The 288,358-nt window shown below is 47.6% G+C and overlaps 1 protein-coding gene across 1 annotated transcript; it reads left to right on the plus strand.

Annotated features, from left to right (window-relative positions):
- Positions 1–1,879: 1,879 nt before the first annotated feature.
- On the plus strand, positions 1,880–226,143 carry GALNT14 (polypeptide N-acetylgalactosaminyltransferase 14). Its single transcript, XM_065890762.1, has 15 exons — positions 1,880–2,008; positions 134,349–134,518; positions 165,542–165,640; positions 171,997–172,064; positions 174,171–174,236; positions 174,364–174,485; positions 181,822–181,909; positions 182,680–182,764; positions 185,449–185,552; positions 199,032–199,158; positions 201,326–201,418; positions 205,795–205,878; positions 206,361–206,505; positions 224,212–224,331; positions 225,554–226,143. Exons 1-15 carry the CDS (start codon positions 1,880–1,882, stop codon positions 225,710–225,712), a joined length of 1,659 nt encoding a protein of 552 aa, XP_065746834.1. The 3' UTR covers positions 225,713–226,143.
- Positions 226,144–288,358: the final 62,215 nt, after the last annotated feature.

Consider the following 288,358-nt stretch of genomic DNA (forward strand, 5'->3'; position numbering starts at 1 on the left):
GAGCTGGGCCGGCAAGAGTGCTCAGCTTTTCTGGGCTGTTTGATTTCCACCTTTGTTCCCAAGCCAAAACTTCTCATCTATAGCCTGGCCGAGAACACTCTGGGGCTATGAGAAAGGACTGCCCTGTGACTGAAAGACAAGGTACCAAACACAGGGGTTTTCAGCAGATTCCTCCATTTCTGACTCCACTTTTTGCTGACTCCATCTTATTGGAGAGTGAATTCTGGAGCCGTGCTTCACACCTGCGCTACCTCCCCATGCTGAGCTCTGTAGGGGGAGGCAGGGAGGATGATGGCGACAGTATAGATGCATCTTTCACCTCCCCAGGCAACTTGATGAGATAAGCATCCCTCCAACTCAGGCGCGACAGACGTAATAGGGCACTGTTCCCCAGGGAGAGCAAGGTTTCTTTCTTTCCCTCTTTGAGGGATGAGATGATCAGGTAACACCAGCACCTTGCATTTAGCTTTCACAACTATTCATTCACTTGTCAGAGGAGGTAGTATCATCCCCATATTACAGATGAGGAATCTAAGGCTCCGGGAAGGTAAAGGACTTCCCCAAGATTCACACAGCTAGTGTGGCTGACCTGGGCCAGGAACCCCTAGTCCAGTGATATCACCATCATTCCAGCCTAGCTGAGACCCACACGGGAATCCAATTCACACTTTGCTCTGCCTCTGGACTCAAGTAGTTTTAATCTTCAGGAGGAAGGAGGATGCACTTCCAGAAGGCATTTGGGGAAAGGGGTTTTTGAACGATAACCCTCTGTGCTCAGTACCCCCCTGCCCCCAAACCACTTTCCAAGAACCCCATGTGGTTGACCCAGCTTTGGACGCCACCCCCCACCCCCTTTCTGCAAGCACAGAGCCCTGGTCCTTATAGGGAGAGAAAACCCTTACGGGAGATAATTACACCTTAATTTTTAAAAGGATTTCTTTAAAGTTAAATTTAGACCAACTCAGCGTTCCATTAAGCAGAAAAAGTTGTCAGGCAGCTGCAGGCAGGCAGAGAAGCACCCTGGGGAACTGGCTGAACTCTGCCTGGGCCCTGAGCGGCCAGGAGCGTGGCTTGCGGGTGGGGCAGTAGCCCCGCCAGCGGCCCAAGGTCTCAGCGTCAGCTCCCATAGGGCGGGAGCCCAAAGGGCGGGACCGGGCTGTGAGCGCCACGTGCAGACCCTGGCGGCGAGCCGGAAAGTCCTCCCAAGCACAGCCCCTCCTGGCGCCGGCTGGCTCTTGGATCCCAGCTCGCAGCTGGGGGTGGCGGGTCTCGGGGACGCACCTTTCCCGCCCCGCCCCATCCCAGTATGGCCCGGGAGCTGCGCCCAGGGCTCGCCGTGGGCGACCCCAGAACAGCACCCGGCGCCTCGGTGGGCGGGCGGCGGTAGCGCCCCCTCTCAGAGCCCCGTTTGCTCCTGCCCGGGTTCCCTCGGAGTCGGTCTGTCTGTCGGCCCTCCCTCCCCCTTCGCTGTTCCTCCCCCGTCGTGTTCCTCCCGGGGTGCCGGGCACAGCCTCGGATTCCTCCCTCCCCACAGCTCGAGTCAGTTTCCCTCGCGGCGGCTGCCGAGGCGGCGGCAACGGCGGCGGCGCGGGAAGCATCTCTGCGGCCACCGCGCTTCTCCGGCTGGAGCGGGCGTCCAGCTTGGCTGCCCCTCGGCCCTTCCCTGTCGCGCCTCGGGGCACCGTGTGGCCACCACCCCTGCTCTCTTCTCTCCCAAGCGGGCGGGGCGCCTGGTAGGATCCCACCGGCCCTCCACCCGGATCCCGGGGCTAGCGCTCCCGGGAGCAGGGCGCTCTGAGGACTCCTGCCCCGCCGACCCTGACCGCCAGGGGGTGCCCCACGGGCGCAGCGCCGCCGAGAGGAGAAGGCAAGAGGGACCATGCGGCGTCTGACTCGCCGCCTGGTGCTGCCGATCTTCGGGGTTCTCTGGATCACCGTGCTGCTGTTCTTCTGGGTAACCAAGAAGAAGTTGGAGGTGCCGGCGGGACCTGAAGTGCAGACCCCCAAGGTACCGGTTTGGCGGCGCGCCGGGCGCGGGGCAGTGGTTGGCAGGAGGGCGCGCAGGTCGCGCGCCGGGTTTGCGGGCTCCCGGAAAGCCAGGGCTGGGGTCTGGGTGCTGCGAGCAGGTAACCGGGCGCCAGATGCGGCTACAGTGTGATGTTTCTGGATTTCAAAAAGCTCAGGGGCATCCCCGGCCCCGCGCCGTGTGTAAGTGGGAGTGGGAGTGGGTGTGGATGGTGGGCGCGCTGGCGGGCAGAGGGGGGCTCTCAACTTGGGCAGCGCGCCGGGGTCCCTGGGCGGTGGGGGCACTACGGTCGAGCAGCCCAGGGAGGGGGTGGCCGTCCGTGGACGCCGCGAGAGAGTCGCCGGTGGTGGGGTCGGGTGGCAGGGCCGGCAGGTGCTGGCGCCCGCGAGAAATCGGGCGGTCGCGCTGATCTCCTTCCTTGCCTCAGCTGCCAGGCCCGACCGGGGGAGGCCGGAGACCGAGGGTGCGCCGCGCGCGCTTGTGCGGCGCGGGAGAGCGCCCTGCAGCCTCCCGGGCGGTTGCTTCCTTTCGCCACCCCTGCTTTGTAATTTTCCTCGATCCCTCCAGCTGCATTGGAAGTTGAATTGAATGTGCCCTGAACATCACTAAAGAGCCTGTAAAAACAGACGCCTTGGTATTGGTGGGGAGTTGGGGAAATGAGAATCCAAGTGGCTTTTCCAACTCCTGCCCAGTCGGTTCATATGAGCGGAGCCGCAAGGCTCCGTCTTACCTTTATTCAGAGCCCCTATTCCTCGGTCTCCTCTTCCACAGACCTGGCTGTGGGACACAGAAAAAGGAGGCCTCAGGGGGTTTCCTGACCAGCCAGGAAACGTTTATGAACTGGGTCCAGAGAGGTCCTCCAGCGACCGCGAAAAAGCCCTTGGAGATTTACGGTCCCAAGCTGGAGACAGAAAATAATGGGGGAAGGGGGAGAGAGGGGAGGCTCCCAGTAAGTACAGTGCAGAACACCTACTAGGTGCAGGGTACATAGTGGGTGCTTCTTTATAAGTAGTTGTATGAGTTGGGTAGGATTCTCCTTATTCCGTAGATTAGGAAACCGGTTCAGTCTTTAAGTACCTTGCCTTAGGACACTACTGGTTTGAACTCAGACCTCCGATATTCAGGATCTTTCCACTATATCAAGTTGCCTTTGAGACTGCCTTTTAACTAAGTCTCTGGTCACTTATGTTTTGGAATCTTGCCAATGCTCTATTGAATTCCACAATCATTTATTGGTGATCTGCCATGTGCCAGGCAGTGTGCTAGGTACTGTGGGTACAGAGATGCAGAACTTGTTCTCTGCAGTAGGGGGATCTGCTCAGGAATAGACCAGGACCACACAGTGTGCTGAGGGCTACAATGGCTCAGTGCACCGGGCGTCATGGGAGCCTGGGGACTTCCTGGAGGAGGAAGAGGACATAAGGGAACTGAGTTGAGAAGGATGAACAGTAGGTTTGCCAGTAGGTAGGGAGGGCATTCCAGGTAGAGGTTAATTGCACCAAACAGGCTGAGAGGAATTACACAGCACACTGGGTGAGTTTGGTGTCAAAGCATGTGGCCAATGGCAGGGATGAGGTTGGGAAGATGTGTAACGGTCCTGTTGGGCAGGACCTTGTGGGTACCAGGGAACCTTGGAGGTGTACAAAGCAGGGGAGTGATGAGGTCAGACTGATGATTTCGAACAGCCTTCGTCCCACTGGATCAATTTTCTCACTCACCTCAGACCTAAAGAGGTCTGAGGTGGGTGAGATCTGGAGAGCTCATAGATCTGGAGAGCTTTTTGTCTTTTTCCCTGGGTGATTCTTCTCCTTGTGAGGTTAATGATGCCTGTGGGGGCATGAACTCTCTCTGTTTTGCGTTGAACCTCATTACCTTAAGCTTGCTTATTCTAGTCTACACCAGGGAGCTGGGACAAGAGATCTGTTTCCTTCTTTGTGCACTTTCTCCGTCTTCTTTTCCAGCCTCTTCTCATCCTGGCGAGCGCTGAGCACACATTGATCGAATGCGGCCACAGGCCAGGCTCTGTGCTAGGTTTGGGGGCGGCTGTGATGAGTACACTGTGCCCCTGCCGTTTGGCGGGGGCGGCTCTCACAAGTTCCTGGTTGAGGCAGAATTGCAAACAAATGAGTAGCGGCATGGTACGGGGGCAGTGGTCTAATGTCAGAAGTCCAGACATAGTGCTGTGCAGTCACTTGCTCTTTGTCTTAGTATCTTCCTTTTCCCTCATTTTCTGTATCCTTTATAACCATGAATTCTCTAGACTTTAAAAATCTTGATAATTCTTATTATTGGTCACCCTTTTTTGTTGGTAGATTTCTTCTTCCTGTTTTTCACCTGTATTATGCCTTTTTGTGTCTACATATATGTGTTGTGTGTATTCATGTATGTGTGGGTGTATTTTGTGTCTGGTGGATGAGCAGCCCTCTGTATCTTAGTGTATATGTACCTGAGGGGCGGGATGGAGAGACAAAGAGAGGTCCTTCTTAGCACTAGAACAGTTGTATTCCCATGACTGATCTACTCAGGAAATTTGCATGTCAGGTCCCAAGGAGTGCGGTGGGTTTCCAAACCTGATTCCATGTCAGCACCACCTGGAGAGCTCGTTTAATTTACATGTTTTTGTGTTTATTGCAGAGATTATTCTTCTGTGGATTTGGTAGAAGGTCATAGAATCAATATTTTTACAAGGGCTCCATGAGAGTCTGAGGCAGCCTATTGATGGGTGGTATCTGGGAGCTAGATGAAGAATACCAAGTCTCTTGGGTTTTTTTGTAGTTCGGTGGGCCCCATGTAAATATGGCCGAATGATTTCATTCCTCTTGAGTTCCTTGTGGACCAAGCCTGTGTGAGCATGTGCATTCATGTGAAATAACAATAGCTAGCATTTGTCTCGTGCTTTACAAATTCACAAACTCCATTTCACATATATTAGCTCATTTAAGCTTCGCAATGACCACAAACAATACGGCAGATCATACTTTTATGCAGATGAGATTGAGTAATGAGGTTAAACAATTGGCCCAAGACAACAAGACTATTATTAAGTGGCAGCATCAGGACAAGAATGGAATGGGATTATTCTGGCAACTGCTCACGCAAGTGCTCCTTCCATGCCGTCAAGCCACATGGATGCCTGGGTCTGCGCTAGTGGGTGATGGGGTGAGGTTAGGGATGTTACTAGCTGCACGATGCCCACCTACTTTCCAAGCACTTCCGTGGCTCATCCCTAGGTGCTGGCCTTTGGAGAGCTCCGGGGAGGTTGGTGTAATGTGCGGGGGAAACCGTTTCAGAGGGAACCCTGCTCTGCCCTTGGGGGAGGTCATATGGGGCAGAGGAGGCTCCTCCGGCTGGATAGAGTGCACCCTGGTGGGGCGGCTCTGATGGAAGGCTGTGGCATCGTTGCGGGGTTGCCTCAAATGGTTGCAGCACCGTTGGTTGAGGAATCATTTGCCAGGGCGGAGATTGTTTCCTCAAGAGTAGGAATTATCCAGGGACATTTGTCTATTGTAGGGAAACATTTTTGGTTTCTGAGTGAGTTCAGTATCCTAGGTTTTCCTGGACAATGCTCCTGCACAGTCATGGGGAGAGCTCTTGCCTTGGACATGTCTGAAACCAGGGGTCCTCTGCCTAAGGCTCTTCCCAGTGTGGTGGAGGGGGTCAGTTTATTTTCTAAAGCAAGAGCACTGGGCTCCCTTCCCCTAAAAATATTTAGAGAAGTTGAAATGGTGGAGGGATTGGACTAGAGAGGGCTATGGTGAGGGCTCTGGGCTGGGGACTTGTAGATTCCATGCAGCCCATTGCCTTCATGGGGGGCTAGACCCTTATTCCCCTTTCCTCAGTGTTAGGGAATCCTCCTTCACCCGGCATGGGATCTCCAAAGTGGGCCTGATAATAAAAGAGAACCTATGCTCCGTCACAATCCAAGTGATATGGAGAAGCCAAGCTGCACTCCAGGTTTAAGAAAATTAGTTGGATTTTTTCCCTTAGTTTCAAGAAGGGCTGTTTCTATTAATAGCTCAAATAAAGATTTAAGTTTGACTTTTCAACGTTGATTTGATTTTTTATGGGGTTTCCCACCCCCAAATTCAGCAAAGCTCTAATTCCTAATTGAAAATCCTGTAACAAGCTTGATGCCTTAATTTAAACTGTATTTTAGCAATAAACACTGTACCGCTAAAAAAAAAGGACCTGAAAAATGTTTCCATTTTTTCTCTCCCCTATCATTTGTTTGCTTCTTGGAGAATTATACAATAACTTGCAGAATTAAAAAAAAAAACCCCAGCAAATTTGTCTCTTATTTCCAAGAAACTAAATTTAGTCCAGGGGCTTAGGGCTTAGTAAAAGCAGAAGAATTTGAAGGCCTGAGGGTGCTTTTGGAGGAAGGTATTGGAAATGTAAAGGCTTTGAATAAAGTGCCTCAGGCCCATGTAAATGTATTTGCGCTGTACTAGAAATATAGCAAAAACTATTAGAAGAGAGCCTGTTTTCTGTAATATTTGTATATTGCAAATGTCTTATGTATATGACACTGTTATTGTATTCCCCATTTATTAGGTAATTTCTCCCACTCAAAAAAATTCATCGATTTTAGAGAGAGGCCCTAATAATCTGCTGACGCTCAGTGGGTGTATTTTAGACTGTCCAGGGAATTTTAACTCTGGCATGACCAGAAATAGCTCATTATCTGATGAACGTTCATCCTCCATGAATATTCATTTCTGTGGGTGCTGGTGCCTTGCGCTGGACGCTGTGCTGTTTTCCCATCTAAGGCAGTTCCTGGAGAAGGTGGCGGGGATGGTGTGTTGCCTCGTGGGCCAGATGTGGCTGCTCTGAGAAGCTGGGAAATACGAGGCTAGAAGGTTGGAGCCTCAGGTGTTCAAGAAATAGCATGCTTTTGCTTTCTAGATACCAACAAGCTTAGAAAAACAAACCATCCCCAGAACCCTGAGCTCCCCTGTGCTTCCTCTCTTGCCCTGTTCGGCCCCATCAGGCTGAGAGGAATTTCTCCTCCTTGGGTCATTTTTGGGCTGCCCTGGGTTGCACCCTTGTCCCTGCTTGCTTTCCTAGCTGGCATTCTCCCCCAAGCCCTGTCCCAGGGACCCACAGATCTATTCGAACGGAACCTCTTTGAGTCAGTCTGGGGAGCGCTGTCTCTCTCTCTCTCTCTCTCTCTCTCTCTCTCTCTCCCTAAACCCTTGTTCCCCTAAGTGGCCTGGTACTTTTGGAAGCAAAGACCAGGAGTCCCTGTCTCAAAATTTTCTAGAGGCACAGAATGATATCTGCTCAAATCAGGGAAGACAAAGGGGCAAAACCAGAAAAGAAAGAGAAATTAATGTCCCTGTCACAAGCTTCCCCAGCCTGTCTAGAGACTACCCTTTTCCAAGGTTGCTCATCTGTTTGTATCATTTAAAAGTGTTAATTTCCAGTCATCAGAGGTCATTTATTAACTGAACAGGGACAGAATGAGGCTGCCGTTGGCTGATACCCAAGGCCTGGGATTTTTACAGGGACTGGTTCACATGCCATCTTGTCTGCCGCCTTTGCCTGCATCCTTTCCCACACCTCTCCCATCCCAAATTTCCCAAACAGTCTTATGCATTATCAGGCACCCAGGAACACATTTTGAAGTTGAAGAAATGTGTTTCTGTGCCCTTGTTTAATTTCTAACGTTTACAGTTTTGTCACTCTTCCAGAGCATTTCAAAGTCCCCAGTGCATTTTTTGGGAAAAGAATCTGAATTAGAAAGTAGGGACAAATCCCCAGCTCCTCTCTCTGGGAGCGTCTGTGAACCCTGTCATGACTTTTGCACATTCTACCCGAGACCAGCATTTATGGACCCACCATCTGTTTGGGGAAGTGAGTCTGACATGCCGAGTGCCCTCTACAGCCGGCTGCTGCCTCTTCCACTTGCCCGCAGTGACCCAGAGCTGGGTGGTCAGCCTTCCTCCTTGTCTGGACCTCAGAGACTCACACTGTTCACCAGGGTTGAAAGATGGAGAGCCCAGCCCTCTCCTGGCAGCTCCCATGATGTCATAATCAAGTGTGGTTTCACCTTCTGGTTTTTCTTACATACGTGGCAACCCGGGTGTCTCTTTCTGCCATTGGCAGTGCTGGGGATAACTCAGATAGTCTCTTCCGGGCTCAGTCTCCTCAACTGTGAAATGGGAGCAGCACGCTACAGCACTGCCTGTCTCTCACTTGCCCTGCCTTGCCAGCAGTCTGAGTCATTTTGGGTTAATTGTGAATAATTCTGAAGTGAGACCTCGTGGCTTTAAATAACTATACCACAGATACTCTGTGTCTATTACTTATCTTTTAATTATTTTACCAGAAATGTTAGATTAACCAAAAGATAAGTCAGTTTCCGAGTTCTCAGATGTTGAACTGATTAAGAAAGAACCCCTTTGGGATACTGAAGAATGTGCGTGCACACACGTGTACACTGGCACCCTGGGGAATTCTGCAGAAGCTCCTGAAATTTGCTGGCTCTGGTATTTTGGTATTTCAGAATAAATGGCCTGAGATGACCTTCTGGGGCAGCAGTCTCTGCATTTGGCAGCAGCTGCTGTCATCACAGGACCTAATGAACACTAGGAAGCTAATGGGGAGAGCGAGGAAGAGATCTATCTCTGTGGCGGGAGGAATGTATGTGCCACTCAGGGAGTCCTCTTTCCTCCTGTTCTTCTTTCCATCGCTTCCCTCCTCCCTTCATCATTCTTCCTCCTCTTCTTACTCACATCTCCTGGAAAGCCAGGGGGCCCCAGAGCAGAGAGGCACAGGGCACTTGGTCAGGAGCCCCGGGAAGGAGTCTGGAGGTGCGGGAACCCAGTACTTCCCTGCAAGCACTGACCAAGGTCAGGAGCAGCCTGTCTCGCTGCTGCTCTGGACACAAAGGCCGTTCTTTCCAAAGGAGGGAAGTAGCCGCTCTGGGCCATCCTGAGCCATTCTGCTCGGATGCTCTTATACCAGCATGAGCCCTCATGGCAGGAATTAAGGAGCCATCAGACCACTATCTCCTGGACAATGCCAATTTCAAGTACAAAGTCTCTTCTGTGTACCATTTCCTGGAGACAAGATTAGACATTTGAAAAAAATAATTAAATTCTCCTCATGTCACTTGTCTTCTTAACTGTGAGAACTACAGAGATCTTTCAAGGAAATACAGGGCGAGCGGCACACGCACATGTTCCTGCCACTGGATCTGAGTGCCCAGACGAAGAGAACCTCCACCAGCTGCCTCTTTTCTAATGATCCCGTTGTTTAAACCCAATTTGCATCTCATTCCCAGCCAGAGAAGCGTGGGTAACATCTACAGAGCAGGTAGGACTGCCCCGTCTTGACAAGCTGTCTCCCAAGAGGCCATCGGACCCTTTCCTCTGTCCTCACTAAGGCTTGGAAATAAGGATTTTTTCCCCCTAATGGTCCAGGCTGAGGATTTATGTAGCCCCTGTTGTTCCTCTGAGAACACTCTAATCGTTAATTCCCCACCCCCACCCCCCAGCCACAGAGAGACTGAGCCAATCAATATTTATGCTCCCATCACTCACAGCTGCACAGGCATAATGGATGCCAAAATCCTTGATGGTCATGGAGAAATTAGCTGGCACCCGTGTTTCGGGCTCATTGTTTTCTAGGATCTTGGGGAGATCGGACCATGTCATCCATGGCTTATCTGTTTCAGGCTCATTTTCCAGGATCTTGGGGAGATCAGACCACGTGGTCCATGGATTAATTAAGCCACCCAGCTAATTGGCTGTTAATAGATGGGCAGTTGATAGCTGCCTGCTGAGTGCTGAATCGACCTATGTCCTTCTTACGGTGGGCTGGTGGTCTTTACTTGCAGAGGCACTAGCTCAAAGACCTGACTAATTAAAGGTGAATCAGGAACTGGAAGATAAGAGGTAGCTTCCTCCCTCCACCTCTTTGTGCCATGTTTTACAGTTTATAAAGTGGTATTATTCACAAGTGCCTCGTTTGATCCTTCCTGCAACCCCTTGAGGTGGGTGTCATTATTATCCTCGTTTTCTGGAGTATGATGAAGCTGAGATTATAAGAGGGAGGAGACTGGCAAGCTCGCCCAACCGTAAGTGGCCTTGAACTCACTCATCTGACTGTAAAGCATGTACTGTTTGTATCATGGCCGCACTCAACGTCTGGCTAGCTTCCTTTTCCCGGGGAAATGAAATCTATTTTATATATGTATGTGTTATGTATATATTTTCATATGGACAAAAAGCTTGTGCTCTTGCTGAGAGATGGCTCCGTACCTCTGGTAAAACACCAGTGTTGCTTTTCTGCATGTAAAAGGGAACGGAGGGTTTGATTAAGGGAACTGTAGAGCCGGTCTCCAGAGGGCCAACAGGACTTTGGGTTTTCTCCCAGGACAGGCCACGTTTAACTCACTCGCAGGCCCAGCAGAAACATTCCACAGGACACTGTTTTCTACTGTGGGAAGGTGCCGGCCTGGAATGGCAGACTCATGGTCCCGGGAGAACTGGAGGGAGAGGGGCTTTCCCACCCCTGAGTCCTCTAGTCGCCATTGTCTCTGTCCTTGATTCTCCCTGGCTGGCGGGTTTTGACAGCAGGAAATGAGGCTCTGCTGTCATTCAAGAGGCTGCAACTCAGAAGTCAACAGGGTTGTGCAATTAGGACAGAAACCGTTGATATGAATCCCTTTCGTGTTGAATGTGGTTCTTAAACAATCAGAAGCATTTCCCCTCTAAGAGGAAAAACGTCATTTGAAAGAACCTAAGACGTACATCCTATTTGACATGCGAGGCAGGTGTATGGGGGAATGACTTCAAAGAAGTGTCTTTGGAAGGTACCCAGCATCACCTGAGAGCCTCCTGGCTCGAAGACAGAGGTTGTCCTGCCTGCGTCGTGCTCTTTAGCCTTGAAGGCCCAGGGTTCAGCCTCTCGGTGGCTGCTTTGGAGGTTGGGTGTGGGTAACGTAGTTGCTGCCCGTGTATATGCTTAAACTTACGACAGCATAAAAGCAGGAGGTTGCTGATGTCTTCCTGGTATTTTGTCTGCAATTCGGGTAAGCTACCCGGAGGGCTCATGGTGGTGCTTTTGTGATGTGGCCTGAGTGACACAGTCTCTATTGTGGGATCCTGTGCAGAAGCGTGACTTCACCACTCTTGTCCATTTCTGCAGAGCGTGGCAACGTTAAAGGGGACTGTATTTTTAAAGAGTGTGCATGGAGTAAGAATGAAAAGAAATGTAAACCTAGAGAACCCTGATATTTTCGCTCTCCACTCAAAAGTCCCGATGGTTTCAATTCATTTGTTTAATTCTGGATCAGGTAAACACCTGTAATTCTCCCTGCCTCTCTTAACACTGAGATTATGGCTTCTGCTCCAGGTTTTAGCTTTTTCTCTTAAAACTGAGTGTATATTTTGGAAAACGTCTTGGCAGTGTCTGCTAAAGCTGAACACATGTATATACCTATGACCCTGCCATTTCACTCCTAGTGATAAATCCCAAAGAAATGCATTTCGTATTTCGACGAATGCCTCGCACTCAAATTGAAGTCAGCAAACTTTTTCTGTAAAAGGTCACGTACTCAGAATTTTTGTTTTTTTAGGTCATATGGTTTCTGTTGTAACCAACTCTGCTGTTGCGAGTGAAGGACAATATGTAAGTGAAGTTGAGCACGGCCGTGTTCCAATAAAACTTTATTTATGGACCCTGAAATTTGAATTTTGTATAGTTTTCACATCTTGTGAAATATTATTCCTCTTTTAGCATGATTTTCAAAGATTTATAAATGCAAAATCCATTCTTACTTTGCCAGGGTATCCTTAGACAGGTGGCAGACCAGATTTGGCCCTCAGGCTGTGGAATTCCACTTACATAAGGTACAAGAACAGAGCAAAGTAATCTATGGTGTTTGAAGTCAATTTCATGGTGACCCTTGGTTGACATCAGTGACTAGAAGGAAGGAAGCAGGGGGGCATTTGGGGCATTGGTACTGTGTCAGTTTCTTGATCTGGGTGCTTGTAACTGGGGTGTGTTCATTGTGGGAATTCATCGAATGCCTGCTTTTTTGTGTTTGTATATGCCTCCTCTATAAGATGTTCAAAAGGAAAAAGAATGAACTGAGTGGGTGGCTTCTGACTTCAGGTGTTAGCACCTCTTTGGGGTCAGAGCATAGAAGTTTTCATTCTTTTTACAGCCACTGGCTTCTGTTTCTGAATAAGAGAGTCTTTGGAGAAAGGTCTTGATAGGTCTTTCCAATTTCCCAACTCTTACGTCCTTTTACATACAGGGAGACGTTTAATAACTAGTGTAGTACAGGTACCAGCCACCCAAAGTACAATACCTGCGGAGAGTTAACCCTCTAGTTGCTGAATCATAGGAAGTTGGTTGGGGGAGGGGAATCCCAGAGGAGAGCCAGGCAGCGGGAAAGCCTTCAGGGCAGTGGGAACCGCCAATAGGAATTCGGCTCCATAGTGATTCTGGGCTGAAATCTACCTATGTTTATAGTTAAGAGGTGGAGGCTTAGAATTATATGGCTACAAGCTAGTGGCTTGTAGCAAACCACCTTCTATTCTTTTTTTTTTTTGCACCCAGGACAGAAAGCAGAGAACTAACAACCTGAGCCCCTATGAGTGCCAGGTGTTTCCTGTGTCAGACATCTGTGCTTCCTAACAGCCCTGTACAATAGGCATTCGTAGCTTTATTTTCAGATGAGGAACATCAAGGCTTAGTGAAGTTAAGTGACTTTCCAAAGTCATGCCACTCATCAGCAGAGGAACTGGATTCCAATCCAGATCTGTCTGGCTCCAGAGCCCACCTTCTTCCCACGTCACCACGCTCACCCCAGGTTTCTCCTCCCTTCACAGTCACACGTATCTGGTCTCCTGAAAGCGATGATTGAATAGAGTTTCCCCTTAGCAACCTGCCTTTATAGCCCGCTTTGGTTCTGCTTCCTGGAATTACACACATCTCTTTGAGACCAGAAGCTGTTGAATGAAATAGTTTTATATCAGAAGCTATCTCTTCCAGGACAAGTCATTTTAAAGCAATAGTCAAGGAGAAAACTTCACAAAACTTTCAAAGAGAAATAGATTGTGCTTTCAGCACTGTTTGATATCCCTTGTGAACATGACAGATGACTGGGGATGTTTCTGATCCCAGGGTTAAACTTTGAAAAAGGAAATCTCCAAGCTGTCACACTCCTGACCATGTTAAGGTGCTTTCGACATGCCTCAAGACTGATGAAAGAGGGCGTGGTAAGGAGTTAATCAACAGATGCTGAAAACGCAAAGGCCATAGTGAATGGTAACCCCCTCCGTATCACCCCTCAGAGAGGAATAGTCCTGTATCCGACATAATAGCACCAATTATTTGGTTGTTTGTGCTGAGGAGTTGAAAGCTATCATGTGCGGGGGTGGGGGGGGGGATACTCAGCATGGAGCAGTAATTATGGATCAGCTGATAATAAAGGATGCACTGGATTGACTGCTAATTAGATTATTAGCACCAAAAACAAATACCTGCTATTAACCATAAATAAGCCACATTTGGGGACTTCCCTGGTTGCTCAGTGGTTAAGAATCCGCCTGCAAATGCAGGCGACACGGGTTCGAGCCCTGCTCTGGGAAGATCCCACATGCCGCGGAGCAGCTGAGCCCATGCACCACAACTTCTGAGCCTGCGCTCTAGAGCCCGTGTGCCACAACTACTGAAACCCTCGCGCCTAGAGCCCGTGCTCCACAGCAAGAGAAGCCACCGCAACGAGAAGCCTGCGCACCGCAAAGAAGAGTAGCCCCTGCTCACCACAGCTAGAGAAAGCCGGCACGACACAACACAGCCAAAAATAAATATTAAAAAGAATAAGCCACATTTATGATATTTTCTACTTTTAAATACACATTTCTTTTTATAATGTGCAATTTCCTTTCTTCCCTTTCTGTGCCAAGACTTCTAATTCTCCCCAGTCATATTAAGCATAGCTGTTTTCTGAGCTGTAACCAAGTGGTTTTCTTGTTTCCTTCTGGTCTCAAAAGGAGTTGAGAGCTCTGACATGTACTGAGTGTCACGTGTCAAGGCCCTACGTGAGATGTGCTAGTTCTTTTCAGGGAAGAAGTCGGGGTTATTCCAGAGCAGAGTCCCGGTCTTTCCCACGGCCACGGAGTCTTTATAAGGGGTAAGGGATTGTAGAATTTTCTCTGTGAAATATATGCTGGAGTTAATTGCCAAAGAAATGACCCAGTTGCTTTTTTTGTGGCACTTTGAGCTTTGGTCCTTGTTTTCCTGATTTGAGAAGGATGGGATGGGCGTTTGGGTGCTTTGGGTATGTGCTCTCCACCCCACCCCAGCAAGGAGGCCATCTTCCTACAAGTGGGTTGACTGTGTATCCCCAGTAGAATGAGATTCCAGCTGTCTTCTGCCCAGGGTGGCTATGAGTTCTGTGGGTAGGACCATCTGAAAGAACCCTCGGGAGCTCCCTGGGTTGTCTGCAAGGAAGAGCTGCAGTAGGAGTCAGGAGGCGGCTCTGGCCGTGTGCTCAATAAGTGGTGCAAGTGACTGTCAGGTGTCCTGCAGGAAGTGCTAGTGATGGAGCTCTTCGTGGCCACCATCATATGCTAGGGGGCTTCCATGGGGAGAGGGGTGTATGGCTGCCTTTCAGGAGAAATGCTAGGTGTTCTATCTGTGTTAAGTTATTCATTCTTTACAAGGCCTACCACAAGGTAGGCAGGCTGAGATTTACCTGGTACTTGCCAGTACAGTCATACTGGGTGTTTAAGGCTGTCACCTTTCTGATTAAACAGTGTCTGAGCCATACGGGTTGTTAAATGTTCTCTTATGAACATTGTCTTTGGGTGATGTATTGATTACCCTTATTTTACCAGTGAAGAACTCGAGGTTCGTAAACATCCAGTGAAACTTGCCCAAGTCAACAGAGCTAGTAAGCGGCGGAGCTAAGACAGGTCTGGGTGATGCTGAGGTGCCAGTGGGGCAGTCGGCAACTGAGAAAGACAGTGAGCTCCTTGAAGGAGTTTCTCCCTTTGAGCGCCCATCCAGCGTGGGGAGACAGGCTTATCGAACAGGGGGAGACAGAGTGGGCCAGTTGCCCTGCACCAGGCCACTGGGTCAGGCTCATGCGTTCATTCAGCAAACCTACACGGGCATTGCTGGGTGCGAAGCGCTGTGCAGGATGCAGGAGACGGCCGAGGCTGGTTCTGCCCTTCTTGCCCAGGGCGAATTCTTAGGGAGTAGTGGAGTGCGGCGCAGTGGCCCCCGGCCGGCGCCTGGCGACTTCTGTCTCTAGAACTCGTCTCCCTCTTGGACTTTCGGGTGTGTTGTTTATTCCTGGAAAGATAGAACTGTGTCGCTGGGATGGCCGTTAAATGGTGACATGGGCTGCAAAATGGCTAGAAGTCTTTTTTGTCCTTTGTCAAAAGGGGATGTGAGGCCAAGGGGATGGAGAGAATCTTTACATGCGTTCATGGGATAAATGTTTGAGACTATTGCTTTCAGATATTCTAGGTGCTGTTCTGCAAGGTTGATTTCTTCCCCTGATCATGTCACTCTTCTGTTAGCTCAAAAAACTGTGGTTGAAGTTTAATCTCCTCCTTAAAGCTCTTCCACTAAAACAGGAACCTGTTATTCCACAGGGCCTCTTATTAGAAGAAGAAGGATTTAGGACGGCCTTTTAAAGGCCGTTCAGTGAGTTTTGAGGAAGTACATTTGCCAGCATCCACTTGTCCCCAGAGTATCTGCTGTTTGAAAAGCACAGCACTAGCGGAAGGATCACGGGAAAGGAAAACCAACTTCAGGATAGAAAAGTAGGCTGAGCACCCCACTTTAATTAGTTGATGCTTATCGTGGGTTTTATACTGTGTTGGACACTCTAGACCAGGATCGGCCCGTGGGCCAAATTCAGAACCCCAAATTCAGTCCTCCTCTGCTTATCCTGTGAGCCAAGAATGGTTTTTAAAAATATTTTTAATGGTTGGAAACAAAACGAGGAAGAAAAATATTTTGTGCCGTGTGAAAATTATCTGAAATTCAAATTTCAGTGTTCATAAATAAAGTTTTATGGGAACCATCACACTCGTTATGTGTTGTCTGTGGCTGCTTTCACACTGCCGTGGGTGGCAGAGTTGAATAGCTGTGATGGAGACTAGGTGGCCCGCAAAGCTGACATTTTTACTATCTTTATAGGAGAAGTTTGCTAACCCTGGCCTTAGACCTTGGCTTCTCAAAGTGTGGTTCTTGGGCCAGGGGTGGAAGTTTGCTAGACATGTGGATTCTCAGGCCACTCCACAGCTACTGCTTCAAAATCTGCATCTTAATAAGACCCCCAGGTGGTTCTTGTGCAATTAACATTTGAGAAGCGCTGCATCGATAGCAACTAACTTGCTCACAGAAAGGTAGTGTGAATCATACTTCACGAATTGGGGTCTAGAGTTGGTGCCACATTTCCCTATTCATTGAATTCAGTTTGATTCAGAGCTCCCATTCCCCTGGGCTGGAGTGGGGAATTCCTCTCCTACTCACAGCTTCACAAGGATCCTCATTGCCTGGTGATGTGGGAAGAGCCTAGAACGTTGTGAGAGCATCATGGTCATGTCTGTAACATCATTGACTAAGCTCTCATCATTCTGTTGCTCTCGGGCTAGTGGGTTCCTTGTGATGCTGGGAGCCCAGAGCCCAGGGCCCAACCTCCCTAGGGGCACCACACAGCCATGCCTCTGGGACCTTGCTGCCCCCTGGGGCACCCACCACTTTCAGGACTGGCTACCTTCATTGTCTTTCCAAGCTGGAGAATTCCCTTTTTCCATCACCTTCTGGGCTACTTATTCTTTCAGCACAGTTTCTATGTACCACTTACCTGGGAGTGAGGGAGTTTCCTGTCCAGGTTGTATGCTGAGGTTAGGGGCTGGGACAGGGCTGGGGTGGGAGTTAGTGGGTGGAATGAAAACAGATACAAATGAACATCCCGGTACATTATCCTACCATGCCTGTAGTGTGTTAGGGTGCAGTCTGGGGACATGAGCAGTGCCATGTACTAGCAAATCTAGAATATCTTCCTGTAGAACAAGAAGTAAATTCTGTAGGAATTTAGAGAAAGGGCAGTCGTGTGGGTGGCAGGGGTGGGGAAGGTCTTCCTGAGGCAGTGGTACTCGGCACGAATGACCAGAGGTCCATGCAGACCAGGAGCAGCCCAGACAGTGGAAGAGTTTGAAAATAAAGCCATTTGCTTATGTTTGTTTTCAGAATCGAATGTGTCTGAAAGTAAATGGATCTCTTCGGTTGGGAATATTATGGTCTACTCATTGTGGACTTTGTTCAGGAAATATTTTTGGTTTAAGGATTTTAACTGCTCGCAGTTCGCTCATTGCTCTTAAAGGGGCAATTCAGGGAAACTTCAGTGTGGCATTCCCTTTCTCTTATTCCCTGGCCTAAATGAGAGTTGCTGTTTATGTTCTCTATTTCTCACCAAGGCTGGTTCTGGCTTTTCTTGACCACCTATTTTCATCTTTAGTTCATGTAGCTGCTCTTAGAGAAATGCCCCGTGGTGAAGTCATCTTTTCTACCTACATTCTCTTCAATGAGGTCTTGGCAGGGCTGTGACCAGAAATCATGTACAATAGTCACGTCTTCTGAGTCCAGAAGACCTGAGTCTGTATGCATTCATTCAAGGAATGAAGAAGTGAAGATATCCTGCCTGGTGTTACCAGGAGGATGGATAGGGATCAGGGCCTGGGAGATTTCTTTCTTCTTATATATGCCAGGTAGACCAAAGGCTGATGGCCGTCTGGCGTTCCCTGAGATGTGTGACTGATCCACCATGCCTCTCTCCAAATTATCTTCTTGGGAAGCTAGACTAGGAAAGTACCTGACCCAGTGGGCATGGAAATATACTCACGATGTACCAAGTTAAAAATAACTTGTGGGGCTTCCCTGGTGGCGCAGTGGTTGAGAGTCCGCCTGCCGATGCAGGGGACGCGGGTTCGTGACCCGGTCCGGGAAGATCCCACATGCCGTGGAGCGGCTGGGCCCGTGAGCCATGGCCGCTGAGCCTGCGCGTCCGGAGCCTGTGCTCTGTAACGGGAGAGGCCACAACAGTGAGAGGCCCGTGTACCGCAAAAAAAAAAAAAAAAAAAATTAGTTAATGAATGTTCTGTCTTATTAAAAAGATCTTCCTAACTACTAGGTTGTATATAGAACATCCTAAATTTCCTCTTCTATATGAATTTCAAAAAACTTTTAAATCTTAAGTCCATCTGGATTTTATTTTTATTTCTAGTCTGAGGTAGAGATTTAACTCCATTTTCTTCCAAATGGATAGTTATTTGTGTCAATATCATTAATTAAATAAGCCATCATTCCATCCACTAACTGAAATACCACCTTTGTCATATATTTATTTCCCCTAAACAATGGGTTTTAGTTCTGGAAACTCCACTGTGCTCTATTGATCTGTTTATCTCTTACTATATCAATATCATACTTTTTACCAGAATTTTCTTATTAAACCTAGGGGTTACTTGTTAATTAGTCCATTAGATTTTCCAGGTATAAAATCATATCATTATCAAAATGAGTTAAATTTATCTCTTCTTTCTGAAGTTTATTGATTGATTATTTCATTATCTTGTTTTGTCACCTTCATGAGAACATTCAAAATGAAATAACATGGCAATACAAGACTCTTTTCTTGCTTTTGATGCAAATGGCTGTAGTATTTTACTATTTCACATTTATGAAATATTCTTTACCATATTGTAGTGGTTTCCTTTCCTGTTTTACTTCAAGTTTTTATTAGAAATAATTTTGTATTTTTAATTATATTTTGATTGAATCATATAATTTTTCTGTTTGATTGATCCAGTGAAATATTTTGACTTCCTTATTTTGAACCATCCTTGCTTTCCTAGGATAAACCCTCTAGAGTTATAGTTTATTTTTATTTATACTACTGGATTTTATTTGTTGGCATTTATTTGGAATTTTAACAGCTATATTCATGAATTAGCTTAATTTATAGATTTTTTTTTTTTGGTACTCTATCAAGGTTTAGATTTAAGAATATACTGCTTCCATAAAATGAATTAGGGAGATTTGTGTTTCTTTTTAATGTAAAATAGTTAAAATAATAGTTTAAATAACTTTGACATATCTGTCCTTTAATGGGCACATAAAAGCTCAGCTCTGAAACTATACTGATTTCTTCGATGGTAGCCCTTGACTCCCTTGAATACCTATTTTTATTTTTCAGTCCAGTCTGAAAATGGTAGTTTTTGAATAGGAATATTCAGCCTATCATAATTAGTGAAATAATTGATATATTGAATATTTACTATTTATTTTTCTTTCTCCTTTTTATTATTGTCACTAGTTTGGCCAGTCATTATTTCAACTTCTGTTTCCTTTTTAAATGCAGATATCTTACTATACCATCAACACTGACAGTTACCTTTTTTTTCAGGACATTCAAATAGATATTTCTATAAAAACAAGATATGGATGAGTTTTCCCCACAAGGATGTTTTATTCACTTATTTTCAGTCTAATACATTGAGCCTTTTAGGATTACTTTTACTTCCTTACTCTTTCTTACACTGAAATCTGGCAGACCTTTAGAAGGCTTTTACTCCCAACCTCCACCCCCACTAATTTCTAGGTTTTGCTAAGATAATTTAACACTTCTAGAGCTAAATGGCAATTTTTTCTTTGCAGAGTGCCACTTCTTTTTCAAGTATTCTTATTTGTCCCTTTTGTTACATGTTTCCAGCACTTTATACTATCTATTTAGATTCAGCCGTGCAAATTGCATGGTTCATCACTCACCACTGTTTTCATCTCATTCATCCTGAGATTTCTGTTTGAATTCATTCATTTGTTGACCTGAGTATTTTCCTTAGAGGGGGTATGTGGGTTATATTTTCTATGAACCCTTGCATATCCACAAATATTCTACAAATCAGACAGGTGGATAACCGCTGGCTTCGATGACTGGCGGTCTGTGGCTGGTTTCCTGCTGTCTTCTAGACTCCCGTTTTGCAGATGGCAGGGAAACTTGATAGCTAACTACTTTTCATTTGTAAGTCACTTTTTCTTTCTGTCTGGCAGCCTGTGAGATTTCTCCTTATCTCTGGAACTTAGGAACATACTTTGGGGTATGTCCTTTCCCATGACTCCTGCAAGAAGCTCAGTTCCATCTGCAGACTTCAAGGGAAGCCCTCTACTTTCATTTGTTTAATTCCTGTCTGTTCTTTATTTGTTCATTTTTGTCCTCCTGGGATTACTCTTACGCACAAATTAGGTCTTCCGAATAGGTCTGTTATCCAAATATCTTTTTGGCCCCGATTGCCGTTTCTTTGTATTTTTGCTCTTCTTGTGATATCTTTTTTCCATTTGCTCTTCTGAGCCACTGATTCAGGTTGGTACAGTGACCGTCCATTTACTCAGCTCATCTGATGAGCTTTTTAGTTTGAAAATCATGATTTTTAGTTCCAGAAAGTCTTCTTTGTTTGGGGTTGTAGTTGAGCATCATTAAGTGCTGTTATTGTGTTGCTTGTGTTGTCCTTTGCCTCCTCCAGCGGCTCCCACTTCTAAGTGAGTTGCTCCTTCATCTCTCTGCCTCCTGGTCCCCTCTATGGGGAACGTTTGTCTGCTGGATGAGCCTCAGGACCAGCTGCCTTCGGGTAAGAGCAGGAGAGAGTGGTGACGGTGTTACAGTCTTTGCTCCTGTACTTTGGTGTGGTTCCACCTGGCAGGTAGTCAGTTCCCTGAGACACAAGAAGGAACCCCTGAGCTACCCTGGCTTCAGGGACTCGGCAGGCCTGTTCAGCTTCCAGTCCTTCCTGTGGGCTACAGAGCAGGAAGTCCTCTCTGAACACTCTCGCCCGCTGAGCTGCATTCCTCCCGGAGCTCTGAGCTTGCCTCTCTGCTGCTCCTCTCCAGGCTCTCTTTCAGCCCTGCATCAGCTTTCTCCACCCAGCTCCGCAAGACCTGAGGTCTCTCTCATCACAGACTCCAGGCCACACCCGTGTGCTGGCCTCAGCGGCTGCCAGGCCCACAACAGCAACCTGCAGTTAGTTAGATTGACATTGAGTGAGACAACTCCAGCTGTCAGCAGGGGCACGTTCAAGACCGTTGTCCAAAATTGCTTCATCAACTCCTGCATTTTCAACAGTGAATTTTCAGAAACTTCTCAGCAGATTCTGTTTGAAATTTAGGTTTCTTTGTAAAGCAATTCAGTTCTAGGAGGAAGATGAGAAGACAGAGTCTTTGCATCGACTTTTGTATCTTGTCACCTTCTAGGAGAGGGGGTTTTGCTTTAGTGTTGGAAGAATTTCTATGCATTGAGAAGTGTTACTGTGATTTTATAGTAGTTGCATGTAATAATACCGCTGTGTTAGCCTAATTTATCTAGACCAAAATTACTTCCTTATGGGGTCATTTAGGGGCTGGTAGGTTTAGTCCATCACAAAGTAAGAGTTCCAGAAGCATATGGAGATGGGGTTCTCTAACCAGAGGAAAGAAGACTTGGTGTAGCCTGAGGATCAAAGGGGAGAATTTGGGGGTGGCAGGAAGGAAAAGGTTTGAAGTAGAATTAGGGACAGACTCAGTGGTGTTGTGGACCATGAGAGTGACACGGGATCTTGTTCCACAGAGTGGGCAGAGAGCCAGGTGGACCCTGGGTTGCTGGGAAATTCATTGCCAAGATGTTATCAGATGTCCTTTCAAGTGCAGAGAACTGGAATATGACCTAGGTCGTGAATGTTGGCCATTTTGCGTTGAAGACTGTGGCCTGTCCCAAAAACTAGCTCGTGAAGAATTCAAGAGATCCTCATGTTTTTCAGAATTTATTAAATACCGGTTCCTTACAAAACATTGTGCCTGGTGCCGTCCCACACATCTCGTTTACTCTCCATCCAATGTTCTGTGTTAGGCAGCCTCTTCCCCAGTTTACATGAAGAGCAGGAATGAGAAGCTAAGTGACTTGTTCAAGGTCACAGGTCAATAAATGCCCACCGGGCTTCCCTGGTGGCGCAGTGGTTGAGAGTCCGCCTGCTGATGCAGGGGATGCGGGTTCATGCCCCGGTCCGGGAGGATCCCACATGCCGCGGAGCGGCTGGGTCCGTGAGCCATGGCCGCTGAGCCTGCGTGTCCGGAGCCTGTGCTCCGCAACGGGAGAGGCCACAACAGTGAGAGGCCCGCGTAATGCAAAAAAAAAAGACGCCCACCGTGATTTATTAGCTGAGTTGGAGGCCTGACTCCCATGTGATAGTGTGGCTGAAATGCATAGGTTTTTGCCCAGAATTTGCTCAAACAGTGATCAGAATAAGAAAGCAACCTCGGTACGTTTGCTCCCCTGCACCCTGGAGCCGGTTCGCCGGGAGGAATGTTTGAAGGACCTTCTGCTGAATGGGCAGAATGTGACCACTGGCCGTCTCCAAGGACAGCCTTTTACAGAATTGGACTGAAATAGGAGCTCAGGTCCTCTGAGGAATAAGGAGGGATACAAAGAAGAAAAGAGAAGAAGCAAATACACAGAGCTACAGAGAGAGAAGGCGCCCAGCCCTGTCGGTGGAGGCAACAGCCGTGTGAGAGGCTGTGCTCTTGGTACCGGTGCTTCTGGCAGCCTGTTTAAAAAATAAACAGTAAATAAGGCATGAGAGAGAAGCAAAATAGATACAAAGGAGGAGAGGGTCAAATTGAAACTCATCTTGCATAGACAAGTGAAGAAAGCCAGATAAAGCCCTTTGAAAAAGAGTCTTAAGCAAACATCTATTTACCTGCATCATCTCACCTCATTTTAAAAGGAAACAAAAACTCTTAGGGTACAGCTCAGGAGCCTCCAGAGGGGTGGGATTTGGGTAGTCCTTGATAGTTTGTTATAGTTTATTTTTGGTTTGATGGGTTGTGGTTTGAAGTCCTGGGTGAAAGCCACACAGGGGGTGGACAGGAAAGCTGTCCCAGTCAAACCAGCCTGGGAACCAGCAGAGAGGGGCTTTCCTGCCGTCGATTTAGTGAACAGATTAAATTCTACACATGTTTAGGATGAATATCTGTTGTGCGTCCAGGGATGAACTCAGCCTTGTGGGCATAAAAGTGTAAGCCCAGGTCCTTTTGCCCTGGAGACTTGTGAAGCCTTTCAGGGTAGCTGCCCTGGGAGGCCTCCATCCTGGTGTCCTTAGGGCTTGCGACTACAGAATCCCGGGCAGCTCAGCGATGGCATTTCCCCGTCTGCAGCCTGGATGCTTCCCTGGGCCTTCGGAGCGGAAGCAGGGGGACAGCATATACTTTCTGCCTCAGCCTAGCTTGCACCTCTGAGGCTCTGGGGTGCTCACTGGTTTCAGTTCTCTGGCTCTGCTGGGAGACTCTAGGGAGAGGGTCAGCTTGTCTAGCTCTGTCTTACAAATGGGCTACAAACATGAGGGAGGACTAAAGTCCTTGACCCCAAGTCATCCAGGGCTTTGGAGTTACAGTCCAAGTTCCCTTAATCCACATGAGTCAGGTTGAGTCATATCTTTGAAAATCTGACTTGCAGATTTTTTTCCCTCATGAATCTAGTGCCTATGTGAGGGTTGATATAAGTCTTGCAGAGTCAGTCTTTCCCATTCAGAGAAAAAGACCAGTCAGCTTGACATCAATCCCTCCCAGTTTTTGAACAGATGGTTTTCTGAGCACTTAAGAAAAAGATGTGGTGGTTGCAAGGGCTAACATGGCTTCCCCTCAGGACAAAGCACGTCTTCTTTCCCATGGTCGTCTACTGGGAGGCCAGGGGAAGGACACAGCAAGCGGTGACTAACATCTAGCGCATGTGCTGTCACTCCTTCTCCAGCACTCAGGCCAAGGGAGACAGCGCTAACTGTCCCCTCTGCCAGCATATGGCCACAGTTTTCATGGAAGCCGGAACCAGGCTTGGTAGCTCCTGTTCTGCCTTTATTTTGCTCATTAAAGATTGCCTTCTGGGTAAGAAACAGGATTCTTTCTTTTTTGTGACTTTTTACATCCTTGGCCTGTTCTATTTCCAAGATGCCTATTGTGTGGATGATGTGTCCTTTGGAGTCACTACAGGTAGGCCACCTTTGACTTGATTAGCCAACGAATGGAGTGTCTAGAAATGGGGGCCATGAGGGAGGGATCTGTGTGCTTCTTGCATTTACAGGGACTAAAGAGATTGAGGAGGGAAGACAGGGAGAAAGAAGGATTGAGTTGGCTATTCAGACACCTGAAATATTGTTTCAGAGAAAGGCAGTGCAGAAATTAAACCATTTTTTTTTAAAGAGATGGGGCTCAAAGACAAGGAAAGAATGGATTTGTTTTTAACGATTTCAGGTAGAACTGAGGCTGTTCCTGTGATTGTTGGAAATAAAATTGGTTAGAAAATGTCAGCAGAGAGTGGGGACTGTGAACCAGGACAATAAATGAGCTCTGAAATCACCTTCTATTTCATAAATATTGTTTCTGGAGCTGAGAAAATTGAGACAGATTATTCCTTTTTCTCTCTCCCAAGCTATGGGTGGAAGAAGCCCGGAGTATCCCATTTGGACCTTGTGAGGAGCGTCCCATCTTGTCCTGGCGCGCTAAGTAGCTTTGTCTGCATTTAGACACACTCCATTTCGCTCTCAAGGACCGCTATCAGCAGTAGCCAATTACAAACACACCTCATAACACATTATTGAGACACACTGCAAGCGGATAAGCTGGAGAGATGTTTAATGATTGTATCGCATCGCGTCCATCCCAGTCTGTCCACACTGCCGGAGGACGGAGGGGCCGTGCCCGGGTGCAAGCGTCTCTGTGAATTTGTGCTTCTGTGTATTTCATTTTCACCGTGTCCTAATTGGACATAATTTGAGCCAAACCAGTTTACACTTTCAAGGAGGGAGAAAGGGCGTCATTTCACATTCTGGCAGGCTCTTTTTAAGCCTGAGATTCCTTGTCTTTGGTTTTCTAAAAGTATCAGCGCTGTTAGCAGCCTGGATTTATCTGAGAATAAGGGATGATGCATTTTCCGACGCCATGGGTGGTTTTCTTCTGTGATCTGTCTCTTGTGGAGAGGCGAAAGTTGGGCATTTTAGAGAAATGTTACTTAGACCGTCACTTCCTCCACTCTTTCATTTGCGGGTTTGGTTTTGCGGTAAGAGTTTGGTGAGTTTTATTTTCTCTGCCGTTTGCCATTGCTGTTGGTTTTGAAGTAATGACTGCGTTTTGCCACAGTAACAGCAAGCATTCCAGGCCTGGGAGAAGTGGTGGCTGATTCACAAAGCGTGAGGCCTTCCCTTACGGTGTGGGGTTAGGGGTATCAGAGCTGAGATTGAGGTAACAGCCAGGCTCCGGGGGATAAACCGGAATCCCCACTTGCTGAAGCAGGGAGCCTTTGAGTTTATCAGACCCACTTGCTCTCCTTACATCTGAGGATGATGAGACTCGGGAGAAGGTACCCTCTCAAGAGTACTCAGCTGGTTGGTGGTGGAACTTATCTGGAACCTGGCCTCTTGGCGCCTAACCCAAGCTCTTTGCATTCTGCCTGTTCCAAGCTGACTGTGTTGGCCTCCATCAAATGCAGGGCTCGGCGGGGGGAAGTTGGGGGCTGCTGGCAGGATGCTGGGGGCCTGCCGGAACCTCCAGCCATGAAAAGCACCCCAGAGCATGCAGACGATGAACACTTGTATGCTTCTCATTCCTCAAGGAGACTCTTCCCATTCCACAGAGCCTTCTGAAAGAGGGCATATGACTTCAAAGGATTATCTTATCAAAGGGTTGTTTTTATCCTCCTCCTTTTGGAAAAGTGGGATGCCCAATGCTCCTACCCATCTTGTCTTGCTTGAGTTTCACTGTTGTAGTTCTGAGCCTTCCTTGAAGGGGTAGCAGAAGGAAGAGAGGACAAACCTTTGTGTATGCCTGGAAATCAGCCGGGAAGGTTCTCAGCCGGATGGAAAACTAGGTCAGGTCTTCTAGAGCCTGTTTGTACAGCTGAGTGGGTGTGTCTGGCCTCCCGACTTGGAAGAATTTACTGTTCACACTTCATTCATAATGTTCCCTAGTCCTTTGCAAGTGAATTGCTTTTGAAGAATTTATGTTCCCATCTGCCACTTCAGTTACTAAGGGTGAACATTTGTGACTGATACGGTGACGGCAGAGTCCTGGGTGATTTGACATTGCCCATCTGCAGCCTGAAACCTTGGGGTTCACATGGGGTCATGGGTTTGGTATTTCCCAAATCACACCACCTGTCTGAGGGAGCTTGTGTTTGCTCACAGCCAGGTGGATGGTGCCAAGTAGTGGTACATTCCTACTGCTGCTTTTGCAGCCAGCAAGAGAAATGAGACAGGGCAGGCAGCAAGTTGGTATTTTGAAGAATCTGCTACGTCTGTGGGTGTGAGTGTGGGTGGTGTTGGGGAGGGGGTGAGAGTCTGCAGTCTAGTCTTAAAGAACCAGCTGTTTCCTGGCTGGTGGTCTACAGAAGAGCTGGTGCTAAAGGAGAAGTAGAATGGGAGGTAAAGCGATCAGCACCATGGAAAGCACCCTCCCGAATAGCAGTGAGACTTGCGTTCTGTCTGCACCTCCCATACTCTGCTTTGGTCATCTTCAGAAGGAGCTTGAGAAGGACAGCAGTTCCTTCTGCCCATTCTGCTCTTGGGGAGACTGAGGCTCACGGGGTGACTGGTTGGAGATGTTGTGGTAACCCAGTAGAGCAGGCAAACAGAACTTCCAGCGTGCTATGGTTGTTTGTGCAAGACAACCTCTTGCTTTCTGTCCTTGGATATTATACAAAAGCAACAAGGGGAATAATGATAATTTAAAAATGCAAAATGTCATTTTCAGTGGAATTAGAGAATAGATACAATCTGTGGAACCTGAAGTATGTGCAAGGGCTACCTAAGCAGCTGGGTTTGGGAGAGGCCACTGGCAGATGTGAAGAGGTTTAGAAGAGCAGCAGGAGAGCCTCGGGGCAGCAGATGGCAGAGAGTGTGTCCTGGAGGTGCAAGGGCATCCTGAAGATGTATCCCTTCTTTTCAAACACTGGGCAGGGACTGGCATGAGCCAAACAGAAGGAAGGTGCCTCCCAGGCCTGTTTTGCTTTAGAGAAGCAGAGGAGGTGGGTTGATACAAAGTATCCCCCAGAGAGACCTATCTGCAGGAAGTAATTTCTGTTGCAGCAGAAAAACAGTCATCCCTCCCTTCATCCCTTCCTTCCTTCCTTCCTGCCTACATTTTTCTTGAGGTCTAACATACACGCAGTAAAGTATATAACTATTTTTTAGCTTGACAAGCTTTTATATATGTTCACACTTGTGTAACCACCACCCAGTTCAAGATCTAGGGCATTTTCAGCACCCGAGAAGTCTCCTTGTGCCTCCTCCCAGTCATTACCTCTCCCACAAAGAGCTTTCTTTTTTTTTTTTTAATAGTGAAATGCTACCCTGGCCCTTCCTTCTATCCCACAGGGACTTCCTGCAAAAAGCTGGTCCAAGAAAATCCACTCGTACAATCTAAGTAATGAAAGAGAAATGAAAAATTGAGGGTATTGGTAGAATAGAAGCAAAGATATTACAGGGAAAAAATGTCAATAGTAGCCACAAAAAGTACCCCAAATAAGGAACATTTCCATGTAAATGTAGGGAGGAGATGAAAATTTCAATCAGGTATTTCACAGCGTATTTAAAGAACCCAATGAAGCAATCATTTCTATGAAGAAAAACTACAAAGCAGAAACAAGAATTCTGGAAAGGATGACAGGATGGCAAGAGGTGGTGAAGCGCAAGCTGTCAGAACCCAAGGAGAAAATAAGGAGGGAAAAGGCAAATCTATCTCAGAAATGAAGATAAAGTTGGAAGGCTCTCAAGGGAAAACAGACACTGGAAAATTCAGTGTGGAGCATAGACAGTAGAAATGAGTATAGTGAATAAATGCAATTGTAATAAGAGAAGTGCTCATACAGATGGGAGAGAAAATGACAGATATAGAAGACATGCAGTGGAAATCCAAAGAAAGCATCCTTCTAGTCCCTGAAGGAAAACGCAAAACCATCGAATGGAACAAACGTTTAAAATATAAATTAAGAAAGCTTTCATGATATAAAAGAGGAGTTAACATCTAAATGTTGAAAGAACACAAATTTGGGCTTTGGGGAAAATTACCCAGAACAGTTAACACCAGGATATAGCCTTGGAACGTTTTAGGCATTAAGGGAAGGGAATAACTCCCTTCTTTCCTCCTTTCTCTCCTCCCTCCTTCCTTCCCTTTCCTCTCCTCCCCTCCCCAGCAGAGTATAGAGTAGGTGTGGAGGTGGCAGGCACAGAAGTTAATTTATTGAGCAAGTAAAGATATATAGAGAGGATAACAGGACCCATGGTTTTCACTGTTTGAGAAGAGATTTATAAACATGTAAAGAGGAAGGGTTAGAAAGAACGTGGGGTGCTGGATTGGAATTAGAAATGTCCATGTGTATATGTATATACATCCTAACTCATTCTGCTGAGATGGTCTGGAGGCAGTGGAACTGTAGCAGCCGTGGGTGTACACTGAATACTCAGAGCCTGTTTTCTAAATACTGTCCTTCCACTAGGATTTACTGGGGCTCCTCAGAGAAATGGCTGATTTAAGGGATGGGGCAGAGAAAGTGTAAAACGAACCTGAAATATTTTATTTTGCAGAAAGTCAGGAAAAGATTGGAACCTGTCAGAAGGACACAGAAACCATTGTCTGTACAAACCGTTGTCTGTAGCCCTTGGAGTATCCATGGGCCAAAGGACAGTATAAGCATCAAAGTAAATAAGTATCAGATTACAACCATTGCATAAAATAGGAATCCATGTTAGAGATGAATGAATGAATGAATGAATCAATCAATATATAGATAAACAGATAAGTGGGGGAAAAGGGGAAACGTTTCATTATGGTAGAATGCCAACTGAGAAATGTAGAAGGAATAATGGAAATAGATATTCATCACTTGGCAACGATCGTGATGGTAGTTGATACAGGCAGGAGTTGTCAATGGATGCTAAGTCTTGTGGGTGGAGGTTTCATAAGGATCTAATGTTATTGGCACAATACGGAATAGCTTCCCACAAAATTGTAATCAAATACAATGGAAACATGCTGAATTGTCAGTGGTGAAACCTGGCAGACACCGCCTTGGCCAGGTAATCAAAATTAACATGAATAGTGACCTAGGGTACCCTAGATGTGATGCACTGAGAATACAGCATCATTTCTATTGTATTCTATTGTATTCCTACCAAGAATGCATGGCCTTTGTCTGGTCATGGGGAAGCATCGGATGTACATAGGCCCTACAGAATGAAAGGCCTGTGACTGAGACTTTTAAGGACTTGAGAAACAGAGAAAGGCTGAGGGACTGTTCCAGATTGGAGGAAACTGATGAGACATGACAACTAAATGGAACACGTGTTGGTGGATAGGATCCTATACCGGGAAGGGAAAGGAGACATTGTTAGGACAGTTGGAGATCTTTGATTAGGCCTGTGGATCAGGCTGTGCTGTATCAGTGTTGAGTTTTTGACCAGAAGGGTTTGTATGGTGGTTCTGCTTAGAAGGGTCCTTATCTTTGGGAGGCATACACTGGAGTATTTAGAGATGATAGACATCATGTCACAAGAAAAATCTCTCGCTTTCTCTCCACAAATGGGAAAAATACAGTAAAATGCTCTCATCTAGGGAATTTGTGTGGAGGGGAGTGTAAGAGTTTGTATTGTTCTTGCAACCTTTTTTTTTAAGGTTTGAAATTACTTCAGAATTAACAAAGGGATCATGAAAAAGACAGTTTAAAGGAAGGAAGGAAGGAGGGAAGAAGGGAAGAAAGAAAGGGAAGAAAGAAAAGAAAGGCAGACAGGCAGGAAAGAAAGACAAGAAAAAAGCAAAGAAAGACAGGAAAAGGAATTCATTGGGAATCTGGGCAAAGAAATCAAGTCACTTATGAGCAGAAAAATATCAGGTTGGCCCCAGTTTCCTCTGCAGAAACATTAAACGCCTGGAAGTCAGCGAAACGTCTACAAGATAAGCAAGGGGAAACAATGTGAGCCAAAATTCCCATCCATCCTAGTCATCTTTTAAGTATAAAGACAGTTTTGAGCATGCAATAACTCAGGGAATATTGTTCCCATGAGCGCTTCCTGAGCAAACTAGTAGAGGATGAACTTCAGTCAACAAAGGGAAGAGTGAGGATGAGCGCCGAGTAGCTCCAACTGTCAATCTACACTAAAGCTAAAACAAATATAAGGATTAGAGCAACAGAGGGGAATGTAAATGTTCTGTGCCCTGATGATGTAGAAATAACACAACCAACGGATATTGGAAGGGGAAGGGGGAAAAAGTAAGTTGTCTGAATGCCTCACTCGATAATAGCAGGGAGTCAAAAGATGTAATTTAGAGCTGACAAATGAAGTAATATAAGCATAATTATATTTAACAATAAATGGTAAACATTATGAAAGATAATATTATTGATTAAAATCAGGTGATGGAAGAGAGATGCAGCCTAGCCAGAGTAAATGGCGCCAAGGGGCTCTGTAATGTGTTTGTCATCTCCCTCCCTGCGTGCAGCTGCCACTGTGTTAAATTTCTATGCATTTTTGTAACTGGTGTCCGGGGATGTAAGTCTCTTTCTCTCCCTACGCTGACCATGCCTTTGCTAGGCCTCTGTGGAAAGGGAAGTGAAGGGGAAGAGGAGGAGATATACCGATTTTATCTTTGCTTGTAGTATAAGACTCATAAATCACGTCTAAAGACATAGATTAAGATTAGTATATAATGTTTTAGTTATGAAATGTAACCACTAGAATGAAAGCATGAGCCTTCCCAGAAGAATCCCACAGCATAAACAATCACAGAAAGACTAAAAATAATGCCAAGAATTCAGGAAACATGATATAAAATGAGAACGAGGAGCAAGCCCATTTGTCATACTGCTAAATATAAATGAGTTTAACTCACCTTTTAAAAAAGATTTTCGGATAGGATTATAAATCACAACTCAATTCTATGTTGTTTAGAGAGACACCCTTAAGGAAAGTGAAATGGCAAGGTTGAAACTACAGGAAGAATGAGTAAAGGAACACCAGGAAAATGCTTTAAAAGGTTAATAAAATAGTAAATATAGAAATAAAGTAATAATCACAGGCTTGCATCAGAAAAAGTAGAATTCAGGTTAATATGCATTAAATGAGATAAAGGAACTTCATTATGCTAAAGTATGCATTTCACAATGAAAAAAACAGCAATATTGAGAAAACAGAAATTTCAGGAGATTCAAGGAGAAATACAGCAAAGCACACTAGTAACAGATCACTTTAATTTACATGTTTCGGTCTCCAGATAACTGGACAAGAATAAAAATCAATATTGAAGACCTAATTAGCATAAGTAATAAAGCAGATCTGATTGATAAATTGCAAACCCTATAGACTTAATAAATGAAGAGAATGCATCTTTCAAGGGCCCACAAAACATTCACAAGTATTGACTGTCTATTAGGGGCTAAAGATAACCTCAGTAAATCCCCCAAATTAGAAAAAAAAGATACAAGCAGTATTCTCTAATTACAGTACAATTAAGCGAAAGTAATACTAAATCAGAAAATCAAAAAACCATTCCACTAAAAATAAAATCAAATCAAAACAAAATAAAAAGACCCCTTTAATGCATAGCTCAAAGAGGAAACTAGAAACCGAAAATTCAGATTTTCTGGAAAACAGCAATTGATAAAAAAAAAAAAAATCAGGACAGATGTGATGAAGCTAAAGCAGTACTCACAGGCAAAATGATGACCTTAAATATTTACACAGAAGAATGAAAACACATGAATTAGTCATCTAAGTCAAGGAGTTATAACAGAATGAAAAGATTATAGCAGAGGGAAAGCAGAAGGAAGAAGTAGATAAAAGTAAAAATTAATGAGTTAGCGAAACAGTTGAAATAAATTTCAAAGCTGGTTTTGGGGAAAACCAACAATGAAATAGATAAACTACTAGTTAACCTAATCAGAAGAATGTGGGAGCAATTGCAGATACATAAAATAAGAAATGATATGTGGGAAATAATGATGAAAACAGCAAGTTAAAGGAATCACAGGGGACTACTTCGCTCAGATTTATGCAGATATATTTGAAAGTCTGAATGAACTAGATTATTTTCCAAGAAAATAAAATTTACTAAACTGACCTCAGAAGAGAATCCAAAATTTCCAAGGCAGAACACAAAAAAACAAACAAAAAATCCTTTTCAAACAGGTATACTCCACCCCAAAATAAGAAAAAAACAGTCCAGATGGTTTTACAGAGACAACTTTATCAACCTTCCAAGGAAAAGACAATTCCAATACATTCCAGAGCATAGACAAGAGAAATAGTTACCAAAATCTGACAAAGAAGGCACAAATAGAAAGCCGAAGACTAATCCCACTTATTATATCCATTAAAAAATCCTAGGAAAAATGGCAAAACAATTTCAGTAATACAGTTGAAAACTAATAAATCATAATCAAGAGGGTTTTAATCCTGGAACGCAGATACAGTTTTACACTAGTGAACATTAGCAGAAAAGTGATATGGTTATCTTCATAGATGTCGAAAAGGCCTTTGAGAAAGTTCAATCATCATATTTTATTAAAAAAATACATACAAAAGCAGGAGCAACTAGGTACTTTCTTTTCTTTTTCTAATATCTTTTTTTTTTTTTTTGCGGTACAGGGGTCTCACTGTTGTGGCCTCTCCAATTGCGGAGCACAGGCTCCGGACGCGCAGGCTCAGCGGCCATGGCTCACGGGCCCAGCCGCTCCGCGGCATGTGGGATCGTCCCGGATGGGGGCACGAGCCCATGTCCCCTGCATCGGCAGGCGGACTCTCAACCACTGCGCCACCAGGGAAGCCCTTTCTGACATCTTTATTGGAGTATAATTGCTTTACAATGGTGTGTTAGTTTCTGCTTTATAACAAAGTGAATCAGCTATACATATACATATATCCCCATATCTCTTCCCTCTTGCGTCTCCCTTCCAGCCTCCCTATCCCATCCCTCTAGGTGGTCACAAAGTGCTGAGCTGATCTCCCTGTGCTATACAGCTGCTTCCCACTAGCTATCTATTTTACATTTGGTAGTGTGTATATGTCCTTGCCACTCTCTCACTTTGTCCCAGCTTACCCTTCCTCCTCCCCATGGCCTCAAGTCCATTGTCTACATCTGCGTCTTTATTCCTGTCAGCTAGGTACTTTCTTAACATGCTAAAAATACATCTATCTCAGACTAAAAGCCAGCATCATTCTTAATGGGGAAACACTAAAGGAATTCTCACTAAAGTAAAGAATAAGGATCTATACTATTAGTACTATTATTCATCATTGTGCTGGTGATACTTTCCATTGCAACTAGACAAGAGAAAACAATTAGAAGAGAGAAATGGGGGGAAGGCAATAGTCACTGTGTGAGATATTATGGCTGCATGACTGGAGAACATAAGAGAGATCACCGTAAAACTTTCAGACAATAAAAGAATCCCGTGAAGTAACAATGTACAAAAATTAGTAAACAGAAATCAATACCTTTTGTATATACAGACATCAAACAGAATGTACATTGGAAAAGCCCTCAGTTACAATAACAACAAAAAATGTAAAACAATAATAAACTTAGCAAAAAGATATATAGGGTGTATAAGAGGATTTAAAAACACTACTAAAGGATACAAAAGGAGCCTTGAACAAAGGGAGAGATATATCATGTTCGATGGAAAGACAATAGATGTTATTCTCTTTATAAATTTAATGCAAACTAAATACAATCTATAAATTTAATACAATCTAATTAGGTAAGCTTAAAGTTCATATAAAAAAATAAATAAGAATAGTCAGGAAAATTCTGAAAAAGAAAAACAATGTGGAAAGACTGGCCCACCCAGTTATTAGAACTAACTGTAATGCCTCATTTATTGAAAGAGTGTTGGAGGCACATGCACAAATAGTTAAAAGAAGCAGAATGGATAGTTTAGAAATAGACCCAAATACGTGTGATCATTTAGTATTTGTTAGAGGTGGCATCTCAAGTCATGGGAGGAACAGCTTATAAGTTTAAAAAATCCCTATGGGAGAAAAATAAAATTGCATTTATACCTCATACCATATATATGCCAGGATAAAATTCAAAACAAAACTAAGATTTAAATGTAAAAATAAAACTATAAAGGTACCGAAAGAAAACAGAGAGAAGGCAATTCTAAGCAAGGTTTAAATCCAGAAGCTGTAAAAGAAAAATCTGATATATTTGACTTGATAAAAATTGAAAGAGAAAAAAAACCAACAAAATCACCTGAATAGTAAAAAATATTCTGTATAAAGTAAACCTAAAAGACAAATGACAAAGGACTAATCACTTTCATAGATAAAGAGCTCCAAAGAGTCAATAAGAATTTCAGTCCTATAGAAAAAATAGGCAAAGATATAACCAGAGAAGTCATAGAAAAAGAAATATGAATGGCCCTTACCTTGGAAAAAGCTCCAAGGCCTTACCTTGGAAAAAGCCAAATTAAAACTACATATAAATACCATATTTCACCTATCAGAGTGCCAAATGAAGAAAAATATTCCGAACAGAGTGTATACAATACTTACTTTTGTATAAAAGGTGGTGGAGTGGGGGTAAAGCAGAATTAGAATGTATATTTCACATTTGCTTCTATAGGCATGGGAAATTCTGGAAGGAAACATAACAAGCTGACAATGGTTTGCCTTTAGGGGTGCTGATGTGAACTTGGGATGCACAGGGGTGGAAGGGAAACTTTCCATTGCGTGCCCTTTTTTTTTTCAGCCATGTAAATGCATCCATTTTTAAAAGGGATTATTATACTAGCAGGATTCTGACATATTCACTGATATATTTATATCACAAAATGATGCACACCCCCTTATCCCTCACCTACAGAACAGGGTACAAATGCTTCTACTCTAACTGAATGTAATTTACCCAAACCTTTCCCCCTTTAATAAGCTGTGAAGGATAAAGGCAGAGCTCCTCAGAGTCCACTGTGAGTTTTTCAGGTAAACTCAGCATCATCTCGAATCACTGACTTTTACGAGGCAGTGGAATGTTTGCTTGCAGAATGCAGTGCATTTGCTGAGTGTGCGGTTTGCATCTCCCCTGACGCTTTGGTATGGATCTGGATCAAGTGTTAGATGCTTGTTTTGCAGCTTTTCAATAGAGATGTATGAGGGTAACTGATAGCAGCTTGCGATTACTCAGTTCCCAGCCCTAATGTAAGTCTGAACAATTCTGACCACGTAGAGCCTAGGACATGAAACAGAGGGCATGGAATGGATCACTGAGATTCACTCGTGAAACTCCCCTATTTTATTGGTGAGCAAACACTCCAGTCCAGGTGGAAGGTGCTGAGTTAGAGCAAGAGTCTTGAGGTTCTGGGCTGGAACCTGCCAACTCTGGATTCTTTCCCATCTTCCCATTTCCCATGATCACAAAGGTCTTAGAGTGGTCAGTACAGTGTGACTCTATGGACAGTATGAAGGAGGCTTAGTATTAGGGTGTGAATGTCCTACGTTAGGATGCTTGCGTGTGGACAACAGGACACAGAAGAATTAAGCTAACATAACCGAAAAGTCCAGATAATAATAATCTCTCTGTAACAAACCCCTATTTTATTTTCCCATAGCGCAAAACACTCTCAAAAAGACCTTGTTGAATTTTTTTTTTCTCATTTATTTTTTAGCTCTGTGACCAAAGAGGTCTCATCTGGCTTGTCTACTCTTATATCTCTGATGCCTAGAACACTTATTAGGTGCTCAATAAATACTTGTGGGAGGAGTTAGTTCTCTGCCCTTGGAGTGGAGGATGGAGGATAGAGCAAGCACATGGTCTAAGAGTGGGGAGAGGAATTGTCCCCCAGAGATATTGAGAGGTGACAATGGATGCACGAGGCCAAAAGACAACTAATGTCCACTGCACCTCAAAGATTTTCAGATAATCTTCTTTAGCTCTCTTCTCCTTCCTTGTTTCTTAGAAAATGTCTTCATGTTCATGTTTTCCCTTCTGCTGCATTTGACTCAGGAGGACGGGGAGAAGCTTCCATAATTGTGGTTGGTTATTTTGTCTCACACGAGCGGGAGGCACCTCTCACACCACCTGGCACCGCACAGAGTACATGAGACTCCCCCGCAGTCCTTCCCCAGCTGGACGATCATGACTACTTCTCCTTGATTAGAACCAGGACTGACCTGATGGTGTGTAATCACATAGCAAGAAAGGAAGAATATGGTTTTAGGAAGATACTTTCAATGGGAAACAGCCAGACAGAGGACAGAAATGCAAAGTGAGAGACCCAGGGTTCTGAGTTATATTCAGAGGCCAGTGTCTACTATTGCCACACCTCTCCACTGAGGTCAAGTTGTGTTTTGGCCGAATGGTGGTGCTGGTGATGCTGGTGGTGATGGTGGTAGTGGTGGTTACCATCTTCCCTGTGTGTACATTTCCGTGGTACTCAGAACAGGTTTTCAGGCAGGGCATGTGTTATTAGAAAACTCTAATTTGAGACCACAAGTGTTATCATTTGTTAGTTGTGTGATCTTAGGCAAATCATTTAACTTCTTACTCTCAGATTATACTTCTACAAAGCGGGGATGATGGCAGTATATTCCCTATGTATCTCCCAATTGATGCGAGGATTAAATGAGACATAGCATAGGCAAGTGCTTTGAAAACGAATGCACGCGACAGAAGCTAATCTTTTAATGACCTTATTTTATCCCCATAAAGTTACGTATCTTAAAGATCTGAGACTAAAGTCCTTGATTTTAGAGGAGAAAACCAAAGTGACGAGGTTTGGCCAGGGTCATATGCCTTAGCTAGTAGAGGAAACCGTTTCCCGCTGTGGTAGGTAAAATAATGCCCCCTACTCCCCCAAGATGTCCTAGTTCGTAGAAACTGTACATTAGCTTACATGGCAAAGGGGAGTTGCATTGCTAATCAGTTGACTTTAAAATAAGGAGAGTAGCCTGGATTACCCAGGTGAGTCTAATGTAAATATGAGTGTCCTTAAAAGGGAAGAAGGAGGCAAAAGAGGTCAGCGGGATGGATGTGAGAAGGACCCCACCCACTGTTGCTGGCCATGAAGATAGAGGACAGAGCCGAGAAATACAGGTGGTCTCTAGAAGCTGGAAAAGGGAAGGGAACCCATTCTCCCCTAGAGCCTCCGGAAGGACCATACCCTTGCAGACACCTTGATTTTCGCTCACTGAGACTCGTGTTGGATTTCTAACCTAGAGAACTGAAGGAGAATAAATTTACATTGTTTTAAGCCACTAGTTTATGGTAATTTGTTACAGCAGCCATAGACAAGGAATACAGGTACCATTCCTCACATTTAAGTAGGCAAAGAAAGGTAGAGGGTCTTAGTTTCTAAGTCATAAGTGTCAGCTACTTTGGGAACTTTTTCTAGAGAAAGGAGTTATGTTGAAAACATTCAATAACTACTATGGATATAGCTTGGAAAAGATTAGGATATTAAAAAGCTGGTCGTGGAAATAAATTTTCATCTCTTTCTAGCTAGCCTGCATTCCCTCCATGGAGTGTCAAGAGCTGTAAAATTTTTCAGTGACCTGCTGTAATCATGACTTGTCCTGCTGAGTGGGCAGGTTGACCTTCTCAGGACCAAAGAACATCTTAGTGGAAAGTAAAAAGTAGGAGTTTGAGGCGGAGACCGTTTCTTGTATAAATGGAAGCGGAGACTTTGGCTTATGCATTTTTTTTTAGGATGATTTCCCCTGTGTCCAGTTAGCTTAATGCAGGGCCCGTGCTATGTCAGATACTCAGCTTGCAGTTGTTCTCTTGTCGGGGTTCATGCACATTTGTCAGCACATCTGGAACAAGGGTGAAATTCATAGACGCTGAATGCTGGATGGGATCCCAGTGCTTAACCTACCTCGTTTTGTGTTGATGGCATTAAGCTATTGCAGTGACAAATCTCGACCAAGATCAAGTCATCTCTGGTTGTCTTCTCTGGGTTCTGCCATCTTTCTGTCTTTTTCCACTCCCACTGATGTTTCCATGAGTATTCTGCTGTCCATATCTCTTTAACTCAGCACGCTATTTGCGCTCAGCCAGAATACGCTCATTGATTCCACTCAAGACTTGATGTTTACCTAGTGGTTCTTTTGTATCACTGCCTGGCCTAGTTCTCATTTTGATCTTCATACTCCTCCCCTGTGGCTCTGACCTGGCTTCTGGTCTAATATGCTCAGTAGTCAGATGAGCTATTAATGCCATAGAGGAGAAATGACCCGCATGGGGCCCCCTATCATTGGGGCAACAATGGGGCCAGAGCCCGGTTTCCTTTACTCCATTCCTTGCCCCTCACCCAGCACGCTCCCTACAGTGAGTCTCTGTGGAGGACCAGACACAGCCTGTGCCTTCCAGTCTCAAGACCAGCCTCATGTTCTTTGGGAAAATTCCTTAATCGTAAACTTCCATTCTCCATATGCAAAATGGAGAGAGCAGAGAAGCTGAGAGACACCTGGGGAGTGGTAAAGTCTGGGATATGCAGTAAAAATGGATCAAGGGAGACCCAAGGACATACTATTGCCAGAGCAAAAAGAGTGATCAAGGGGATCTGGCCACATGTTGCCCGTGGCCAGTTTCCGTGGCTCTCACACAAATAGCTTTGGCCTCCAAATGGGCCAGGTCAAAGCCTGCAGCTGGGGTACATTTTGTTGCACCATAAACTAATGTGAATGACCTGGATGCAGTGGATTTCCAGCCAATCAGCATGCTTGGGAAGGGCTTCTCAAGTCCAGCTCAGCGTGGTTCAGTCTAGGTCTTGGAATAACCTGGCAGCCTTACTCTTCTGCTCTTGGGTGTTTTTCTTTATAGGAGGCTGCAAGTCTGTAAAAGTGTATTTCAGCCCATTTGCATTCAACACCTGCTGGATACTACAGAAATAAAGTGATGTATACGTGATAGATAATAAGAAGAAATGTAGCACTTGTCATTTGTTAACAGTGCTATTCATTATTCTTTGCAGGAGCGTGGTGTGATAAGATTCACGTTATCTTTCTCCTAAAGAGGAGAGATGAAGCCTGGTGTGTGGGAATCAACATACCATGTCTGTGGTCCCTGCTCAGGATGTGCAGCCCCAGACTCCCCAGGCACTGCTTCTAGAAGTGGCATGGCCTCTCCTGTTGTACAGTCTTCTAAAAGATGAACAGATGCTGGTCATCGATCACTACATTTTATACTCACAATATTGTATACTCACTACTCTGAGTACATGTAGTGGTGGGGAACTCATCGCTTGAGTTGGCACAGACAGCCAGGATGCTTCTTTATGTTGAGCTGAAGTGGGTCTTCAGTCCTAAGTTTACTCCTTGCAGCCACAGAGAAGGACCCTTATCTTCCTTCTTCCTAACAGCTCTTTGGATAATTGAAGGTACCCGCTTAATTATCTCTCTAACCATTCTTCCTGTGACACGTGTCTGGGTCCCAGAGCATTCCTGGTTGCCTAACTGAATGTGATCCATTTTGTCTATACCTCTATTAAAGTACGATTCCCAGAATCAAATCCTGACTCATTCTAGATCTTTTTCTGGGAGTAGCCTTGGAGCAAGTAGAAAGATGGTCTATATCAGGAGTTGGCAAACTTTTCCGCTGAAGAACCACTTAGTAAATAATTTGGCTTTACAGGCCATATGGTCTCTGTTGCAGTTACTCAGCTCTGCTGGTGTAGCATGAAGGCAGCCACAGACAATATGTAAACAAGAGAGCATGGCTGTGTTTCAATAAATCTTTATTTATGGACACTGTAATTTGAATTTCGTATAACTTCCATGTGTCACAAAATGCTCTTCTTCTGACTTGTTTTTCCAACTATTTAAAAATGTAAAAACTGTTCTTAGCTCACCTGTCATACAAAAATAGGTGGTGAGTCAGATTTGGCCAGTGGACTATAGCTTGCTGACCTCTGGTCTATATTCTCTATTTAAGAGCCCTGAGCTCCTTCCTCAGACCAAAAAAAAAAATACAACTCCTTTCGTCCATGCCTGAAATACCCCCGCTGATGAAGGAGGGAAACATTTCCCTCCATGCAAGAGGGAAGGGATGTCGGAGGGTCTGCTTAAAAGTAAAAATATTTTGGGGTGAGGGAATCCAGGCTTTACAACTTTAGTATGAATTAGTACTAATGACTTACCTTGTAAAACACTTGCCAGTTTATAAACATGCACTATTTAACTCTGTCATCACAGAACCTGTGAGGTATATATTAAAATATCTACCTTCACAGAAGAGAAATTGCCTTAAAGATGAAGTGACTGCCTCGGGCTTCATGGTTCAGGCAGAGCTGAGGCTTATCCCAGGCAAGTTGAATTCTCTGCTACCTCTGTTGTTTGAATATAATAAAATATAACATTTATTCAGTGCCCACTTGTGTCTGGCGCACTGCTAGAGAAGGAAGGACAGGTAGATAAGACACAGCCCCAGACCCAGAGAGCTCAGAGCCTCGTAGGGGAGATACCTAATGTCATTGTCGTTGCTTGGCTAGAAGGTGAGAGTAGGGTACTCCCGGAAGCTCAGAAGAGGGGACCCTCACCCAGCCCAGCTGTGGACTGGAGGGCTTCTTGAGGGACACTTTGCTCCAACGGAGGGGTGGGCTGGCTTGATGATTCTGGTGTCTGAAAATGATGGGAACTTGGGAGGGTGGATTGGAGCCCTCAAGGGGATGGAAGGTGAGCACCTGCACCTGCTCCACGAGTTTGCCTGTGGCAGCCCTGTTGCCAAGCAAGTGTTCTTTGGACCAGTCCTGCTTTCCCCACACATAACTGGTGGGTGTTGAAGATGGCAGTGCAGGACCTTCGGAAACTGTCAGTTACCTTGAACCTAGACTTCAAGTATACTCTGCTACCCTGTCTCAGGCTGGGAAGGCCCTTGAGAGCGAAATTCCTCTAATCTCTTTGAGGTATAAATAAGATCTGCGTAGTTGGGATGGAGGGAGCAGGCCTGCTGCTTATTATTTCTGGGACCCCTTGCATGAAATACACGCTCCCGAGCATCACCTGTCAGATCTGCTGCCTTTTGTTTCATTAAAAATAAAACAGAAAGCCCTCTAAGCAATGGCATTAAAGAACATCTGGAAAATAACCCTTCTGCTTTCCCAGGGAAGATGTCAGTATGTCCGAGGCAGGACTGATGAAGGCATTTTGGAAGCAGTCAAGAAAAAAAAAAGAAAAAACGGATCAGGCTTCAGGGAAGTCGGCATAAGAAGTGAGAAAAAAAAAATAACCCCAAACTAGAAAATGTGTCTGTCTCCAAAAAACAGTAGTTCTGGTGGCTAACTCTTAACAGCTGGTCTTGCCTGGTTTGTTTTGGTCCAAGTCAGCTATTCTAGAAGATGAAACAGTGACAGACAAATACTTTTTCTTCTTAAGCCAGTTAACAAGTAATTATTAAGCCTCCTCAGCATGACCATCATTATGTCATTGGTATTTTGGGGGACTCAAAAGAAGCAGACCGCCTGGCCCGCGTGTCTTATCAAGCTGAAGTCCAGCAGAGGGAAGAGGTGGCATTAGTCTTGAAGCAAACAATGAGAAGCTAATCAGTATTGGACTGGGGTTGAGACTGCAGATATGGTAGGAGAAGTGAGGGGTCATGGTAAGCTAGCGTAGTTAGCAAAAGCTTTCAAGGAGAGAGTGGGGCTTATTAGAATTTAAATCAGTGGAGAAGATTAGACATTTAAGGAAAGGCAAAGAGCAGGCAGCAAAACATCCCGTCACCACAACCAAGGACACTTCCTACAAATGACCTTGCATCATTAGTCCTTGAGAAGTTCGAGTCCATCCAACCTGAGCTCCTCATCTTTCCTCGACCAGATTTTTAAACTGTCTGGCATCTGTACCCACCTTTTCCTCTCTTATTACAATGGAAATACCACCCTCCTCTTATCGAAGACCGGCCCTTCCACTTGTCCTCGGGATCTCATTCCTTCTCACTCTTCTCATAGATGTTGCCCTTCCAAAGCTATCTCACATTTCCCAGGCATCAAAATCGTTTTTCATGTCAGTAGATCATTTTCCTATTAGTATACAAACATACTCTAGTATCACCTATCTTAAAAATAAAGATATCTGACTACATGTTCTCCCTTGTATCAGTCAGCCATATCCATAAAAATGCTGCATAACAAATAACCACAGCATCTCAGGGGCATTCATACAACAAGCATTTGTTTTTTGCTCATAGGCCTTCAGGTTGGCTAGGAGTCCACAGATCTAAGCTGGGCTCCAAATTGTGGGTTGTGTCCTAATGTGTTCCACATGTCACTCATCCTCCTTCATCCAGAGGCTACCCAAGGTATGTTCTTCTCATGGAGAAAGGCAGGAGCTGCAGAGAGCAGGCCCAATCATGCAAGTGCATTTCAAGCCCTTGTTCAGGGCATATCTGCCCATCTCATATGCCAGATCATGTCAGAGGTCCAAGCCCAACATCAGTGGGGTGGGAAACACACTCCTCCCCTGTGGATGGAGGGAGAGGGAGTGCATGCTTGCTGAGCAATATTCCACCATATTCTTTCATCTTCCACACCTTTGTTCTGTTTCTCTTGATGGCCAGACCTCTGGAAGAGGTTGCCTACACACCATGTCCCCAGTTCCTCACCTCCTGTTCTGTTTCCGTCTCCTCCAATGGCTACTGCCACAACCACTCCACTTAGGCCCCTCTGATCAAGGTCACCAACATCATCCACATTGTCAAAGCCAGTGGATATGTTTCCATTCTCATCTTACGTTCTCCATGTCTCGGTAGCCTTCCACCCAGGTGGGAGCTCCCTCCTTCTGGAATTCCTTTCTCTTTGGGATTTCACACCCTCACCAGGTCCTGGTTTTCCTCTCTTGCCATGACTGTCCCTCCTCATCTCTTTCTTCTCCTCCTCTCCCCCAGCTCAGTGGTGGTATTTCTCAGGACTTGGTCTAGAGCCCCTCTTCTCTACTTTCTCTAAACTCCATCACTGTTCACAGAGTTTGAGGTGCCTTCTCTGCACTGATGACTCCTGAATGTATGTGCCTAGCTCAGGGATCTGAGTGTTCACCTCCTGTCTATTCAGCTGCCTTGACGGTGCCGTTTGGTTGCCGTGCATAACCCTTGAAGTCAGTACATCCAAATGGAATTGTTTGTCTCTTCAGTAATTTGCCCCTTCAATATCCCCACCCGCAGCCATAAAGATCTTAAACAGACCACATTGGCACCTGCCTCAGAGCCTTTGGAAAGGCTGTTTCTTCTTCCTGGAATGCCTTCTGCCCCTCTTCTCCCCAACCCACCCCTTCCCATGGCTGGTGTCTTGCCATCGTCCAGGTCATATGGTCAAATGTTACTACCCTGGAGAAGCCTTCCTTAACCGTTCTCTCTAAAGGAGGCCACTCTCCTCAGACTACCTCATTTTTTATGTCTGTCCTATGTTTCCTACCAGTTACCACAATTAGTCATTCTTTCATTTGTTCTCTTGGATTTTTTTGTTTCCCTAACTAGAATGTAAACTTACTGGCAGGCACTCAGTAAATATTTGTTGAATTAATGACCTTGAAAGGCCCTTGGAGATTATCTAGTCCTCTGTTTGCCAACCTACAGGCTGTGGTCCCCTGGGGGACTGTGGAATCATTACCCTGGGTCCAAGAAGCCATAGTGTACCAGTAATAATAGATCTCACTCATCTATGTACTACTATTTTTCAAATGATGGTGTTGTAATGAATAAGATACAGATTCATTTGAAAGTGTTACTACATTCATAGGGTCTTTTTATCTCATCTTCTAACAAAATTCATAGACCTCTGTCCTTATAGTTGTAAACACAGCTCCAGAGGGATGAAGTTACTTTCTCAAGGTCACATTCTGCAACAGTAGAAAGGCCTGGAGGGAGATGGAAGGTAAAGGTCAGGGGCCTAGGGAGCCATCACTTATAGCTTGGTGATTAAGAGCATGGCTGTGAGTACATGCTTTGGAGGCATCCAGTTTAGCAGGGTGGGCCTGTGGCTGTGGCCTGAGCTGACTTGTGGGGCTAAAAGGCCGTGACTTGGAGGGTAGTGGCAGGTGAAAGGGTTAAGAGATGGCAACCCTGTGTGCCTGAAAATCACGGTTTAGCCTGGAATAGTGTGACCCCCAATCCAGAGATCTTGGGACGTAGTGAAGGCCTGATGGCCGGGGTGGGAGGTGACAGAGCGAGTGTTACACATGGGCAGGAACTGAGCATTTCAATTAGAGAAGCATCAAAAAGGCACAGGAGAGATGAGGGGTCACAGCAATGCACAGAAAGGAAATGGAGTGACTTCTAATGAGCCCATTAGAGGGTGGCAGGGGAGTGATGACAGGGAGCCGGAGAAAGTGTGATGGAGGTGGCAGAAGTCAGGTTGGGACTTGGGTTTTCCCGGTGAGGACACCAGTTCCCAGGCCAGGGGCTGCAGAGGCTGACTCCTTGCCTCGCCCAGCCCGCCTCCCACCCCATCTCCCCACCACCTTCCTGTGATTACGGCTCCCTCGTTGTCCCTGGGCTCGGAGTTGAGCTCTGCGGCTGTGCTTGGGGGCATCTTTTTGAGGAGGTTATGCTTGAGCACTGTCTCCGCCCTCTCTCTGGAAGCCCTTCTTGTTGTCCTGATCCTGGCTTGCCTTTCTGGATGCCTGGAAGACCGGGAGTGAGGAACGAAGGCTTTGAATCGGGCTCCTAGTCAGACAGGTCAGCCTGGCGTGGTTAAATGCCGTTAATGGGGGAGTCCTGTCGCTTCTGTTTGGCTTGTGGGCCTGGCACCCTGGCGGGTTAGCAAATGTTGCTCTAAATAACGTTTCCCGTGTATGGAGGGCTACACTGCACCCCACGCAATGCTAAGCATGTCACACATGTTATTTTTAATAGTCATGCCAGCTATGGGTGATCCAGGTTATAGATGAAGAGACTGAGGTTCAGGGAGGTTAAGTGACTTGCTTAAGGCTGCCTAGTTGCCAAGGAGCAGAGCCATTATTCCAGCCCTACTGTGTGGGGTGTACGAACCCATGCTGCTTCTCCTTCACTGGCCCACCGCCGCAGTGTCTCCAAGGAGGACGCCCCATGCCAATCCCATCCCCAGGAACCAGGCAGGCTGAGCATCAGGTCAGGGTGTCAAAGCCCTTAATAAACGTGGAGGAGCTGGATACATCAACCACGGGGCTTCAAACGCCACACCGGACGGCTGGTCCAAAGAAGTCTGTTCCTCTGGCACCAGGTTCCTGGTTCCTTGCATCAGCCACCATCGGTTCGGTGCATGTTCCTGATCCCCGTCCCAACCCACATCTTGAAGGTTCCAGAATCAACTGCTTCTGCTTTAGCCAACACACCAAACTCCTAAGTAGCTTTGTTGCATCAACAGCTCACTTCTCTTAGCCTCAGAGTCTACCTCCCTGAGATTGTTTCCTCATCAAAAAAAAAAAAAAAAAAAAGGGGGGCATAATAATGCTTATTTTAGAGTTTTGTGTGTGAGGAGTAAATGAGGACAAAATCTGAGCAAGTGCCTTGCACGGTGGCTGCTTCCAGTGCCTGTCCAGCGTGTGTTAGCTGAGGCTGAATTTGGAGGGTGATAGACAGGCAGGTTCACTTTCTTCCCCACTTGCTGTATATCAGCCGTCTCTAGAAATCGTGTTCCTAAGTCCATCCCAACAACCTCAGGGAGCTGAGGTGTCCCTTGGAGCTTCCCCCACCAACAGCCTCTCACCAGGCATCCCCTGGGCCCTCCTTGCTTCCACTGTTCTGAGATTCGCCAGCAGCAGGAGAGGAAGTAGGGACTCGAAGTTGTGTAACTGCCCTCTTGTTGGGTTACACGTGGGGTCTGGTGACGGGTTATGGGGAAGGCCTTGGGCCTCAGCCCCTGACCCGGGAGACCAGGGCCTGCCCACTGAACCAGGGCTCCCTGATAGTAATTCCCAGCTGAGAGTCTAGGCCTTTCTGCAGAGGTACAGCCAAGGAGGCAGCAGTTGGGAACCCTGGCCCCATCACTTCACTTATTCAGATGCTTTGCACGTGGCTGAGTGCCCACCGCCTGCCAGGCTCCTGCAGTGAGTGAGGCTCTGGGTAGGCACCTGATGAAGGGTGGGGAGAGCAGCTGAAACTCAGTGAGCCCAGGCACAGCCAGACCCCGCTTCCTACCATCCCCTCCCACCCCCTTGTTCTGTTTTCTTTAACTGGAACCGACGGGAGGAAATGATTAGACTGGGCAGCTCGTTAACGATCATCGATTCACTACATTCACTTCACCAGGCACTGTGACGGGAAATGCCAGACCATGATCCTCCAACAAGAAAACTCAGCTTTTCCCCCAGGAAGGTATGGTTCCTGGCTCCCTGACTGTAATGGCCTCAGATGCCCGCAGCTAAAGGCACGTAAGCCCACCTGCAGCTTCCAACCCAGCCCAGGCTCTGTGATCATTTTGGGCACAGCGCAGGGAGAGAAGGACAAGCCATCCCAGTTTGCCTGGTTTAGCACTGGATGAACCACGTCTTGGGAAGCCGGCCCCGGATAGTTGGTTATGCTAGCAGGGAACACTTCATCCTCCTCCTTGTCGGTAATAACTCATATCAAGTACTTCCCACGCACCAAGTTGACCTGTGCCACACATTGTACATCTTTAGGAAGTTGGTAATCCCCTTCAGGAAGCTGAGACAGAGGTTACAGTTAATTTACCTGATCAGCTTCTGCACGATTCTGTTTCCCCGAACCCCTAACTCATGTTCTTAGCAGCAGGTCAGCTTCCTGCAGGGGCTACTCTAATTCTCTGGTTCCCCCCAAGCTCCTGCCTTGTCCTGGTCTCTGGCTCTCAGCCTCTCCTATGGCTGAGATCCGCTGAGCACTCCAGTACCCTGGGACCAAGGTCAGCCTTATTCCTGACCTCCATCCTGGAAGTCTACAAGAGCCTGGGGTGTGGCACTTGAACTTCTGTCGCTGAGGCTTGGCCTTTACACCTGCACTTGGATCCTGTGTGGCTGCCTGCTCACTGCTTAGTAATTATAGCTGGTGCTTGGTCAGCCTTCCTGGAATTATCTGCAACCGGTCTGGGCTTGCAGAAGGCTGTGCTCTTGCCCTGTTGGCACGACGTGGGGAGCACAGCCCTTTTCATATCAGTCTGAACATCCTATAACTAGAGAGACAAATAGACCACTGGAAATAACATCATGCACTCCAAAGGCACGTATAGATGACTTTTGGAAAGGGTGGGCTCGATTAAAATCAAATTGATTCAAATCATGATTCAAATCACTAGTCGGGAAGAGTCGATTAAATCAATATTTTCCCTTCAAAAATGCATTCACTTTTGATACAATTTTAATGCACAGCCTTCGCATCTCTGACAGAGATAGATGTGGTTTTCATTTTTAGAAGTTACATACCATGCATTTTTAAGCTGTGATTTATTTTGACATTTCGTTGAATCAGTTTTGCAGCCACGTCTGTCTTGAGTGATGACTTGGTTATTTTATTTACCAAAGCTAATCAAACAAATGTGTATAATTTTCCCAACAAAATAAGCATGTGTACTTTTGAATGTTTAACTATTTTTTTCTGTAAATGTAAAAATGTGTCTTTGCTGAGATGAAATTAGACCGTTTCGGGCAGATCCAACCCAAAACGCTTATTATCGTTTGGAGTTAACTCAGTCTTTACCTTTCCTTTCTGCTTGCATACATATTAGGAAAGAAAGGGTAGGCTTTTCTCCTTTTGTAGTTCCCAAATGGTTTTAAAATTTAGACTGAATTAGTCTTCTTTGGGAGACACTCTTGTATGTGTAGAGAAGAAATAGCTGTGATCACACAAACTCGATATTCATCCTCATCGTTGCTGAGAATCCAGTGCTTGACTTCTGCCAGCCTTTGGTGTGACCTTCCTGAAGCTTTGTCAGCATCTTTCATGATTAATTGAGCTTTACCCTATCTGAAACAAATTGTCTTCATGGGGATCAGTGGATTTTATTTTAAGAAAGTATTTTCACAACAACAAAACCTTTTAAGACGCACCTTTGGAATCAGATACAGTCTTAATAGGGCTGTTGATAGAAGGGCTTCTCTTTCCTTCTATCAGCCTTAGAAGGTTTGGGATGGACCCCCATAGAGCAGTAGAGGCCCAGGAAACTTACTTGGGTTTATCTTTTCTGACCCTATTTCTGGCTTCAATTCATGACACCATCTCTTAGAACACGGCTGTGTGAATTCTGTGCCTGCTGGGAAGTCAAGTGCCTGCCAATGGATGAATGGATAAAGAAAATGTGGCTTATATATACAATGGAATGTTATTCAGCCATAGAAAAGATGGAAATCCTGTCATTTGTGACAACATGGATGAACCTGGAGGTCATTATGTTAAGTGAAATAAGCCAGACACAGAGAGAGCAATAGTGCATGATCTCATTTATAGGTGGAATCTAAAATAATCATAGGAGCAGAAAGTAGAATGGTGGTTACCAGGGGCTGGGGGGAAGGGGAAATGGGGAGATGTTGGTCAAAGGGTTCATGAAGGATGAAGAAATTCTAGAGATTCAATATACAGGATGATGACTCTAGTTAATAATACTGTATTATATACTTGGAATTTGCTAAGAGAATAAACTTAATTGTTCTCAATGCCCACCCCCCCAAAAAAGGTATCTATGTGAGGTAATGGGTATGTTAAAAAAGAAAGAAGAGACCTGCAAAGAAAGAAAGAACCTACATCTTTCTGCAAGAGATGCCCTCTAGTTTTGTTTTTCTAGGACTTGGAACATAAATACATTTGTTTCATCCTGTTCGTATAGTTCTAATTGAATAGAATCATAACATTTCAGGATTAGAAAGAAAATAGCCATTTCCTAGTCCATCCTCAAAGTAACTAACATAAAAATTAAGTGACTTGCACAGGTCACAAGCCTGGGACAAGAAACCATGTCCTCTGGGTCTCCCAGAACATGGTGTTTCCTGTAATAAATCATGCCTGGATTTGAGTAATTTCTCCTCTAAGTCTTCCTCTTCTGGAAAGTAATGATTTTTTAAAAAAACTATTTTCCATATACAAACATCTAACTTTTGTTCATTTGTAACTGTTCTTTGCTGGACTTTCATAGAACTGCACTTAGAGTCTAGGTATAGAATGGGTGGTTTTCTGGTAAGGATGCCAGATTTAGCAAATAGAAACAGAGGATGCCCAGTTAAATTTGAAGTTCAGATAAACAATACTTTTTTAGTGTAAGTATATCCCAGAAATTGCATGGTGTGTACTTGTACTAAAAACTTAACTGGGCTTCCTGTATTTTAACTGGAAATCCTATTCTCCCTATTATTCAGGGTAATGTGTTTTATTTGGTTACCCATGCTCTTTCTAAGGTGTCAAGTAACATATCTAATCCTTCTTACAGGTGGCCAGACACGCTTGAGTTATATTTTCACTGCATACTCTGCTCTTCTGTTTTGTTTCATTAAAAAAAAAATCATTTTGTGTATAGAAAAGCAACAGATTTCTATCTATGAATCTTGTATTTTGCAACTTTACTGAATTCGTTTATTCTAATTTTCTTTTGGTGGAGACTTCAGGGTTTTCTATATATAGTATCATGTCCTCTGCAAATAGGGACCATTTTACTTCTCCAACTTGGATTTCCTTTATTTCTTTTTCTTGTCTGATTGCTGTGGCTAGGACTTCTAATACTGTGTTAAATAGAAATGGCAAGAGTAGGCATCTTTGTCTTGTTCCTGATTTTAGAGGAAAAGCTTTCAGCTTTTCACCACTGAGTATGATGTTAGCTGTGGGTTTGTTATAAATTGCCTTTATTATATTGAGATCTGTTCCCTCTATACCAACGTTTCGAGAGTTTTTATCATGAATGGGTGTTGAATTTCATCAAATGCTCTAATAATGAATTAACAGAAAGAGAAAGCAAGAAAACAACCCCATTTACAATCACTTCAAAAAGAATAAAATACCTTAAAATAAATTTAACCAAGGAGCTGAAAGACCTAAACTCTGAAAACTATAAGACATTGATGAAGGAAACTGACCAAAAAAAAATTCATTTTGACCAGCTCTGATTTTGCCCCATGCACCATTTTCATTAATGTGCACCACTGCATCCTTTCGAGAAGGGATCCTGATGCTTGCAGAATTCACATCTGCTTAAGCCAACCTGTGTGGCACCAGGTCACAGGAGACTGGCCAAGTCCAGGTGCTGGAGGCTGGAGCGGTGCCCTGAGTTCCCAGCCTGGTATTTCTGGGAAGCACCAGGAGGGCCTGGCATCAGAGTGACCACCAGATGGAGTAGCTGTGACGGGGGCTGAGTGACATGAACCTCCCTGTGCCGAGGATGGGAGATCTAGACCCTGCCTGATTAAGGAAGCCTGTGGAAAGCTCATGCTGACACAGCCAATTTGCTCGTTGATGGGAGCCTCACACAGAAGCCAGTTATCCCTAGATGCGTGGCTTTCTGATTGCAGTAGTAGCTCTTATTGGCCATCATCTTCCCTCTGGACATGGAGCCTAAGCTGTGGCTCTTGATTCAGGCAAACTGGTTTCCCAAAGGTGTGGTCACCTGAGCCACGTATCATGGCATGCATTTCCATTTCTTATTTCTTTGTGTTTTTGTGAATTGAAAGCAGTCTGCAGCTGAGGTCTGGGCCCACCCATCTCTGAACCCAGCCACAGCCCCCCAGCATAGCTCCTCTGCTCTCCCTCCAAGGCCCTGAGACGGGCTTGCACAGCAGCAGACCTGGCTACACAGCTTCCTGCTCCAGCAGACCTGAAGTGCCCGAGTTTGCAGCCCTGTACTCTCATCTATGAACCAACCCTGCTTTGCTCTGCTCTCTGGCGCCCGAGTTCTCCCAGGTCTGTGTCTTGTCCCATGCCTTGATCTCAAGTGCCTGTGCCCATCCCTGTTGCTCATCTTGGTGGCCTCACCATGCTGTCCAGCTTCTGAACCTTTGCCATGAGTGAGCACTGTCCTGAGTGGGCAACGTGGCCCCCAGGAGCCTGGGTGGGCCTGAGAGCTCCCTGGTTCTGGCACTGCTGCAGGGCTGGCCCCAAGACAGCTCACCTCAGCCAAGCTCAGTGCGGGGTAAGTGGGCTGATTTGTCGGACTTCCAGAGAGTGGGAGGAGAAACCTTTAGTAGGCCAAATCCTCCCAGGATTGCTTTGATGAGAAATTCCAATTGAGACCCTTTCTTCTAAAGTCATTTAGTTGCGCTTTAACTCTGGATGCAATTTTCTGGTAACCTTTAAAACAATAGGGTTTTCTTATCAATCTGTGTTCTGTTAATTAGGGAAGGGCTGATGAAGACAGGAATGGGGGGCAAACCTGGTGAACTGATGTATCTAATGATAGCAAACCTAATTACCATTTTCAAAGCCTGGCTGAAACTGTAAAGTTTTGGAGTAGGATCATTACCATTCAAGTTTTCTCCTCCTAACGAGCCTGAACTTTCTCTGCCGTAGCTGAGCCTGATACTTTTTGATGGTTGTCCCTATTGACTAATGAACGTAATTGGTCCTGGCCTTTTTTTCCAGCCTCCTCTTTTCAGACTCAGCACAGTCTCCGCTGGAGCCAGTCTTTTCTCAAGATTACCTGTATCCCTTCACTTTTGCTCATGTGTTGTCACCTCTGGCATGACGTAGCAATGTCCTCAACTCCCGACTTGAGCCTCGTGGCCTGCCCTGGTCTCTCCTGTACCCAGGGTGGTACCAGACAGCTCCATCTGTGACCTGGTACAAATTTCTCTGTGGACACAACACGATGAATCTTGGTCAGGTTCCTCGGCCCATCCACCATAGCCTTTCAGCATAGACTGGCACTGAAATGCAATGCATATGCAATGGCAAATAGGCAGTGCTGTGGCTGCCCGGCTCATTAGGGGATGAAACCCAAAGGTGATGAAATAGAGTGAGAAATGTGTGTATTTTGCTGGTACTCAGGGAGAAGTCGATTTCATTAAAGACAGATGAAGAGGTAAATAGAGATTTCTGGGAATCGTGCAAGGCGACTTCTGGGCACTTTCAATGTCATTATTGGATGATAACTGTTTATTATTTTAAATTTTATTTTACAACTTAGGTTTTCATTTGCCTTCATGAAGGAACTCTTAGGCTTATCAAACAAGATTAGTGAGCATCTTCGGAGATTTGTAACAGGAATGGAAACAGGGAAAGCAATATTTAGAGAAAAGGGGAAAGTATTTTCCGAGATAATTGAAGGGAAAGAAAGACAGATGTTAAGTAGGGAAACAGAAATTAAAATGGAGAGAAGAAAACTGCCTGAGATGGCAGGAGCTGAGTTGTGGTTGGTGAAAGATGGACGTGTGTACTGGACTTCATAGCCTCCTTGAGGAATACAGGTCAGAACTTAAGCTTGTAATTAAGACGAGGCCCTTTATATTCAGACAGTGCTGGAGTACTCACTTTCATGGCCATAGGGCATGCCACTTAGCCGACACTCTTTGTACCCTGTTTTACTTGCTGTAAAATGGGTCTAATAATGCCCATCTCTTATCATTGTAAGAATCAAACAAGCTGATATCTGTAATGGCTTAGCACAGTATGTGGCATCTCTGATCAACAATTAGAGAAGCTGCAATTATTATAAAGATTGTTACTGTAATAATACAAACAACAGAATTTAGTGCTGATGTCACAAGGGATAGGTGGCACTGTGCAGAATTCAGCACTTGTATAGGACACTTGAAAGCGGAGCCTGTGTAAGTTTGGCCGGGGCTTATGACCATCTAGCTACCTTAGGTGACCTTACATCCTGGTTCACCTTGGCCAGTTCCGTTTATACCTTTTGTCCTAGTGCAATTATTAGCAGTGTCTCCTTTCATTCTTAAGAGCGTTCTGGTGTGGATGACAAATCATATAGTTTTCCTACATCTGGTTCTTACTGTCTAAATCAGTAAGACAGTATTATTCATTGTTTCCTATTTTCTCAAAAAGATTAGGAGTTTCTTGAGGCCACTCTACATATGTGTAAATCTGAGTATGTATTCACACACGTGCTCACACACACACAGACAATTTAGTACTTCTTTTGTACTTGCATCAGTGCTTCAACAGTGCTCATCACATAGAGATGCGGTGCTCTCGTCCTAAGTGGTCATCTCTCCAGGACCCTCCCCTCCCACTGTTGCTGCTCCATGAGCCCCTCCCTCACTGCTCAGAGGGGGTCATTAGAGGACAGTGGGCTAAGAGAAGTGGAGACATCGTGTTCATAGGAGCAGCGTTGGTTCTAAAGTGGAGCTGTGGGCCGACAATGAGTTTGCATCCTAAACATCTCCTGGGCCAGTCATTGAATTTCTTTGAGTCTCCGTTTGCTCATATAGAAGAGTAACAAAATAGACCTGGAAGTCTTGTTAGGAGGATTGTACTGCATGGTGCCTGACCGTAGTAGGTGCTCAATAAATGGGAGCCTTGCACAGGACGGCCCTCTAAATATACGTGGGCAGCATCGTGTCCCTGCCCGCCCCTACCCACTCTTCCCTTCAGTTCTCCCAGCTGTTTTTTTTTGGTTTTGTTTTGTTTTTTTGCGGTACGCGGGCTCTCACCATTGCGGCCTCTCCCGCTGCAGCCTCTCCCGCTGTGGAGCTCAGGCTCTGAACGTGCAGGCTCAGCGGGCCCGGCCGCTCCGCGGCATGTGGGATCCTCCCGGACCGGGGCACGAACCCGTGTCCCCTGCATCGGCAGGCGGACTCTCAACCACTGCGCCACGAGGGAAGCCCCTCCCAGCTGTTCTTTCTACACTGTGGTTTCAGGTCCGTTGGTGACCTGGGTATGCTTGAGTGAAGACAGCTTCTGGCCAGGGGGATGGATAGGTCAGTTCACGTGGCTGTCGGAGTTGTGTGCAGGGTGCTTTACAAAGGGTTCTCTCCCTGACTCACAGATGCATGTGTAGAACCTGCAAGAGCCCAGTGTCGGGGAGAGGTCTTCCTACCATGTGTACTTCCTGTCTGCCTTGAAGTTAAATCATGTTATTCAAATAGGATATTTGTGATTCAATAATCAATTCAGCAGTGAAAGGCGAAGGAGCAGCCTGCCAGTTCTGGCGGAGTAAATCATCCCGTAAGTACAAGAGGAGCAGCAGCCCCTAATAGCTCTTGTAAACATGCTGTCACTCTCGGGGTTGGGCACCGTCCAGCCAAACCTCTCTCTGATGTTTGTCTCTATTTCTTGGAAGCGCTGCGAGAGCCAGCTGTGACACACATTCAGTCAAGAAACAGTGTTCCAACCCGTGTCTCTATGACCCAGAGATTGTTTCTGATTGTTTGCAGATCAATTAGGAGGCCTTTTTGGAGCAGCTTCTGGGTGGGGGGGAGGGTGGAAGCTCAAGGCTGTTTGAGCCAGATCTGCGTGTGAAAGATGTGTGGGACAGTGGAACCCCATTCTGAGCCACACTCTGCAAATGTGCTTCCACTCATGTTCACGGCAACTGTTCCTTGTTAACTTCATTTTACATGTGAGGAAGCTAAGACTGGGGAGGTCAAATGACTGCTCCAAGGTCACCAGCTGAGAGTTGGATCCCGAGCTGACTCTGCAGGCTGTTCTCTGCTCAGTTATGATCAGCCGAAAATGTCCATTAGACCTGAGTCGTCTCCTGCAGTGACCTCTGGCCTCCTTTATCTACTTCCCCTGCACCTTGGTGTCATTCCTCACCCACATTTGCCTCTTTCAGGTCCTCAGCTCACAGGCAGCTATCTGCAGTGGAAACCCCAATTGATTATTAAGATGTGCAGAGAACTCAGGGCTCAAATAACATACAGGTAGATAAGTAGGCAGCCTGGGGTAAAGCAGAGGGCTCCATGTGGCAGTGGAAAGAGGGGGGTTCCACCCCAGATGTTTCTCGCCCCTTTCTCTCTAGTCCCACATTTGCCTCAGTTTTCTTCACAGCAGAGATACTTCATCCGTGATTTGCCTCTCTCCTCCACTAGAATGCAGTCTCCAAGAGGGCAAAGTCTTTGTTGTTTTTCTCGACCACTGTGCCCCTGTGCCTAGATAAACACCTGCACACAGCGGCGTGCAACAAATATATTCATTAAGTCCCATCTTTGTAACTAACCTGTTTTGAGTGCGTGTCATATGTCAGGCACAGGGAAAAGTTATTTATGTTAGCTAGACCTTGTAAAAACCCCATGGAGTGAGTCCTGGTAATATTCCTGTTCGGCAGAGTGGTTAAATATTTTGTCCAAGATCCTAGAGCTGCTTAGTGTCGGAGCCTGGGCTGTTGGACTCCAGATCAGAGTCCTTAGACACTATTCTCAGGTGACCGCTTGCCTCCATCACTAAGCAGTTGAGGAGGGGTTTTCCCAGCAGAGATTGCCTGGCCCCTGCGGTTCCTGGTGTTACCTTTGAACCTGGGTGTCTTCCTTACCTACATCTTCTTCCATGTACCCAACACTCAGATGTTTAAGTGCAAAGACCAGTTTATCATGGTATGTCGAGAATGTAGGGGTCAAATAAGATACTCAGACAATTAGCAAGGCCAGAGCAGGGCAGAGGCCATGTGTGGTCATGGCAGGAGCGCCGGGCTTGAGTCCGGTGACCTGGGCCACCCTGTCCTGCACATCTCTGCCTGGGGTCCTAGTGTGCATGACTTCCCTCACTCTCTGGCTCCATCAACAGGGTGGAGGAGAAGTCCCTTGGTCCCCATGCACTGAGTGAGGGGTCCTGTTGGAGGGATGTCGTCTGTCGTAGGACTGGATGTCCTCCAGGTCTCCTTCAGCTGCAGGAATACGAGTCTGTGGGTCTGTGAGTCCACTAAGGGAGATGCCAGGGAAGGCAGAATGGTCCAAGCAAAGCAGAGCAGGGGCCTGTGAAATGGAATGGAAAAGAGAAGCAGAGAAGCGAGGCAGAGTGAGGACCAAAAGAGGAGAGGCCAGGGGACCAGAGGAGTGAAAAAGAAAGAAAGAAAGCAATGAAGGAGAAACTAAACAAAAGAATGGGATCAGAAAGGGGAAAAAAATATGTATTTGGCGTGTGTGTGTGTGTGTGTGTGGGGGGAGAGAGAGAGAGAGAGAGAGAGAGAGAGAGAGAGAGAGAGAGAGAGAGGGAGGGAGGGAGGGAGGGAGGGGAAGAGAGAGAGAGAGAGAAATAAAGTAGGTGGAGGAAGGCGACTGGAAGCTGGGGAGGGGAGTGAGCGCCTCGGAGCCGGGGCCATGCCTGCTTCTCCTCCCCTCCCCCACGCCTCTGCCCAGCGCAAGGTGGAGATCATGCCTTGCATCCTGTCCTCCCAGCCTGAAGTGCTCCTCTCTCCCCCGGTTCGCCTGTTCTTGCACGTGTCTCTGCCACCTCCCTTTCTGCCCCTCCTGATTCCCTCTTCTCCCACACATAGTGAACCCCACGCGCAGACCCTAGGAGACATCTTCTCTGCTCGGGTTGCTCAGCCCCTCCGGTCGGGGTGTCTGGTCAGGGTAGCCCCCAGAGCACTGCCGGCTTCCTGGGCCTGAGGCTCCTGAAGCTGCACACGGGCTCTGTGCTTGATTTCAAGTCTGCTCTTGAAATTCTTAATGATTTTTGAACAAGGAAGCTCTACTTTTCTTTGCACTGGGACCTACCAGTTATGTAGCCAGTCCTCTCGCAGAGCCCAGAAGCCCACCTGGAGGTCTGAAGGAAGGGAGAGACACCAGAATTCAGAGGAGGGTAGAGGTGAGAGCCAGGGAGGCCCAGACACACCAGGTCAGGTGCGGAGAAGGAGGGCCCGGGAGCAACTTGGAAGCCGTGGGGCAAGTTCCTGGGACCAGGTGAGCCAGGTAATTCAGTGGGACAGGAGAGGCGGCTAGGGACATGCAGAGTCAGAAGCTACAGGGCCTTGACCCCTGCGCCTGTGGGCAGGGAAAGGAGCTGGAACAGCTGTGATGAGGGAGAAGATATCACTTGACACCAGTTTCTGAATGAAACTTCTCCATCCACCCTTGGTGTTAGATCCAAGTGGCTGTCCTTGAAGCCACTGGCTCTCCGTTACGCTCCACTGTCCTCTGGACATTGTTCAAGAAACAGCTGCGAAAGCACCAGTCCGGACGGTACTCAAGACTCATGATGGGCATCCTTGGTTGACCCTGGTTCTACTTTTCTCCAAGTCCGAGGAAGGCCCTGGTATCTCTCCCCCAATAAAGATGGCCCTTACTGCTCCTGCAAGCCTGTGCCCAGCCCCTAGTAGGGCCCGCCTCTCTCCATCCTGCAGACGTCCAACCCACACTTGCAAATCTGCATTTTTGCAATTGGGCAAATGATCTCAGATTATTCCACCAACTCAGTGATTTGGGCATTTGTTACACACTGGAATTTGGATGCACCTGAAAAGAATTCAGATTCCAGGGTGTAGGATCTCAAATTAAAATTGGAAGGTGTTTCACAGCATTGCTCGTTGCGGCTGCACCCGCTCGTGGCTGTCAGCCACCTACCCAGCCACCTCCCCCTGACCGTTTTTCGGGCTGGTGGAAAATGGATGCATCAGTGGGCTTTCAGAGCCTAAGTGCAAGCTTGTGTATTGTGTAAGTTCAGTGTGAAATGTCAGGTGGAAGAAGATGGCCTTTGAGTCAGGGCCCTGCCAGGAGCACAGAAGCACTTCTGTGTCTGAGGACAGGACCTGTTGGGCAAGGCCTGTGTGATGCTGCCATTTCCAAGCTCCTTCTGTCTTCAGAGGGACATTAGGACCTACAGGGTCCCCGTTATTGCCCTCAAACTGATGTCCTAGGTTTGTTTCTGGGCTCCTTTTGGGATGGTGGACAAGCGCTGGCTGAATTTCTGACTGGTACTTGGTGAGTGGCTGGACATGTGGGACAGTCCCTGATTAACGTGGGAAGGATGCTTGAATGCAGGATTGCGTTGATTATCCTGGGTTAATCACTCAGGTGGTTCGTCTCTTTCCTCCCAGAGGCTCTTGGAGGATGCTTTACGGAACTCAGAGGAGAGGTGTAGGTGGATGGAGGAAAGAGTGTGGCTTTGCTCTTGGTTGGGTGATTAAGCCGTCGTCCTTTCCTTCACCCGGGTGTGGGTCAGTGTTGATGGATCTGTCTCCTCCCTGTCACAGAGCGGGCTTCTCACGGAGCAAGGCCGTTCATCACCCCATCGGGATGGGGAGACAAATGACAAAAGTAACGTAAATTGAGGAGGATTAAATAAAACCAAGGAGCTATCGCACACAACAGTGGACAGTCATTTAAAAGGAAATCCATCTTGTTGTTGCCCGAGGCCTCTCGGGAAGAAAACGACATCTTCCTATGGCGAGTTTGGTTTTTATTGACGGGGGTCAGCTTCCAGGAAGCTCCGCCCCTCTCCTGCCGCGAGCTCTCCCAGGCTCAGGGGGAAGAAGGAAGGCTCTGGAGACACAGCACCTGGGTTCACACTCAGGGTCTGCCTGTCCTCGGGCGAGATATCACATTTAACCTCTCGGAGAGTCCATTTCCTCATTTGTAGAGTGCGGATAATAAAAGCATTTCCTTTATAGGGCAATCGTGCAGGATAAATGAGAGGATACCAGGAGAGTGCTTAGGACGTAACTAGGATGCAATCAGTGATAAGTATGATGATTATAGGTCAGATGCCGGCTGTCTAACCTGTCCATAGACTCTAATAAATATAAATATACTCTAATAAAACACAGACCCTCTCGCCTTCCTGATGTGGGATAAATAACCATGAGAATGTTTAATGCTGTTTCTGGGAGACTGACTTTCTCCCTGTCCCTCTCCAGAAAGGAAGATAAAGGGGATGACCCAGAATCTTCTTTTGATAAATGGAATGGAATATTTATAAATGGAATATTTCCTGCCGTATCAGTAAACAAAGGATGTCACAGCCATCACAATTGCAGCCCTCCAGCGTGAGCCGGTGAGCCCAGAGGAAACTCAGGGCTGAAAAGAATACCTGCCATCTAGCAGCCAACAGACTGCAGCCACTCCCTGCGGTGGATACTGGCCCCAGATAGCGGAGGTGCCTATCAGAGGAATGATTTCCTTTGAGCTCCAGTGAGCCCCAGACTCTTGCATCTTCCCGTACATAGAAAAGCGCCAAATTCCTTAACTTGAGCTGTCTGGTTTTCTTTCATTAACAATAATCTTTTGATGTTCAGATTACTTGCCCTTTGTTACAAAACCTCTATATAACTTGGCTCCCCTGCCTCGCCTCCCAGGAGCAGTTTCTCAGTTTTCTGAAACACTGTCTCCCAGGCTGCAGTCCTCATTTAGCCCCAAGTAAAACTTAACTCTCATCTCTCACATTGTGCATTTTTTTTAAGTCAACACTTTAATATCTTTACTGAGGTATAGTTTACATACCATAAAACCCACCCATAGAGAGTATACAGTTGAGTGTTATAGTGTATTCACAGGGCATACAACCAGCACCACAATATAATCTTACAGCATCTTCATTGCCCGCACCCAGCCCCTGATGGCCACTAGTCTACTTTCTGTCTCTATGGATTTGCCTGTTCTGGACAGTTGATACAAATGAACTCATACAATACGTGGTTCTTTGTGACTGGCTTCTTTCACTTAGCATGTTTTCAGGTTTCATCCATGTTGTAGCATAAATATACTTCATTACTTTATTTTTTAACATCTTTATTGGAGTATAATTGCTTTACAATGGAGTGTTAGTTTCTGCTGTATGACAAAGTGAATGAGCCATATATATATATATATATATATATATATATATATATATCCCCATATCCCCTCCCTATTGCGTCTCCCTCCCACCCTCCCTATCCCACCCCTCTAGGTGGTCACAAAGCACTGAGCTGATCTGTCTGTGCTATGCGGCTGCTTCCTACTAGCTATTTTACATTTCGTAGTGTATATATGTCAATGCCACTCTCTCACCTCGTCACAGCTTACCCTTTCCCCTTTGCATGTCCTCAAGTCCATACTCTACATCTGCATCTTTATTCCTGTCCTGCCCCTAGGTTCATCAGAACCATTTTTTTTTTTGGATTCCAAATACATGTGTTAGCATACGGCATTTGTTTTTCTCTTTCTGACTTACTTCACTCTGTATGACAGACTCTAGGTCCATCCACATCACTACAAATAACTCAATTTCGTTTCTTTTTATGGCTGAGTAATATTCCATTGTATATATGTGCCACATCTTCTATACCCATTCATCTGTCGATGGACACTTCGGTTGCTTCCATGTCTATTGTATACAGAACTGCAATGAACATTGTGGTACATGACTCTTTTTGAATTATGTTTTTTTCAGAGTATATGCCCAGTAGTGGGATTGCTGGATTGTATGGTAGTTCTATTTTTAGTTTTTTAAGGAATCTCCATACTGTTCTCCATAGTGGCTGTACCAACTCACATTCCCACCAACAGTGAAAGAGGATTTCCTTTTCTACGCACCCTCTCCAGCATTTATTGTTTGTAGATTTTTTCATGATGGCCATTCTGACTGGTGTGAGGTGATACCTCACTATAGTTTTGATTTGCATTTCTCTTGATTAGCGATGTTGAGCATCCTTTCATGTGTTTGTTGGCAATCTGTATATCTTCTTTGGAGAAATGTCTTTTTAGGTCTTATGCCCATTTTTGGATTGGGTTGTTTGCTTTTTTCATATTGAGCTGCATGAGCTGCTTGTATGTTTTGGAGATTAATCCTTTGTCAGTTGCTTCATTTGCAAATATTTTCTCCCATTCTGAGGGTTGTCTTTAAGTCTTGTTTATGGTTTCCTTTGTTCTGCAAAAACTTTTAAGTTTACCTAAGTTCCATTAGTTTATTTTTGTTTTTATTTCCATTTCTCTAGGAGGTGGGTTAAAAAGGATCTTGCTGTGATGTATGTCATAGAGTGTTCTGCCTATGTTTTCCTCTAAGAGTTTGATAGTGTCTGGACTTACATTTAGGTCTTTAATCTATTTTGAGTTTATTTTTGTGTATGGTATTAGGGAGTGTTCTAATTTCATTCTTTTACATGTAGCTGTCCAGTTTTCCCAGCACCACGTATTGAAGAGACTGTCTTTTCTCCATTGTATATTCTTGCCTCCTTTATCAAAGATAAGGTGACCATATGTCAGTGGGTTTATCTCTGGGCTTTCTATCCTGTTCCATTGATCTGTATTTCTGTTTTTGTGCCAGTACCATGCTGTCTTGATTACTGTTGCTTTGTAGTATAGTCTGAAGTCTGGGAGCCTGATTCCTCCAGCTCTGTTTTTCTTTCTCAAGATTGCTTTGGCTCTTCGGGGTCTTTTGTTTTTCCATACAAATTGTGAAATTTTTTGTTCTAGTTCTGTGAAAAATGCCAGTGGTAGTTTGATAGGGATTGCATTGAATCTGTAGATTGCCTTGGGTAGTAGAGTCATTTTCACAATGTTGATTCTTCCAATCCAAGAACATGGTATGTCTCTCCATCTATTTGTATCGTCTTTAATTTCCTTCATCAGTGTCTTATAGTTTTCTGCATACAGGTCTTTTGTCTCCTTAGGTAGGTTTATTCCTAGGTATTTTATTCTTTTTGTTGCGTGGTAAATGGGAGTGTTTCCTTAATTTCTCTTTCAGATTTTTCATCATTAGTGTATAGGAATGCCAGAGATTTCTGTGCATTAATTTTGTATCCTGCTACTTTACCAAATTCATTGATTAGCTCTAGTAGTTTTCTGGTAGCATCTTTAAGATTCTCTATGTATAGTATCATGTCATCTGCAAACAGTGACAGCTTTACTTCTTCTTTTCCGACTTGGATTCCTTTTATTTCTTTTTCTTCTCTGATTGCTGTCGTAAAAAACTTCCAGAACTATGTTGAATAATAGTGGTGAGAGTGGGCAACTTCGTCTTGTTTCTGATCTTAGAGGAAATGGTTTCAGTTTTTCACCATTGAGAATGATGTTGGCTGTGGTTTTGTCATATATGACCTTTATTATGTTGAGGTAAGTTCCCTCTATGCCTACTTTCTGGAGGGTTCTTATCATAAATGGGTGTTGAATTTTGTCAAAAGCTTTCTCTGCATCTATTGAGATGATCATATGGTTTTTCTCCTTCAGTTGGTTAATATGGTGTGTCACATTGATTGATTTGCATATATTGAAGAATCCTTGCATTTCTGGGGTAAACCCCACTTGGTCATGGTGTATGATCTGTTTAATGTGCTGCTGGATTCTGTTTACTAGTATTTTGTTGAGGATTTTTGCATCTGTGTTCATCCGTGATATTGGCCTGTAGTTTTCTTTTTTTGTGACATCTTTTTCTGTTATTGGTATCAGGGTGATGGTGGCCTCGTAGAATGAGTTTGGGAATGTTCCTCCCTCTGCTATATTTTGGAAGAGTTTGAGAAGAATAGGTGTAAGCTCTTCTCTAAATGTTTGATAGAATTCGCCTGTGAAGCCATCTGGTCCTGGGCTTTTATTTGTTGGAAAATTTCTAATCACAGTTTCAATTTCAGTGCTTGTGATCGGTCTACTTATATTTTCTATTTTCCTGTTTCAGTCTTGGAAGGTTGTGCTTATCTAAGAATTTGTCCATGTCTTCCAGGTTGTCCATTTTATTGGCATATAGTTGCTTGTAGTAATCTCTTATGATCCTTTGTATTTCTACAGTGTCATTTGTTACTTCTCCTTTTTCATTTCCAACTCTGTTTATTTGAGTCTTCTCCCTTTTCTTCTTGATGAGTCTGGCTAATGGTTTATCAATTTTGTTTATCTTCTCAAAGAACCAGCTTTTAGTTTTATCGATCTTTGCTATCGTTTCCTTCATTTCTTTTACATTTATTTCTGATCTGATTTTTATGATTTCTTTCCTTCTGCTAGCTTTGGGGTTTTTTTGTTCTTCTTTCTCTAATTGCTTGAGGTGCAAGGTTAGGTTGTTTATTCGAGATGTTTCCTGCTTCTTAAGGTGGGCTTGTATTGCTATAAACTTCCCCCTTAGAACTGCTTTTGCTGCATCCCATATGTTTTGAGTTGTCATGTTTACATTGTTATTTGTTTCTAGGTATTTTTTGATTTCCTCTTTGATTTTTTCAGTGATTCCTTGGTTATTTACTAGTGTATTGTTTAGCCTCCATGTGTTTGTATTTTTTACAGTTTTTTGCCTGTAATTGATATCTGGTCTCATGGTGTCGTCGTCAAAAAAGAACTTGTTACGATTTCAATTTTCTTAAATATACCAAGGCTTTATTTGTGACACCAGATATGATCTATCTTGGAGAATGTTCCATGAGCACTTGAGAAGAAAGTGTATTCTGTTGTTTTTGGATGGAATGTCCTATAAATATCAATTAAGTCCATCTTGTTTAATGTATCATTTAAAATTTGTGTTTCCTCATTTATTTTTATTTTGGATGATCTGTCCATTGGTGAAAGTGGGGTGTTAAAGTCCCCTACTATGAATGTGTTACTGTTGATTTCCCCTTTTATGGGTGTTAGCATTTGCCTTATGTATTGAGGTGCTCCTCAGTGAGGCTCCTGGATGAGGCTGGATCTTATCTTTCTAGTGGGCAGGACCATGTCCAGAGGTGTGTTTTGGGGTGTCTGTGGACTTAGTATGATTTTAGGCAGCCTCTTTGCTAATGGGTGGGGTTGTGTTCCTGTCTTGCTAGTTGTTTGGCATGGGGCTTGCCAAACACTGGAGCTTGCTGGTTCTTGAGTGGAGCTGGGTCTTAGCGTTGAGACAGAGATCTCTGGGAGAGCTCTCGCCGACTGATATTACATTGGGCCGGGTGGTCTCTGGTGGTCCAACGTGCTGAACTCGGCTCTCCCATCTCCGTGGCTCAGGCCTGACACCTCGCCGGAGCACCAAGACCCTGTCAGTCACATGGCTCAGAAGAAAAGGGAGAATAAAAAGAAAGAAAAATAAAATAAAGTTATTAAGATAAAATTTTTTTAAATTAGAAAATAAAATTTAATAAGTAATTAAAAAAAAGAAGAGAGCAACCAAACCAATAAACAAATCCACCAATGTTAACAAGCACTAAGAACTATACTAAGATACACATAAAACCAGAAACAAATTAGATGCAGAGAGCAAATGCCAAGTCTACAGTTGCTCCCAAAGTCCACCTCCTCAATTTGGGATGACTCGTTGTCTACTCAGGTATTCCACAGATGCAGGGTATATCAAGTTGATTGTGGAGATTTAATCCACTGCTCCTGAGGCTGTTGGGAGAAATTTCCCTTTCTCTTCTTTGTTCGCACAGCTCCTGGGGTTCAGCCTTGGATTTGGCCCCACCTCTGTGTGTAGGTCGCCCTCTGGCGTCTGTTCTTCACCCAGACAGGAGGGGGTTAAAGTAGCAGCTGATTAGGGGGCTGTGGCTCAGACCGTGGGGAGGGAGGGGTACAGAATGCAGAGTGAGCCTGCGGCAGCAGAGGCCGGCATGACGTGGCACCAGCCTGAGGCGCGGCATTTGTTCTCCCGGGGAAGTTGTCCCTGGATCACGGGACCCTGGCAGTGGCGGGCTGCACAGGCTCCTGGGAGGGGAAGTGTGGCGAGTGACCTGTGCTCGCACACAGGCTTCTTGGTGGCTGCAGCAGCAGCCTTAGTGTCTCATGCCTGTCTCTGGGGGCCGCACTGATAGCTGCAGCTTGTGCCCGTTTCTGGAGCTCGTCTAGGTGGTGCTCTGAATCTCCCCTCCTCGCGCACCCCAAAACAATGGTTTCTTGCCTCTTTGGCAGGTCCAGACTTTTTCCCGGACTCCCTCCCGGCTACCCGTGGTGCACTAGCCCCCTTCAGGCTGTGTTCACGCAGCCAACCCCAGTCCTCTCCCTGGGATCTGAACTCTGCAGCCCGAGCCTCAGCTCCCAGCCCCCACCCGTACCGGCCGGTGGGTGAGCAGACAAGCCTCACAGGCTGGTGAGTGCTGGTCGGCCCTGATCCTCTGTGTGGGAATCTCTCCACTTTGCCCTCTGCACCCCTGTTACTGCGCTCTCCTCCGTGGCTCCGAAGCTTCCCCCTCCGCCACCCGCAGTCTCCGCCCGTGAAGGGACTTCCTGGTGTGTGGAAACCTTTCCTCCTTCACAGCTCCCTCCCACTGGTGCAGATCCCGTCCCTACTCTTTTGTCTCTGTTTATTCTTTTTTATTTTGCCCTACCCAAGTACATGGGGAGTTTCTTGCCTTTTGGGAAGTCTGACGTCTTCTGCCAGTGTTCAGTAGGTGTTCTGTAGGAGTTGTTCCACACGTAGATGTATTTTTGATGTATTTGTGTGAAGGAAGGTGATATCTACGTCTTACTCCTCCACCATCTTGAAGGTCCTCCCCTACTTCATTCCTTTTAATTGGGAAATAATATTCCCTTGTATTGATGTACCTCATTTTATTCACCCATTCCTCAGTTGGTGGGCGTTTGGGTTGTTTCTACTGTATTGTGAATAACCCAGCATCATCTTAAACACCCAGGGGTTCCACTGCTGTCCTGGGATGCCAGGGGCCAGTAGTGAGTGGCCATGTACCACTTCCAAGGTGGCCCAGCCTCTAATTTGGATCCTCTGGGGTTGAGAGGCGAATGGGGTTAGCTGTGTACCTTTTGTTACTCTTTAAAGTGAGTGTCCAGGGACTTTCCTGGTGGCCCATTGGGTAAGACTCTCTGCTCCCAATGCAGGGGGCCTGGGTTCGATCCCTGATCAGGGAACTAGCTCCCACATGCATGCCGCAACTAAGAGTTCGCATGCCGCAACTAAGATGTCATCATGCCTCAACTAAGAAGTCTGCATGCCACAACTAAGAGCCTGCAGGCCGCAACTAAAAGATCCCACGTGCTGCAACTAAAGATCTCACGTGCTGCAACTAAGACCCAGTGCAGCCAAAATAAATAAGTTTAAAAAAAATAAATAAAAATAGAGAAATAAAGTGAATGTCCTATTAGTTAGGGGCCTTTCTGGGCTTGCAGCCCTTTGTCCTCCTTTGGAATCAGCCAGAATCTGGGTACCTGCAGGGCTGAGCCCCACAGTCCTGACCAGAGGCTCCAGTTTGGGGAATGACTTGGAGCCCCTTTCTGGGCAGAGCTGGCAGCAGGGTGGGGAGCGGAGGCTCCTGAACTTTGTTGCTGGTGCAGATGGGGAGAATCCACACCCACAGGAAGGCAGAGCAGACTCGAGCTCAAGGTGCTGCGTCCCCAGCCTTTCTGCCTGCATCTCCCCCAGATCATGGCTCATGGGAACAGTACCTCCGTGTGTGTTCGGACTGTCTGGATGTGGCTTAGGCACAGGGGGACATTGAGCGTGTCACTGTGCACCTCAGAGCTCCAGTCCTTGTCTGAAACATGGGGTGAGTCGTGCCCACTTCTTAAAATGTTAATGAAAATTCATCGAGCTGATGGGAATGGGAGCACAGCGCTGCATCTGTAGTGCAGGGTCATTTTTTAATTTTTAAAAAAATTTTTTAACATCTTTATTGGAGTATGATTGCTTTACAATGGTGTGTTAGTTTCTGCTTTATAACAAAGTGAATCAGTTAACCATATACATATGTTCCCATATCTCTTCCCTCTTGTGTCTCCCTCCCACCCTCCCTATCCCACCCCTCTAGGTGGGCACAGAGCACCGAGCTGATCTCCCTGTGCTATGCAGCTGCTTCCCACTAGCTATCTGTTTTACGTTTGGTAGTGTATATATGTCCATGCCACTCTCTCACTGTGTCACAGCTTACCCTTCCCCCTCCCCATATCCTCAAGTCCGTGCTCTAGTAGGTCTGTGTCTTTAATGGAGGGTCATTTTTATTGCACAAGTAGGCTCTACTCCTATGTCCTCCCTTTGCGATAGGCAGGGGATCGGCTCCCCTGCCTTTGAAGCTGGGTAAATGGAGGCATGGAAGGCAACCTCAGTCTTAGCACCACTAGGGGCAGAGCCGGGAACCCTGTCCAGTTTCACAATAGATCCAGTCACCTGTGGACGCCCCACTTTCCTGAGTAAATGTGTCTGCCTGTCACAAAACCCGCTGGAGGAGGGCCCTCGGGGAGAAGCTCGGTATTCTGTAAGTCCTTAGGATGCGGTGGAGGCAGCCCAGCCTCCATGATTCTGCATGTCTGTGCTCATCGGGATGCGGGCCTCTGCCCCTTCTCCTCGGCCCCAGGGGGGATGCTGCTTCTGTCTCTGGACTCCCAGTGTGGCTGCAAGGCTGCGTCCCCAACACTCTTCCTCTTCTCAGGTCGGATCATCAGGGCTGGAGGGGATCTTCCCGCTAGCTTCCCCTGCTCTCGGCCATGTGACCAATGCGGGGACCATGGCCAGGGAGGCCTGGTGACTGGGTGAGACGACAGGGCACGTCTGCTCGCCCTGGACCGGAAGAAGGAAGAGTCCGAGCGGCTAAAGTAGTCCCCGAGGAAAGGATGATGCCTCGACTGCTGGGGGCAGGAGGAGGATCCCTGGCTGAGCGGCCGGGGGGCACCATCCAGCTGCATCACTGGTGTTGCTGGGGTGTGGGCACCCCCTGCTCGAGGGGTTCGGGCCGGTGTCGAGCATCGTCACACGTGGGTGAGGTAGGCCTGGGGCCAGTGCCCCACCCAGTCCCCCCCTTCTCGGCCCGAGTGGGCATGGAATTGGGTTTTCCACCGCCGGAGCGGCTTCCCACTGACTTGATTTCTCTTTTCTGTGTGTGGAAAGGGCCCCGGCCTGGGGGGCCGGCCTGGAGAGGCGCTATCGGTGCAGCGGCGGGGCGGCGCCCTGCCCACCTGCCGAGCAGCCCCGCAGGTCGCGCCACACTCCGACTCTGCAGAAACCAATATTGCAGCTGACTTTATCTTTCCGCCGGGATGGTAGGGATGACAGCGTTTTGGCTGAGATGTAGTTCCTGTCCAGCCCGTGTCAGCATTTCTGAGGGGAAGAGCTCTAATTAAAGGCTTCCCTGCAGGGCCGCCGCCCTGCTCGCTCAGCCTGAGTGACGTAAATAAGGCCCTTGTTTCTCTTGCACCAGCAAACCCTGGAGGGTGGCTGGACGCCACATCCCCCATCCCCATTCCCTGGCGGCCCCTAGGAGTCCTGGGCAGAGCCGGTGAATAACGGCCGCTGTCCAAGCCACAGCCCTGCTCTTTTAGCTTCTGACAGGCTCCTGGGTACTTTATAGCAGGGGAGGGTGTTATGCATTCTTCCATCTCCTTCTGACGGTGCTGCTGTGGCCCCTGGGGTGGCCTAAAAACGGCTCAGCTGAGGAGTCAGCTGATGAGAAGCATCTTACAGTGGGCACAGAGTGGAACCTCCGGATTGATGGGAAGCAGGGAATGGGGTCCTGGGAAGGGGGCATCTGCCACGTGATGTGCTTCTCTGGGCGAGGCACCTTGAAGCTATGATGTCATCTCTCTCATGTAGCAACCCTGCGAGCAAGCTAAGGAAAGGGAGCCTCAGAGAAGTTGAGCCACTTGCCCGAGGTCACACAGCTAGGGAAAGGCTGGGGCAGAGATTTGAATCCTGAGCTGAAGGCCTATGCTCTGGTCATCGTGCTCTGCTGCCTTTTGGGGCAGTTTGTGGGGCTATATGGCACGAATGTGTCAGAGCTGCAACTCAAACCCAGGTCCACCTCATGCCCTCCGTCCTGCTGTTCTACTTCCCCTGGGCACCCAGGCCAGACTTGCTGGACACCTAGGATTTGTTGGGCACCTGGGGAGGACATGTAGGATGGTTGATTGTGGTCTTTCTCAAAGCGGGAGGTCCCCAGCGCAATTTGAATGTGAGTCCTTTCACAATGTTTCCATTCACACATCACTTTTTAAATCCAGCATGGTGAGCAGGACCTGTAAATCTGAGACTCAGGAGGGGCCATTGCCAAGTTGACAGGTCTGGAAGGTGCACAGCAGCATCGGTCCGTCCCAAGCCTTCCTCCTGGCCCCTTATAGGTTCTGCCCAACCCCACCCAGCACCCACCCAGCACCCACCCAGCACCCACCCAGCACCCACCCAGCACCCTGCCGATTGGTGCTGCGTCGTGCAGGGTAGGAGCATAAAAACAGATTTGTACCCACTTGAGTTCCAGTCTCTGTGCCCACTTAGAATCAGGGGTTTGCAGCAGGTTCTGTGGAGGAGAGAGCTACTCTCCACCAGTCTAGATGTGACATCTGTTCTGTGTTCTGGTGCACCTGGCCGCGAACCTTGCCATTTCTCCTCTCTTGCCATCTGTAAAAGAGGACTCTGCCCAGTAGGGATGAAATGAGAATGAAATCCTCATCTCGGAAGTCCCCTCCTGTAGAATTGTCTTTTCGCATCTTTTCCATCCGGGAAGAGTATTCTCAAGTACTACCCGGGAGGAATTCAGTTCATTTTCAAGATTTTATTGAAACAGCTTGGTTCAGGCACTGCATGAAACACTAGGGTAGGAATAAATTAAAACTCTGATCTTGTCTTTGAGGACTCTTTGGTGTGGGTGGGGACAGTAGGCACCTGGGGACAGATGACAGGATTATAAGATGTAGTGATGAGTCGTCAGAAAAGAGGCAGGTTAGAGTCAGTTGCAAGACTTTTTTCTGAAAGGGCCAGGGAACTGGGCTGAAAGGATGAGGGGTAAAGGGAAGAACAGTCCAGGTGTAGCAGGAGTGAGCCCTTCATGTACTGAGATGCTAGTGGTCTCAAGGTAGCACAGTAATCTGGGTAAGTGGGGATAGTCATTGGAGGTGAGCCTGTCCAGAGATTTGGGGTGCCCAGTGGGAACGTTTGAAGAGTTTGTTTCCAGGAAGGGAAATTTATGGTCATTACTCTGTTCGGGGAAAACTACCCTGATGACATTTTAGAGGATGTGTATTGGAGTAAGGAGAAAGGGGGACTCAGTTGTCCTAGGGAGGGGGGATGGGAGCCCAGACTGAGATGGGAGGATTTCATTTCAAATGGGAGTGAGGAAGGAGGTGGATGCAGGACATATTTGGAAGTAGAATTAATAAACCCCTCCATGGATGTGAGGGTTGAGAAAGAGAAATTAAGGAAGAGGCCAAATGTTTGGTTTGAGAAAGTGAATGGAGAAAGGAACTTGCAGCTGAGTTTGGAGCTGGGTAGAGAAAGAGCGCGCTGGGCATGGGAGGTGGAGATAAGGCTGGAGTCGCGTTGGGTTTGCAGGGTCTACGGGATGTCCAAGCGGGATGCCTGGTAGGGAGTCTGCAGCTCAGGAGAGAGACGTGGTGGAGTTTGGGGCCCTTGGCATTTGGGTGATGGTGGACCGCCTGGGTGTGGATGGCCATCGGGGGTCACTTGAGGGCTGGGAAGAGAAACACCAACACTTAAGAAGGAAATGGAAAGGAAGAGAAGAAATGAAGGAGGAAGAGCCAGGGGAAGGCATGCCTTCTCCGAAAAGCCTGCTGGGAAGAAAGCTGTGATTCCTGCAGCCTGTTCCTCAGAGATCCGTCCTGTGGCCGCAGAAGCCCATTGTCCCGCTGTGTCCTGTGGCTTCCCTACGAAAGTCCTGGCTCAGGGGAGTGCAGTCCATACATGGGGCAGAGCCACATGGTTCCGCAGTACTGGCTGTCTTCTGGGCCGCACTGACTTCTCTTGGAGAGAGGTGCCTTTCTGGGCCCAAACACCGAGACTCACTGGGGGAGCTCTTTAACTCAAATGTATTGCCGGCGTTGGGGTGCGCGCAGATGGGCCCCGGGGCCATGCTGACAGCCGCTGGCCCGTTAAAGATGCAGCGAGACTAGGGGAGGCACAGCTCTGAGGAGCTGCTGTGAACAGCGTTTAATAGCCGGACTGTAGTTCATGGTTAGCAAGTGTTTTATAAACAGATTCCTCGTGCTCTGTGAATTTATTTGTAAATTATTCAATTTATTCGGAATGGATTTGCTTTCCTATTAAGCTCAGGAGTGTATAATCAGCTCCTTTTCTCCACTGAAGGGCTTTCTCCCTGGCAGGAGTGGAGCCTGTTTAGCACTGGCCCTATTCAAGTTCAGTAGGAGGCCCTGGGTGGTAGGCGTGTGTGTCTCGGGGTGTTGTGTGGATTGTTGGCAAAGCAGAGCCTCGAGAGACTGGTCTACGGTGGGCGGAGAGAGGCCGTCTGGAACAGCTGCGTGATCATAATAGCATCTTCCCAGTCTGACGGAAAAAGTCCCTGACCTGGGCTCTCCCTGCTTCGGTCCTGGCTGCAACGCTGGTTTCCTTGTCACTCTTGGTCGAGCCATTTAGCCTTTCTGCCTCTGCTCTCTTCATCTGTGAAGTACAGCTCGTAACACCTCTCGTCCTCTCGGGTATGTTGTAGGGATTAATGACCGTGAAGCATCTCAAGGGTTGGGGAGGGGAGAGGGCTGGTGGTGGTGTCCATGCTGAGTGTTCAAGGAGTGTTGGGAATTCTTGTTGAAAGCGAGGGGCAATATAATTTGGCATCGCCAATACATCATTGAATTGAACTTCTGATAGTATTTATTCAGGCCAAGTCACATTTTAGGAGAGGTACAGAAAGCACTGGATTGTGTCTGTTCAGACGAGAAGTGGGCTGTGATGTCTGCTTTTCATCCAAAGAAAACTACCCCTGTTGTTTCCTTAGTGCTGGACGGGCGAGGAAGAGGGCAGAGCTGCTAGGCAGGCTCACTTGCCCTTAAAATAAAGGTTAATATAATTTTGTCCCTTGGGAAATAAAGAGAGAGAAGACTTTCAACTCTGGAACTTTTACTTAAACGTAAGATGCTTCTTTTATCTCTCTGCTTTTTCCTGACATCATTTTCACTAAATTACATAATTAAACCGTCAACGGTCAGTGACTTGCAGACGGACGACTGTATCTCTTCCATACCATTTCTGTTTCTCAGTGCAAGAGCCTGTCTTTCCGGTCCAAAGATTTACTGCAGGGTGAGGGTTTTGTTGAGTCATTTATATTTGCTGTCTTAGCTCTCCCTGCTGGGAAAGAAATTGAGACATTGGTTAGAAGATTTAAGAACTAGGTCTGGTTTTGGTCCTCAGGAGATGTGTGACTTTGGACAAGTCTCCCCTATCTCTGAACTCTGTCTCACCCCCAAAATAAGTAGGGTAGTAAGGTCCACTTCATGATATTGTGAAGATCAAATGAGCATCGTCTGTGAAAGCTCTGTGCACCTGCCAGGTGTGGGGATGTATTGCCGAAGTGGGAAGAGGGAAAATGAAATCCAGAGGGAATCACCCCCTAAGCCAGATGGCTCCCCTGGGCCCAGCCTGACCTCCTTCTCCCGCGGTGAACGGCCCCCTGGCTGCTGTGTGCTTCTGAGGGGCAAGAGGCGTCTGAGCCCCATGTGCCCCCAAAAGACCTCCCCTAGAGTGATTCTGGCCATTCCAGACAGGAGATATACTAGGTCTGTCTACCCAGAACAAGGTGCAGGGGAACCTGTCCTCGGAGCTCTTTGCCGGCTCTAAAATGAAGGGACTCATCAAGGGCTTTCCTGGCCAGACACCCTACTAGACCTGCCACTCACACCGTTCCGCTTAATCCCCACAGCCCGCCTATGGCGGTGGGTGCTGCGGTTCCCCTTCCAGAGATTAAGAAGCTCAGATTGGTTGGGTGCTTTGTTCAAGGTCACATAGCAGGGCAGGGTTGTGTCAGGAGGGCTCAGGCAAGAAACGGCTGGCACACACAGTGTGGCTCAGGGGACCTTAGTAAAGAGGCTGGTTAAAGATCTGCGGGCAGGTGAGAATATCTTTCCCAGAAGCCCCCAGCAAATGTCCCCTCACATCTCATTGGCCAGAAAATGTCACATGGCCTATATCTAAACCAATCGTATACATGTGTATATATGTATTTTTTATATCCTCTTGATAACATGGGTTTGATTTTTCCTAATATTCATTTATAAATTCCAAAAGGAAAACATTTTGTTGGGAACAATATGGGAAATTTGAATATAAGCTGGGTACTGAGTAGTATTAGGAATTATTTTCAATTTTGTTAGGTGCACTTAATGACATTGTGGTTATTAGGGAAAATGTCCTTGTAGTTAAGTGACGCACATCAAAATATTTACAGGTAAAATATGAAGATCTGTAATTTACTTTATAATACTTCAGAATAGGAAAAGACAAAACATGCCAAAATGTTAAGATTTATTAAATCTGAGTAATGGGTGTTCATTATCCTATGATCTCTACTTTTCTGTATATTTGAAATTGTTCATAAAAGAAAGTTTTTAAAATTAATTAAACCATGAAAAAATTGCAAAATAAAGCAAACAGAAAAAACCCCCAAAACAAACAAACAAACAATAAAAGATCTATGGGCAGGGGTAAGGGAGCCAGCAGGAGACAAAGAACCCCCCAGGGACCAGCACCCGCAGGGAGCAGTTACTCGCTAGGGCTGGAGGGGCAGGAGAGGGATGGTGTTACAGGAGCAGGGGGCCACCTTGGTGCCCAGGTAGAGGACGGCTCTGCAGTGGTCAGCTCCCGGGGTGCACAGCAGGGGCAAGTTCAGAGATAATATACTTGGGGGCAAACGGAGAATAACAGGATGCAAACCTGATTCTCTGGCATCAAAATCAGGACTCGTTACCATATCACTGAGCTGAGCTAGTGTTGCACACATGCTCTCAGGTGATGCGTAGTTGTCATGTGATGACAAAAAAGTGAAGCTCCTGGTGATTGTTCTTCCTGGTGATTGTGAAGAGGGCCGTTGCCTGTCCTTTGCTACTGGAGCCAGGCCCAGTGCCTCAGCGCCTAAACTGGGCTTCTTAGCTTGGCCCTAGCTTTATACTTACGCAGTGCAGCTGCTACAGGTGTTTTGAATTTTTTTTCCATCTTGTTACTACCTTGAAATTACAGCAGTTCTTGGACCACTGCTAGATCCCGTTGAATGCATTAATAAACACATATACGCTACATCAAGTTAAAAGTTTTTTTTGCAAAACCGTATTTGGTTATAATTTGTTTCCTTTGTAACACTATGCCTTTAATTTTATGCGTTTATAAGCATTATTCTGAGAAGGGCTTCCCCACAGCATGTACGCTACAAAAGATTCAGACCCCTGGACTGGGTGGCCTTGACCTTGCCTATGTTGTTGCAACCATAGCTGTTGCAGCTGGATTGTGGCAGGTGATGCCTTGAAGGTCTGGGTCATAGGGCCCGGCCAGTGGCTCCCCAGGTCCCAAGGTTGAGACCCTTGGACCGAGCTTCAGGAGTGTCCCTGGGATGGTTCTGGCTCCTTCTGCCTCTGGATTCACTGACCTAAACACTGATCCTTTCTCAGGATCACACTTCTGAGATAAGTGTCCCGAGAAGGGAGACTGGGGACAGATAAGCCTGAACCTACCGAGTGGACAAGGGTAAACCAGCTGGTCCCCTTCACCTCGGAGTTTCCTCAATGTGTGATCTGTTCATCCCCTTTCTACCTCAGGATCACTTGGGAAGCTTATTAAAATGTAGATTCCCACTCCAGACCCACTGAATCAGAATTTGGGGAGCAGGACCTGGGAATATGCATTTTGTGGGTTTCTTGGGTGACTTGGGGGCACGCTGATATTTGGACGCAGAACCACTGCTTTCGATTGCCTGTGCCCTGGAGCTGCTAATTGGACCTTAGCTTTAAGATTTGCAATGGGTGTTCAAGAACACATCTAATTTCTAAACGAAGTTCCACTCCAGTCGGAGAAAATCGTGCATGGAGGAGAATCATGGCTTCTTGCACTCTGCCGGTCTGTCTGGCTCTTGTCCAGTGTAACTAGAGGTCTTCTTGTCAGACTCTGTGCTGTCCTCTCTGGCTCGGCCACTTTTCATGAGAGAAATAAGGCAGCCAGGGGCTGTACCAGCAGGGTCTCGTCCCCTCTGCTCTGGAAGCCTGGAGAAGTAACATATCCACTGGATAAGTCCTTCAAGTCCTTCAAGTCCCCATAGCGAAGGGCTGGCCAGTGGGGAGCCTGTGCCTTTTGCAGTGAGCTGCTCAAAGCTTCTCATTACAACAGGGGACCCAGCTCTCTATGGGTGGGTGGCACAGACAGTCGGGTGGCAGCGGCACGCCGGGGCTCAGAAAGCAGGTGATGGCCTAATGGCCCCTTTGGCCTCCAGCAGCTGGAGTCTCAGCTGAACTGGGCTGTTCTCTTTTGACCCTGAAGTTTTGCATTGCAGTGGCCAGTCAGTTGATCAAGTGCAATGACAAGGCAGTGGTTTATCCAGCACCTTTAATCCCAGCATTTAAAGAGCTGTTCAAAGGTCAGCTTCCAAGGAGTAAGTGCCCATGTCATTTATGCTTTTTAAAATAGTAGGGTAAATGAAAACAGTTGTCTGGCACCTTGCTAATGGACGCACACTTTCCGGATTTTCCTTAGCGCTTCAGAAGACGGCCAGTGTTATATGGATGATCCATTTGACAGCAGCAAGCCTGAAGATTCACAGTATCTGTGCTGCAGATAATTTCAACTTTCATTTAAATTACTTTTTTTTCCAGAACATGATTTCTTTTATGTGCAGTATTTTCATGGCCAAGTCTCATCCTCCTTTGCTCTGACAGTTTAGTGGGCAGACCTCTGGCCCAGGTTTCTCACATGTGGCTCTCAATATGGCTTGGGCCTCAGTCTTGCCATTCCAGAAAATGGGCAGCTATTCCCAGTCTCTCCTGTACCGGGAGAACCCTTTAGTACTTTTAAATCTTGCTCCATGGTTTCCTGTCTTGAAAGTTGTTATCCACTAAATAAACAGCTTGGATGTTATGATGCTTTTGTTTTCCCACTTTTAAGAGTCAAAATGTATTTACTAATTAGAGTTTCTGATTAGCAAGGGAGCCAGGAATACTGAGTTGATATCCTTGTAGTCAAAGGCAAAGAAATGTGACATCCTGTTTCTCCTGTGGGGCTTTATCGAGGATAAGGAAACTGATAAAACCTGTTAGGCCTTGGAATATATGGAAATAGCTCACAGGAGCCCGGGAGGTTGGGAACCACTGGGTGGTTGTTCTTCCTGTTCTTTTTTTTTTTTTTTTTAACATCTTTATTGGAATATAATTGCTTTACAATGGTGTGATAGTTTCTGCTTTATAACAAAGTGAATCAGTTATACATATACATATGTTCCCATATCTCTTCTCTCTTGCGTCTCTCTCCCTCCCACCCTCCCTATCCCACCCCTCCACGTGGTCACAGAGCACCGAGCTGATCTCCCTGTGCTATGCGGCTGCTTCCCACTAGCTATCTATTTTACGTTTGGTAGTGTATATATGTCCATGCCTCTCTCCCGCTTTGTCACAGCTTACCCTTCCCCCTCCCCATATCCTCAAGTCCATTCTCCAGTAGGTCTGTGTCTTTATTCCTGTCTTACCCCTAGGTTCTTCATGACATTTTTTTTTCTTAAATTCCATATATATGTGTTAGCATACGGTATTTGTCTTTCTCTTTCTGACTTCACTCTGTATGGTTCTTTTATTGGTTCCTTCATTTGTACAGTAAACTTCAGTGAGGGAGCACTTGCTGGGTGCTGGAGGTGTAGTGTCGAAGGACACAGGCAAGGATGCAGGAGGACAGATGAACAAAGAAGGGGAGGCCAGGCTGTGAGAAATGCCATAATAATGACAGAATAGGAGGCTAGGAGGGAGAGTGATGGGGGCCGCTTTAGATCAGGCAGTTGGGGAAAGTCTCTCAGGGGAGGGGACATTTAAAGTGAGACAAGGAGGAGCCAGCCACGCCAGGGTTATCTTTGGCCACATTGACAGAGTGGCCCAACTCAGTCTACACATCTGTAAATGTGACTTCAGTCTTCTTGCCAACCATCTTTCAAAAAAAATCAGGACAGCCATTAAGTAGACAGCTCACCCCAGGGGCTCAAAGCACTTTTCACATTTCTGTGAAATGGTCTGATTCCTTTTCTCCCGCCCTGAATAACGTGTCATCTCCTTGAAGGCAGGACCCTGACTTGCTCTTCCCGGTATCCACAGAGTCTGATGCTGTGCCTGACTCAGGGGAGGCCTGCAGTAAATTCAATGCGTGGAGGAAGGAAGGAAAGGAGGGAGGAAGGAGGCGGGGAGGAGGAAGGAAGGCACAGTGTTGATTTTCACTCTCGTCGGGCTTTGTGGTGCGGGGTTCTTGCCAGGCAGTGACAGAGGCTCAAAGGTGGGTGAGAACTGGTAAGTGAAGTCAGCAAGGGTCTTCCCAGCCTTGATCTGATTTGCTGGTCCCTTGAACAGTGTGGTCTGAAGACTGCACGCAGAGGAAAGGTTTAGTAAAATATTAATGCCCTGCTATGCCTCTTGTTAAGAAGGCATGGGTGCCAGGAGAGCTAAGAAGCCAGTCTATTCAGAAGTATAATTGTTTGGACTTTGAGCTGCCTGGAAACAGCCGTGTCTATAGGGAAGGCTAGAAATGGGAGCAGAGGACTGCTTCTTAGCAGCAGGGGACAGACCTGGACTTCAGGCTGCAAGTGGAATAGGGACCTTGGGGGAAGCCATGGGATGTCTGGGTGGCATGGTTCCTAGTGCATTTTTGTGGGTCTTATTATATTTTGTTTTACTTTTTGAATTTTATTTTATTTATTTTTTTATACAGCAGGTCCTTATTAGTCATCAACTTTATACGTACCAGTGTATACATGTCAATCCCAATCTCCCAATTCGTCCCACCGCCACCCTCCCCACCAATTCCCCCCCTTGGTGTTCATACATTTGTTCTCTACATCTGTGTCTCAATTTCTGCCCTGCAAACAGGTTCATCTGTACCATTTTCTAGGTTCCACGTATATTCGTTAATATACGATATTTGTTTTTCTCTTTCTGACTTACTTCACTCTGTATGACAGTCTCTAGATCCATCCACGTCTCTACAAATGACCCAATTTCGTTCCTTTTTATGGCTGAGTAATATTCCATTGTATATACGTACTACATCTTCTTTATGCATTCATCTGTCGATGGGCATTTAGGTTGCCTCCGTGACCTGGCTATTGTAAATAGTGCTGCAGTGAACACTGGGGTGCATGTGTCTTTTTGAATTATGGTTTCCTCTGGGTATATGCCCAGTAGTGGGATTGCTGAGTCATATGGTAATTCAATTTTAGTTTTTTAAGGAACCTCCATACTGTTCTCCATAGTGGCTGTATCAATTTACATTCCCATCAACAGTGCAAGAGGGTTCCCTTTTCTCCACACCCTCTCCAGCATTTGTTGTTGGTAGATTTTCTGATGATGCCCATTCTAACTGGTGTGAGGTGATACCTCATTGTACTTTTGATTTGCATTTCTCTAATAATTAGTGATGTTGAGCAGCTTTTCATGTGCCTCTTGGCCATCTGTATGTCTTCTTAGGAGAAATGTCTATTTAGGTCTTCTGCCCATTTTTGGATTGGGTTGTTTGGTTTTTTTAATATTGAGCTCCATGAGCTGTTTTTATATTTTGGAGATTAATCCTTTGTCCGTTGATTTGTTTGCAAATATTTTCTCCCATTCTGAGGGTTGTCTTTTGGTCTTGTTTATGGTTTCCTTTGATGTGCAAAAGCTTTGAAGTTTCATTAGATCCCATTTTTTAATTTTTGTTTTTATTTCCATTACTGTAGGAGGTGGATCAAAAAAGATCTTGCTGTGATTTATGTCAAAGTGTGTTCTTCCTACGTTTTCCTCTAAGAGGTTTATAGTGTCTGGTCTTACATTTAGGTCTCTGATCCATTTTGAGTTTATTTTTGTGTATGGTGTTAGGGAGTGTTCTAATTTCATTCTTTTACATGTAGCTGTCCAGTTTTCCCAGCACCACTTATTGAAGAGACTGTCTTTTCTCCATTGTATATCCTTGCCTCCTTTGTCATAGATTAGTTGACCATAGGTGTGTGGGTTTATCTCTGGGCTTTCTAGCTTTTCCATTGATATATGTTTCTGTTTTTGTGCCAGTACCATATTGTCTTGCTTACTGTAGCTTTTCAGTATAGTCTGAAGTCAGGGAGTCTGATTTGTCCAGCTCTGTTTTTTTCCCTTAAGACTGCTTTGGCTATTCGGGGTCTTTTGTGTCTCCATACAGATTTTAAGATTTTTTGTTCTGGTTCTGTAAAAAATGCCACTGGTAATTTGATAGGGATTGCATTGAATCTGTAGATTGCTTTGGGTAGTATAGTCATTTTCACAATATTGATTCTTCCAACCCAAGAACATGGTATATCTCTCCATCTGTTGGTATCATCTTTAAGTTCTTTCATCAGTGTCTTATAGTTTTCCGCATGCAGGTCTTTTGTCTCTGTGGGTCTTATTGTCAAAGGAGGCACCACACTTGGTTAAGATCCGATCCATGGTCATCAGAGCTGGAGGTGGGTAGGAAGGTATGGCAGGATAGGTGGGGAAAACAGGTTGAGAAGAGTCCCACTCACCTGCATGGGGAGCTCACCTAGCCGCAGGTGCCAGTGGGCAAGTGTACACCTGCGTCTAGGTGAGCTCCCCGAGTGTTCAGGGGCTACAGCTGTCTTCAGTCAGGGAGGATGGGGAGTACCCAAGAGGAAGTGGCCAACTGTCCTGACAGTCAGGGTTCTCTGCCCATTATACTAGGGTTTAGGCACTGGACCCAAGGTTGGGCAAAGGCCCTGTGTTATCAGGCAGGTCCCCAGGCCTCAAAGAGGTGCCAGGAAGAACCTCAGCACAGGCCCAAGAAGTGGATCGCAAGACTAGGGCCTGGGGCCAAGGAAGGGTCTGTTGGGAGCAGCGGGGCTCTGCTTTGCTGTGTCTGCAGCTGCTTAAACCCCTCCTGTCTCAGCTGAAGGTTGGGCCTGGGCTGAATGAGGGGGCCCAGCTGTGAGGAAATGGGATGAGAGGCCTGGAGGCTGGGGACCAGCAGGGCGTGATGCTGTAGCCCTCCCGGCTCTCCCCTGCTGGAAGAAGGGTGCCAGATAAGATACAAGATGCCCCGTTGTATTGAGTTTCAGAGAAACAACAAATAATTTTTTCATTATAAGTATATCCCCAGTATCATATGATGTGTATTTGTAGTTGATCAGAAATTCAGATTTAAGTGAGCAGCTTGTATTTTTATTTGCTAAATCTGGCAACCCTGATTTGAAGGCAAAAGGCAGAAGCTCCAGAAGAAACCACTGATTTCTGGTGCGTCTGCTGCCTGGCATGTCCTCTGCAGTCGAGGCCGGTGGAGCTGGTGTTCCTTTCCACCTCCCTGAGCACGTGGGCCTCTGGGTCAGCAGCTGGGCTGAGGGAAGCAGCCAGAGTGGCCCGGGCTGACACAGAGGGAAGTGGTCTCTTGGCAGAGTGGAGGAGGATGTCCTGCTGTCTCCCGGCCTGCTGCTCTTTGCTCCCCTCCTTGAAAAAGTGTCTGAAGTGAAAATGCCCAACTTCCTGCTCTGACATTTGACCTTGAGTGTGTCCTCTAGTGCTGTGTGGGGTTCTGGGGCTGTCACCCGGATCTGCGGACTCCCAGAAGCTCCGTGGATCCTACTGGTTTTCTTGAGGCTGAGAACCTCGGGCAGGACAGCCTGGAAGGGCAAGCAGCCTGTCTCAGTGGGTTGGTTCCGCTGGGTGCTGTGGGTATCTCCTTGGCAGGTGGCACGTTTGTTCTCCTCACCAAGGAAGTTCTGTCAGCCCAGGCACACGTGACTGCGGAGAGTTCAGTGATGTGCTGTTATTTTCAAGTTGAAAATGAGACGTGGCGGGAGGGGGATGTCCACTAAGCTATTTCTGAAATGTTTGTCACTTCCTGTCACTTTTGAGTACAGGGAAAGGCATCCTCTTAAGATGATCAATACAAACTCTTTATTTCAGTGACTGAACGATGAAGCTGGGGAGCACCAGTGATGGGGCATCACTGTCTGTAAACCCACAGAGGGACATCAATGGGACAGTGAAGAGAGCAGGTGCCTCTCACCCAGCCCAGGGTCTTCTGGATCCTCTGTTTCCCTTGAATTAGTGAGGGTTCTCCAGAGAAGCAGAGCCAGTCTGTGTGTCTGTTTCTACATATGCATATTTGTCTTGTACATCTACATCTATCCATCCATCCATTTATCTATATATCTAGAAAGATTCATTTTAAGGCATTGGCTCACATGATGGGGGGGCTGGCAAGTCTGAAATCTGTAGGTCTTGGATAATCAGGTCAGAGCTTATGGTGCAGTCTTGAGCTCGAAATCCATAGGCAAGCCAGGCAGGATGGAAACTCCGGCTAGGTTTCCATGTTGCAGTCTTGAGAATTCCTTCTTTTCCAGGAAACCTCACTCTTTGCTCTTAAGGCCTTTAACTGATTAAATGAGGCCCACCCACACTACGGATGGTCATTTGCTTGACTTTGAATCTACTGAATTGAATGGTAATCTGCGCTCAGAGTCTGCTGATTTAAATGTTAGTCATATCTGAAAAAAATACCTTCACAGCAACATCTAGGCTGGCTTTGACCAAACAACTGGGCCCCATAGCCTCGCCCAGCTGACACATGGCACTAACCATCACAGTGCGCTTGTCCTCAGACTTGCTAAGTGTGCAGAGCTGGCTGGAGACCCAGGTGGAGTGTCAGCCACTTTCATGCGGCTGTTCCTCCAGTAAGGGGATGTTCCCTTGGCTTTTCTACACGAGGTTCACAAAGGCCAGAGTGTCCATCTTGATTCCCCTGCCCGTCTTACTACACCAGATCTCTTATTGCTTAGGGGAGATGAGTCTTTGTTCTCTTAAGGCCTTAACTGATTGGACGAGGCCCACCACTTATGGAGGGCCATCTACTTGACTCAGAGTCTGTTGATTGTAAATATTAAACACATCTAAAAAAAATGCCTGCACAGCAATATCTAGACCAGTATTCGACCAAGTGGGCACGATAGCCTAACCCAGTTGACACATAAACTTGTTATGCTTTTCCTCTGGCCTATCCTGAGAGTCGGAAGACTCTGCCCTTGCCTTGGATAAGAAGAGAGCCAAGGAAAGGTGTGGTCACCTGTGTGCAGAGCAGAAACTTGGCACAGCGGGAGTGAGCCAGGAGCTCAGTAGAGCAGGAAGAGGGAGGGTGCACATCACAGTGGGCATATCCACCTGATCCATGCCCCTGCCCTGGGGGAGGTTTGGTGGGCCTCCAGGCAGAGGCCAGGAGAGACTGGCATAAGACAGGAGATCACTGCCAGCTGTCCCCTCCCTGGTCAGGGATGTTACACTCGCTCCATGGGCCTGTGAGATTTCCAAACATGCCCAGCTGTCTAGAGGGTCTCACACACCCCACCGGAGGCAAGTTCCAAAGGATTCCCACAATGGCTGCCCCATGCGAGCCCAGAGTATTCTGCATGGCCTGAGGCTCTCTGCCCAGTTCATTTCACTGCCTCTGTCCAGTAGACTTTTCTGACAATAAAGATGGTATTTTGGTAGCGTCTTCCTGCCTCATCCCTTTTCTTCCTTCTCTGTAGGAAGGCTCCCCCCTCTGCTTCCCCCTTTGCCCTTCTTCTCTTTAGTTATAACCTGCCTGTGACCTGCAGGCTCTCGCTGGAGTGAGGTCACACACAGGGAAGGTCCCTGTCAGTGTGGGGCTGCCCCCAAACTCCACCACCCATGATGGAGAACACTCACCTCCAAGAAGGCAGCATATTCACTTTTTCAATAAATTAAACTTTTAGTTTAGAATAATTTTTAATTCATAGAAAAGTTGCAGAGATAGTAGAGCACTCGTGCAGTCCCTCACCCAGATCCCCCGAATGTTATCCTCTTACATCACATGGAACGTTTGTCACCATGAAGAAACTGACACAGGTGCATTACGATTAGCTCCGGACCTTGGGTCTCACTAGCTGTGCTGTTCCGGGAGCCAGTCCAGGACATCACGTGGTGTTTAGTTGCTACTCCTCCTTTCAGGATCTGTCGGCCCCTTGTGCTTTCTCACACAAGAAAGAGACCCTCTAGACACAGCCTTCCTAGTTCTCCCCTCCCCCCCTCCCGAGAGGCGATGTCTGTTGATCCTTGCGCAGAGGTCTAACCTGGAGCTTTCTTCCCTCTTTCACGCTGGGAGGAAGGAAGCCACCCTGGCCGCTTGGTAAATATTTTACAACATCTAATGGAATCAAGTTGTTTACTCTGCAGGAAATAGAAAGGCATTCATTAAAGACAGTAACAAGCTGGCTGGTTGCTGACCCTTCCGGTTTAATAGCGAGAGACCTGGGAGCTTGAATGATTTCTACTTAAGCTTTAGTGCTGGCCTGCAGCTAGAACATCCCAGAAGTGATTGGCTTCTGCTGCTTCTTGGGGCAGGGCTCTCAGGGCCAGGATCCCTGCAGCCTCACACTCCCTAGGGACCTTGCTGGGCTCCCACTCAATTCTGTCCCCATAATGTCTCCCCTGCCCCCCAAACCTCACTTCCCCCAAATTCTCCCCTTGGCTTCTTCCTCCTCAGCTTGATTCTCCCAGCCCATAGCCTTTGGGGGTGTCCTGCGGGGCTGTGGACCACATCCTGAGCCTGTCATGTCTGTGCCCTACTGGGACCCCGATGAGCTGTGCCCATCAACACGGCCCCTTGCCCGTGGGACCTGGCTTTCTTGTCTGGCATGAGAAGGACGATGCTTAACACGCAGCCCAGACAGAGTGGAAAGGGCTGCTCCTCCTGTCTGGGTCTGGGAACTCCCATGTCACCCGATGCTACGTTATTTCCCGCTCCTGCCCCACCGCCCCCTCCTCATGTCCCACCTCTGCTTTTCTGGACTTTGCCCCCCAAGAGTTTCATTTCACAGAAGAGTGAAACAAAAATATTTGTTATTTAAACCAGGGCATATAAAGGAAGGCTGTAGTAAATTGTTCTGATGCTGTTTACAAGCGTGAAGTCACTAGGGAACCAGTGAAGGAGGTCTGAGCAGAATCTTGAATGAAGGGGAAACAGATCTTACAGACCCTTAGGTTTGCAATTTTGTCCCCTTCCGGCTCGTCACTCTAGGGAGAGATCTGGCCTCCCCGCTCTGCCCTGTGGCTTCCTTGCCCTCTTCTTAGCCTGCACCCCACCCCTACCCCTCACCCCCTCATCCCATCATTCGTCCCCCTGCTCCCTGCCCCATGTACACCCGGTTCTCCGTGACTAGAGGAAGTGAGCTGCCGCCTAGTTCCTCGGCGCCACAGCCCGGCCCCGGCCTGCTTTCCCCGGGGGCCCTGGGAGCCGTGCAGTGGAGCCCTCCCGGCTCTGGCTAGGAGCACCCAGGAGCCTCTGATTGGACTTTGGAGATTTACCAGGAGCCTGGGTCATCTTTCTCAGTTGTCTTGAGTGATAATCGTTCCTGCTTTGGGTGTTTAACACGTGCAAGTTTGCATGTGATACCTGAGAAGAAGCGGAAGACAGACCCGAGCCCTGAGAAGCGAGCCAGCTGATGACTGCTACAGTGCAGAGAGCTAGTTGCACGAAGTACGCATCGTGGGAAGCTGCGGGATCTCCAAGGATGGCACAGGGTATCCGTCACGGCCTGGGGTCCTCCCTCCTCATTTGTAAGGGAAGGCTGGCCGGGCAGGGTCGGGGGAAGGGAGGGAAAGGAAGGGAGAGACGTCTGTGGGCTGGAGGGAGCATCTATCCAATGAAGAGGTCCTGGTGGGAATGAGGGGGTCAGGGGAAGGGCCCCAAATCCCGGTGAGCGGTAGGGAGGCAAGTTCAGTCCTCATCACAAGGACAGAGGGGCTTCTCTGGGGTCTGGGGGAGAGAGCTGACCTGGCCCAAGGTCAAGAGAGTGATGACAGCGGCATGAAGTGAAGGAGTCAGCGCAGAGCTCTCGGTACTTCGAGGGGCAGAGGATGAGACTGTGTCTCACAGTGAGGTCTCAGCACGGGGGAATGATGGCAGAGCTCCATGGAAGGATACAGCCCTGGGCACGGGGAGGCAGGTGAGGCAGGCTTCAGGGTGGGGAGGCTGTCCCAGGGCCTGGTCGTCTCTGGCACTCTGTCTCCCTCTCTTTCATATTTGTTCCTAAGAACCTGGCCATTCATTGCTTTAGCCTCCAGAGGCTGGCGGGTGGTGAGTTTTGGAGATGGGTGCAGGCAGGGTGAGGTCCTCCCCAGCCTGGAGCTTCCAGGCTAGGCCTTGCAATCCAGCTACCATGAGGGCTATAAACTAACAAAGTAGAGCCCTCTCTTCTCTCTGCCGTTCTGCCTTATCAGGGTCCTCGTGGGGGAGAAGAACGTCGCTGGTTCGAGTCACATTTGGGCATTCCTATATATATCCCTTAGCCAAAAGCCATAGAGCCAGCAGGGCCCCAAGCCTGAAGTTCTCAATAGAAAGCAGGAAAAAAAAAAAAAGACCAGTTCATGTTTCCTACAACCCCCCTCCTGCCTGGGGTGGGCAGCACATACACCCAGGGGTCTCTTTTGGGGGTGATGAGGTTATCCCTGACTCTGAACATCCCCCTCTGGGCCCTTGCATGTGGATTCATGGCCCTCACATCTGGGCCATTGCTCCCGGAGAGCTGGGAGCTGGCTCTCCAGAGTTTGGAGGCATCCCACATGCTCAACAGCTTTGGATTAAAATGTTCTAAATCCACCTATTATGGACCATAAGCTGGAGCCCCAAGGGACTGGTGCTTGGCCGTAAGCCAGTGCTCCCTCGAATAGGTTGGACACTGGCACTGAAAATGAGCCTGGAGATGAAGGTGGGTGGGTCCTCTTTCTGGTCCTGGCTGCTAAGAAGACTCCATCCCAGCTTTGTCCATTGCAAACAAGGGCAGGAGTCTCATCTGCCGAGATGGTTGACATGCAGATTCCAGGGCCTTATTGCCAAGTTCATGATTCAGTATGTCTGGGGTATGGTCCTGGGATCTGCATTTTGACAAAGATCTCTTGGGTAGTCCTGACGTGTAGCCAGATGTGGGAACCCTTGCTTGAGTCCACCCTCCTAGAAAGAATCCCTTCAAGGTCACTAGCCTAGGCCCTCGTAGATCTGGATGTGGAAGGGAGACTGGGGAACAGCCTGGGGCCTCCCTCCCCTTTGACTTTAGTTACCCAAAAGGGATGAAATGTTACCTGTAGTGCCCGTCAGACCTCAGAAGACAGAATCGTTGGGAAGACCTGATTCTGAAGCTATTCAGAGCCAAGGGAGTGGCTACAAACGGGAGCCTGGGCCACCAGGGCACCCTGTCTTATAGTGAAGGGGTGAGGTAAAGAGCAGTGTAAGGAGGATGAGGGACTCTTCCCAGCAGCGGGGGAGGCAGGGCTGCAAGGTGGGGCCCTCCTCCCTGCTCCTCTCAGCTGCCTGAGGCCCATGCTCAGCCTCCGGCCGGGCAGGCCCTGCTCTGTTTTCTCCTGGAGGAGTACTCTGCCCCCGATGGTGGCTGGCACTGTGCTCCCTCTGTTCCTTGGGGTTCCGCTGGCGAGGGTGATCTCTGCTGAGATTTAGCACCACGTGAGGAGGCAGAAGGCCTGGATGGAGTCTGTTTCCAGCCACACCACTTCCTAGCATCGGTGCCCAGGCAAGGGGTCCAACCTCCCTGAACCTCCATTTCTCCATTTGTGAAAGGGGATGTTGATTTCTGTCTGGCCTCCCCTATAGAAACATTCCAAAGACCACATGAGTTGAGAAGTGGCAGAATACCTTGAAATTTCTGAAACAAAGTCCATGAACTTGATATGTGGGACTAAATGAGTGAGCTGGGCAGTGAGGAATGGCGGGAGCTGCGGGGAACCGGACAACAGAATTAGATTCAATCAGAAAAAGTCAATACCATGGGCTCTGAATAACTCATAGATAAGGCCCAAATTTGGCTTGCAGGCCAACAGTTAACCTCTACTGTAAAGTGTCATTCAAAAGCCAGGTAGCTCTCATAGATTTCCTTACCACAGCCATCAACTATGATATAGCAGCAATGCAAACAATGCCCTACAAAGTATTTTATGCCTGGACGTGTGTGTGTGTGCGTGTGTGTGTGTGTGTGTGTGTGTGTGTGTGTGTGTGTAGGGCCTCTAAGAGATGGGCTCTGGCGTCAGCCTGCTTAGATTCAAACCTGGTCTCTGGTGCTTGGACACGTTATTTCAATTTCCCGTACTCTCGATTATTTTCTTCACATGTAAAATGTGGGTAATAATAGCACGTACGTCATTGGAATCCTGGGCAGATTAAATGAGGTAATCCATGAAAAGCTTAGCCCAACGATTGCTCATAACTTGCTCAGTAAAAGTTCGACCTGATGTTTATTGTTGTGTTATTATTATTTTTCTCTGCTTTGTTGCACAAAGGATTGGAGGGGCGTATCCTGCAGGAACACAGTGATAATACAGAATAAGGGATGGCGGTAAAAAAGAGTCGGAACTTAAGAGCAAAGATGACCACAATGGTCTCATGTTGTCCTTTGGAAAGTTTGTATTTTACTTCGAGCTTCCTGTTAACTACAGGGACCAGGGAGAAATGGCCAGTTTCAAGCTTCTTATCAAAAGGGAGGAGGGATCTTGGAAGCTCCTCCTGGATCCATGCTTATCTTTTGTTCAAGAAAAGAAGTGGAGAAAGCTTTCATCCTCAGTTGAAATGACTGTGAATATACCTGGATAACTGTTTCCTCACTGGCAGGTCTGAGCCCAGAGTGACACCTTGGTTGTTTTTAAACCTCGGTGGTCCCCGGATACTGGGACATGGAAATGGCCCCCTCATGGCTAGTGCCTCAAAGCTCAAGATTTGGGCCAGTTTTCTCATCTTCCTGAATGCGCCAGAACACGGGCGCTGCTCAGCTATTTCAGTAGATCCATCTCTGCCTGTACCTTGTGTCTAACCCTCTCCTTCAGCAAACTGGTCATTCTTCTCAGTGGCTCTGACATCTGCCTTCCCACCTCCCATCTTGAAGCCCTTTCTGAAGGTTTTCTGGGTGGTAATTTCCTATGAGCATATTGGCTTGAATTTCCAAATACCTTTGATAGATCTGACACCCCATACTTCTGACTACCCACATGCTCCTGGGATAGAGTGTAGCCAGTATGTAATTTCTAGAAGAATCCTTTCTGGTTTATGCACTGTTAATATGGAGCACTGAAGTACAAGTTTCTAGAGTGCACAGACCACACATCTGTTTATCTTGCTCTGATTTACATTCTGTGCACAGAAGGATACTTAAATCAATGTCCTGATGAAGATGGTGGTAGTGTCAGTAAATGATAATAACTGGGACAGCAAAAGGGGAAAACGTTACCTGATTTGAACACAAGGCTTGAGTTTTCGGAGGAAAGCAAGCTCTACGCAGTGCATTTATTTTCGGAGGGAACGTGTTGGCTTTGCAAAGCTGTCGCTGGACGAAATGAGCAGTGCGTTATTTTACTGCTGAGACCTTCCAAATGCTTTTAGGAGCTCCGATGTGTCAGGACAAAAGGCCTTTTTACAACAATGGGTGGCTTCAGAAGACTTACTAGGGGACATGAAGAAACAATGGTGTGAAAAAATTGATCTTCGAATGACTAAAGGGTCTTGTGATAAGTTGCGGGTCCTTTGCTGTGCCGTTATAGGGTCCAGTATGTGAAGTGGGCAGTCAGGAGACTTGACAGCATTCCCAGAGGGCGGGTCCTTCTGGTACTGCTTTCTGAGGTACAGGGAGGCATCCAATAGCCTGCCAGGCCCTTTCCCCGATCATCCTTTACCCTTGCCCGCCCCGCTACTGATTTCACCACTGTTGTACCTGCAGTTCCAAGGGACTTCTTACAGATGTTGATATTGTATGCGTTATAATTCTTTGTTTACATGCTGACCTCTCAGGATTGTGGGGAGGGACCAGTGTGGTGTGATGTCTTATTAATCTTCATATGCACAAGACCTAGCATGTAGTAGGCCCTCAATATGTATTTGCTGAATAAATGAAATAGTTTTGGAAACACACACACACACAAAACCTGGTCCATCCCTTTCTGGTAAGGTGGAGGACCCCAGAGAATTTTAATAGCTTGTCCAGAGCCCCAGAGCTAGAACGTGGCCTGTACGGGGACTGGATCTTCTGCTTTCTGTCTCCAAGTACAAGTGTTTTTGGCTGGAGTTATCAAGTTGTGGGTTTTTTCCCCCCTCTTGTTTGATTACATTGTTTTTTTCTTCTTACACATTCATTCATTGACTCATTCTTACTTTTTTTATTGAACAGCTACAGTGGGCTACGTACAAACCAAAACAGATGAAGAATGCTTCTGCTGCTCTGTTATGACCCAGATGGGCGGGATGGGGCGTGGATAGGAGGGAGGTCCAAGAAGGAGAGGATACATGTATACATACAGCTGATTCACTTCATTGTACAGCAGAAACTAACACACCGTTGTAAAACAATTATACTCCAATTAAAAAGAAAAGAAGGCTCATGGAGCTTTTGTTTTATCAGGGGAAGATAGCCAATAAATAATAGGCATAATTAATAAGGAAGGTATATCATATGTCAGAAGGAAATAAGTGCTATGTAAAAAAGAAGCAAGTGAGCAAGGAGGGGAATTGGAAATATTGAGGTGGGGCTGGCAGTAGGTTATAGCATTTCATGGGATGAGAGTGAGAAAGTGAGGTTTGAGCAAGGACTTGTAGGAGGTGAGTGAGGGATTTTGTCTACACATATCTGGGGGAGTTTGTTTCTGGCAGAGGAAAGAACTAAAGCAAAAGGCTCCAAGGTAAGAGTGCACTTGGAGTGTCTGAAGCCAGGGGCCAGCAGAGTGGAGTGGGCTGGGTGAGCGGAGGGGGAGAAGTAGGAGGTGAGGCGAGGCAGGTAACCAGACCCGTATCAAGTAGAGTCTTGTAAGCCATAAATAGGACTTTGGCTTAGATTTGGAAGGATATGCAGAGACATTGGAGGGTTTTGAGGAAAGGAATGACATGATCTGACTTGTTTTTAAAAAGAACTAGCTGTCGGGTTGAAAATAGACATTAAGAGAGCAAGGATACAAGCGGTGAGACCTATTAGGACGCTATTGACATAATCCAGGCCAAAGATGCTTGTGGCTTGGACCAAGATGGTAGCAGCAGTAGAGGTGGAGAGAAGAGGCAGATACTGGATTTGTTTCAAAGGGAGAGCCAAGAGGGTTTCCTGATGGATTGCATACAGGGTAACCCAGGGTTTTCACCTCAGCAGACGGAGGGATGGATTTGCCATCCACAGTCATGGAGAAAAGCTCTGGGTGGAGCTGGATGCCCCATCGCCCCACCCGCCCCACTGGTTCCATTCCTGGGAAAGAAGAGGAGTGGGGAGAATATGGAGTGAGATGAGAGTCCCCGCTTCTGTTTTGAACCCACAATCTTTTTCTTCGCTAATTCAAATGCTACCCTTTCAGTATCCCCTTTAAGATTCATCTCCTCCTTCATGACATCTACCTTGATTAATTTTACCTGGCTGAAGTCTCCCAGTTCATTCCATATTCATACAGAGATATACTTAACACAATTGATGAATTTTTGAAAAGAGAGGTATAAGTCACCTTTTAAAAAAACATTAAAGCCTATTTTATATTCTGCAGGGGAGCAAACTATTCAAAGTACCTCATTATTAATGCTTTTGTGAGGCTAAGAGTCCTTTTGTTAGATGACTATGGAGCTCCAGTAATTTATCAGTTTTGAAAGATCAGATTATAGATGTGTAAAACTGAGTGCACACTTATATGTCTCCGTACGTGAGGCACCTGCTGGGCATCTCATCACGGGGCCACTGGGACCTCAGGCTTAGTGCGTTCTCACCTGAGCGCATCATTTTCCTCCTCAACCCTCGTCCTCCTGAACTCCCTGTTCCACCCGGGCCTGAAACCTCAGAATCATCTCTTGATGTTTGTCCTCATCCGTCTCTCTGTCCCTCCCACACCCAGCTCGTCACTTCACACCTGTGAACTTCCTTGCATCTCCCGCATTCTCTCCCTGACCCTCTGCCTCTCTTATAGTTTAGGTGCATGGGCTTCTTAACTCTTCTCCCTGTAATGATTCTAGCCCTGTTCTCTGATGCATCATTCTCCATTCAGCTATGCGAGCAAACTGTCAAAAGCATCGTTCGTATCGTGACACTTCTTTGCTCAAAGATCTGTAACCTCCCCATCACCTTGCCTCTAGCTTGCAACTAAACCCCTGAGCATGGTATCCAAGCCCCTGTCTGTACCAGCCTCCATGCACCTCTCTGGCCTTCTCAGCACCTGTAATCCCTTCGTCCTCATGCTTCGTGAGGGGCATCTGTGAAGAGACATGCCTGCGGTCCTTAGCGTGAGCAGGTGTGGGCCCCACCTTCATCACCCCTGGCCTGCAGTGCCCCTCAAGCTGCCTTATTCTGCTCAGATCCTTTCCATTTTCAAAGATGTCCCAAGCACCCCTTCCTATTGGAAGATGCCTGTTCTTCAGACAGAAATGACCTCTCCTTCCACAGCACTTCATGCAAATTATTTTCATAGGCCGTATCCTTCTAGTGTGTCCTTATTCTGCTTCTCATATCTCCCTCACCGATCTGTATGACTGCTGGGTGCCGTCTTCATCCTCACCTTTCCTTTCATGTCTTACGTGAAGCGAGCGCTTAAGAAAAATGTGCTGTATGGCTGTACAGCTGTCCTTTTTCTTATTCATGTTTTATTGTTGACCTGTGCTGCCCACATTTAATTGTAAAAAGCTTTGTGAAGTCGCGAACTGCCCTTAGTTTTTTACCTCCATCCTTACCGTACTGTCGCCACAGATGGTGTTTATTGTGCTAAGCGCTGAGTCCTTCATTAGCCCTTGTGTTTCGAGGTTTTACGACCCTAACGGTAGAAACACAGCAAACTGGGAATTCATCCCAGGCACTCTGGCCTCTGGTTTGTTTATTCATTCATTCACTTATTTATATCCCACGTGGCGGGTATGAATTTCAGGCTACAACTGTAAGGTACCAGAAATGTCACATTTCTTTGTTTCTCTAAATCAAATTTAATCAGTGCCAAGCTTCCACCTGCTGAGCTGGCTGGAAATTCAGTCTGTCTTTTGAGAGCCTCCCACCCTCACCTACTCCTTGAGGATTGTACAAAAGCCTCAGCGTTCTCACCAGCTCTGAAGAGCTGAGGAAGGACCCCTTGTTTGGGCTCCGTACTGGTCACATCATAACTCACGTGATCTGCAGGCCAGTGGCTCCTCTGCTTCTGTGTTAAGAGAGCTGGAGGGCCCAGGCTAGGAGCATCAGGTCCTTTCTGAGATTCTCCCATGGTCCCCGGGCACTGCAAGGAGAAGGGTGCTAGCCTCTACTACTCAAGATGCCTCCGGAAACCACGCGCCATCACTTCAGGGGACATTCTCAAAACTTCCACCAGATGAGGGAGGGAAAATACCTCTTGTTCTTTTTAGCCTATTTCAATATTGCCAAAAGAAATCAATATCAGAATGACTTTTCTGTCATACATACATGTTAATAATCTGATTTATGCTCAGTACACGTTATAAATTTGTGATGGTATAGAAATAGAAATAAAGAAATTGGACCAGGGAAAGAACCCAAAGTCCCAGTAGCTATAATTGCTATAGTTAAGCTTTGTATTTGGTTGTCAAAACGAAAAGGGAGATGAGGTTTCATAACTCTATTATCAGAAAGGGAGAAACAATCAGTTTCTCAAGAGAGACAAATATTTTTCTATTACTTGGTTCTCAAATAAATTTCTCTTGTGAAGTTTTATAGAGGGCATATCAAGTTAAGCCTTCTGAGATATTGCACGCAGGTCTCTGTTCCTGTAGCTTGTGCCTCTTGTTAACCATGTGTGAGGATAAGAGTGCCTGGGGCCCTGCACATGGGAGCATTGAGCACAGATATTGGTTCCTTCTTTTGCTACCTATATCTCCTGCTCAGATTTCTAAAGATGGCCAGATTATTTTTGATATCACCACCGCACCATAGTCTAAATGGAACAAAGACTGAAATAATCATCTACTAGAGATCATAACCTAAGTGGCAAAAAAGTGTGGCCAGTCTGGGCAGGTAGGTTCTGCTCCTGTTATTGCCTTTGCCTGGTCATGGCCCTTGGCCATTTTTTGTCCTGCTGAAATCTTTTTGAGCATTGGAACTGGGACTCTGTCTTCATCATTGAATCACTAATGCTTCGCATGGTGCCTCGTGTTTAACAGGTGCTGACTAAATCATTCTTCAGTCAATATGCTTGTTTTTTCCCTCTATTTCATATCTGTAACATCATCTTTTAAGTTACCTTCCTGGGTTTCAGGAATAATGTGGAGGTAAATAAGAAAAGAGTTCCTCCAAGGTGGACTTTTCTCTACCTCATACGTGATAGGACTAAGGAAATACATCTGAGGATCTATCGGTGATTTAAGGGACATATGAGAATTAAAGGAAAGGATGAGAATATTGCTTCATTAAATAGAGAATATTGGTAAAGAGATAGAAAAAAAATATATATATATATGTAAGAGAACCAAATAGACATTCTGGAGTTGAAAAGTATAACTGAAGTGAAAAGTTCACTAGAGGGACTCAACAGTATGTTTGAGTTGGCAGAAGAAAGAATCAGTGAACTTAAAAATGAGTCAATTGAGAGTATACAGTCTGAGGAACAGGATGAAAAAAGAACGAAGAGGAATAGACAAAATCTGAGACCTGTGGCACGCCATGAAGCACACCAGCATACGGGTACTAGGACCCCAGAAGGAGAGAAGAGAAAGTGGCATAAAGAATATTTGAAGGAATGATGTCACAGAACGTCCCAAATTTATGAAATGCGTTAATCTACGCATCCAAGAAACTCAATGAATTCTAAGTAGAATAACTCAAAGAAATCCACACCTAGATACATCACACACTGTCAGAAGTCAAAGACAGAGAATCTTTAAAGCAGCAGGAGGGATTTGTCACGTACAAGGGATGTCAATAATATTAACAGCTGACTTCTCATCAGAGAGCTTGGAGGCCAGATGTCAGTGGTCTGGAATATTCAAAATGCTGACGGAGGAAGACTGTCAGCCAAACATTTTATATTCAGTAAAAACTATCCTTCAGAAGTGAAGGAGGAATTAAGACGTTCTCAGATAAACAAAACTAAGGGAATATGTCGTTAGAAGACCTGCTCCACAAGAAATACTAAAGAGAGTCTTTCAGGCTAAAATGAAAAAACACTAGCTGTAACTCAAATCCACAGAAAGAAATAAAGAGCAGTAGTAAAAGTTGCTGCAGCGTAAATGTATTTTTTATTTATTACTCTTTTCTTTTCCTATCTGATTTAAAAGACAAATATACAAAGCAACAATTATAAAACTTTGTTGATAGGCTTATAATGCACAAAAATGTAATTTGTTTGGCAGTAATATCATGAAGTAGGGGGAAAGAATGGAGCTATATTGGAGCAAAGTTTTTATATACTGTTGAAAATAAATTGATATTAATCTGAACTAGATTGCTGTAAATTAAGATGTTAATTGTAATTTCCAGGGAACTCACTAAGAAAAAAAAAAAAAAGACGACAAAGAAGAAACAGTGGGGCATAAAAATGGTACACCAGAAAACATCCATATAACATTAAAAGAAAGCCATAATGGAGAAATAAAGGAAAAAAGACACAAGGCATATAGAAAACAGATAGCAAAATGGCAGACACAAATCCTACCTTATCACTAATTACATTATATTCAAATAGACTCAACACTTTAATCAAAAGGCAGACTTTGGCAAGATGGATTTTAAAACAATGTAATCCAACTATACGCTGTCTACAAGAGATATGTTTTCGATTCAAAGACACAAATTGGTTGGAGGTAAAAGGGTAAAGATATAACGTGCAAACAGTAACCAAGAGGAGCTATACTAATATCAGACATAATGGACTTTAAAACCAAACTTTTACCAGAGACCAAGAACATTTTATAATGATAAAAGGGCCAGTTGATCAGGGAGACATGACAAATATAAGCATAGTCACCTAACAGCAGGACCCCAAAATACGTGAAACAAAAATGAACAGAATTGAAGGAAAAAACAGACAATTTGGCAATAATAGCTAGAGATTTCAATACCCCACTTTCAACAAGGGATAGAAAACTCAGCAGACGACCAACAAGGGAAAAATGGCTTGGGCACTAGAAACCAAGTAGACTTAACAGATATCCGTAGAATACTCCATCCAACAGCAACAGAATAGACATTCTTCTCAAGTGCACATGGGACATTCTCCAGGATAAACCATATATCAGGCCATGCAACAACTCAATAAATTTAAAAGGATTGAAATCATACAAAATATTTCTCCAACCACAGTGGAGTGAAATTGGAAGGCAATTACATAGGAAATTTGGGAAATGAACAAATATGTGGAAATTAAACAACATACTTCTAAATAACCAATGGATTAAAGAAGAAATCGTAGGGAAACTAGAAAATACTTTAAGAAGCATGAAAACGAAAACACAACATACCAAAACCTACGGGATGCTGATAAATCAGTGCTTAGAGGGAAATTGATGGCTGTAAATGCCTATATTTATAAAGAAGAAAGATCTCAAATCAATAACCCACACTTCCACCTTGAGAAATTAGAAAAAGCAGATCAAAGAGATGGAAGGAAATTAACAAATATTAGAGCAGAAATAAGTCAAATAGAGAATAGGAAAACAATCAGAGGACTAGAAAAAGATCAAAAGTCAGTGACTGGAGTAAGCCACAAAGAGCTCAAGGGAACATCCCAGGCAAGGCTAGCAAGGATGGGTGCCGTTTTGTGAGGGGTCCTGGTGCTGGATTAAGCACCCTGTTTTGAAGTGTGGGCTGAGAGGAGTCCTTGGAACTTTCTCCTGGAAGAGTAGCAAAATGAAATAAGTATTCTAAAGGATAATCTGGAGGCAGCGTTCATTATCTGGGAGCAGTGTTCAGTGCATTATAAAGGCTAAGGAATGAAATCAGTAAGGTGAAGCTAGAGGCCACTGCAGTTATCCAGGCATCTAGGGACAGAAGTCCAGAGCTGAGTCATGGCAGTGGAAGGACAGATTCAGTCTAAAAGGGGTCAGGAAGGAAGGAAGACTTCACAGGATTTGATGGCTGTCTGGATCTTTGATCTGAGAAGTAAGTAGGAAAGATCTAAGAAGTAAGAAAACTTAGAAAACTGAGTTTAGTCTTGGCTCCATCATTTACTTGCTATTTGATTTTAGGCAATTCTTCTGAGCCCCCAGGTCCCTCATCTATGAAATGAGGCTAGCAATGCTTGCCTGGCCTATATTCCTGGGTTTTCAGTATGATTGAAATGGAATAATGGGCCTAAAAGAGGTATAAAAGCCACTTGTGAACGTTCAAACTCTTGACAAATAGGAGGGTTTGTTTGCTATTATCATGAGTTTCGTTTTTGTCACGTGTGTTCAATAGTGAGACCATCCAAGTGGAAATGTTGAGTGGATGGTTGGAAACGTGGGAGGGAATTCTGGAGAGAAGTTAGTTAGTGCCAGAACCAACATTTGTCCTCACCTGCCTATCCCAGAGGGAGGAGTAGAGAGAGGAGTGGGGTGGGACGGGCAGGGACTCAGCCAGCAGAGAAATGGAACCCATTAGGGGCAGAGGCAGGCCAGGGTGGAAAGGAAGCGGGAACTCACTCAGGGACAGGGTTTCCCAGAGCTGTAGCTCTGAGACGTGAGAGGGAGAAGCTAACAGGTCTGGGAATGACGGGGTATCTGAACTACACACGGGAGTTTCCGTAGAAAGTGGTAGAATCAAAGGCAGCATTATCTGAATTTAGCCTGAGAATCAAGAGTAAGGAAAGGTAGGTCACAGGATAGAGTGTTCATTTAAATGACTGGCTTTGGAAGAGAGAATCGGGACAGTCTCAGAGTCTTGCATTGAGACGTCATCGTTCTTTATTTTGAAATAGAAACTCTGTTGTGGTTCTGCCTTGTGAAGTGTCAGGGTCATGAGGGAGGCCACCAGGGAGGACAGGTGCATGGGGTTTTGCAAGTGGGAGCCCTGCCACACGTCACAGAGAGGTGGGGACCCCAGTCCACAGGAGCAGGAGGGAAACGCTTGGTAAATCAGAGATACCCCAAAGTCTCGAGGGCTTAGTAGCCTGAGCATCTGGAGAAGCATCCCCCCACCAAGGCAGCAGGGCTCATTTTGGATACCTAATTCTTTTACCTCCATCTGTCCCCTCCCCTGCAGCCAATCTGTTCCCTAACCCAAGGATGCTCACCATCACAGTATAGCAGTAAACTTGGGCTTGGTGTGACTCAGGGTCCCTCCCAGCTCAGGGCTGCTTTGGGAGCTGACCAATCCAGAGGTGCCCTTAGGGTGAGGGACGCAGCCTTTCCTGGGTCCTTCTCTCCCAGAGCCCAGCTGTTTTTCCAGCGTGGAGCAAAGTGCAGCCCGAGGCAGGACTTCCGGGCTTCCGAGTGCAGGAGGCACCTTCTGCTCTTCACAGCAGGTCAGTGGGAGGTTGCTATGACCTTCATGGCTCAGCAGTGCTGCTGGGCTGTGGTGAGCCGGGGCTTCCTGGGCCGGAAAGAGAGAGAATTGGAGGGTAGAGGTGGAGGATGCAGCGAGGAATATTCTCAACAGCGCCCCCTGGCAGGAAGATACAGCAGAAGCAAGTCGTGCACTCGCTAGCACTGACCTCTGAGCTGCTTCTGTTCTTTCACAGCCCCAGGATGCGTCTTAATGCGCTGGACCTCGGAAGGCACCAGAAAAGTAAAAACAGCAAAAGTTGAGCCCAGATACCCTGAACTGCCGAGTTTATCTGTTTCTTGCAGCCTGGAAATGAAAATTGCTTTGCCTTTGGTTGCTGTTCAAGGCATCCTGGAGCCCTGCACTGTGGTCTCCCTGCCCAATCCCCACACCCCAACTTTCTCTTCCCCAACCCAGGCCCAGGCAGGGATGAAAGCTCTGGGATGTCGGTGGCTGGAGGTATCTTGAGTGGGTGAGTCGTCAACCAGCCATTCCCCACCAGTTCCCCAGGGACCATGGGCACAGAAGACTTTCTGAGAAAAATCACTCTTGTCATAAGTTAGGGCTTTGGGTCTGAGCCCCTGATTGGTCTCCCACCTTGGGGAGCTGGTCTCATCACCACGGGACCTGAAGGATTCCTTTGTATTCATGAGTCTGGCCCCTGGGTATTCCTCCCCAAATCCCACCATGGCTTCAGCATGGCTTTCCTGAAGGATGAAGACACGTCCTTCCGAAGGGAGGAAGGTCCCCGGCAGATAGTATGGCAGCTCCAAGGAGTTCCTCCAAGGAGGCACAGGGAGCAGGGCACCGCTCGGCAATGCCAGAGCCAGCGGCTCCAAACAGGAGGACACTTACTGGAGAGAGGACATGTTACCCAGGGTGTGTCCACCCGCTGCGCTGCCCCTCCTCGGGGGCGGGGAGGGCAAGGGGAGCCTCAGTCCCTCCTTGGAGGTCGGGATGTGTAGCCAAGATCCTGCACCCAAAGCCACATTTCCACGTGGGGTTCAAAGCGTGGCAGCTATTTTCTCAGGCAGGACATTTGAAGACTTCCTTTTCATCCTTACGATCTTATTTGGATGCATCCGGATATTGAGAGGTGTGCCAACAAGCTGGAGCTGTTCGGGACCAAAGAAGACACAGGTGTGCGCTCCAGCTGTCCCCTGTCTGGAAGGCACACGTGTCACAGCCACGTCCGTTTGTATGACGCGCTCTCATAGGGTGCCGTCGGAGAGCGGGCGCACTGTGGCTGCCCCGGGCAGCCAAGGACTCGCTCTTCTCAGAAGGACAGTGGGGCATGTATCCATCAGGATATGGGCTAAGCTGCTGTAACAAAGCCGCCAAATATTATCGTGCTTCCACGATAGACGCCGCTTCTTTCCTCTCTGAACAGACCAGAGGGGGTCCAGGGTGGGCCGTACTCTGCAGCATGAACTCACGTAGAGAGCCCAGCTGTCTTGTTGCTTCTCCACGCCTTAACGTGCTGTCCTCGTCCCCATTCCTGAGACTGGCCGCCACCATCACGTGCAAGTCCCGGCACAGGGGAAGGGGGAAGGAGAGGAGCGGGGACAGCCCATTTCCTTTATAAAGGTTGTGACCTGGACGTTGTACCCATGATATCCCCTCGCCTTCCATTCGTTATGTGGTTCCGTCTGCCGCAAGGCAGGCTGGGAAGTACAGATGCTAGCTGGGTTGGCGTGCCCAGCTGGAGCTCAGGGGTTCTGTTACCAAACGGATGGAGCGGAGAGAGATTCAAGGAGACAGAGATTAGTCTTTGCCCAGATGGCTTCACTGCGAGGGGACGCAGGCGCTGCTGCCGCCCCGTGTGAGACTGATCGGCTCTGTGGAGGGCCAGGTGGTCGGATGCTGGTGGCGATGATGAGACATTTGGGGGTGATGGTGGTGGAGGCATCTGTGACCGTGAATGTGGGGCGCAAGGGGCAGAATATGCGCGCATAGACAGGCTGGCTCTTCCTGACTTTGGCTCTTCGTATAAGAGCCACAGAGCTTGTCTGACCCTTCATTTTGCAAATGACAAAACAGATCCAGAGAGCTGAAGTGACTTGCTCAAGGTCCCACCACTCGGGAGTTGCTGAAAAGAAACTCAGAGCCGAGTCTCTGCTCTACCCTCTATGCGCTCTAGAATTTTCTTGGGTGGGGCAGTTTGAGACATGGAAGCACACGGAGTGCCCAGGAGGCCTGAGGGCTGTAAGAGCGTATGAGACCTGCTACAGATGCCCTCGTTCCTGGCCCTCCACCTGCATGCTGGGAAGCAGTGCTTTCGTTTTGTGTTTTGTTAACATAGCCAGTCCCTCAACTGTAAGCTCCTCCCAGCCGTTGCTGCTTAGTGCGTGAGCCTGCCTCTCCCTCCCCTCACCTTCCCGTCCCCGCTAGATACCGTGGCAATGAAATACCACCTTGGCAGAGTCGGAGAATTTGTCATTTTTACATCTCCACATCCTAGTGTCTTCTGCTCCCAGTGACAAATAAATCCCTGGGCTGATGGCTGGCCCCGGCCATTCATTAAGCAAATAAAGCCCCAGAGTTTGAGCCAGAGGCTCGTAAATAATCCCTGGTGTTTTTTCCCCCGGTCGCCTGCTGCCTCCCAAGCTTTGCATATTTATAATACAGGAGCAGTATTTCCGACATAGCCTATTATGTGTGGGAGACGTGGGGGAGAAGGACAGACAGCAGAGGCTCTAACCTGGATGGAGAAGGCCCAGTCACTGCGCCTGGCTGCGGGCAGTGGCCCCTCAGCCCTGAGTGTTGACATCATCACCCGGCTGGGCTGAATGAGGGGCTCTGTCGTGCTGGGCCCAGAGCCGGCCCTGATCTGGCCCCAGTCGAGGTGGTGGGGAGGAAGGAGACCTGGGCCGAGTGGCAGCTTCAGCCCATTCTGTCCTGGGGGTAGAGGACCATCCTCTTGGAGGAGGGAAGTGGCTGTAGTGTGGTAGAGCCCTTGGCCGGCTGAGTGCTGGTCATTAAGGCCCCTCACAGAGGCCAAGCACCCTCACTTCTGTTTCCCTGGGCAGCCTCATGGGTGAGGGGCTCAGACTTCCGCAATGGGGAGCAGGGAGGAAGACGAGAGAGAGTTCATGCCGGTAACAGTGAGAACAAGGAGAATAATTAACACTGAAGAAGGGGATAGAGTTCACAGGCACCTTCATGTGAGTTACGTGCCTCGCTATATACACTCTTGAGCAATGGACTCAGCAAACCTCTGTTACCTGAGGATGTCGCCATGCAACACCCTGCCCCTGGCACGTGTACACACACACACAAACACACACACGTGCACACATGCACACCGTGGCCCCCTCAGCGTGTCATATCCCCCAGGCAGCATTTGTTGCCTAAAGCCTTCCAGAGGTAAAAACCATTATTTATAGAGGTGTACGGTGTGGATGTAAATTTCATTTAGCTTCCACCACAAAGGTTGGGCACATGAAATTGTGGCGAGAAACAGAAGCAGAGATAATGGGCAATAGATACTCTATACCAGTCCCGAAAGGAAGGCTTGGGATACACTATTGACCCACTGGTATCCAGGTTTCTTCCTGAAGTGGCCAAGGTCGGCTGATCTCACCCAGGACCCCTTTTGTCTGGGATCTGTATGAACGGGCCTAGGACCCCTGAATTTGTAGGTTTGCTCTCTGACTGGGCCCTGTGACACCTCAGAGAGGAGAATGCTGAGAGCAGAGGCCATGTTTTACCCTCAGTGAGAGCTTGTGGTTGTCCCACGTAGTGTGAGCTGGACCAGAGCGTTTGTTTAATGTGGAGCACGACGCATCAGAGAACTGTATTTCTTTAAAGGCACGGGCTGGAATGAGAAAGCATTGCAAGCAGAAAGAGTTTCGTTCATAAAGTGTTAGCTCTCGTTGTGCTTGCAGGTGTGTGTGCTGTGTAGATGTACTGACCACAGTGTGAAATGTGTTTCTTACCCGGGGTTGAACTCAGAAAGGTAGGCAGCATGGGGAAGGCTGGAGAGGAAAGGGCTCTGGACTTGTTGAAGGTCCTGGGTTCAGTTCCCAGCCGTGCCCTTGAGTTCTTCTGCACATATTCAGACACCCTGACTCAGGCCAGTCCCTTTCTTTGTACATGATAGAAATGGGCAGTCACAGTGGCATGGGGGAATGGTCCAGCCGGAAGGCACCTTGGAGATAAGCCAGGTCTGCGTGAACTCAAGGCCAGAGATCGGGAAAGGCTGTGCACGGTCACGTGGCACATCAGTGGCCAAGGCAGGACTGGAACCCATTGTGATTCTTGCTGCAGCCTCCCTCCTGGGGAGCAGTAGGCATGAGGGCCTCAGGAATCTCCTTAGAAGCAAACATCTCCACGGAGTGACCAGGATGACCTGGCGTCACCCCATTCTAGGCCTCATTCCTCTCTGAGCCAGGGCAGGGTGGCCACTTACACCATCACAGTCCAAAGTCCAGTCTCTGTCTGGGAAGAGAAGACAAAATATTCTGCATCCAATTAAAAGCAACAGGAGGGTGTAAGGGAGACAGAAAGTAATTCTCCTTCTTGGAAGCCAGCCAGGGCATCCTCATGCCAATACTAAGAAGGATAATAACAACAGCCATAATTGTGGGAAGGAAGAAGCTTCTACAAGGCCTCAGGGACCTGACTAAGTAAGGAGAGAAGAAGGGGAATCAAGATGGACACTCTGACCTTTGCAAACCTGCAGAAAAGCCAGTGACCCAGCCCCTCACTGGAGAGAACTGTCCTCCTGGAAGCGCCCTTGGGTCTCTGGCCAGCTTTGCACATTCGACACGTCTGAGGCCAAGCCCACTGTGATGGTTAATGCCAGGTGTCCGCTGGGCGAGGCTAGGGGGTCCAGTTGTTTGGTCAACAGCAGTCTAGATGTTGCTGTGACGGTATTTTAAGCACGTGATAAACATTTAAATCAGTAGACTTGGAGTCGAGCCATTGACCCCTCATAGTGTGGGTGGGCCTCATCCAGTCACTTGAAAACTGCAAGAGCAAACAATGAGGTTTCCTGAAGAAGAAGGAATTCTCCTCGAGACTCTAGCATAGAAACCCTGCCGGGGTTTCCAGGCTTTGGACTGCAGACCGCGGCATCAAACTCTTGCTGGAGCCAATTCCTTAGACTCTCTCCCTCTCTCTCCTACTGGTTAAGTTTCTCTGGAGAACCCTGACGAATACACTCACCAACTCATCTCCAGGCTTGCAGAGCTGACCTCATCTCTGGTCTCCTCTTCCCTCCACCCACATCCAGTGGGCCAACAAGGCTGTGAGTGTTTTCTCACTACCGTAGGACTGTCATTTTCTACTGCCCGTCTCACATCCAGCCCTGTCTTATCATTCTCTGGTCGGTCCTGTCTAGCCTCACACCTGGACAATTGCAGTTGCCTCTTTAGCTGGCTCCCACTCTTTCTCTCTCTCTCTCTCCATCCATATCCCTCTGTATCTATCGTCTATCTCCCCATCCCCTCCATTTGTCCATATTAGAGAGTGTCAGTGGTGGGAGGGTGCCTTGCAGATCATGAAATCCAACCCCTGCTCATTGGTTCTGGAATCAGACCCCCTGCCTTGGGATCTAGGCTTATCAACTTCCTGGCACTACTACAAATCTTTCTGCCTCAGTTTTCCCATCTCTGAAGTAGGTATAATAATAACATGTACATCTTAAGAGTTATGAGAAGAATTATGTGAGTGAGATGATCCACCTAAAGTATTTAACCCAATATAAATGTGCAAATCAACGTTAGCTAGTTTCATTATTACCGCAGGAAGAAAACGTTGGCCCAAATGGATGAAGTGACTGGCCTGATGAAGAGTGTCTGTGGGGTAGCTGAGCCACCTGTCAAGTATTTTGACTTCCAGTCTAGGGCTCTTTCTCTCCTGTTCCAACAGCCCACCATCACTGCCAGGAAGACTGTGTGGGATCTCTCTCCTCAGAAGTTTTCAGTGGCTCCCCATTGCTTCTCCAAACAAAATGCATACTTTTGGACCTGGCATTCATTCAGCGAATATTTCTTGAGTAGGACCACGTGCCAGGCTCTGGATTGGGTGTTAGGGATACCCAATGGAGTTCCTGCCTTCACGGGGCTTACATTCTGGTGAGAGGAGAGAGAAGGCAAATAGATGTGTAATCTCTATGGTGCTAATGAATGCTAAGAAGAAAAATAAAACAGAGTAAGGGAAAGGGTGGTCCAGATAAGTCCTCTGAAGAGCTGAGGTGAGATTTAAGCAGGAGGGAGTGAGTCATGCAGATATTCTGGGGAAGGGCATTCCAGGTTGAAGAAATAGCACGTGCAAAGGCCCTGCGGTGGGAGGGTGGCAGGCATGGTGGAGGAACAACCCGGAGTCCAATATGACTAGGATGGGGTGAGGGGTGGGGAGCAGCAGGAGATGAGAACGTGTGGGGTCTTTGGGCCACGGTAAGGCCTTTGTTCCGGAGGGACTTGTGCAGCCAGCAGATAGTTTGGGGAAGAGCTGTGCGGTGATTTGGCTTACATGTTTAAAGGATAACTATTGTCTGTTTCTGTGTGGAGAATAACCTCTAGGGAGAAAGGGGAGAAACAGGGAGGCCAGTTAAGAGTACAGATGAGAGGTGACATTGGCTCGGGTTCTGGTGATAGTGGTGGGCGTGCTTGGAGGTCACGTGGGATGTATTTCATCTCTGCGGACAGTGAGAGGAGTCAAGAGTGACACATACACTGAAGGCTGGAAGGAGGCATTTGCCTCGTACTGAGACGGGGAAGGCTTAGAAGAGCAAGTTCGAAGAGGAAATCAGGTTTTGGGTTGGGGACGTATGTTCAGGATATATTTTAGACCTCCAAGTGGAGATTTGGGGTAAACACTTGGAAACGAAGAGGGAAGAGGTTGGAGGTAAACGTATAGGTTTAGGAGTCATCTCTGTGTTGAAATCCTGGGACTTGATGAGATCACGTAGGGAGTGTGTGTGGATGCAGAAGAGAGGATGACAGAGTACAGAATCTTGGGCACTTTGGTGCTTAACCAGGGGAGGAAGAGGCTGAGAAGGGGTGTCCAGAGAGGTGGGAGGAAAACCAGGAGGGAGTGGGGTCCCAGAGGGGAAAGAGGAAGGCACCCCAGTAGGAGGGCTGGAGTTACTGTGCAGTGATGCTGCAGGATGAAGCGTGCTTGAGAGGTAAGACTTGTCTATTGGATTTAACCCTGTGGAAGGATGACCTTCCTATGGGCCGTTCATAAATCATGGATGACCTCCATGAGGGCCATTTCAGAGGACAGTAGGGCTAAGAGCCTGATGGGGGTGGGGTTCAAGAGAGAAGAGGAGGAGACAGTGAAGATGGGATTCTTTTTCCATAAAGGGAAGCTGATAGCTGGAGAGGGATCTGGGAGTCAAGGGAGGGTTTTTAAAGATGGGAAATATGGTACTAGATCTGTGTGCTAGTGAGACTGATCCAGCAGAGAGGGGAACTGTGATGATGTAAGACTGAGAGAGTGCAATTACGGGAAGGAATTCCTTGAGTAGACAACAGGGGAGGCAAGTAGCGTTCCCACCAGACCCGTCCTGGAAGTGCTCCCTCTAGGCCATGTGTACTCTCTGCCTGGGCTGTCTGAGCGCTTTTATCATCAGTGCAGACTTCTTCACTAAGCAGAGGGAGCGCGTGCTGAGGGAAGCAGCATAGCAGGGCCACCTGTGGGTGGGGAGTGAGAGAGGGAATTCAGCTCCCACCAACTTGCCCAGAATTTCGGTATTGGAAGAGCTACAAAGAACCTCTGTCCATTTCAGTATACTTGTAAATATACCTGTAAGCTTTACTATGGCATATTGTTTTTATTTAGAATTATATATTGGGAGGCATCATGATTTCTTCTGGTCTTAGGACCCCCTAAGGATCCTAACTGGGCTGCCCTCGCCCCCCCCACCCCGCTTTCTCCCCCAGGAGGCTGTGAGTGCCTGGAGGATGCATTGCATCCCACCTGTCTTGGGGACTCTGCAGCATCTCCTAAGCTCCTAAATATACATTTCCTATATGTGAAGACACGGTTTTGCAGAAGTGTTACATGGAAACTGGAGGCCCCGAGTGGGATGATTTTCTGACTTTGAGGAGGGTAGAGTCGTGGTGGTCTTGTTGCAGAACCGGGAGAGAACAGGACCACAGGGCCGAGGCTAGGGTCACAATCCATAGACTCAGCCCGAGGGTGGGCTGACCCAAGCCAGGTGTTATGATGGGCCCCGCATCCCAGCATCTGCCACCAAGGGGCCCCCTGGGGGGCTTCGTGGCCATATTTTGAGTGTGCCAGTGTCCATATTAAAAGAGAAGGTAGGCATTGATTTGCCTGCTCATCCTTATTTCTCCTGAGAAGATCAAGAGGTTGTCAAAGAGCAGCTCTGCCTTCTCCCCTCCCTTCCTCTCCTTTCTGACCCACACCTCCCATCCATCCATGCACGTATTTGCAAAACACAAGCAGGGTCTCTGAACATATTCTAGCCCATGAAGAATAGGCTGGAAAGGTATATTTCAGAGCCACAGAGGAAGAAAGAATCTCTCTTCCATCCAATTCCTTACCGATGCGTCTGCCTTCCATGCCTCCACTGCACACACAGCTTGTCTCATTTTTACTAATTAAGACAGCACCCTGTAACGTAGATGTTACACCCCCATTTTATAGACGAGAGAAACTGATGCGTAGAGAAGTGAGGAAACCTTTGCGGGGCACACAGCCAGGACAGGACAGAGCACACGTTAATCTCCAGTCTCCTGGCTCCCAGGATCCAGCAGAGTTCTCTTTCTACCACAGCAGGGGTTGGCAAACTTTTTCTCTAACGGGCCCGATAGTATATATTTTAAGCTTTGTGCGCCATATGGTCTCAGCTCTGCTGCTTAGTGAGAAAGAAGCACAGTGTGTAAAGGAGTGGGTGTGGCCGTGTTTCCGTAAAACATTTTTATCAGAGCACGTGGTGGGCTGGATTTGGTGCACAGGTCTGAGAGAGAGTTCCCCAGACCTCCTCCAAAGCTGCCTCTTCCCTTCACACCCTTTTGTGACCACAGCTTCACAAAGCCCTTGGAGGGTCCCTTCCTCGCCCGCAAACTGGCCCATCCGTAAAACGCCTGCTGGCTTTTCCAGCTCTCCTGTGCATGTCTCTTGGCTCCAGGATGGGCATTTCCACTCCTGCCTTCCCTCCAGGCCCATTGGCAGGTGATTAAGAGCCCAGCTCTACATTTCTGACAGCAGTGGCTGGCAGAACGGACCGCGTGGCTGAGATAAGCGAGCGTGTGCTGGGGAAGGGGGCTGGCCACGTGGGATGAGGGTTTCATTCCTGCAGAGGAGTAATAAGCATGTAATTGGCTTTTCGGAATCGTGCAGGCTGCTGGAAAGCCTGTCTCTCCTACACACCATGCTCTCTTCTGAGCCGCCAAGGCTGGTTCACCCGGAGCGGGGATGAGCTGGATGAATTCTGCATCCGCAGGTGGGGGCCACCTTGTCCTCAGTGATCACTGTGAGCTGTATGATGCTTGGGAGCTGAGAGGCAGGTTAGGACAAGACAGAAGGCAAGTTGTTCCCACTAGCAACCCCCCTCTCCAGGGATGCAGGAGAAGTGGGTCTGGGAGGACCATTCCTAGACCCAGCATGACTGTTGAGGAGAAGAGAATTAAATAGCTTCCCCAGGGTGCTGGGTCCCTTGGGGTCTGTAAATTAGACCATCCTTTCATGACCCCGAGGCCACCTTGAACTCTAGGCACAGGTGGGAACTGCCCATCCCCCAGCTCTGTGCTGCCCAGAGAGGGTGCTCTGACAACATTTGATGGTGGGTAGGGCAGGGGCTGCTGGAGGTCCCCCGCTTCTCTCTAAGCCTCTCTGTTCTCTGGGGTGTCACTGACCCACATGAAGGTATTGACAGCTGCAGCCATGTATTTGATGGACTCGTTTTACAAAAATCAGCTTTCACTGTAGGTTGACTTTAGTTCAATCCCCCTTTAACAAACACTATTAAAATGTACAGTCTATAGAGCGAGTCTGTGTTCACGTCCCGGATAATGATCTAGCACTGCTTTGTGTGTTATAGCAGCGAAACGTGTCTAACATGTTTGTTCCCCAATCCCTGATCAGTGAGTGCTGGTCCATCCAGCAGAGATGCTGTTCATAGGGTAGACTGTTTGAGAACCTCTCACTCCTGTTCTAGTACAATTCTATACTTAGATTCGGACACAATAATAATCTCTTATATTTGTAGAGAGCTGTTATGTTGTCAAGGCGCTTTTACATGCATCTTTTTACTTCATTCCCACAGTGACCCTGTGACCTAGGCAGCTCAGGTTGATTCAAATGATTCCCATTTGACAGAAAGGCTAATGGAGGCTCCAAGCTTGGACTTCTAAGGTCACACAGGGACTAAGTGCTGGCCCCTGGAAAGGAGGCAAAGCTGCTTAATGTCGAGGAGAAACCCTTGCACCCCCAGGTCAGCCCTGTCATAACCTTCATGACCTTTTGTTGTGGCCTGCAGGCTCCCGATGCACGTTGTGTGGTCGTGTGGTTGTGTGGTGCACCCCTGTGGCCTGCTGCCTAGCCCAGGCCCTGCAGGACACAGACAGATTTTCAATGAGTGCTCATTAAATGGGTGACTGAATGAGGGACCCTGGGCCTCTCCCAAATGACAAGTCAGGTGTCAGACACTGGGCTCCGCAATTCCAGAAGGAAGAGCTCTTTACAAATGAAAATTAGAGCAACACCCACTCAAAGTAAGCTCTGATGTCAACAGATTCTCAGCCCAAGTCCGATTCTAAATTAAGACTGCACTGATTCATGTTGACCTAGAGTTGGAGGGCCCAGTGGAGTCATAGCAGCCTCCATCCTTTCCGAGAAGGTCCCGGCCCTCAGGGCTTCCATCCCTCCCACCCTGGAGGCACATGGGGTGGTGATTGAGGACAGCCTGCATTTGCGGCCTGACTGCCCTCTACCAGCCTGCGGCCTTGGGGACATGACAATCTTTCCTACCTCATGGCGTTGTTCTGAGAATTGTATGAGATGATGTCCGATAAAGCATTAAGTGTAGTGCCCACAGACACCTAACTCGCCCATCACCAGCCCCTGTGCCACTGGCATTGTGGGGCCCAGGGTCACTGTTTGTTCACCCATCTAATGACCACTCACTTAGAATCTGTCTGCCCTTCCTGGGCCTGGGCCAGGCAGATGGCCGCAGGGGTCCACCATGCAACCGCGAGCCTGCAGGCTGCAGTGAAAGGCCAGGAGTCCTGAGGGCTGCGTGCTGAGTGAAATTGTGCGTTTTATTGTCACCACCCCTGACCTCATGCTCTCACATCCCTAAGAACTTGCACAAATTTTCTTACTCCTCACTCTGTCCATCCCTAGAAGCCCTCACTGTTCCAGATATCATTTGCTTCAAATACCTGAAAGAAAGAAAGAAAGAAAGAAAGAAAGAAAGAAAGAAAGAAAGAAAGAAAGAAAAGGAAGGAAGAAAGGAAGAAAGAAAGAAAGAAAGAAAGAAAGAAAGAAAGAAAAAAAACAGATCACCCCTCTAGACTCTTTAGCAAAAATGAACAATAAGTGGCCATTTTTCCTCTCAAGTGCTTCGAAGCTGAGGCTGCCTGGCCCAGAGGCCTTGCTGCCCTGCTGGAGTGAAATCCCAGAGGGCTGGCCTCGCCCTCTTGTTCTCCAAGCCTTTGTCCCTTTCACACATCTCCAGACCCCTTTCTTCTCAGGAAAATTGCCTCTCCCGGAGCTGGGAGGCTGCTGAATTGTTGGCCCTGACCTGGGTCAGGAGGAGCAGAGAGCTGTCCCCAGGGCCCAGGGCCTGAGGGAGGGTAATTTCACCCTTGTCGCTATAACTACAGACGCCCTTACCCTTGTTTAACAACATATTAAACCATTAGTCTCTGTGCCAGTGGGTTCAGTTAGTTCACAGTGGCAAAAGCTGCTCATTAAATCCCCTTTTCCCTGCTTAATCTCTTTTAAATTGGTTGCCTTTTAATTTCATCAAGTGCCCTCTTTCTTCACCCGGTGCAGCCGCCCCGGCATACTGCTAGGTGAGAGGGGCTGCTGCAGGGCTTTCTGGGTCTTCCCCGGGTGGTCTCTGTGGACTGCAAGGTCACGGGGCAGAGGCTAACCGGAACACTCTCCCTGAAGAATGGGCCCCGCTCCGGGCGCTGTGAAAGAGTTACGGGTTTTACTCTCCTCTTACTCATCTCTGAGTCAGTACCTGGGGCAGAAGATTCCAGTCTTCAAATCTTTTGCTCCATCAGTCTGTCCAAGAACCTGGGTTCCCTGTAGGTTAAAATAAAAATAGTCTGTTTTCTTAGGAGGAAATTTAAGTATTCGTAAAAATGGACAGTGTGCTATATATACGTATTACTTGCAGTAAATTCAAACGTCATTAAAGTTGTAATTGAAGAGAACTCGTATCGCTAGGAGCCTGTCAGTCAGTGGTCGCACTGTGTACGGTTGTGGCTGAGCACCGGTGTGCCGAGAGGTGCTCCAGGAAGCCAGCTGAGTGCCGAGCCCCTCCTTTCCCTATCACGCAGCAACTCCACGCCCTCACCTCACCTCAGTCACTCTTCTTGTTAGGTTAGGTAGCTGTGTTCTGTGCCTGCTGTCTACTGATAAGAGGAACCAAATCTGAAGAGGTGGCAGCCATAGCTTTAAGTTTAAGGGGACTCTGTCCACTTAGGTGGGTCTGGGGGGTGGAAGGGAGAGGTGACACTTCCCTTTCTGTTTCACAGAGACCTTTAACTGTGGAGAAAAGCACAAATTCTCTAAGTTTGGGAGTAGTGAATGGGCCCAGTCCTCCTTCTACTCGTTGGTTCCCAGATCCAGCTGTGAATTCCGCGTGTTGACTGTAGAGCCGTATCCTGGTCATGGGTGTACGGCAGCACCCTGAGGGCTGATGTCCTGTCCTCTCAGGGCTTCATCTCCAAGCTGGTGCCTCAGCTCCACTCTGATAGGCTCGTGTCTTGTAGATGGCATAGTGTGTTTTAGGGTCAGTGGATCTGTAGTCTTGTACGTATTGCTTTTCCTCTTTGACATAAAGTAAGTCCCTTGGTACAGGATGATGCCATTATGGGGAATCCTCTGCTCATAGGTCAGACTTTGTGTGAGCCCTCAGCAGTGGTACTAGTCAAGGCTCTGCAGACAGGAAATTCAAGCACACACCTGGAATGTTCATCTGGGAATGATGAACCTCTCGCTGCCTTTTCCATTATGGAAGGGTCCAGTGTTCACCCTTGAACAACACTGGGGGTGACCTGAGTATAACTTACAGTTGGCCCTTTGTATCCACAGTTCCTCTGCATCCAAAGATTCAACCAACAGACCATGTAGTAGTGTTTTATTTACTATTGGAAAACATCTGTATATGAGTGGACCTGTGCAGTTCGAATGCACATTTTTCAAGGGTCAACTGTAATTAACTTGCACCCAGTGGCTGGTTGGTCTCCAGGAACCAGTGGATGGTGCTGTATCGGACTCAGCATTGGCCTCTGTTGTCGGCAGCTTGGCCCCGTGGCTGTGGCAGTGGCTGGATCAGACTTAATGAGAGGGAGCCCAAGCCACTAAGCCCACACATACCCTCTACCTTTGCCTCCATGACTGCTACTTCATTACTGAGCCAGTTGTGAAAGCGCTAGGGTGGCTAAGGACAGAGGCTGGCTGCCTGTTCTACCGTGGATGTTCTTGGTGGGCATGAACACGTGACACGTACTTCCTCACACGTGCCAGCATCCATGAGGCCATCACATGCATCAACCCAGATCTCCTTGTCTCCATCCTTAACCTTGCTCCTTCCAGGCCCTTGACCAACCAGCTCAGCCATTCACCACTGCTCATTAGACCGTGGATGTCCCTTCCTTGGGCCACTCCACACAAGGTGCATGACTGAGAGCCTTGTCTGAAGCTTTACCCACTGGGAGGATTTTCCCTCAGCACCATTCCAAGGCCACAGTGGGGTGTAGCTAATGCAACCACAGTCTGTTTGTGGTTTGCACCCATCTGTAGCTCCAACTAACCCATGAACAAAGCTCAGGCTTTCCCCTTTATCTGTCAGGGGAAACCCCAGCCCCGTCCCCATGAGGCCGAATTGGTGAGCTGAGTGAGCAGTATGGGTACAATCATTCTAAGTGACGAGGAGGAGAAGGGGTCTGGGCCACCTGGTTTTTTTTTTTTTTTTTTTTTGGCGGTACGCGGGCCTCTCACTGTTGTGGCCCCTCCCATTGCGGAGCACAGGCTCCGGATGCACAGGCTCAGCCACCATGACTCACGGGCCCAGCCGCTCCGTGGCATGTGGGATCCTCCCGGACCGGGGCACGAACACGCGTCCCCTGCATCGGCAGGCGGACTCTCAACCACTGCGCCACCAGGGAAGCCCTGGGCCACCTGTTGTTGAAACCTTCTTTCTGGACGTGCTTAAGCCCAATTCTGGACGTTCCTTTCCATTTTATGATGGCTTCTCCAAGGCCTACTCAACTTATGACTTGGTAGGTCCCACACTTTCCAGTTCATCGTGAGTAGTTTGGGCTCTGTGGTTGCTTCATGTTCCATGGGTAGATTTTTTTTTATGCTCTTCTTTTACTTGATAACCCAGGATTAGGGGTGTGTGTGTGTGTGTGTGTGTGTGTGTGCATGTGTGTGTTTTAATATTCTGTTTCTACCAGGGCCCAGAAGCACGTCCTGGCATATACTTCCATGCCTCAATGGCATCTATAACCTTGCTACATAGCCCTGTGGTTCTATGCTGCAGCTCCTCTTTTGGGTCTTTCCAGAAGCTACATACAGCGTTTTTCTCTACCACAGATACCTCTGGTACCATGGGCTCTGCCAAGTTGTATGCCCTAAGTGTCAGAGCTGCTCGACCTGTAGCCTTGACCTTCCGTGGAGCCCATTTTTGTTCTGGGTCTCTTAAAACTAGCAGACTTTGAAGTTATCTGATAAATGGGTAGGAACAGTATTCCCAAGTGTGGCATATGCTGACTGCAAAACCTGAAGAGACCTAGCGCGTGCTATGCTTCTCTTTCAGTGGAGAAGGTGCAAGGTGCAATCCCATGCCTTTTGCTTTGGAGGGGATGTCCCGACAGTCCCCAGATCCTGGGATCCCTAAAACTTCAGCCATAGGTCAAGCCCTTGCATCTTCATAGGGCGCGTCTCCCATCTTCTGCAGCACGTGTATCTTACCTAGACTTCAAAGGTCCTTGCTGGTTCCACTCATCTAGCTTGATTAACATGATGCCATCCTTATAATGGACGAATGTGATATTCTAAGGCGTGTCCAGATAGTCCGGGGCCCTTTGGATGACACTGTGACAGAGAATTAACATAGCCCTGGAGCTAGCCTATGAATGTATATTGTCCATTTCATATGAATTTCAGTGAATTTCTGATCTTCCTTCCTGATGGGTATTGAAAGAAAAGCATTCACCAGGTCAGTAGCTATGACCCAAGGCTGTGTCACTCTGTTCTAGCAGATATACCACAACTGGCCCAGCAGCTTTACTCGTGCCCACCACCCGGTTAGGTTTGTAGTAGTTTATTGTCATCTGCCATAATCCATCCGGTCTTTGCCTTGGCCAGGATGGGGATTTAAATGAGCATTGATAGGCATCGCTACCTTGGCATTTTTAAAGCTTTGTGGGTGGCACTAATTCTCCAGGGGGAATGGGATTTCGGGGTCTTCCACTTGTCCTTTCCTATCACAGCGGCTCCTATACTACAGGTCAGAGAATCAACGTGGTATTTCTGCTAACTAAATTTGTCCTTTCCAGTTTTATATTGAAGAACCAGGGAAATGACCACCAGGTAGATCTGTGGATCCAGTCAACCCACTGTGAGACTAATTTGGGCCAGGCCTGCATTTCTTAGCTGATCTCTCTTTGCCCCCAGTCCAGCAGGGGGACTTTGATGGCACATTGGGTCACAAGGTGTCAGTAACAAATTAGACCCTGTGATTGATAGTCCTCAAGAGACCTGGCTATGGTTACCTTTTTGAAAGAAGACCGACTTTTTTCTCTACCAGATTCCACAGCAGCCACCTGATTCCACAGTTTTTATAGGTGCGATTTCCCTCAAACTCCTTAAACACCAGTTGCATTGCTCCAGCCAGGGCACACGCTTTTACCTGTATCCTGGCTGGTCCATCACCAGGCTGTTAGAAATAGCCACTGCCACAGCTTCTTCCATCCACAGCCAGTGTTGGGGTCCTATGGCCATCCAGCCAGCATGTTATCCACCTCCTCAGCGGCTGATCCTGGAAGCAGAGCCTGAGGCAAGGATCCCTGTGGAAGTGATTTACTTGGGACATGCCTCCAAGAGGAGGGACCTCAGGGAAGCAGGACCACTGGAGACTTGCTTTAGCCTGGTCCTGCTGGGAGCCCTGGGTTAGGAACTGCTTCAGAGTTGGTCCGACTTTCATGCAGGAGGGCTGGCCTTGGGTCCCCTTTGCCAGTTAGTCACTGGCTTCTCGGGTACTCCCAGGAGGGGACCCTGCCAGACTCCTACTCACTGGGGTGAATTCTCTGGAAAAGGAGACAGCTCTGAGTCATTAGCTCATCAGCAGCGAGGAGTCAGTGGAGGGAAGAGTGTCCTGAGCCCAGGAAAAGGCTCAGGGTGGGACAGTAATAGCATCTATGGCACCTTGGATCCTCTCTACGGACCTGCTGTTCTAATCTCATTTTACCAATAAGGAAACTGAGGCACAAAGTGGTTAGGTAATATTTCAAGGGTCACCTAACAAGTAAGAATCCAAGCTGGGCTTTGAACCCACATTCTCTGACTTTGGGACCTCCATACCTCATGGTCGTGCTTCATTGCTTTCCAGGCTACCAGACCAAGGCCTGCATCGCACGTGCGTGCGCGCACACACACACACACACACACACACACACACACACACTGCTGCCCTAGTCTGGGCACAGCAGGAGCAGGACTGGCTGGCATTGGTGGAATGGACTTAAGTAAGGGGTTAGGAGCACAATTAGTACCTCAGTGGTCCATGGATTTGGACAGATGCATCCTTTTTTTTTAAACAACTTTTTATTTTAAAATGATTTTAGACTTGTAGAAGAGTTGCAAAAATAGTATGGAGAATCCTATATCCTTCACCCAGCTTCTCCTAATATTAACATCTTATATAACCATAGTATTATATAATTATCAAAACCAGGAAATTAACACTGGAATGATATCCTTAACTAAACTAAAGACCTACCATGAACTAAACTACAGTTTAAAACTTCCCCAGTTTTTCCACTAACGTCCTTTGTCTCTTCCGGCATCCAATTCCAGATCCCACATTGCCTTTGATTGTTCTGTCTCCTTAGTCTCCTTTGATCTGTGACAGTTTCTCTCTTTCCGTGTCTCCAGTGCCCTTGACACTTGGAAGAGTACCAGTGAGTCTCTCGGTTGGGTCTGTCTGATGTTTTCTCCCGACCAGATGGAGGTTCTGTGCTTTGGGTGAGGATGCTGCAGAGGCCATATTGAGCCCTTCTCGGCACATCATTTCAGGGGATACATGCTGTCGATGTGTCTTATGAGCGTGGTGTTAACCTTGGTCCCTTGGCTAAGGTGGTGCCTGCCCAGCTTCTCCATTGTAAAATGCCATTTTTTCCTCTTTGTAATTAATAAAAAATCTTAGAGGGATATACTTTGAGACTCTGCAAGTATCCTGATTTGACTCTGGTTTTAGGATCGATGGATGCAGTTTTTATTGCCGTTTCCTGGACTCCCTTAATAGGGTGGAGTTGGCTTCTTTCAGCAGTTCCCTTATCAGGAGTGTGATCCTGGGGCTCTGAGCAGGTTGAAGGCAGCTACCTCCAGCTCTCTCTGCAGGCAGTGAGCTGACGCTCCTTTATGGCTATCGGATCAGTGCTTCAGTTCTTTCCTGCTTCCTTTCCTTCTCCTGGCCCCCTCCCCTGCTCACTTCAGTCTCCTGTTCCTGGCCTTGCTCCCTCCTTCCTCTGGTTTGCTTGTTGAGTCAGTTGAGGCCACAGAGGCATCATACGGGGCATGCAGCCTGCCCAGAACTCTGCACTCTACACTTACAGTCAACCAGAGAACTTCCAGATCGACTCCCACCCTCTTCCTTCACAGATGAGGAAAGACACAGACAGGTTGAGAGGAATATGTGGGTGCCAGTGCCGGGTCTAGAACTCGGCTTCCTGACCTCTGTGCGCTCTGTTCCCCAGGGTGCCCCATCCCTCAGGGCTGGTCCTGCAGTGGTCACCCGGGACGGCCAGGAGAAGGTGGCGGCTGGCTGGCAAGCTGGAACCACACTGCCCCTCAGCCTGCTGTCACCTGCCGGGAAGTCTGGCTTCCCGTTCTGGCTTCTCTTCCTCAGTCCTGAGAAAGGGGGCTGTTCTCTGCCTGCTTGGAAACTGGGGGCCCCACGCCTCTCTGTGGAGACGCTTCTCCCTGTTTTGGAACACTAGGACAGGGACCTTTGTGAAAGCCCAGCATCTCCCATGAGTATCCAGACCCAGAGCAGTGGTTCATCCTCTTGCCTCTTTGCGGGGAGCGTTGAGGTGGAGGTGCTCACTTTCGTTCCCATTTTCACCCTCATCTTCGGTCTCCTTCACCTCTTAGTGAACAGTTATTATGTGCAAGTCACTGCTTTATATATATTTTTTCATTTAATCCTTAAACCCTATGATATGGGCATGAGTCTCCCCATTTGACAGGTGAAGGAACTGAGGCTCAAACAGGTTAAGTAGCTTCCTCCAAATCACACAAATAGTGAGTGGTAGAGCTGGCATCAGAGCCCAGGTCTTGAGAAAACTTAGGTCTATTTTAGTTCCTTATCAGCAGCTTTTATGATTGCTTACAGAGGTAAAAGCCTGAAGCCATTATCCACATTATTATTATTTTCAGATTGTCAGAGTCGGTAACATTTTCACAGCATTATATGACCATTGCCATAGCTGTTTTGTTTTAATTCCATAATTAAATAGATTCATTGTGCCCCTTGTTCTTATACTCCATTCCTGGGCTTTTCTCTTTTTTTTTGCGGTACGTGGGCCTCTCACTGCTGTGGCCTCTCCCGTTGCGGAGCACAGGCTCAGGACGTGCAGGCTCAGCGGCCATGGCTCACGGGCCCAGCCGCTCCGCGGCACGTGGAATCTTCCCGGACCGGGGCACGAACCCGTGTCCCTTGCATCGGCAGGCGGACTCTCAACCACTGTGCCACCAGGGAAGCCCGGGCTTTTCATTTTGAACCATCTCTTCATTGGCTGGATGTTATCATTTAGTAGATTCTTCAAAATGGGCTCAGAGGTGCTGTGATCCCCAAGGTCTTTGACAGTGGGAATGTCAGTCTCTCGCCTTCCACGCTTGAACAGGTTAAGATGCTCTCAGGTCATACCTGGAGTTAGCCTTTGTGGCTATTCCTTCACTATCATCTGTGGATGAATGTTGCTCTGGGGAAGTTTGAAGTCAGCAAACATTCTTCCTTTTGTAGATGAGAAGATGTCTTGTTTGTTCTGCCTGGATGCTTGATGATTTCTGTCTCAGTCGTCCAAGTTCGATACCTAAATCAGGAACCATCTCTGGGTCAATTGTTCTGTATCAATTTTTTGTGGAACGTGGCATGCTCTTTTGCTGTACAGATTCCATTTTTTATTCATTTCAGGGGCTTTTTTTTTTAGAGGATGAATACCTTTTTGTGCGTTCCACCTGTGTCTCGCCTTCAGGTTCGCTGGGTTTCTGATGTCGGGTCACCTTTGCTGTTTCTGCATGGTTTTTTCTCTCCTCTAGTTGCTTCAATAAACTGAGCTTTTCTCCTTTGCAGTCACAGTGACTCACCCAAGGACCCACAGCTACGGGGTGGCAGACGGGGATGGAACCCTTTAGTTTGTCAGAAATTAGATTTTCTGCTTCATCTGCTACTTGGAATTTCTACATTTATTTACTGGTTCTGCAAAAGCATTTAGTGGTTCTCGATTTTATAATCCTTCATTTTGTTTCTTTGTTTTATCATCTGATCTTCTAGCTCTTGTTTTATTAAACTCATGTTCTTAAGTTGTTCCATGGTACAAAGCGTGTTTGGGTAATTTCTTTCTGTTCCTTAGGTTATATTTTCTTTCAGACTGGGGTTTTTGGTTTATGTGTATGTGCAGTGAGATTTTTAATTTTTTTCATGCTATGCTCCATTTCTTTGTTCGTTTTTGTTCATCTCCTCCCACCGCCCCCCCCCCCCCGTATTCCCCAATGACATTTGCATCATTGCCATGCAGTATGTTTTCAATTTGCCTTTCCTACTGACCCTGACTTAGGGTGAGTCAGTTCTTGACCCCTTTCCCAGCATGTCTTGTTCATTTTCTCCACCAGGAGTAGTTTGAGGGCTGGGGGTTCTGTGTTCCGTCCACTTTTCTGCAGCCTGAGAGCCTTGGCTGGGGTGAGAATGGAAGTGGAGAGCTGGCCCGAGGCTGGGAGTAGTCTTCATTAGGACACCCAGCCTCTCTCCCAGATGCTAGGAGTCAGAGAGAAAATCCTTGCTCCTAGCTCTATGCAGTTTGGGAGAAGGCGGCCCAATACATAGGTAATTATAATAAGTGCCATGATGTAAGAGCAGGGGCCACTTTCAGATGGCAGGGACCAGATTTTCTCAACTTACTTTCAGTACTAGTGGTGGCAGTTTAAGGTAAGGATACCAGTTTTGTGGGGACTGGAATTAAGGACTTGCAGGCCATGGTAAGGACCTTGGCCTTTATTCTGTCGATAGGATCCAACTATATATTTCAGAAAAGTCACTCCAGCAGCAGCATGAAAATTAAATACGGATCTGAAGACTTAACATCCCAAAAGCATATCTGTTGGTCAGCTCTGCAAAGAGGCCAAGAAAATACGTTTTGTACTTGGAGCTGGGGCAGCATGGAGTAGAGAGGTTCCTGAGACAGGCTGACATCCCTCCACCCGTCTTTATCCGTTCCCCGCTTCAGACACCCCCAGCTTTGGGGCAGCAGCTGAAGACATCCCGCTTCTCTTCCCAGGGCTCTTCCCTCGTGGACCTCTGGAGGTGTTTTCTAGAGCTGTCCAGATGACAGCCAGGCCCAGGGGCTGCACATCGGGAAATAGATTTCAAGGTCTGCCTGTGTGAGCTCATCTTTTCAGGGAGGCACCCATACCGCTACAGCGGACTCGAAAGCCGGGTGCCTCCTAGGGTTCCATGGTGGCACTGGGTCCTTGATACTGTAAGCAGGAATTTGTATCTGTGTCTACACAGACATTTCTGTGGGGAGAAGGGCTTCCATCATGTTGAAAAGGGGGCCATCTGTCCTCAGAATAGTTAAGAATGCCTGCTCTAAGTCTTACATTTGTCAAGTGGGGAAACTAACCAGAGACCCAGTGAGTAGAAGTGATTTACCCAAGGATACAAGGTAGTGGCAGAGGCAGATCTAAAAGCCTGATCTCCTGGCTCCTTCCGGGACTCCTCGCTTCCCCTCTGGTGGGATCACTTCCTGCCCCATGGACGCACGATGCTGTCTTCACTTTACCAACAAATGAAGTTGTAGCTGCCGTTGACTGAGTGCTTAGTGTGTGCACGGCACGGTGCCCAGTGCTTCATTTAGTCTGTGTGTTCACAAAGCAGAATCATGATTTTACAGAACAGGCAGCTGAAGCTCACTCAGAGAGGTTAATCACTTACCCAAGGTAGACAGTAACTGGAGGACAGAGACGGTACACTCAGCTCTTTGGGGGCATCCATTCTACCCTCCCCCACCTCCCATCTGTTTGTACTCCTGTCTCAGTGTGGCCCAGGCCAGGACTTCCCCCTCCCCGCGGCGTTGTCTGACGGGCCCGGCCCCGGCTGTTTCTTCCTTTCTCTGGATAGGTAGGACCACTGTAAGTTCTTCGTCGGCAGATGCTCCGGGTTCAACTCTCAGTCCTGCTACTTCCCTGATGGCTTCCCTTGAGCATATGTACTTCTCCTCTGTAGCTCCGCTGGTATATGACGTGGGAATAATAATACCCAGATCTTGGGGATTTTAAGAGGATTAAATGAGATAATTAACATCCATCGAGTCGTTTATTCAACAATTATTGGAGAATCTACCATGAGCCATGCAATACGCCAGCAGTGGTGAGCAAAACAGACCAGCTCCTGCTCTCAAGAAGGGTGTGGCCAAGTTGCAGAGGCACACGTGGAATATATACTTAGACCAATGTACCTGATACGTTACAGGCTGTGATTTCCCAGTTCTGTAAAAGACCAATGTACCTGATACGTTACAGGCTGTGATTTCCCAGTTCTGTAAAAGACCAATGTACCTGATACGTTACAGGCTGTGATTTCCCAGTTCTGTAAAAGACCAATGTACCTGATACGTTACAGGCTGTGATTTCCCAGTTCTGTAAAAGAGACGTGTAAGTTCCTAGGAGAGTATAGGAGGGACTTTATGCAGCCTCAAGATGCATGGAGGCCCTCTTTCTTTAAAGATGTAACACTTAGTTTGAGAGCCAATGGATGAAGAGGAGTGATCAGGTGAAGAATATTCCAGGTAGAAAGCACGGCAGACATGGAGGCCTGAGATGGTGTATTCATTTGCAAGAACTGCCATAACAAAATACCACAGACTGGGTGGCTTAAACTACAGAAGTTTATTTTCTTAAAGTTCTGGAGGCCTAAAGTCTGAGGTCAAGGTGTTGACAGTGCTGGTTTTTCCTGAGGCCTCGCTCCTTGGCTTGCAGATGGCCGCCTTCTCATCATGGTCTTTTCTTGGTAGGAGGGCACACCTGGTGTCTCTACCTCTTTTTATAAGGGCACCAGTCATATGGGATTAGGGCTTCACTCTGATGACCTCTTTTTAACCTAATCACCTCTTTGAAAGCCCTGTCTCCAAAGGCGGTCACATGGATCAGGGCACACCCCAATAACCTCATTTAACCATAACTACCTCGCTAAAGGCCCCATCTGCAAACACAGTTACACTCTTGAGGTATTGGAGACTTCAACAGATGAATTTTGGGAGACCAGAATTCAGATGGGAAAGAGCGTGACTTGTTCTACAAGCTGAAGACAGGCCAGTGTGACTGGAGCGTAGTAAACAAAGAGGGGAAGGGAGAGGGGAGTGAGGCTGCAGAATTTGTGGAGCCACATCAGGCAGGGCTCGGAGGGCCATGGTACAGAATGCGGATGGTATTCTGAGTGCAGCGGGGAGCCACTGGAGGGGTTTTGAGTCCGAATGGGAGACAGAGGATCAGGTGTCATTTTAAGAAGGTAACTCCTGAAAATGGATTGTTGGGGCCCAAAGTAGAAATACGGAGTTGGGGCCTATTGCAGTCAGTATTTCAGAAAGGAGTCAGTGGTGGTGGGCGTGGTTGTAGAGATGGGGATGGTCGGGGGGAAGGATGGAGACACATGGTGGAGGTTGCATCCATAGGACATGGTGGTGGGTGGGGTACAAGCGATCAGAGTGAAGATGAGGGTGAGAGAGAAGGAATGCGGGGGATGACTCAGATTCCCGCTTGAGCAGCTGCACGGGTGCTGGTGCTCTTTCCTCACAGGGGACAGACTGGAGGAGGTGCCGGTTGTGATGGGAGGATCACGAGTTCCACATGGGACCTACTCAGCATGAGATGCTTGTGAGACACCCGGGTGGGCATGGCAAGTAGGCATCTGTTTAATCTAGACGTGAGCTCAGAAGAGATCTGGGCTGGAAAGATATCGTGGGAAATATCCACCTGTAGAAGGCTTTGAAGACACAGGAATGGAAGCAGTCACCTGTGATGAGCGTATAATGGCGGGGGTGGGGGATTAAATCCACAGGCAATTCCAAGATTTAGAAGCCAGGGAGGAGGAGAGGCCAGCAAAAGAGGTGGGGAAGAGGGCAGAGGATGAGGAAAAGCCCAAGAAAGAGGGCTCCTGGGAGCCAAGAGACAAGAGCACCTGAAGGGGGGTGTCCCCGGTGGGATAGATGCTGCTGAGGGACCAAGGAAGAGGCACGTGCCGAATCCTTGCTCAATGTTGGGCAGCCAGCGGGCACCCGATCGACATAGGATCCTTTTCCTCACCACTCTCTCCGTCTTAATTTGTTCCTGTACTTCTGAATATCTATTGCCTTTTCCCTCAGATGACAGTAGGAACCCAAGAAATAATGAATAAATGAATGAAGATGTGAATGACAAGGGCAGCTGTGACAGGTGGTCTCCGGGGTGAGGTGCAACTCCCCTCATCTCCTCTCCTGCTGCCCTGGGCATTGATTTTGCCCCAAGACTAGGCTGGGTGCAAGATTCCTGGACCCTGATGGCTCCTGTCTAGCAGAGGGCCCTCTGGGGAGCCGCTTCGCATGCTCATCAGGCATCCTGGCCCGAGCAGGACCGAGACAGTCCCCTTGGCTGCTGGGGCCGGGAGCCGCCTCCCTCAGCAGATCGCTGGAGTCCCTGTCACCTTCCCCCCACCCGCCCAGCGGTGTCGACTACACTGTAATCACACAAGTGTGATGCCATTAAAATGTCACATTTGGAGAATTCCATGTAAACAAAGCATTAACAACCGCTTGAAAATAGTAGTCTTTACCACTAATGACCTCCTTTGTCTCTGCACCCACCGTACCCTCCTGCCACCCCCAGGGCTGCCGCTTTCCCCAGCCTCACTCTCAGAGGCAGACCAGAAGGTACAGTTGTGTCTGCTGCCTGGAAAGCCTTAATGTTTAATGTGCTGGGAGAGGCTCTTTGATGCGTGTGTCCGAAGTTGGCCAGGCCAGGGGGAGCCCGGCACTGAGCCACTTACCAAATGAGACAAGAGGATGCCACACTGCCCTACCACCCCGCTGCCCTCCGCACTGCCCCCGGCAGATCTAAGATCCTGATGGTGGAAGAACCCGTGGAGAGAATCTGGTCCTTGGGAAACTGAAGAAAGAGGATGGTGTTGAAAAACTTGAGGGTCGGATTCATGCCATTGGCTTTGACTCCCTCCTCTTGGGAAGAGATTGAACCTGACACTTAGTGTAAGGCCTTGCAGGAGGAAAGGGTCCTGCCCAGCGGCTGTGGACCAGAGTGAGTCCAAGCTAAGAAGGTAGGTAGGTGGAGAGGCACGGGGTGAGAGGGCTTTGATAGTTTTTAACCTCATTCCCTGGACAGTGCTCTGGAAAAGTGGAGATACTGAATTTTCTTTGTCACCAGAGTCTAATTTTAGTGCACTAAGGAAATGGATTACTTAAAGGAATCTTGTAGTGAGTGCTCTTAGGCAGTAGGACATAAACCAAAACAGCTCTGGCCAAGTGATTAATCTCTTCCCGCTGTATCTCAATTGCAAATCCGGATCCCCAGAGAGTCCCGTCTGTGGTTAAAGTCAGAGTAAGCTTTATTTTGAAGAAGCAAAAGAGAAGACCACTGTGGGTTAAAAGACGTTGAATTAGAGGATTGGCGATGTTTTATTTTTGTTTTTATTGAAGTGTAGTTGATTTACAATGTTGTGTTAGTTACTGCTGTACAGGAAAGTGATTCAGTTATACATATACGTATGTATACATTCAGATATATATATATTTTTTCCATTGTGGTTTATCATAGGATATTGAATCTCTATGTTATACAGTAGGACCTTGTTGTTTATCCATTTCATATATAATAGCTTACATCCGCTAACCCCAGCCTCCCACTCCATCCCTCCTCAACCCCGTCCCCCTGGGCAACCACCAGTCTGTTCTCTCTGTCCATGAGTCTGTTTCTGTTTCGTAGATAGGTTCATTTGTGTCAAAACTCTAACTCAAAAAGATACAGGCACCCCTGTGTTCATAGCAGCACTATTCACAGTCACCGAGACATGGAAACAGCCTAAGTGTCCATTGACAGAGGAATGGGTAGAGAAGATGTGGTGCATATAGACAATGGAATACCACTCAGCCATAAAAAAGAACAAAAGAATGCCATTTGCAGCCACATGGATGCAACTGGAGATTATCATGCTAAGTGAAGTAAGTCAGAAAGAGAAAGGCAAATACCACATGACAGCACTTATATGTGGAGTCTAAAATATGACACAGATGAGGGTAGAAGGTGTTTTAAATGTCACTCCAGCACTTGACATCCCTCACACAGTTCAGGATTAACCTGCAGAAGGGATCATGCCACAGGTGCTTTAACGAATGGACAAGAATGGTTGGTGACGAGCACGTCATTTGGGGAACAATTATTGGTGCTTCCTAAGGTGAGAGAGATGCCCCTGTGGGTCTTGTTTGCAAAAGCAAGTGCTTTATAAATCCCTTCTTTATAGTTCATGCAAGATGCCATAGGCGAGATTCCTGCCAGGCTGTAAAGATGGTCAGTATTTAGGACAGGCTCGTAAAGATTTCTCCCAGTATTTCAATCCACTGCCATTATCACTTGCTATGTTGCCCGCAGCACTAAATTTGCCCTTCGCAGAGGTGGGCATCCTGCCCCCACCCAGATTCAGCAGCCGCGATGTCTGCTGGGTCTGCTTTTGACATAATAGAGCCCCTTTCACTGAAAGCCAGCCAGCAGCCCCCATGGAGTCCTGGGAGATAAAGCCCTTTCAGAGTTATTCACTCCAGCCCCACACCTGCATATTCAGCAGCTGACCTAGTTTTGAGGGAGCTGGAGGGTATCTGGATGTCACCTTATTTACAGAGCGGATAGAAAATGCGCTAAGCTCTGGGCCCTGCCTGCACACAGTATCTGGGGAGATCTAGCCGGCACCTCGGAGGCAGGCGGAGAAGAGAGGAACAAATTCTCCTCCGTCAAGAGCTAGAGGCTTCTTGCTAATGTCACGTTTGGGGAATGAATGATAGGGCTTAGGGGACTTGACTCTGAAACTCCTTCTAGCCAGAAAATCCGGTTTAGCACCTTTTGACCTATAGATTAGGGGAGGTGTTTCCAGGATAGCCTCGGAGGAAAGTGTATGACGGGGCTTCTGGCGGGTACCTCCTCCCCCCTCCTTCCTCCATCCTTCTCTAGGCAGGAGCTGGGTTTGGAAGCCTCTTTCCACGAATGACCCTCTGCCATTGTAGGTCCCGGTAAAGGATATGACGGAGCCCACCTGCCTGGGTTTAATCCCAGCATCTGCACTTACTAGGAGTGTGACCTTGGCTGAGTCTCTTTAGTTCCTCAAGCCTCAGTTTCACCTTCAGTAAAATAGGGTTCATAATAGCACCTACTTCAGGTTTGTTCCGAGTATTCAATGAGTGACATCTTTAGGACAGAGCCTGGCATGCAGTAAATGCTACAAAACAATTAGTTGTGATTGCTCTTCTGAATGACTATGTCCAGTGTGCGAATTGATAGCCTTTTCAAGTTGGTCCTCTTCCCTGGCTTCTCACAGCCATCTCCATCTTGATTACTCCACTGTCACCTTTGCCCAAGAAGAACCCAGAGGGAGATTTGGGGAAGCTGCAAACCTTGCCGAACATATTCCTTGTGAGGATAGCTGTAGGACTGGCCATTCCGGCCCTCGGAAGCCAAGTCCCAGGACGCCTGGAGAAGACCCTCTGGGGCTAATGTGTCAGAGGAGGAAAGGGGCCAGCAGTTGAGCAGGGAGCAGGCTCCTTAGGGTCTCAAGCAGGTTCAGGTTTCTGACCCCACCCCTGAGATCCCCAGGTCTCCCCCCGGAATCACCCAGCACAGCCTCTGTGCCTGCCCCGGACCCCACCTTCACACACATAAAAAAGGGAGTTAGCACAGAGGCCACACAGAGCTCAGTTTCCAACCTTCCGAGCTGGCAGTGACCTTATGTATTACTTTTTTAAAAAGTAGTTTTCTGGTTGTGTCGTTTGCATGGCACTGTGCTCAAACCCATATCTGAGGTGGGGCTTTTGGGTGGATGAGCCCTCCAGAGCCCCAGGCGACCTCAGCATTGATAATGACCTGTCTCTTGCTTCACAGCCGGACAGTAAGGAGGTGTACCCAGTCACCTGAGGATGCAGTCACAGGTCACATTTCTGCCACAGGGAAGGAAGAAGCTAAACGTAGCTTAGCCGACTGTAAATCATAAAATTGTAAACTTTTCCCCCCATTAGCATTCAGTCCCCAAAAGGAATAATAGTAACCACAGCAATGTTGACAATAATAATGTGTTACATTTGCATTATGTTTTACAGAGCAATTTTCGTGTCTTATCTCATTTCTGAGACTTAATCCAGGACGGTAAAATTGTGTGGGGTAAAGATTCATATTGCCCTTGGGGTGGAGGAAGAAACCGACCACAGGAGGTTGAAAGGGCGCGCTGAGCAGAGCCAGGCTCTGGACCGGCTTTCCTGACTCCTGTTTTCTTTTAGCATCTATGGGACCGTCGACAGGAATTACAGGATCTTCTCTGATGACGTGCATCCCCTTCTCTGCCCATCTCCACCTTCCCACACATCAGCACTCTTGCTGCTCCATGTCTGTCAGGGTGAAACTGAGTTGAAATGTACAAGGGGCCCCTTGAAAGAGAAGTCACAAAAGCTTGATGCCTATAGCATGAGCACTTTTCCCTTCATTCTTCCCTCCTTTCCTTTACCCTCTTCCTTTTACCCCATTACTGTCTCTGGGTCACAGTTTGGAAGCCTGCGGACTCACCCATGGGTGTATTTTGTTTCACCCAAAGGGGAGGTTTAAGGCGGTGTCACTAGGCAGGTACTGTTTGGCACCTGTAAGGTCTTCGCTCACATTTCTGTTCTCGGTGACCCTGAAGGCATGTTCATTTGTGACCCCTGCTGCACACCTTGGTTCAGTCGGGCCCCTTGAAAATTGCTTGCCTCCGTAGCTATTCCTTGAGGCTAACGAGATTACTGATGATGCCTTAAGATATTTCCTGGCCCTGTACAGGTGAAGAGGGAGACCTCTTCTGTCACTGGGAAATTCAAGTCTCGTTTTCAGTGTTTTGTTTTTTTCCTGCTTCTAGTGAGTGAGACTCTTACCAGCCGCTCTGGCCACACTGTTGGGCCATCCCAGGAGGAATGCCCTCCTCTTCCCTTGCAATCCTGCCCTGAGAGATGGCTGCAGTGTCACCCTGGCAGACCTCAGCCTTTGGAGGTGACCCTGTGCCCAAGACGACTCAGCTGTCCACACCAGAAACAATGAGTTTCAGTTCTGTTTAGCTGGAGGCCTCCCTTTCTGAGCTCACTTCCGGTCCCCTCTCCCTAGGTCCAGGCCCTCTCCTTGGGCCCTCCCGAGCACAGGTTCTGTCTCTTCATGCCTGGTGTCCTCCAGCGCCAGCCTCCTGGTTACAGGCACAACCACCCTCCTTGTGCCGCCATGCAGTCCACCAAATCCTCTTCCTCCTGGGCCCTGTTCGGTTACTTGGCTCCCAACCCCACTTGATCTCTTGCCCTCTGGGTTCCAGAGCTGAAAGGGACAGAGGCTTCTCATGTTCCCATGGTCTGTTTACTGCTCCATCTTTGAACACAAAGAAGATGCAGAAATCGATGATGCAGGTGGGGCCAGCTCTCTCTTAATCCTCATGCCCACCAGCACCTGGGAGGTGTTCTTCAAGCAAACAAGTGATGTGAGATGCCCATCTCCGTAAAGGAGGCCTGGCTTTGGTCTTTGGTGGTGGAATGTGTGGGGCGTTGGGTAGGAAGGGAGCAGACGTGTAGCATTAGGGCTCACTCACCCTGGCACGTGCAGGGGGACCAGACCTTCTTGCCCAGTCACGCTGATTTATACTTTCCTGGCATCTCCCTCTCATGCTAATTAGCAAGCAAATTAATCTCCATATAAGGCCCAAATTGCATGAGACTCTTTTTCTTCCCCTGTTCCAGAAACAAGAGCTGGGCTTCTGTCCATTCTGTTAATCACATTATATTTCACAGTTGGAGTTTTCAGGCAATTATAATAATTATCAGAACTTTTCTTCTTCCAGAAAGCTCGAAGCATCCCCCAAAGCTGTATTTGCATGTGATGTGCAATTGGAAAATAGGTGGTCAGTGTGTGTATTGGGCAATGACGGGGAGGAGAGAGCTAGGTGGTGGTGTCTCTTGTCCGAGACCAAATGGGACTAAAGCCAGCAATAGAGTCATTGTGGTATCCAGACTGTCAAGACCCCCCAGTGGCTCAGAGAAGCCACAGCAGACCCAATATCTAGGCACCTGGCTCTTGAGGGAGCGGGGGTGAGAAGAAACGTGGGGAAGAAAGACAGAAGGAGGTGGAATAGAAAAGTAAACTTATCCTTGATGAATTATCTGCTACCTCATTTGGCCCGAGAAATAGCCCTTTCCTCCTCTATTATATGCCCATTCCATCTATCAAATTCTTTAAAAGTGACTTTCATATAATTAATACTAGCCATTAAACTACAACATCGAAGGAGCAATTGCCTAATTCTGAGGAAAATTTAAATTTATTACCAGCACCCGAGATAAAATGAATCCTAAAGAGAAGAAGAGAAAACCATGCAGAAGATAAATAGAAAGCCAAGTGGGATACTGACTTGATCCTTCTCCAGTGCAGGGTAATTTGGCTTCTAAAGTGAGTTAGATGATAATAAATTAAATTTAGATTTCTGCACATCAGTTAAATAACTCCCCAGACAGAATTCCAGTGAGAGGAAGAGGTGATAATACATGGTGGAAATATTAAAATGGAGATCTTATCTAATAATCCATAATTGATGTGCTGTCCCTGGATGAGGGAGAAAGATTTTGCAGCTCTTTCCTTTGTCATGAGCCCAGATGGGTGAGTGAAGGGCTGGCTTGCCCCTCCTTCTTTGTTTGAGTTGGTCCTGCAGACCGTGGGGAGTCTGTTACCGGCAGTCACTCCTCTCCCAGGCCATTCCTACCAGGTAGGACTTACGTAGCTGTACTGGTGTGATGAGGGATTCTGCTGTCCTCTCTTGACTGGCCCTTGGAAGGACAAGGTCACTTCCCAGATGGATGCACGTTAGAACAGTACAGAGGTGGGCAGATCCTCCTGCATTTTTGGGACTGCCTAGCAGGGTGAACAAAGTGGCCCCGTGGATGAGTGAAACATCTGGTGATGGGGAAAGAACACTGGTTTTGAGGTCAGAAGTCCTGGGTTAGAGTCTCAGTCATCTCCAGCAAGCTCTTATGCTTTCTTAAGCCTCAGTTTTCCAATCTGAAAAATGGGAACAACCTAACTGGCCTGCCACCTGCATGGGGTTAATACAAATGAGATATTCCAGTGAAAATGCTTTGAAGACTGTAAACATTTCTGTTTGTCTTTCAATCATTATTATACTTTTTTGTTTCTAAAAATTCTGTTTGGTTCTTTTACAAAGAACTTTTGTTCTTTCCTAATTTTTTATTCCACATTTCAACCTACACATGCTTTATATTGTATCTGTAATTTCTGTGTCTGGATTACTTGGAGGATCAGAATACATTGTTTATAGTTTCCACTCACTCTCCCTTATAGTGGACTTGTTCCCTCTGTGTCTGGTCATTTTTTATTGTGATTCCATCTTTTGGTGAGCTACGTGGGAATCCTGGGAGCCTACCTTGGAGGTGCTTTCCTCCAGATAGTATTTATATTTGTCTCTGCTGGGAGCCAGGTTACAGCTGATCTGGGACCATTTAGTCCCACTCCTCGACCTTAATTATGGAAGACTCAGGTTCAGTTACTCCACCTTTTAGGAGCCTGGCTTTACTTTCTCAATGACCTTTACCCTCGGGGCAGCCTCACATCTTTACTTACCATTCAACTATCCCAGCTCTGGCTTTAGCACCCTGTATTTTCCCTGGCCTCACCTCTCCTCTTGTGGTGAAGATTTTCGTTCTAGAAAGCCCAGTAATGCATTAAAAACCACATTTGTGGCACTTCCCTGGTGGTCCAGTGGTTAAGACTCTGTGCTTCCAATGCAGGGGGCACAGGTTTGAACCCTGGTCCGGGAATTAAGATCCTGCATGCCGTGGGGCGTGGCCCAAGAATAGAAATAATAAAATAAAATAAAACAAAATATACCTTCAAAAAAAACCCACCACATTTGTTGTTATTTATGCAGAATCTAGCTGCAGTTCAGCATGAAGGTCCTGGCGAGTATCTGGTCTGCCATGGTGCTACAAGCAGATGGCTCCAGCGGGTAGAAGGCAGGGGCACTCGGGGTGGTGCTGGGAAGCCACAGGCTGCGGTCCTGGAAGCAGCCTGGATGTGTGGAGATGTGAACGCCAGGCTGCACAGCTAGCATAGAAGCTGGGTCTACAGGCCTTGAGGCACACTTCTCAGTTGTGTGAACTTTGGCAAATAATTAACCCTGCCCGTGCCTCAGTTTCCTCACTTGGAGATTGGGGATACAATTTTCTGTTGTATATTGGGATTGTAAGGGTTAGACATCATTTGGGTTACCCCTCCCTCACTACTACCCTCTGAGGTTCTGACAGGGGAGCTGGGATGGGTAGTTTTGTGTGCCCAGTAGGTGGTGGACCTTATCAACGTCACAACAAAGCAGCTTCCGTCTAGGAAGCCTGCATATAAAAGTTAGATTGTATTATGAGCAATGTCTCCCTTCTCATTCTGCACATACGGAAGGGTTTCCAGGGTGTTTGAATTCCTTGATGAACCCCACCCAACTTCACTTACTCCTGTTCTCTTGATCCTTTGCTAGATCTTTTGCACTTCTCTGTGTCATTTTTTCTGAGTCTTATATAATGGGGGGTTGGAAGACCCGGGAACACATAGTTGCCATTAAATATCTAAAGAGTATGAAAAAGAAAGGTCAGATTTGCATTAAATATCCCTGGGGATAAAACCAGGCCCCAAAGGGAGATACTACCAGGAGACAAATTCTGGTTCAAAATTAGAAGAAAACTTCTAGAAGTTACAGTCCTTTGAAGCTTGGAGTGGGCTTCTTGGGACCGTTCTGTCCCTGACTTGTGGGATGTCCACCGGTGGAATGTTACACTAGAGTTTAAAACATTGGGTGGATAGATGAATTATATAGTCTTTAGAGTATCAGTTATATCATTTTTTTCAATTATGACCTTCTGTGTGTGTTAGTCTCTCACATTCCCATCTTCCTGCAGGAATCTGCCTGCAGAGTTCCCCCTTTCTTGCCCTGGGCTGGCAGGATGAAGCCCACTGCTGAGAGGAGAATGACTGCCCACAATGGGGAGTGAAGGGCGGGCTGGAGGATGGTGAGAGGGGGTACAGACATCCTTGCGTGGAGGAAGATCTCTAAGCAAAGAAAGAACTGGACCTCAAAAAATGGTGGGAAACACATAGATAATCTTCGAAGGTAACCCAAGAAAATGGCAGTGAGGATGTACTAAGGTTGAGTCACCTAATGGTTGAGCGCATGGGAGCTGGAGCTAGGCTGCCTGGGCTCAAATCCTGGCTCTGACACTACCTGTGTGACATTGGGCAAGTTACTCAATCTCTCTGTGCCTCGGTTTCCCCAGTTATAAGATGGGAATGGTACTACTGATATCTATTATAGTGAGGATTAAATGTAAATATTTAGGACACATGATAAGAGCCCCCCAAGGTGTTAGCTGTTTATTATAGGGTGAGTCTGAGACATTCTCTTAAGGATCAGGTGCAACTCAGAGTAAGATGGAAGCCTTAGCAAGGGCTAGAGATTTTCTCATTTGAAAGTGAAAAAGAAGAGACTTAGATCAATAAGAGAAAACTAGTAATACCAAGCTGGGGAAAGAAGGGAGGGAGACAAAAGCATTAGTGGAAAATAGAGGCATCTTCAAAACCTAACAGAAGGGAAGGCTACACCCATGTTTCTTGAGCCAAATAATCAGCTTGAAACCAGAGTGAGAGAAAACAGGCCAGGGGAGGATGGAGGAAAGGGGATTCATGATTTCTCGTGGAAGTGTGGTGAGAGGAAAGAAGTGAAGCAACTTAACAGAGGTGCTTTCGAGCTTTCATTTTTGGTGCCAAATTATTTAAGCACTGGTCTTGGCCAGGGGGTTGGCTGACTTAATCAGATAGTTTCTACTTAAAAGATGGTCTTCGTTTTTGTTTGTGGCATCATACTCCTCTTTTGAAACACACACACTCGAGATTGAATAAATTCCGGTCAGAAAGTCAAGTGGTGGCAGCTTGGGGGGGCCACGTGGCAGTGGGCGCAGCTCTGGGGTGGGCCCTTGTGGGGGCTCCTTGGCGTGTGTTCTTGTTTTGGAAAAGCATTTCACCTCCTGTGCTAGGAAGGCTTGTGAAGGTGAAAGTGCCTGTTCAGAAACTCTCTCGATGTTCACATGAGCCAGGAAGCGAGGAATCCGAGGCATGGGTACAAGGTACATGCCCTGGGCCCTTAGAGGCCAGATGTGGGGGCTTGCGAATTGAAGAGCTTGGAAACCAGCTCCAAATCAGGACTGGAAGTATCTGGCAAAGTCGCTGCCCCTTTAGAAATTCTGGGAGGACCGCGGTCAGCTCTCTTCTGGGGGCAAGCAGGGCAGGAGTGTCTGGCCCTTCCTGCGGGCATGTCCCCGACTCCACTCCTCCAGGGGGGTCTTTCTCTGCCCATTCATCTTCAGCAGAGAGGACGCTCCTTGTTCTGTCGATGATAAACAGAACAGACCATGGCGCTGGGAGGCCCTAGGGAGATTCAGTCGGGGGTCCCTTCACTTACTAGCCGTCGTGCATGGGCAAGCCACCTTACCTCTCTAAGTCGACCCCTCCCTGTCCAAATGGGGGTTGTGTGAGGATTCTGTGACAATACCTGCAAGCTGCTTCATACAATAGAGGTTGCTATTCAAATGGTAGTGTTGTTTTAAACTCAGTCTCACCTTTATTTAATACATCCAGATATCATTATAGAAACACCAAGCTCGCGGTTCCGGGAGATCCCCCCAGTGGATCCAGTGCAGCGAAGTGGGAACCAACTCCGCACCCGTGACCGTCTGAGGGCGTGGTCCCCTCCAAGGATGCCCTTGACGGACTGCTCAGACAGTTTCTCTTGCCGGCCTGGCTGCTGCTCTGGCTCTAGGCTTTCTGGAAGCCAGCTGAGTTTTCACGGCACCATCTCCAAGGATGCCAAGGATGCTTAGGCTGAGCAAACCACCCAAACCTGTAGCCCCTTGGCCCTGAGCCTGGTCTGGTATTAAGAGAAAGTAGGAATTGGGATGAGACTTAGAGGTTGGTCGAGCGCCCTCACTCCAGCCCCTGTGCCTCCCCACCGTGCCTGTCCCACCACCTGCTTCTCCAGCTGATGGATGGAACTGTACACCTGGGCCCCATCAGGCTTCCCTTCCCACCAGGATAAAGTGCTAAGGTTACCTCCCAAATGGTCTCCTCGTGGAGCTTTCTTCCCTCCACTCCATCCTGCACATGCAGCCAGAGATACTTTCCCCTGACCTGCTTCATACGGGACCAGCCACATTCTGGAATTTTCTTTCACTCTTGCTCTCTTTGCAGTCCACACTCTGGCCTCCCCATTCTGACCTAGCCATTTCCTGAACAGATGCTCCTCCCCTGAGCCATTCTGCCTTTTATCTGGATTTTCACTGCACACGTACTTCCCTTCCCCGTATCCCCTTAAGCAAAGCAAAATCCCTGCTCATCCTTCAAGTCCTAACTCATTTGATGCTTCTTCTGGGAAGCCGTTCCCATTTCCCTCGCTCCTCTGTTATAGGTGTCTTCATGCAGGTGTCTCTACAGTGTTGCGCCCGCTGGAGGGCAGGGGCCTTCCGTCTCCGCTCTCCCCTCCCCAGCACACAGCACTGTAGGGGCTCACAACTTATTTTGAGATTTGCAGTGAATTCAGTGGGGCATGAGCCAGCTGGAGATGGTTCAGGGCGCCGTGGCCCTTCCCGCAAGAATGGGATGTCAGGGTGGCCCTGAGGTCATGTTCCAAGCACAGGTGACATCTTTCAGGCTGTGACATGACACAGCCCAGGCTGGGGGTTTCATACCACCCCCACACAAATACCCCCATGTAGCAGCAGTATCACAGGACATTAATAAAATCAATTATTGGATAAAAATCACTGGTTTCCAGTGCTTCATTTTGTGCTATTAGCAGGAGAATGCTGTTTCAAAAGGAGATAACAGAGAGAGAGCGAGCGAAAGGGAAAGATCAATTATCAGATAAGATGCAGTGGTGCCTGAGATGAATGTGTATGTGGGCGAGCGGCCCCCCTTACCTGCCAAATGTGGGCCGAGCGCTTGCACTGCTGTCGGCAGCACCTGCCCTGGGCCTTCCTGTTTAGATGCCCTGAGTGCAGAAGAGCATCCTGGTCAATGACGCGATGGGCGGTGTCCGGGCAGCTTCAGATACTTGCACAGCGAGGAGAGTCAGTAACACATGAATGAACATCTCATCCTCGATGCCAGCCCCAGGGCTCCAGCCCTCGTGGTCCAGGTCGGAGCCTGGTCAATAGGTTCTTCCTGGCACAGGACTCTTTTGGCTTTGATGCACCTGAAAGGTCTGAGCTTTGTTGATACAGACCGGCTCTCCCCTAGCGGGGTCAGCACTAGTACCCACTGGGCAGTGGCTATCAAGGGAAGCATCCAGTGTGCTGAGGCCCTGAAGCCCATCCCTCCTGCTGGCTGTGTGGAGTCTCTGTTGGCTGCACAGCTGGGGTGGGCAGAGCAGAGGCGGCAGCCTGGGCTCTGGGCAGGAGCCGTCGCCTCCCTGTGTGAATCCCCTCACCTCCTCTGCACTGGAGGGTCCAGGAGACAGAGCTCTGCTTTGGGCTCTGCCACCATCCAGCTGGGCGACCTCAGAAAAGCCAGTAACCTTTCTGAAGGCTTGTCTTCCCTACTCTGCAGAGGGTCTTGGGGAGGGTGAAACGGTATCGTGAATGCAGAAACCGCCTTATACATTCTAAAGTACTGTCTTCTCTTGTGGTGAGGGTTATTACTTGCTCCCCCATGGATGCTTCTTAAAAATAAGCACAGATTCCTGGGTTGGAGGAAGAAAGGAGCACATAGGCATCCACCTGGTGGGTAGCACACCATTATAGATGGATTGCTTACTTCTCATCGCCACCTTCCTTTGGCAGAGGAAGGAATGACAGTCACTGTGTACCACCTACTATGCGCCAGCCACTGTGCCAGCACTTTTCACCGAGTGTCTCAAATTACCCTGGAGAAGTGGCCCCTGGGGTTAGTATTCTAGAATCTAAGTCCCAGCCCTGCAGGATCCTAATTGTGAGATCCGGAGCGAGCTACCTGGGCTATAGAGCCTGCTTCCTTGTCTGTGCAGTGGGAATACGAACGACATCCGTCTCCTAAAACTGCTCTGAGAGCTACACGAGATAACGAGAGTATAGGTCCTAGCACAGTGCCTGGTATGTGAGCACAGCACTCGTTAAATGGTAGCTGTCATTGTCATCGTCATTCTGTTGTTATTATTATTGCTCATGGTCTTATTAACGTCCTACCTCTGCCCCTAGCTTTGAGCTAAATCTCGCCAGCAGCACAAGCCTGGTCTTGGTGGCTGGGCACTGACAGCCAGAGGGTGCTGAGAGGACCGGGAGCCATCCTCACAGACTTCCTGTTCATGTCACACAGATTCCGGATGCTGACTGGGATGACCTATGGGACCAGTTTGATGAGCGGCGGTATCTGAATGCCAAGAAGTGGCGCGTCGGTGATGATCCCTATAAGCTGTATGCTTTCAACCAGCGGGAGAGCGAGCGGATTGCCAGCAGCCGGGTGGTCCCAGACACTCGCCTTTTCAGGTACTTCTCCCGACCCCTCCCCACAGTCATGTCAGATCCACAGCAGGCCAGCTTTATGCAGCGCCCAGTGCCAGGAATCGGGGCAGGGAAACCGTTTGTTGCCAGGTAGACACAAGGGGGTCTGTGATGCTGCAGTTTGCCCCGTCTGTGCTTCTTGCTGCCGTGAGCCGTCGCAAAGCACCCCGTGGAGAGGGAGGAGGCCTCCACCTGCACCCTGCCGCCCTCACCCGGGGCTCACCCTAGGCATACCCGCCAGGAAGTCATGGAACACTCAGCACCTTACAGCCAGAACCTTTCTCCCCTGGCAGATTCCCATGGCCTGGCCTGGCTTTCACACTGGGGGAGGGCAGGCCTCTGGGCAGTCAGGCTGGTGGTCTCTTCTGTCGCTGGGAGGTCCCCCTGGCTTCTCTTCTCACGTGCCAAAATGTCAGGCCGTCAGAGGTCCTACAGCCTGACCTTTTGGCACGTGAGAAGAGAAGCCAGAGGGGCCTCTACACTTGCCATTGGGTCCGCTGTCTGCTTCGGAGCAGCCCTTTCACACAGCCTCTGTCCTGCTATCCCCTTGGTCAGGCCCCCTTCAGATGGGTTGCAGAGATCAGGCCTGGGGCAATGTGGAAAGCTTTGTTTCCCAGCAAAAAGAGGCTTTGTGAAGGCGCTTCACCTCTCAAGCCTTCCTAGAGTCAGCCAGCCCTTCGCTTCCTGGGGAGGCCTGAGGAAGCAGGTCAGTCTCACCCAGTGCCTCCCCTCCTGACCTCCAAGCTGGGAGGCCCAGCTGTGCCAAAGACCCATGAGGGCGTGTTTCCTGTCTGCTGCGGGAAATTGACTTGGCACCCAAAGTAGCAGACCGGCAAGCTTGGGGTAGAGGGGCTTGAAGGCAATGTCAAATGAGAGACTGTAGGGTTGGTGTTAGCTTCTTAGCTTTCTGTGTCTGTTTGGGCCTCTGGGTACCGAATTGTGGACACTGGGGTTTAGAAGCAGGACAGTAAAAATTCTCATGACAAACGAGGCTGGTCGATCAGGCGGTATGTAAGTTGGCGGTATGGGAAGGCTGGTGGACTCAGTCTTTCCGACTAGGCTACACAGCTCAGAACCTTGACTTATACAGTTTATTTCTGTGGAGGGGTTTGACCGGTCCTGGTTAATCACCATCACGCCTAAGAGGAGCCGGAGTCCTGGTTTCCCCCACAAATAAAGCCAGGGGACTGAACTGGATGAGGTCATGCCTTCTCACTCTGAGAGTCTGTGAACTCAACCCTCCCCTCGAGGTACCCAGGAGATGCTTTCTTAGCAGTGGGGCCTGGAAGTCCCCTTTACCCAGGACACTCCCTGCTGCTTGCCTGAAAGCTTCAAGTCAGAGTCTTGTACTATTCCTATTAAAATTCCCCAGCACTTACCCTGGTCCTTGGACATGATAGAATTTTATTTAAATATTAGATTATTTTATCTCGCAGGGCGGAGAGTATGTATAGGAGAACAGGGAAGAGAGAGCAGGCAGAAGGCTGAGAAGCTCCACTGGGTCTCCAGCGGGTGGTGCCTCCCTTGTCTTGCATCTAGATGCTGAGGCCCTGTAGAGGGACACAGGGACACCTCCGCACCAGGAAAGGGGCTGGTGTACCTGGGTGACAGCTGTCAGAACTGCCTCTGAATGCTCCCACCTGCAGGGAGGAGGCGTCGGGGAATTAACTGGGCAGGCAGATTTGCGGGGATACCTGACCAGGACTAAAATCTGCGTTCACCCTGTTTTATGATCTGAGAGGCAGAAATGAAAGCATTTTACAGGGCTGGACATAGTGGTAGTTGTGGGTGAAGAACTCAGCCTGTCCCCAAGGATCTGAGTTCCCCAGGTCCAGTTCCAGGCTCCCTACCTGACCCAGTGTGTTTCTTCCGTGAAGTAAGTGTGATCTTCTGGGATTGCAGCAAGAAGGGAAGAGAAGATTTAGACAGAATGCAGACACCCTTTGGAAGACAACGAGGAAAAGTGTATCAGCCACATGTCTGCCTCGGGACAGTGACCTTGCTCTGTGGGAGCTCGGATTGTGTTACTCAGAGCAGTTCAGATTTATGGATCCTAATCTGAAAGAGCAGGAAGGGGAGACGACAGAGCATTGGGAATGAGGGCAAGCACATGGGACCAGGCAGCCATGGCACATGGTCCCGCCTACTGTGCGCAAAACCCTAAGCGAGCCCTGACAGAAGCCGCCCACTGATCAGCTTTCTGCAGGCTGAGTTTGGTACGGGACTGACCCTGTGCCTGTATCACCCTCGCGGTGATGGGAGTTCCGGAGACTGCAAAGCCCAATGTTCTTCTCTCAAGTGGGCCCCCACTGAGTGGTGACTTTCTGTCTACAGGACCTACCATTTCCAACACTTACCTCCCAGGGAGTCCGTGTCCCTGAGGTTGAAGTCACCAGCTAAGTCCCTTAATCCTTCTGTGATTCTGGCCTCTCTGCTGTATCCTGTCTTCATCCTCTTCCAACCCTGGGGCTTGCCTGCTTGGGCCCATTCTCAGGCCCTGCCTGTCCCAGCTCTGACCAGCTGTGGCTGCTGGTGACCTGCGTCCACCTGACCAGGGATTCTCAATGGTGACTGACATTTGGGGCTGGGTAACTGTATGTAAGGGGGGCTGTCCTGTACTTTGGATGTTTAGCAGCATCTCTGGCCTCTACCCACGAGATGCCAGTAGCACCTCCCCGAGTTGTGACAACCAAATATGTCTCCAGACGTTGCCAAGTGTTCCCTGGGAGCAAAACTGCAATGAGAACACCTGCCATAAAGCCAGCCCTGCTTGTTACCTGAGTTCTCAAGAACGAAACATAAATATTCCTTCTCAGCCCCAGCAAAAGGATGAGGCCATATCTTCCCCCTAAGTCAGAGTCAAGCAGAAGGCAGTACAGCCCAGGGGTTAATGATATAGAGTCTGGGATCAGATCACCCTGTTTCCTGTCTTGCCTGTGCTGCTGACTAGCTGAGCAAACTCATCATTACCTGGCTTCTCTGGTCCACACTTTCCTCTTTTGAAAAGTAGGGATAAAAATAACAATGATACCTATCTAATGCGCTTTTCATAAGGATCAAATAATCTATATGTAAAGTACTTACATACTCCTTAGCAAGTAGTAAAAAAGATTTTTCATCGTTGTTATTATTGCACGGTAATAATATGGGCAGGTTGGCACTGCAGGGCCAGGAATGGAAGGGAAGTGTCGGGGCGGGGGTGTCTCCTGAGAAAACTGAAGATACTCAGGCAAGAGAGGCAACCAAATGCCGAGTGTCAGGAAGGAGCATTAGGGAGATCACTTAAGTTGTCAGGAGGGGTGGGGGTCAGGGAGGAACAGAGGAGGGCCTCAAGGGTAAGTTCAAAGCTGGAGAAATGGGCGTGGAGTGTTGGTCACGAGTGGGTGTCCCAGCAGTTCTCAATCCAGGCATCTCATAAGAACCACTTGGGGAACTTAAGAAAGGCTGATACCCAGCCTCCAACCAGCTGAAGTGTCTCTTTTCTGAGTTCCCCAAGTGATTCTAGGGAGCAGCCAGGGTTGAGAAACGCCGTTCCAGGTACGTGTTTCTCAAACTTAAATCACCTGAGGTTCCCGTCAAACTGATCCAGCAGGTCTGGGGTGGGGCCTGAGAGTTTGCATTCCTATCAAGCCCCCGGGTTCTGCCGATGGATGGTCCATTGATCACACTTCGAATAGCAAAGGCTTAGAACGATGGTTCTCAAAGTGCGGTTTCCCAGACCAGGAGACGAACAACACCGGCATCACCTGGAGACTTGTTAGAACTGCAGTTTCTAAGCTTCCCCCCAGAACTGCTGAGTGAGGCACTCTGGGGTGGAGCCTGGCAATCTGTGTCTCAACAAGCACCACCAGTGATTTTGATGACTGCTCGAATTTGCAAACCACAGAGCATCAGCTGGCACTGCGGCTTCCTTTTGTGGGTCAGATGAAGTCCATGGGTGGGTTGGTCCAGCTGAAAGGCCCAGGGTTTGAGTAGAAAGTAAGCCCTGGTATAAAGATGGCTTCCTGCCTACAGGCTGCAGCCCTGTCCCTCTGTCCAGGTGATGGGGCTCTGTCTCAGGCCCTGTAGAGACCTCTGGCTTCTCTGCCCCTTCCTCTTCTCAGTTTCTTCAACCACAGGGTGTATATGCTGCCATCCTCTTGGCAATTGGCATCACCTTTACCAAGAAGCTCCTACTGTGGCCATTGGCCCACCCCGGACTCCTGGTTCCTTTGTGGGACCCGACCCCATGGACACAGCTTCCCTCTCCCTGTCCATGTTCCCATCATGCCTTGCAGCTAAGGTTCTACTAGTTATGACACCAGTTGCCCTCTAGCGGGGAGAAATTTTTGATGTGTGATAGGAATTCAATAAATGTTTGTTGAGCAAATGAAAGGGAGAGTAAGCCTGGAAGGACAACTGATAACTCTTTTCCTATCTGCCTGATGGGTAAATAGGACAAGAGGAGCTAGAGGAAGCCCCCTTCTCCATATCCTCCCGTCCTCATGGGCTTCAGATAAGGGACCAGGAGAAGAGCCTCCGTTAAAGGAAAAAGGCCTTTTTCCCTTAAAGAGTTCTCATTACTGAAAAGAGAAGAGTGAAGAAACAGCATGTGAGAGGGGTCTGAGCTTATTAAATTTGCTTCCGGTTTTCCTACCACAGTAATTGCATTGTGATTTATAGGATGCGTTTGAGCAACGCCTGAAATACAGAGCTGTTAGCTGAGCACCAGAGCAGGCACTGCTGAGAGAGCGGGCACTGGGCAGAATGGCTTAGGAATCCAAAGGTACCCAGGTGGAGTGAGGAGGGGAGAAAGGAGGAAGGCTGCGGAGGTTTCCAGCAACCACACACTGTGCTGATTGAAAAGCGAGTGCACTGGTGGCGTGGAACGCTGACAAACAAGTCATGGCGGGGTGTCACGTGATAGAAGAAGCTCCACAGGGGCCAGGGGCTTGATCCCCTGTGTGAAATGGGATAGAGTCACCATCTTTCTCTTGGTCCTTTACCCCGTGGAGTCCACGGTATTTTGTGGGAGGCAGCAAGGTTTACCTGGAGCCTGGGATGACTGAAGTGAAGAGTAGCAGATAAGATTGGGGGTAGGCTTTGAACTCTCCATTCCAGGGTTTATGGGGGCCGTGGGGCCCATGGGGTCAGCAGTGAGGAGAGTTTAGAAATGAGTTCCTACAGTTTCCAGTGGATCTACTCATTCACCCTTCGGGGTCAACAACCTTCCCCTGCCTGCCCTACCCCTTCCGTAACATTTGACATTTTCACAGTCTTGAGATGGAAACCTGCTGTCTTGGGGCTTCAGACATGTCTTTGCTACAGCTTGGTCTCCCCACCCCTGATTCAGGTCCAGGGAGAGCAGTGGGGACAAGGTGACCAGCAATGGCCTTCCGCCCATCCCTGTCCTGTCTCGGCTTGTTTTCTCATCTGTAGTTGGACTAGATAACCTCGAAGCTTTCGCATTCCCTGAATGCCACACAATTGTAGATGGGTTCATTCTTCCGCGGTTGGCCTTCTCTTCCTGATATAAACATACGCTCCGCTCTCCCACCCGCCTCGGCCTTGTGTGAATACAACACAGGGTGCTTCAGGGGCTTCCCTGGTGGCGCAGTGGTTGAGAGTCCGCCTGCTGATGCAGGGGACACGGGTTCGTGCCCCGGTCCGGGAAGATCCCGCATGCCGCGGAGCGGCTGGGCCCATGAGCCGTAGCCGCTGAGCCTGCGCGTCCGGAGCCTGTGCTCCGCAACAGGAGAGGCCACAACAGTGAGAGGCCCACGTACCGCAAAAAAAAAAGACTCTGTCATTACGGGGTGCTTCATCGGGCCATCCTAGTCCCGAATTTTCCCCCTAAGGCCCATTGTTCTGTTAACTAGGATGAGAGCCTTCATTTCCAGGGCACTACCTAAGTCCTGTGGGGCCGCAAGGATGAATGGATGTGGCTGCCTGTGTTGGGGGCTGGAGGTGGGGTGCCATAAATATTTCAGTGTGAGGAAGAGACAGCGTCTAGCTGGGATGAGTCTGAGCAGATTTCCCAGGGGAGTTCTGCTGTTTATCAAGCATTGTCTGGTCCAACAAACAGGCCTCATTTTCCAGTCCTGCCGCCCCCACCCCTGTCACCACATTCTGGTGACAACAGCTGGATTTGCTATCATCCAAGTAGCACATAAAACGTCTGGCAGACAGGAAGCCAAGAAATGGAGGCACACCCCTCGTGAAGGGGGGAAATATTTTGATAAGGCACATGTATATTTTCGCTGTTGCCTAGCAATGCTTATTATGGGGTCGCTTTGATTGCAGGGGAGCAGGTGGCAGGGTGGATGCGCCCGTGGGCTGTGAGCTGAGAGGAGTGAGAGCTGGGAAGCCTCATTAGGTCACCTCCCCCGGCCATGCTGGGTTTGATTGTTCCCCTCGGCGGCATACCCTCCTGGGCTCTGTCCAGTGCGGTGCTAAATCATTCCAACAGTGGGATGCCCATCGCTTGCCTGGAGGGAAAATTCCACACTTCGATACATCTCACCGGGAAGACGTTTTTCCTTTGCTTCTTTTCATCCTGGGAAATGAAGGGGCCGTGGCCCAGTCTAGGATTGCATTTATCCTTCCTTGAATTTACTCAGTTGGAATGGCTGCCAAAGATCATCATCATTTCTATCCTTGTACTCGTCACTTAGCAGTAATAGGATCAAAATCTTTGTGGCTGGAATGGCTAAGCATAAAAAATGTTCATATTCCCTCAGAGTCAAGGCGATTCCACTAGCTCAGCGTAGACTTGGTGATTCCAGATCAAGGTGGAGGGGAGGGGAGGGGAAACCCATCGCAGACAGTTAGCTTTGCAAACAGGCTCTCCCATCTGCTGCATTCCGGTCTCTGTGCGCCATTTTTCAATACAGGAGTTTGCAAGCCCGTTGACAGTGGTTCTGAGAGTGCTTCACTCCAGAGCATCTGAGAGTTTCAGGGAGCTTTGGAAGGGAATAGCGGGAAGAGTTTCCCAACAGCCTGGAATCTCTCAGCAGGAGAACTGTGTCTGCTGCCCTGGGTACCCCCGATTGCAGGACCACTTACAGGCCCCGGGAAGGGGTTCTCTCCAGGGTGCGGAGGAAGAAAGACCACAAAGGCTGAGAGAGCAGGGCGTCTCTGGGCCAGGATTCCTTCCACTCACGTCCCCTGTTCCTTGTGTGCTGCCCCTGCAGGCAGGTCCCTCCCTCAACCCCCCGGCCTGCGCTATGAGATTCGGACAGATTTCCCAAAAGGGCAACTCTTCAGCCTTTGAAAGGGGGCCAGTCAAGAAAAGCTACTGATGAGAACTCATCCGGACAAACCGCCTTAGCTAATGTTTTCTCACACCTTGTTTCCTAGTTAATTCCCACCAACTTGACTTTCCACCACTGTGCATCTCACTCATTCACTCATTTCCCCATTCGTCCACTCAGCACATTTACTGAACACTAACTGCATATGCCGAGCTCCGTGCTAGGAACTGGTCTCTGCTCCCAGGAGCTCATGGTCTAGTGGGAGAAGTACACAGCAGCGGGTTCCTGATGCTCAAATGTGGGTTGCCCTGAAGCCATGTCCTTATTTCTGGAGTTAAGGCACAGCCTTCCCGCCCTTGATTTCCAAGCGCCCATTTCCTGCCCTGTCTCTGGTCGGGTGTAGCTATTTCTGTCTTGACCATGGAACAGAACACAGGAGTTAGGAGCTTTCCCATAGGAAAAAGACAAAATAGCATTAGGCTGGCATAAGGAGGAGAAGGAGTTTACACGTGAATGGGAAGCAGAGGTTTTTTGAAGGAGGCAGCATCTGGACCGCAAGAACTAGGGGAGACAGGTAGGATTTTTGCAGGTGGGAGGCATTCCAAGTTGAGGGAACAGTGTACCAAAGGCAAGGAGACGGAAGAGCCACAGTGTTTTGTGGGAGTCAGTCCAGTTTCCTTGGAGGGTGGGATAATGGAGGGGATGAGTGGGGGAGGATAATTCTGGAAGGGATACTTCGGATCATGTTGGGGCAAAGCCTTGGATTTGGGGTGAGGACCTTACAGTTAATTCAGTAAACACTGGAATGCTTTCACTTTCACACTTGACCTGGCCCCTCATCAGAGCAACCCTGAGAGATGCCCTAGACAGCACATCTTGGGGCAGCGCCATATTTTGGGAGCTCCTGCCTGGGGGAGGGGACCAAGCCCAGCCTGAACCTGGAGCCGGCCCGAGGCGGTGGAGCGTAATGTGGGATTTTGGCTCTGAGGCTCTGGCATCCTCAGGGTGGGAGTGTTGTGTCTTACACCTGGGAGTTTACTCAGAGGTGAGGTGGGAGAGATGAGAAACCAGAACTGGTCCGGTAGGAAAAGGAGCTGGTAGGGACCTGGAAAAGGGGGTTTGTTCTTGACCCCCAAACTAACTGCTGGGCTTCAGGATTGAGTACCAGTACTGGCTGTGGAGATTTGGGTAGAACAGCAAGACTAGCAGATTAACCACATACCTAGGTATGGAAATCCAAGGTCGCACAGCTAGTCAATGCTTGGGTAAAACTCAAAATCAAGCTTTTAGATTCTAGGTGAGCGTGTGTGTGTGTGTGTGTGTGTGTGTATACACACATATATATAATTCTGTCACAAACATAAAACCCCTATTATGGCCAGGTTCACGGAGTGAGTTGAGTGAGTGAGTGAGTGTGTGTGTGTGTGTGTGTGTTTGACTTGTGCTTGTAGGAACAAGCGGAAGAGATGATGCAAGAGGATTCTGGCCTTCAGATAAGATAGTTTGATATTTTTATTTTAGTTTTGCTTAGAGAAACAGACATAACATATTTCAGTTGGTTAATGGAGTCAGTAGTTTCTTCTGGTGTTCTGTCACTGAGGCCAAATTCTAATGGGCAGGTACCCCACGAAGAACGCTGTGTGGCTTTGAAAGGTACTAAATGGCCTGCTTCTGGGGGCAGATTTCCCTTCCTCCTCCTTGGGTTTGTCCCCTTTATTACATGATGCCTGAGGAAAGAGCCAATGGAAAGAGATGTAGAAAGAGATGGAGAGGTATATTCAGTGCCCAGAATAGGAAACTGGTTTGGAATTAATATTTGCCATGAAAAAAAAAAACAGCCCCCAATACTTATTACTTATACATATTGCATAATTAGGCTATTAGGGACATATCAGTAAATGAGCAGTCCTGGTGCTTGCTCTCATGGAACTGAGATTCCCCAAGTGAGCAAATCCCCCACTGGATGATTGGGAACTACCTTAGTGCCCCTACAGGCCACCAGTCCCTCCTCACCTGTGGGTCACTCCCCATTGGAACAATGTTCCCTTACTCTGGCCTTGAAACTAAGTCCTGGTGCCCAGGGCCAGTAACACCAAGGGGAAGGTGGTATCATTTCTCTCTCCTCTAAATTATCTTTTTCTTAAAAATTTGGTTTGGGGTGTGTACTTTTAAAGGTCAGAGGCAGAAGGCTGAGGGGACCTCGGATTTGCACTCTGTGTTCTGGGGTGTTCTCTCTAGCACTATGAAGGGCACCAGGATGGTTGGAGTTCTAAGAAAGGGACAAGGCACTGATGAATTTGCTACCTATTTCATTACAGTCCTTGCCTATTTCATGGGCTGTATTTTGAATCCTTCCAGTTCCGTGGCTTTTGAAATATTCCTGCAACACCAAAATATACCCATGGATGAGGATCTCTCTTTGTCTTAAGTAAACTTTCTATCAAAGTATCACATACATATAGGAAAGTTCACACTTTGTACATGTACAGCTTGATGAACTTTTCCTAAGAGAAGTTACCCATGTTCCTATATCAAGCACCTCGGTCAGGGACAAGACCCTCAGTTTGCCAGAAGCCACCTTTGTTCCCCACTCTGCTCCCCACCATAAGTAACACTGTCTAGACTTCAAATGCCATAGACTAGCATTGCTTGTTCTTGAGCTGTTTTTATAAAGAGAATTACACAGTGTGTACTTTGTGTGTCTGCCTTCCCTCAAAGGTATGTGCATGTTTAATCCACTTGGAGTTTATTTTGGTATAGGGTGTTAGGTAGTATTCTAATTTCATTCGTTTACATGTAGCTGTCCAGTTTTTCCAGCACCACTTATTGAAGAGGCTGTCTTTTCTCCATTAGAGGAAAACATAGGAAAAACACTCTTTGACATAAACCACAGCAAGATCTTTTTTGACCCACCTCCCAGAGTAATGAAATAAAAGCAAAAATAAACCAATGGGAATTAATTAAACTTAAAAGCTTTTGCACAGCAAAGGAAACCACAAACAAGACGAAAAGACAACCCTCAGAATGGGAGAAAATGTTTGTAAATGAAATGACAGACAAAGGATTAATCTCCAAAATATACAAACAGCTCATGGAGCTCAATAGCAAAAAAAACAAACAGTCCAGTTAAAAAATGGGCAGAAGACCTAAATAGCCATTTCACCAAGGAGGACATACAGATGGCCAAGAGGCACATGAAAAGATGCTCAGCATCACTAATTATTAGAGAAATGCGAATCAAAACTACAATGAGGTATCACTCACGCCGGTCAGAATGGCCATTATTTAAAAATCTAGAACCAATAAATGCTGGGAAGGGTGTGGTGAAAAGGGAATCCTCCTGCATTGTTGGTAGGAATGTAAATTGATATAACCACTATGAAAAACAGTATGGAGCTTCCTTAAAAAACTAAAAATAGACCTACCATACGACCCAGCAATCCCACTACTGGGCATATACCCTGAGAAAACCGTAATTCAAAAAGAGTCATGTACCGCAATGTTCATTGCAGCTCTATTTACAATAGCCAGGACATGGAAGCAACCTAAGTGTCCATCAACAGATGAATGGATAAAGAAGATGTGGCACATATATACAATGGAATATTACTCAGCCATAAAAAGAAATGAAACTGAGTTATTTGTAGTGAGGTGGATGGACCTAGAGTCTGTCATACAGAGTGAAGTAAGTCAGAAAGAGAAAAAAAATACCATATGCTAACGTGTATATAAGGAATCTTAAGAAAAAAAAAAGGTACTGATGAACCTAGTTGCAGGGCAGGAATAAAGAGGTAGACATAGAGGGGCTTCCCTGGTGGCGCAGTGGTTGAGAATCTGCCTGCTAATGCAGGGGACACGGGTTCGAGCCCTGGTCTGGGAGGATCCCACATGCCGCGGAGCGACTGGGCCCGTGAGCCACAACTACTGAGCCTGCACCTCTGGAGCCTGTGCTCCGCAACAAGAGAGGCCGCGATAATGAGAGGCCCGTGCACAGTGATGAAGAGTGGCCCCCGCTTGCCACAACTGGAGAAAGCCCTCGCACAGAAACGAAGACCCAACACAGCAAAAATAAATAAATAAAATTAATAAACTCCTACCCCCAACATTTAAAGAAAAAGAGGTAGACATAGAGAATAGACTTGAGGACTTGGGGTGGAAGGGGAAAGCTGGGGCAAAGTGAGAGTAGCATCGACATACATACACTACTGAATGTAAAATCGTTGGTTGGTAGGAAGCAGCAGCATAACACAGGGAGATCAGCTCGGTGCTTTACGATGACCTAGAGGGGTGGTATAGGGAGGACGGGAGGGAGGCTCAAGAGGGAGGGGATATGGGGTCATGTGTATCCATATGGCTGGTTCACTTTGTTGTGCAACAGAAACTAACAGTATTGTGAAGCAATTATACTCCAATAAAGACCTATTAAAAAAAAGATAAGTGTGTGAAATCCAGCCACATTTTGCAAGACAGTTTGTTCATTCTCATTGCTGTATAGTATTCCTTTGGAGGAATATATTACAATTTATATATCTGTTCCACTTTTAATGCTCATTTGGGGTTTTTCCAGTGTGCGTTTCTTCTGAATAGAGCTCCTATGAGTAACCTTGTATTTGTCTTCTGGCGAAAAGGCATATGCGTTTCCTTAGGGTGTATCCCTGGCAGCTTTTTTTTTTGTTGCGGTACGCGGTCCTCTCACTGTTGTGGCCTCTTCCGTTGCGGAGCACAGGCTCCAGACGCGCAGGCTCAGCGGCCATGGCTCACGGGCCCAGCTGCTCCGCGGCATGTGGGATCCTCCCGGACCAGGGCACGAACCCGTGTCCCCTGCATCGGCAGGCAGACTCCCAACCACTGCGCCACCAGGGAAGCCCACCCCTGGCAGCTTTTTAAGATTTTGTCAAACATCTAAGGAAGCGGTTAGACCGTTTCCACCCCCACCAGCAGGGTGAGAGTTCCAGTGGCTCCATGTCTTTGTTGGCCGTCACTCGCTATAATCAGTCTCTTTCATTTTAGCCTTTCTAGAGGCTGAGTAGGGGTGTCTCATTGTGGTTTACATCTGCCTTTCTCCACGAATCAGTGAAGTGGAACGCCTTTTCCTAAGGGTATCAGCCACTTGAATCCTTGATCAAGAGTCTTGCCCCTTCCCTGTTCATCTCTCTGTGCTCTTTGCCCAAGAACAAAGCATGAAGCCTGGCTTTTAGTCTGTCCTCAATTATCTCCTCCTCTTCTGATTAGTTTCTGGCATTTTGTCCCACATCTTGGCAGCATGATAAAATGAGAGGGGAAGAGCTGAATGGAGCGTGAGAAGATCTGGGTCCTAAGATGCTCCCCAGTTCTTCCGCTCTCTGGGTGACATTTCTTCACCTTTAAGAAGAGAGAAGTAGCTCAGAGATTGTTATTAAGGTCACTTCTAGCTCTGCTGCTGGTGGAAAATACTCTGCCAGTAAGAATGTGCAGGAAGTGACTTAGGGACTGACTCAGATTGGAGGCTATTTCCAGACGCAGGGCTCCTTCTAGCTCAGCAGCAACGGCCCGCCCCCAAGACCCCAGTTTAATCGTTCTCCTCACACACTCCCCTTCCTGACAGGACTCGAGGGCCCCGCAGAACCAGTGGAGCTGTCCTTTTTCATTGCTGCCGTGGCCGTTTCCTTGTATGGCTCCCCTGCCCCCTCATGCCTTCCCCTCAGTGGAGGTCACCAGACTCCCTCCCAGCTGGAGATCCAAATGTAAGCTGATGTGACACAATCTTTGCACTTATCCGAAGGTCTCAGGATCTATTAAACACGACGACAACAAAACCATCTACCCCTGGAATTGACACGTGGGCGGCAGCTTGGCTGCAAACTGGTAACCTGCCCACGTTTTTCAGTCTAGCACAGGGAGTTGGGACATAACGGACTTTTCCCTTTAAAGCCCAGGATGCTGTCATGTTCCGTTACCATTATCCCCCAACCCCTAGTGCACTTGGCGTGGTGTGACACCCCTAACGCCAGAGAGAAACAGGGCTGGTAGGCCTGGCTTGATGAGGCCCAAGGAGTCTCAGGGCACCTTTGGCAATTCCTTAGTGAAAGGCTGAACCTTGTGGTAAGTGCCTAGAATGAGAATAATCACACCTTATATTTACGGGAGACTTTCCAAAGCACTCTCACATCCCTTACCCGTGATGTCCTCAGTAGCCCTATGGGTGAAGGGGCCATTGTCATTTCACAGCAGAGGAAACAGAGACCCAGGCAAGGCAGCTGGTTGGCTAAGTGGCAGAGTAGGTCTTCTCGCCATGTGAGCCCTGAGAGAAGTCATCTCTGCCACTTACCAGCTGGTCCTTGGGCAAGTTAGTCAACTCCCGAGCCTCAGTTTCCTCATCTTTAAAATGGGAATAATAACAGTACCCAGGATTACTGTGAGGGTGAGCAAATCCATAATCCATGTCAAATGCTGAGCCCAGTCTTTAACCCCTAGTAAGCACTCAGTGACTGTTTGTTAGCTGTGGTCGTGAGCCGTCCAGCATTAGCACTCAGACCCTGGGGCCTTTTCACTGCTCCGCAGCTGTGGGGAAAAGCAGGTCCGAGAGGCGGGCAGAGAGGGTGACCCAAACCAGGACAAAGGGGCGATGTGAGTAAGTTTGGAGAGGTCCTGGCTTGGCGCCTTGTCCCACAACTCTGAGTTGGCGTGCACTCCAAGAGCAGGGCGGGCAGGGGTGGAAGTTGTGCAGAGAGCATCCTGCCTCATCCTTGGCTCTCAGCACCGAACACTTCACGTGCCTGAATGTCAGACTTACTTTGGAAACTAGAACACAAAATAAGCCATGAGGCAACTGCAATGCCGCGTCTGGTGAAATTTGCATTTTTCAGATACCGGGGATAGACGCCAAGGCCAGCAGAGGGAGTGATTTAAGGGCTGGGGTCCAGGAAGTACAAAATGTGTTTGACAAGAGATGAAAAGAGCAGAGAGGAGATGACAGCTGTGGGTGGGAGAAGCTGTGGGAAGGAAGCTGCCCGTGCAGCTGTGGTGACAGACAGTGGGATGGAGCGACGTGAGCCCCGGGGACCAAGGACAGCGGGGAAAACTCACTGAGGAATGTGTGACGTGACAGAAGAAGGGCTGTGCTGGGGGACCCGGGGAGTCACGTGGCAGCCGGGCTTCCATCTGGACTGACAAGTGGCATGATCAGCAACGGCCCCTTGTGGGGTCCTTAGTGTCCTGGATGTAGGAAGAGGAGCCACTTACATTGGACTGAAGCATAGCGTATCTGACAGCTCTCACGTCTGCCCTCACCTCACCCTCCCAGTGACCCTGCAGCCGGACCATGCATCGTTACCTCTGTTCCCTGTTTTCCTACTTCTCCCTGTCACTCCTTGATTCATCATATGGACACATCATTTTTTCCTTATTCCAGGCTGTGCCGAGCCTGCCTGTCGAGACATCAAGTACCCAGTATGCTCTCACGTCTCCATCCCAGGGCAAGCCCACTCTTCACCCTGTGACCCAAGCCAGACCCTTGGCGTCCCCTCCTCTCTCACCCTCACTTTGTTGGGTCTGCCTCCTACATAGCTCCTGGTCCCTGCCCTCGCTCCCTGCTCACAGCTCTCTCCTCTGCCTGGGTGACCGCAGCAGCCCTCAGCCGCCCTCCCACTGGGCACCCTCCACACCTCCTCCATGGAGAGCATCCCAAATGCCGGTGCATCGCTCCCCATCCAAACCCTGCAAAGCTGCCAGCCCACCCCAGCCGAGCCCAGGCTTGCAGCTGCCTGACTGTGCACAAGGGTTCATTCATGCCTTCTCATCTTCGCTGCTCTCTCTGCTTGGGATGCTCTCTCCCCTTTCAGGAACGCGGGTTGGTTGGGTCCCCACTCCAGGAAGACATTTTGCCCCCTCAGGCTAAGTAGGGCAGTACCTCCTACTCGCTCACCTCTGAGCAGCACCCTTTACCCCGAGTTTCAAGCTTTCCCTCTCCCCTCCTTGAGCGACAGGGCAGGGATGCTGACTTACATTTGCACCTCCCTCCAGAGCTCCACACAGTGCCTGGCACTCAGACACTTCATCAGTGTCAGCAGATGACTGATGGATTCAAAGAGCACCCCACTGGATTCATTCTCAGACAATCTACTGAAAACGTCAGGGTTTGCAAGTGCAGGCGTGGGAATGAATCCTCAGAACAGAGGGAGAAAAATTACGGGAAATTTAAAACGACCTTCACTCAACAAAGAATTCTCTGTGTTACCACATAAATCCAGGACCATAATCAGCCAACATTTATTGATCAAACTAGTCCCCTGACACGTGGTAGGCACCTTACATATGTTCTCTCAGTTAAACCTCATGACAACTTTGCTGTGATCCTGGGTTTAGAGGTGAGGAAAGTGACTGCAGTCGGTTGAGTAACTGGCCCACGGGAACATTAAGCAGGAGAAACGTGGCCGCTGCCCACGGAGAAGATAGCACAGCCATGCAGGAGGGGCAGGGAGTCCAGGGAGCCCGTGAGAAGTGCAATGGAGGAGCTGACCTGGGCTAAGCATTGCACAAAAGTTACACTGAGGCAGCCCTAGAAAGGACGGTGGCTGGATGGGGAGGTGTGTGGAGGTTGTGGCTCAGGCATGACCAAGGAGGCGTGGACTGGTTAGCAGGGCTAGAAGGTTCAGGCAAGAGAACCGTGGGGCAGAGCTGAAGGGTTAACACGATGGTGGGGGACTTGAGATGTGGCCAAGGTTTAGCTTAGGTAACGACGGAAGGTAGGGAGAGTTACGTGTGTGAAGCAGGGTGTTAGGGAGATTAATGTGGAAGGTGGGGGGAGGAATGAGATGAGGAGTAGTCAGAAGGCCATTGTAGTCCCACAGATCAAGGGGTTGGGCCAGGCTTGGGCAGATGGAAGTGAGAGTAAAGAGAGGGGATGGAGACAGAATTTGGTACAGGACTGACTCGGGGATGGGCCGACAGTCTAGAAGGGTACAGGCGGGCATGGGAGGTCTTGGCTTTTTATCTCCCCAGCTCAGACCTTCCACAGGGGCCCACCGTTATGAGTCCCCTAGAGAAGAAGAGACATTGGATGCTTGGCCCTCAACCAGACCATTCTGGCGCTCAGTGTGCTGGGTCTGACCACATGCCTGGAGTCACTAGGCTACAGGTCTTATCTCAGCTGGTTCAGTTTGAGGAACATTTCCCCCTTCAGGTAAAGGAAGGGAATGACTGTTCTCTGATCCTTTAGCTGCAAAGTCTGAGAAGTATCAGGACACAGCTCAGGGAAGATCAAGGGGAGACATCCTTCCTTAGCAGGCGAGGGACACCCAGACTTGTGATTTTTCCATCTTTCCAGAACCTTCCAGCGTGCAGACTTCAAGAGCAAAAACAGAGAGAAAGGTCAACATGAAACAGAGTTTTGCCAACGAGTGTGTTGGCTGACCATCTAGGGTCATTCTAGTGGAGTGTGAGAGCTGAGTTGGGAACCAGACCGTCTGGTGTGACATCGAGACCCTGCTGCTTAGTGACCGTGACCTCACGGTCGTCTCCACGACGAGCGAGGAGGTCTCAGCGCACCTACCTCAGGGAATGATTGTGCAGATTTATAGCTCTTGGAAGAATACCTGAGACGTAGGGTTCAATAAATGTTATCTATTGTTACTATTGTGTAATGTGATTCAAGCAGGACTAAAATAAGACTTGGAGGAGCCCTAGTCTCAGACGCTGAGGAATCTTTTTCAGGAAACATTTCAAAAATAAGCCTTGGCCCACCTCCACACTTCCTGGTCCTGGCTAGACTCTGCATTTGCCTTTTGAGAACATTCTCCCCTGCATACACACATGCACACACACGGGCACACAGCTGCCATCAGGGTAGTGCTTGGTACCAACTAACCCAGGTCCTGGCAGCATCCCAAGAGAAGCCTCTTTGCAGCTTCCTGAGAGCAGCTGATCTTTCTGGAGAAAAGGCGCTGCTACTTCCCTTTGGTTTCCACCAAACCTCAGTGTTCCACTCACTTCAAAGGGGCTGAGTTGTCTGGAAAAACACAGTGGTGCAGAACGGAGCCATGGTCATTTCTAGGAGGTCTAAATGTGGCCAGAGGCGTCTGCATTCGCCAAGCTAGGTGTGCGTTCCGAGCCCAGATTGCGCGTGACAGCTTGGACAACAGAAGTGCGTGAGGAGATACGTTGGGGCTAGAGACTGGAAAAATCATACCAAGTCGTAGCGTCAGCAGCACCAAGAACAGAGCTGGAGCTGCTGCTTCCAGAGCAAAGCGTGGAGATGTCTTGTCTTCTGCGTTTAGCATCCGTGCTGTCTGTGGAGGGTGGACATAGGTGCATCATAATTTAGTGGGACAAACCCTTGAACTGTACTTTCAGATGCCATTTGGTGAATTAGTGCAGATCTGATCTGTGGAGTTGGGGAAAAGGGGAGATGCTGAGGGAGATTTTCTTAAAGTTTAATTTTACGATTTATAACGCTTTTCGTGATTCTGAGGTTGTGGCCTTTTTGAGTGTTTAAACACCCTTTCTTTTATGAAATAACAATGATGCTAGATGGTGAGAGTTTTAAAATAAAATTTTGCTGCAAAAGAAAATGTTACAAACCTCGTAATCTTCTCTATATTTTAAAAAATTTTTATTTTACTCATATGAAAGAACCCAATATCTAGAAACTATTGTCTGACACTAATGTTGAAATTTTAAATTAGATTATATATAAGCTAGGTTCAGTAATGGCCTAGGACAACGATGTCTAATAGAAATAGATGTAAGCCATGTATGTAATTTAAATTTTTCTAATAGTCACATTTTAAAAAGTAAAATTTTTTTAAAGACTTTTTTTTATGTGGACCATTTTTTAAAGTCTTTATTGAATTTGTTACAATATTGCTTCTGTTTTTATGGCTTTTTTGGTTTTTTGACCACGAGGCATGTGGGATACTAGCTCCCCAACCAGGGATCAAACCCGTACCCCCTGCATTGGAAGGCGAAGTCTTAACCACTGGATCTCCAGGGAAGTCCCTAAAGATTAAAAATTTTTAAGTGAAATCAGTTTTAATAATATGTATTATTTAACCCGATACACCCCAAATTATCATTTTGACATAAAATAAGGTAAAAAAATTACTGATGAGGTAGCTTGCATTTTTTATCAGTCTGAAATCCTGTGTGCATTTCACACTTACAGCATATCTCTATTCTGATACATCTCAAATGCTCAATAGCCACAGGTGGCTCGTGGCTACCACATGGGACAGCACAGGTCTGGGAGAAAAGGGCATCTGAGTCATCGTCTGGCAGTCTTTTAAGCTAGGATTCGGTCTCTCCCCTCCCACGTGAGGAAGCATTGTTCATCACTGGGACTTCAGTGAACAAGGGGAACATGCCAGCTTTTTAAACATAGCTGAGTTTTCAGTGCAACAGAGAATGCATCAGACCTGTCCACAGGCACCAGATGACTGTCCCAGAAGTTCTCCCAGGACAGCCTTAGCCCAAGGCTCCCCATTCTCCCCACACGGTACCCTTCTCAGTTTGGGTGACTCGTTTGGACTCCTCTGTGTGACTGACCTTAGCACGTCACTCAGCTTCCACGCGCTGGTGCCACCTGTCACTTGGCAAGGGACGTTTTCTCCTCTGGCTTTGCCCCCATGGAAGCCTCACCTGCTTCCTCCCCCATTCACTCATCCACTCATTATTCAGATGTTTATCGTACCTATACTATGTTTAGTCGCTGTGCCAGGGACTGAGGTTATAACTACGAATAAGTCCTGGCCTGCATTGCAGCTAAGAGTCAGCAGAAGAGACGGAGAGTTCCCAATGCTTGGTAATAAACCACAGTGATGGGGTGAGTGCAGGGTCCTAGGGGAGCACAATAGAAAAGACTTGGAGATCAAGAAATGCTTCCGAGGGGAAGTACCTTCCAAGCCAGGATTAGAAGAGGAAAAAATAGCCAGGCCTTGGAAGAGAGGAGAGTGCCTTTCAGACATGTGGGAGGGAGGGCAGCGCCTGCTGAGGTCCAGAGGGGAAAGAGCAGGTGAGGCAGAACGTGGCTGGAAGTTGGAGGATGTGAAGAGAGGAGTCACGGGTGATGCCGGGTCACCGAGGGTGGTAAGCGGTGATTAGGGGTTTCAACTTTATTTTGTGAGCAGTTGGGCAGTGTTGAAACATGTTAAAAATTTGCAGTTTGGAATGATCATTGTAGCTGCAGCATGCAGGAGAGATTGGAAGGGGATAAAGCCAGCTAGGAAGCGGCTGCAGTAATCCAGCAAAGACATGATGGGAATAGAGAGAAACAGCCAGATTGAGAGATACGTAAGAAGGATTGATAGGACTAGGTTTAGGGAGGCTGGTGTCAGGGACGGAGAGGCAGGATTCGAGAATACCTCTTGGGTTTGGGCACATGGTAGATGGTGAGCTGGGGAACACGGAAGGGTCGGCAGGCTTGGGCGAAGTATGAGAGGCAGAGGGTGGCTGAAGAGGTCATCTCGTGGGGACATCCAAGAGAAGATGCTCATCAGATTAAGGTTAGGGTTGGGGTCGTCAGCAAACAGATGGGAAATTGAAGGCTTGGACACAAAATAATCTAGAGGGAAGGAAGACTGAGGAGAGAATGGCTTAGGAGAGAATTTTCGAAAGGAGCACCAGAATTTCAGAGGAGGGAAAGAAAAGGAAAACCAAGAAACAGCCTAAGAAGAGGAGAACCATGCTAGGGTGATTCTACCAAAGCCAAGGGCAAGATCCAAACATTTAATGAGATGTATGACCCTCAATATTAACTACTACAGAGATGACAAGCAAGGAAAAGACTGAAAATTTTCTATTAGATTTAGCAACATAGAGAAGTAATAGGGACCTTGGTGGGAATATTTTGAGGGGGTAAAAGGGCACTGGAAAGCAGAGGTGGCCAGTAACCCTATGTGGACTGGGGCCTGGGGCTTCTCTAAACCATCCGACAGGGCCCCCCAAGCCTGAGTGCTTTAAGGAAGTAGCAAGTTCAATAGCCAAGAACTAGGAGATCTTAGCTTGGCCACTGCCAAGCAGGGTGAACGTGACAGGTCAGTTTGCTCACCGTTCTGGGCCTCAGTTTGCACATCTTTAAAAAAGGAGGGAGCTGGAAGCAGTGCTTTTAAAACCTGTGTGTTACAAAATTCTGTTTTTGGTAGGATGTTAAGTGGTAGGCTTGATACAATATATATATATCCTGTGAATATGTGAGTTCCCATGCTATGTGAAGGATCTTAGGGCAGGGTTTGAGGTCAAAGCTCGGTAAACAGGGCGCTAGCGCAAGTCTCAGAACCTTTAACGTGTTCGCGTGCACGGGTGGATCACCAAAAAGTTAATCTAGTAGTTTCCCGGTATTTCTCATGTGCCAAACTTACTTGACTCCTGTAGACTTTATTCAGAGCATGCGTAAGCTTCTCCTGGAGATGCAGTCCAGCAGCTCACAATGTAGGGACTGACGAACCAGGGGAGCTCTGTGGCCCATTCCAGTCCAGTATTGCAGCAGCCCAGGAGTTTGTATGGAGCCAGAGAGGGGAAGGTCTCCCAGCTACTCTGGGCTGTGAAAGAGCGGCAGAGACTGAGGCTTTGGCGGCCTCCAGACAACATGGCCCCTTCCATCCTAGTGTACCGCTCTCCAGTTAGCTTTGCAGCATGTCAGCAAGAACCCTTGGGGCATTGGTACATCTCCAGGAAGATGAGCTTGCGGAGCCTGCAATTAATAACGATGGTGGAAGTGCCCTTGAATTGTCAAGATGTAGGTTGTCTTAGAAATGTGATGCTACTGGAAGTAGGTGGCTAAGAAAACCAGAGGGTTCTCCGAGGAGCAAGAAGTGAACTGCAGACCCCGAGCTGGCCTGACAGATAGATTCAACCAAGAACATGGTGATGGTTGGTACAGGGAATGCATTTGTTGGCCTAAATAGGCCCAGCCTGAGACCAAGGGCTCTGCCAAATGGCCTCGTGTTCATGGAGTGGAGGGATGTCTGTGTTACCATCTAGGTCAGCCTTTCTTTACTGGACTTCTTCAAGTGAATCAAGCCTTAAAGCCCTATGACATCCATTATATGAGATGAATTAACTTCTCCTCTGTGCGTGTGGAAGGGTACTAGTTATGCACCATCCACGGGAGAAGTGAGAAGAGAGTCTCTCAACAATTTTCTATGTGTTTGATTCATATTAAGAAGCCCTAAGGGAGCTGAATCTTTAAAGACTGGAACAAACCCCAAAGGTACCCCTGAAGAACTTCCCTCTGTACGTTGTGGCCACAGGAATCCTATACCTAGCAACATCTTGATGCCAACAGAGCATGAATGAAGTGGGAGCTCTGGAGCTCTGCGCTGGGAGAACCGTGATGCCTTTGCATAGCTCTTCCACCAAGTACCCGAGAGAATTTACCTTTGACCCCAGGGCAGTGAGAAATCCTGGTGGACTCGGGTTTTCAGGAGCTAAGGGTCTGTTGCTGCATAACAAAATTACCATGAAACTTAGTGGCTTAAAATAATGTTTATCATCTCACAGTTTCTGTGGGTCAGGAATTCAGGCATGGCCAAGATGGGTCCTTTCCTTTGGGGTCTCTCACAGGCAGTGTTCAAGGTGTCAGCTGGGGTTGCAGGCATCTCAGGGCACGTCTCAGGGGGAACTCTCTTCCGAGTTCACTGACATGGTTGTTGGCAGGATTCAGTCCCTCACAGGCTATGGACCAGAGGCCGCTTTCAGTGCTTTGCCATGTGGGGCTCCCCATCATGGCAGCTTGCTTCAGCAAAACATACAAGCGAAAAAGATGGAAGTCACTGTCTTTTGTGACCTAATCACAAAAGTGACATCCCATCACTTTAGCTGTAGTCTGTTCCTTAGAAGCAAGACACCAGGTTTAGTCCACACTCAAGGCTAAGAGATTACACAAGGAGGTGGGTGCTGGGGGCCTTCATCTGCCCACCAAGAGCTCAACCAAGTTCCTAAGCAGTTCAATTCCCTGCCCTGGCCCACTTATCCCCTTCCCAGGACACTAGAATTTAATAACATGCTCAGCAGGGACTTCCCTGACAGTCCAGTGGTTAAGACTTCACCTTCCAGCGCAGGGGGTGCGGGTTCGATCCCTGGTCGGGGAGCTAAGATCCCACGTGCCTTGCGGCCAAAAAGCCAAAACGTAAAGCAGAAGCAGTAGTGTAACAAATTCGATAAAGACGTTAAAAAAATGGTCCACATCAGAAAACAGTCTTTAAAAAAAAAAATAACATGCTCAGTAATTCAAAATGTAGCCGTGTCATGGAATAGCAGATCTCCCTGTTATCTTAAGTGTCTTTTATGAGACGCAGGATTTCCATAACGCTAAGTGAGGGTGACTTGAGGCAAGAAGTAGGAGCAGTATATGTTTATGTGGATGAACCAATTAATCTGCATGTGAAATCCCAGTGAAGTTGACATGAACTAAAAATTTCATGCCTTACAGTGTATAGTGTTGCCCATGAAATGAGATTAAAAGGAATTTCTGGTTTTACAGCTGTCATACTTTTTATACTGCTCGTGTTTTTCTCCTCTAAAGAGTCAAGTTTGGACCTAGGGGTCAATTACAGATTTGGAGTTTTATAGTTTTCAGTCATCTTCCTTTTCCGCATAGCTGAGAGCAGGCTTCCTTGCACAGAACTGAGCTGGGAAATGTATTAGGTATTCGCGGTCCCTGTCCTGAGGGAGCTGACACTCTGGAAAGGTCACTGGGCCAAGAGCTTTTCCCCTCTCGTCCTTTCTTCCTCACACACGTCAGCTTTGGGGGAGGGTGTTGGTGGCAGGAAAATGGGGAGGAGACGTGGTCTCCCTGGGACCTCTTCTGGGCTATAGTGGAGGACACAGGGGGACAGAGACGGAAGCGGGGACCAAGGAAAGGCTGTGCCACCCACCTGCAGGGAATCCAGGTGGTCACTGCCTTGGGGACAGTGTTCTCCCAGGAAACTAGCCCTACGTACCCCCGCTTCACAGCTTATGCCTGTTTCCCTTGGCCTTTGCAGCTGTAGAGTTCAGGCAAATGGCACACGTGAAGATAACCCCTTCGTTTTCTATGTCTGGTCTGGCCTCTGGAGCGGGCTCTGGACCTGCGGGAATCGGAGGGACAAACTGCAGCTTTCTGCTTAAAAACAGGTTCACGTGCCTCCCAGGGCCTCGTTGAAATCACCCTGTGCCCACCCTTTCAGGCTCCATCTGGGCGTAAGTGGGAGCCCCTGTTAGGATGTTCCTGTGGCGGCTCAGCCAGCAGTGTCCCAGTCTTTCTGTCACTACCCAGGAGCGGCAGGCAGCCTGTCCCTCCCTGCTGGGTTCTAGAGCTTGGTAGAAGCTGCTCCTTGGGGGTGGTGATCGAGTGTGAGCCCAGGGGTCCACATGGTGTGCAGGGCCCATAATACACCTAGGGGACAGACGGCAGCTAGGGATACCCTGATGCCTGGAATGGTGCTGGCACGGAGAGGTGGTGGCTTGGTGACAAGGATATGCAGCAGGCCTGGGCTCACTAGCTGCAGTGAGTTACTTAACCTCCCTGCGCCCCAGTCTCCTCCTGAGTGAATCCATTAAATGGTGCACCCTCCCACAGGGCTATCTGTGAACCTTAAATATGCGAGGTGCTCAGGACAGCACCTGGCAGCAGGGGTCACCAAGTAGTCGTTTAAAAACAATAAATGCTGGAGAGGGTGTGGAGAAAAGGGAACCCTCTTACACTATTGGTGGGAATGTAAATTGATACAGCCACTATGGAGAACAGTATGGAGGTTCCTTAAAAAACTAAAAATAGAATTACCATACGACCCAGCAATCCCACTACTGAGCATATACCCAGAGAAAACCATAATTCAATGAGTCATGTACCACAATGTTCACTGCAGCTCTATTTACAATAGCCAGGACATGGAAGCAACCTAAATGTCCATCAACAGATGAATGGATAAAGAAGATGTGGCACATATATACAATGCAATATTACTCAGCCATAAAAAGAAACTAAATTGAGTTATTTGTAGTGAGGTGGATGGACCTAGAGTCTGTCATACAGAGTGAAGTAAGTCAGAAAGAGAAAAACAAATACCATATGCTAATACATATATATGGAATCTAAGAAAAAAAAACGGTCATGAAGAACCTAGGGGCAAGACGGGAATAAAGACACAGACTTACTAGAGAATGGACTTGAGGATATGGGGAGGGGGAAGGGTAAACTGTGACAAAGTGGAGAGTGGCATGGACATATATACACTACCAAACGTAAAATAGATAGCTAGTGGGAAGCAGCCACATAGCATAGGGAGATCAGCTGGGTGCTTTGTGACCACCTAGAGGGGTGGGATAGGGAGGGTGGGAGGGAGGGAGAAGCAAGAGGGAAGAGATATGGGAACATGTGTATGTGTGTAACTGATTCACTTTGTTATAAAGCAGAAACTAACACACCATTGTAAAGCAATTATACTCCAATAAAGATGTTAAAAAAAACCTTCCCTGAGGTGTGGATAATTTCATCAAGGAAGTCACTGCCCAGCTCCCAAGTGGCAAAGGGTTGGCCCAGTGTGTCCCACCCCAGGCCTGATTTCCACTGTGTCATGCTGCATGTTTGCGTGACCTTTCCCCTTTCTCTAACTGCCCTCAGCCTCCCCTCTGGGGTGCCAGAGCCCCGCTTCGAGAGTTTGCCTCCTAGACACAGAGCCATTGTCAGTTCTGGACATTTTAGGGATAATTATTATGCTGTACTCTCTGCTTCCAAGTCACTGGGTCTGCCTCTCCATCACTCCCTCCTGTTTTCACACTCGAGAATAAAATCCCAAATGTTTCTAATTTTTTTTTTTTTTGCGGTACGCGGGCCTCTCACTGTTGTGTCCTCTCCCATCGCGGAGCACAGGCTCCGGACGCGCAGGCTCAGCGGCCATGGCTCACGGGCCCAGCCGCACCGCGGCACGTGGGATCTTCCCGGACCGGGGCACGAACCCGCGTCCCTTGCATCGGCAGGCGGACTCTCAACCACTGCGCCACCAGGGAAGCCCCCAAATGTTTCTGATTTATGACCTCATCTTTTCTCCCTGCTGCCCAGTGCTAAATGGGGGTGGTGATCATCATAACACTCTGTTTACGGGCTGCTGCCCAGTGCTAAATGGGGGTGGTGATCATCATAACAACACTCTGTTTACGGGCTGCTGCCAGTTTAATGAGCTTGTGCAGTAAATAAAAGGCACGTGCACAGCATTGCAGTTCCGTGATAACTGACGGCCATCCTCACTTGGGGTGTTTCTAAATCCGCGCTTGGCACCTGTTCAGGTGCAGGGATGAGGCGGGGTAGGCAGCAGAGCAGCGATTGGCTGGTGGAGAGATGGAAAGAGATGGAAGAGGAAGCTGTGACCCCGTGCCAGGGGTTAGCATCTCAGAACACCTCTCTGGAAGCATCCTCAGACAATAAATGACACTGAACACTCAAGAAGTGGATGGTTAGGAAGCACTGTGAGGCCCACCTGAACTTGGAGAAATTAAGTCAGTTGAATGTTTCTTTAAGAAATGAAACGTCAACAAGGAAACTACAGGTGGAGAAGCAGCTCAGAGGAGCGCGCATCATGCAGGAGCTGCTGTGGCGATCAGGACGGCAGCCCAGGGCTGGCATCTGTCTCTGCACACAGCGGTGGTCCCGCCCTTCCTCCTGGTTGCACCCTCACACCCATCTTTCCTGCTTGCTAGCTCTTCTCTCCAGTAAAACCCCTGAATCTTTAATAAATTACAAACATGTTTCTCGTCCATCTGCCGGCGCCAGATCTCAGTGTTGGCAGCTTTTTCCATTTCCCTGATGCCCCTAATAGATCTTGCCGTTTGATGAATCTTTTAGATCCTCTCACAGGAAGCCCACGCACATTCTGAGTCCCCACGGTGGCCTGTTTTAAGGATTTTTCCTGGCCCCTTGGCCTTGTTGCTGTCAGTGCCCAGGGCTCGTGTCCAAGCGGGACTGCAGCCCCCCTGGGCCTTGAAGGGCAGGTGGCTCATGCACAGGGCTTGGGGAGGTGGGCCCTGTCCCCTCGGGCTCCTGTGCCTTAACCAGGTTGAGTTCACAGTGGATGCTAGGGACAACTACCACATTAGAAGTCACGGAACCTGGACGCAGCTCATCTCGGCCGCTCACCAGGTGTGTGAGCTTGAGTGAGATCCTGAGCCGCAGTTGCTCTCATCTGTGGAGGAGAGGTTCTCAGAGGCTGCTGTGAGGGTCCGAGGAGACGGAGGATGAGTCCAGGCACCATGAGCTGAGAGCAGGGGCAGGAGGAAGACGGTGCTGAGTGCCGGGAGCCGGGAGCCGGGATGCCCGTTCCTCAGAGCTGTGATGCACCGCCTCCTGCCGGCCTGCCCTCCCTTGGGCCTGTGCACACAGGAGGCGCTTATGGGATTTCTGCCTAGCCTCGAGGAAGAGCCCCTGTCCTTTATCCTGCAGGAGCAGGAGGCTGGAGGGGGCTGAGCCCCAGGAGCAAAGCAGCCCAGGCGCCAATGGACGCCTGTTGGGCCAAGTTCTGCCCACTTTAGGAGGTTGGACTGCGTCATCTCCAAGCCCCTTCCTTCCTTGGCTGAACTCTGAGTTTGTAGTTCCTGTCCAAAAGCATTGAGCATTGCCTGGAGGCAATATTACTATTACGATAATAATTCTCACCACCATTTACTCAGCAGCTATGAAACACCACGTGTTTTGCCTGTATTCTCTGCAATCTCCACAAACAAGCCTGAAAGGGAGGTATTTGTCCTCAGTTTACAGGTGACAGCACTGAGGCTCAGAGAAGGTAAAGGACGTGCCCGGGGGCACAGGATTCACATTGATGTCACAGCCCAGGTTCCTTTCTCTAACACTGATGCTCTCTTTGCTCTCTTTACCGCCTCTTGCCTCCCAGTGCCCCTCACCCGCTGTCAGACAGGGCACAACCACTCACTAAGGATGCCTTTCCAGCCTGTGCGAAATCTGGCTCCACCCAGCGGGAGGAGGAGTCTGCAGGTTTAAACGTGATGTTAAAAATAATGATAGGGCTTCCCCGGTGGCGCAGTGGTTGAGAGTCCGCCTGCCGATGCAGGGGACACGGGTTCGTGCCTCAGTCCGGGAGGATCCCACATGCCGCGGAGCGGCCGGGCCCGTGAGGCATGGCTGCTGAGCCTGCACGTCCGGAGCCTGTGCTCCGCAACGGGAGAGGCCACAGCGGGGAGAGCCTCGCGTACCGCAAAAAGAAAAATAATAATAATAGTAATGATAGTCACTATTTGTCAAGCATCTGTTATTACCTAACATATTAATAATTTAGGGGGAAAATCTACAAGTTAAAAGTTGTTGTCTCCACTTTCCAGATGAAGATACTGAGTCCTGGAAAAGTGAATGTGGATGTCCAGCCGCACAGTTGAGCCTCAGCTGCAGGTTGATTTCGTTCAAATCAACCATGCTTATTGCACGTCAGCTACGATCAAAGCTTCCGATTACTGATGCTCTGGGAACATTTAGCAGGAGAGCCTTGGGCCCAAGCTCTGTTTTACAGATGAGCAGACAGCAGCCTGCAGAGGTGGGTGGTTCACCTACCGTCTCGCAGCTGGTCAGTGGTATCCAGACCCCTGGGCCAGTATTCTGCCAACTGCCTCACTGGGCATCCGGCCTGCGGGTCCAGAGCCATGCTGTGAGGGGGATGCTGTACCCTGTTTGCGTCCATCTATCCCTATCTCACCCTGTGAGATCCAGCACCTCCTCCTCCATGAAGCCTTCTTCACATTCACCCCGCCCCCGGGCAGAGGTCCGCTTCCCTCTGCTCTCCCAGCGCCACATGCATGCTGCTGCGTCACTGTGCGGCCATACTTCTGCCTCCCAGCTGGATGCCTCCGAGGCAGGAAAAGGAGCCCCGTCCCCAAAAGCTCTCTAAGCGGGTAACTCCCAGTACCTCCTGCACCAACTTGCCCCCGAATAGCTTACCTCATAAAAGCTGGGATTTGGGATCCCATCACCGCCCAGGGTGTGGAATGGGACGCCGTCTCCAGCGCGGTGCCCAGGCCTGACCCTCAGCGCAGCCCTGGCAGCACGGCCTTCTCAGTCATCATGCTCGTCTGTCTTCTCTCCCCATCTCTGACGGAGACAGGGAGGTTCTGCCAAGTTCTCTGCTTTATCACCTTCCTATAAGGAGACAGATGATTATCCTTCCACTCCCTGACATCCCCCTCATTCCTCTTGGTGCTGACAATGCTCACTGCCGCCTACCCCTCTGCCTGGGTCCCTCCCAGCCCCTCCTTGCCCGCCATGGACCCTGCAGCACACCAATCGAGGGACCCCCCGCCCCAAGTCCACCTCTGCCAGCCCCCTGCCCTCCTCCCTCCCCACTGCTCCCAGCTTAGACTCAGGTCTGAATCCAAAGGTAGGCAAGTCCAAGGCCTCTTCTCACTAGGGGCCATTTCGAGGCATTTTCCTCCTCTTTTATAATGGTTATTTAATGAACAACAAATCACCCCCAAACTTTAGTGGCTTAAAACAACAGGAATCATTGATTGTCCTTATGGTCTCTGTGAGGTAGGAGTTCAGAGCATCTTGGCTGGGCAGTTCAGGCTTGGAGCTGCTAGAGCTGCCATCATCTGGAGGCTTGACTAGAGCTGGTGGACCCACTTCCAGAGGAGCTCGTTCCTGTGTCTGGCAAGTTGGTGCCGGCTGTGGGCAGGAGACCTTAGTTCCAACACACGTCAGCGTCACTCCACAGGGCTGCTTGAGTGTCCTCACAGCATGGCAGCTGGCTTCCCTCCAAGTGGCCAAGGCAGAGTCTTCGGCGCTTTTATGATTTAGCCTTAGAAGTCACACACTGTCACTTCCATCATTTTCTATTAGTCCTATAAGCTAGCCCTGATTCAGTGAGGGACAGAACTATATACCTCCCCTTTTAAAAGCATAAAAGGCTAAGTCATCAGCTGACCTAGGAATGCATTTCCTGAATTTCTTTCTCTCTTTCTCCATGAATGGGCATCTGATACACTTATCTCTTGTTCTAGGGACATGGAGATAGACAAGGGTCCTTCCCTAGAGGAACTCATAGTCAAGTGGAGGAGATAGTCCATCTTGAAAAGTGCCAGGAGAGAGATATGTACAAAATTTGGGGAGCACAAAGCACAGGTCATTACCTATCTGGGGGAGTATGGAACGCCTTTGCAGACGAGATATTTGCTCTGGATCTTGAAGGATGAGTAGGCGTTCAGCAGGTGGAGAAAAGAGAAAGGACACTGCTCCATGCAGAGGTAATAGTTGAGAGCAGCGGCAGAAAGTTATGGCAGCATATGAAGTTGCAATTGTGGAAGGTCTTGAAGGCTGTGATAGGGAGTTTGGACTTTCTGTATCAGGAGCCACTGAAGGCTTCAGGCCAGAGGAACACCTGGGCAGAGCTTTGTGGTAGACTGGACATGACTGGCAGGGACAGAGGATGGAGGCAAGATGACTGGTCAGGAAACTGCTGCAGGAATCCCCCAGAGGAGTAAAGACTCTCTGAGCTGGGCCCATGGGGACTAGAAAGGAGAGGTGGGTTCAGGGGGTGGGGATTTATTAGTAGGTGGAGCTGACGTGATGTGGTGAGAAGTTGTCTCTGTGTGGGGAGCACAGGCAGGTCTGAAGGTCATGACCAGCCTTTCCACTGTCTCTTCCCCTGCGGCCTTCCTTTCCCAATTCTTGGCTCCTTGTGGCTGACCCATCCCAGTCTGTACTCAGGTCCTGAGCACAACAGCCCTGCCTGTCTATGTAAGTCCTCTTATTCAGGGTTTGCTCTTGTAGGAAAAAGTGTTCAGAATTATTAGGGAGGCCAAAGGGACGTCATGCCCATTGGCCTAGGATTGAGGTTCTTCAGTGTTTCAGGCCACAGACTTCTTTGAGAATCTACTGAAAGCTATGAACCATCTTCCCAGGGAAGAGAATAAAAACACATTTGTGTATACAAGTTTGCAAACTATGTCAGAGGGCTCACAGCCTCCTTGAAGTCCATCCTTGGGTCTCTGGACCCCAAGTTAAAAGCCCCAAGAAAGCCCCAAGCCTAGGAAGAAATTAGAAAATAAGGAGAGGAAATGTTTGACTCACCAAACATCTGTTCTTTACTTCCTCGTTTAATACCCCTGGAACAGCAAGAAACAGGAGGCAGCATTTACCCAGGATCGCCCCTGGTGGCCCCAGCCTCACTTGGTGGGTTTATTTCCATTATTATAGTAATTCTCGGGCTGCGGGCTACAATTTTCACTTGCAGTGAGGTATTAAGTTGATATTACCCCACCTGTAATTGTCATACAAAATGATCCTGGACATGGGGAAGTGAATGCTTTTTCAAGACGGCGTTTTCCTACGAATGCTGGGTTTTAGGGCTCTGCCTCTTTAAATATGCAGGATTTCGGTGTGTGTGGCCGGAAGTCAGAGGTCAGCGTGGTGTGGTGGGCTGGAGCTGCTGGCCCAGAACACAGTGAGGCCTTGGCAGGCTGGGATGGACACAGACTGGGCAGCAGAGCCCAAGGCTCGGGGGTGGGCTTATGTGGCTACCAGGAACTATGTGCTGTAACCCAGGCACGCGGCAAATCCCGCATTTATGTTCTGTACGTCAACTTAATTCGACTCCAAGCCCAAGTTCCCCCGAGTTGGTGGGAGATTCAGCTCTAATCATTCTCGGAGCTTCCTGGGCTCCCCCGTAGGGCCAGGTGAGGCCCTGGGGTCTTACACAGTGCTGTGCAGCTGGAGGGGGCCCCACCAGACACCAGGCATCTGTCCACGCCAGTCATGCCCTTGGTTCCAGCCCTTGAGATCTGCTTCGTCTCTAAAGGTCTTCTTGTCCCGCTGCCTTGCCTTCCCCAGATGCACCCTGCTGGGGTACTGCGCGGACCTCCCTCCCACCAGCATCATCATCACCTTCCACAACGAGGCCCGCTCCACCCTGCTCAGAACCATCCGCAGGTAAGAGCTCTCCCGTCTGTCAGCCTTCCAGGCTGGTGCTTGGTGAGGGCATGTCTGCCCGCGTGGGGAGGGGGACCAGTTCAAGTGTTTCTAAGTACCTGCCAGGCACTGTTCAGGACACTCCACATGTATCTGCTAGTAGTCACTCCTCACGCTCCTATGAGGGCAGCTATTATCCCATTATACAGGAGGAAAGATAGAGGCCTGAGGCATCGGGTTACTTATAGAAGGTCACTGGAAGTCATAGAGGACTTGGTCCCAGAGCACGTGCCCTTAACCACTGCGTAGACTGCCTCTAGAACATGAGTTCTCATTTCCACAGCTGATGAGGAAGCCGGGGCCCCGAGAGGCTGAGTACATCCTCCACCCCCAGCATCAGTCTGGGATTAGAACTCGGGTCTGCCAAGAGCATCCAAGAGAGACTCCTTGCCTTCCAGGCTGACCTCTTCTCCTCCTTGGAGGAGTCTTCTGATGCCACGCACCTCCATCCCCCTCAACACATGCGCACACGCGCACACACACACACACACACACACACACCCATCAGGGCCTTCTTCTGGGCTGCTTCTCTGCACATCTCTACTCTAGCACTTAATGCATTTTTCCCAGATGTAATCCTCAATGAACTCCTGACGGGTAAGGCCTGTATCTTATTCATGTCTTACCTAACCTCCCTGTGGCATAATAATTAGTCCTACGGCAAAGAGCTGCTTTGGTTAATTCAGGTAAAGGACTGAGACTGTGCTGGCACAGAGCAGCCATCCCTGTATCTGCACAGCTAGTGAGCTCTGAAAAGAAAAGAGGCTCTGGGGTACCTAAAACGGCACCAAACTTGGAGTCTGAAGACCTGGGTCAAGTCCCCACCCTACCACTTCCTTGCCTTGTGACCTTGGATAGGTCATTAGCCACATCTATAAAGATGGTGATAGAAAGGTCTTTCATGTTTCAAGCTCTATCACATTTCCCACAAGAACACATTACCCTGGAACATTTGGGGGCCATTATAATGTGGGGACCCCAGGTCCCCCATGCTTTCCTTACACTATGTTTTTGTTCTCAGGGGCACTTCAGCTGCTGCCCTCAGACTCACCCCTCTCAGCTCTAAGACATATTTCTCGTTCTCTTCCTGCTGCTTCTCCGTGTCTTTATAACAGTAATAATGGTACTTTATGATAATAATATTAACATGTTAAATGTATGCTGAGCTTTATGGTCCACAGAACACATTTTTTTTTTTTTTTGCGGTACGCAGACCTCTCATTGTTGTGGCCTCTCCCGTTGCGGAGCACAGGCTCCAGACGCGCAGGCTCAGGAGCCATGGCTCACGGGCCCAGCCGCTCCGCGGCATCTTCCAGGACCGGGGCACGAACCCGTGTCCCCTGCATCGGCAGGTGGACTCCCAACCACTGTACCACCAGGGAAGCCCCACAGAACACATTTTATCTCTCACTTCAGTTGGAGCCCCGTAGAACCTTGTGAAGTCCAGGTGCACCTAGTGAACGGAGGCCAAGTCCACAGAGCTGGGAAGCACAGGAGCCAGGATTCGGGTTTCTGACTTCCTGGGTGGAAGTGGGGAGCAGTAGGGGTGCAGCCCCAGCGCCTCTGTCTTCCCCCAAGGCCCTGGTGCCCTGCACTCTGAAGGGGACTTGGGGCCCATCGACGTGATGCTCTTCAGAAGGCGCCGTGAAGTGCCAGACTGTACCCCCAGTTCTGCTGGGTGCTTTGCTGAGAGAGCTCAGGACCTCTTTCCTGCCTCTCAGGAACTTCAGTGTGAGCCAGGGGCCTGGCTCAGACCCAAGTGTGATGAATGAAAACATCAGAATTAGGGCCCGAGAGCCAGGTATGACCAGACGGGCAGTAACATCATTAGCAGGCAGGGCGGAAGTGAATTTTAGGGGTGGAGGCAAGAAGATTACTTCTAGGAAATTCCGTGGCCAGGTGTCATTTGCCTTGGGAGTCCGTACCTCCCTTTTACTCCCTATCCTGTTGCACAAATAAATCGCTAGCCACTGAGAGAGAATTGAATGAAGACCACTTCCTATCTCACTTTTGTTGATGAAAGGATCTTTTCTAAGGCGTCTTTTCATCTTTAACTTTCTAGAATTCTCATGGCTTTGCTGCCAGGCTCTGGCAAGGGAAGGATGCTCGAGGAACTGGGAAGGACCGAGTTGCCCTCTCGTCCCTCCCATGCAGCGCCTGGCCAGGCCTTGGTCCCTCTGCCCGTCCCTGCCCAAGCTCCTGCATTAGCCGGGGATGGGGGGTGGGGGAAGGCACACATGGGGGCGCTCAGAGCCAGGCAGAGGCACGATGTAGTGGGTGATGCGGGGAGGGAGAGAGAGTCACAGCCTTGATGCGATCGGGGACTTTTCTCACTTAAGGACTGAGAAAAGCCCTGAAGAATGGTTTGTCTTGACTGGTGTTGCCACGAGACCCTGTGCCTGTGTGAGGCCCAGGGCCGCCCCCTTCTTTTGGAGCATCCTCCGGCCCCCTGCCTCCCAGGGGGGGCTCCGGAGCATGCTGACTGGCCAGTTTATATCTTGAATCTCCTTGCTGTGGCTTTTGCTAATAGCCTAGATTTAGAGGAGAAGTCTCTCAGATTCAGGTGGTTAAGAAATTGGACCCTGGGGCCAGATTTGCCCACTCTGCCCTTACCAGCTGTGTGACCTTGGGCACCTCCTTCACCTCTCTGCCTCAGTTTCCTTTTCTGCCAAACAAGGAATACTGGTAATAACTGCCTCACCTGATTGTGGAGAGGAGGGAATGACTTCAGGTAGGTGAAGGCCTTGGAACGGCGCCTGGCACAGAGTGAGCCTGGGTAGGGACAGCAGGTGCCATGAGGCACCCCCAGCCTGGGTAGGCAGCAGGGTTCTGATGCTGTGACTCTCAAGCTTGAGCAGACATCAGAATCCCCTGGAGGGCTCGTTAAAACATGGTTTCTTGGGCCCCATCCCCACGTATTCCAACTCAGTAGGTCTAGAGTGGGGCCCAAGACTTTGCATTTCTAACAGGTCCCCAGGTGATACTGATCCTGCTGGTGCTGGGATCACATGTTGAGAACCAGTATCGCCATCATTGTCAGTCCTCAGATTCCGGGAGCAGCTGCTGGGCACCAGGCAGGGTGCTAAGCTCCTTTTCTGTGGCTGAGGCAGTGTGCTGACAGTTCAGTACTTCCTGAAGCTCTCCGGGCAGTGAATGGCAGATCCGCAGACACAGCACTCGAACCCAAGTCGGTCTGACTCCAGAACGACTAAACTCAACTGTCAACCGGCCCCAGGTCTTCATTCAACCGGTAGTTATGGAACGTCTGGTAAACGCTGCCTGCCTATAGCCCCGTGCAGTTCTCAAAGCAATTTCAAATACATTTCCTCATTTCATACACACAATAACCTGTGAAGTAGGTCAAGTGTTAACATCACCTGCCTTTGCAAGGAAGATGTAATTACAGATGGAAATGAAGGCTGGGACCTTCCCGGTGTCTTGCTCAGGATCACATCGTAGTGGATGGTAGAGGCTGCCTGGCCTCCCACGCTGCTGTACCTGCCATCTCTCAGGGGGCTCCGGGGGGCCCCATGGTTAGGGCGCGGCGGGCAGAAGGTGTAGACGCTGCCGGCAGCCGCCCTCTGGCAGAGAGCGAGCTGTGGATAGGAGACTCAGTTCTAGGATAATTCCCAGGACGAGCGTGACCCCCGATGCGCCCATGAGGCGAGCACTCACTGCCCTGCGAGGCTGTGAAAAGAAAGGGCTCAGAACAGTGCAGTGGGGGTGAAGCAAGGAAAAAGCCGGGCCCTGGAGGAAAGGGAGGGTCGGCTTGGCTGTAGAGGGACTGGTGAGCTGTCCTGGCAGAGAACTGGTGAGACCAAAGGAGGGAGATGGAAGCTACCAGGGTCCAGGGGATGAGGGTGGGGTGTGCAGAAGAGAGGACCCAGGGGGACCATCTGGGCTGAGCCAGGTCCCCTGGGCTGGACTTGACCTGCCTCCTTCTCCAGCCACCCCAGGCGCCCAGAGCACCTGCCCATCTCAGGCCCTCCCAGCCCCGAGTCACTTTTTCGGTGCCCCTACCATCCCTCCAATTGCTCTGTTTAGAGGAGCAAAAACCAGCCAGGTGTCACTAGGAAATGGTGTAATTAGCACTTACCGCTGACGATTTCATTCTTTTTCATTTTTTCTTCTTTTTTAAACCCTGGACATTTTTTATTCGCTAATCATCTCTCAGTTCAACCAGCACAGAGCTGCACGCGATTTACCTTTTGATGTTCACAGAAGACAACTCTTGAATTTCAAAGAGCCGGCAGGGATTTGGGGAGATCGCGTGCAGAAGCTACAGCCGTAATCAAACCTCATTAGAGGGTATTCTTCCAGCAACTTTTTCCTCTCTCTCAGCCTCGCTCTCCCCATCCCACTCTGATTAGAGGGCTGGTTGTTGGGTTTGGTGTGTTTCCTTTCGGATGATTGTGGCGAGGGTTCCCTCCCACCACCTCCTGCCCGCCCTGTCCCCACCTCCCAACAGCGGGCTCAGGGCTTGGGGTCGGGGTTCCTCTCTCCCCCTCACACTAGTTGCCATGGTGAGAACTACGGTTTCATGAATAAAGGTAGCTCCAGGCGAAGTTCTCCTCCTGGAAAGCCTCTGCATCCTGCTTAGAAAGGACAGCTCACCAGAAACAGGGCTCAGGTGCGCACATGCCTCCGCCAGCGCCCATCTGAAGCCCGTCCTCAATACACGCAGGGCGCTGGGTGCCCCACGGTGGGTGGTGTGGCCCGGGAATGTTTCTGAGGAACCGTGCAGTTTGGCATGTTCAGGAGAAGCAGGATCCAGCCATCTCAGGCCTGAAACCCAGAATGAACCCAGAAACCTAACCTTGCCCTGTGGGTACAGATCCACAGCACAGGAGAGGAAATGAAGTCAATTCAAAAATCACCACTGATGCGCAGAACAGTAATAATTGCTACACTTTTTATCACTGTTATCAGCAGACACTGTGCTAAATGTTTTAGAAACGTTCTCCTTTAATTCTCCCAACAGCCCTGTGAGTGATAGGTGCTATTATTATCCCTGTTACACAGATGGGAATACTTCACTGCACAGAGCAGTAAAGCAACCTGCCCAAGGTTACACAGCCTGTAGTAAGTAGCTCCTAGACCACAAGCTTCTCACAGAGCTCACATCTCCTTTGATCCTCATCATACACCCAGCGCCCAGCACATAGTAGGTGTGCACTAAATGGAGTGAATGGTCATGGGCCAAGGCACAGCTGGACTCTGGCAGTACAGACGGTAGCTTGACACGGCCCCTGCCGCCGGGGAGGTGGCCATTTTGATGGGCCAACAAAACCAGCCCTTGGAGTCAGGCTGGTGTGAGAGCCGCAGGAAGCTTCACATACGAACAGCTGAGGGACCCCAGAGGAGGAAGCAGTTCATTCTCACTAAGTGGCTTGGAAAGGCGCTAGAGAGGAAATGACATTTGAATGGATCCTTGTGGCACAGGAGGGGCATTTCACGCTGTGGCAGTGGTAGGAGAACGGCCCTCGGTTGTAACAAGCAGGATGTCTCCAGATAAAGGCACTGGGCACGAGGAGTCTGGAAAGAGGGCTGGCTCCAGGTCGGGAAAAGCCGTGAAGAGCTTGCTGAGGGTTTGGGGTGTAGATTGTGGGGAGCCTTTTGTCAACCTATGCACTTGCATTAGTGAGGAAAGTCACACGATCGGAGATCAGATCTATTCTTCAGAAAGCTCACTCTGGAGGTCACGGGAGGATGGCCTGACAGGTCGGGCTACTGAAAAAAAACAGGCCAAAGAGGTTGGATCAGGTTGGAGGTATAAGAGGTGAAGGTGATCTGAGTGATACTTTTCAAGGAAAACCAGCACATCTTGGTCACTGGTGTGAGGCAGGATTTCGGGGAGAGGGAGGGTCGTTGAGGGTGGCACTGGATCTCTTGGTGCTATGTGGGTGGTGGTGACATTCACTAAGACAGAGCAGAGTTGTGTCCCAGTGGCTCACAGTGAGCAGTGTGACTGGACAAAGTTTTTCGGTTGTTCTGAGTTTTATTCTTCAAACGCACTGGTGTCTATTTAAAGCTCAGGTTGAGGGCTTCCCTGATGGCGCCGTGGTTGAGAGTCCGCCTGCCGATGCAGGGGACGCGGGTTCGTGCCCTGGTCCGGGAAGATCCCACATGCCGTAGAGCGGCTGGGCCCGTGAGCCATGGCCGCTGAGCCTGCGCGTCCGGAGCCTGTGCTCTGCAACGGGAGAGGCCACAACGGTGGGAGGCCCGTGTACCGCAAAAAAAATAAAAAATAAAGCTCAGGTTGATACATGTATTTGCCGCTGGAAGTCATAATGATCTTTCCTCTTTCAATCTCACAGCATATTAAACCGCACCCCTATGAATCTCCTCAAGGAAATCATATTAGTCGATGACTTCAGCAATGACCGTAAGTACTATTGCTCTCCTGTGCTGTGGACACAAATGTCTGTTCCCAGCCCCTGTGTAACCAGCAGAGGTGAGCCCACTGCTTCCCTGGGGGTGGAAGAAGCCTGGGTTTATAGTAGGTTGGAAGACATTGAGTGTCCAGGCGGGGCTCAAGGAGTACATAAACCTTACATTTGAGAAACAACGTCTTGGGTTCTCTGCCATGAGTCTTTGAGGATCTAACCAGATCAATTCAGTAGATTCTTGATGGGTTTGGTGTGTGTATGCATGTGTGTCACTGCCCCCAACCTACGTTCCTGGACTTGAAGAGACCCCATACCTTCAAAGAGACCCCAAGCCCTGAAGCAGGGCCCATGACTAGAGATTCCTCACTCATATACTCTGATAATCCATCAGCCTGAGCTGAGGCCACCTACCCTCTTCCTTTCATTCCCATGGCAGGACTCATGGGGAGGGGCTTCAGTCTTGGGGACATCCCATCACTTGGCCATGACACAGTGAGCAGCTGCCTTCCAACCTTCCAACCACTGGTCATTACCATCCCCTAGTCACCCTGTCCAAGAACCTGGGTCCCAGGCAAATTCACGGTCCAAGTCCACTTTCCCCGAGAAAAGCACGAGGGAGGTTTCAGACACCGGTGTGTTCAGTTTGACGGTCGGGTACGATCATCGCAGACGCACTGTTACACTTCAAGTACGGCTCCTCTTCCGGGAGCTGTCATCCCAGCCGCGGTACCGCTGCAGGCAGTCAGCCACTGTCATCCCGGCCGCGGTACCGCTGCAGGCAGTCAGCCACATGCAGGCAGAACCGCTTCTTCCCAGTGACAAACCAGGGGAAGCAGGTGACGGCCGCTGGGGACAGCTCCGAGTCCCAGAGGAGTGGAGTCTCTCCCCGCCAGCCCCGATGCCTGAAGCTGGGCGTCGGAGCCACTACCACACTGGGGTCTGCTGTCGGAAGGCTGGAAACCCACACCTCTGACACAGCCTCAGAACCTTGGAAGTCATGCACGAGTGGGTTGTGCACCAGATCCAGGGTAATCAGATCGGACCTGAGTTCTGCAACTCAGTGATCTGATCTCCCTTCCCTAGTGAGAAAGGGGTTAGAGCTGGGGAGACACTCGTCCTGCTGGGAGGTAGCTGGCACTGAGGCTGGAGACGGGAGTGCTGCTGGATTCACTTAGAAGCAGAATAGCTTAGTGGTTAGAGCATGGCTTCTGGAGCCAACTGCCTGGCTTCAAGTCTGAGACCTGTCACTGACTCACTTACTAGCTGTGTGCCTTGGGCAAATTATTGACCTCTGTGCGCATCAGTTTCCTTGCCTGTAAGATGGGGATAACGATGATATATATGGTTTATATAAGGATGGACGTGTTAACATATTTGAAGCGCTTAGAACAGCACCTGGCTCTGAGGAAGCTCCTCTAAGTCTTTGTGGTCACTCTGTAGAGTCCAGACCCAAGCAGAGAGGCTGAGGTTGGCCAACCAGTGAAGCAAAATCAAAGCTTATGATGTGGAGTTCAGAGCCAAGGAGGGCTGGGGCAGGCAGGCAGGCCAGGGCGACCCAGGGTGAATGCCTAGGATGAGTCTCTTGCCTATCGCAACACATTTCCCTGCATGGTGGAGAGCTGAACCAGCTCTGGGTGACGGGATACACCAGACGGATCCCCTAACAAATAGGGTCTCCTGTATTGAGTCCATGAACTGAAAGGAAACTCCAAAATTTGTCTCATCCATTCTCTGGCCTCCCAGTGGCTTTTTATCAGGCCCCACGTAAGCGAATAGCACTCTGATCATGCTTTGAATGATCTATAAAAAAGCAGAAGTGTCCCCAGGTGACCGTGCCAAGACTTCCCATCTGGCAATGTTCCAGCAAGTACGCAGGCGCCACTGTGTGACTGACCTGCTCCAAAGTGGCCCCCTTGGTGGCCACTTTGCACAGACTGGGCCACGTTGTATTTTGCTAACTGTGGTCAGTCAGCCCCTTCCAAAGCCCACAAACACCCTGGCTTCAAGGCAGGGCACCGCGGTTGGGGGCGGGGACAGCAGGCAGGGCTGCCGCTCACCTCCACCCCCAGGCGCTCAATCCACGTGACCTCTTGTCTTTGCAGCCGAGGACTGCAGACAGCTCATCAAGCTACCCAAGGTGAAATGCTTACGCAATAATGAGCGGCAAGGTGGGTCTGTGCTGCTGGGCGGGGCCGGGGTGGGGGTAGGGGTGGGATGCGTTTGGGCGTGTGTTCTGTGTGGTCCCAGACAATGGAGCGACGCTGGCGCCCACTCGGCCGATTGTCCCTCCTGCAGGTCTGGTGCGGTCCCGGATCCGGGGTGCCGATGTTGCCCAGGGCACCACCCTGACTTTTCTCGACAGCCACTGTGAGGTGAACAGGGACTGGCTCCAGCCCCTGCTGCACAGGGTCAAAGAGGTGAGCGAGGTGGGTTCCGTGCCCCCCACTTCCGTAAGCTCAGGACTTCACATATGTCCTCAATCCCTTGGGGGTTGGGTGGGACAGATTGCTGTCCCCATTTTATAGATGAAGAGAATGGGGGAGAGTGGCCTTCCCCAGGGTCGCCCAGCAGGCAGCGTTGGAACAAAGCCCAGGACCTCTTCTTTGCATCACACTGTCACCCACAGCAGGCCTGCAGGCGGAGCTGCCGATGGCTGGTACATGACACACGCAGCTTCCTGGCCAAGAGAACTGCCCAGAGCGATTTCTCCCAGACGTTAGAAAGTTCCAGAAAGGGAGTGCTGATGAGTGTCATTTGTGAAAAGGAGGCAGTGGAATTAACCAGGCCTCATAATGCAAATCCTGGGGCTTCTGACTTATCTCCAGCCATGTGTCACCCTCATCCAAAGGCCAAGGTGGGAGCCGGGGGTGGATGCTAAGAGACCTGAATTCCTTGCCTCTGTCTGCCCTTAAATTACCCTAGAATTCTGTCTGCTTTCTCTCTCTGGGTCTCAGTTATTCCTCTTGAAATTTAAAAAAAAAATTTTTTTTAATTTTCCCATCATTATTTTATATTCCCAAAAATCCATCCACCCCTCCCCTGCCTTGATCTGCAGAAAGCACTGCATGCTTAGATGCCAGTGTCTGTGACTAGCATTTATGCTGTTCATTTCCTCCCTGAGTTACTGTCTCCTGCAGCTGCTCTGTGAAGTGGGAAGCCGGGTATTTTTAACATACCCATTTCACAGGTGAGGATACAGCCTCTGGGAGAATCATATAATTTGGGCTGATATTTCCTAGCTGGTACCACCAACACCAGAGGCCTCATTGTTGCCTCAACAGCATCTCCCCTGTGCTGTGGTTATTTCCTTCTCGCTCTTGAAGGTGGTAGGTGGCTCCTTGACTCCTATTGCAAAATGACGGTTTTCAGAGGATGAAGGAATTGAGATGTGTGAACCGCTCAGAGTACTGAGAAATCCTTACCAACTTTGTTCATCCATTGAGAGAACCTCGGTGGGTGTACAGAGTTCCGACACCTGGGCCTAGATGTTAAAAACCATCCCGTGACCACTTTCTCTGAGATCGGGAGGGCTTGTATAAGTGTGTGACATAACCAGGTGAAGAGGTCTGGATGGAGACATAGTCGGTTATGAGCAGACCATTCTGTTGAGGGGCTTGGCCCGGCGCCGGAGGCCCTTCCACGTCTTCCCCTCCCTTTGTGCGCCATCTACAAATGCAGCGAGCCCCCACAAGTCTAACATCTTACAAAGCTAGAATACTTCTCCTCCCTGCCCGTGCCCGACACGCCCACTGCTTCATCTCCCTCTAAGCCCTTCCTGTCCCTGGATGCCCTTCCCCACCTCTCCACAACCCCCTTGCTCTCCAGGGCCTCACCCATGTCTCCCCTCCTCCAGGAAGTCTTTCCTGACTGCGTGGCCAGCTGGGATCACTCCCAGCAAGAATTGCCCACTTACCCCTACAATTTTCCTTTTCTGGGTTTAGTTCTCTGTCTCCCTTAACAGATGACAAACCCAGGGCGGCACCAATCACCTCACTGTGGTCACAGAGTAAGGTGCTCAGTGTTTGGAAATGATAATAATACGAAAGTAGATGCAACGGGAGGTGATAAGGTTGGAATAGGAGGAAAACGGGCTCGCTTCGTGCCTCTAAGTTAACTACCAGACATTTATCGAACACCTATTTTGGGCAGAGTTTCGAGGGAGAGTTGGGATGGACCATGGAAAAGGAATCCACACCCTGCTTTCTTCCCCAACCCGGAAACTTTTTTTTTTTTTTTAACATCTTTATTGGAGTATAATTGCTTTACAATGGTGTGTTAGTTTCTGCTTTATAACAAAGTGAATCAGTTATACATATACATATGTTCCCACATCTCTTCCCTCTTGTGTCTCCCTCCCTCCCACCCTCCCCATCCCACCCCTCTAGGTGGTCACAAAGCACCGAGCTGATCTCCCTGTGCTATGCAGCTGCTTCCCACTAGCTATCTCTTTCACATTTGGTAGTGTATATATGTCCATGCCACTCTCTCACTTTGTCCCAGCTTACCCTTCCCCCTCCCCGTGTCCTCAAGTCCACTCTTAGTAAACCCGGAAACTCTTCAAACTGTGTCGTTTAGGGTTTTCATGGAGGTTTCTTTACGTAGGCATGGTTGATGAAATCATTGGCCATTGGTGGTTGAGCTCAATCTCCAGCGTCTCTCCTCTCCTTGGAGGTGGGGGGGAAATGGGGAAGGGAATGTGAGGGGGTTGGGCATGGGGCTGCAATTTCCAGCCCTTTAATCACGTGGTTGGTTCCTCTGGGAACCAGCCCCACCCCCCAAGAGTCACCTCATTAGTATAAACTCAGATAGAGTGAAAACGGCTTATTATGAGAACAAAAGATACTCCTGTCACCCCCAATCAGTCAGGAAATTCCAAGAGTTTTAGGAGGAACAGAGGCTAAATTCAGATTTCTATTCATATCACAGTGTCACAGTATATACCACATTTTGTTTATCCACTCACCCACTGATGGTCATTTGGGTTGTTTCTGCCTTTTTTACCATTGTGAATAATGCTGCTACAAACATTTGTATACAGGTTTTCCTCTGAGTACCTGCTTTCAGTTCTTTGGGGTACATACCAAGGAGTGGAATTGCTGGGTTGTGTGGTAATTCGGTGTTTGACCTATAAGGACCTCCAGGCTGATGTGTCCCTGCAGGATGCTTTCCTCAGGCATCCTTAATGAACCTGGAGGTCCTTTCCTTCCCCGTGGTGCTGAGTCCATCTCTGAAGCCCTCTTTGAAAAAATGCTCTCTTGTGTATCCCTGCACAGCAGTCCTCCTCTAGGAGTCATGCGGCCCCAAGAGTGGGCTCAGCCCCCCAGGCCAAGCTCCCAGTGCCCACCACTGTCTGACCTAAAGCTTTCATGGCAGAGGGTTGCTCAGACAATCCCCAGACTGTGGTCCCACCCTCCCCTCAGAGGTTTTCACCAGACCCCGACTCTTGATAACAAGATGGTTCTGCTGAGACATCCCCTTCAGGATGGGGAGTGTGGGCGTGTGTCAGCCTCTGTTTCCACGTGTCTTCATATGTGTCTCATCTCAGAGTAAAACATGATTTGATCTTGTGAGTGGAAGTGGAAATTTTAAGCTGTAATTGGAGTTTGGGATTTTCAAAAATAGAAAGAGATAAGGAAGAGGTTGGGCTTGAGCTGTCAGAAGCTGTCCTCAGCTGGTGTTTTCCACATGGAAAATCTCCTTGATTTCCCTTCCTTCCCTTCAATTACATGATGATACTTGAAACAAGCACCAAGTTGTTAGGTTTTTTTAAACAGAGGCTTCTTCCCTGCCACCCTTATCTACATATTCCTTTAGTAGGAAAAAAAGATTTTAAGAAATTTCAATCCCCGTAGCATTTGGCAAATTGATATAAATAATGGCTTACATATGCTTCAGAGCCCTTTCACATGCTTCCTTTCTTGCTCCTTCCAAAAGCCCTGTTAGGAAGGCAGGATAGTTTTGCAAATTATAATTTGCCTTTACTTCATAGATGAAGAAACAGAGTTCCTCAGAGTGTCCTGATTTGCTTAAGGTCAAACGTATTCTAGGGCCTCCCTGGTGGCGCAGTGGTTGAGAGTCCACCTGCCGATGCAGGGGACGTGGGTTTGTGCCCCGGCCCGGGAGGATCCCACATGCCGCGGAGCGGCTGGGCCCATGAGCCATGGCCGCTGAGCCTGCGCGTCCGGATCCTGTGCTCCACAACGGGAGAGGCCATAACAGTGAGAGGCCCACGTACCGCAAAAAACAAAAACAAACAACAAAAAAAACGTATTCTAGATGTCAGAACCAGAATGGGAACCCAGGTCCCTGGCCCCCCTCTCGCTCCCCCATCCCTCCCTCCAGGCTAACAGACACCCCACATTGTACTCCTCTGCTCTCCTGTCCACCACCTTCCCTAGACAGCAAGGTCTTATTCATCTTTGTACCATCCCCAGTCCCTAAACCATAGTAGGTGCTCAGTGATGCTGGTGGATGCAATGAGTGAATGGTCGTCTCTAGAAGTTCTTTGGTTGCCCGTTTACAATGTGGTTTTAATTATATGAGATGGTGGAGAAAGAAGAGAGGTATGACTGGAGGGGTGATTGATGGCCATTGGCTCTCAGTGGGGCTTGGGCTTGGATTTGTGTCGGAGAGGGGGAGGGCGTGTTGTTCTGGATCTGCCGGGGATTTCACCAGCTGCCGTTTGAACTTACCTGTGGACCTAGCCTTAAAGATAAAGCCACTGGAGCACACAGGTGGGGACCTGCAGTGGGTCTGGGCATCTTTATGGAGAGTCCATCCATCCCTGAGCCTGTGTGAGTAGAGGCCATCCTGCTCAGTTGTAATTGATCCACCTGCTTTGCCTCTAGCCATTGACAGTGTCCTCAGAGAGAGTTCATAGCTGCTCTCTTTTAGCCAATGCCAGCTGAACACCTGCTGCCCAGCCAGCTCTGGCCTGGGGCTGAGGGATACAGAAGTGGAGCAGATATGACCCCCAGGGTCACTCAGGGAGGTTTGTGTCCTGTCTTCGAGGGGTCATGTCATCTTCTGCAGCCCCCTCGTAAGGTTGGCCCCACATAGCACTTAGCCCCAAACATCCCTCTCTGCCTATCTGGCCTCCATGACTCTGAGCCAAGCAGCTGTCACAACCGTGTTGTGGAAGGACAGAAACCCTCAGAACGTACAGAAGAGTACCCCAGAGTCTGTCACAGCCCTGGAGGCAGAGCCCATGGGTGGCTTCTGGGGAAGCCTGTGGCCAAGGTAAGCAACCAGCATTTTATTTTGTCTTGCAGTTTCCAAATATTGAGGAAAGATTAAAAATAAACAGTATTGCAGTTTGGGGTCCCCAAGACCACCCTCAGCTTCAGTAATTCACTAGAAGGACTGAGAACTTAGCAAAGATGCTACACACGTGGTTACTGTTTATTACCACAAAGGGATGTGGATTAAAATCAGCAGCGGGAAGAGGTGCATGGGGGGAGTTCCAGGCACGATCGTGCAGTTGTCCCCTCCCAGTGCTGGTGTGCGGGCAGCCCTTGCTTCCCCCAGCCAGGATGTGTGGCAACATGCACGGAGCATTGCCAAACAGGGGAGCCCACCCAAGCCTTGGTGTCCAGGGTTTTTATTGGAGGCCAGTCACATAGACGTGGCTAATCACCGCCATGGTTTCCATGCCCCTCCAGAGGTCAAGCTGAGTTGGCACCCCGTGACCCAAGGCCGTCACCACAAACCTCATCGTTAGCATAGACTATCTGATGTAACCTCAGGGTCCCAGGTAAACAGACACTTTTATAGGCAGAACATGCCAAGGGCTTAGAAGTTACCTCTCAGGAGTTGAACAAGGGCTAAACGTATCTTCAGGTTAATCCTTTATGGCACAAGGGTTTTTACCTAAAGACTCAGTGAAGCTGTAGAGGCCCAAACTCAGCAGACAAAGGCAAAAAGAGGACTTTGTCAGACCCACAGAAGAAGATCAGTCTCTGAACTTCTGAGAACATTTCAGAATTCAAGTCAGGAGAATATCTTTGGGGTGTGTCTCTGTGGAGATGTTGGTGTGGGTGGTGGATGGCTGTGTGTGCATGTAGTGTGTATATACGCACGGACGCATGGTGACAGGGGCCCCAGAGCACTGTGGCAGCTGGGCAGGTGCTGTACAGGAAGCATCTCTGCACATCCCAGAGGGGGAAGCAATGCATTGAAAATGAGCATTTCCTTTCGCGGGAGCCAGTTGGCTTCAGAGGCACCTTGTCACTGTTGAGATGAGCTGTGTGTGGAGGCCAAGGGCCAAATTAAGTCTGTGAATGTCAAGGCGGGTGCTCGGTGAATCTGAGCTTAAAATTAGAAGACGGCCTTATTTATGGGAGAGATTGAATCAGGAAATCAAATGCAAGAGAAACTGCAAGAGAAACAGAAGTTCCTGCCCGTGCTGACCGGGGGTGGTAGGTGCGAAGGATTGGAAAAGTGGTCCTGCCTTGTAGGCCCAGGCCTGTTGTCTCCTCCCAGCTGCTGGATTCCCATTCAGCCAATGAGTCTCCTGGTCACAGCTCAACTATCCTGCCCATGAGAGCCCAGTTTCCCCTCCTGCATACCAGTACGGGAGTGTTCATCCAGAATTAAGGAAGATTTTAAAAACATACGCAATGCCTTGATGGCCCCCAAGAACTGGTGAATTTGTCTTGCAGATTTTGAAACTAGCCCCTGGATGACTTTGATGCCTATCAGCGGGGTAGCCTGGGGGAAGTTGCAAGCAATGAGGCCGGAAAGCTAGAAACAGACCTGTTTTTGATGGTCTTGAATGCCAGGCTAAGGAGTTTGAACCTTATCTTCTTCAAGGCAATTCAAGTTTTTAGCTGTTGAGCTACAGAGTGAGATTTGAAAGACAACTCCGTCAGCCACCTGTAGAATGAAAGGGAAAGGGGTGAGGTGAGGGTGGGGAGAGGAGCTGGGAGTCCACTGCCGCATTCGCCAGGCTCGAGGGGGTAAGGGAGAGTCAGCATCCATTCAGAAAAGCAGTTTTAGGGTTACAGTCGGCAGGATCCATCCAGTTGATGGGCAGAGGTGTAGCTTCTTAAGGTAGCGCCGGGGAGGAAGGGGGGATATGTTGACAGAAATAGGGAACCAAGGGAAGGAGCGTGTGTGGGGAGAGGATGGTGAAGGCACCGCTGAAAGGCCGTGTGCGTCCACATGGAGGGGCCATCCACCCGAGCCTGGAAGTGAGGAGCAAAGTCAGGGCTGGCGGTACAGGCTTGATTATCACAGGTGACAACTCAAGTTTGGAATCTCTGGAGATGCTATGCATCAACTTGCCCGTGAACCATAGGCATAGAAGGTGAGTGTTGGGAAATTCCCACTGTGGAGGTGTGGCTTTGCTTCTTGGAGCTGCAGGCTTTAGGCCACCTTGCTGGCTGACTGTGTCCTCTGCCTCCTGAGAGCCGCATGGCACTGAAGGACTTCAGGGGTCCCGTTCTTCCTGATGTCCCTTTTCTCAGTGTGCAGCATGCTCCAGCCAGCCGCCCCGTGTCTCCACCCTGACTACATGGCCATGAGAAGGCGCCCGGGAGTAAAGGAAAGGCTCTTAGCGTGGTAGGCGTCATAACTGGAGAGGTCGCAGTGTCTGTTGGCCCATTTTATAGATGAGAACATTGAGATCCAGAGAGGAAAGTTCTCAGTCAAGGCCCTGAACCCAGTCTCTGGCCCTCCCAGGGAGATGCCCTACCGAGCCCTGGCCTGGCTCTCTTATGCTGCCATCTGAGCGTGCAGGCCTTCTTTTTACAGGACTACACGCGGGTGGTGTGCCCCGTGATCGATATCATCCACCTGGACACCTTCAACTACATCAAGTCGGCCACGGAACTTAGAGGGGGTGAGTGGGGCTAACACCCTTGCCCAGTAAGGACTTTCTTTTTCTCCTAGTCATTGCTGCCAAGGGGGAAAGTGAGAAAAATCACCTAGTGGTTTGTCTGGAACCTCCAGCCCTGCATCCTGTAATGTCAATAGCTCCAGGGTGGCCCTCACCATGGGGACTGTGAACGGAAGGGCTGGCGGGGTGGCAGGTCACTCCTAGCCCCCTGAGCTCTAGCTCCAACACGGGGTCACTCCAGGGCCTGAGGATTCGAGGGAAGCAAGGGCCCCCCTCCAATGTGGGGCCTGAATTGTTCCAGCATCTCAGTATTGGGTGCCTCCCTCTCTTCAAGGCCCACCACAGTTCTGCCCAGGGCTGAGTGCTGGCTCCTCAAGAGGGGTTTGGGGTGATTCAGCCACTCACAGACCTCCTGCTTACACGCCCCCACTCCCGAGACTCTTGGCCAAGGGCCACACTCCATAACTGTCCATCGTGTCCCCCTTAGGTCCCACTCTTGGGCTCTGTCAACTCCCACTCTTTATCCTGTGCCCTTTGTTCCCTAAGTCCACCCAGCAGAGAAGCCTCAGAGAGGCAGTAGGGGGTAGAGAAAGAAGGAAGCCGGGAGGGAAATCAGGCAGCTGTGTTGCTGACCAGCTTGGGTGAGACCTGTTATCCCTGGGGCCACCTGGGAAACTGGGTACGTTCTTGAGCTTCTAGTAAAGGGACAGAATGAACAAGGTCTGCAGGTACATCAGAGAGACCAAGTCAGCCATGCGGATGCTGTGTTTCAGGGTTTGACTGGAGCCTCCACTTCCAATGGGAGCAGCTCACTCCAGAGCAGAAGGCTCGGCGCCTGGACCCCACTGAGCCCATTAGGTGAGTCAGGGCAAGGGTTAGGGGTGGGCAGATTCATAACCACTTGGCCCTTCCCGCTGTCACATGGTATAGGGAAGCAGTCCATGTGAGATGCTCACACGATTGGGCAGAAACCAAGAGGACCCTTTGCCAGGCCAGCACCGCCTTTGCCCTTGTTTTAGGAGGTTTCCGTCCTCATGGATACTTCTGCTGAAGGGATGGGGGCCGGTGGAGACCTGTGCAGAGGACTTGCCCAGCGCTGTCCACCCACGCACATGCCATGTCAATATTTACGCTTCCAGCTAAACGTTGGAGGGTCCCAGATGGTCCCGTTTGAGCCTCTGACAAGGGAAAAGATGGTTCCTTAGCCCTCAGGTGCTGGATGTCAGGATTCAGCCCAGGTAGGTCGAGTCAGCCATTGCTGTAAGTGGAGGCTGCTGTCCAGGCATGGCCACTGCTATGAACACACACGACTGCTGCGTCCCACGTGAGAACACGACAGGAGCGTCAGCTCTGGGCTGCTTCTGCGGTGCTGCAGATGACTTTGTCCTCATCTACATTCTCACTTCCAGACCCCATTGTGACCCACAGCACAGTGGCCAGATGGCCGCCTGGGGTTCAGGCGCATCTGAGGGCTCGGCGTAGAGTAGAGCTCGGGTCCACCCAGCGGTGTCTGCATCGTGTATGTGGCTTCAGTGTTCCCAAGACTGGAGGGTGCACGTGTCCCAGGCTGTTGCGAACCTCCAATCTAAAACTTTCCTGCCTCCAGTGGAACGTCAGGAGGCCAGCAAGTGCTTCAGGATGTGGAGAGAAGACCACGGGACGGGGATTGCTCCTGCTGGGGTCGCAGGGATGCTCTGGGCTCTTCGGGGCACCTCTGCAACTCGGGGCCTGCCACAGAGTAAATGTTTGATCATTTTCATTGAACTAACTTAAGTCAAACTGAGACTCAGAGGTCTGTGAAGAACTGAGTGGTGACACTCAGACAAACGGTGGGAATTGGGAGAACTTTGCAGTGGGACCTCTGTCGCATCTACCTGCCAGTCCCTCCTCCCTCCTCCCTCCTCCAGCTTTCATGATCTGGCGTGATGCCGAGAGGGAGGTTGGAGCCACGTGGCATGCCAGATAGTGCCATTTGCTCCTAAAGGGAGAGCAGAACCTTCTCACCATCCTCAGGGCCGTGGAGCACACACCAGTGCCTCGGTTACTTGCTGCCGGAAGTGTCTGATGTGGCAAGTGGACCAGGACAAAGTCAAGGTCAAGGCGGTGATGGTGCCGCTGCCTCTGGGTTTCCCTTCCCTGTCCCAGGGGTAGGGTTTTCGGGGCAGGTTCTCTTCTTGTGGGAACATCTCTGCTCATCAGAGGACAAGTGTTTCCCAGAGGATAGTAGGGTGTCGTGGCATCGGGAGACCGAGCTTCTGACCTGCTCCCCGTCAACTAACTGTCTGACATAGAAGAAAACGCCCTTCGCCCTCTGGACCCACGGAATGAGGGGCGGGGTCCCAGAGGGCTTGCCAGCACCCCAGCCGAGATGTTGTGCTTATCGGGTTGCTTGGCTGGACTCTGCAGCCCTTTCCTTTCCAAGTGGCTTCTCCGGAATCTCTTTCAGTGGTCAAGGGGAAGGGAGCTTGGGAGAGGACCCCAAGGAAAGAGAATGAAGATGAGGGTGTGTTTGTTTACTAGGGCTGCTGCAGCAGAGTGCCACAGGCTGCGTGGCTTAAACCGCAGAAACATACCGTCTTGAGCTCTGGAGGCTGGAAGTCCAAGACGGAGGTGTTGGCATTTAGCGGTCATCCTGTGCATCGTCCTCTGCCCCTGTTTTCTCCTGTCCCTGTCTCCAGGATGCGTTATGGCTTCCTTCTTCAGTCATTAAGAGTTACTTCCTGGAAATTTATGGCTGTTGGCCTGACCCACAGCATCTGTTCTCCTAAACTGGGCAGTGTAGAGAAATCTATCAGAAAAGTCCGTGTCCTGCCGTGTGGAGGCAGGGTTGCTTCCTTCTGAGGGCTGTGCCAGACCTTCTCCTGGGCTTGCAGAGGGCCGTCTTCTCTCTGTGTCTCCTCACATTGTCTTCTCTTTGTGCATGTCTGTCTCTGCAACTACATGTCCCCTTTTATAAGACACCAGTCCTATTGGATTAGGACCCACCCGAATAACCTCATTTTAACTTGATCACCTCTGTAAAGACCTTCTTTTTAAATAAGGTCACATTCTGTGGTACTCAGGGTTAGGACCTCAACATGTTTTTCGGGGGATAGAACTCAATCTGTAGCAGAAGGAAAGAGAGGGAAAAAAAGAAGAGAGAGTCCAGTCTCAAGAAATGGATGTGCTGTTCACAGCTGCTGCCGCAGCCCGTCTTCTCTGCCTGGTCAGTGGCCCATGGTCCCCGCTCCCTGTACTGGAGCTCCCAGGAGAGCCCCGCTGGGCAGGGCCTGTGGCAGAAGCCAGGGGGAAGGCTCCCCAGGCCCTCCGAACAGCCGGGGTTCTGAGCGAATCCCGACTGCCCCACAGGAGGTGTGCAGACGAGCATATTAGCCTGTCTGCAGGGTCAGGAGATTTACAGTCGAAGGGAAAAGACCTGGAGCATGTTCCTGTTTGAGGTAAGTGGACAGTATGGCCTCAAGATCAGGACCACCAGGACAGAGAACACGGCAGCAGCCCCCCTCCCGTGACTGACCCTCCTTCTTTTCCTTCCAAATGCACAGGACTCCAATCATAGCTGGAGGGCTCTTCGTGATGGACAAATCCTGGTTCGACTACCTGGGGAAATATGACATGGACATGGACATCTGGGGCGGGGAGAACTTCGGTGAGTCGCTGTCTTCGCATCCAGGGGCTAGGGTGCGGGTCTCCGTGTCATTGGACCACGTGTGCCTGGGATGAGGGCCAGGGAGATGGGGAGCAGGTCATTCCTTTGGGGGAACACCACGTGGGGTGCCAGAAGAGTGGCTGCTGGGATGGCGGAGGGAAGGAGGGGGATTATCCATGGGGCCACATGGATGCTGCGGACCAGGGAAACACACCCAGATGGACCATTAGGGGGAAGTTGAGATGCAGAAGCTGGAAAGTCCAAAGGAGGAGCACCGAGTCTGAGGGCCAGAGGCAGGCTTGAGCTGGGAGTACTGAACATGGGAATTTGGAGTTGGAAGGAGACTGGGGATAAAAAGCACGAGGAGGAGGATGGACAGCAACGCCATTAAATTCTGGATCACATCTGTTGGCTGGTCTAGGCGTACAGCACTCGGCACTGGGTTAGTGAGGAGGGTCTGGGTGAATGCTGCAGAAGCCCTCATCTTTTCGCGCAGAGAAAGCAGTGGGGGAGGGGGAGGGGCTGGGTCACGTGTTCCAGAACTGTGTAAACACATGGCCAGGTGTGGCCACAGTGGTGTAGGGCTGCCATGTGCAGATACAGGAGAAAGTAGTCGGAGACCCGTCCCATCTAGATGATGACAATGACTGACCCTCCAGTTTCCTCGTGTGTTAAAAGTGTAACACAGGGATGCTTTGAGGGTTGCTGTGGAAATCCATTCAGGTAAGTCTGTAAAACCTCTGGGCACCGTGTGGACACAATACACGTTAGTTACCATTTCTTCCCTCCAGCAGGTAAGACCTAAGAGGTGACCAGCCTATAAGCTACACAAGGCAGGGATTTGGTCTCTTTGTTCACGGCTATCTCCCTTGCCCAGTATGGTGCCCGCCACGAAGGAGGCTTCAGTAACTATTTGTTGAATAAACCACAGGAGAACCATTGTAAAGCAATTATACTCCAATAAAGATGTTAAAAAAAAAATAAAAACATAAACCGCAAGAGAGGAAGAAGAGTCCAGGGTGTCAGGGCCCCTTCCCCTTTCTGGGTGCCGGGGAGCGTGTTTGGCATGGGCTCCCCGAGCAGTGGCGCAGCCCAGGAGGAGGATCCATGGCGCTCTTCCTGGCATTTAGCGGTAATCCTGTGCCTCGTCCTCTGCCCCTGTTTTCTCCTGTCCCTGGCTCCAGGATGCGTTATAGCCTTCTTCCTCAGTCATTAAGAGTTATTTCCTGGAAATTTATGGCTGTTGGCCTGACCCACAGCATCTGTTCTCCTAAACTGGGCAGTGTAGAGAAATCTATCAGAAAAGTCCGTGTCCTGCCGTCTGGGGGCCAGGTTGAAAGCTCGGCAAACAAAGCAGAAAATCCCAGTTCCCACAAACCAAACCAAATCCCCTGACTAGGACTCAGTCCTCGGATGCCATGGGGGTCTTTGGGGTGGGGTTTGAGGGGGGATCTGCCTGCACCAGCCCGGGAGAACTTGGAGCCGGGTACACCCTTGGCGTTCTCAATGGGGACAAGGTCTCTGTCCTTCTGGGCAGAGCCCATCAGATGTCCTCACGTTCACAGTACCTCTCGTGATTCTTCCTGATGTGCTCTGGCCTTTATCCCTGTACATTGAATCCTTTCTGCAGCCCTTTTGATAGACAGCAGTCATCCAGTCTCTGCTCGAATGCTACTGATGGTGATGTGTTTGCTGCTTCACAGTGTGGTAAGTTCTGTTGTTGAGAACTTTTGTGTTGAGTTGTTAGAAAATTCTTCTAAGTCGAAGGCCAGCTTCCATCAGTCAGGCCTTGTTCTGCCCCCTTGACCCACACAAAGTACGTGTGATGCTTCCTTTCCGTGGCAGCCACGTGTGGAGGCAGGCAGCGTGTTACTTTCAATGATGTCACATTCTGGTCCAACCTACCAGTACCTTCTCTTTATAGCAATGTTGACACACATCTGCTCACATCCAGGGTGATCTCCTCTTGTTGGTTTCCCAGTGGTTTGACATCACCAAGTGCTGACTGGACCAGGGAAGTAGGGAGGGGCATCGGGAGAGGTGTGGGAGAGACATTTTACAATCCATCACAAAAGTTTTTAAATCACAAAGAAAGCACTGCAGACAGCTAACACAGGAAACACTGTTTTCTCCAATTTCAACATTCCATTATACTATAGCCAACTCCCAGCACTTTTTTTTTTTTTTGCGGTACGCGGGTCTCTCACTGTCGTGGCCTCTCTCGTTGCAGAGCACAGGCTCCGGATGCGCAGGTTCTGGATGCGCAGGCTCAGCGGCCATGGCTCACTGGCCCAGCCGCTCTGCGACATGTGGGATCTTCCTAGACCGGGGGACGAACCTGTGTCCCCTGCTTCGGCAGGCAGACTCTCAACCACTGCACCACCAGGGGAGCCCAGCTCCCAGCACTTTAAAAGTCATTTCTGGATTTTTTTTTTTAGCATTTTACATGCCAGATGCAGTGCTTTTTATTTTAATTGAAGTATAGTTGATTTACAATGCTGTGTTAGTTTCAGGTGTACGGCAAAGTGGTTCAGTTATACGTATACATACATATTCTTTTTCAGATTCTTTTCCATTATAGGTTATTACAGGGTACTGAATATAGTTTCCTGTGCTATACAGTAGGTCCTTGTTGGTTATCTATTTCATATATAGTACTGTGTAGATGTTAATCCCAAACTCCTAATTTATCCCTCCCCCACCCTCCGCTTTCCTCTTTGGGAACCATAAGTTTGTTTTCTATGTCAGTGAATCAATTTCTGTTTCGTAAATAAGTTCATTTATATATGTTTTTTAGATTCCACAAATAAGTGGTATTATATGATATTTGTCTTTCTCTGTCTGACTTACTTCACCTAGTATGATAATCTCTAGGTCCATCCATGTTGCTGCAAATGGCATTATCTCATTCTTTTTTATGGCTGAGTAATATTGCATTGTATATATGTACCACATCTTTATCCATTCATCTGTTGATGGACATTTAGGTTGCTTCCATGTCTTGGACATTGTGAATAGTGCTGCTATGAACATTGGGGTGCATGTATCTTTTTGAATTAGAGTTTTCATCTTTTTCAGATATATGCCCAGGAGTGGGATTGCTGGGTCGTGTGGTAGTTCTGTTTTTAGTTTCTTAAGAAGCCTCCATACTGTTCTCCACAGTGGCTGCACCAACTTACAATCCCACCAACAGTGTAGGAGGGTTCCCTTTCTCCACATCCTCTCCAGCATTTGTTATTTGTAGACTTTTTGATGATGGCCATTCTGACCAGTGTGAGGTGGTACTTCATTGTAGTTTTGATTTGCATTTCTCTAATAATCAGTGATGTTGAGCATTTTTTCATGTGCCTGTTGGCCATCTGTATGTCTTCTTTGGAGAAATGTCTATTTAGGTCTTCTGCCCCTTTTTTGATTGAGTTGTTTGGGGTTTTTTTTTTTTTGCGGTATGCGGGCCTCTCACTGTTGTGGCCTTTCTCACTGTTGTGGCCTCTCCCGTTTGCGGAGCACAGGCTCCGGATGCACAGGCTCAGTGGCCATGGCTCACGGGCCCAGCCGCTCCGCGGCATGTGGGGTCTTCCCAGATCGGGGCCCGAACCCGTGTCCCCTGCATCAGCAGGCGGACTCTCAACCACTGTACCACCAGGGAAGCCCGGAGTTTTTCTTGATACTGAGCTGTACGAGCTTTTTGTATATTTTGGAAATTAAGCCCTTGTCAGTCGCATCGTTTGCAAATATTTCTCCCAGTCCATAGGTTGTCTTTTCATCTTATTATGGTTTCCTTTGCTGTGCAAAAGCTTATAAGTCTGATTAGGTCCCATTTGTCCACCTGCAAAGGACAGATGGTGAGGAGGGGAAAAGGGATCTGCATGTCAGAGTAAAAAATCCAAGCTCCAGTGTATGGCAAGAGGGCCCCTTGCTTCCAAGTCCTGAAGATCCTCTCCCCTCAGCATCACTCATGTCCATCCCCCTCTTACTTTCCTAAATGATTCTCCACCTCCAGTCTGCTCCCCTCAAAGCCATCCCCACACACTCCCGCCAAAGTGCTCTTGGAAATGCCAATCTCTCCCACCCTCCCGGGTTTGGCACCCCCTGTGGCCCCGTCTTGTCCTAAAGACAACGCCCACACCATTCCTTGACCTTGCCCACCTCCCCAGCCTTCAGTCCAGAGGCACTGACAGACCCTCCTGCACTGCCCAGACATGCCCAGCCATCTACAGAGATCCAGCCTCCACCCTCCACCAAGTGCCAAATGGCCACAGATCACAGCTCTGGGGCTGCCTGGCCTCCCCCAGGACTAGGACACCCTCCCTGCCCACCCTCTGCCCACTCCCCTCAGCACCCTGCTCTCCTCTCCACTCTGGTACTGGGCCCTCTCGCGTATTTGTCTGTTTTTTCTTCTGTGCCTTCCACCTACAAGGACATTCATCTAACTTCTTGACCTCGATGACTGGAGCGGTGGAAACTGCTCGCTGAATGTGTGTTCAAAGAGGGAGATTGACCAGGAAGGGGGTTCAGGGTGGGAAGGACCACATGTACACAACTCTGAGGCTCCATTTAAAATCAGTCTCCATGCATTAAACAGAGCCTGTGGAGAATAACAATGGCAGGTAAAGATGTCTTTCCTTTCCCAAGACGTGGGATTTCTGTGTGTTCCAGACGTAGTTGCCTTTGTTGCATCGACTTGATTTCACAGCACAGAAGTCCATGAGATCACTGGACAAGGCTCTGGCCAGGGTGACCGGGACCATCCTCTGTGGCACACTGCCTGGCCTGCCCATCTCACTTTCATCTGCTGGGAGCGGCCCCAAGCGGCCACTTGAAAGCGAACCCCAGCTATGCACTCGAGCAGCCCGACCCTGGTGCAGTCATTCCCACAAAGCGTTTCTAAGAGGAGCTGAAGTGTTGATAATTACATCTGCAGTTCAGTGTAGGAACAGGCTTTAGGGAAATGTGGCTTTTAGCCTTTTATTTTTCAGAAGTTGTTTTGCATTAAAATTGGATGTTTAAACTCCAGTTTTCATAACACGGGATACCTGGAAAATATCTAATACATCTACTCACTTTAGCTTTTGGTCTTTAGAGGTGAAAGGAACCTGTTGCCCAGTAAAAGTGTGCGTGTGTGTGTGTGTGTGTGTGTGTGTGTGTGTGTGTGTGTGTAAGTGGTGGGGTAGGAGGTGTGCCTTTCCAAAATGGAGGCCTTGGCACATATATGAAGGGAAAGTATGGGATTTCTGGATTTAAAATGGGGGGTTTCTAAAGCATACCAGATACAAAAGACAACGCTGAGGAGAGAGATGAGGGCCCCAGAGAGGAGCTGCCACCACCAGCTCCCCCATCCCCAGAACAGCCAAGGACATCAGGCTGTGTCAGGTTTGGCAGGCATACTCCTATGTGTCAGCATGGGCTGTGGAATCAGACAGGCCTACGTCTGAATCCCGCAGTCATCACTAGTTCTGTGTCCTTGGGAAAGTTGCTTTACCTCACTGTTTCTAAGTCTTTAAAGTGGAGACAGTGATCCCCATGGTAGGGGAAGGGCCTCCGCCAAAATACATCCCCGCCCTAATCCCCGTATTAGAGAAAAAATTATTCTGACCCTTGTTAAAATGGTAAGAAAGACTTTATTCAGAACTCTCACAATGGGTGTCAAGGCTATCGCAATGGCAGGGCTGGGGGGTATGGGGCTTAGCTCCAAATACAACAAGAACAGGTAGGGATTTGGATCCAAGGAGCAGGGCGGGGGGCGGTGAATGGAAATTACTAAGAGGGAACATCAAAAGTGGGGGGGATAATATTCTTGAAGTGACAACATTATGAAGGAAATAGTAATGGTTAACATGGGTTAAAGGTGAGGTTGATGGGAGAGGAGAGAGGTGGTGTGATTAAAAGGGCAGCATGAGGGATCTTTGTGGTAATGAAACTCTTCTGTGTCTTTACTGGTGAATACATGGACATATGCATGTGATAAAATTGCATGAGGTAAATACACACATGCACACACACAAATTCATATACATGAAACTTGGAAACCTGAATATGATTGATGGATTGTATCAATGTGAATATCTTTGTTAAATTCATGTACTATAATTTTGAAAGATGGTGCCATTAGGGAAAACCATGAAGGGTACACAGCATCTCTATTTTATTTCTTATAATTGTTTGTGAATGTACAATTATCTCAACATTAAAAGTTTAATTTAAAAACAAAGTGGGGGGAATTCTGCTACACTTACCTAAGGTTTCTTTTTTTTTTTTCATCTTTATTGGAGTATAATTGCTTTACAATGGTGTGTTAGTTTCTGCTTTATAACAAAGTGAATCAGTTATACGTATACATATGTCCCCATATCTCTTCCCTCTTGCGTCTCCCTCCCTCCCACCCTCCCTATCCCACCCCTCTAGGTGGTCACAGAGCACCGAGCTGATCTCCCTGTGCTATGCGGCTGCTTCCCACTAGCTATCTGTTTTACGTTCGGTAGTGTATATATGTCCATGCCTCTCTCTCACTTTGTCACAGCTTACCCTTCCCCCTCCCCATATCCTCAAGTCCGTTCTCCAGTAGGTCTGTGTCTTTATTCCTGTCTTACCCCTAGGTTCTTCATGACATTTTTTTTTCTTAAATTCCATATATATGTGTTAGCATACGGTATTTGTTTTTCTCTTTCTGACTTACTTCACTCTGTATGACAGACACCATCACCCTGATACCAAAACCAGACAAGGATGTCACAAAGAAAGAAAGTTACAGGCCAATATCATTGATGAACATAGATGTAAAATCCTCAGTGAAATACTAGCAAACAGAATCCAACAGCAAATTTAAGAGGATCATACACCATGATCAAGTGGGGTTTATCCCAGGAATGCAAGGATTCTTCAACATACGCAAATCAATCAATGTGATACACCACATTAACAAATTAAGGAATAAAAACCATATGATCATCTCAATAGATGCAGAGAAAGCTTTCGACAAAATTCAACACCGATTTATGATAAAAACCCTCCAGAAAGTAGGCATAGAGGGAACTTTCCTCAACATAATAAAGGCCATATATGACAAACCCACAGCCAACATTGTCCTCAATGGTGAAAAACTGAAATCATTTCCACTAAGATCAGGAACAAGACAAGGTTACCCACTCTCACCACTCTTATTCAACGTAGTTTTGGAAGTTTTAGCCACAGCAATCAGAGAAGAAAAGGAAATAAAAGGAATCCAAATCAGAAAAGAAGAAGTAAAGCTGTCACTGTTTGCAGATGACATGATACTATACATAGAGAATCCTAAAGATGCTACCAGAAATCTACTAGAGCTAATCAATGAATTTGGTAAAGTAGCAGAATACAAAATTAATGCACAGAAATCTCTGGCATTTCTATACACTAATGATGAAAAATCTGAAAGTGAAATCAAGAAAACACTTCCATTTACCATTGCAACAAAAAGAATAAAATATCTAAGAATAAACCTACTTAAGGAGACAAAAGACCTGTATGCAGAAAATTATAAGACACTGATGAAAGAAATTAAAGATGATACAAACAGATGGAGAGATATACCATGTTCTTGGATTGGAAGAATCAACATTGTGAAAATGACTCTACTACCCAAGGCAATCTGCAGATTCAATGCAATCCCTCTCCAACGACCACTGGCATTTTTCACAGAACTAGAGCAAAAAATTTCAAAATTTCACAGAACTAGAGCAAAAAATTTCTGAATTTCACAGAACTAGAGCAAAAAATTTCAGACCTAAGGTTTCTTACCAGGGTAGTCAGGTATGGGGGCCGGGGCAGGCTGGGGGCATGGATTCTCTAAACCGGCTTGACAGGATTCTTGCTAAAACGGGATGCAGGCCTGACGAGGGTAAGGAACAACAGCTCATGCCTAGTCAGAGAGAGGGCGAGCCTGAGTAAAGCTTGGTCACGGAGAGCATCTCCTCACCTAGAACCTGTCAGGAGGTTACCTTACACGGCAAAAGGGAGTTTGCAGATGTGATTAAGGCTCCTGAATCTGAAGCTGGGAGAGTGGCCTGGAGAGTCCAGGTGGGCCCAGTCCAATCACTTGGGCCCTTTGCAGCAGAGAACTTTCTCTGGCTGGAGTCAGAAGAGATGGAGCGAAGCAGTCAGAGAGGTTCACAGCCTGAGAGGAACTGGCCTGGCTGCCACTGGTGTGACGGGGGAGGGGCAGCATGGATGTAGCAGGGGCCCCTGACCTACAGCCAGTGAGGAGAAGGGAACCGCAGCCCTGCGACTGCGAGGAACCAGCTTCTGCAAACAACCTGAATCAACTCGAAAGCTTCAGAGCCCCCAGAAAGGAACCTCATCCTGCTGACATGTTGATCGTGGCCTGGAGAGACCCTCAGCAGAGGGTCCAACCAAACCCACGCTGGGTTGGTGTGGTAATTTGTTACGGCAGCAGTAGAAACACGCTCCCAGGGCCACTGTGAAGACGAATGAGGCCCCGAGCAGTGGCCTTGCCTCGCCTTCGGGCTGCAGGCGAGCAGGTTTGTCAGACGAGCACTGTGCCACACCCGCGGGAACAGTGGGTCCCTCTCGCTTTCTCTTTTGGCCTCACCTTTTCCAGGTTCAGGGGCTCAAGATGAGAGAAGTGGCCTCATCTGAGAAGAGCAACCAAGTCTGATGTAAAGTCATCTTCCCCCGACCCAGGTGGGGCTGCTTGCTAAGCCCCAGGCCCAGGTGCGGTCCCTCAAGGCCACGCTTTTCCAGAGCGACTGTGGAGAGGTAAAGGGTGCCGCCATGACATTCGCAGCCGGACAGCCCGTGGTGACCAGGGTGGGCCTGTGGTTACTGCTTGTTCAGAAGTCAGGGACCTGGATGCAACCTTGATTGTCCCGGATGGTGTGAAGTATAATTTTGCTCATAGGTTCAAGGTTATCCTTTGTGGCCCAAATAAGATTGCCTCTACTCGAGTCCGTGTACTCATTAAAAAATAATAACAGAGCTTTCTAGCTCAGGTGATCTTGAGAACGTAAAGATTCTTGAAAGGAAAGGTCCCTGTCACCACATTTGTCTGTGTGGACGGATGAGTGTCTCTTACTGACCATCACTGTCCCCTGCAATCCCTTTGTCCTCACTAGATTTCAACCCAGCCAGAGGGAGAGTGGATAATGCTGTGTAGACAATAAATGTGTCTGTATACAGTCCATGAGGTTGCATTTAAAACAGGCCCACTGCCTTCAGGGGAGCCCGTGTCTAATGCTCCCTTTGCCTTTGTGTAGAAACCGGGCTATCAGAGGAGATTTCAACTTGACCTATATGGCCAAGGAGTGGTATAGGAATAGATGTGATTCGGTTCCTGGGGAGAAAGCTGTCCCCTTTCCCCTGGATTCCTGTCCACCATCACGGCTGGTCAGGTAGACGCTGGCTCTGGCTAAGGGTTGGGGGCTTATGAGCGCTGGTAAAACTGCTGATGAGTTGATGAGGAAATAGAAGGAAAGAGCTGAGAACAGAGGCTGGGGAGGGTAGTTTATTCCCAAATATTAATCTGAAGTTTAAAGAAAAGAAGAAGGCAACAGCGCCCCCAATGAGGATGGAATAATTACACATCTCCCTGCCTGGAATTCAGAGCAGACTTGGGGCTGCGTGACATCCATCACCAGGGAGATTATGCGGGTGCTGACTCAGTGAGAACCCCCCACAAACTCCCTACATCATCTTTTGGCTCCTTCACTTGAGCAAGTGATGACTTTGCAGGAACTGAAGACATGGCAAGTGGAGGGTCTGGGCTCTACCTGCAAGGCCCACTGCTTTACACCTCGGTCTACGGCCCCACTGCTTGGACCTCGGGATCACAAGCCTTTCCCAGAGGCTTCAGCACAAATCTGTGAATCACCGGACCTGGCTTGCAGTCCTGGGAGGATACACGTTGTTATCCTTTAGTCAGGGGTGTAGTTAGGGGTGGGACAACTGTATGTCCTAGGTTTTAAATACTCCACACTATGGTACCTGAAAGTCATTATGCTGATCTGAACACTCCAGGCTTCATCACCCAGACTGCCTTGACTCTGGCCGAGGCACAGCAAGGCATGTGTCTCAGGTCATCTTGGATACGACAGTCTGGACTCCAGAGGAGAGAAGCTCTTACTGCATCTCAGGCTGCAGCCTCTGTGGGCAACATCTGCTGGCCGGAAGCAGAGTTGAGACAGGCAGGTGTCAGGACTGGATGAAGGAGTGGATAAGGCAGCTGGTTATAGATTGGTCTCTCTGGTTCGTCTGCGAGTGCCCTGAAGTCAGGATCTTTGTGTCCACAGCCGCATTGGCTGATGGTGCGTGTCCACACTGAGTGAGATGGGGTCAGGGCAAGGGCAGGAGTTCTGGAGCTGGGGAGATGGGCTTCAGAGGCCAGCTACCCGCTGTCAGTTGTCCTATCAGGACTGCTTCTGCATCGTCAGAAACTTCCCCAACCGCGTGTGGGGTTGTTAGGATGACTAAGAAGTTACTGCCTGAGGGAGGACCAAAGCCCAGCCCAGGAAAAAATGAAAGAGTCCTTTCCTCCCCTGCAGAACTGAGATGCTCTGATGTTTTAAAGCAGCACAGACACAGGAAAACGAGGAGGAAGGATGGTTTTAGAGGTGGAGGAGAGGAGGCAGCCTGCAGAGGGCTATTAGAGGATGCTGATGGGGTAGAAGACGTGCTGCATCTGAGGGCATCCAGTGCACCTCGACAGAGCGTCAGGCAGCCACGGACGTCAGTGCTGGAGCCCGGAGTAGAGCTCGGCTGGTGGGATAGGGGTGAGTCCTCAGCGTCAAGGGAATGTTGGGGTCAGATGAGGAAGCAGTGTCAGCAAGGCACTCAGAGATAGCGCCTTGGGATGGAGAATGCCAGAAGCCCGAAAGGAAGGTGGAGAGGAGAACGGTACTTTCTGAGGTGGGGTCTGTGCGTGATGGTGGCAGAAGAGGGGGGGGCCAATAGATTCAGAGAGAAGCAGAATGCTGGGTGAAGGAAGCACAGGGAGAGGAACAGGTTTCAGGGGCGGGAAGGGTGGGTGGCACTGAGGCACAGGTTGGAGGGATTTGCTTTGCAAATGAGGAGGGACGTATGTCTCATTTGAATACATGTAAGGAAGAGACCATAGCTGAAATGTATGCATATTTTTGGAAGAAAGCCGGCACAGAATTGGTAGGTTATATCCAGTAAGCAAGGCCTCCATCTCTGGTTTTGAGGGATGAGAGGGTTTTCCTTTTTGGGAACTGGAAACCCTGTTTTGAGGTCCTGGAGAGGAGCTGATTATTGGAGCCCAGTAGACCTTAGCCCTGGAGGCTAAATTGACACATGTCCCATCACAATTCCCTGCACCGAGCCCTCCGCCCCTTCGTGCATCGCTGCAAGGTGGAGAGCTGGATGTTGGCCGTCAGCTAAGCTCACTCATCATCCCCCACCAACGCCAGGCTGGTGCCCCCGATTCCAACCAGGCAAACGCCAGGGCGCCGTGTATCATGGATTTCTATGGAGAGTCAAAATCTCAGGTGTTAAATACCACAGATTTCAACTGCCTCCTGTGGCAGAAGCAGGAAGCTGTGAATCATCTAGGAAGTTGGAAGTGGGCACAGGTGGGTGATGCCGTTGGTGTCCACGTCTTAAAGAGACGGCCTGCAGAGGAATGTCTTATAACTGCTACTGAGCTTTCCAGCACGCTTAAGAGTTTTCACAGTTATTCTTGAAATTCCATTTCATTTGATGTCAACAGCAATCCTTTGGAGTACTTTTATGATCTTCATTTTACGTGTGAGGAAACCCGGCCTCAGCGAGGTCAAGCAGGTTTCCCAGGGACACGGCTAGTGGGTTACTGCAGACCTGGGGCCACGACCCCAAAGCCAAGTTCTTCCTGTCTCTCCCCGACCCTGTGTTCTTGCCATGATTTGACAGCACTCTTGAGACGTCCGTTCTTCATCCTAGTGTCCACGTTGCCCCCACTCCGAGGGCAATCCGAGCTTGCTGGAAGTGAGCTGTAGCCTGTCTGAGAGGGCACCTGGGCAGGGGGCGACAGCTGTCAAGGCAGCCTGGCCTGCAACTCTTCCAGGGACACAGGGCAGGAGGCAGGAGGGGACAGGTAAAGGGTGACTGAGGACAGGCGGGTATGAGAGCAGGTGAAGATCAGGATGAAGAATCTGTGTCCAGGCACTTGAAGAAACCCAGGGAAGTGGGGCCCAAGGTGCTGGAGGGTGCAGGGCACGTCGTACATGGTGGGACAGCACTGGAATACCCGCGTCTTCATTTCCTGCTCGTGGACACCCGGGCTGCTTCCAGGGGCAGTTGCCCATGGGCACGGGATTTTCCTGAGCCATCCTGTCCTCCTCTTGCTTGAGCTTGACGGCAGAAGCACGGGCCAGGCAAGCATTTCAGATGGGCAGCCAGCGGCGTGCAGCGAGGAGGCTGCCCTGGGTGCAGTCCGTAAGGGGATGCACCATCTGTAGAGGAGTTAACAGCGATAATAAAACCCCTCACAGTGTTCAGCAATTCCAAACCAGGGCAGTGATGAGAGATATTCCCCCACCACCCCTGAATTCCGCTGCTTCCTTCTGGGGTAGAACCGCTGCTCCAAGCCTGCAGGAAGCAGCCCCGAGGGAGAAATGCACCCGCCAGCCTAGTCCTAGCGCCTCTGCTAACTCCACCCTTCCCCGCTCCCGGAGGTCCCTGCAGTAGCAGCCAACGGGGAAAAAGGGGTTTCTGTGCAAATCCCCACCCAGGGGAGCACCTCCAACAGGAGCTTCGAGGCTTCCAGCACTTTCTATGGCTGCTCCCAGCTCTCGACTACGGCTCAGACTTCCTCCTCCGGGCTAAGATTCAGGGGCCCTTGCAGCGGGTAGAATTGCCGTCTCAGTGTCGGGAGGCTCTGTCCTGGACACCTTGTCCAGGTGCCTCCTGGAAACTGGTCCTCTCTGTCGCCTCCAGGCCATGTGGATTGCTAGCCTGTCAGAGTGGCAAATACACTTACTCCATGACAGCCCCTTCTATCTGGACCTTGACCATCAGAAAATTCTCCCACAGTCTCCAGTGGAAATTCTTTCTCCTCGGTCCTGGCTCTAACCCTCTGGGATCATATGAGCTCATCTAATCCATCTTCCACATGCTCAAAAGCAGCTCTCCCATAGCCCCCAGGCTTCTCTTTCCAGGCTAAAGCATCACAGCTGTGCGGGCCCCTGAGTGTGTTCCAGAGGCCTCCATGAGGGCAGGGAACAGGCGTTGATTTTTGTGTGCTCCTCCCTGCCGCCTACTGTTTCCGTGTTAACTCAAACCACCCTCCCAGGTGTGAGTTGTTACCAATCCTTGTGGGCCGGGAAGCCGAGGTTGCCGGGCCAGTGGAGCACGCTGGTAACCGCCGCACCCGAGGCTGGGTGCGGCCAGCCCTCCCCGCTCCCTGGGATTCCCTGGCGCCTGGAGTCTCAACGCTGCCATCCTGTGCCCCTCCGTCCAGGAGGCAGAGCAGTGATGGGGGGCATGGCTGTCTTGCAGAAATCTCCTTCAGGGTGTGGATGTGCGGGGGCAGCCTAGAGATCATCCCCTGCAGCCGAGTGGGCCACGTCTTCCGGAAGAAGCACCCGTATGCTTTCCCAGATGGAAATGCCAACACGTATATAAAGTAAGTGTGCGCTGCAGTGGCCGAGGGCTTTTCTGGTGATGGGCTGCTGCTGCCCTGGGTTCTCTGGTAGGTTGCCTGAGTGTTCTGGTTGGACAGGGGCTGTGGGTCCTGCTCGCTGGGCTGCTTCCTGAGCAGGAGAGGTCAGGCCTGCCCATCCAGCTTCAGGCTGGAAGCCCTAAGGCTGTTCTCCACTGTTGGCTTCCAAGGCCCCACATGTAGCCTTGGGGGCTTCAAGTCACTGGGCAGCGTCATCCTGCAGGGCTCAGGGCCCTGGGTATTTTGGGTTGTTTGGGGTGGGGGAAGGGTGACCGTTTTGCCCCTGAGTTCTAGAAGATCCGCTGCTCCCACCTTCAGGCTGGGTCACCAGGGGAAAGGCCCTTGGGAAGAATCGGGAACGGGGAGGCACAAGTAGGTACAACCCACCTGACTGCTCCAGGGCCTCGAGGGTGCACAGAAGCAGCCAGGCTGGCATAGGCCCTGCGGCCCTGGGCTCCTTTCCTGGGACTTGTCATCTCCTGCCTGGGGACAGGACGAAGATCCTGGGGTCTCAGTGACCCAGCGGTGCCCACTTGCCTATTCCTGCTCCCTCCCTCCTTCCATACGCCCTTCTGCTTTCCGTGATTTTTTTCTTCAGCCTTTCTCCTTTTCTTTAAAAATAATTCCTTACACCTCTTTCTCCTTTTCTTCTTCTGGTCCTCCAGCTTCGTCTCCCCTTGTCTCTTGTCACTTGACAGCTCACTCCCCATTTATTTCCACTTTGCCCTTTTTTTCTCTCATTTGGTCCATTTGGGGGAAGCGCCTCTTTTGGTGTTTTGCTTCCCCTGCGGTGTTCTTCTCCTCATCTGGGTTCTCCCGTCCTCGGTTTCTCACACGTATGGACAGCTGTGGGTGTGGACAGGTGTGGCGGCGTGATGGGCTTGAACAGGGAGAAAGTTGACCCCATGCTGGGCAGGGCAGGGCAGTGAGAACCCAGTCAGCAGGGACAGGAACAAAGGCAGGGCTGCCTGGGCTCCGGGCTTTTACAGGGAAAGGTGATCTGGGGGCGCCTGGCACAGGAAAACGGTGGGGCTGTGATGGGGAAAGGGGCCAGCCTGGGAGTGAGGGGGCAGAGCCTTGGGCTCCAGAACGTTCCTTGTGTTTGAGACTGGGCCCTGGCCAGCGGGCATCCTGCGTGCCACCAGTGGGTCATTGGAGGGGAGGGAAATGTGGGGCAGTGTCTCCTCGGCAGCTTCCAGTTTGCTGGTGGTTAGGCCAGTGAAGGGAGGCGGCAAGGCTCTGTTAGCTGTCTTCCGAGCACCAAGAGCTGGGCTGCGTGTGCATGACTCCTTCCAGGTTCACGGGCTGGAAGGGCGTGCCACGCTCCGTTGTTGAATGCCTCTGTTCCACACAGAAGCAGAAATCTGGAGGGGCGTGGCCTTTCTGCTGAGACCCCGAGTCCACGCACTCGGGCCTTGGCAGGTGCCGCTTCAGCCCTGCTCCTGGCTTCTGATTGTTTTCCCACATCCTCTCTTCCTGGTACCCCCGCCTCCTGGACAGCTGAGCAATGACATCCTCCGTGTCGGTCTCTGTCTCCTTTTCTGTGACCTTGGATGTCAAACTCAGAGCGAATAGCTGATTTTTTAAAAGCTTCAGAGTCCTGGCAAACGTTTGACCGAGATGGCGTGATTGCTTAATCCTTTACACCTGCACCAAGCTAATCACGTGGCCTGTGGGAGCCCGTGTGTGGCTGGCTGTCCCCTTGGAGAGCCGGGCCCTGGGCTGAAGGGGAGAGCTCTGGAGCAGGTGCCCGCGGACAGCCAGAGGCGAGACGGTCGGCCCTTCTCCTCTTGTACTGGCACCGAAGGGACGTACCAGATTCTCCTGGCTCTTTTCTCCCTGACTTTTTTCTTTTCTGAGGGCGACAGAAGTTCAGTTTCTGGTGTAATTTCTCTGGCCTGTGCCTTTTGGGAAAAGAGTATGTAGTGACTACCCAAACCCTGTGTCTTGGGGTAGAGGTCCCTTTGGAGATTGGTGGAGGTGGCTGGGCTCGGCACTGTGGGGAGAGTAATGTCACTGGACCATGGTGGGCCCCACGGGGGTGATGCTGCCGGCTTGCTGCTTGTGCATATTTTACCTGGACACGTCCCAGGTCCTCTCTGACCCTCCCCGACACCCCCTGTCTCCTCAGGAACACCAAGCGGACAGCTGAGGTGTGGATGGATGAATACAAGCAGTACTATTATGCTTCCCGGCCGTTCGCCCTGGAGAGACCCTTTGGAAAGTAAGTGTCCCTCCTGGTTTATTTGTGCAAAGCGCCAAGAGCCCCAGCTCGCAGGCCTGTGTGCTCAGCTGGTCTCCCGAGCCCCCAGGCCCCCCCAGGGCCCAGGCTGGGGCTCTTCTCCCTTCGTGCGCCTCCTTGCTCCTGCCCAGTTCTGGCTGCAGGGCCTCGGACAGCTCTTGTGGGATGACCACCGGGCAACCTGGGCCATCTACTCAGTGGGCAGAGCTGTGCCTTGTGCAGTGGACTGGTGTTTCCAGCTTTTTATAGAAAGGTGAAGTGCTGGGCTAAGCAGCCCTGGTCCCTCCAGGTCGGAGTTCCTTCCTTCTCGTCCTCAGCTGCCCAAGCCTAAATCTTCTGCCTTCCTAGGAGGAACGGTACCGTGCGATCTCCTCTAGAGCCGGGCTCCAGCTTCATGGGGGTCGAAGAGGACAGAGAGAGAAATTAAGGGCCAGATACCATTACATGAGATATCCCATTAGTCCTCTGCAAACTGAGAAATGGGTATAATTACCCCTGTTTTACAGATGACACTGGGTCCTCTAAAGGTTCACGTTCCTGCCGTGGATCACACCATTACAGGAGGGGGAGAAGGCTCAGATCACACCTGTCAGATTCCAAAACCCTGTGATGTTGCATTCCCCAACCCAGGGTTGATTTGAGTAGAGAAAAATGGCAACTTCATTGATGTTATCATTCGTCTTTTGTGGGGGGCAGCCGGTGGCTTTTGTCGTCTAATGTCCCTCAGTCATTCTAAGGCTGTTGACAGATGGGATTTTTGCAGCCTACTCTCCATAGGTCGAGCCCATCACTGCCCGGGAGGATTAAATCAGAGGCTGCTAAAGTGATTTGTATTTCTGAAACCATAAACCCACACTGTTCTCCACTTCTCGTACTCAGAGCCTCCCAAGGCGTTTATTCTGAGTCCTCAGCCAACTTCCGGTCTTTTGGCCACGTGGGTCCACCCCTCCTTTCTTCATTGCCCCTCCCCTCTCCAACTTGGGTTCCACCTTCTTGCTTAAAGAAAATGCTTAGAAGATGTTGTCCTCAGGTCTCTTGCTCTGTTGGGCGTCTATCAACCCTCCCTGGTGAAGTTCTCTTAACCTGGACGAACCCGACTTTGTACCGTTTCCTCCCCGGTTCATAGGCTGCTAAACAGTTCTGGGCCTATGAGGTGGTGCTGCGACCACTCCGTGGCCATCAGGCGCAGGGAGACCCTTGGTGGACCTCTTGAGCCTGCCACCTTGCCTGGCCAGCGTTCTCCCTCAATCTCCATTTGTACCTTTGCCCCTCTCCCCAGCTGCTGAGGCCACCCCACTCCTTTCACTCACAGAAGATGACACCTCTGTTTTGTAGATGAAATAGCACCAACTCCCCAAGACAGACGAACCTGTATCTGCACCAGAAGGATAAGGTGTGCCTCCTGTTGTCTGGACACACTCTTGCCCCCTGCATTCGTTCATAAATGATCATTAATCGAGGTCCCACTGCCTGGATTCATCTCCTCCTGCCTGTCGGCTTCTCGCACTTGAATGTGCACACAGATCTCCCGGAGATCTTGTTAAAGTGTGGATTTTGGTTCAGTAGGTCTGCAGTTCTGTAAGCCCCGGGTGGTGCCGTGCTGCTGGTCTGAGGACCTCAGCTGAAGGGGCGAGGTTTCAGGGTGACGGTTGCCAAACTGTGTGTACATCGCATCCACCTGGGGAGCTTCAAAAACTCTGCTGCCTCTACTCCACCCCCAGAGGGTGGATTTCCCCTGGGCTGTGGCCTGGGCTGTAGAATTTGTAAAAGAACCATCCCCCCACCATCAGGTGATACTAATGCACAGACAGTGTGGGAGCCCCTGTTCTAGGGGACTTTGCCCTCTTTCAGTCTCCCTGATCACCCATCTCTCTTCTCTATTGCATGGTCCCCATTGGCATTTAAATTTATTCAGTATCTTACATAGTTTTTAAAAACAAAAAAGGACGAGAAGGAAAGAAAACAAACTATAAGAACTCTCCCTCAGGGGCTTCCCTGGTGGCGCAGTCGTTGAGAGTCCGCCTGCCAATGCAGGGGACGCAGGTTCGTGCCCCGGTCCGGGAAGATCCCACATGCCGTGGAGCGGCTGGGCCGGTGAGCCATGGCCGCTGAGCCTGTGCGTGTGGAGCCTGTGCTCCCGCAGCGGGAGAGGCCACGGCAGTGAGAGGCCCGCGTACCGCAAAAAAAAAAAAGAACTCTCCCTCAGTCCAGCTTTGCTCATCACCTACACCCGGTCTTCTGCTCCTTCAGAGCCAAGCTTCATGAAAGAGCTGCCTGCATCGCTGTCTGCGGCTCCCCTCCCCCTTCTCCTGACTGTGACCTGAGGCCGTGCCCCTATCCCCTGCGATCACTCCCACCTGGCCCACCCATGACTCCCTGGGACCACTTACCTTTCTCTATGTTACCCCATTGGTATGAGACTTCTCCCACCCAGCCCCCTTCAGGCACACTTCTGATCTCGGTTTCCAGACCTGCAGTCTTGGCTCTTGTCCTGCGGTGCAGGTTGCACCCTCTCAGCCCCCTTTGCAGGCTCAGGCTCCTCTCCCCACCCTTATATGTTGGTGTTCCCCGAGGATCTGTCATAAGCCCTCTTACTCCACATTTTCCCTGGCATCAACCGCCACTGTGCTGCCGATACTTGCGTTTCCATCTCTGTCTTGCACCTTTCCCCTGAGCTCCATCCCTTATGTCCGAGTAGCAACTGGACATCTCTGCCTGGATGCCTCCCAGGCTCCTCCAACTCGACAAGTCCTAACTGAACCCATCCTCTTCACTCCTAAACTTGCTCCTTACCCCAGATTGCCCATCTCAGTGAACGCTCTTCCTTGCATCCTGTTGCCAGACCAGAAATCTGAGTGTCAGCCTTGACTTTTCCCTCCCCCTCTCCTCCCACACCTAGACAATCACCACGTCCCAGAGATCCTGCCTCACTCATGCACTGAACATCTGGGTTCTTGCAAATACTGAACATTTAGCCCTTTTCAAACAATGTCATTCCTGTCCTCATGTTGCTTAGAGTCTGGTGAGGAATGGTGGTTAGTGCTGTTTAAGAAGTTCCAGTGCCGTGAGGGCGCCCGGTCCAGTCTCTGGGGTGGAAGGAGGCAAGGCTGGAGAGAGCGAGGCCAGTTCTGTGTGGTCACCCAGGAGAGACAAGGTGTACATGGAACTCGGGTGGGTGCTGGTGGTGCAGTGGAGAGAATTAAACCTGTCCCTTCTCTCCATTCGCACCCCACTTCCCTACCAGCATTCATGAGCAGCACCTGGGTTTCTTCAGCTGCCTCCTAACTGCTCTCCCAGCTTTGCACATCAGATGCATTCACCATCAGTAAGATGCTCTTAAAGGGCTAACAGTGCCACATCGTTCCCTGCTTAGAACCCATCCATGGCATCCCATTGCCCTGAAAATGAAGTCCAAGCTCCTCCACAGTATTTCACGGGACCTTTTATGGTCTGCATCTTCATCTCTCCTCCCACCCACCTCCCCTCTCCCATGCCCCCACATACGTCCGTTCACACACATATATTCTAACCTGCACCGCTATTCCTGCCAACAGACCCCTTCCCTCTCCATGTGCACTAATCTCTCTTTGCTATTCCCCTGGCACTACCAGGGGCCCCCACCTCACCCACTTTCTGGTTTGTCTGGACAACCTCCACTTTGCTTCCAGATACCAGCTTCCACATTACCACTCGACCACCACTGACCCGACAAGCATGGGGCCACCTCTGAGGTGCTCCCACCCCACATCCACGTCGGGCTGTGAGCACCCAGTTCGTTACCTGTCTCTCTCTTGCTCAAAAGTTCACCATCACGTCCCACGTTGGGCACAATGCCTGGTGCGTACTAGGTACTCAGGAAATATGTGATGAACAAATACATGACCAAAGCCCAGAACCAGCTAACGAAGAGGATTCTTTGAGGCTGGGCTGGTTGAGGCCGGGCATCGGGGGGATGGTAGTTCAACAGCAGAATCCAAAGAGAGATTTGTAAGTAGACCCAGAGCCCCGGTGGTGAATTATTAACAACACGCTGAATGTCCTCATAGCCTCGTTTTTAATGAAAAGTAAAAACACCCCCAAATTCTGTTTCCAAGTAAAGCACAAATCTTTGGTGTCATTACCGCTCCACTGTGAGATATTGCTAAGTGTTTCCATAGCTCTGTCTGGAGCTCTCAAAATCTCTCTTGATTATTTTCTCCAGCACCCTCCAGGGAGACGTGGGTGCAGAGCATGGGCACGGTTTGTGCTGTACGCCTCCCAGCCTGGAGGGCTGGTACCTCCTGGGTCCATGTTGCTGGTACGCATCTCTGACACAGCTGTATTTTGTCTCTGTGTCTGCCCTCCCCCTTCGCCCCCAGTATTGAGAGCAGATTGAACCTGAGGAAGAACCTGCAGTGCCGGAGCTTCAAGTGGTACCTGGAGAACGTCTATCCAGAACTCAGGTATCCGCTCTGTGGTTTGAGCCTTTGCTAGCTCCAGGGAGAGACCCTCCGCTGACTCAGTCTGGAGAAGGGACCACCTGTGGCCATCTGGATGAGGGTTTTTAAGTATATGGAGGTCTAGGCCAGTTGGCTCCGCTTATCCCTGAAACCAGAAAGAGAATTCTATTAATCAGTAGCGTGAGGGATGGAGGTTCGCTGTCGCAGTATTTCTCAGCTGCTGGGCTTTGAACTCTGGGGTGTGACCTCAGGGCATGGACTCACTGATTCCATTCCAGGCTCCAGTCTCCTGGATTGTTCCCTGCTGCCTTGCTGCTAGCGGCCCCTCCCCCATCCCCAGGCCCTGAGCAGTGCAAGTCATTGTAACACAGCCGGGGCGAAATGCCCCTGCCATTCTCCAAACACTGCCCGACCTCTCCAACTGCTGCTGTTACTACTAATCCAAAGAGTAGTGGTTTCTCATCCCTCCCGTGGCTTTCCTCTAGAGTACCCAAGGACTCCTCCATCCAGAAGGGCAGCATCCGACAGAGGCAGAAGTGCCTAGAGTCTCAAAAGCAGAAAGACCAGGAGATCTCCAACCTCAAGTTAAGCCCCTGTGTCAAGACTGAAGACAAGGATGCAAAGTCCCAGGTAAAGTAACTGGCTGGGGATACTTGAACATGTGGATGGACTTGGCCTCTATTTCCTGCTTCTACATGAATCAGGTGTCTAGTTGTACCCGGAGCTTAACAGCAGAGCAAGAGAAGCACGATCCCCCTCACTCTGGGACTGGGTTTACTCCGCTTGGTTTCCAAATGCACAGACTTTCTCTGAAAGACGCCTCACCAGGCAACTTAGCGCCTATAGGAATTAACCATTAAATTAGCAGGAGTTCAATGAGGATGTCATTGGTGTCCAAGCTGCTGGCAGTAAACGTGGGCTGGATCAGGCAGGGTGGGCAGCACAGCTACCTCAAAAATATGAGATGCAGACAGAAAAGCATCCTGCAGGGTGACACTGTCTCCAGGTGAAACGCCTGCTCTGTGAGTTTCCCTGCTGATTTAACCGTGACTTCCAGACGGTCACGACAGCTGTGGTACAGCCTTCCCCATCATCCACTGCCCCCATCTCCGGGCAGGGCCGTCGATCATCCCCTTTCTGCCTCAGCAGGCCTGTGGCTCCACCTGTGCTGTCTGCTGCTTCCCCCAGGTCTGGAGGGACCATCGTCGCCCCTTCTGAGAAAGGTTTCCTTGTGCCTTAGCTGTTTCATCAACACTGTGGGTCAGTGAACTCCCCTCTGAGGATAGAACTCTTTTAAAGAGTCACTGACAAATTCACAGCCTGTCTCAACCTCTGTAGTACTTGGGCTGCTGGATGCATGAGAGCACATCCATCTTATAACTTCCCTCCTGGCTCTAGAGACACTGCATGATCCCGATTGTCCTGCATTCCTGTTCTTTCCACCCCCGCTTTTTTTTTTTGGCTGGCTCCTCGCCCCACTCTCATACCCTTATGGTGAGTAATCACCCAAGTTCTCAATTCACTGTTCTTTTCTCTGTAACTGGTTCCTTGGAGATTTTATCCATGCTTCCAGCTTTGGCAACCTCCTCTGTTTTCTTTTTTTTGTTTTTACATCTTTATTGGAGTATAATTGCTTTACAATGGTGTGTTAGTTTCTGCTTTATAACAAAGTGAATCAGTTATACATATACATATGTTCCCATATCTCTTCCCTCGTGCCTCTCTCTCCCTCCGACCTTCCCTATCCCACCCCTCTAGGTGGTCACAAAGCACCGAGTTGATCTCCCTGTGCTATGTGGCTTCTTCCCACTAGCTATCTATTTTACGTTTTGTAGTGTATATATGTGCATGCCACTCCCTCACTTTGTCACAACTTACCCTTCCCCCTCCCCACATCCTCAAGTCCATTCTCTAGTAGGTTTGTGTCTTTATTCCTGTCTTACCCCTAAGTTCTACATGACATTTTTTTTCTTAGATTCCATATATATGTTAGCATATGGTATTTGTCCTTCTCTTTCTGACTTACTTCACTCTGTATGACAGACTCTAGGTCTCTCCACCTCACTACAAATAACTCAATTTCGTTTCTTTTTATGGCTCAGTAATATTCCATTGTATATATGTGCCACATCTTCTTTATCCATTCATCCGATGATGGACACTTAGGTTGTTTCCATCTCCTGGCTATTGTAAATAGAGCTGCAATGAACATTTTGGTACATGACTCTTTTTGAATTATGGTTTTCTCAGGGTATATGCCCAGTAGTGGGATTGCTGGGTCATATGGTAGTTCTATTTGTAGTTTTTTAAGGAACCTCCATACTGTTCTCCATAGTGGCTGAACCAATTCACATTCCCACCAGCAGTGCAAGAGTGTTCCCTTTTCTCCACACCCTCTCCGACATTTATTGTATCTAGATTTTTTGATGATGGCCATTCTGACCAGTGTGAGATGATATCTCATTGTAGTTTTGATTTGCATTTCTCTAATGATTAAGGATGTTGAGCATTCTTTCATGTGTTTGTTGGCAGTCTATATATCTTCTTTGGAGAAATGTCTATTTAGGTCTTCTGCCCATTTTTGGATTGGGTTGTTTGTTTTTTTGTTATTGAGCTGCTTGTAAATTTTGGAGATTAATCCTTCGTCAGTTGCTTCATTTGCAAATATTTTCTCCCATTCTGAGGGTTGTCTTTTCATCTTGTTTATGGTTTCCTTTGCTGTGCAAAAGCTTTGAAGTTGCATTAGGTCCCATTTGTTTATTTTTCTTTTTATTTCCATTTCTCTAGGAGGTGGGTCAAAAAGGATCTTGCTGTGATTTATGTCATAGAGTGTTCTGCCTATGTTTTCCTCTAAGAGTTTGCTAGTTTCTGACCTTACATTTAAGTCTTGAATCCATTTTGAGCTTATTGTTGTGTATGGTGTTAGGGAGTGTTCTAATCTCATACTTTTACATGTACCTGTCCAGTTTTCCCAGCACCACTTATTGAAGAGGTTGCCCTTTCTCCACTGTACATTTCTGCCTCCTTTATCAAAGATAAGGTGACCATATGTACGTGGGTTTATCTCTGGGCTTTCTATCCTGTTCCATTGATCTATATTTCTGTTTTTGTGCCAGTATGGTACTGTCTTGATTACTGTAGCTTTGTAGTATAGTCTGAAGTCAGGGAGCCTGATTCCTCCAGCTCCGTTTTTCGTTCTCAAGATTGCTTTGGCTATTCGGGGTCTTTTGTGTTTCCATACAAATTGTGAAATTTTTTGTTCTAGTTCTGTGAAAAATGCCAGTGGTAGTTTGATACGGATTGCATTGAATCTGTAGATTGCCTTGGGTAGTAGAGTCATTTTCACAATGTTGATTCTTCCAATCCAAGAACATGGTATATCTCTCGATCTATTTATTTCATCTTTAATTTCTTTCATCAGTGTCTTATAATTTTCTGCATACAGGTCTTTTGTTTTCTTAGGTAGGTTTATTCCTAGATATTTTATTCTTTTTGTTGCAGTGGTAAATGGGAGTGTTTTCTTGATTTCACTTTCAGATTTTTCATCATTAGTGTATAGGAATGCAAGAGATTTCTGTGCATTAATTTTGTATTCTGCTACTTTACCAAATTCATTGATTAGCTCTAGTAGTTTTCTGGTAGCATCTTAAGGATTCTCTATGTAGAATATCATGTCTTCTGCAAACAGTGACAGCTTTACTTCTTCTTTTCTGATTTGGATTCCTTTTATTTCCTTTTCTTCTCTGATTGCTGTGGCTAAAACTTCCAAAACTATGTTGAATAAGAGTGGTGCAAGGGGGCAACCTTGTCTTGTTCCTGATCTTAGTGGAAATGCTTTCAGTTTTTCACCATTGAGGATGATGTTGGCTGTGAGTTTGTCTTATATGGCCTTTATTATGTTGAGGAAAGTTCCCTCTATTCCTACTTTCTGGAGGGTTCTTATCATAAATGGGTGTTGAATTTTGTCGAAAGCTTTCTCTGCATCTATTGAGATGATCATGTGGTTTTTCTCCTTCAATTTGTTAATATGGTGTATCACATTGATTGATTTGCATATATTGAAGAATCCTTGCATTCCTGGAATAAACCCCACTTGATCATGGTGTATGATCCTTTTAATGTGCTGTTGGATTCTGTTTGCTAGTATTTTGTTGAGGAATTTTGCATCTATATTCATCAGTGATATTGGTCTGTAGTTTTCTTTCTTTGTGACATCCTTGTCTGGTTTTGTTATCAGGGTGATGGTGGCCTTGTAGAATGAGTTTGGGAGTGTTCCTCCCTCTGCTATATTTTGGAAGACTTTGAGAAGGATAGGTGTTAGCTCTTCTCTAAATGTTTGATAGAATTCGCCTGTGAATACATCTGGTCCTGGGCTTTTGTTTTTTGGAAGATTTTTAATCACAGTCTCAGTTTCAGTATTGTGATTGGTCTGTTCATATTTTCTATTTCCTCGTTTTTCAGTCTTGGCAGGTTGTGCATTTCTAAGAATTTGTCCATTTCTTACAGGTTGTCCATTTTATTGGCATAGAGTTGCTTATAGTAATCTCTCATGATCTTTTGTATTTCTGCAGTGTCAGTTGTTACTTCTCCTTTTTCATTTCTAATTCTATTGATTTGAGTCTTCTCCCTTTTTTTCTTGATGAGTCTGGCTAATGGTTTATCAATTTTGTTTGTCTTCTCAATTTCCTTCATTTCTTTTTCATTTATTTCTGATCTGATCTTTATATTTTCTTTCCTTCTGCTAACTTTGGGGTTTTTTTGTTCTTCTTTCTATAATTGCTTTAGTTGCAAGGTTAGGTTGTTTATTCGAGATGTTTCCTGTTTCTTCAGGTAGGATTGTATTGCTATAAACTTCCCTCTTAGAACTGCTTTTGCTGCATCCCATAGGTTTTGGGTCATCGTGTCTCCATTGTCATTTGTTTCTAGGTATTGTTTTGTTTCCTCTTTGATTTCTTCAGTGATCACTTCATTGTTAAGTAGTGTATTGTTTAGCCTCCATGTGTTTTTACAGATCTTTTCCTGTAATTGATATCTAGTCTCATAGTGCTGTGGTTGGAAAAGATACTTGATACAATTTCAATTTTCTTAAATTTACCAAGGCTTGATTTGTGACCCAAGATATGATCTATCCTGGAGAATGTTCCATGAGCACTTGAGAAAAATGTGTATTCTGTTGTTTTTGGATGGAATGTCCTATAAATATCAATTAAGTCCATCTTGTTTAATGTATCATTTAAAGCTTGTGTTTCCTTATTTATTTTCATTTTGGATGATATCTCCATTGGTGAAAGTAGGGTTTTAAAGTCCCCTACTATGCATGTGTTGCTGTCGATTTCCCCTTTTATGGCTGTTAGTATTTGCCTTATGTATTGAGGTGCTCCTATGTTGGGTGCATAAATATTTACAATTGTTATATCTTCTTCTTGGATCGATCCCTTGATCATTATGTAGTGTCCTTCTTTGTCTCTTCTAATGGCCTTTATTTTAAAGTCTATTTTGTCTGATATGAGAATTGCTACTCCAGCTTTCTTTTGGTTTCCATTTGCATGGAATATCTTTTTCCATTCCCTCCCTTTCAGTCTGTATGTATCTCTAGGTCTGAAATGGGTCTCTTGTAGACAGCATATATATGGGTCTTGTTTTTGTATCCATTCAGCCAATCTGTGTCTTTTGGTGGGAGCATTTAGTCCATTTACATTTAAGGTAATTATCGATATGTATGTTCCTATTCCCATTTTCTTAATTGTGTTGGGTTTGTTACTGTAGGTCTTTTCCTTCTCTTGTGTTTCTTGCCTAGAGAAGATCCTTTAGCATTTGTTTTAAAGCTGGTTTGGTGGTGCTGAACTCTCTCAGCATTTGCTTGTCTGTAAAGTTTTTAAATTCTCCATCAAATCTGAATGAGATCGTTGCTGGGTAGAGTAATCTTGGTTGTAGGTTTTTCTCCTTCATCACTTTAAATATGTCCTGCCACTGCCTTCTGGCTTGCAGAGTTTCTGCTGAGGATCAGCTGTTAACCTTATGGGGATTCCCTTGTGTGTTATTTTTGTTTTTCCCTTGCTGCTTTTAATATGTTTTCTTTGTATTTAATTTTTGACAGTTTGATTAATATATGTCTTGGTGTGTTTCTCCTTGGATTTATCCTGTATGGGACTCTCTGTGTTTCCTGGACTTGATCAACTATTTCCTTTCCCATGTTAAGGAAGTTTTCAACTATAATCGCTTCAAATATTTTCTCAGTCCCTTTCTTTTTCTCTTCTTCTTCTGGAACCCCTATAATTCAAATATTGGTGCGTTTAATGTTGTCCCAGAGGTCTCTGAGACTGTCCTCAGTTCTTTTCTTTCTTTTTTCTTTATTCTGCTCTGCAGTAGTCATTTCCACCTTCCAGGTCACTTATCCATTCTTCTGCCTCAGTTATTCTGCTATTGATCCCATCTAGAGTATTTTTAATTTCATTTATTGTGTTGTTCATCATTGCTTGTTTCATCTTTAGTTCTTCTAGGTCCTTGTTAAATGTTTCTTGCATTTTCTCTATTCTATTACCAAGATGTTGGATCATCTTTACTATCATTATTCTGAATTCTTTTTCACGTAGACTGCCTATTTCCTCTTCATTTGTTAGGTCTGGTGGGTTTTTATCTTGCTCCTTCATCTGCTGTATGTTTTTCTGTCTTCTCATTTTGCTTATCTTACTGTGTTTGGGGTCTCCTTTCTGCAGGCTGCAGGTTCGTAGTTCCTGTTGTTTTTGGTGTCTGTCCCCAGAGGCTAAATTTGGTTCAGTGGGTTGTGTAGGCTTTCTGGTGGAGGGGACTAGTGCCTGTGTTCTGGGGGATGAGGCTGGATCTTGTCTTTCTGGTGGGAAGGTCCACGTCTGGTGGTGTGTTTTGGGGTGTCTGTGGACTTATGATTTTAGGCTGCCTGTCTGCTAATGGGTGAGGTTGTGTTCCTGTCTTGCTAGTTTTTTGCCATAGGATGTCCAGCACTGTAGCTTGCTGGTCGTTGAGTGAAGCTGGGTGTTGGTGTTTAGACAGAGACCTCTGGGAGATTTTCGCCTCTGGGAGGTCTCTTGTGGACCAGTGTCCTGAAGTTGGCTCTCCCACCTCAGAGGCACAGCAGTGACTCCTGGCTGCAGCACCAAGAGCCTTTCATCCACATGGCTCAGAATAAAAGGGAGAAAAAGTAGAAAGAAAGAGGATAAAAGAAAATAAAATAAAGTAAGGTAAAATAAAATAAAGTTATTAAAATAAAAAATAATTATTAAGAAAACAAAGTTTTTGAAAAGTAAAAAAAAAAAAACGGACGGATAGAACCCTAGGACAAATGGAGAAAGCAAAACTATACAGACAAAATCGCACACAGAAGCATACACATACACACAAAAAGAGGAAAAGGGAAAAAAATCATAAATGTTGCTCTCAAAGTCCACCTCCTTAATTTGGGATGATTCTTTGTCTATTCATGTATTCCACAGATGCAGGTACATCATGTTGATTGTGGAGCTTTAATCCGCTGTTTCTGAGGCTGCTGGGAGAGATTTCCCTTTCTCTTGTTTGTTCACACAACTGCCGGGGCTCAGCTTTGGATTTGGTCCCGCCTCTGCGTGTAGGTCACCGGAGGGCGTCTGTTCTTCACTCAGACAGTACGGGTTTAAAGGAGCAGCTGATTCGGGGGCTCTGGCTCACTCGGGCCGGGGGAGGGAGGGGCACGGAGTGCGCGGGGCAAGCCTGCGGCGGCAGAGGCCGGCGGGACGTTGCACCAGCCTGAGGTGCGCTGTGCATTCTCCCGGGGGAGTTGTCCCTGGATCCCGGGACCCTGGCAGTGGCGGGCTGCACAGGCTGCCCCGAAGGGGGTTGTGGATAGTGACCTGTGCGCGCACACAGGCTTCTTGGTGGCGGCAGCAGCAGCCTTAGTGTCTCCTGCCCGTCTCTGGGGTCCGTGCTTTTAGCCACAGCTTGAGCCCGTCTCTGGAGCTCCTTTAAGCAGCGCTCTTAATCCCCTCTCCTCGCGCACCAGGAAACAAAGAGGGAAGAAAAAGTCTCTTGCCTCTTTGGCAGCTCCAGACTTTTCCCCGGAGTCCTTCCCGGCTAGCCGTGGTGCACTAACCCCTTCAGGCTGTGTTCACGCCGCCAACCCCAGCCCTCTCCCTGCGCTCCGATTGAAGCCCGAGCCTCAGCTCCCAGCCCCGCCCGCCCCGGCGGGTGAGCAGACAAGCCTCTCGGGCTGGTGAGTGCTGATTGGCACCTATCCTCTGTGCGGGAATCTCTCCGTTTTGCCCTTCGCACCCCTGTTGCTGCGCTCCCCTCCGCGGCTCCGAAGCTTCCCCCCTCCGCCACCTGCAGTCTCGCCCACGAAGGGGCTTCCTAGTGTGTGGAAACTTTTCCTCCTTCACGGCTCCCTCCCACTGGTGCAGGTCCCATCTCTATTCTTTTGTCTCTGTTTATTCTGTTTTCTTTTGCCCTACCCAGGTACGTGGGGTCTTTCTTGACTTTTGGGAGGTCTGAGGTCTTCTGCCAGTGTTCAGTAGGTGTTCTGTAGGAGTTGTTACACGTGTAGATGTATTTCTGATGTATTTGTGGTGAGGAAGGTGATCTCCGTGTCTTACTCTTCTGCCATCTTCCCTCCTTCTCCTCTGTTTTCTTGATTCACAAATTCTGTAACTTCATCCATCCATGAATTCATTCATTTATTCATTCATTCACTCAACAAACGTCTGTGTCCTCTGTTGACTGTGGAGATGCACAGGTGAAGGGCTAGGTTGCAGGCCACCATGGCCCCTCGAGGGATCTAATGCAAAAAAGAAGCAAGTCAGCAGCCATTTTGATATAATCTCTGTCCTGGAGAGAGTTTGGTCCACAGTGCTATAGAAGTGCAGAGAGATGATATCCAACTTCTACACAAGGATTGGGGAAGTCTTCCCAGAGGACCTGAAAATGAGCTGTATCCTGAGAGATGAGTAGAAATAGGCCAGGTCACGAAGGGAAGAAAGGGCAGGTGGGCAAATCCAGCATGTACCAAGGCCCGGGGCTGGGAGCCAGGATGCCTTTGAAAGGCTGCAGGGAGATTGTGATCAGAGGGGTAGAATGGTGAGGGAGCAGCAAAGGTAAGACTGGAGAGGAGGGAAGAGGTGCGTCATGACCCCTTTTCCCAGCTGAGGAGATTGACTTTTATCCTCAGGGGTAGGAGGCTGTGAGAGCCCAGGAGATGGCTCCAGGATGGCGGGTTTACACTTAGACATCCCTGCCGGACTCTCTCTCTCAAACACAGGGTGATCTAGTGAGTCCACAACCACAACAAATGCCTCGGAAACTCAAGCCAACAGATGGCTCCAAGCGCCTGTCAGGCTCCCCGGCCACCTCATCATGCCACTAATTCTCTCCTGTCCGTCTTCCATGGCTCCTCTTTCTCCCACATCCCCCATTCCTGCAAATCCCATCCCTTCTCCCCTCAGAATAGCTGCTCTTGGCCCCAACATTCACTTCTTCATGCCAGATCAGCGGCCCTCAGCCTCGGCACTCTTGACATTTGGGGCTGGGTCACTCTTTGTGGTACACCATCCTGTGTACTGTAGGCCGTCTAGCAGCATCCCTGGTCTCTGCCCACCAGATGCCAGGAGCACCCCATACATACCAGTCATTGCCAGTCAAAGCTGTCTCCAGGCTTTACCAAATGCCCCTGGGGGACAAAACCACCCTGCTTGGGAACCACTGTGTTAGATTCTGGCCACAGCCTCCAGTAACATGTGATCACCAAACCATTGTTCCCCATCTCCATGCAGCCTTCAATGGCTCCCCATTGTCTACCACAGAAACCCACACTCTCAGCCTGGCATTTGAGGCATTGCACCACCAGCCTCCAGCTTGCTGAGATTTTTCCCAAAAATAATCTCCGCTCCAGCAAGACACGGAAGGGGGCTGCCTGAGTCAGACAGGAAAAGGGGAAGGAAACAGAGGTGTCGGCTTCACTTTAGGTGTGGCAGCCTGGTTGAGAATGATACCACTTGTCAGTGGCATTTTGTAGAATGTGTGAGTAGATAACACACATCCCTGTCTTCTGAATCTATGTGTGGGCCCTGCTCATGGGGGATCGCAAACAGCCAAAATGTTATCATCCCCCTTTCCCTGAGACAGAAGTTTGCCGCATCTGTTTCTAGCAAAGTAGGGGTTTTTCTGGTACTTAATGTCTCTGGCTGCATAAGGAAGGTGGCGGGGGGAGCCATGGGATCTCTGGTCTCAGGGAGGGGCCACCCAAAAGCCTGGCCCAGGGAGAAGCTGCCAGGCCTTTATTTGACTTGAGGAGAGTGGCACTTATTCTGGCTGACATCCCAGCGGAGTGAGAAAGGGGAGAGGAGAAAGCTGTCGCTGTGGGAAACTAAGGTTTAGCAGAGTAACTGTTCAAGTGAGCAAAGAGTTCTTTTGTAGAAAATCGTGCCCAGCTGTCACTCCTCTGTGCTTTGGAGAGAACAGTTGGGTGTGTGTGGCAGCAGTGCGAATTCAGGATATGGGAAGAACACAGGAGACAGGACGATGTTCAGTTCCCTTCAACAGATGACACCCACCGAGTGTGCACGGTGCCCTGGGCACCAGGCTGCATGCTGGGGTGCTGGATGGGATTACGCCGGGTTAGACACAGCCCTCTCCTAGCGGGACGCGCGGCCAACAGCAGGCCTGGGGTGCCTGTCCAAGTATTCTGAAGGTGTTGAACCCACTGATAGAAATCCGCATAGCAATTTCAGCTAGGCTCGTCCCCCAAGTGTGTGGGCGTGTGGGCGTGTGCATGTGTTTCTGGGCGTGTGCACGTGTGTGCGTGGAGTATATACCCTTGCAGGACTGACTTACACTACGTTTCTCATGCTTTCGGTGTCTGCTGCTCTTTCCTACGTAAACTACCCGTCCCGTCGTCCTCCTTCCCAGCGCCTCCTGCTAATGTGATAACCTTCCTTTGCCTCTTCTCCCCTCTTGCATCTCTCAGCTTGTCCTGCCTCTTGGCCTGTCCAGAGAAGTTGCATCTGCCCCTCAGACCCCTTCATGTGACTCGTTCACCTTCTCTCCTGCCCCTGCCTCTCTGTCTCTGAGAGGCCACGTCAAGCCGATTAAGCAGGTGTTACTATTATCCTCGTTTTGCAGATGATGAACCTGAGACCTGGAGAGAATTCTCCAAGGTCATACACTAGTAAGTGAGGATTTGGAAGTAAGGCAGGATTTGGAGACCTGGCTCCACAGCTCTGCTCGAGCTACTGCTGCCGCTGGGGTCATGGCTCGTTCTGGGCCCTTTGATTCAGTTTAATCTCGGGAGACCCCTCCTCCAGGTCGTAAATATTAAAACAATAGATCAGCTCCTCCTTGACAGGAGATAGCTGGCAGGAGCTTCCTCCTCTTGGCCACTTCCCAGTGGCAGCCCCTGTGAGAAGGGAAACCAAGGTCACAGCCTGTGTCGGGGGCCGGGGAGGGGGCAGACCAGAGAGTAGGCCCCTCCCCTGACACTGATGGGAACCGGGCAAGAGTATGAACGGAGGTCCACCCGCCGCGGACGCCACACCAGACCAGGGGACACGCGTGGCGCTGGCTTCCAGCCTGGGCTGCCCCCCTTTACTTCCCACCCCACCTCTGTCCCCCACTGTGAACTCCCAGCCTGCATCTATCTCCCTGCTTGGTCACTCCCCTCTCAAGGGTCCCCCTAGGGCCTGGGTGTGTGGACCTGGGACACAGTCCATCCTCTGGAACGGACCCAGGGGAGAGAGATCCACACAAGTCCTGAAATCAGGCTCAGGTTATTTGGGTGGTAGATTCCGGCGTCTTCAACACGTGGGGTGAAAGAGCAGCAGAGGATGGGGCTCGGGGGCCCTGAGCTCTGCTTCCAGCTGGCCACTGACTCTCCAGGTGGCGTGTCCCCGTGCACGTGGCTGTCCTCATTGTTGAAAGCAGACCGTCCAACCATGGCTGTCCTCTGGCTCCAGTGCTGGCTCACGACCCTGCTCCACCGCAGCCCCATCCCTCCCTCACCCTCCCTCCCTTCCCTTTCTTTGGCTGGTTTGTCATCCTTGGGAACAAAATATCTAACCTGGGTGTGTATTCAAGATGGCAGCAACCTGATGCCTTGGGTAGAAAGAGAAATACATCATCAGTTTGTAAATGTGTGAAGCCCCAGAAGCCTTCTGGGTAGTAGGTTTCCTCTCAATTTTATTGGATTCCCTAGAAAAAGATTTGTGAAAGATAGAAAGAAGACAGATGCACCAATCTCACTGTATCCCAATTTAAAGAAAGGGAAAAAACATAAATGAAAAACGTTTTAGTGTGTCCTCCCCCCTGGATCCCCAGCAGTTCAGGCTACTGGCTTGTGAAGGATGCATGCAGGCCACTAGATAGCCTGGGTGGGTGAGATGAAGATCAAAGCTCTTTCCCCAAACCCGGACCCACATTGGCACCTCTCGGTGAGTCTGCCAGTGGGACAGGTTGCCAGCGGTCACCTTCCCTGCCTGATACCACCCTTCCTCCCCGGCTTTCTCAGCACACCCTTGGGAATGGCCCCATCACGACTGCCTCTCCGGCATCTGTCCTGGGAGGCAAAGCAAAGGCAGTTTTCCAAAGGAGGATCTCCAGGGCCGTCTCTCCTCCTGTTGGCATCCTCCACTATCACAGCCAACGGGCGGAGAGTAACTGAGCACTTGCTCCCTGTTCAGCGCCATACTGGGCACGTATATGTGTTACCCTCCGAGTACGGGGCTGCTGTGATCGGCATTTCACAGCTGAGGGGACTGAGGCGCAGAGTTAAGTAACTCACCCAAGTTTATGGGGTTAAAAAACAAGCGAGCCAGGGTCTTAGCCCCAGCAGTCACTCCAGAGTCCAACAGCCTGGCCTAATACAATATGTACTGGGTGTATTCTTACAGCTTGGGAGGAAAGGACACGACGGACTGGAAACAAAGATCCCCAAAGTGAGTCTAGTCCCAGTTGAAGGAGAGGAGCGTGTCTCAGAGCCGCCCCTGGTCAGAGGGCCCCCACCAGGGCACGGCTGAGCTCTGTCCCTGCGGGTGCTGAAGGTCCCCCGCACAGCCAGTCGGTGCACCTGGGGGATCCTGCAGCCATACGGGTGCATCAAGAGGTCGGCTGAACTAAATGTTCGCTTGAACCCACTCATTCGTTCCCAGCATCTTGTCTGAAGCAGGCTTCAGGGCGTGTTCAATGGACGAGGGCAATGCCCTGTGTGGCCTACGAGGTTTGAGGCCAGCCCGTGGCCTTGGACGCGCTTGGCTCAGATCCCGTCTCACCAGGGAGGTCCCGCATTCACAGTCAACCCCAGGGTCTGCCCCTGGCATTGCCCAGAGCAACCACTGACCTCAGTCCGCCTTCCATCCAATCGTACCTACTTCCCAGGGTGGCTGTGAGGGTCACGTAGACAACAGAAGGTGAACAATCAAGAACAGAAGCGTCCCTCGGCACCGAGTTATTTTGGCCGTCTCACCACAGCACAGCAAGCAGGGCTGCCTCCCATCCACTGTTTCTTCTCCGTTGTTTACTCTCCCCCACACGGGAGAATTTTTGAACAGGGAACTCACCACCAGCAGAAAATGATGTATGCTTCTGCTTTAAGGAAAACACAGCCCCCTAACGTCTGTCCACATGGCAATGTTTCTCTGTCCTCATCCAACCACTCCTTCCCATGTGTTGGAAAAAGATGGTTCACGGAGACTCTCCTCCAGGGGCTGGGCAGCGGGCTGAGTGCTCCACGAGCATCTGCTTGTTTCAGCTTCACAATAACCCCCATTTCACAGATGGGGGTTTCACAGCAGGCTTAGAGGAGGTGACCAAGGCTACCCAGGTCATATGCTAGTAGCGCCAGAGCAGGGTTCAGACACGGCCCTGCCGCCTCCAGATACCAAACTCTTAAGACTAGGCTAGGTAATGAGAACTTATTGCATAGCACAGGGAACTCTACTCAGTGCTCTGTGGCGACCTAAATGGGAAGGAAACCCAAAAAAGAGGGGTTATGTGTATACAGATAGCTGATTCACTTTGCTGTACAGCAGAAACTAACACAACATTGTAAAGCAACTATATCCAACAAAAACTAAAAAAAAAAAGGCTAGGCTAGGGTTTCTCAACCTCAGCACAGTTGGTAATTCTTTGTTGCAGGGACTGTCTGTGCATTGTAGAATGTTTAGCAACATCCCTGACCACACCCACTAGGTGTCAGTAACAGCCCCGACCTAGTCATAACAATGCCTCCAGACACTGCCAGCTGTCCCCTGGGTAGGTGGCTAGGGGCAAAAGCACCCCAGCTGGAAAGCAGTGCCCTTGCCTACTGGCGGTGGCTCTGGACCATTCTAAGATCAGCCACTGCGCTTGGCCCCCAGCTTAGCTTCATGCCTGCTCCCTTCAGAACTTAACTCCTTCAGGTATCTCCTCTGAAGAAAATCTTTCCTCTCTGCTTCTCCAGCCAGTGCAGGACAGTAAGCCCCAGGCTAGCTGCCATGGCCAGGTGAGCATTTACTAGCGAGAAGTCTCCTCCCCCAGAGACGGGTCACTCCTGTCTCCCACCCACACTGGCAGCTCCAGAGACTTCCTCCGAGCACAGAAGGCCTTCAGGCTGTCCGGCCTGGACCATCCCCTCCCCAGCATCAGTTCCCCTCTTCCAGGGCAGCAGCAAAGAGGCTGGAGGGCCAGGAATGGACTGCCTCCTCCTCAACTCCTTACCAGCCCGTCCCAGAGGGGCGAGGCATCCCACACCACCTCCAGGATGGCCTCTGGGTTAGCTTCCGTGGATATGGCCTTGTCTGTGTGCATTGGGTTGAAGGCTGTGACTTTGCCAGTCCCCGAAATGGAGCCGCCAGTGCTCACCGATCGAGGCCAGGCCAGCCTGAGCAACCACTGCCGCCTTCTTGAATTCATTTCTGACTCTGAGATTCATTTAATAAACCCATTCATCACCGACCATTCTGCAAAGCCTGACAGGCCGCAGAATAGGAATCGGAAAACCTCTCCTTGCTTCCTTCCCCATCTGCTCCCGTGTTCTGCTTCCCCCTTAACTCTCTTCTCTTGCATATGTGTGGCCACAGAGCTGCGTCCCTCTGAGGAATTGCGAGGCTGAATTATTTCAATGCCAGTATAGCACCAGCTAATGGAAAGTCCACATAGTATGAGGGCTTCAATACCTGTCTGTGCCTGTGCACGTTCTCCCCCAGGCGTCTCGAGGTGGTTTCCTCAGAGCCCCCAGGGTACCATATACATTCCTTCCCGGAAGGCATTTGTGGATGGGGTGTCTCAGAGTTAAAAGGACCACCACTCCCCACCCTACCCCATGCCATCCTCAGCACTTCTGGTTTTTGAAGCCCCTAGGATATTCAAAAAGAAGTGCCAAGGGCTTCCCTGGTGGCGCGGTGGTTGAGAGTCCGCCTGCCGATGCAGGGGACGCGGGTTCGTGCCCCGGTCCGGGAAGATCCCACATGCCGTGGAGCGGCTGGGCCCGTGAGCCATGGCCGCTGAGCCTGCGCGTCTGGAGCCTGTGCTCCGCAACGGGAGAGGCCACAACAGTGAGAGACCCGTGTACTGCAAAAAAAAAAAAAGGAAGTGCCAAAATGGGCTACCAGCAATTGTGGTATATTTTAAGTTTTTATATTTAATCAATTAATGCTTTTAACATAAAAAACACAAAGCTAGTGTATTGTAGTGATCATAAGATAATTACAGGGTTTATTTTTTGTGTGTGTGTGGTAGGCGGGCCTCTCACTGCTGTGGCCTCTCCCATTGCGGAGCACAGGCTCCGGACGCGCAGGCTCAGCGGCCATGGCTCACAGGCCCAGCCGCTCCGCGGCATGTGGGATCTTCCCGGACCGGGGCACGAACCCGTGTCCCCCGCATCGACAGGTGGACTCTCAACCCCTGCGCCACCAGGGAAGCCCCAGGGTTTATTTTAAAGATGCAAATTCATGGTTCACTGCAAGCTGTGTGGTCGGGTAGTGGGACGGAGCGATGAGCCTCATCTTCTTTCCATATGGTGACTGTGTGTTTATCCTCATTTCCAGGCAATGCAGAAGTCTAACATTGAGGCCAGTGGTGCGGTGGGCCTGGGCAAATGGCCCCCTGGCAGCCCTGCCCTTGTACCTGGGCCCTACTCTCCCCCCGCACCACAGGCCAAGGAATTCTCAGGGCTCACGCCTAGGACCTGTGTCTACCTTCTACATTACACTCCCCAAATGTGTAGGACCCCAAAATCCGCCACCCTAATGACCCGAGCCTGATTTCAGGACTGGCATGGATCTCTCTCCCCTGGGTCCATTCCAGAGGATGGACTGTGTCCCAGGTCCACACACCCAGGCCCTAGGGGGACCCTTGAGAGGGGAGTGACCAAGCAGGGAGATAGATGCAGGCTGGGAGTTCACAGTGGGGGACAGAGGTGGGGTGGGAAGTAAAGGGGGGCAGCCCAGGCTGGAAGCCAGCGCCACGCGTGTCCCCTGGTCTGGTGTGGCGTCCGCGGCGGGTGGACCTCCGTTCATACTCTTGCCCGGTTCCCATCAGTGTCAGGGGAGGGGCCTACTCTCTGGTCTGCCCCCTCCCCGGCCCCTGACACGGGCTGTGACCTTGGTTTCCCTTCTCACAGGGGCTGCCACTGGGAAGTGGCCAAGAGGAGGAAGCTCCTGCCAGCTATCTCCTGTCAAGGAGGAGCTGATCTATCGTTTTAATATTTACGACCTGGAGGAGGGGTCTCCCGAGATTAAACTGAATCAAAGGGCCCGGAATGAGCCATGACCCCAGCGGCAGCAGTAGCTCAAGTAGAGCTGTTGGGGAGAGTGGGTGCAGGGGCCACTTTCTGTACCTGACTTAGGATAACCTCTCTGAGCCTTACCTTCCTCATCTGTAAAAGGGGAATAATGACAACACCTACCTAATTGGAGTCTTGTGATTAAGTTAACATGTGTAAAGCTCCCAGAACAGTGCCTGGCACATAGTAGGTGCTCAAGAAATGTGAGCCGCTATTAGCCATCTTGTCATGGTTCCGACGTTACCTCCATGCATACAGGCGTCTTCCCGTTGCATCTTACCCTGGAGGAAGGCAAATGGTTTGCATAGCATGGTGATGTTCACAAGGCCAGAAGAGTACATTTCCTAACGTTTTATTATTAAAAAAAAAAACTGAACAGATACAGAAATCGAACTCAGTGGAAGAGTATGAAGAACCCCCATGTACCCATCCCCAGGCTTCAGGAATTCTCAACTCACAGCCAGTCTTTGTTCGTCTCTATTTCCATCCACTCCCCAGGGAGTACTTTCTGGTCTAGGTCGTCTCTCGACACCAAGTGGCCTGGTGCAGGGACAGAAGGTCCACTGGACGGTAAGGGTGTCGTGGAAGAGGAGAGGTACAGCCCTTAAAGGGGTCCTCTCTGCAGCTCCCCTCGGGGCATCCGATTCACAAGTCTTCTCGGCCCCATGATAAGACAAAGGACAGATGTTATCCCTGTTTTACAACCTAGGAAAAACCTCTTGAAGGTTCACATTTGACAAATATTATGACAGCATTTCCGCCTCTGATCGAAGAGCTGGGTGGTGGCCCGGGCTGCTTCAGCAGTTGGTTGCTCTCTGGTCTCTGGCGCTTGAAGGAAACGTTCCTCCTTCCTCGTAATGAACCTCACCGAATGCCCCGTTCCCTTCGCCTCCGTCAGAACTCTGCATGTCCATCCGCTTCCTTAGCTGCTCCCCCTGCAGGAGCTCCGGGGCCAAGTGCTCTGTTCTCCTGGAGTGCTGGCGTGCATGCACCCTCTTGGAATGATTTTATTTCTCACAACTTCCTTCTCTCCTTCCTTCTCCTCTCCCACCCCCTCCTCATTCCCTTTGCCCCTCCATCTGCCTCTTGTCACAACTCTCACGTTCTCAGGGCGCCAATTTGGACTCCTTTTCAAAGAAGGGACTTTCTAAAGACAGCTGGGAGGATGGGGCTGTGACCTGCCCGGTAGCTATGTGAAATGTCAAGTGTGGGGAACAGACACCAATCCAAACGGAGAAACTGGAGACCATGCAGTTCGGCCGGGGTGTCCTTCAGTCTCCTGCCCAAAGCCCAGAATTGGTCCTTGCCTCTCAGAGGCAGCCTGCATGCCCCAGGCCAGTCCCCTTCTTGGGAGAGGGGCGGGGACTTCACCGAGGGTGTGACCCAAGAATCTCTGGCTCTTGAGTAGCATTTTCCCAGGTGACCTGTTGACAGTCGATTCCCGCTGGGACACCCCCCCCCCCCGCCCCGCCCGGTGCTTCGTACCAAGCTGTGCTAATTGTCACATGTAGGCACAGTACTATCCCAGCAGGGGTGGCTTCCAAGCATGCTGAGGTGACCCTTTCTGGCCTCTTCCCCTCCAGATCTGGGCCTTCACATACACCCAGCAGATCCTCCAGGAGGAGCTGTGCCTGTCAGTCATCACCTTGTTCCCTGGCGCCCCGGTGGTTCTTGTCCTTTGCAAGAATGGAGATGACAGACAGGTAAGTGCTCAGCGCGTCTGCCCTGGGACGTGGCCGCCGGTGTAGGTCTAAGTCTCGTGTGCAGGAAAAGAGAGAAGCTTCAGAGGAGGAAGGGTTGATAAGGAAGAGGTCCTCTGGTTAGGAGAGGGAGGGAGGGGCCTCTGATACATTCCGTGGTGCCCGCAGCAGCGATCCGCTGCCGTGTGAAAGCCTATTGACCGCACTATACCTCAGCTTGCATGTGTATCTTGTACCGCCCTGTCTTGCTCCGACGCCCACCCAGGATCCCAGAGCAGGAGCATACTGGGACGGAGCCTGCGGGGCCACAAGGATGAACAGGACTCGAACCTCTGCCTTCGGGGGCCTTGGCCTCTGGCAGGACGTCCAGCAAAGTTCATAGCGCTCTGGATGTACCTTGTGCCCAGTTTCTCTGGTGGCACAGTGTTGGCTCCACTCAGTTTCCTGCCAACTGGGTCCTGGTGTTAGAGAGACCGAGATTCAAATATCCATTTTCATGGCTCGCTGGCTGTGTGACCCTTGGCAGGTTACTGGACCTCTCTGAGCTTCAGTTTCCTCCTCTATGAAATGAGGTTGATGATGCCCATTGCACAGGGTAGCTGTTTAGAGCAATTCACTGAGATGATCCATGATACCTGGTCAGTGGTAGCTCCCCAATATGTGTCCATCCCCTCCCTCCTTGTCCAGTGAGGTGAAGTCTGGGAAGCAGCAGCACGAGACCCCCCTCTCTACTTGGGCCCCTCGTGCGCTGAAGCACTTTGGAGGAGCAGAGGTTCGGCTTCAGGTGCTGCCCAGGAGCCCCTCCCCCCCGCTGCCTCGCCTTCCCCCCTCTTCATTCTCACCCGCTTCTTCATGACGGTGCAGATACCGAGCGTGGATCATTTCTTTAGCTGCTCCCGTGACTGACCCGCGTCACATTTTCTGGCCTATGGCTTGGAACGTTATTGCCTTCTAATGAGTTTTCCTAGCAAACATATTGATTTCGCTTTTACTCTTTTTAATCCGATAAAAAAAAAAAAAAAGAAAGAAAACCAACAACAATACCTGGCAAGGCAATTAGTTGCAGTTTTCTTCCTCCATGAGACCGTGAAGTCAAGTCTCTGGATGACCCTAGCCATGTGGTGTCAACATTTCTGATTACGCTGGAACTCCCAATACTATTGCTAGGACCCAGGACCTTAGCCGGAGAATTCTGGTTCATCCTCTCCCCTCTCCATCTTCCCAGCAATGGAGCAAGACTGGTTCCCGCATCGAGCATGTAGCATCCCACCTCTGCCTAGACACGGACATGCTTGGCGATGGCACTGAGAGCGGCAGGGAGATCGTTGTCAATCCGTGTGAGTCCTCACTTATGAGCCAGCACTGGGACCTGGTGAGCTCTTGAAGATCCGTGTCGGAACCGGCAGGGGTCGTGGGGTGGCGCTTCCCCGGATGAGAATCGGACTGGAAACCAGGCTGCAGGCAGCCCCGAACTACTGCAGAAGCCCTGAATGGGGAGGCGAAGGCAGAGCCCCCCCCCCCCCGCCCCCAGGACAGGAACGGCTGTCAGGGAGGATGCAGGAAGAGATTGCAAGCCAAGAGCAACTCAGAGACAGACAGATCCCCGTGTTCTCAAGGCCGTTAAGTTCCAGTCCTGGCTGGGTCTGCCCCTGCACGGTACCTGGAGGCAGAGATCTGATGGGAAGTGTTGATGTGGTTCCCTGTCTTAACGAAAGAGGCCAGAGAGAGCAGCCTTCGTCGTCACTAGGCCAGGACTCGACTGAGAGACGAAGGGCGGAGGTGCTTTTCAAAACAAATAAAGGAACCGTGGAAGTTCTGTCTGTGTCTCTCCTCCTTTGTTTCCACTTAGGGTAGCTCAGAGCTAGGCTGAGTTCTCCTTTGAGTCGGGGTGGGCAGGTGGTGGGGCCTTGTTGCGGGTGGAAAAAGAGGACGGAGAGATGGGAAACCTGCCCTCTGATCCTGAGCTGCCGCTGGCAGGCAGTGCCACCTGGAGAAGACACGTAACTTCTCTGGCCCTTCATCTCCTGTTACATCAAGTGGGGGGGGGCGAAGGACAGCAGTGTTTCCTACCCAGGGATACACAGTCTGTCTCATCTGGGGAAACTGTATCAATTCAGCAGCCCTAGGGTCTACCTGTGGGGATCCCACTGCGGTAGGTCCAGGGCAGGGTCCAGGCTCCTCCCTGGTTGGAATCACTGCTCTAGGCGTCTCTGTGGGCCCTGATGGCTTTATAGTCTGTGGCCATCGGTGTGAGAGTTTCTTCCTCTAACAAATCCGCAGTGTGTTCTGGGAATTGGGTATGGTGGTTGTGCATTCTTAGTAACTAGGCTTTAAGAAAAGAACCAACCCATGTTGTTTAAAAGTTCCTGGAATTGCCTGTACATTCTCGGCCGAGGTAAGTTCACCACGTGCTAATTAGTAATGGTTTTAGCTATCTATCGCCGAGAAACAAATGACCCCAAAACTTAGCAGCTTAAAGCAACACACATCTCTGATCGCACAGTTTCTATGGGGCATAGCCTCCCTGGGTCCCCTGCTTCAGGGTGACTTGAAAGGTTGCAATCAAGGTGTGGCAGTGGTTGTTGGTAGGATGTGGCTCTTCGCTGTTGGCCAGAAGCTGCCCTCAGTTCCTTGCCATGCTGGCCTCTCTAACCCAGCCACCAAGCCAAGCAAACCAGGAAGGCAAGAGTACCAGCAAGACGGAAGTCACAGTCCTTTCCAACCTCGTCTCACAAGTTACCTCCCACATTCTATTTGAGAGAAGTGAGCCTCTAGGCCCAGCCACACTCAAGGGGAGAGGATTACACAGGAGAGCTGGTACCAGGAGGTGGGGGCCATTTGGATCCACTTCGGAATCCATCTCCCATCTTATACCCCGAACAGGTGTCTGTCTCCCCTTCATCCAGAAAGCCTTCCGTGATGCCCCTTGTTCAAGCTCATCATTAAAAAATCCATGACTGTGGACTACTGCAGACATGGAGAGTGAAGGGCTGAGTGCAGGTCCAGCATGTCCTCGGGTGGTTGGATTTGTTTGTGCAATCCTCCTATTGCCTTCTTTAGTTACGATTTGACTGTTCTGTGGGGCTGGCTCACGCCCCACTGTGGAAAGGCGAGGAGGCCATGTGATAAAGACACCTATAGAAGTTCTGCTGGCTGCTCAAGCTACAGGGCCACCGGGTTTAAACCAGTTTTGCAGAGAAGAAAGAACAGACAGTTTCACCAGCGCCCTCTCCCCTAAATAGGGGAAAACAGATTCTGCACTGAAATAACTAAAGGAGCTGGTATTGTCCCCATCCGTGTCCTCGTCTCCCTCTGTAGCTGTGCCTGTCTGGGAGTTCCCCGGTGGCGGGAAAGCTGGCTCGTGACTTACTTTAGCCCCAGCGCTGAGTCAGGCACATGAAGCTCTCAGTGAATATTTTCCTCCGGGTGTGATTGGAAACACGACTCCTTGTCCAAGAGGAAGGGACCTTGCTCCTTTTACTCGCCCTGTAAAGTCACAGAGTGTAGGTGGCCATAGGTCTCTGTTGAATACGCATGGAAATGGGGAAACAGGAACGGAGGCCTCTGCCCCAGAGGGACAAACATTTTATTTTTTAATCTCAGCTGCTTAGATGTGGCAGAAAAGCTAAGGCTCGGGGATCCCACTGACCTTCCTCTTACTAGTAAAAGAAGCTGGGACAGTAACAAAGACTCCATGAAGGACGTGGGGGGGTAGTTTGCTAATGGAGACACCAAAGGTTCACATTTGAGCTGCAGGGTATGTGTCTTACGACCTCCTTAGTGGAAAGCAGAACTTAAAAACTGATGCCAGGGCTTCCCTGGTGGCGCAGTGGTTGAGAGTCCGCCTGCCGATGCAGGGGATGTGGGTTCATGCCCCGGTCCGGGAAGATCCCACATGCCGCGAAGCAGCTGGGCCCGTGAGCCATGGCCGCTGAGCCTGCGCGTCCCGAGCCTGTGCTCTGCGACGGGAGAGGCCACAGCAGTGAGAGGCCCGTGCACCGCAAAAAAAAACAAAAAAAAATACTGAAGCCAATACGGATCCCTCTAACTGTGTAAGGTTATCCAAATACCCTCTCTTCAGTAAGTTGATGGTGATGGAGCCAAAGCAAGAGTAATTTGTGATTTAAAAGCAAGAATAGCAGCAGTTCCAAAGCTCCACCGATTCAAGACAAAGCTGATGATACCTGGGTGGGACGGCAACCTGCCCCAGTCTGAGATTCCTGTGTCCTGCAATGATGCAGCAGAGCAAGGGTGGCCAAGCTTTGACGGGCAGTAAGGTCTTTTAGTGGGTGCTGAATTAGAGTCCTCGGTCAACTCTGATCGTTCAGTTTGAATGCCAGATTTCAGGAACCTGGAATGCCTCACTGTGTAGGCCAGCAGTATTGTGGGTGAAAGTGAAAGTGAAAGCTTGTCAATGACATCAGCATCTGAAAGCAGAAAAGGACCGACTCTCTTCATATCTTATGGGCTAGCAAGATAGAGACCCCAAACCCAGCTTGGGGAGTCACCACTCTGGAGCAGTCTGATCACACTGCCGGGCGAGAGTGTGGCCAGGTGTGGCAGAAACGCCTCACCAGTGGTTGCCTCTGGCTAGCGCGAACAGACGTGAGCCGTGTGGGCTCCTAGGTATCTAAATAGTGTGGTGTGTGAATTAAATGAAAGGGAATTTATACATGCGTTGTATACATTTATGAACTGGAAAGAAGAGAGACAGGGGCTTCAGGCACTCTCCAGTACCTGGATTAGAGTTGGAGGGATGATGGTGTTGAGTGGATGGGCAGAAACGGGAGTTTTTCAGTAGTTCTGGAGTCAGCTTAGGTGGCCACGCTGGGTGCCATATTGAATCTGAGACACTCTCTTGGCAGTTTGTTTTCTTATGTACTGTGTAATTTCTCTGTGTGAGCTCATCTTCAGCAGGAGTTATTTCCTCTGGGCTGTGGAAGCATGCCTCAGGGAAGGTTCAAGTTTGCCTCTGTTGGGTTCCATTGAGTTCAAACCAGTATGTACACTGATTTTTCCAATTGTAGTTTCCACACTGTGAAAGTTCAGTGAATTTGGACCCCACATCTGTGCTTGGCACCCTCTTGGATTTTGATCCTTTGCAGATTACCTTTCCTCTACCCAAATTGTTGTCCTGCTGCCATGCCCGCTGGTAGGTGGGGTTTGTTTAGCCCTTCTGAGCACCCACTTAAGTGTAGTGTAGGGTCCCATTTCTGGCCCCAGCCACTGATGAAGCTGTGGTCTTCATATCTGCCTCCACTGGGGTGTTGAAACCCCAGTCCTGATTGCACAGATATCTGGCTTCCACTCCCTTTCAGCTCTCATTCACCATGCTGGCTTTGAGTTCCCACTCATCTTTGGAATCTGGAATTTCTCTTTCCTTCCTTTCAAATGCAGCTGTGATTTCAAATTGTTTAATTGAATTTTATCCAATATTTATAGGTATTTGTGGAAGGGGGCTTTCCTGTGTCAGCTCAGACCAAAATTCCTTAGTGCTATAATTAGCTGTCACCACTGTCTTTCCCACTGGCTCTGGGACCATGTCTTAGCGTAGACCCTCAATAAATTTCTGTGAGTGAGTGAGAGGATAAGCCCGTGATTCTTTCGTACTACTTCCTAATTACCTCCTGGATATAGCTACCAGACATTAGAGTTTTAAAAAGATAGCAAAGGCAGAAATGGAGGACGGAGAAGACGAATTTATAACAATGAAATCTCGTTATAATACACAAAGATTTAGGGATCATGCATATTTTATCTCATAATGACAGAGATTAATACTGAAAGCACTAACTAGAAAGAACTATCAGTAATGGAAATCTTTAATACTACAATAGAGCCTGGCAAGGGAGAGTCTGTTCTCATAAGCTCCGGGGGATGGAGATGGGAGGGTAAGTGGGAAGCACTCACATCTCCTCTGCAAGTATCTCAGGCATATTCACCGGCATCTGGTGATCTGAGTCCTGGCCAGCCTTCAAGGAGAGGCTCACCTTTTACCTGTGCTCCATCGTACTTTACCTGCAGCGCAGTTACGCCTCCTCCGTTCCCCAACCCCACACACTGTGCTCCTGGGGAGACAGTGCCCTGACCTATCGGGTCCCTTGGCACGTGACAGCACCTGGGGCAGCATCTGGCACGCAGAGGAGCACGGCGAAGGGTTGCACGAGAGGCCTGGCAGCCGTGCACATGTGGTGGCCTCTGGCACGTCACCCACGGTAGGTGGGAGCCTCTTCTCCCCAGCATGCAGAGCCAACCTCTCGAGCTCCCTGGGGGTCTAAGGTCTCGGGCAGCCCAATTCGGATTAGCAAAATCCAAAGCTCTGAGCACTTCTCCATTTGCCATGGAGCCGACTAATTTAATGAAGCCGTCACAGAGCAGACCTCAGGGCTTATTGGAAAAGGACTCGAGCACAACAGTACTTCACAGCAGTAGACTGCATCATTTTCATTTCACAGCTTTCCAATGGGAAATAATAAAACAAAATTACAAACATAATGAAGAAAGAAAGGAGGGGAAAAAAAAAACCTTGGGTGAGAGATGCATCCTGTGTGCCATGAAAGGGCTGGTTACCTTATTCATTGGAGCCAGTAGATATTACCTGGCTTCGCTCGCAGGAAGGAGCGCAGCCAGGATGCCTCCACCTGCTGCTGAAGCTAACAGGCTGCAATAACTCACCGCCCAGCACAGCAAGGAGCCCTGAGCACCCCTGCAAAAGGCTCACTGGATGGCCTTCTGAGAAATTCCAGCTTCCAAGAGCTCAGCCCTCCCGGGGCTGGCCACAGCGCTGGGGCAAAGGGCCGCCGTTGGTGACAGCCGGGCAAGGTCTTGGGGTGTTAGTGTGCACTGCCCCGCCCTTCCCTCCGGAAGACACAGTGGCTTCACCAGTGGGCCTTCATTTATCCCCAGGTTGGAGGAAAGAATAGGGCTGAAAGCCTGGGGCTAAATGGGAGTCAACAGAGAGACAAAGCCCTTTCCAAAGCTGTCCTCATTTACAGCACTGAGGTGTAAGATAAGGGGGGGGCAGCCAGCTCAGCTGGGCCTTTTATTCCATTCTGCAGACCTGTCCAGAGCTTGAGGCGATGCCCCAGGCCTCTCCCCACAGCCAGGAGACTGAACTCCATTCCACCCAGGCCCAACTTCCTGCCTTGCCTCATACTGAAAGTAACTTTCTCTTCGGTTAGTGGAGGGGTTTGGGGACTTGAGGAACGAGCTCCCTCTTTCCCCTCCCCTTCTTCCCCTCCCCCTCCTCATTCTTGACCCCTCACCTGCGCCTTCATCTTCCTCCCTTCTTGCTCCTGCAGTGATGTGTCCCCCTCTGCTACCCCCTCCCCATGAACTGAACAGGGTCCTGGTTTCTCCTACCCTGACATAAAGAAAAAAGCCTTCCCTTGAACCTGATCTCCCCTTTTTCTTTGGCCAACATGCTCCTCTAAAGCACAGCAGCTGGTCCCATGGACTTAGATCCTGGCTCTTCCAGTTCCTAGCTGTGTGACTAGGGGCAAATTACTTAACTTCTCTGAACTCAATTTTCTCCTCTCTAAGTGGGGCTAATAATTGTACCTACCTCATATGTTTATTGTGAGATTAAATGAAATGACTCATGTGATGTTCTCAGCACAGTGCCAGGCACGTATTATGTCTAAAAATGTTGGTCATTGTTATAGGTTTATTGTGAGAATTACACATCAGTTTCCAGAGCAGAGGGCAGGACCCGGGAGTGGGGAGGGCTGAGCCTCGATCCTCAATCCTCAGCAGTCACTTAGAGGTCAGGCTGGGGCTTGAGACTCTGTGGGGTTGCCAGGAGAACCCCCGGCAGCCCTGCTCTTTGATTCTGAATTGGTGGTGGGCCAGGAGGGGAAGAAGAAAAGAGGTACAGTGAGGGCAGTGAGGGAATGGCAATGCCCCTCGCTGGCCTTGGCCCTTTGTTGCCTGCAATTCACCATTTGCCTTTCCTGGTGCTGCCTCAGCCTGTGTGTTCATTGCTCGTGGGTTCACACTGACGGGTCTGTAACCTGCGTGCTAGGCCCTGTGTGTGCCATGATCCGTGCAGAGCCCCGTGGGAGGCCACGTCGTGCACAGCGCCAATGGTGTCATAGACGAGGACAGAGGACAGGCATGCGAGTAAGCCCTGGCAGAGAAGTTCAGCCCGGCCTCGCACCCCCAGAACCCCCCTCCACACTCGCACGGTGGTCACACCACACCCCAACAGCCAGGAGACGTCTCCAGCTCTGCTTCCGACCCTCTGTTTGGCTCTTCAGTCTAACCTAAGAGTTCAGCTCTCACACCTGAACTCTGCCTCTGTTCCCTCATCAGCCTGGCCCCTGCGTGGTTTTTCAGTTTTGGTGTTATCCCCAGATGCTGTTGGACACCGTGTCCGGCTCGGGTGCCGGCGCTCAGTGCCCCAGGCTTCCGCCTGCCTTCCGGTGGGGTCCCCTGCTCCGGGAGTAGAGTCTGATCTATCTCACCAAACCGGCTTTACAGGACACTCGGTCCTGAGCAGGCGGATAGGATGTTAAGGGCCCAAAGAAGTGCAGACAGAATGTTGCACCAGAAAAGAGATTCCAGTAAAGAACTATGAGGTCCAAAGGAAGAAAAGACCCCATGTGAGATGAACTTGAAACATACCTGAGACTTCAAAAAGGTGGACACAGAGACACATGCTAGGGGATAAGGACAGCCTGAACAGAGGCACAGAAGCAGGAAAGGATGGACCTTTTTCAGAGAATGTGGAGCAGCTCAGCTAGCTGCAGGTGTAGAAGACACAGAAGAGAGCGGAGGGCAGGGGGGTGTCAGGTAAGGCAAGAGAGGGGGCCTCGAATGCCAGGCAGAAGATGCTGAACTTAATTGGGTAAGTACTTTTGAGCTACTGAAGGTGTCGGAGCAAGGGAATAACACTGGCCGGGGCGGAAGAGGAGGAAGACGGATGGGACGGCAGAGAGTAAGGTGGTTTGGAGGTGAGATTCCGTGAAGAGGGGCCTGATGGAGACCCCAGAAGTAGTATGAGGCCTGCGCTATGTCACCATCAGTCAGAGGGGAAAACAGACCAGTTATGGGAGATCCTGGAGGCGGACGTGGGAGGGGAGGAAGAGGAGAAGAAGCAAAGCAAGATAAGGGCCTTAACGTCAGATGGATTCTGCTCTGCCAGCCGAGCAAGTGCCTTCGTGGGCCTACATTTAACTGAGTATCTGATAACCAGGCTTAATTATGTAATTATAATGCATTTCCGACACACAGAAGAAGACTGGTAGCATAGCAACTGCTTACACGGTGCTTCCTCTGTGCTTGGCATTGTTCTGAGAGCTTTAAAGAATTTAACTTAGTCAATCCTCTTGAAAATAGTAGCGATGTAATATAACAGCTATTACTATCTCCATCTTACAGGTGAGTAGCTTGAGAGCCAGGAAGGTTAATAAGTTGTAGAAGTGAGATTCAAGTTCAAGAAGTCCCCTCCAGAGTGCTGGGTTCCTAACCACTAGGCTCTGCTGCTTCTCACGCGGAGGACAGAATAACAGATACGCGTGTCCTCAAATTAAGTAGTTCTACATCTTTAACAAGGGTGAGCCATGTTGAGCCTCCGTTCATCCAACCATCAGTCGTCCTGCACGAGGTAGGAAGGGTGAAGGGAATTAGCATTTAGGGAGCTATAGTTATGTGCCAACTGTGTGCTTATGGGCTCTGCAGTCACTAGTTTGTGGAATGCTGACAGCATCCCATAAGGTAGCTTATCCTTCGGGTTTTACAGGTGAGGAGCTTGAGTCTCAGAGAAATGAAATAACCCGTCAAGGTTACCCAGCTGTTACGTGGCAGAGCCATCTGCCTCTCCTTGGTGACCATGCTGCCCCACGAGCGTGGGGATTCAGCCCCCAAATGCATACGGCAATCACCAAGCAATAAATATTTACTGGGCACCTGTCATATGACAGGCACTATGCCAGGAGCTGGCCACTGACCGTGCCCTCAAGGAAAACGAGCGGAGGAGAGAACCGGGTTCTATTTTAGAGAGAGTGGGGCCTGCGGGGGGGAGGGGGGTGAAGAGCAGAGGGGGTGAGGGGTGCTCAGCGTGCCCACAGCTGTAAGAGGTCACTTGAATGCAAGGGGCACAGAGGAGGGATGGGCAGGCTTCGCAGAGGATGGGATGGCTGAGTGGTAAGGCTGATGGGACTAGAGGAAGAGAAGGCAGGATTCCAGACGCGGGAACCCAAGTTTGCGTCTCCACACTGTCTTAGAGCCCCTGGCTCAACCCTGGCCATAATGTAAGGGTGGCATTTTCTTTATGCACTTGCGACGATTCATCGAGAGGTTGGAGGAAGGCTGAGCCATCTCCTAGGAACCCCTTTCTGGGCCCCCCAGAAGGATGCGGAGGCTGGCTGTCCCCTCTGTATCCCCGTGGTAACCTGTGTCCCCATGGGAGGCTCTGTCTCCGGGTCCTTCTGTGGGAACAGCAGCCTCTGCACAGCTAACGGAGCACTTCCTCTGTGACCTGTACCTCCTCTGTTCATGTGTCTGTCTGCCCACCCTCATTTGTTTGGACGCACCTCACAGGAGGGGACCCACCTGCATTTGGTAGCGTCTGGTCCTCAGAGGGTGCGTGTTGAACTGAACCACCCTGCATGGACCGAACCAGATTTTCCACGTGAACTGCTCCCTGCTTTGGTCCCACATCCAACCAGCCAGGCCAGGGTCATAGACATATTTCTGTCCAGAACAGGCCCTTGCAACTTAAGCAGCACAGACAGGCCATAGTTCATTCTAACTGCCAAGAGTTCTTTCTGTTGGGTCATAAAAGTGATGAAAACCTCTCAGACCTGACCTCTCCTGATGGATAGTCAGGTGCCTCTGCCCTGCGGCCCTGGGGACTGACAGCACAAACTTAGCAGGGACTTTGCAATATTCAGAACTGCCTTAGGGAGCTCCCGTTGTCCTCGGGGGCTACTCAGCCGTCCTGAGCAGGACTGGCCCTTCCGAGGGTGGCAGGGCAGTAGAACAAGGGCCCAGAGGGGTGACCGCTGACTGCCCTCCCCTGCCGCAGCTGGGTTTGGGACGTCCAGACTCAGTCAGCTTCAGGGTAACAGCCAACCTGGGGTGAAGTGGTACCTGGGGAGGGGAACCTGTAGGAAGACAAGGTGGGTACCAGCAGTTGTGTTCCATAGTTCAGATTCTAGAACCAGAAGCTCCCATGCGGAAGCATCTGCTGGGTATCCAGCACGGCCCAACGTGAATTCTCCAGTATGAAACAAAGTCATTCTGAGGAAAACAGGCTCGATTACCTCTGCCTCTGCTCCACCCAGTCTCTAATTGTAACAGCACGCCTGCATTGCCTTGGATTCTGTATTCCTATGGTAGAATGAAAGAAAAATCTAGAATAGTGAGCACAGACAGAACTTTGAAGGAGCATTTCTAGTCCAACTCCAGCTTCCTGGCAGACTTGTCCCCAATCATAGCAGCCATCTGCTTCTATTTTTAAGGGCCTTTAGAAATCACTCTTAATTTGCTCAAATCAGATCGATACTTAGCAACGCCTACTCTGTGTAAGCCGTCAGGGTCTACTGAGGCTACAGTGAAATGAAGTGCCCTTGCCCCACCCGTAAGTGCCCTGTGAGGAGGGTGGTGTTTGCCTCATCTGCAGAGTAGGAAACTGTTTCAGAGCAGTGCAGTAACTTCTCCGAGGACACACAGCAAGTAAGGGGGCGCGGGGGACAGGCAGGGCTGGAACCCACTTCTTTCAGCTCCAGATCCCAGGCTCCTGTCCTCTTTCCTTTTCTTTCAAGAAAGTCTAACTTTAAAAGTCTAATCAAGAAAAACATGAAACTGATACTGTATATAGTGTAACTAAGGAGTTCAAAATGTAACACATTTTAAAAATTGTCTTTTTTGTTCACGGTGAGAAAAGCTGAGGTTTGATGACTAGTTTGGTTGAAAAAAGATCCAGCCCACTAAAAGGCTGTGGCAGCTGTCTATGTCATTTTTCAAAACTCAGATTTGTATTTGTTAATTATTTTTATAAAAGTAATACTTGTTTGAAGTAATATTTACATACAGAAATCCCCCATTCCACACATGCTCCCTCTCCCCAGAGAGAGCACCCCTCACATTTCCAGGGCTCCCCCCTAGTATTTACCTCATACTGCTATTTCTTGAAATATCAACTTTAGACATTATCTCTTCACTTTGGGCCGTGGTAGCTAAGGATTTCCTTTTTTCATACCATAGGCCACATTTCTCTCCTTTTATCCCTGTGACATATTTATAAAATAACTTTTGGCAAAAATCAATAACAGCACTGATACACTGAGTCAAATGGTGAAATACAACCAAACCTCTTTTCTCGTATTATCTTTTTCCTAGAATTAATAATTGCTTCCCTTTTTTTAAATTTACCTGGTTTTCTGTGAATCTTTCACACTTCTCTCCAGATTTTTCTATGTCATAATAATACTTTCCATAATTTCAAACAAATCCTCATTTCCTTTTTTGTTGTGCTTTATTTTGTTTTCCTTGAGTCCTCACACAAGAGGCTCTGTTTTCAAATGTCCCTATGTCCCAACGTTATTGGTTGTTTTCAGTGCATGCTGAATAGCAGACATGCTGGGGACTTTTTCTTCCAGTCTCTAATTTTGGTTCCCCTCTTTCCTGGATCAGATATCTTCTTATTCCTTGATTTACTTTTTTTTTTTTTTTGGTGAACGACATCTTAGAGTGCATTCCTAAGAATGAGCACATTGTATTTTTTGAACTTGAATTTGTACAAGCAAAATTTTTGAATTGCGAAAATGTCTTTATTCTACTCCACATTTGTTTTCTACTCTGGTTGTATAAGAAATCCTAAGGTGGGGAATTCCCTGGTGGCGCAGTGGTTAAGAATCTGCCTGCCAATGCAGGGGACACAGGTTCGAGCCCTGGTCTGGGAGGATCCCACATGCCACAGAGCGATGAAGCCCGTGCACCACAACTACTGAGCCTGCACTCTAGAGCCTGTGAGCCACAACTACTGAGCCCACACGCCGCAACTACTGAAGCCCGCACACCTAGAGCCTGTGCTCTGCAACAAGATAAGCCACCATAACAAGAAGCCTGTGCGCCGCAACGAAGAGTAGCCCCCGCTCACCGCAACTAGAGAAAGCCCATGCACAGCAATGAAGACCCAATGCAGCCAAAAATAAATAAATAAAATTGTTTTAAAAAGGAATGAGAAAAAAAAAGAATGAGTGACTAAAACAGCTGGAAGTTCTGTGTGTCTGGCCAGGGCATGCCACCTGGTAAGCTGAGCCATAGGGTGATCAAGCGTGATTTGGCCTTTTCATCGTTGGGGTGGGAGCTCCCAGTTGTCAAAATCAGTAGGTGTTTTCTCTTGGCTCTTCTAGTTTCTCCAGAAAACTCTTGGTTTCCTACCTGGGAGATTTATGCCAGGCTTGGCTTTCTGGAAATAGAGCAAGGGAAGAGAGCTGAGGCTGCCACACTTCACCAAGCATGTTTTTACGAGGGAGAAGAAATAAATACGTTTGGTTAACCAATGCACTTGACCCCATTATCCTCATGGTGGTCCTGCCCTCATCCCCGGCCTCTGAGTGGGTGGGCCTTAGCTTAGAGCCTGAGACTCCTCTTCTCTTGTAGAGGAAATTACCTGCAAATTGATCCAATCAACAGGATATGTGATTCAAATACTCCCTGATTCATACTGTGCTCTCTAGTGCAGATGTTGTCATTCTTTATGGGTCTGTTTGAAGCAGGACATCTGATGTAGGACATCCTAAAGAGAGAACCTGGGGTCCAGGTGGTGATGTTTCCTCATGGAGCTTTCTTCAGAAAATGACTGCTTTCCTATTTCTCTTTATGTCATTTGATCCTGGTTTCTTGGGACCCTTCTTTTTTAAAACTTTTCTTCACAGAGTGTTTGTAAGCTCGTCACACTCATTTTCTGAGCATCTGGTTCATGTGCCTCGAAGTCCTCCTGCCTCTTGGTAAACCTTTTTAAGTCTTTCAGTTTCAAGGTCACAGCTGTGAGAAGGCCTTCTTTAGTCATCACTAGGTAAGCTCGTTCAGTCACAGAGCAGGAAAGCCCATCGTCTCTTCCGACAGTGCGTCTGATTTACTCTATCAGAATCTCACTGGCTTTAGAGCCTGGGAATCTGTATTTTGAGAAAATCACCTAAGTGATTCTGGTCACCTCCTAGTTGACAGGGGTCTGCCACACCCTTGCCTTTCATGCCTAATGCCTGAATTTGGAGCTCTGATGTCCTGGACCACATGTCCCTGGGTCAGACTACCTGCCCACTCCAGCCTCTGCCCACCCACTGCCCTGGTTGGACAGGGCTAAACCCCGGACCTTAAACTTTGCATCTTCACTCAGCTATGGTCCTCCTCTCTGTCCTCACACTGACCTCCTGGACTCAGGAGGGCCTACTTGCCCTTGTCAGAACTCATGTCCTCCCTGCCCCATCACCTGCCACCCACCACGCCCCCTGCCACACACACACCCAAGTCTGATATCTAGCCTCATTCTGGCCTGACCCATCCAGATCTGCCTGTGCTTTGAGTCCCATAACTAGAAAGGATGCTACTGGGTGTTATGACATTTGGTCTAATGAGCAGGGCAGACAAAGAACACTGAGAAGGAAGTGATGACCTCGGGCTGGCATCTCAGGGAGGTGTCACACTGAAATGGGATTTCAGCTGGACTTTTAGTGGAAGAGTATTTTTGCATATTCATAGAGGAGGGTGAAGTGAAGTCTAGGAAATACTTACCAAATGCCTCCTACTAATATTCATATATATTATCATTGAATCCCTACTCTAGGATAAGCACTGCATATGTGTGTGTATATAAATATTTATATATATATATATATATATATATATATATATATATATATATATCATTTGAGACTTTCAACAACCCTCAAGGGAAGCATGGTTATCCCCATTTTAGAGATGTGGAAAATGAGGCACAGAGGAGAACTGTTCTCTCAAGACCTCAAGAATACTGAGTGCTAAGAGGAAGACGGGCAGGCCAGTCTGCTGACTGCTTTCTTTTCTCCTTGCGGTTTGCTCCGGCTGCTTCCCTGTAATTAAAGAAAGCAGCTCTCCCCTCTGGGAGAAGCAGCCTCCTCTCTTTCTTCCCAGGGAGACATCTGCAAATGAAACTCAAATCAAATCACACTGTGTCTCCCCACCAGCATGTAGATCACCAGGTTCCTCCCCCACAGGCGTCCATTATTGTGGTAGGTGAAGTGTGGCCAACCGTGCGTGCTCTTGGTAATTCGGCGGCCGTGAGAGTTGTCTGCAAGGTGGGGTGGCACAGCCAGGCTGCAAGCCTGTTCTCCTCTGCACCCTTCTTTTTCATTTCCCATAGCTTTCTGAGACATTTACTCAGAGACTAAAAGCATTCATGGTTCAATGCCGCCCCAGATCTGAATGACTTTGTAAAACTTGTTAAGTGCTTTTAGAGTTAGTCAAGCAAGAAAATATTTGACTTTTGTTCTAACGAAAGCAATTTCTAACATTTGAAATATAGAAAACAGCCCCACTTTTGCACTTCAGACACCAATATTTGCCCGCACGCGTGGCCCTGTAAGTACACAATCCATGAAAATCTAACTTTACCAAGAAGTTAAACTAGAGGAGATTATTCATTTGTTTACCGGGATGCCTTTGTACAGGAATTCCAATAATTTAAAAACCTGAATCCTAGGTCAGGCCCTACCACTTACTGGCATAGCCTCTCTGCACCTCAGTGTTCATCTCTGTAAAATGGAGAGATGTCAGACTAAGCTGTCCCATGAGGCTGTCATGAGAATCTAGTGGGCTATAGATGGTAAACCAAGATGTGCTTTAGAAAGATGAGGCCCCTTTGATGAGAGGAGTAGAGGGCTGGGGTGAGGGGAGAAGGCAGTCCTGTCGGGGGTGGGGGGGGTACCCCAGGTTGTTAGGAGACCAGCCTCCCACCTGGATTAGCTTGTGAACAGGCTACCCTCAGTTGCCACTGCAGGATGTGAGCTGTTCCAAGTCCCATCATCCTCATCATCGCCCCACAGCCCTGCTATTCACTTAAACACCGCAACTCCTGAGTACGTTTCCATTTCTGATCATTAGTTACAGGACTGTCTGTTAATTCTGACTCAGCAGACTTTGCAGAGACAGCTCTCTTTTTTCCCTTTCATTTTGGTTGGCTGCACACAGCCTATTCAGACAGACAATAAATCTGGTGGCTAACCTCCCTCCCGAGGGTGAATCATCCGAAACTCTGCAACGGACACAGCCACAGGGGTGGCAACAGGGAGGGGGCCTCCTTCCAGGCTTCTTTGTAGGTGACTCTGGGAGACCTTTGCGATTCTGGCCCTAGGACACAAACCTGCCTGTGGTGATTACATCAGATATAACAAGATTACCTCAGAGCTCAATAGCAGGCAGATGCGGGGGGGTGGGGGGGCGGGACAGGGAATAGAACAACCAAGGACAACTCGGCAAAATCTGTTCCTGCTTTCTGCCACTTTTATTAGATCACAGGTATCATGCCACTGAATTTGCTGTAGATTTATCTAACCTAGAGGTACCAACAGAATTTTGCAACCAGCAAGATTGGTTTGGGGTCCTGCACCTCTCCCTCCTCTCCTTCCCTCCTTGTGTCTAATTGCTCGCCCTGGCCATTGGCATGAGTAGGTTAATTGTCTTCCTGGGTCTGGTAGGTAACCCCTTCCAACCTTAGACCTAGGAAAAGGATGGGCTCACTCAAACTAAAATGTTGTTCTGGTCAGTTGTAATACTCTTCCCAGGGGACCGGTGGTCTTTTCAGAAATTCTTAAGAAGAATCGACACCCATGGAGGATTTACAATATACTGGACACTCTTCTTAACCCTTTTTATGTATTAACTCATGTAACTGCTACATCAACCCTGTGAGGTAGATGTCATCCGTAACCCCATTTTGTAGATGAGGGAACTGAGGCACGAAACTGGCAAAGAGCTCTCTCTGTAGTCACCCATGTAGTAAGTGGCAGGGCTGGAATTTGGTCCCCAGTTCCAGAGTCCATGCCCTTAGCAATTGCACTCTGTTAATGAAACTTGATTTTGTCACGAGATATTGCTGGAGTAGCTTGATGCAATCGCGGGATAGCTCAGTCTCAGGGGAGAGAGAGAGCCTGGGTTAGACCAATGACAGGGATGGGCTAGAGCTGGAGGAACAGACCTAGCTGGTCAGCTGAGACGAAGTCCTGTCTGATGGAATCCAATCGGAGGCAAGAGTAACGGTCCAGGCAAGCAATGCACCTCGTGGAAGCTGACATAGGATGGAGGAGTGTCCCAGACCAACAGATAATTCAGGCAAGAAACACTCAGCAGGGTAGGCATCAGGGGTAACTACCAGCAGGCTGTGGGACCCGGGTTGGACCCCAAGCTGAGGTGGGCTCGGGAGCAGGAATTAAGAGTTAGGAATCCCTACCTCACGTCATATACAAAAATGAACTCAAATGAAATCAGTGACCTAAATACAAGAGCTAAAACCATAAAACTCTCAGAAGAAAACATAGGGGTAAACCTTTATGACCTCAGATTCGGCAGTGATTTCTTGAATATGACACCAAAAGCACAGGCAACACAAGAAAAGAGTGGATAAATAATACTTCATCAGAATTAAAAACTTTTGTACATCAAAGGACATTATCAAGCAAGTGAGAAGACAGCCTACAGAATGGGAGGAAATATGTGAAAATCATATATCTAATAAGGATCTAGTATCTGGAATATATAAAGAACTCTTACAACTCAACAGTAAAAGGACAAACAACCTAACTAAAAAATGAATGAAGGAATAAAATAGACATTTCTCCAAAGGAGACCTACAAATGACCACCAAACACATGAAAAGATGCTCAACGTCATTAGTCATTAGAAAAATGCAAATGAAAACCACGAGACACCACTTAATACCCACTAGGATGGCTATAATAATAACAATACAAAAAAAAAAGCAAGAATACAAGTGTGGACAAGGATGTGGAGAAATTGAACACTTGTACATTGTGTTATATTAATACAGCACACGGGAAATGTAAATGGTTTGGCCACTATGGAAAACAGGTCGGTGGTTCCTGAAAAAGTTAAGCACAGAGTTTATCACATGCACCAGCCATTTTACTCCTAAATATATACCCAAAAGAAATGAAAACAGCCACTCAAACAAATACAGGCCCATGCATATTCATAGCAGCACTATTCATAATAGCCAAAAGTGGAAACAGTACAAATGTTCGCCAAATGTGGAATGGATAAACAAATTGTGGTGTATACATACAATGGGATATTATCCCGACATAAAAAGAATGAAGTACTAATACGTGCTACAGTGTGGATGAACCTCGAAAATATTACAGGAACTGAAAGAAGCCAGACACAAAAGGTCCCATATTGTGTGATTCCATTTATATGCAATATCGAGAATAGGTAAATCCATAGAGACAGCAGATTGGCGCTTTCCAGGGACTGCGGGGGAGAAGAAACTGAAATGTGACTGCTTCATGGGTGTGGGGTTGTTGTTTTTGTTTTTTTGGAGTGATGAAAATGTTTTGGAACGAGATAGTAGTGGTTACACAACGTTACGGATGTACGAATGTACAATGCCACAGAACTGGTCACTTTAAAATGGTGAATTTTATGTCATGTGAAGTTAACCTCAATTAAAAACAATAAGTCAGGAGCTTAGAACAACGTTGGTGCCAGGCAAGGACCAAGGCAGGTTCCTGGGTTCTTGAACAGGGGTATCAATGATGTGGACCAAGTCTTCAGTACAAGGCAGTAGGCCAGTTATTAGCCAGGGGGTCTGGTGCGAAGCCTCAGCATATAGGGCCAGGGCTCCCCAAGCAGGTGTAGCCCTGGAAGACGGTCAGGGCAGAGCCAGCAGGGGAGATGGACTGTGTTTAACTGGGCACAGAGGAACCTGGGATCCTCTTTCTAGGTGGGAAGTTATTAGCAAGGAGAGGCAAAAGCAAAAAACCATGGGACACAGGTCAGCTCCTGTGATTCAGCTGTTTCTGGCCTCCCTCCCTCCACTTGTGTGAGCCTGGAGCTTTAGAGGAACGCATTTGGCCGATAATGGATCGCAATCACAAAGGAACGGGCAGGAGGGGTAGAGACGGAGGGAATGTTCTGTTGTTGTTCAGAAAATGAACAAAACAGCTGGAGGTAAAGCTTTTGTTACAGGCTGCCATCTCTGATTCGTGCGTCTTTATAAATCTGACTACACTTTGAGGGAGCCGGGAAGAGTGATCATTACCTCGTGCACTGCACCCACCAGCATGGGGTTTATTAGAAGCCAGCTGTTAGCAGTGTCGGGGGAGCGCATCATTACGCAGAACAGGCCGAGGTCGGTGTGGAGAAATGCTGCCCCCAGTCAGATGCCCAAGGCAGTAGGTTCAGAAAGCCTGAGGCCCAGTGCAGAACCTCTGGGGCTCTCCCAGGAACCCCCAGCTGCAATATGAAATATGCATGGAGGCCTCAGCCCAGACCAAGCAGAGCCAAGCTTTGGGGGCCTTGAGCTGAGGTCTTCCAACCTCCTGTGCCATCAGCTGGGAGTAGCAGGAAAGGAAAGGGATTTGTGAAAAGGAAAAAGAGGGCTTTGATGCCTCCACCCCCATGTGCCCACCCTCCCCCTCTTCTTTCCTGGGCTTCTCCTTCTCATTTCCCCTTAGGCTGCCTTTTGCCCACAAAGCTCTCCAAACGTGTCCATGTCTTCCCTACCCAAACTCAAAGGCCAAGCTGAATGGCTGCTGTTCCACGGGTGGGACTCCTGCCACATCTTCCTGTGTCGGCTTCAGCTCCCTCCATGTTGGGCCCTACCCTCCAGCCCCGCCTGTTGTCACCTTACCCCACCAGGAAGGCCACTTTACATAGTCTCCATTTCAAGGTTTTTCTTGATTGCCCACCCAGATATGCCCTCCTTACCTAAACAAACTAGGACCTGTTTGTGCCTCTCTTGACGGTGTGTCCTATTCTGTCTCAAATCATGGTTATTTCTGGACTTGTCTTAACGCGCCTTACTAGGCTGTATGGGTTTACCTCTGAACTGTCTCACGCCAGTGCAGGGTGTTTGTACGTGTAAAACAACATGTGTTTGTTGAGTGAATGAATGAATCAATGAACGAATGAACTTTTCCAACCTGAATGATGTGGAAGCATCTCCAGGACACTGCTTAGCCATCCGGGAATCCCTGTGACACCCACTGTGACTTCTCATGCAGAAAGCCCGTCTATGGCATCTTGTTAAGAAAGTGAATGAAAAGGAAGTAGGGCAGAGGCTCTGGGAAGTGCCCTGGCCTTCTGGTGTTTCATCAAAGGGACCAGGCCTGGAAAGCAAAAATAAAGGAAGTCCCTTTTTATCAAAACTGAGAGCGACTCAGCCCTAGGCATGCTGGGACCTCAGGAACATAGGCCACTAGGGAAGGGGAGAGTTGTGTCATTTGCCAGATTAGCAGGAAGATGCCTGGTAGCACTGGCAGTCCAGGGGGCAGTGAAAGGGCTTACAGGATGTCAGGGCCCCAGCCATGTTAGCTGGGCATCTTGACAGGTTCCCTCTCAGCCCAGGACATAAAGCACCTGCTCATCCCCCCGTGAACTGGGCAACCCCAGCAGGCCAGGGAGGGGCAAGCCCCAAACAGACTGGTCCCAGGCAGACACCTGGTAAGGGTGGGCCAGTCACCTCCTAACCCTGAGGGAGCTAGACGCTGCTGGGGTGAGCCTGGCTGGGAGTCAGGACCGGCTCACAGGGCTGCAGTTCTGCAGGGCTGGCCAAGGCAGGGGCGGCCCCCAGCACCCACCCCCAAGACCTCTCTTCCCTTGAGCCCTTTTCTCCCACACTGAATTCCAAGAAACAAGGCAGGAAAGGAGAGAAGCAAACCAACGAAGGAGGGAGGAGGGGAATTAATAGGGACAGATGCAGGTTTTCAGGGACCTAAAACTCATACAATTTGGGGGGTTCTCTTGAAACATGAAAATGCAACATTGGGTTTTAGAAGCAGTCGTGCCAGAAAAAGGCCCTGAGCCTCAGTTTCATCTTCCAGGGCAGTCAGCCTCTGCCCAACCTGGAGTGATGTCTACAGGGGTGGGGTGAGTGCTAAAATGTCCCATGGAAGTACAGGCACACACCCTCCGCCCACCCTGGCTCTTTCTCTCCCTCAGTCCTGTCTAGCAAACCTGGCTGGGCTGCCCAGGCTGGCTCCCTCCCATCCTCCCTGCTCTCCCAATTAAATAATCCATTCTGTATTTCCTGCGTGTAGAGCCCTTAATATAAGGTCTGAAAACAATTTGCAATCAGTTGCACTAATTAATCTAATTGAATTTAATTTCTCTTTCTTGGTGTTAGGGGTGAACGAACTCCCTATGCTGACTTACGTAAAGCAATATGCAAATTTGTATCTTGAGCCCAGAGCCCTGCAAATGCTTTTGATTACAAAAAATAAAAATAAAATAAAAGGCTACGCTGAGGCCTCGGGGAAACGCGCCACTGCAGTTTCTGGCCTGACACTCCTCTCTTCCAACAGCCTTGCCGGGCACCAGTGGCTTGGTCACCCTTGTTCCTGCCCCAGACTATACTCTTGGGTCCCTCCAGGGGTCCCTAGGAACCTGGATATGGTCTTTTCTACCTTAATTCCCCAGAATCTGGGCTCCTTCCCTTTGTTAAGCTGCTTCTCCTTCTCCCTCAGCCCCTCATTAAGCTCGGGAATGGATTCTAACTTTTGCTGAGAAGTCGGCTGAGCGCCCTGGTGGTGAGGCATTCTGCTTGGGGAGGTGGAAAGTAGTGCTTTGCTGGCTGCCCCAGATCCCTCCAGCAGAGGGCAGTGCTTGGAGGGCTTGGGTGGGGAACCGGCCACAGTGCAGGGAATCCGGGCGTGAGGCCCCAAGGAGTTCTCTCAGCTCCCTCAGAGATGGGGTGGTGGCGCCCATGGATGACAGCGGAGCAAGGGTCACGAGCCTTGATTAGCCGTGACTGAGTCCCAGAGTCCCTGGTAGAGCCCTGCCCTCAACAGCTGCTATGCACCAAGGACTATGCACCAAAGGACTTGTACCCCTGGAGCTCCTGCTCTGTTTAAACACAATTTTTGGATTTGCTTCCAAATAAGCCGGGCTGGGGGCGGGGAGGTGGGTTGCAGGGAGTAGAGAAGAAGCAACATTGGCCATGAGCTAAACGCGGTTGAAGGTGGATGATGGTTCATTGGGATTTATTATACTTTTCTATTTCCATAGATGTTTGAAATCTTCAGTCTTAGTTCTGAAGCTGGATCCAAGAGCTGGCTTTCTGCTTCCCATTGAGTGGGAGCTTACAGAGGGAATGAGAAAACACCAAAGGAGGATTTATTGTCAGCTCTTGCCACACCGGGACTGCTGTGGATGAAGGCTACATACACCCTCATCCCACCTCCTCAGGCAGGGTAAGGGAGGGGCAATCTGCAGGTCACAGGGGCATGGGGGGAGCGTTGTCCCAGCCACCTTCCGGTCCTGTGGCTCCCCAGGTCCATTCATTTGGCCAACGGAAGGACAACGATCCTAGCAGCAGGTTCCAGACAGTAAAACAGCAATAAAATGGACCAGGGGGTGGAGGACAGATTGCAAAAGGAGGCTAAGGGGAGGAAGACCCATTGGGGGTTTTGCAATGTTTGTGCAAGAGACAAAAAAAGTGAGAGTTTGAATAGAGCAGGGCTAATGGATACGGAGAGGAAGGTGCAGGTGAGAAACATTCCCAAGGACAACCCATAGCATTTACGTTTACGTGTATGGGAGATGAGCAGGCAGGAAGCTTCGAAGGTTGCTCCAGCACATCCAAACGGGTGGTGAAGTCATTAATGGAGACAAAGAGTACAGGTCAGGGAGAGTGTAAGGGGAGTTGAGAGGAAAGGCAAATGGTTTCTTCTCAGACAAATTTAATTTCAGGCACAATAAGAACCCAAGTGAAGTTATCCAAGGAGGATGGGTATTTGAACCTGGAGCCCCAGGTTGAGGTGAGAGCCAGAGGGAAAGATGTGGAAGCCATAGACATGTAAGTGACACAGTGCATGAGGGCAGTGAGACCATCCTGGGAGAGAACCCCAGGGAATTCCAATGTTTAAGGGGCAGGAGGAGGGAAAGGAAACAGCAAAGACTGATTGAGAGGGGAAAAGAAAGAAGATATAATCATGGAAACCAGGAGAGGAGAGAATTCCAGGAAGAGCATTTAGTGATGCCACATACTGCAGAGAGGACTCATAAAATCAGTAGCACAAAAAGATTTCCCACAAAGTCTTACCCACTGGATTTCCCACAAAGAGCTCACCATTGACCATGGCAAGAGTTTGAGGAATTTATGTGAATGCCTATCCCTTGCACTCAAAGTTCACATAATACTTAAGAAATCATTTTTTAAAAAAAATACATTTCCAAGCCTGGGTCTGTTATGCGTAAAATCTATATTGTTCCCTAAATCCAACCTTCCGTCTAGTATATTAAATATACTTGAGATATTATTCAAAGTTCTTCAAGAACAATGAAGAATTTTCCAATTTAGCCTCTGATGAGAGGAAGACTTTATTAGGAAGAATAAATCCAGTTGAGAATGCAGAGTAGAAGACAAGGATTGATGAGTTAAGGAAAACTTAAGGAGGCTCCAGGGTGCTTTCAGCCCCTCCTTCCTTGGCATAGGACTTCACGTCACCATTGCCAATTTTCTTTTTTAGTCTTAGGCATCATTCGCTATTTCATTTAACCAAAATTTATTAAGGGTGTACTATGTGCCAGGCACACACTACATGCTGCAAATAAGATTTTAAAAAATGGATTAAGACAAATCCCAGCCATTGAGGATTGAGTGTCCAGTAGGGAATTAGGAAGTCCCTACGGGGGTTTTATCACAGAGGCTCAGAGGTATGAAACAGACGTGGCAGTGGAGGTTACACAGAGCTGAGCCCCTATCCCCTTAACCTACCCGGGGCTCCTCCCACAAGGCCTCTCAAACACACGCTCTGATTTCACAGGGCGTCTTACTTAGCCCAGCATCAGGAAGTGTGCCAGGGCTTCAGAGGAAGCCAGATAAAGACATCAAAATCTGCACCTGGCTCACGTGCCAGTGGCTACCTGGCCTGGAGTTAAGAGCTTACCAAAGGCCCTTTATTAAAATTTTTCATTGATCTCTACCCGTCCCCAGACTCTGCTGGTTCCTTTGTCTCTTCCAAGTAGAAAGCAAGGCCCTCTTTAAGACTACTGGTGGTCCCCATGTGGGACAGCCAGATTCTTCAGGTCCACAGAGTGGGGCTCTGCCCCCAAGCATCTGAGAGTCTGTCTGCTTTGAAACCTTCCTTGGTTACCAGTTTCTGAGAATGACTGATGGTTTTCCAGCTCCCCTGCATTCAAGAAAGATTAGATGGTGGAGAAGAGCCATGTCTCTGTGCTCACATGATAAACGTGCCAGAGAAAGGTGCAGGGGTGGAGGCGGGAGGTGTTAAAATTCTTGGCAGGAAATAGAAGCTGAGCCAACTTCCTTCCCTTTGAGCTGCATCTGAGGAAGAGGGTAGAAGCCTAGGAAGCAGTGCTGCAACTGGGATGATGACAGTGAGTCACTCACCTCAGGCACAAAATGTAGGGGGCGCCAAGAATTCAGTAATCAAGGTAAACCATGTTCTAATACAATATCATAAAAAAATCAAAACTAAGACAAAAATTTATAATGAACTTAAATTTATAATTTAAGTAAAGGTAGTATCAACAGGATCAACAGTGGAGTTGCCCCAAGCTAGATGGGAAGTGCTGAGGTTGTTTGCAGGGGATGCACCTCTTTCTAAGCATAAAAGCCAACTGAACTACCTCCTCCTGCTTAAACACTTCCCCTGTTCCCCAAAGCAGCAAGGCAGCTCTTTACCCTGTGAGTGCAGCCTCTCCCATTGCCCAGCACACTCTAGCCACAGCATCTTCCTTCTGTTCCCAGGACACAGTGATCTCTTTCCCACCACAGGACTTTTGCACCTGCTGATTCCTCCATTTGGAGCTTCCACCAGCTCTTCTTGTAAGAGATTTATTGTCATCCTTCAAGTCTCAGCTCAAGTGCCCCCTCCTAGAATACTTCCCAACCCACCGGATTTAAAATAGGCCTCCCCCACATACCATCCTCTTTACCTCTTCCATAACATGTTTTACAATCTATAATTATCTTGTTTACCTGTTCATTATCTCCACAGATAGAATGTAAGCTCTATGAAGGCAGGAACCCTGACTGTCATCCCTGTGGTACGACAGGCCCTTACATGATACCTGACACAAGGCAGCGACTCAAATATTTGTGACCTGAATGGTTGAATGAAACTCCTTTTCAGGTGTTGCCTCCTCTGTAAAGGCTCCCAGTATACGTCCTCACTATTGCCACCACAAGAGTCATTGCTTCATTCTCTGTGTCCTCAGAGCATTTTGTGTGCATTTGTGTTACTGCATTCCAGCTAGATGTGCACACAGCCAGCTCCTCCATGAAACACTGATCTCCTAGAGGTCAGGGACTGAGTCTTACTCACCTCAATATTCTTGAGCACAAGGCCCAGCACAGCACCTGATGATAAATGCTCAAATAAATATGAGCAAGTGAAATCTACATCAAACCAAGGTAGCCAGGGGCACAGTAAATGTGTTCCGGAAAAGTTAGGCCTAATTAAAATTTTGCAGATCAAATAATATTTTAATGGCAGTAGAAGAGGAGCTCACTGCTTAAAGGAAGCCTATGGGGGATCCTAGTGTAGAGAGAGAATCACCCCCTTATTTATCCTTTAGTTTTTTTTTTTTTTAACATCTTTATTGGAGTATAATTGCTCTACAGTGGTGTGTTAGTTTCTGCTTTATAACAAAGTGAATCAGCTTTACATATACATATACCCCATATCACCTCCCTCTTGCATCTCCCTCCCACCCTCCCTATCCCACCCCCCTAGGTGGTCACAAAGCACCGAGCTGATATCCCTGTGCTATGTGGCTGCTTTCCACTAGCTATCTATTTTTTATTTGATAGTGTATATATGTCCATGCCACTCTCTCACTTCATCCCAGCTTACCCTTCCCCCTCCCTGTGTCCTCAAGTCCATTCTCTATGTCTGTGTCGTTATTCCCGTCCTGCCCCTAGGTTCTTCATAACCTTTTTTTTTAGATTGCATATATATGCATTAGCATACGGTATTTGTTTTTCTCTTTCTGACTTACTTCACTCTGTATGACAGACTCTAGGTCCATTCACCTCACTACAAATAACTCAGTTTTGTTTCTTTTATGGCAGAGTAATATTCCATTGTATATATGTACCACATCTTCTTTATCCATTCATCTGTTGATGGACACTTAGGTTGCTTCCATGTCCTGGCTATTGTAAATAGAGCTGCAATGAATATTGGGGTACATGACTCTTTTTGAATTATGGTTTTCTCAGGGTATATGCCCAGTAGTGGGATTGCTGGGTCGTATGGTGGCTCTATTTGTAGTTTTTTAAGGAACCTCTATACTCTTCTCCATAGTGGCTGTATCAATTTACATTCCCACCAACAGTGCAAGAGGGTTCCCTTTTCTCCACACCCTCTCCAGCATTTATTGTTTGTAGATATTTTGGTGATGGCCATTCTGACTGGTATGAGGTGACACCTCATTGTAGTTTTGATTTGCATTTCTCTAATGGTTAGTGATGTTGAGCATTCTTTCATGTGTTTGTTGGCAATCTGTATATCTTCTTTGGAGAAATGTCTATGTAGGTCTTCTGCCCATTTTTGGTTGGGTTGTTTGTTTTTTTGATATTGAGCTGCTTGTAAATTTTGCAGATTAATCCTTTATCAGTTGCTTCACTTGCAAATATCTTCTCCCATTCTGAGGGTTGTCTTGTTTATGGTTTCCTTTTCTGTGCAAAAGCTTTTAAGTTTCATTAGGTCCCATTTGTTTATTTTTGTTTTTATTTCCATTTCTCTAGGAGGTGGGTCAAAAAGAATCTTGCTGTGATGTATGTCATAGAGTGTTCTGCCTGTGTTTTCCCTTAAGAGTTTGATAGTTTCTGGCCTTACATTTAGGTCTTCAATCCATTTTGAGTTTATTTTTGTATATGGTGTTAGGGAGTGTTCTAATTTCATTCTTTTACAAGTACCTGTCCAGTTTTCCCAGCACCACTTATTGAAGAGGCTGTCTTTTCCCCATTGTATATTCTTGCCTCCTTTATCAAAGATAAGGTGACCATATGTGTGTGGGTTTATCTCTGGGCTTTCTATCCTGTTCCATTGATCTATGTTTCTATTTTTGTGCCAATACCATACTGTCTTAACTACTATAGCTTTGTAGTATAGTCTGAAGTCCGGGAGTCTGATTCCTCCAGCTCCGTTTTTCTGTCTCAAGATTGCTTTGGCTATTTGGGATCTTTTGTGTCTCCATACAAATTGTGAAATTTTTTGTTCTAGTTCTGTAAAAAATGCCATTGGTAGTTTGATAGGGATTACATTGAATCTGTAGTTTGCTTTGGATAGTATAGTCATTTTCACAATGTTGATTCTTCCAATCTAAGAACATGGCATATCTCTCCATCTGTTTGTATCATCTTAATTGTTTTCATCAGTGTCTCATAGCTTTCTGCATACAGGTCTTTTGTCTCCTTAGGTAGGTTTATTCCTAGGTATTTTATTCATATCCTTTAGTTTTTAATTTTGAATTTTCATAAGTTAGATCTGGTTGGTCCTAAGCCTGTGCACATTCTTCAGAGCTTTCGGATGTCATTTGTCCTCAGCCCTGCACAGGTTATTGTTAGACCCTGAGGAACTTGGTCATTACCCCATTTGTATATTTCGGGGGATCCTCAAGATGAGCTCCAGTTCCCTCTATGTTTTTTCTTTACCTGAGGAAACACAGGCCTATGGGCACACCCTGGTTCATGGAGAGGCCTTATTTGATTTCCACTCAACAGGAGGAACTGGCATCTTGGAACAAACCAAATACCTATCGTGTCTGAACTGACTGTCCCAGTGCCAGGATGCTATATGATAAATATAGCCAAAGAACGGGAGGGAAGGTACTAAACAAAACCACTGCTGCAAAGTCTTTACATTTAGTGTGCAATGGTACAATATTTACTCTAATTTCTGTGAGAAGTTAAAGATTCCATTGTAATCGCTAGAAAATTAATGCCAAAAGGTACAGGTGAAAAATCAATAGGGATATTAAAATGAAATAGTAAGAAATACTCAATTAACCCAAAAGTAGATATGAAAGAAGAAACAGAAGAACAAAAAACTAATTGAAACAACAGAAAATAAATATCAAAATGGTAGTCCATATTCAACAATATCAATTTTTATGTTAAATTATATAGTTTAACACTTCAATTAAAAGTGGTTATAAGAATGGATAAAAGTCAACACCCAATTGTATGCTGTCCACCAAAGGACACATTTTAAATACAAAGAGACAGGTTGTAAGTAAAAGTCCAGAAAAAGTACAGCATGTAACTACTAATCAAAGAACATTGAAGTCATTCTATTAATATCATACAAAGTGAGTTCAGGGTAAAGCAATATTACATTTCATAATGATAAAAGGATTCATCAAGAAAACATAACAATATTCATCAAGAAAACATAACAATAATAAATTTGTATGCACAAATACAGAACCTTTTTGTAATTACAGATCTTTAAAGTATATGGAACAAAAATACAACATACCAAAATTAAATTAAAGGGAGAACTAGATAAATTCAATATCATCCTCTCAGTAATTGATAAAAATGGAGAAAAAAGTCATCAAGGACACAGAAGATCTGAACCACTCTATAAACCATTTTGATCAAATTGACATTATAGAATACTACACTCATCAAGTACAACAAACATATTCTTTTCAAGTGCACACAGTCACCAAGATAAAACATATCCTGGGCCACAAAATAAATCTCAGTACATTTCAAAAGACTGAACTCTTTTAGAGTATGTTCTCTGATGACAGCAGAATTAAATTAGAAATCTAATATAAGATATGTATAAAAGCCTTAAATATTTAGAAATTAAACTATATGTTTCTAAATAAGTCATGAGTCAATGAAGAAATCACAGGAAAATTAGAAAATATTTCATACTAAATAGTAATAAGAATACAATGTATCAAAACTGGTGATACAGCTAAAGCAGCACTTAGTGGAAAATTCATTGCTGTAATATCTATATTAGAAAAGAAGAAAGGTTTAAAATTAATTATCTACATTTCTACCATTTAAAAAATGAGCAAATTAAACCCTAAGTAGATAGAAGAAAGAAAATAGTAAAATTTGAGCAGAAATTAATGAGCTATAATGCAAACAATAAAGAAAACGAACAGAGCCAAAATTTGGTCCTTTGAAAAGATTAATACAATCAATAAAACCCCTAGCAATACTGATCAAGAAAAAAAAAGAGAAAACACAAATAACCTATATTAGGGGTCTGTTATCACTACAGATCCCACAAACATTAAAGTGATAATAAGGATATATTATAAACAAGTTTATGCCTATAAACTTGATAACTTAGATGAAATGGGCAAATTCCTTGAAAAACAAAATTTGCAAAAACTGACACAAACAAATTAGAAAATCTGAATAGCCCTCTATTAAAGACATTAGATTTATTTAAAACCTTCCCGCAAAAAAAACCCCTCTAAATCCAGATGGTTTTATTGTTGAATTTCATCAACAATCTTATACAAATGCTTTCAGAAAATAGAGGAGGAACGTGCCCCACTATATTTTATGAAGTCACCATATGCCTTATACAAAAATCTGAGAAAGCCAGATTTTTTTCTGAAAAAGAAAACTACAGATGATAGCCCTCTTGAACTCGATACGAAAATCATAAACAAAAGATAGCAAGTCACATCCAGAAAAAAAGATAATCCATCTTGACTAAGTGGAGTTTATCCCAGGAATGCAAGGTTTTTTCAACATTTGAAAATCAATATATTTCATCACATTAATAGAGCAGAGGAGAAAAATAATATGATCATCTCAACAGATGCTGAAAAAGAATTTGAGAAAATTCAAAAATACCCAGCAAATACTCAGTAAATTAGGGAAAGAACTTCTTCAATTGGATAAAAAATGGGTGCAAACGTTATGATTTTCATTACACTTAATTGTGAACATTGGATACTTATTAAGCAATCGAGTCTATTCCTTATTCAGGGAGCTTTTCCAGTAGAAGCCTAGTGGGCCATGGGGGCAGTTATTGGTTTATTATTTGAGGCTGCAAGAAAATGTTCCAAACCCATGTTCTTAGGCTGAAGTGTTTGCCTCCTCTGCAAATGGAAGAGAGAGATGTGGTATGGAAAAATTCCACATGAATGATAAGTTTGGACAGAAACATTGTTCATTGGTCCAGGTACTTTTCAGGAACCACTATAGACAATGAGACCCTTAATCAAAATTTAAAATGTGCAGGTCCTTCAATCCAGAACCTCCACTTCTAGGTTCTAGCCCACAGAAACAGTAATATATACAAGGATGATCATTGCAGCATTATCTGTAATGGGGAAAAACTAGAGAAAAACTAAATTCTATCAATAAAAGATTGGTTAAGTTTATGGAATACTACATAGCCAGTGAAAAGAATGAAATGGATCTGAACGCAAAGGCATGAAAAAATATCCATAATGTAGTTTTTTAAGTTGATATATAATATTTGTAGTATTGATACAAGCACACTTTTATTAAATAAAGCTATTCATTTATAAGTTATATATAAAACAAATGCCTGAAAGGGTGCATACTAAAATGTTGATCATACCTAGCTTTGGGTGGTGGTATTTGGGACATTTTAATTTTCTTTACACTCTTATTCTCAAATGTTTCTACAAGAAACATTTTTTAAAATATGAGCCACCAATTGTGCAAAATAGGTACAATTATTCCCCTTACTGGGAGCTGGGGCGGGGGGAGTAGTTCCATTAGAAGCCCTGCTGTGTGACTTTGACAAGATGAGGCTCTTATCTCCAATGAGAATTATGATAACAATATATCCTGCACAGAGTCCTTGTGAGCATTTGTTAAGTCCTTCTGTGCTGATATACGTATTCTCATATGAGTCCCAGGAAGTCTTGTGTGTCGATCAGTGAAGCAGGCAGAGTTTGAAGCATCACACACATTACCCATCACACCACATCATACACACCACTCCATACCCCTTGCATGCACATTTAGTACTAACGTTGATGGAACACTGTCCGGGCACTGAGTCCTGTGCTGGGTGCCTTATATGTATTATTTCTGATCCTCCACAAAGCTCTGAAAAACATGTATAATTCAACACTCACTTTATTTAATACCTATTTACTGATCATCTACTACGTACCAAGCACTTTTCTAGATGCTGGCGTACAGCATTGAATAAAAATGACAAAAATCCCTGCACCTTTTGTAGTCAAACATTCCTGTGAGAAGAGACGGGCAATAAACCTAATGAATACCTATAATCTAAGAAGTTAACAGTATGGTTGAAGGTGGTATATACTAAAGTATCTAGTGTGGTTGAAGGTGGTATATACTAAAGAAAAATATAGTGAGATAAGGCGAATTGGGAAAGTAGGAGGGGGTTGAGCTTGCAGTTTTCAAAAGGATGATGAGGGTAGGTTTCCTTAAGAAGGAAAGCTTTGAGCAAGCACTTGAGGAAGATGAGGGAAGTGAGTCAGACAAATATCTGGGCAAACAGCTTTCCCAGTAGAGGGAACAACCAGTGCAAAGGCGCAGAACTGCAGGGAGGGGCCAAGGAGGCTGCACTGAATGAGTAGGAGGAGGCGAGGTCAGAGAGGGAACAGGGGACCCGGTCTTGGGAGGCCTTTTAGGTCATCGTGAAGACTGTAAATTTTACTCTGTGCAACAGAAGCCATAGCCACAGGGGGAGTGAAATACAAGAGTGTAATGATCTGATCTGAATTTTTAAAAACTGATTGAAGAGAGGTACGGGGGAAACCACGAGGCCAGTTAGGAGGCTATTGCAATAACTCAGGCTGGGGCAGGATATTTCCATTTTAAAATCAGGAAATTGAAACCGAATAGGACTGTCTGGCTCACAAGTGACACAGCTAATGAGTGGCTGAGCTGGGACTTGAATCCAGAGCCATCTGACTCCAAATCCAGTGTTCTTTTGTCCAGGAAGGAAAACTGGGCTTTGTGTTGTCCTGAGAGTTCCTTTATTGGCCTATGTCCTCCCACTTTGAGGGGGGAGGTTATCTCCCGGCCCGTTTCATGCCTCTCTCCCACTCCATCATCTCTCCTTCCAACCCTCCTGCCCCTGCCACCTGCCAGCTGTGAAAATGGAGCTGATGTAGGTACTTCACCAGGGCTGGGGATGTGTTAGTGTTTCTCTAACACCTAAAACAGCCTGGGGTGGCAAGTGACAACCATGATAGTACAGGCTGGAGAAACTGAGGCACTGTCAGATCAGGAAAGCACCCCAAAGTGGCACAGCAGTTTGGAGATGGAGACTCTCTTTCCCTCCCCATTACCCACTTGCATCTCCTGCCTCCTGGTCTGGGCACTGGGTGTCAAATGGAGGCTGTTCTTGGTCCCCAGCAGCTCAGTCCCAATAGGGTGCCTGTGCCCCTTGGCGAGGGTGAGCCCACAGCAAAGCTAGGGTGAGTGATTGTTATTTTCTTGCACAGCATCCATCAGGAGACAAGCCCTGGCATTTATCTAGCAGCGAGCAATTGTTATCTGGTGGCGATGTTCTTCCCACTGAGAGTATCTTCTAAGTAAGGGTCAGCGATCCAGGGCTCTGTCTGCTGCTGATTTCTTCCTGTGGGATGAAACCAAGGAAGCGAGGGCACTGGGGTGGGGGCAGGGAGAGAGAAGCTGATTAAGGAGGAGGTTGTTCCACAGCTGAGCCAGAGAAACTGGCCTGAGCTTTGATTCTGACAAGTTTGGGAGAAGACGGAAGACAGCACCAGGGAGAACCCTCATTTCCACTTCAGCAAACTTTCATACATAAATGTAACAGACCATCCGGGGAAATCCCTGCATAGCGAAGTTCTGGATATGAGGAAGGTGAGAGGACAGGCTCTTGTAGCTCTTGATCTCTGTCGCTTGTCTTTGTGTCATCAGACCGGAAGCTGGAATGGGTTTCGAGTGAGGAGCTCAGAATGAACTGTCATCAACTGGTCCTGGCCCCTGCATCAGAGGACTGAGGTTTAAGTCCAGACCCCACGGATTCCAGGATCCTGGACCTCAGGCAAGTCCCTAAACTCCCCTGAGCTTTGATTTGCTCATCTGCCTAATGGGAATGGCGACGACCCCTTTCTCAGGGGCTGTTGTGAGGCTTGTGGGAGATAATGATACCGTATCTAAGAAATGCCGTGTGGACTGTGGAGTGCTCGTCACGTGTGAGCTACCGTTGTTCCCCTTCAGGTCTAGGGTTTGGCCGACATTGCCGAGGTTGTTTGCCCTGCACTGTCCCACACAACTCGTCTTGCTGACTGAGAGGCTGGTCTTCTTTCTGTTATTTTATCTCTTCTGGTCTTAGGTTGAGAGCTGTGGTCCAAGTAATGAGTCTTGTCAATTAGCAGAGAGTCCTGTGTAGCTGAGGCTGTACTAGCCTATGGGCATTTGAGAAGGATACGTGATTTAGTCTGTGTGCCCTCATGGGATTTATTAAGGTTCACTTTTGGACAAAATGAACCTAATAGAAGCCAAGGCACAATCATGAACCGCTCTGTAGGTGGGTCCTACTTATTGAGGGCCTGATGTGTGCTAAACGGTGCCACGTACTTCCACATCGTTATATTATTTAACACTCTATAACTAATCTGAGAGGAAGGTGTCCTCATTTTACAGATGAAGAACTGATACTTGGAGAGGTTGAATGACCAACCCAAGACCAACCGAATGACAGGATAGTGGTGAGGGCTGTATCTCTTTATTCTCAAATCCAAGGCTTCTCTCCCCTACTCCAACTAGAGTATAATCTGGTGCTTAAACCTCTTATGGAGAAGTGAAAATCCCTGGCTTACATCCCTGGCAGCTGAGACTCTGGGAGGCTCCTATGCATTGATTCTGGTTGCTTCCAGTTCTGAGGCCTTGCTAACATTGGGTACTAAGACAGGTAAGCTCCTCTTGAGGGACTTGAATATTTAAAACCCCAGGGAGAAATGCAAGTCAAAACTACGTGAGATGCCACTTCACGCCCATTAGGGTGGTTATTATTTTTTTTTAATGGAAAATAAGGCTTCCCTGTTGGCGCAGTGGTTAAGAATCTGCCTGCCAATGCAGGGGACACAGGTTCGAGCCCTGGTCCAGGAAGATCCCACATGCCGCAGAGCAGCTAAGTCCGTGTGCCACAACTACTGAGCCTGCGCTCTAGAGTCCGTGAGCCACAACCAGAGAAGCCACCGCACTGAGAAGCCTGCGCGATGCAACGAAGAGTAGCCCCTCCTCGCCGCAGCTAGAGAAAGCCAACGCACAGCTACGAAGACCCAACGCAGGCAAAAAAAAAAAAAAGAAAAAGAAAGAAAAATGGAAAATAAAAAGTGTAGGTGAGAATGTGGACAAATCAGAACTTTTGTGCATTGCTGGTGGGAATGTAAAATGGCAGAGCCACTGTGGAAGGCGGTATGGCAACTTCTCAAAAAGTTAAACACAGAGTTATCATATGATCCAGCAATCCCACTTCTGGGTATATACCCAAGAAAATTAAAAGCAGGAACTGAAACATATTTATATACGTTGTTCATAGTATCAACAGTATTATTCACAACAGCCAAAAGGTAGAAGCTCCCCAAGTGTCCATTGACGGATGAATGGATAAACAAAAGCTGGTATATACTCACAGTGGAATACTATTCAGCCTTGAAAACAAAGGAAATAGGAACACATGCTACAACATGGATGAACTTAGAGGACATTATGCTAAAAGTGAAACAAGCCAGACACAAAAGGACAAATACTATAGATTCCACTTCTATGAAGTACCTAGAGCAGTCAAATTCATAAAGACAGAAAGGAGAATGCAGGTTACCCAGGACTGAGGGGAGGGCGAAATGGGAGTTATTGTTTCCTGGATACAGAGTTTCCGTTTGGGATGATGAAAAATTTCTGGAATTGATCATGTTGATGGTTGTACAACATTGTGAATATACTTAATGCCTTTGAATTGGCCACTTAAAATGGTTCAGATGGTAAATCCTATGTTATGTATATTTTACTACAATAAAAAAGCCCTCAGGGAGAAATGCTTCACTTGAAGAAAAGGAATGTTATGCTACCAGAGTGCCTTTCAGTAGTGAGTCCAGGACGATTATAATGTTTGTTTAGCAACCATTAACTGCTCATCAAAGAAGGAGCAGCCCAAAACACTCAAGAGATGACAGGACAAGAGAAACAGCTTTGCAATGTTAATATAACTCAATGAGGAAATGAGGATTTGATTCAGTAAAACTCAGCTTTTATGCAACTTTCTTCTGAGCCCAGCTATTGCCCAAAGCAAACAAACCTGCATCAGTATTCAAAGGAGCTACAAGGAAACCCAGTGGAATTTGACCACAGGTACCTTTAACTCATTCAACGATGAACATTTATGCCATATGTTTCTTGGGCTTTTAAAAGGCAATGTTCTGTGCTGATGGTCCCCGGCTGCATAGATAATTGTAAAACAAACTCCATATTCCACTGACACACTTTCTAATTACATCTTACCTTCATTAGGCTATGAAAGTGATAGATGGTAGCAATTACATTGAACCCCACTGAAAACTCTCTATCTGTGATGCGCAGTGACGAGAACATGAGTTATTTACCCAGAAGCCAGGAAGAACTTGGCTGCCTCCGCCAAGCTGAACAAAGAGAAACCCCCTGTGACCACTAACAGCACAGAGCCCCACGGCCATGGCAGAAGGCAGAGTGGCAGAGTATACAGCAGAAGGCAGAGTGGCAGAGTATACAGTTGGGGCTCACTTTTCTACTGGCCTCACAAATGCCTGGAGGTGGAAGATGAAAACTATTATCGGGTGTTGTAGAGTTACTCAAAACAATGTGTTCGTTCTTGGAAGAGAGTCTCCAAAATGCTGAATTACTCCCAACCATGCTATATGCCGAGTGGTTGAAGGAACCAAAGAAGTTGAACCTGGAGAAAAGAAGACAAGGTGGCCATTTATTGACATTCCAAGATGAATTCTATGTGTTAACGTCGACACGGCCCAGGGAGGATGAATTTGGTGCAGACAACAGAACACCCCACTCTAACAGGTTTCAATAACTAGGGCATTTACTAGTTTGTATAACTGGAGGTCCAGAGGTAGATGGGCTTCAGGGTTGGTTGATTCAGGGGCTCAATGATAATCTAGCCCTCAGGTTCTTTCCATTCCTCCACTCTGCTATTCACTTTATCAGCCTTACCATAAATTGGTGACTCCAGTGTGCTTTTGATGGCCACCAGTAGCAATAAGGGCTACATGTGCTCTTGTTCTTTTCCAATAGGAAAGCAAGAGCTGACTTCCCATAACTCTCAGAAAAATGAGGAGAGCTCTTAGAAGCCTTCAGCAAATATCTCTGATCTCACTGGCTGGAACTGGGTCAGGTGCTCATTTGTAAATTACTCATTGTGGTAGGGAAGATGGGATTACTGTGGTTGGTTAAGACTAATCATGGCTCACCTGGAACTGCTGCAGGTCAGCTTCCCCTGAGATGTCAGGGGAGAAATTCCCGGTAGATCTCAGGGGCAACCTGAGAAGTATTGGGCTCTGTTGGGAAGGAAGAAAGGAGATTGATATTTGGCAAGGCCATGGACACTGTTTGCTATAGGGGAAAACAAGGACCAACAGGTAGAGGCAGAGATGACTCATAGAAAGAAAAGCTTCTAGCACTGGGGGCAGATATGCTGCATCCATTCCACAGCTGCCCTCTTCCATACCCGTGGCAGACATGGTTAATTAATCAATCACCCTACCACTGAGCCTGAACAGCCTCAGCATCCTCCTTAACTTGGCTGTCCAGGCAGTCATTAATAGTAAATTAGAGACAGCTCTCAAAGAAAACCCCTTTTATCAGCTAGGACTGCCCAAAGATGGAATAGGCAGGCTGAGAAGATAGTGAGCTCTCGGTCACTGGTGGTATTCTGCATGCAGAGATGCTGTAATGGGTAACTGGTCACAGGTAAAGGTTGGGATCCAATTGTCCCTGAGATTCTGTGATTAGAGAGGGCTCAGCAAGAAACTGGGGTACTAGCACAAGCTGCAGATCAGCGATAGTGGAAGGGTTTGAGAGCCTGTCCTAGCTCTTTGCTTTTTCTCTGTGGTCCTGAAGCTTCATATCCCTCACACAGGATATTACCCCAGGCATCACCAGTCCTTCTCCAGAGCACCCATCCTAGTCGCAAAATATCAATACCTTTGCCTGGGGCTTTAATTTGCGCACAGTCTTTGCTTTTAGCTTCCAAATTCTGGTTCTCATTAAAATACCCACGTGCGAGATAGGCATTGCGGTCATTTTACTGATACATGCACCTGAGAGGTTGGTTGCCTTACGTAAGATCACACAGCTAGGTTGATGGTAGGGCTGAGATGGGACCTTGGGTCTCCTCTCCTCTAGCCCAGAACGCTCCTCTGGAAGCACAGGGCTGCAGAGCTGAGGTGTCCTCACCTGGGTATACACACGATGGAGACAGTACTGAGGTGGGCATGAGGGCCAGACACCGGAAGTGTGGTCCTCATGCTGGATACCGCAGGAGGCCTAAGTACCAGTGATTCTGAGGACTCTGAGTGTGGGTGGGTCTTCTCTCCTGTCTGGGCTTCACTTCTTCCATCCACCTCCTCACCTATAAACAGGAGGTGCTGATAGGCTAAGATGCTGTAGGGCCAAGATGAAAGGTGAAGACACTTCCTCCAGCTTCTCCCTCTGGATCAGATACTCCAGGTTCATCTGAGCTGCGTGGGTTCACATGGGCTCCTTCCTTCCACTGATTCCTGGAGGCTGTAACCTGGCTGGGCAGGAGTCGGAAGGTAGGGAGGTGGCCTGAGATTAAAGCCACACCTTGGCCAGACACACAGCTTCTGTATCTCTGCTCTGTCTCTTTCCTAAGCCCCTTTCAGCTTGCAAAAATATGAAAAGACCAGCAGAACGTGAAGGGAGAAACTGAAAAGAGTTCTCTGAAAAGACCACTTGATCTCAGTGGTTTCTGACAGCACAGTTAGCGCTCTGAGCCCTCCTCTGTGCCAGGCCCAGTGGAAGGCACTCCACGCACTTTATCTGGGCAGTTCGTGCTGTCAGAGCTGTGACACACTGGTGTTTCAATCAGCTCTGAGGGGTGCTGCTAGAAATTCAACAGGTGGGTAGCACAGTGCCTCAGTAGATGTTAAAAAAATAATTCACTGACAGACTAAATGAGTGCATAAACCCATTTTAGAGATGAGTAAACCAAGGCATGTTATCCCTAGTTGATAGACCAAGGCTGTATATGACTTGCGGTAGAGCTGGGACTGGAACTAGGTCTTCTGCCTCCTAGTCTGGTCTGGGGCAGGACTGGACAATCTCTACTAGCCCTCTGTGCTCTCCAATAGCTGGACACTTGGATTCTGGATCAGCAAATTAGTCTGTAGGGCAGTGCTAGGCAGTAGAACATTCTGCAATGATGGAAATGCTCTATACCGCACTGTCTTGTACAATAGCCGCTAGCCACATGTGGCTGTGGAACACGTGGCATGTGGCTTGTGTGACTGAGGAGCAGAGACTTTAAGTCCCGTGGCTAGTGGCTACCATGTTGGAACAGCACAGCTCTAGCGTGTTCTCTTCCCCAAGGCCCAGCACCACAGCCTCTGCCAAATTGTGATGCAGTGGAAGTTTGCCGTTGGTGATGACACTTGGAGAAACTTTCCTACATCCTTGGCAGAACACACCAGGTCCCCCAGATGCTCCAGTTATTCTTCAGTAGCTGTGCTTCTTTCTACAGAAGGGAGATGAAAACAAAATTGGAAGAGCTGAAGCTGAAAGACTATTGATTTTTAATCCTTTTTTATCATCCAAGAATTTCAAGGTGTATTCCTCATGTCATGCCATTCCTCTCCTGGGAACTGGGAGTACTGACCTGTAAGGCCTGGACGGCATCAAGTGATGTGAATTAAACCCACTTTAAAGAAAACCTCTCTAGTCAACATTGGTTTTTCCTCAGAGAAGTGTTTGGATCTTTACTACCTATTATTTTCCTTTGGGCTCTTGCCAGGAGAGGATTTTTTAAAAAATAGATTAGAGCATGTATCCATTAACCACTGATTTAATTTCTAAGCCCTTTTTCTTCTAAATTATTTTCTAATCACATAATAGAACTATGGCACATCTGAGCTAAAAAACAGCTTAGGCAACCTCCAGTCCATAAAATTGAAACAGTTACTACTTATCCAGGCTTGTGCAACCATTGGACTGTGTTCTCTCCATTATAATTGTATGGGGTATGTAAAATTCTCCCCATTTTACAGATGGGTAAGTAGCTAAGCTAGCATTTATATCGAGATCTGTCTGGCTCTGAGGCTGGGACTCTTGCTTTGTACCTTGAGCTTTCCAATCATTTCATGGACAAGGAAACGGAGACCCAGAGAGTTGTAAGAACTCCAGCAGTCAGGGCCTGACCTCGTGTTTTTGTGCTCCATTTAGTTCTACCCTTCAATCTCAGATTTACAGTCCCACACTCCACATTTCACCCTCCTTTCCTCTTTAGCAGTATCCTTTTCCCCATAAAAAAGTCACAATACCTTCATTTGCCATCCAAGCTCCCCCCACAATTTGGTCAACCTTCCGTGCACCATCCCCCAACCCTACTCAGTCAAGTGAGGTGCCTGAGCAAGTCCAATACTTGCATTCCTTCTACACTCTCAGAATTGAGCTGTTTTTCTTGCCACAATAAAATATATATATATGTATACACACACACACACACACACACACACACACACACACACACACACACACACTACATACCTGTATACTGAGAAAGACGTTTTGGCATTAAACACAAAGATGTTTATTACAGCAATATACATTACAGTAAAAGTAAAAACAACGTACATGGTCAACCATGACCGAAATGTTAAGAATAAATTATTTCAACTCTGTAGATTAGTAAAGAGCCACTGAAATTGAAGTAGGAGCCCATGAGAGGGGAGCATTTGGCTCCCCACAATGGTCACAGCTAAAGGAAGAGCAAGTGTATCTCCCTGAGGCGTCCTGGGCGTATTGTATATGAGCGAAACCAGAAATGGCTGGCATGGACCCCAGGATAGTAATAACAACAAAAACAATGGTAATGCGAGTTAATCAAGCTTTGTTTTCATGTCTAAGTTAAAGTTTCCAGCACTTGCCAGCTTCCCCTTGGAGCAGTGCCTGAGGTAGCTGGGAGAATAAAAACCACAATGGACTTGGAGTCAGAAACCATTAGTTCAAGGCCTGCCTGGTCACTGACACTTCAGGGTGCGCATCTGTAAAATGGGGAGGATTCCATCTACTGAGGAGCTGTGTTGGGCACAACTGGTAGCTGGTAGCCCCTCCCAGGAGCGTGTCTCCCTGCTGTTCCATCGTTCAGGGCTTTCTCCAAGCACAGGGAGAGTGAGGGCAGCCTCAGCACGGCACACTGGCAGAAGAGGGGGCCAACCACTGCTGTCTGGACCTGCCTGCCCACCAGGTTCTTCCATAATCTGAATCAAGTTGATGTGCAGCAGTCTGTCCACACGGTGGGAGGCGTGGACCCACCATGGCTCCCCCTGGGGCCCTGCTGTATTTGTGGGTTCTGCTGAACCAGAATATTAGAACTGGGCCTAACAGCAATGATGGTAATAGCCACACATACCCTCGGGACTTCTCATGCTTTAGCAACCATTTAGAGGACCATTTCCAGACTCTGGTCGATGCACAAAGCAATTACTACTACATATTTTCATGGAAGATTATTGTCGCCAAATGTTCTTACAGATTGTTTGGTTCACCTGTGTGTGCTAGTGGAAACCATGCGGGAATGATTTCAGCTCTGTGCTGTTATACTTAAGCACTCGACCTGGAATCTGTCCTCCAAGGCCACACAGGTTGGGAGCTGGCTCCTTATCTGAATCGCTCTTTAAGCCCCTAACTCAGAACCATATGTGATAGCTAAGAACAGTGGCTTTCACAATTTCTAAGCAGAAGAGGACTTTTTTCCCCAAATGAAATCTCGTCTGGAACTTATGTGTTTAGTTTATAATTTCTAATTAATAATACGTTCTTCAAAGTCAACCTGTGACAGTACTGAGGTTGTTTTGATTAACAAATAAGATTAAATCAGAAACTGCAGATGACAGCTGCATTTTTTATATAAGCTTCAGCATCTGATTTATCTCGGATTTTATTTGGGTTGTATTGTATTAATAACTTCAGCACTGCTCTGAGTGCTTCAAACATTTTAACTCATTTAGGCCTCAGAACTCTAACAGATTATATTATCGTTCCCAGGGGAGGAAATGGAGGCCCAGAGACCTGGTTAAGTGGCCCAAAATCACACAGCTGGGGAGTGGCCAGAGCTGGGGTTCAAACCCAGGCAGCCCAGCTCCATAGTCCAGGATTGGAGTAACTATTCTGCTGCTCCCAATGAAAAGCCTAAGATATAAAAATACGTAGTTGTAAAGAATAGCTTTTTAATTGCCTGCCCTGCAAACTCGAGCTATTCTTTAATTAAACTGGGAGGGCAGAGAAGTCTTATCCATGTTCTAATAAAAAATAATAAATAACCTCGCCCCTGAAGCCACCCCCATTAGGATTCGGGGAATAGTTTGAAATTCCTGACCTAGAGCACCAGGGACATACTACTGAAGGAACAATCAGTCTGTCAAAACACACATGCAGAGGACCCTCGGGGTACAGCAGAGACAAAGACATTGGCTGGCATTTCACCAAATGGATATCTCTGTAGTCTCTGGCACTACCAATATTCCCCATTACAAATCTTCCAGCTGGTAAACAGAATGATGCCACTGACATTTAATTGAAATGTCAGCACATTTAGAAAGCGCCCTGACGAAGCTGCCAAGTTAAAGTTATCGCTGGTGAGTTAAGCTAAACGGAAACAGAAAATCACCACTAACACCTACCACCCCGGCACATACACATACACGCACCGTAGTATCAGATGGAGAGAAAGCAGAGAGCTTCAGCTGTCCAAGAAAAACTTACAGATAGTTTTTAAACGGAGTTTTATTCTGGCTATGAAAAACTATGGTGCAATTGGAAAAACTTGTGGAAGTAATCAGGCCTGAGACAGGCCAATGGCCATATAAATCAGTTCAACAAGAACACATTGATTAAATTACGTTTGGATAGTAATATTACCTTACGTTTATTTGCATAGCTTATGGTTTATAGAGGCCATGGTAGATGGCAAGAAATGGCCCCAATTCTTCACCACTCCCTGCATCCTCACCTTATGCCTTTGTAACTTTGCATGTAGGGCTTAACCGTGTGATTTGCTTTGGCTAAAGGGTCAAAGCAAATCACATGGTTCAGCCCAATATGTGAAGACGTGACATTTATCTTTGCCCTCTGCCATCGCCTTTAGAAGAACATGCCCCTGGAACAGAGGCAAGGCATCCCAATTGTCCCAAGGCCATCCTAGATCGGCAATAGCTAGCCAATTCCCAGCAATATGAATGAGCCCAGCCCATTCATATCAGCAGAGCCATTCAGCTGTGACCTGCAGCTGACCACAGTCACATGGGCAAGCAAGCAAATCGGGAGAAGCCAAGCGCAGATCAGCTGGACCCCACAGACTCCTGCCCTAATTCAGTGTTTACTGCTGTACGCTACTGTGGTTTTGAGGGTTTGGTTCAGCATCACTAATGCGGCAACAGATATCTGATGAGGAGACTTGCCTTGTATGACCTCCTGTGTCCCCTCCTTGGGAAGGGATGTAGGGCAGGGGTTACATCCCCCATTTCATAAATGAGAGCTCTGTGATTCGTAGAGGTTAAGTGGACTGCCTTTATTCCACAGCTGCTTCTTCTGATGCCGTGTTCTCTGTTCACGCTTGTCATGCAGCCTCTCTGCAGCACTTAGCCAACAACGTTAACCCAGAGGCTGAATCCAGTTTTTCCTTTTAGATCAAAGAGGCGGTTTTTATAGGTTGAAAGCACAGAAGGAGAGCAAAGGTTTCAGGAGTTCTTGGGCCCCAGAGGCTCCCACTCTCTCACCTGGGATACCTCCCTTCTTCCCTTGGTTCCGCTCTGCTTTGAAGAGATACGTGATTCAGCCCATGTCAGATGTGTGTTCTCTTGCCATCTCTCTGTGGCTGACTTCACTCACAGGCATTCTTCAAATGCTTCACAGAAATCCCTGCCAGGTAGGAAAACCATTGGGGAGTTATGAAGAAATGATCAAAAATAATTTTTTTTGACCTTGCAATGCTCACTTTAAAATCTACTCTAGCCCCCAATTTCCCCCAGCTAAGGGCCAAACTCAAGTCAGATCCTTTACAGTCTGGACCAATCTACTTGGAGCATCACCACCTCCACACCCTCCCCCCAAATTTCTCTCTATTTCAGAATCAGAAATGTCCTTCTCCTTCTGGATAAGTGGCCCAAGACCACACAGCTAGAGAGCGGCAGAGCTGGGGTTCAAAGCCAGGCAGGCTAGCTCCATAGTCCATGATCTGTGAAGAACATGCCCATGGAACAGAGGCAACATTTCAAAAGCATTTTGAAATTCATACTCTTCCATCTGTTCAGAATTCTCATCTCTTCTTTTCCTTCATCTGATGAACCTCTAATCTTTCCTATAAGATCACCCTCACTTCTTAAAAAACACTTTAAAGACCCACTCACTTTATTGTTTCTTCATGCATTTATTTTGTCTGTCCGAGGCTGGGGAGCACCCAAAGACCTTGTTGTCAAAACCTCATGACATGGGACTTCCCTGGCGGGTCCAGTGGTTAAGAGTTCACCTTCCAATGCAGGGGGTGTGGGTTTGACCCCTGGTCAGGGAGCTAAGATCCCACATGCCTCGCGGCCAAAAAATCAAAACACAAAAACAGAAACAATATTGTAACAAATTCAATAAAGACTTTACAAATTGTCCACATCAAAAAGAATCTTTAAAAACAAAACAAAACAAAAACTCTCATGACATCCTGGTTCATGAACAGCCCTCGGAAATCATGGGAAATGGTAGACTCTGTTAAGGGAGGACAGGATTACTCCCTTTTATAAACAGCTAAGTCTAAATAGGTCCGTTTACATTAAGTGGATTAACACCTGCTCACTGGGAAGCTTCTCAAGCACTGACAGGTTAAATAAATCCCAAATTTCTCTAGCCAGTAAAGGCACTAATCACATTGATTTTAAGTGCCTCTCATAAGGCACTGATCTACTCTCCCGCTGGATATGAGCTTATAAAAGGCAGATGCCCTAATTTCATACTTTTACATGTACTTGTCCAGTTTTCCCAGCACCACTTACTGAAGAGGCTGTCTTTTCTCCATTGTATATTCTTGCCTTCTTTATCAAAGATAAGGTGACACAAAAATAAACTCAAAATGGATAAAGACCTAAATGTAAGGCCAGACACTATCAAACTCTTAGAAGAAAACATAGGCAGAACACTCTATGACATAAATCACAGCAAGATCCTTTTTGACCCACCTCCTAGAGAAGTGGAAGTTAAAAACAAAAACAAATGGAACCTAATGAAACTTCAAAGCTTTTGCACAGCAAAGGAAACCATAAACAAGACCAAAAGACAACCCTCAGAATGGGAGAAAATATTTGCAAATGAAGCAACTGACAAAGGATTAATCTCCAAAATTTACAAGCAGCTCATGCAGCTCAATAACAGAAAAACAAACAGCCCAATCCAAAAATGGGCAGAAGACCTAAATAGATATTTCTCCAAAGAAGATATGCAGACTGCCAACAAACACATGAAAGAATGCTCAACATCATTAATCACTAGAGAAATGCAAATCAAAACTACAATGAGATATCATCTCACACCGGTCAGAATGGCCATCATCAAAAAATCTAGAAACAATAAATGCTGGAGAGGGTGTGGAGAAAAGGGAACCCTCTTGCACTGGTGGTGGGAATGTGAATTGGTTCAGCCACTATGGAGAACAGTATGGAGGTTCCTTAAAAAACTAAAAATAGAACTACCATACGACCCAGCAATCCCACTACTGGGCATATACCCTGAGAAAACCATAATTCAAAAAGAGTCATGTACCACAATGTTCACTGCAGCTCTATTTACAATAGCTAGTACTATTGGAAGCAACCTAAGTGTCCATCAACAGATGAATGGATAAAGAAGATGTGGCACATATATACAATGGAATATTACTCAGCCATAAAAAGAAACGAAATTGAGTTATTTGTAGTGAGGTGGATGGACCTAGAGTCTGTCATACAGAGTGAAGTAAGTCAGAAAGAGAAAAACAAATACCATATGCTAACACATATATATGGAATCTAAGAAAAAAAAAAGGTCATGAAAAACCTAGGGGTAAGACGGGAATAAAGACACAAACCTGCTAGAGAATGGACTTGAGGATACGGGGAGGGGGAAGGGTAAGCTGTGACAAAGTGAGAGAGTAGCATGGACATATATACACTACAAAATGTAAAATAGATAGCTAGTGGGAAGAAACCACATAACACAGGGAGATCAGCTCGGTGCTTTGTGATCGCCTGGAGGGGTGGGAAAGGGAGGGTGGGAGGGAGGGAGACGCAAGAGGGAAGAGATATGGGAACATATGTATATGTATAACTGATTCACTTTGTTATAAAGCAGAAACTAACACACCATTGTAAAGCAATTATACTCCAATAAAGATGTTAAAAAAAAAAAGGCAGATGCCCTGTTTTGTTCATCTTTCTGTTTCCACATCTCTCCTCAAACTTCCTCACCTCTAACACCAGGGACCTACTATAATGCCTAGCACGTATTAGAAGCTCAATAATTGTTTGCAGAAAAGTGAAAACCCAAACAAGCTATTGGGCATTAGATTCCCAAGGCGTCCTCTGAGAAGTAAAGGTACCTCCTCCGAGTGTTTGATGAATTCCCCTAAAAAGCTGGGAGTGCAATAGAAATAGTATGTGCTCTAGAGTCAGATATTAGGAATATCACTTAATCTCATTGGTCCTTGGTTTCCTAATCTGCAAAATGGAGATAGTGGATGGTACCATCTTATTACTATCATTTTTAAAAAACCTCATTTTTCAGGAACCTATGACACATGGGGGAGGGAGGCAGGATAGAGAGTGGTAGGCGTGTGTATTTTGAAAATCTTTCCCCACAGGATTTAATAAACTCATCCACGCCCAACATGAGACTCTCTAGTCTAGGTCTGAAGGCAAGAGAATTGGGTTGGAATGGAGGAGTACATGGTGTTCTGGGAGAGCTCAGAAGCTCTAGATAGTAAAAAAAAAAAAAAAGAAAAAAAAAAAGGGAAACTGACTCCCAGGGGAATGAAGACAGAAAACATGCAGAGGGCAGGGAAGAGGTAAAGAAAGGTCACAGCTCGATGTTATTATCCACATAGACCGAGGATAAATATGGGAAAAGGCCATTAGGATATCATCTTGGATGTCTTATTGTTGACCCTGTGTGTTTTGGGAGGATTCCATGGTCCAAATTCGTGGAGAGTATCAGAAGGATATGAGGGCATGCTCAGGACCATGACGGGGCAGGGGTGGGTGTAGGGAGAAGCTGTGAAGATGCTTTCATTCTCACTGGCCTTGTGGAAAAAAGAAAATCCAAGATGGAGTGGGTGGTGGCTATGGAGCAGAAACCCAGTAGGCCTGTCATCCGGTCTGCAGGAGAAAAGGCACACAGGGGCTCCAGTATCCAAAAGACAGCCCCAGAGAGGATGTTCCAGCAGAACTTTGGAGACGTGCTGTATCCCCGGGGCTCTGATATTGATTTAGTCAAGGTCTTCATTGTGTCTTTCCTGGACCATTGCAGGAGCCTCCCTCCTAGTCTCTGTGCCATCCATTTCTGCTTCCTTTCAAGTATCTTCCCCACTAGAACCACCAAAGTTATCTTTTCCCCACTGTGTTTATAGGTATATTAAAAGTATAATCATATATAGATTTATATATTTAATATATGCATATATACATATATTGTTCTTTGTAATTATTTTATTAAAAGGGGATTGATTATATTATACAGACCCTTCTGTATCTTTCTTTTCTCATTCAGTAAAACCCGTGGAATTTCCTCTAAGTCTTCTGGTAGTTCTCCAATTCATACTTTTTTATGGTTACATAATAATCCACAGTATAGATGTACCAGTCTGTTCAGTTTGGGGCCACTATAAACATCAGTAGCCAATTCAGCAAATATATATATATTCTACCTGTGTCTGTGTCCTTAGAAACTACTCTTTTTATTTATATAGGCTAGATTCACAGAAGTGGGACTGCTAGGTCAAAGGATATATGTACTTTGAATACTAATGATTGTTGCTTGCTAGCTTCCAAAATAGCTATAACTATATCACTGTCCCAACCAGCAATGGATGAGAACATTCTTTATTCTCCACATCCCTGCCAGCAATAGATAATTAATTTTCACCAGTCTGATAGGTGCAAAAATATACTTCATTGTTATTTTAATTTAGACTTCTGTGACTATCAGAGAACTGAGTACATTTTGTGCCATTTGCATATGCCCTTCTATGAATTGTATTTTGATATAATTTGTTCTGTTTATTGTGATTTAGTCTTTTTGTCAATTTATAATTTCTCTTTGTGTAGTAGTGGAATTGACAGTTTATCTACCATCTGAATTACAAATATTTTTATGGCTGTATTGTATGTATATTCTCTTTGCTGTCTCCTTTTTGCCAGAATGCATAAAGTAAATTTTTTACTGAGATAACATTTGCATATCATAAAATGTACCCTTTTTTAAAGTGTACAATTAATTGGCTTTTAGTGTATTCATAGGTTGTGCAACCATTACTCCTATCTAATTCTGGGACATATTCATCACCCTGAAGAAACCCTGTACCGTTAGCAATCACTCCTCGTTTCCCTCTTTCCCCAGTCCCTGACGACCACAAATCTGATTTCTGTCTTTATGACTTTGCCTATTCTTGACATTGTATATAAACGGAATCATACAATATGTGGTCTTTTGTGTCTGCTTCACTTGCTTAGCATAATGTTCTCAAGGTCCGTCCACGTTGTAGCATGCGTCAGAACTTCATTCCTTATCATGGCTCAATATTCCCTTGTATGGATATACCATATTTTGTTTAACCATTCATCAGTTAATGGACATTTGGGTTGCTTCTCCCTGTGGCCTGTTGTGAACAGTGCTGCTATGAACACTCGTATACAAGTTTTTGTGCAAATGTGTTTTCATTTCTCTTCAATCTATACTTAGGAGCGTAATTACTGAGTCACATGGTGACTCTATGTTTAACCTCTGAGAAACTGCCAAACTAATTGTTTGCCAAAGAAGCTTCATCGTTTTACATTTCCACCAGTAACATATGAAGCTTTCAATCTGCCCCCTCTTCTATTTTTTGGAAGAATTTGTAAAAGGATTAGCGCTAATTCTTCTCTCAAGCTTTGGTAGAGTTCACCAGTGAAGAAACTAGGTTCTGGGCTTTTCTCTGTGGGGAATTTTTTTATTACTAACTCAGTCTGTTTACTTGTTATAGGTCATTCACATTTTTTGTTTCTCCTGAAATTAATGTGTAACTTTCTAGAAACATCCATTTTATCTAAGTCTTTTAGTTTGTTGGCCCACGATTGTTCATACCATTCCCTTATAATTCTGTTTATTATATGGTCAATAGCAATGCCTCCTAATTTTAGTAATTTGAGTCTTCTTTCTTTTTATTATCAATCTGGTTATACATTAATCAATTTTGTAGATTTTTTTTTGAAGAACCAACTTTTCATTGTATTCATTTTCTCTATTATTTTCTATTCCATATTTTATTTCTTTCCATTCTAATCTTTATTATTTCCTTCCTTCTCCTTGCTTGAAGTTTAGTTTATTTGTCTAGTTTTTTAATTAGGGTAGACAGAATTTTGTTTTGAAATATTTCTTCTTATTTCATATAGTACTTTACAATTATAAATTTTCTACCAAGCACCACTTTTGCTGTATCCCATAAGTTTCAGAAGATCATGTCTTCATTTTCATTCTTCTTAAACTGTTTTCTAATTTTCCTTATGATTTCTTCTTAGACTCATTGCTTATTTAGGAGTTTGTTGTTTAATATTCACACATTTGTGAATTTATCAAATTTCCTTCTGTATTGATTTACAATTTCTTTCCATTGTGGGTGAAGAACATACTGTCTGATTTTAATCCTTTTAAATTTATTAAGGCTTGTATTATGGCCTAACATATGGTCTATCCTGGAGAATGTCCATATGCACTTGAGAATGTCTATTCTGCTCTTGTCGGGTAGAGTGTTCTATAGATGTCCATTGGGTCTAGTTGGCTTGTAGTGTTGTTGTTCTATATATAGAAGCATTCTATTTTTTTATTGATTTTCTGTCTAGTTGTTCTACCCATTATTAAAAGTGGGATATTGAGGACTCAATCTACTATTGTTAAAATGTCTATTTTTCCCTTCAATTTGTCATATAATATTTTGCTTCTTGCATTTGGGAACTCTGTTGTTAGGTGCATATGTGTTTATACTTTTTATATCTTCTTGATGTCCTTCTTTGTCTCTAGTAACAATTTTTGTCTTAAAGTCTATTTTCTGATATTAGTACAGGCATACCTTGGACTTCCCTGGTGGCATAGTGGTTAGGATTCCGGGCTTTCTCTGTTGTGGCCTGCATTCAATCCCTGGTCAGGGAAGATCCCACAAGCCATGTGGTGTGGTGAAAAAAAATAAAATAAAAATTTAAAAAAGTACAGGCATACCTCGAAGATATTTCAGGCTTGGTTCCAGACCACCACAATAGAGCAAAGATCAGAATAACATGAGTCACACAAATTTTTTGGTTTCCCACTGCATATAAAAGTTATGTTTACACTATACTGTAGTCTATTAAGTGTGCAATAGATTTATGTCTAAAAAAACAATTTATGTACATACCTTAGTTTAAAAATACTTTTTTAACTAAAAAATGCTAACTATCATCTGAGCCTTCAGTAAGTCATAATCTTTTTGCTGATGGAAGGTCTTGCTTCAGTGTTGATGGCTGCTGACTGATCAGGGTTGTGGTTGCTGAAGGTTGGGTGACTGTGACAATTTCTTAAAATAAGACAACAGTGAAATGTGCCATATTGATTGACTTTTGCTTTCATGAATACCTTCTCCTTTCATGAATGACTTCTCTGTAGCATGCAATTCTGTTTAACCGCATTTTTGCCCACAGTAGAACTTCTTTCAAAATTGGAGTCAATCCTCTGAAACCCTGCCACTGTTTTATCAACTAAATTTATGTAATATTCTAAATCCTTTGTTGTCATTTCAGCAATTGATTAAGTTTACCATCTTATGTGGGAACAGTTCATGGTACCCCAGAACGATTTCAATGGTAACATTGAAGATCACTGATCAGAGGTCACCATAACAAATATAACAATAACAATAAAGTTTAAAATACTGTAAGAACTACCAAAATGTAAAACAGACACAAAGTGAGAAACTGCTGGTGGAAAAATGATGCCAATAGACTTGCTCGATGCAGGGTTGCCACAAGCCTTCAATTTGTAAAAAACAGCATCTACAAAGTACAGTAAATTGAAGCACAATAAGACAGGTGTGTCTGTATAGCCACTCCAGCTCCCTTTTAGTTACTGTTTGTGTGACATATCTTTTCCATCCTTACACTTTCAACCTATGTGTATCTTTGAATCTAAAGTGTGTCTGTTGCAGACAGCATAGGGTGGGATTATTTTTCATGGATTCTGCCAGTCTCTGCCTTTTGATTGGAGTTTAATGATTACATTTAATGCTTAATATGTCTGCATTTAATGCAATCACTAATGAGATATTATTTACATTTGCCATTATGTTATTTGTTTTTACATATCTTATGTCTTTTTTGTTACTCCAGTCCTCCATACTGTGTCATTGTGTTAAATATTTTCTAGTAGTTTACCTTAAGTCCTTTGTCACTTCTTTTACTATACATTTTTTAGTTATTTTCAAAGTAGTTGCCCTGGTGGCTGCCAGGCTGCTGGTTTTCACTGAGATTGTGAGCTGTTGGTCTTCAGGGCAACTGCAGAGCTGGTGAGAGATGAAAATAGGACAAGCTAAAATGCTGTATGTCAACTGTTCTTATCAAACATGCAGCCATTTTTCTTGTATAAATGCCCCTTGGATTTCTGCAAGGCTTTGTTAATTTTCAGAGTTCTGAAAAAGTTGATTCTGAACATTTTTGCTAGTGTTATTATTACCTTTATGGAGCAGAGAATTTTTGGAAGCTCTTACTCTGCCATTTTCACTGATGTCTTTGTTATATCTTTTTTTCACGTAAAAGTTAATTTTAATTTGTATTTCCTTGGAAAGGTTTACTTTAATTTGTATACAGTTAAATATATCTCTGCTTTATTTCATTCATTCTGGGTGTCCACTGTTCATTAGCAGAGTCTGCTCAACCTTAGACCGTAGTCTCCTAGGTTAATATATAGAGAAATGCATAAGTACCCTATATGTAATATAAAGGTATAATATTATGCATGTATATGATACATACAAACAATATACATCATATTTGTGTGTAAACACACATATATATTCAATTCATTTATAGAATGGTATACTGACATAATGATATAATGGATTGTTTTAATAGATACTCTCATAATGAACGACCCTTAGTATAAAATCTACTTAATCACAATATGTTTTTCTTTAGATCATTGCCAGATTCTATTTGCTAATATTTCAGTTTGAATTTTGTACCTATACTTATAAGTGATATCGGGATATAGTTTTTCTTCTCTGTTGTTTTGGCAAGTTTCTATCATCTGGAACACTTAAATGGAAATTACCTATTCTTATGTTATATAAAATCTTAGCTTATAGGCCTAATGACATTTTCAGTGATAATTCACTAATCAGTTTGTCTATTTTTTCTCTAGTAATTGATCAAGTAAACATTTTCATTTCCTCTTAAATCAATTCTAATTGGGAATGTTTTACCTAGAATTAATACATTTACTCTAAGTTTTAAATTTTGCTAGTATACAATTCAAGCACGTAACAGTGGCATGTCTCCTTTTTCATTTCCAATCTTGTCTATGTTTATCCTCTCTTATTTCCCCCCTTAACGAGGCTTGCAAGAGATGTATCTGTTTTATTGCTTTTCTCAAAAAAAGTAGATTTAGTATTCATTTATCCTTTCTATTTTTAAATTTTCCATTTCACCAATTTCAAAGAAGGAATTAAAAAAGAAATTACTAGCTTCATACCAATGAAAAAGATAACACTTTATATAAAAATAATACAAGACACTATAAAAGCAGCACGCAATTATTTAAAGAAGGACACTGAAAAATAAAGGAACCAAGGGCTAACTTTAACAGTGAAATAAACCAAACAATCAGGAAAAAAAGAGTAAGTAAAGAAAAAATTAAAATCAAAGAGCTCTTTCAACCCCGAGTCTTCCTTGCTTATGTTTTATCTCCACCTACAAGGTGAAGACCAGCTTCTTAGCCTAATGCATGGCACCTGAAGCCATTTATGATCTAGTACCTGTTTGCCTTTTAGCCCTATCAGTTGCCACTCCCCAGCACAATTCATGCTTCAATAATACCTAATTGCGTGAATTCCCAAAATACATTACATTGTCTTCCTTGCCTTCATTTTACTGCATGTACTCTTCCCATTCTCTGGAATGAATTTCCCATCTTCTTCCACCTGGCAAGCTCCTTTTAATTGTTCAAAATCCAGCTTTATGAAAAAGAGTCATGTACCACAATGTTCACTGCAGCTCTATTTACAATAGCTAGTACTATTGGAAGCAACCTAAGTGTCCATTGACAGATGAATGGATAAAGAAGATGTGGCACATATATACAATGGAATATTACTCAGCCATAAAAAGAAATGAAACTGAGTTATCTGTAGTGAGGTGGATGGACCTAGAGTCTGTCATACAGAGTAAAGTAAGTCAGAAAGAGAAAAATACCATATGCTAACACATATATATGGAATCTAAAAAAAAAAGTGGTTCTGAAGAACCTAGGGGCAGGACAGGAATAAAGACGCAGACGTAGAGAATGGACTTGAGGACACGGGGAGGGGGAAGGGTAAGCTGGGACGAAGTGAGAGAGTGGCATGGACATATATACACTACCAAATATGAAATCGATAGCTAGTGGGAAGCAGCTGCATAGCACAGGGAGATCAGCTCGGTGCTTTGTGACCACCTAGAGGGGTGGGATAGGGAGGGTGGAAGACACAAGAGGGAGGAGATATGGGGATATATGTATACATATAGCTGATTCACTTTGTTATAAAGCAGAAACTAACACACCATTGTAAAGCAATTATACTCCAATAAAGATGTTAAAAAAAAAAGCACAATAGATGATTTTTACCAAAAAAAAAAAAAAAAATCCAGCTTTATGGCATCTCTGTAGGAAGTATCGCCAACTTCTCCACCAGGTGGAACAATTTTTTTCTTCTTCTGAGCTACACCTGCACCTCTTACGAGACTATGAGCACCTTGAAGGCAGTAATTATATCTGACTGGTTTCTATAATGACTCCCAGTTCAGTACCTGGAATGTATTATCAGCTTGAAAAATGTTTATTGAATGAGTGGATGAATGCCATGACTGTAATATCCAGTCATTCCAAGTCCTTCTTTGCTGGAATACTCTATCAGAGTGTTTTGTATGCTTGCTTTCTCTACATTCTGGACTTCTGATTCCTCATAATCTTTTACATAATGCATTCTGCTCCCATCATTTCAATAAAATGGCTTAACCCAAAGTCTCCATTAGCCTTCTCGCTGCTGAATTATTCAGTGACCCCCTTTTCCCCTGGCTTTGTTTGGCCTTCAGGGAACATTTCTCCTGTAAAGCCCCTTCATCTTTTTATTTCCCTCCCTTGATTCTAGGGCAACATTCTCCCTAAGCATGTATTTTAAATTTCTTCACTTACCTCCTTCTGCATGAGTTTCATCAGTGTGGCTTAGTCTTCTTCTTCATTCTTTTCTGAGTGGCTTCATGCATTCCCCTGGGGAAAGATGGGAAATGTATTCTTTATTTATAAATTCACACTTTTATTTTATTTTATTTTTATTTATTTATTTATTTTTGCGGTACGCGGGCCTCTCACTGTTATGGCCTCTCCCGTTGTGGAGCACAGGCTCCAGATGCACAGGCCCAGCAGCCATGGCTCACAGGCCCAGTGGCTCCGCAGCATGTGGGATCTTCCCAGACCGGGGCACGAACCGGTGTCCCCTGCATCGGCAGGCGGACTCTCAACCACTGCGCCACCAGGGAAGCCCTAAATTCACACATTTAGATTGAAGATCCTCTAGTCACTAGCTCCAGCCTGGACTTATGAGATCCAAGCTGACACTTCCATCAACTTACAAGCTGTTCCATAGGCACCTTAACGTCAACTGCATGTTTTTCCTGTAACCTCTCCTTTCTTCTGTATTCCTTATCTTCAAGAATTGCATAAATATTTCCCAAGTCACTTAATCTGTAAACTGTATATTTGCCTTTCTTGATCATTGCTCATGTCACCAAATCTTGTTTGTGCCTCTGAAATGCCTTTCAAATCTCTCCCCTTGTCTTCATTCCCATGGATATGGCCCTGCATCCATTCTCATCCTCTTTTTCCTAGATTATAGTAATAACACTCTAATTGCTTTCTCAGCATCCAGTCTCTTTCCTGCTAATGTAGTTTTTACTTGGTTTTAATTCTAAACATATATCTGGTAATGTTTCTCCACTACAGAAATCTTTGTTGGTTCCCCACTACCTAAAGGACAAAGTACAAACTCCTTAGCAATGTACTCAAGACCCTCCACAATCTTTGAAGTTTGTATATTTTCAAGCTCATGTACAGTTTTTTCCCACCGCACCCCACACTTCAGGCACACAGGCTTGTTTATTTCCTAAGACCACCTTATTCATTGATATGTTTGACTTTTTAATACCTGTCCCTACCCGCTTATCTGTGAGCTCCATGAAATCAGAGACTGTCTTATTAACTCTTACATTCCAAGTACCCTGAAACCATCCCTGGCATTCCACAGGCGAGTGGATATATTTCCATGCTTCTGCACCGTTGCTGCTCCCTTCACCTGGGGAGCTCTTCCCTTCTGTTCTCCATGGTGAATGTCTGTTCATTCATCCTTCAAGGTCTAGTTCAAATATCAATTTCTCCATCAAGTCTGACCTAACACAACCTTCCCCAACTCAAAACGAGTGACTTTTCTTCTCTGTGCTCCTGTAACATTTTCTACAAAGTGCCGTTTTAGCATCTACCTCCTTGTACTACAATTATTTGAATATGTGTCTCCAACTTCAGTAAATTTGGACTCTTTGGAGGGAGAGGAATGTGTCTCACTCATGTACGGTTTCAAACACTGAACTTCACACTGAATAGGTAGGTGCTCGGTAAGTGAGCAGAAAGAAGGTGTCTGCCTTTTGATGATGTAGAGTCTTTTTTTTTTTTCCACTTCTAAGCCTTTTTATTTTAAAAATGTATCTTCTTTTTTTAACATTTTTTCCAGTTTTATCGAGATATAATTGACATATGTCACTGTATAAGTTTAAGGTGTACAGTATCACGGTTTGACTTATGTTGTGATATGATTATCACAATAAGTTTGGTTAGCATCCATCACCTCATATAGATATAACTGAAAAAAGGAAAAATGTCTTTGTGAGAACTCTTAGGGTTTACGCTCTTAACAGCTTTCCTATGTATTACACAACCGTGTTAATTATAGTCCTCATGCTGTACATCACATCCTTAGTACTTATTTACCTTATAACTGGAAGTTTGTACCTTTAACCACCTTCCTCCCATTCTCTCTCCCCCTAACCCCTGCCTCTGGTAACCAGAAATCTGATCTCTTTTTCTATGAATTTGGCTTTTGAGGGTTTTTTTGGGGGGGAGTCCTCATATAGGTGAGATCATACAGGATTTATCTTTCTCTGTCTGATTTATTTCACTTAGCATAATGCCTTCAAGTTCCATCCATATTGTCATAAATGGCAGGGTTTCCTCATTTTTTTATGACTGAATAGTATTTCATTGTATATATACACCACACCTTTATCTATTCATCCGTCAGTGGACACTTAGGTTGTTTGCATGTCTTGGTGACTGTAAATAATGCTGCTATGAATGTGGGTGTACAGGTAGTTTTTTGAGTTAGTGTTTTTTGTTTCCTTTGGACAAATAGAAGTGGAATTGTTGGATCATATGGTAGTTCTATTTTTAATTTTTTGAGATTCTCCATGCTGTTTTCCACAGTGGCTGTACCAGTTTACAATCCCACCCACAGTGCACAAGGATTTCCTTTTCTCCACATCCTCGCCAGCATTTATTTTCTCTTGTCTTTTTGATGTTGGCCATTCTGTCAAGCGTGGGGTAATAGATGATGTAAAATCTTATCTCCCGTTCGGACAGGGGTCCTCTTCGGTGAAGCACTTCTTCTGCCTGCCTCTCTAGTTCACCTGTCATTCTCTTTCATTGAAGTATAGAACCACAGAATGTCAGAACTGGAAGGGGAAACTGAGGCCCCACAGTTGGAGTGACTTGTCCAAGGCTACATGGCAAGGATAAGAGCCAAGGCCAGGGCACTTTAGGACAGTATCTTCCCACTTGATGCTCTCTCTCTGCTCCCTCTTTGCATCACCTTCAACCAGCTGTCACCCTAATGGGAGACATTGGAAGGAAAAGTGTCAGAGAGTGAAAGGAAATCCATGGGCCATGGGGTCCATCAAGTGTGTATGTGCGTGTGCGTGTGTGTGTGTGTGTGTGTGTGTGTGTTTTGTGTGTTTGCCTCCTTTCTACACTATATACAGCCCTCTGTGTGGCTGCACTGGGCTCCTAGAAATGAGCAGAGAAGTCTCTGATCTTGTCAGGATCTGTGAGGAGAGAAGTCATCACTCCTGGCTCTTCCCAAGTCACTCACCTTCTAGAAGATGCCCAAAGCCCACCCAACCTGGGCTATGGCATACTTTACCACACCAGGGTCAGAGGTGAGCCCTGAACGGGGAACCAAACAGCCTTGAAATGTCACTGTTACCCAGAACCCAGATCCCTAAACATCATTCAAATTGATGAACATACGTCCCATCTCACTCCGTCACCTTGGCAAACAGCAACCCAAAGACAGCCTCTGACCTCTGTCCTGCTCTGGCCGCCGTAGCCCAGACACAGAACAAAGAATAGCTCAAAGGGATGTCAAGTTCTAGCATCCTCCAGTATCAAATTTTAAAAACTGCATTACCATCGATAGATGTGGTTTTATTGTAATTGCTTGGAATTTGAATAGCATGCTATAACCATCCCCATAAATTGGACTTCTTTAGATTTATTCAGCTATTTATTGAATGGTGGGTAATAAACATTCAGGATTAACAGCTCTGCAACTGCTCCAAGACAGTTACATTGAGAGTTGCTAAAACCCCATGAAATAATTATGAATGAGTTACCATGCTGACAAACCATAATTGTCAAAAATTTCAGTGCAGACTTGGGGGCCTTATTTAACTGTTTGTTCTTGTTTGCAGCTTTGAAGTTCCTCTTCCTTTCTCCTGACATCCCCTTTCTTTCCTCTCTTTTTCTGCTTTCTTCCCATCCTCTCTGTCTTTTTCTCCTCTCCCACCATGCTTCTTCCTTTCTTTCACTTATAATATATGGGAGAAGTAGCATGGTGTGAAGAAAAGAGCAGAGTTGTGGAATCTGTGACATCTGAGCTCAAGACAGGGATCTGCCACCTGCTACCTCTGGGACCCTGGGCAAGTCTCTCTTAGGATTTATCTCCTTATCCATCCGTATGGAGGCACATGCAGAGCATCCAGGATATAACAGGCTTTTGATGACTTTTGGCTTCCTTCTCCTCCCCTGCCCCTCCTGCTTAGTTCATCCTGAGACTGACTGGTTCCCCTGCAGTCCCATTCTCTCCGTGTCTCTTTCCCATAGCTCCTCTTATGTCACAGCTCAGCTGGGCTGTCAAGGCCCTAGTCCACCATTTGGCCCACTGCCTTTCAGCTTTGTCACCAACTTTATCACTTTATCTAGGACCTAGTATTATCTGGATTTTAATTCAAATCAGATGAAAATAAACTTTTTAAAGTCATGGTAAAATATACATCACATGACATTTACCACTTTAACTTTTTTTAAGTGTACAATTCAGTGATGTTAAGTACATTCACATGGCTGTGGGACCATCACCACCATCCAACTCCAGAACTCTTTTCACCTTGCAAAACTGAAACTCGTGCCCATTAAACGGTGACTCCCCATTGCCCTCTCCCCTCTTCCCCGTTAATCACCATTCTAATTTCTGTCTCTGTGAATTTGACTAATCCAGTTTCCTCATATCAGTGGAAACCTTCTATGACTGGCTTATTTCACTTAGCATAATGTCCTCAAGGTTCATTCATGTTGTAACATGTGGCAGATTTCCTTCCTTTTAAGGCTGAATACTATTCAGTGTATGTTTACACTACATTGTGTTTATCCATTCATCCATCAATAGATACTTGGGTTGCTTCCACTTTTGACTATTGTCAAATAATGCTATGAATATGGGGGTGATAACATCTGTTTGAGTCCTTGCTTTCAATTCTTTTGGGCATGCACCTAGAATTAAATTACTGAATCATATGGTAATTTTATATTTAAGTTTCTGAGGAAGTACCATGCTGTTTTTCATAGTGGCAAAAATAGTTTTAATATATTTTCCTTCATTTTAAGGATAATATACATGCTTTATGAACAATTTGGAAAATATAGAAATGACTGTAAAAGAAAAGAAAATTTACTCATAATACCATCATTCAGAGGTAAACTTTGTTAACATTTTGAAATGTTTCTGTCCAATCTTTGTTCTCTGCAACTTTACCCTTATGGGCTTCCGATGATTTTATTTGTGTTTTTCAAGCAGAATTATTTAGATAGTACTATCTATACAATTATGATTTTTTTCTTTTATTCCACATTATATTGTGAGCATTTCCAAGTGTTGATAAATGTGTGTGTATGTGCCTGAATGGCTATACAGTATCCCACTGCATAAATGTTTCATTATTTATAGGACAGAGCTAAATGAGATCAATAAAAGTATCTATTAAAATTATTCTTATATAAAATTCTTTTCCTTTTTATTCCAGCTTTATTGAGATATAATTGATACATAAAATTGTGTACATTTAAGATGTACATGTTGATATGATACACTTACATATTGTGAAATGATTACCACTGTAGTGTTAACTAATACTTCCATCAACTCACATAATTATCATTTATTTTTGTGATGAGAATATTTAAGATCTACTCTCTTAGCATCTTTCAAGTATATAATATAATGTTGTTAATTATAATCACTGTACTGTATATTAGATCCCCAAAACTTATTCAGCTTGTAACTGAAAGTTTGTATACTTTGCCCAACATTTCCCTGTTTCCTCCAGCCCCCAGCCCCTGGTAATCGCCATTATACCCTCTGCTACTGTGAACTTGTCTATTTTAGATTCCAAACATAAGTGATATCATACAGTATTTGTCTCTCTCTAACTTATCTCACTTTGCATAATGCCCTCAAGGTCCATCCACGTTGTCACAATGGCAGAATTTCCTTCTTTTTCATTGCTGAATAATATTCCACTGTGGAGTATGTGTGTGTGTGTGTGTGTGTGTGTGTCTGTGTGTGTGTGTGTATGGCAACTTGCATTGCTTCCACTCTTTGACTACTGAATATATATATCTCACATCTTCTTTATCCATTCATCCCTTAATGGACATTTAAGTTGTTTCCACATCTTGGCTATTGTGAATAAACCTGCAATGAGCATAGAAATGCAGATATCTCTTCAAGATCCCGATTTCATTTCTTTGGATACATACCCAGAGGTAGGATTCCTGGATCATACGGTAGTTCTGTTTTCAATTTTGGGGAGAACCTCCATACTGTCTTCCATAGTGGCTGTACCAATTTACATTCCCACCAACAGTGCACAAGTGTTTCTTTCTCTACACAAACTCACCAACACTTGCCTCTAGTCTTTTTTTTTTTTGCAGTACGCGGGCCTCTCACTGTTGTGGCATCTCCTGTTGCGGAGCACAGGCTCCGGACGCACAGGCTCAGCGGCCATGGCTCACAGGCCCAGCTGCTCCGCGACATGTGGGATCTTCCTGGACCGGGGCACAAACCTGTGTCCCCTGCATCGGCAGGCGGACTCTCAACCACTGCACCACCAGGGAAGCCCTGCCTCTAGTCTTCTTGATGATAGCCATTCTAACAGATGTGAAGTGATATCTCATTGTGGTTTTGAATTCCATTTCCCCAATTACTAGTGATGTCAATAATCTTTTCATATATCTGTGGGCCATTTGGATGTCTTCTTTGGAAAAATGTCTATTCAGTTCCTCTGCTCATTTTGTTTATTTTTTAATTTATTTTTATTTTTGGCTGCGTTGGGCCTTTGTTGCTGTGCACGGGCTTTCTCTAGTTGCAGCGAGTGGGGGCAACTCTTCGTTGTGGTGCATGGGCTTCTCATTGCAGTGGCTTCTCTTGTTGCGGAGCATGGGCTCTAGGCACATGGACTTCAGTAGTTGTGGCACGTGGACTCAGTAGTTGTGGCTCACGGGCTCTAGAGTGCAAGCTCAGTAGCTGTGGTGCACGGGCTTAGTTGCTCTGCAGCACATGGGATCTTCCCAGCCCAGGGCTCGAACTGGTGCCCCTGCATTGGCAGGCAGATTCTTAACCACTGCACCACCAGGAAAACCTGTCTGCTCATTTTTTAACTGGATTGTTTGGGGGGGGGGTGCTATTGGTTTGTATGAATCCTTTATATAGTAACCGCTTATCAGATACATGGTTTGCAAATATTTTTCCTATTTCATAGGTTGCCCTTTCATTTCATTGACTGTTTATTTTGCTGTATAGAAGCTTTTTGTTGCTTGTGCTTTTGGTACTGTATACAAAAAATTATTGGCAACTCCAATGTCAAAGGAACTTTCCCCATGTTTTCTTTTAGGAGTTTTATGGTATTAGTTCTTACATTTCAGTCTTTAATCCATTTCGAGTTCATTTTTGTAAATGGTGTAAGACAGGGATCCAATTTCATTCTCCTGCATGTAGTTATCCAGTTTTCCCAGCACCGTTTATTGAAGAGACTATCTTTTCCCCATTAAGTATTCTTGGCTCCCTTATCTAGTATTAGTTGACCATATTTGTATGGGTTTATTTCTGGGCTCTCTATTTTGTTCCATTGGTCAATGTGTTTATTATGTCAGTTCCATACTGTTTTGAATACTATATCTTTGTAGTATAATTTGAAATCAATAAGTGTGATACCTTCAGATTTGTTCTTCTTTTTCAGGATTCCTTTCGCTATGAGGGGTCTTTGTGGTTCCACACAAATTTGGGGGTTATTTTATATTGATATGAAAAATGCCATTGGAATTTTGATAGAGATTGCATTGAATATATAGGTGGCTTTGGGTTTTGGTTTTGATGAATCATCATTTTGATGATTTTGTATTTAAGTAGTTAATTTGAGTAATTATACTTTAAGTGACCATATGAACATTTAACTGTGAGTTACGTGATTTCCCCTTTGTATATTTTTTATCCCTTTATCAAAAATTAATTTACCATATAATATGGGTTTATTTCTGGGCTCTCTTTACTGTTCCACTGATCTATATGTCTATATTTTTGCCATTACCATATTGTTTTGATTACTATACATTTGTCCTGTAGTTTGAAATCAGGACTATGATTCCTCCAATTTTATTCTTTCTCAAGATTGTCTTTTGTGGTTCCATACAGATTTTAGGATCTTTTTTCTATTTCAATGAAAAATATAATTAGAATTTTGATAGTGATTGCACTGAATCTGTAAATAACTTTGGGTAATATGGGCATTTTAGCATGGAACACCTTTCCATTTACTTGTATCTTTCTCAATGTATTTTACCAATGTCTTTTAGTTTTCATATGGCCTTTCACCTTCTTAAATTTATTCCTAAGTATTTATTCCTTTTGGTACTTTTACAATCCCATGTAAGTGGGATTGCTTTCTTAATTTCTTTTTCTAATACTTCATTGTTAGTGTATAGAAATGCAACTGATTTTTGTATATTGATTTTGCATCCTGCAGCTTTACTGAAATCAGTTATTAGTGCTAACAGTTTTTTGGTGGGGCCTTTAAGATTTTCTACATATAATATCATGTCATCTGCAAAAAGAGTCAGTTTTACTCCTTCCTTTCCAATTTGGATGCCATTTATTTACTTTTCTTGCCTAATTGCTTGGGCTAGGACTTCCAGTACTATGTTGATTAAAAGTAGCAAGAGTGGGCATCCCTGCCTTTTTCCTGATCTTTGAGGAAAAGATTTAAGCTTTTCACCATTAAGTTTGATGTAAGTTGTCAGCTTGTCATATATGGCATTTATTATACTGAAGGACATTTCCCCCATTCCCAGGTTTTTGAGAGATATTTTTCTTTTTTAATTTTATTTAATTAATTTTTTTATACAGCAGGTTCTTATTAGTCATCAATTTTATATACATCAGTGTATACATGTCAATCCCAATCTCCCAATTCATCCACCACCACCACCCCACGGCTTTCCCCCCTTGGTGTCTGTACGTTTGTTCTCTACATCTGTGTCTCAATTTCTGCCCTGCAAACCAGTTCATCTGTACCATTTTTCTAGGTTCCACATATATGCGTTAATACACGATATTTGTTTTTCTCTTTCTGACTTACTTCACTCTATATAACAGTCTCTAGAACCATCCAACTCTCAACAAATGACCCAAATTCGTTCCTTTTTATGGCTGAGTAATACTCCATTGTATATATGTACCATATCTTCTTTATCCATTCATCTGGCATTTAGGTTGCTTCCATGACCTGGCTATTGTAAATAGTGCTGCAATGAACATTGGGGTGCATGTGTCTTTTTGAATTATGGTTTTCTCTGGGTATATGCCCAGTAGTGGGATTGCTGGGTCATATGGTAGTTCTACTTTTAGCTTTTTAAGGAACCTCCATACTGTTTTCCATAGTGGTTGTATCAATTTACATTCCCACCAACATTGCAAGAGGGTTCTCTTTTCTCCACAGCCTCTCCAACATTTGTTGTTTGTAGATTTTCTGAGGGATGCCCATTCTAAATGGTGTGAGGTGATACCTCACTGTAGTTTTGATTTGCATTTCTCTAATAATTAATGATGTTGAGCAGCTTTTCATATGCTTCTTGGCCATCTGTACGTCTTCTTTGGAGAAATGTCTATTTAGGTCTTCTGCCCATTTTTGGATTGGGTTGTTTGTTTTTTTAATATTGAGCTACATGAGCTGTTTATATGTTTTGGAGATTAAGCCTTTGTCCGTTGATTCGTTTGCAAATATTTTCTCCCATTCTGAGGGTTATCTTTTGGTCTTGTTTATGGTTTCCTTTGCTGTGCAAAAACTTTGAAGTTTCATTAGGTCCCATTTGTTTATTTTTGTGTTTATTTCCATTACTGTAGGAGGTGGATCAAAAAAGATCTTGCTGTGATTTATGTCAAAGAGTGTTCTTCCTATGTTTTCCTCTAAGAGTTTTATAGTGTCCGGTCTTACATTTAGGTCTCTAATCCATTTTGAGTTTATTTTTGTGTATGGTGTTAGGGAGTGTTCTAATTTCATTCTTTTACATGAAGCTGTCCAGTTTTCCCAGCACCACTTATTGAAGAGACTGTCTTTTCTCCATTGTATATCCTTGCCTCTTTTGTCATAGATTAGTTGACCATAGGTGCGTGGGTTTATCTCTGGGAGTTCTATCTTGTCCCATTGATCTATGTTTCTGTTTTTGTGCCAGTCTCATATTGTCTTGATTACTGTAGCTTTCTAGTATAGTCTGAAGTCA

This window comes from Phocoena phocoena, chromosome 14, assembly GCF_963924675.1.
Source record: "Phocoena phocoena chromosome 14, mPhoPho1.1, whole genome shotgun sequence".
Taxonomy (NCBI): domain Eukaryota; kingdom Metazoa; phylum Chordata; class Mammalia; order Artiodactyla; family Phocoenidae; genus Phocoena; species Phocoena phocoena.

Bases quoted from the DNA above. Each gene is read 5' to 3' on its own strand.
- GALNT14 (XM_065890762.1), top strand. From the start codon at position 1,880: ATGCGGCGTCTGACTCGCCGCCTGGTGCTGCCGATCTTCGGGGTTCTC. The intron at 199,159-201,325 runs GTAAGTGTGCGC...CTGTCTCCTCAG, and splicing joins AATGCCAACACGTATATAAA to GAACACCAAGCGGACAGCTG. The intron at 206,506-224,211 runs GTAAAGTAACTG...CTTCCCCTCCAG, and splicing joins ACAAGGATGCAAAGTCCCAG to ATCTGGGCCTTCACATACAC.